At 35.3% G+C, this 288,358-nt stretch overlaps 2 protein-coding genes across 20 annotated transcripts; both read left to right on the top strand.

Annotated features, from left to right (window-relative positions):
• The first annotated feature begins 33,013 nt into the window (after window positions 1-33,013).
• Window positions 33,014-107,365, top strand: LOC144307364 (uncharacterized). Of its 16 annotated transcripts, none has more exons than XR_013374451.1 (7): window positions 33,014-33,131; window positions 33,906-34,261; window positions 35,328-35,517; window positions 101,759-101,843; window positions 103,975-104,054; window positions 104,829-104,911; window positions 107,291-107,365. XR_013374451.1 is itself a non-coding variant. In XM_077887291.1 (7 exons), the coding sequence occupies exons 1-4, from the start codon at window positions 33,341-33,343 to the stop codon at window positions 103,958-103,960; spliced, it is 357 nt and encodes a 118-aa protein (XP_077743417.1). In that variant the 5' UTR covers window positions 33,301-33,340; the 3' UTR covers window positions 103,961-104,054; window positions 104,829-104,911; window positions 105,908-105,970; window positions 107,291-107,365. The 16 variants fall into 16 exon arrangements, 4 of the variants coding, with proteins under 4 accessions (XP_077743417.1, XP_077743463.1, XP_077743357.1 ...); XR_013374397.1 differs by having other exon boundaries at window positions 35,323-35,517; XR_013374401.1 differs by having other exon boundaries at window positions 35,323-35,517; window positions 103,952-104,054.
• Window positions 107,366-125,702: 18,337 nt separating this feature from the next.
• Window positions 125,703-250,598, top strand: CDH7 (cadherin 7). Of its 4 annotated transcripts, none has more exons than XM_077886790.1 (12): window positions 125,703-125,805; window positions 136,885-137,291; window positions 177,803-178,097; window positions 181,606-181,725; window positions 188,309-188,476; window positions 191,108-191,295; window positions 205,929-206,182; window positions 218,420-218,556; window positions 219,436-219,557; window positions 220,217-220,334; window positions 223,323-223,574; window positions 242,918-250,598. In XM_077886790.1, exons 2-12 carry the CDS (start codon window positions 137,082-137,084, stop codon window positions 243,409-243,411), a joined length of 2,358 nt encoding a protein of 785 aa, XP_077742916.1. In that variant the 5' UTR covers window positions 125,703-125,805; window positions 136,885-137,081; the 3' UTR covers window positions 243,412-250,598. The 4 variants fall into 4 exon arrangements, with proteins under 4 accessions (XP_077742916.1, XP_077742996.1, XP_077743064.1 ...); XM_077886870.1 differs by lacking the exon at window positions 125,703-125,805 and adding an exon at window positions 126,200-126,341; XM_077886938.1 differs by lacking the exons at window positions 125,703-125,805; window positions 136,885-137,291 and having other exon boundaries at window positions 177,958-178,097; window positions 188,377-188,476.
• Window positions 250,599-288,358: the final 37,760 nt, after the last annotated feature.

Raw genomic sequence — 288,358 nt, 5'->3', positions numbered from 1 at the left:
AAAATTAAAATGCACACCTTAAATAATTCATGACTAAATTCAAATGAGTATGTGATATTCATGGTCATGTTCTGGAATATTGACAAAGGTTTCTCCCTAAATAATCATGACTCCTATTCCTGCAGGTGTTTGAAAACTTCAGCAGCCTTACATGTTCAACTGGTATATTTAGCTCACATGCAGTCATGAGGGCCAGATGTCCCTTCTCTAAGCAACTGACCGCTGTGGTCACTGAGTATCACAAGCTGTGCTATTTATTTGATCACATTGAAGAACCACAGAGCCAGATCCATTCGTTAATATAAAATTGCCCAGTTTTAGCGTCATTTTCTTGTAGACATGTTTCCCAAAAAAGGCCTTAAAATTGCTTGCCAGTGGAAGTAAGGGGCTATAATTAGTGAAATAAAAATAGTTTTCATAAACATTGATATATACAGTGGTTCTTGCCTTTTAGTTCCTAGGAATCAGTTTGGGGATCTCTTTTAGAAAAGAGAATGGGATCTTTAAACTTCTAGTGTGTCCTATATATATGACTAGCACGTGCTGTTGCCTCAAAATCAGATTAAGAATTAAACACTACCTTCCAGTTGATCATTTCTTGGTATTGACCATGCAAAAAGCTAGAAGCTCTATTCAGTTATATTCCATAATATGGAATCAAAATAAGTTTATATTTGAGTGAATGGATCTATTGCTATATACTTTTTAAATAACCCTCTAAAATATATTTCAGTATATAAGGTTTCCAGTGTTGTGTGTACATGAATTAGTACAACCAAGGAAATGCAATCAAGCTATTAAGCTTGAAACTTCCATTAAAGTTATCTGCATTCTAGAAATGAACTTATTTTTCACTTTCATTTTTCTGTTTATCTACTCTGACTTGCAGTAAATTTCTTTGAAGGAATACCTCTGGTTTTCCTTTTCCTATTCTTTAGGAACATACTCTAGTTAGGCTGTTTCCTGCTCCCCACTCCCAATTCCACCAAAACTTCTCTGTACGAGGGCAACCGTTTCTTCTCCATGTTTCTAAATGCCCTGGGTCAATTCTCAACTATCAATTTAGTTGATCTAGCAACAGTATTTGAGTCAGTATTCCTATCTCTTTGATATACTCTCTTCTCTACCTTTCCATGGCCCCATTCCCTCCAGGTTTTCTATCCGCTTTCCCACTCACTTCTTGTTCTCAATTGCTGATTCCTTCTCTTCTCCCAAACTTCATGATGTAGGTCCCCAGAAACTGTCCTCTATGATTCTTTAGCTCTTGGTGATCTTATCCAGGATATGGGGCTCAATCCCAGGATGCTGAGACCCTAGATCATGACCTGAGCTGAAATCAAGGGTTCAATGCTTAATGGACTGAGCCACCCACTCCATCTCAGTGACACTAGTGTCTTGTTGTTATTGGAATAGAGAGCGTCCTGCCAACATCTGATTTTGCATCAGTCATTCCCTCTACCTGAAATATATTTTTCCTTGGCTACCTACCTATATAGCTAACTTTCTTCAAGTCTTTGCTCAGGAGCCACCTTAACCCATCTACTCTGTGCACATTACTTAAAATTGTAGTCCACTCCCCAAACTTCTGAACCTTTCCACTCCATTTTATATTATGTGTTTGGATAGTACTCAATTATTCTCTTTTAGATTATATACTCTCCTCATTTATTATGTCTATTAAATTGACTTTTTCCCCTCTCCATTACAGTGTAAGTTCCACAGGAGGAAAAAAAATTCTGTCAGCTTTGTTCACTGATGTCACTCAACCCCCACAAGAACAAACCAAGAACTTAATTAAAGACCAATTGTATTGAATTGACTCATCTACATTATAAAGAAGAACTGGATGCCAAAAAGCAGACCATTCCCTGGCCATCAACCATCCTTCTAGAAGAGAGTTTTATATAACACAAAGTGGGACAAAGAACTCTATATAGAATTTATGAACACTCTCTTGAACATTCAGCTCTATCCTATAACTATGGATCCTCAAATAACTACTTAAATTAAATAAACCTTAGTTTCCTTAAACAGTAAAATAGCTCCACAAGATAAAATATGTGGAATAGTCAAAAAGCTAAATTGGATAAAAATACATGAAATACCCAGCAATAGTCCCTAGAAATGAAATGGCAACTAATTAAAAGACAGTTTCCTTTTATCCTTCCCCCGTTCTATTTTCTTTCTGGTTTCAGTTTCCTTGCCCTAGGGAATCATGCCTTAAAAATCAATTTTTATTTTTGTTTGTTTTATTTTAATGTATTTTGTTAAGCCCTTTCATTGTATCAGTTATTATGCTGTTATAATGTTATGTTTATCATTATCATCCATGAATCTGAACTCTTAGAGGGAGCCCTCCTGCACTGTAGGTGGGAATGTGAACTGGTGCAGCCACTCTGGAAAACTGTGTGGAGGTTCCTCAAAGAGTTAAAAATAGACCTGCCCTACAACCCAGCAATTGCACTGCTAGGGATTTACCCCAAAGATTCAGATGCAGAAACGCCAGGACACCTGCACCCCGATGTTTCTAGCAGCAATGTCCACAATAGCCAAACTGTGGAAGGAGCCTCGGTGTCCATCGAAAGATGAATGGATAAAGAAGATGTGGTCTATGTATACAATGGAATATTCCTCAGCCATTAGAAACGACAAATACTCACCATTTGCTTCGACGAGGATGGAACTGGAGGGTATTATGCTGAGTGAAATAAGTCAATCGGAGAAGGACAAACATTATATGGTCTCATTCATTTGGGGAATACAAAAAATAGTGAAAGGGAATAAAGGGGAAAGGAGAAAAAATGAGTGGGAAATATCAGAAAGGGAGACAGAACATGAGAGACTCCTAACTCTGGGAAATGAACAAAGGGTGGTAGAAAGGGAAGTGGGCAGGGGGTGGGGGTGACTGGGTGATGGGCACTGAGGGAGCACTTGATGCGATGAGCACTGGGTGTTATTCTATATGTTGGCAAATTGAACACCAATAAAAAGTAAATTTATAAAAAAAAAAGAAGTAATCTCCTAAAAATAATATATGCACCTCAAGAACAAATTATATTTAGTCCAAATGTCAGTCATTCACAACTACGCTTTAAGAGGCAAATTAAACTTTTTCTCTGCAAGAAGATTATGATTTATTATTAATAAGACAAGATAACTTTTGAAAAAATAATGTAAGGATCTCCAAGTTTTCTGCATCAGTAAAAACAAAGTTGATTTTAGGAATGATCACTTTTGATAGACAGCCTAATTTATCTCAATTTATAGATAGAAACCACATTTATATGAACATTCTCTACGTACAATCAGTCAATCAACACGCAAGTCATTCATGTTATGCTTACCACTTAGCCCACTTCTCTAACACCCAGTAGTCACAAGTCCAAGCAGTTGTCATATAACCTTGTTATCACATATTCATGGGAGAACTCTGTCTTCACTGCTTTAAATAGTGTCTAATGTCTTTGATTTGGTTGACCTATCTGGGAAGACTGCTAAAGGTGTTTTCATGTAGAATAACATTGAGATTCAGTTGAATGGAGGTTTATATCTATTTACAATTTTGAAGGCTTCATGAAAAGGTGTCCCACTTGGCTATGTAAGAAACTCTTCCTTCCATGCTTTGAAAGTATAAAATAAAGTAGATTAAGGAAATTCAGTCTTAAAGAGAAGTGTGATTGATGACTCTCTCCACCCCTATTCTACACAATCTTACCATGAACACTTTAAATATTAGAAGATTAAAGTGGGTGCAGTACAAGTTAAGAGTGTTTTAGATTAGGAAAAAAAAAAAAGTTACCTTCAATAACTCAGAAGCACTACCATATGCTTCTTTCCTGTATTTCCTAGATCACAAAACCCAATACTGCTTTTATGTCATGTGTTCTACTTTGCAACAATCTTTTTTCAAAGGCAAGATAAACCAAACAAACAACAAAACAAACAAAAAATAGGAACTACATCAAGGATAATGTAGCATGTACTCTTAAGGAACACTATTACATTGAACCTAACTCTAAGACTCTTAAACTTAAGAAAGAGTGAGAACTCTCTTACTGTCAAGAAGCAAAAAGATAATAATGTGAAATGACAACTGATCAACTTGTGATCTATAAGTAAGCGAATGAATGAGACTGAATTGTTTACTTCCTATTAGTTCCAACCTGAAGGTTGTCTTTAACAATGAATGAGAGAAATAAAGATGGAGAGGAGACAGAAAATAACATGTTTTTAGCACTTACTGTATGCAAGTCACTTGACTATGAGATTTTATACTTAACTGGATTTAATTTTTTCAAATGACCCTGGGGGGTGGTATAATTGGGCCTATTTTTCTATTGCTTAAATATGAACTTTAGCTAAGTCAAGCCTTATTAGACTTTGTTGAGTCTTGACCTGGTTGACATTGCTGGTAACTGGCAAAACATCAAAAGTACACCAAAAGGAAAGGTATCTGATAAAATACTATACAATTAGAAGAGAATGAGGCAATAGCCAGGGCCTGTGGTACTTGATCTATTAACAGTATTCAAAACATGATTGCTAAATCAGTTGAAATGGTATGTAAGACCTACAAAAACTTATTTCTGTTGAAAGTAATTAAAACCCTAACAAGGGCAAAGTTTTTATGAGAGAGTAAAAATTTAAACAATAGTCAAACCAAGTATATTGGCTTTTCAGTTATCAAGGGTTTTTATTTGTTTACCTATTCAGATTTTAGGTAAAATAATCAGACACAAAGATTGGGAAAAGAAAAAAGATAGGTGATTATAACCTCTTAGATTCTACCAGAAATGCTGATTGGTACAAGGGGTCTAACAAGATGGGTGACAAAAGTGCTTGGAGACCAATAAACCCTGCATGGTTGCTTCCCCTTAGACAGGTGGCTGAGGAATTCTTACACTATAAATTAAAGAAACAGTTGGAACTCACCTTTAAACATCAGCTTTCCTGTCAAAGCACTGACAAGGTGATCTGTGGCACTGACTCACTTTTAGCAAGTGTTCAAAGGCACATTTTTAGTATCAGATGCTTAGTTTAAACAAAACGCATTCCATTTCTATGGAATTATAGCCTCTAGCCTATTCTCTTGTGTCTGCCTTTACAAGCTGAGCCTTCTTTTGGACACAAAGATTATGTTTTAATGTAACATATGAATTGAGATTCAAGACTGAAACAATAAGAAAACTAATACGAAGAAAATGTAGTTTGAGTCATAATTATTCAAACAGAACTGTCATTTATCATAAATGTTTTGTCTTTGCTTTCATTTTTTTAGGGGATAGGGACTTGCTATTACTTTACACATTTATGTATATTTTGTAATTACACATGCCATGAACTTTTCCAGTTGATAAGCAAATTTGGATTTAAGTATTTTGGATATTTTTGGTGGATGCATCATACTTGGGCCTGAGCTTTTTGTCTTCAAAACTTAAAAAAAAAATAAACATTTTTAAACTAGCTCTTTTCTGGAAAGTCTGTGAAGATTTGAAACTCATTTCCTTATCTGTAATGTGATGTTAACATCTAACACACAAGGATTTGTTAAATTAGATTGATATATGTGAACTGTGAGTATATTGACATATATTGAATCCCGCTACCTAATTACATCCATGGTACAAACACTATCAACTAAATGACAGAATGACTGAGAAGTATAGAGCACACTGGCACATAGAAAGTTGTCAATAAATTGTTGGCAGTGGTGATGATGATGATGGTTTTTATTATTATGTCAGCAGGCCTTTAGTTACCTACTCTATAAATATAGGAGAGGTCTCGAAATCTTGTAAATGTTTATCTATTGTTAGCCTGATTTTTAACTGAAATTTGATAAAATTAGTGGTATGACTTTAAATGACTTGGATGATAGGTGGATGTAACTTGGAGAATGAATGGTGGATTTTTTAATGAGTGAACTTCAGCACTAACAGAATTGTAGCTGAGTACCTGGAGGAAGGCATTGGAGAGCAGTCAGCTCTGAGAACCAAGTTGGAGAATCAGTCAGGTGAGAAGAGAAAATTACCTCCTTCTGATTAGAAACAGAGAGCCATGGGAATTTGTTCTGCTGATGAGCAGACACGTAACATAATGGAGGTCTTTCTTCTTTGTGCTTTTGCCTGGAGAGAGAGAAACAGAAAAAGTCTTCTAACAAAGAATATGAGGAAATAGAGCGGGGACTTTCTAGATGATTAGGAAGACCAGGAAAGCAAGAAGGATAGCCATCTCCCTAATGGACTTAAGGAACTGAATGGAGAGAAACCACCAGCAGGAAACTCGTTCATGAATTCTTTTACACACAGTTGCCCTGGAATCCCCAAATTACTGTTACATAAATGACCTGAAAGGTTGTTTTGGGCTGAAGTGATCTCCTAGATGTAGTGGAGCATTGTGGGAAAAGAAATGGCTTTGAATCCAGGCTGAACTGGGTTTCTGCTGTTGCCTGATCCTATATTGATAACCTTGTGCATATTATTTAACCTCTCTGAGATACAGCGTTTTGTTTTGTTTTGTTTTTAGTAGAAGGTAGGTAATAATAGCATCCTAAAATTATTATGGTTAAGAACAAATACAAACACATTTTATGTAGTTTATTGCGGAAAATACTCAGAAAAAAAAAATCTAACATCGAAGACTATTCCCTCCCTTATCTCTTCTACTGATTCATTTTTTCCTTCCTTTTTTAACAGGATTTTCTCCTCTTGCTCTTTCTTTTTTCTTTCTTTCTTTCTTTTTTTTTTATTTATGATAGTCACAGATAGAGAGAGAGAGAGAGGCAGAGACATAGGCAGAGGGAGAAGCAGGCTCCATGCACCGGGACCCCGACGTGGGATTCGATCACCCCTGGGCCAAAGGCAGGTGCTAAACCGCTGCGCCACCCAGGGATCCCATCCTCCTGCTCTTTCATTGTCAATCTCAGTTAACATCAACTTATGCTATGTCTTCAATAATTAAATATATTATGACGCCTCACTCAGAATGTTTTTCCTAAGCTCTGACTCTGCATGTAAACTGCTAACTAAATTTCCATCTCTACATGTATGTCCTGGAGACATATCAGATTCAACATGTCCCAAGGTAACAGCATCAGATTACCTCTTAATCTCTTTCTTCTCCTCCAATAATCACTAGCTCAATTAATGGCTATTTATTCTGAATGAGTGATCCAGAGTTTGGCTCCCTTACTTGTCATTTCCGATCTGGTTAAAGATTATATTCTTTTTAATATTTGGAACCTAGATCCATTGCCAATCATGGAATTTAAGTCTATATCATCACCTGTACTAATCTTTTAGAGACTTTTTCCTCCAAACCTCTTTCTTCTAATAAATTACCAAAATTTGTCCTGGGTTCTGTAGAAGTCAAACATTTTACAACTGGGTACAATTAAGCTATGCAAAACAGAAAAATCAGTAGAAGAATCCAGGTAAACTAGAGTTAGAAAGAAATGGTATGTGATGAGAGTAGGTTGCAGTACAACCAGAACTACGTGTCGATTTTAAGTTCTTTTATCTCTTGTCAAATAAGAAATATAATTATATATAAAGCATTTATAGTGGAACAAATATATGTGACATAATGAACAAAAATCAAGAAAAAAAATGTTCTGTTAACAATACTTACTCCCTCACATATCCTCCCTCTGTCAGCTTTGAAAGTCGTGAAGGAGCAGCTAGCCCATGCAGCTTGTGCTTCCTGAATACTGTCTCCTTTCATTCTGGCTTGTATTGCCACAACTTGTTAGAAAACACTTCTTTACAAAACGCTGTATTTAATATCATTACTGGTTTTAAATCCTTAAATCCATTTATCTTCTTGTATCAATTCTCACCTTACATAGATTTTCTGTGGCATTGGGCATTTTAGCATTTTTTTTTTTTTAATGATAGTCACACAGAGAGAGAGAGAGAGGCAGAGACACAGGCAGAGGGAGAAGCAGGCTCCATGCACCGGGAGCCCCACGTGGGATTCGACCCCGGGTCTCCAGGATCGCGCCCTGGACCAAAGGCAGGCGCCAAACCGCTGCGCCACCCAGGGATCCCTTTAGCATATTTCTTAATATGTTAAAGTGTTATGAAGAATCCAACTTTTGCCTTGTGTTTTAAATTACTCTTTAAGAATAAGGGGATCCCTGGGTGGCGCAGTGGTTTAGCGCCTGCCTTTGGCCCAGAGCGCGATCCTGGAGACCCGGGATCGAATCCCACGTCGGGCTCCCGGTGCATGGAGCCTGCTTCTCCCTCTGCCTGTGTCTCTGCCTCTCTCTCTCTCTCTCTCTCTCTCTCTCTCTCTGTGTGACTATCATAAATTAAAAAAAAAAAAAAGAATGTAAGAATAACATTATTGGGGGGATCCCTGAGTGGCTCAGCGGTTTAGCGCCTGCCTTTGGCCCAGGGTGTGATCCTGGAGTCCCGAGATCGAGTCCCACGTCAGGCTCCTTGTGTGGAGCCTGCTTTTCCCTCCGCCTGTGTCTCTGCCTCTCTCTCTCTCTCTCTCTCTCTCTCTCATGAATAAATAAATAAATAAAATCTTTAGAGAAAAAAAAAAAAAAGAATAACATTATTGGGACACCTGGATGGCTCAGTGGTTGAACATCTGCCTTCAGCTCAGATCATGATCCCAGGGTCCTGGAATCAAGGAACTTGATGCTCCCAACAGAGAGCCTGCTTCTCCCTCTGCCTATGTCTCTGGCTCTCTCTCTGTGTGCATGAAAAAATAAATAAAAAAAAAGAATAACATTATTATATCTAGAAAATGACTTTCACAAAGTGGAATGCTGATAAACATATATTATCCTAAAAGAATTCTTCAGTATTCATTTTTGATTGTTAATTAGAAGTACATCAGTGAGGTCATAGTTGGTGACTAGGTAATACACAGCTTGTGAGTAAATTCATATTTCTATGGTAACCGTTGTTTATAACCTTAACTGGGTCACTCATTATACCAAATGTGCTTTCCTTCAATAACGTATATAGTCTTATAAGACAAATGCCCTCAAAATTCTTAAAATTTTCATTATTGTCAAAAAATAACATTTGCTTCTTTAGTAAATAAACTTCCACTGAAATTTGATTTATGATAAGTTATAAAATAATTTGTAAGGCAACCACCAGAGACCCAAACTTGTACTAAGTAGAAGTGAGATCTTCTAAAAACTGTGAAGTTTCCCAAATGGGGAGACTCCCAAATGTCCGTTTTAGACATGGCCATGGAAGAAATGGAGGAGGACAGACAACGTAATTTATTCTAGAGGAAGAACTAAGAACCATGAAGACAATGAAAAGACGTATCTAGAGAACAGAATGGGGTGTTGCCATATTGGATGACTAATCCGACAAGCCAGATTCCTTCAAAACTTGTCGAACAAGATGATGTTTGTGTTACAGACCAGTGTGGTTTCCTTTTCAATTACTTTCTATTTTTTTTAAAGATTTTATTTATTTATTTATTCATGAGAGACACAGAGAGAGAGAGAGAGAGAGGGAGGCAGAGACACAGGCAGAGGGAGAAGCAGGCTCCATGCAGGGAGCCTCACGTGGGACTCGATCACGGGTCTCCAAGATCACACCCTGGGCTGAAGGCGGCGCTAAACCGCTGAGCCACCTGGGCTGCCCTTCAATTACTTTCTAAAACATAAAGTTGAATTATACCTTTTAAGTTCTTTTACTGCTTTATAAACTGAATGTATATTTTATGTTTATTGTGTTGGATGAATCTAAATCTAATGTAAGCCAATATAAGTATTTCCCTAGTGACTACTTTTGTCCTAAAGGAGACACATGACTACATTGACTTAATCAGACTGAAGAGAAGGCTGGTCATCATGAGTTGGGAGAAAGGTTCTTTATCTTATGGAGGATGTGAACAGGGAAGTACTTTGGTGTGGATTTTGCTGACAGTCATCCTAAAACCACAAGGAAGAACTAATCTTAGAATGAGGCTGATACTGTAGACAGAACAAAAGAGAGAAGGAATTCAGAGCCTCAAACTATTGAGGTGCTCCATCTACCAGTCTGCATGCTGTTACATGAGCTGATGGACTTCTTCTATATTCTGTAGACTGGGTCGTGACTTCTACTACTTGTAAGAGATGATATAATTTAGACATGATTTTAGATCAATCCTTCAATATTCCCTCTTCTGACCAACTGGTTTTTTAAAGCTACTTCATTTCTTTTTATTGTACCTTTTTCCTCAGTAGTCTGGGCTAGAATCTCAGAGTAAGTCTTGGCTTGTCCCCTTCTTAAATCCTATTTTACTGAGTAAGGCCACCCAGCATTGCTTCCCCCTAAACATCCCTACAATGACTTTATCCAAAAGTAACACCTGTGGGGATGCCTGGGGGGCTCAGCGGTTGAGCATCTGTCTTGGGCTCAGGTCGTGATCCCGGGATTCTGGATCGAGTCCCATATCGGACTCCTTGCACAAAGCCTGTTTCTCCCTCTGCCTGTGTCTCTGCCTCTCTCTATCTGTGTCTCTCATGAATAAATAAATAAAATATTTAATTTAAAAAAACAAAAGTAACCCCTGTTATTTAATATAGGATCCTTTGGTCGTGTGGAGATTACAGAAAATCTTAGATACGCAGCTTGTTTTATGTTTGTCCATCTTTAGGAGTAACATCATGCTGCCCAGATAATGTCGCCAGTCTGATCTTTTAACATCTTTAATATAATATCCTATTTACAGTTTCTATTTATTTCCAGCCACTTGACCAAGGCAGTGTTAGTGGAAATAGAGTTAATGAATCTTCAAATAAAATGTATCTTTACAGATGATGTGAAATAGCACAATCTTGAGAGTCAGTTATATTATAGGACCTAAGTTCCACTGAACAAAACTATTTATCCTGCTGCTACAATTCTTCCTGAATACTTCTATTTGTGGCAAATAATAAAGATTTTTCAATTTTTTTGTGATTGTTTACCTTTTGGCTACATAGTGGATTTCTAAAGGTTCAAACCATGTCCTATCTTTTTTTGCATTACTTATATAACACTAGTGCCCACATTACATATCAGTTGAATAATCAGAATATTGAATAATAATGAAGACTAAGAACAATCTATGTGTTAGTTTTCTTTGGCTGAGCAACAAATTGCCACAAATTTAGTAGTGTAAAATACCACTTATAATATCACATTTCCTGTTTTATAGAAGTCTAGCATGGTGTTTTTAAATTTTCTTCTAGGGGTTTCAGCTAAAATCAAGACATCAAGAGGCCAAGGCTGTTCTCTCAACTCTTGGGACCCCAGCCCCAAGGCTCTGGGTCCTTGTATCAGCGCAGTGTTTTGGGTAGAATGTATTTCCATCTCACACTTTGTACAAGGTCCCTTCTACCATCAAGTATATCTAATCTTTCCTTTGCTTCAAAAATCTACTTTCTCTTCTGCTTTTAAGGGCTTATGTGATTACACTGGGCCCACCAGGTTACCCAGGATAATTTATCTTACTCAACTGAATAATAACCATAGTTATATTTGTAGAATATCTTTTTCAGGTTTCATAATATATTCACTGACACAACATCGGAGGACAAATTTCATGGGGGCCAAGATTCTGACAATCATGGAAGATATAAGGCATATGTTTTCAAGCACAGGAGAAGATAAAATGTATTACACTGTGATTGCAAATGTGTTAACATATAAGTGGTCAGAATCAGGAAACATCATTCCAAAATACTAAAACTGATATTGATTAATTGTTTTTCTATTTATTAAGAAGTTCTTTACTCTTACATAATTTATATAATAAAATAGAAAAAATCAAAACCAACAGAAGTTTTCTAGGGTTAAATGCAAATACATTTTTATTAGGAGCAAAGCTTAAAATTCTAACACTATTATCAAAAGTTGAAATTTTTCTGTGATTCAGAAAAGCTTAGTGGGTTATTTTTTATCTTATTGGGTAATGATAAATAATCTATCTGTCAGAATGACCCAATAAATCAAATATCTAATTTGTATGGCTGAGGCAGAATTTTTTTAAAAAAACATTGCAGTGCTAATGGAAGGAATGCAGCCATATATTAACTCAGCATATGTATCCTAAAAAGAGGATGAGAAACATTGTGATATGTTCAAAGATGTCTATGAGTCAGAACAGGTGATTCTCATTATAAGTTTACCATTATGAACAAATTTTACAACAGAGCAAGAATTCATGTTGGGTAAAAGTTCTGTGTAACAACTATTGTGTAAAAACATTGACTTATTTTTATCAGCTTTCAACTCTCAGTTCTTTCAAATTTTAGTCTTGTTAGCTACTAATAACTTATGGACAATAATGGATAATAACCATTATGTCAACCCAGAAATTAATCTAAGAATCTTCAAGTAAAATATACCTTTAGAGATTATGTGAAATAGCACAGTAAAGCAGGGTAAAATACTAAATTGTTTTTGACATAGTATAGATTAACAGTTGTCCAAATGGAAGTACACTCGAAGGACTGCTTTCATTTTGCCTAGTAAATCATGAATTATTTTGAGGGTTATTAATTTAAGTTGGATCACACTCAGTAAAAATGTAGCTGTTTCTTCACTGTAAATAAACTCTGAAAATACACATGAATAAGCAAACAGCCCTTGGGATGTGTGTGACAGTATGTATGTGAACAGATTTTTAAATAACTTATTTTTTAAACAAATTTAAATTTCTTCAACATTGTTTTCTCCTTTCCTCCCCACCTCTAAATATCCAAATACTCAGTGGTTTTGTGTAAAAACCCTCCTTTCCGGTGGCTAAGGATAAAAAGGCTGCATTGGATCATGGTCAATGGGATGAATTCCCCAAGCTGTTTGGAGCTGTGAGAAACTGAGAGATTTGACAGCGAGTGATAGTTTGTGATGAAACTAGAGATAATCAAAAGGTTTTTTACACGTTATTTACACATTGTTTCTATCAATTCAATGGCACTCAAAAAAGCCTGTTTTATGACAATCCAGTTCTCTGATTCTACAAATAAAATTAAAAACAAACATATTTCTATGCAATGTAGAAAAAATTGTGCAAAATTCATTTTTGATTTTAATGTATCAAGATTTAAAATATTATAGAATACTCTTTATTTTTTATTGTATTTCTAGGTGAATCACTTCCTGTTCTATATGAAATAATTGCTTGTTCCATTTTATAGAATGTTCATCTGTATTTTTAGAATAAAAATAGATAAAATAGGTAAAAATAGATAAAATTCATAAGAAAGAAACAAAATTGGTGTCACTCAGGTAGTATTTTAGTTTTTTAGCTGTAAGATTTATCTTTACGCAATTTATGTCTATCAACTTAATCTTTTCTCATTTTAAATCTCCAGTAGGGAGACTGGCAATATGAAAAGCCAATACTCAGGCTAAAAATGTGCTGTTGAGAGCTCATTTGAAGACACTGAAAGAAAAACAAGAAAGCATATGGGAAGTAAAAAATACTAGTTCTTTAGGCAGCAATGTGGTTAAATATTTGAATAATCACCTACAATTAAGAAAAATATTAAAATCAGGTAATGAGATAAAATAGAGAATAATGCCATCTTGTCAATAAGTTAAAGAAACATTTTTTACCAAGTAAAAGTAATAGTCACCTTTGTCATTATGTCTATTCTTCAGTTTTTCCATCTATTTCTTCTTCAGTTTTGGATCTATCTTTCCCTGGATACATATGCAGTTTATAACAGAAGAGTATACCGTTCATTTGTATCAACTTTTTCTTTTTCCTTGTCATCTTTATATAGATAGGTGGATAAGCATGCACTAAAACCTTCCATATGCTAAATGCTGGAAATAGAGAGATCTGAAATCTAGTGGCCAAGTTGGAAACTGGAGTCCAACAAATAGTAAATATGTGAAGAAGTGGAAGTATGAAGATCACTTAGTTCATAGGGAGTTCATAGGGAGCCTCTTACTGCTTGGGATGGGTGGCAGCATGTGTGTGTCAAGAATAAATACATTAACTAACGTGACTAAATGTATAGATGAGGAAAAATATCAGACAATAAATACGTGATTCATTTGAGAATTCATGAACTGAAATATCTACAAAAGGTTTAAGAATGACCCATTGGGTAGAAGGAATACACTTATAACTTAATCTTTTTTCTCACAAATGCGTATAATGTGCTATCTTGACCCAGACCATCATTTAATGTAGTTTAAGTGCTGACATAAAAAGGACTGAGTACAAACAGTGTGTTATGTGTCCAGTTTCCTGCCCAAATAGGTAGCTCTAAATATATTTGTACACTGATGGAAGTCTTGCATCCTACCGCCTTTCCCAATTACGTTGTTAGATGAAGAGAGGGTAGAATGCTTAACTGTCTTTGAGTCAAGGGAAAGTAGTATGGACTACTTCTCACGGACTTCAGTATACTTAGGTTTCAGTTTACACTTTAAAATATAAAGTATAAAAAATAAATTCTTTGTAGATCCTAGAGTAACTAAGGACCAGTTCTTCTTGGGCTCTTGGTTAACAGTCTGGAAATCACAAATTTCTGAGAGCACACCAAGCAGCAGGCAAGGAGACATAAGAATGGTAGAGTCTGCTTGGATCCATAGGAATAGGGCCAGGAAGCTACAATAAATAATACATTGAGGATTTAATAGCGGAAGTGAACAATTAAACACAGAGTAAATGTAAAACTAGAATGATGTGTTCTGGCGAAATGCATGTTAAGGGTCTTGCAACTATATTTCTGGACTGTGGCAAGACAATTAATGAGGGAGGCAGGAAAGTCGGCAAGTAATGCATTATAATTATCAATCAATAAGTGCAATGAATACATTGATCAAAGTCTAAACATCTCCTGAGTTAAGTAAGGGGCATAATGGAGCTATAATTACTAGTACGGGTGGAATCCCAGAACAATTTCTTCAAGGTCAATCATAACATTGAAACGAGAAAATCTTGGGCAAATGGCCCAATTAGAGACATTTATAAGTTTGAGATAAAGGAAGCTGAAAGACAGCTGAGTCAGTAAAAGATAAGAATTTTCCATGCTTAGTACTTACTGAGGTTCTGATTAGCCAATGTTTTAAATTGAGATTCAGAAACATCAAGGGGAAAAAAGCCATACTGTTGTTTATTAAGGTAAAATTGTACCTCATATAGGAGTGTGTGTGTGTGTGTGTTTGCACATTTGTGTATGTGTGTTGAGGAATACACACACACACACGATAAGTCATTTATCCCTTGAAGGGATCACTACCGACAAAACAATTTACTTGCTAAAATTGAAAGGAACATGAATGTATGCAAATATTACTTTAACTTTTATTTATCAGGAACTTAAAAAGAAAAATTATTATGCATTTTGAAATTTGTATTATCCCTTGTTTTAAGATTGTTCCTACATACATCTCTTTGGTGTGTCAGTATTATTGATTAGATTAGATTTGGTTTCCTTCAGGATGCCTCAAACCAATTTAGTTGGCTAGCCTTAAGTGTTCTAGCTGACAGATTACTCTTCTTCTTGTCAGTTAAAGGGAATTGCAATGATTTTTTTGAACTCCGTAAAAAGTGTCATTAAGGATTTCCTCCATGCTAGGCATGACTATTGCCTTCAACCCTGCTTTGACATTTCATTTATTCAAGGGTGTCCTTGTTGCCTTTCCCTCATCTAAACTCAATAATTATGGTGCCATGCTATTTAGCCTTGGAAATAAATTTCCAGAACAATTCCATGTAGTTCAAACCTCACTATACTGTCAATTCATTTGCTCCAATAGTAATAAAATCATTTATACTATAGAAAATGTATAGCCTTATGATCCCCAATATAATACTTTTACCAAAAAGTTAAAATATCCTCTCTTAAAAAAAAAAAAAAAAACCTTCTAATTAAGCTTCTCAGAGTGACGCAGCTCTTGAAATTTTCCTGTCAGTATTTATTAAAAATACTTACTGGAAATGGGATACATGAGTGAGAATTTTAATTCTATATCAATACTGACAAACTGTGCAATAATCAGAAGTATTAAATATGGATTAACATATGTCCCTTAAACATTTCTGTTTCATTCTCCAAACACTATATATTTTGTTAAAGCTTATGACCTCAGATTATACTATTTTATTATTTATTTATTACTTTTAGATACCAAATCAACTATTTCTCCTCACACATTAAATGACTGGATTCCTTTCCACCACTTCTGGGATCATTCCTGAGAACTTCAACATCACAAGGGGAGCCTGATACAGGACTCGATCCCAGGACCCTGGGATCAGGACCTGAGCCAAAGGCAGATGCTCAACTACTGAGCCAACAAGGTACCCCTACTCTTTCTATACAATAGCCAGAATGGCCTTCTAATGTACAGCAGATCATGTAACTCTACTACATACAACTCTCCTGTGATCTTGTAATCATTCCAAGTGAAATTCCATATCTTTATCATGGCTTACAAGCCTCTCATGACTTGGTCTTTTCTTTTACAACTATAACTACCCTGTCTCCTAAATATAATCCAGCCACGTTGGTCTTCTTTTTGTTTCCTGTTCTAGCCAAATTTGAGACACTCTACCTTTGGACAGATCTTTCTCAGTTCTGCCTTCTTAAGTCAAATGCCAATCAAATCAGGTAACTGTTTAAGAAGTAGATAGGGCTACATAAGCTAAGGTAACCAGGGATTGCTTCTGTGTCACTTAGTTTCATTGACTTGTACCTACCTGATATTGTCTTACTCACCAATTTACTTTCTTCCTGTCTCTTTCTTCCCAACTGGAATATATGCTTCAGGAGAAAAAGGCCATTGTCAATATTGCTGATTGCTGAAGCCTCATACAACTTAGAATACCTAGTACATAGGATGGGTACAGTATGTATTTAATCAATGAACCAAATAAATTAACATAATTGTGACTATTTTCTCATTCTAGGATCAAGTTAAGGTTTTGTTCTAGAGTTTCAAGACTTTTAACACCAATTTATCTTTATAATTTATTTTAATTTGATAAGCTCAATAGAAGTAAATGAATAGATCCAGATTCCTAGAATTTCCTAAAAAAAGCAACCAAGAAAATGCAGAAATACCAAATGATGAATGCCACGTCTACCAAGCTGACTCTTCTCATTCAAATTTCAGATATGGCTGATGTTTCCTGAATTTCTTAACAGTTGTGTATCTTTGTCCTTGCCAGAAGTACTCTATGGCATTAAGCCTCAGCATCTATTTGCCATGGTGGCCCTTATACCTTTTATCATAAATGGCAGTTCTTCTTCTAATATCTGGCTCTCCTTTCCTTACCTGGGGCTTCTCAACTCATTCAGCCTGTAGCTACTTTATCTTCTTTGAACTGACTCTAATGTTCAGTTTCTCATCCTAGCACCACTGACATGTAAGGTAGACAATCATCCCTTATGGGAGGGGCCTTTCCTCTGTATTCTAAAATGTTTAGCAGCATCTCTGGTCTCTTCCCATTAGATGCCAATAGCACCCTCCCCAGCTGGGGCAACTAAAAATGTTTCCAGTTATGTCTAACTTTCTCTTGGGGCAAAATCACTACCCACACCCCCAAATGAGAGACATTGTTCTAGTGGACAACTCACACAAGGAGAATTTGTAGAAAATAATTCTTCCCTTGACTTCCGTGGACTGATTCTTTCTTATTTCCTATCTACCCGCCTGCCCCTTCTTTGTTTTCTAAGGGAAATGATGTCCTAGAGTTCCTCAGTGTTCAAACTTATGTTTTTCTCTTTTCATCCTATATAACTCCTAGGAAATCTGGTCATTCATAACTTCAATATTAACTTCAAAGCTGCTTTCTCAGGAAAGATCCCAAAAGCCCCAATACCCAGGGCGTGTGTCTTTGTTACACACTCTTAGAAGAGGCTGTTGCTTCCCTTCAGAGCACTTAACTCAAATTGTAAGTCTTATGTAATACAGTCATAACTGTAATACTATTTTTATTAATATATTTCTCTCACATAAGACTATAAGCTCCCTGAGTGCTGGAGCAATTATATATTTTGTTTGCCATGTATTTCAGGAGAGCTTAAAGATACTAAATTGAGACCTAAGAACAAGATGGGTTTCTCCATGTTAGACATAAAACATACTCTTAAGTAGTCATATTAACTAAGATTATTTCTGACAAAACTCAGTTATTTTCAGTAAACCCAGTGAGTTCCAAGTATGCACGGACAGATATTCAAGTATGCTAATGGCCGGCATTGTGAGCACAGCTCATACTCTGACAACATGCTTACCTACTGAGAAATATTTATTATGGCTCAAGCTGTATTACTTGAGCTTTTTACCTTATCTTAATATAAGCTGAATTCAGCACTGCACAGCCTCCAAGTGAACTTGTAAGGTGAAAGCAAATCTAAAGGATAGTCCTGAACCTTCCTTAATGCCTTATCTTACTACAAAGAAACCAATACGCCTCAAATATAATTGCTAAACATGACAATTATTTTCATGTGAGGTGTTACTAGCTACATACCATTACCATCAGAAAGAAGAATGGAAATGAAACTTAACCAGAGATCAAAATTATTTCATCCATTTAATAAATACTAATTGAGGGCTGGTTATTTGTCAGGCACTCTATTAGGCTCTGGGATACAACAATGAGCAAATTAAAAAAATTAAAATTAAAAATATTTATTCTCAAGGACTGTCTCCACCAATAACTCATAGTGAAGTTATATAGCTGAGTGACCTTTTTTGTTGTTCTGTTCTTCAGTTTTCTCACTTATAACATAAACATTAATATTCCTAACTTGCATTGCTCTTGGAAATGCTGAATCTTATAAAAATTAAATATAAATTTTATGTAAAATTATATTTCATAATTGTAGTGCTCAGAAGAAAAGATGTATAAAATAGTAGTACTTTTTTCTTTGTTTGTTTAATTTTTGGATGATTTCTAAGTTCTGTTCCAAATCTACACTTGAGAATCTGAGCTATGTACTAAATGTGGGAAAATGCCATGATCCTAACTCTCTTCTGTACTATTACCATAAATAAATTTAGACTGAAAATATAAGACCTTCCTCAAAGTATTTGACATAATTATGATTTTATTCATATCTAATATAAACAAAAGTAATAATCGTTTTGCAACTAAAGATTTTATTTATTTGATTATTTTTAGAATAGTAAGATTTAAAATTCAGTCATAGGGATGGCTGCACTTCTGGTATAGAGGGGTAAACTTCTAAAAATGATTCTCTTACAACTATGTACAGGCATCTATCTCATAAAAGCAGCACTCACTCCAAGGTCTTGTAAGTACAGGGTTCTGCACTTGACAGCACCAAGATCTCCCCTAAATTTTGCAACCTCAGGTGTCTTGTTGTCCCATCTACTCTTTTTTTAAAATAGCTCTTTGATATACAATGTTATATTAGTATATACTAATTATGCTATATCCTATATTACCTAATCCACTCATTTATTTTACTCACTTTTATTTTTTGTTTTATTTTTCAAGTTTTTATTTAAATTCCAGTTAATGGGACGCATAGGTGTCTCAGCGGTTGCCTTTGCCTCAGGATGTGACCTCGGAGTCATGATCAAGTCCCACACTAGGCTCCCTACATGGAGCCTGCTTCTCCCTCTGCCTGTGTCTCTGCCTCTCTCTCTGTGTATCTCTCAGGAATAAGTAAATAAAATCTTTAAAAATAAAAATAAAAAATAAATTCCAGTTAGTGAAAACACAGTGTACTATTAGTTTCACGTGTAGAATTTAGTGATTCATCACTTGCATATAATACCCAGTGCTCATCACATGTGCCCTCCTTAACCCATCAACCTTACTCTTAATATTTCTACTCAGCTTGGTGTTTATTAGTCCATGCAATCAAGCAGGAAGTACATGTGAAAGTCACAAAGATTGGAGAGGGAGAATAAAACTATTATTTGTCAATGATTAGTTATGTATGTATACATGCCTAAGAAATTATTAGAAATAATAAATGAATTATATAAGGTTGACAATTGCAAGGGCAACATAATAAATGGTTGTGCTTTTACCTAATAGCAGTAAGCTAATGAAAAATGTCATAAATGTATCATTTACATTGCCCTCACAAAATACAAAATGTATAACAAGTATGAGGCAGATACACTGAAGATGGGGAAACATTGCTGAGAGAAATTAAAGAAGACAAATAAATGGAAAATATGTCACCTTCATGACTACATGATTTAATGTTGTTAGGTTAGCAGTACTTTCTGAATTAATCTATAGTTTCAACAAAATTACAATCAAAATCTCAGCAGGAGTTTTTGAAAAAAAATAATGATCATATTCAAAAATTAATAGAAAAATAAAAAGGGCCTAAGTAGTGTAAATAATCTTTAAAAAGCTGAGTAAATTTGTAGGACTATATTACTTTATTTCAAGACTTTCTCAGAATATACAAAAATTGGGAGACCTATATATATGTAAAAATAGATAAATCAATGTGCTTTATACCTCAATAAACAAAAAAACAGAAAAACAATTAGAAAATAGGAAAAACAGCTGTCAGGATAAATACAAATTAAAAATAAGAGGCTTCATTTTCCCTGTTGTAAATTAGGGAAGAGATTTCTCACCGCTCTTTTTTCTTAGAGCATTCACTTTAGAAAACTTGTAATTATAACTTCTTTCTCAGTCTCTTTGAAATGTATGTAAATCATTTCAAAAGCTAAATAAGCCTCTCACCAGCTTAGCAACCTGGGAATATCTTCCTCAAAGACCTGGGAACCAACTCTTTGAAATGTCATCATCAAAGAAGATAACACCCTAGTTTCTGTGGGAGGAAGGAGCCTCACTAGGGCTAAGGCCTTGCGCCAAAAGTACCTTCTGTCTTAAAGATAGGAGATATGAAAGAAACAGGTGAATTATACTGATACTTTCATTAGGTCAAGAATTATTGCTCATACATGGCTGTAAACTGCAATTTACTGAGTTCTTCTACATGCACAGTGGTAAAATTTAAACTTCCTTCCAAATCCCACCTGTCTTAACCTCCATCCTTTCTGAAGTAAATTAATTATAGAATAGAGTATGTGAGGGTCTTTCAGGTGAGACTGTAAAACCAAGGTCTTGTCTGCCGTGTGTGGATATTAAACATCCCCTGGCACTCTTTTACAAAAATAGAGTTAATCCTGGTGTGACCTTGATCAAATGTCTTTTTTTCTCTTCCATTTGTGGATTGTAGCAGGGTTTAATAGCAGGTCATTAAATTCCGTTATCATGCCACCGTTATTTTCACACAAGTTAGTAAGTCTTAAAGAAAATCTAGGTATCAATCACAATTAGAAAAATGAATACCTTATACTGGTTTCTTATGCAGCATTTAATAAAGTGCTACAATGTTATATATATGCTATATATATGTTACATATGTACATATTTGTATATTTACACCCTATGTAATATATATGTATAATTATGATAGCTAGAGAGGTAAGAAATGTATCAAATACCCACTTAACTATAATCTCTCCATAAATGGAAGTTGTTCATTCAATAAATAGTTTTATATTTAATAAAAATAATAATTAGCTATGCAGATTTGATTTAGTCCAATATATAAGGTTAATACATATAATAGAATAATATCCATATTTTGAAGGAAGATGAAACACCACCCAACAAAGTAATTGAATATCCTTTTTGTGAGTTGGGAAGATAGAACATCTCAAATATTAAATGATCTACGATCAGCAAATCTGTGATTTTAGGCAATAGACAATTTTAATTTTCCCAAATTTCAAAAAATATAAGTAGAGACTATCTGCTTTAAACAGAACAATCAAATCTTAAAGTGTATGCCTCTGATGCATGAAAGATGATCTACAAAGCTACATTTTTTTAATGGTCAGTAAATCAATAAAGTTTTCAAGTTTTCAGGAGTTCATCCGTTCATTTGTCAAATCACATTACATTCTTACTTAATTTAGTAGACATGGTACTGTGCATAATTACAAACTGTATCCATAAAAGATAGAAAGTATAATTTGGAAATAATAGCATCGCTGAACCACATGGTTTTAGTTTTTATTTAAAGCCATCACTAGAAATTGGAAGTTTGCAACAACTTGATGAAGAATTACAAAATTTTTTTCATGAAGTTACTTCATTAGTATTTATTCTACAATGTTTATTGCACACTTTTTTGGATTAAAAAGTTTCAACTTGGTTATAAAATGTAAACGCCCTCATGTTGATTAAGCATTCTTGTAGTATAGGCAATATATCATGCATTCAGTAGAATTTACTTTTTCTTACTTGAAATATTGTTATTCATTATTCTTAATTTCCTTACAATTTCCTTTTTCTCACTACAATTATAATAAGGTGTTCAAAAGAAGCATAGAGATGAGTTATGGATTTCCACTGGCAATTTTACAAGGACCTTTGCAAGTGGTAATAGAGTGCAGACTCAAACTTTATTCTGTTAAAATCTCTATAATTTATATTAAAGATCAAACTGAAACTATTTTGTGTTAAATAAGTTGTATAATAAATGACATTTGGTCAAAGGCAGCAAACCTCTGATCCAACCTTTTACGGTATGCTGAAGAGTCATATAATTATAGGCTCACGATTTGGGATTAGATAGAAAAAAAGAAAGATGCATCATGGCTTTTGGCTTCCTATCACCTGCTGCATTCAGCTCAGCAAGTTTGCAGGAACTAAAATCTATGTTCCATTTTATAAAGAAACCTTTTCTATGTCTCACTAAAGTATCCTTTTTACACCAAATCTTCATATACATTATTATAAATTTTAGGGTGGCTTGAAAGAAAAGATACATATAGTAACTGCTTGGTGATTTCATTCAAGAAAGGAAAGCCTAGGTGATACAATAGGAGGTACATAACCTTTGAACTTTCTTCCCCCAGATACCCATGTAACCTGTTTCTGCCATCAAACTGTTGTTCCTAAACTACCATCATCCCTGTAAAGCTTTGTCTAATGTTTTTATTTAAATTCGGAGCACACCACCCACCAATTCATACTCTTTGTCCTGCCTTTTTCCCCTCATTTGTCACCATTTGATAAACTAAATGTTTTTAAATGTTCTTCTCCATTAAAATATATACTCCATGAAGGCAGGGTTTCACAGATACATGGTGGATGAGTCTATCCTCTTTCCTGCTTGATCTGTCATGACCAAAAGACTGGTTCTAGAGTCTCCAATTATAAATCACTATTATTATAATAATGATTTGTCTATTGCTTCTCGCAGCATCAATTAATTTTTGCTGCAACCTAACACACATGTGGTTAAGAATGTCTTCTTGGAGAATCAGCTCCTTCTATTATTATGTAAAGCCTCCATATATTCTGGACGCTTTTCCATTTTCTGCAGACTTCTTTGTCTGAAATTGTAATAGCTACTCAAACTATCCTTTGATTAGTGTGAACATGATATTTCTCTACCCTTTAACATATCTGGTCTTTATATTTAATGCAGGTTTCTTGTAGAAAACATAGTTAAAGTCTTTTTTTAATCAGTTCTGAAAATCTGTCTTTGAATCAGTATAGTTAGAGCCCTCAGATTTACAGCAATTATTGATCTAGTTGAATTAATATTTTATCCTTTTGGCAATGTTTTCCATTCATTGCATATATTGGTTGTTTCGTTTTTCACTTCATTTCTGGTGGTCTTTTGGTTTAGTTGAGCTTTTAGTTTGATGCCATATTATCTCCTCTTTCAACACATCGATTGTACTTAATGACTGGACTCCCTATATCTTACAATATATATTTTTTACTAATCTGATCCCACTTTCTAATAACACTAGTCTGCTTCACATATAATATGGGTAGTTTATAAGGGAATATCCTCAATTTCTCACTTCCATACGTATGGCCTTGCTGTCACTCATTTCATTTATCCATTCAATACCATAATACATTGTTAATACAATTACTTTAAACTAATATCTATCTTTTAGATCAGTTAAGAAAAGGACAAATAAAAGATATTATTTTAGCTTGATTTATTCCTCCTCCACCACTCTTTCCTTATTTGATCTTAACTTCTTACCTATCATTATCCTCCCTAAATTCTTTTTTTTTTAAGACTTTATTCATGAGAGACAGAGATACACACACACACACACACACACACGAGAGAGAGAGAGAGAGAGAGAGAGAGAGACAGGCAGAGGGAGAAGCAGGCTCCATGCAGGGAGCCTGATGTGGGACTCGATACCAGGTCTCCAGGATCACACCCTGGGCCGAAGGCAGGCACTAAACCGCTGAGCCACTCAGAGATCCCCTAGATTCTTTTTTTAAAGTATGTCCTACGAAACGGTCTGCTGGCTGGCAATGAGTTCCCTCGGTTTTTGTTCATCTGCAAAATTCCTTACTTCTCTTTCACTTATGAAGAATAATTTTTCTAGATATAGAATCCTTGCTTGATAATTTTTCATTCAACATAGTAAATATTCACTACCTTATTTTCTCAACTGCAGTTTGTAAAGAGAAATCTACTGTAACTCTCATCCTTGTTATTTCATGGGGAAAATGCATTTTCCCCTCTGGCTTTGTTCAGGATATTTTTCTTTGCCTTTGTTTTTTCTGCAATCTTAATATGATATGCTTAGATACAATTATTTCAAATTATATTGTTGATTTTCCCTGTGAATTAAGTTCTTTAGCTTGAGAAGAATTGTTGATTTTAAGGTTGTTTTATTTTGTTTGCTTGTTACTTTCCTTGTTTTAAATATGGGAGTGACATCTATTAAGCTCTTTTCATTTCAGAGCTGAAATGTATCTTTTTTAATAGCCGTAAAGAGGGTGAATAGTATTATGTTCACATTTCCCATATCACAGAAACAAGAACTTACATCTCACTCACAGACCATGAGCATTCTACAATGAGGTAAACCTCACAATATAATATGCTACATTTTATTTTATTTTTTTTAGGATTTTTAATTTATTCATTAGAGAAAGAGAGAGAGAGAGAGCGTGCACATGAACAGGGGTAATAGGAAGAGGGAGAAAAGAAGCAGACTCCCTGCTGAGCTGGGAGCCTGCTTTTGGGCTCAATCCCAGGAACTGGATATCATGACCTGAACCCAAGGCAGACGCTTACAACCTGAGCCACCTAGGCACCCCATGTGCAACACTTTAAATTGAGTACTTTTTTTTTAAAGAATACTAAAGTGTTCATTTAAATACTTTTTTATGGAGTTCATGGTATATTTTTATAGAAAAAAATAAAATATGCTGAAATGACAATTTTATAAGTAGATATATTTAGGATTCTATAAAAAATAGTATAATCCAGAAACATATACCTAAACACTGGGGGAAAATTCTACTTTGTATTTACTATTCATGTATCCATCCACATAACAACACTTATTGTACGGTGAACAAACATGTACTTTTGTACTCAAAACAATTTTGTATTATAAAACTAATTAAAATTCTGCCTGGTATCAGGCAATATTCTAGATACCGGTGATTCAAAGAAGTAGGGAAAACACTTTACCTCCTATTTTAAAAATATTTACAGCTTAGTAGGGAGGATATAAATAAGTAATTACATGGGTAATTATTTTTTAAAAGATTTTATTTATTTATTTGAGAGAGAAAGAGAGAGAGCATGAGCAGGAGGAAGGGCAGAGGCAGAGGGAGAAGTGGACTCCCCTGCTGAGCAGGGAGCCTGATTCAGGCCTCAATTCCAGGACCCTGAGATCATGACCTGAGAAGAAGACAAACACTTAACTGACTGAACCATCCAGATGCCTTTTAAGTAGATAATTTTAAGTAGATAATTTAAAAACAAAAACTCTCTGTGCCCCCCACTCTACCTCCAGGTAGCACACACTTAATAAATATTTGCTATTGTGGTGTTTAGTAATGACATTTATTCTAATAATTTGAATATAAAGCCAGTGCCTCTCCACATCTGCCTTCAGCTGTGGTCATGACCACACATTGGACTCACTGCTCAGTGGGGAGTCTGCTTCTCCCTCTCTCCCTGCTTGTGCTCTCTCTCTCTCTTTCTAATAAACGAATACATTCTTTTTTAAAAAAGCCCAATGCCCCTCCATATTATTTAAAAGATCATCTCACTACCAATGTTATGAATATGCCAAGAAGTTGCAAGACATGAATTTGCCAAGGAACTTGCAAGCTACATGTGTCCCTGTAGGTTGATGGTCATGAACCACTTAGTGTTGTGGAGTGTGGCACCAAACAACTGCAGTTGCAGTTGCAACAAACAACTGAGTGTGTCTCATGCTTATGCTAAACCCTAGACTCATGCATACTGTGAAATTGTAGTTTGAAATGCAATCCAACAGATATTTATTGGGAACCAATTGTATTACTTTGAAATATTTGTTGATAATTTTAAATTAAAATGTAGGTATTTACTATGAAATATTAGAAACATTTTTAGAAGTCCGGATAGGATCTGCTATTGAGTCACTGCTTCCATTAAATTACTCCTTTTCCACCCTCATAAGAGACACACTAACATAGACATAGATACACATTTTTACTCTACAATATGTGTGTTTGCATATTCTTATATGCTGTTTCATATATGGTAAAGTAAATCTTCACTAAGGTATTTATTATGTAAAATGGTACATTGCCAAAATTGAAAAGTGAAAATTGAATAAGATTGGTGTTCTTTCCAAAATCATCTCAAAATATTAGAAATAAAGTTTTGCTGAAATGGTAGTTTTATCTAATTAAGATAATCACATTTTACTTAATTAAAAATATCCAAAGGCTAATTTAGTGTTTCTGCTTTTTACTGAATTATACAAAGCTTTAATTTTTATTTTGTTCACCAACATGTTCAGTGCTAGAAGAAATTTTAAACAAAAAAATTTTCCAAGGGCTAACATCATTTTACCATTTGTAACTCTTTAATTTGATTTGGAAATGTGCAGTTTAAAATGTTAACACTCCAAAACACATACTATGTTTGCTATTTGGAGAAAGTCTGCAAGCTGAAAATGACCAATGACTGAAAATTAACCTTTTTTAAAAATTTTTCATTTTTTTAAATTTTGGAAACTGATGAAAGATTATAATTGTTGTTTTATAAATGATAGTCCATCATATTTCATAGCCATTTTTAGAGGTGAAGGAAGTCTTGTTAGGTTTATCTTCAGCATGTATTTGCTAGACAAAACAAAAACAGAATCTTAGTTCTATGTCTTACTTATTCACCCCTGTGGTGCCTCTGGTATAAGCAGAATATCTCTCATAGGTGCTTAAAAAAATTAATAACTCCACCTTGTTACTCCCACAGAATAAAGTAGCTTTATTAATGCTTAAGATAAAGAAGATAGTAGTAATAAATTTTTCACTACTTTTGTAATTTTCTAGTACTCTTTCCAGATGCCCGGATATTCTTCTGCAAAAGGGACAGAGAGTCTGAAACCTGGGGTGATAGGGTCAACTTCCTTAATAAAGAATTTGGGGTTTCTTTATTTGCTTTGGTTTTCATTATTTTAATGAGTTATGGAATTTTGTAGCCCATTGGCATGATGGCAGAGTGGAAAAGTCATCTGTTGTTGGTGACAAAACAACTTCAGCTTGTAAGAGAAAAATATACCCTCAACGATGCAAAAAAGGCAATTTAAGAGCAAATAGTTTGCTGAGCTTTAATGGGAGGAGGAAAAGATGGTGCCCATATACATTTTAATTACACAGAGATGTTCTCTTCTAGATTACTGTTAAAAATATTAATACTTTGACTTGGCTGCAAGTACATGTTTTCAAACTAGGACAGATATTAAGAGGTATTTGGGTTAGAGATTAATAATCAGACATCAAATGGCAGTATATTTAGGATTGTTGAATTGCATGGAGTCCAAAGCATTTATTGCTGTAAAAGAAACAGTCTTTCAAGTGACCTTTTAATTATTTTATTTTCTGCCATAGGGAAACTGAAGGAGATAATAGTAAGTGGAAATTTACAGTCAGTTATTACCCAACAGAATTGATTCACACTTCTCCAAATGGTCCTATAGCCTAATAAGATATGGATTTGTAGGCAGGAGATTTTTCTACATGGAGAATGTTCAGATAAACCAAGCCATCATTAATCTGAGCTTCCTGTGAAACAGGACAACTTGGTGGATGCCCAGTCACAGCAGGTGTATCTGGAAATCAGACTGTCCCACAATAATCTGCCACCTGGGTGTCTTGGAGATGGTGCACATGAGGCTCTTGGTATAAAGCTTAGTAGAAACTGATCACAGAAGAGCTTAGCTGCTTTTTAAAAAAATCAAATGTTTGCTTTATGAACAAATATTGAAGTTTTAAGGTGAGATTTAATAGCTTGACAAAGAATGAAACACATCCAAATGATACCATAGGAATGAGAAAAAAAATTCATTCTCCTGTGGTTTTGTTTTTTTGTTTTTTTGTTTTTTGGGGTTTTTTGCCTCAAACTCCTAACATATTTGTGTAGGAAGCACATATTCTTTATGGCCTATCATCCTCTAATATCTGAGGACAAAGTAACTTCTATATATACAAATTAGACAATGTGGGAGAATATAACAATAGTGTCAGGCACTGATTGACAGGGACTAAATAATTCAGAAATGAGTTTCTTTTCTTTAGTCTCCTTATAAAGTGCTTTTGGCATGTGATTGATAGATATTGTGTTCTATCTAAGGTAAAAGTTCCAGTTAAAACTTGCATGTAAACTCTTATCTTTTGCTTCATATCCAAAACATACACACAAAGAGAAGCAAATGAAGTCTCAAGGTTATAGTGGTTCAGACACAAAAGGACAGATTCAGTATCCTACAAGGTGCGTACGCCTTAAACCCAATTCAAGCATGTTCATTGTGTGAAAGACAAGAAGGCTATAGAATGTTTTGTTTTGTTTTGTTTTTAACTGTAAGTCATGCTAAGGCTGTTTGGAATTGCATGCGAAAGTCAGAATGCTGGTTGAGTTTAAAGTTTTAAAAACCATTTATATTTCACCCATGAACATTTTCACTTTGCTTAATTGGGGTCTGATTGCCGTTGCTAAGATTAGAAATACTATATCACTGGTACTTACTGGCATATACCATGAACTTTCAAGTAGTCCCTATTTGTGTTACTTACAAACCTTCATCTTAATCTTTTTTTGGGGCCTCTTTTACACCATATCACATCCATGTATATTCAGTAAACAATATTACTTAATAATAATGTAATTGCTCATCTAGAATTAAAATATTGTTATTATCTATGTGTTCTGCATTGGTAGGTAACATAATCATAAAAAGTAGGAAAAGTGTTACCTGATAGAGCGTATAAGTGCTATTTAAAATTTTTTCAAAAAATAAAAAATAAAAATAAAATAAAATAAAATAAAATAAAATAAAATAAAATAAAATAAAATAAAATAAAATTTTTTCAACTAACTCTAGGAAGTGAACAAAGGGTTGCAGAAGGGGACGTGGGCCCCTGGGTTGGGGTAACTGGGTGACAGGCACTGAGGAGTACACTTGATGGGATGAACACTGGGTGTTATACTATATGTTGGGAAATCAAGTTTCAATAAAAACAAATTTAAAAAAAAAAAGGAGTTCCTGGCTTTGATCTTTTAAAAATGATAATAATAAAAAAAAGTTTTTCAAATCTCTAAGAATGAACACACAGATGATATCCTGCAGACAATTAATTCTAATTATTATTATATACTTCATATTATTATTTTTAATATTATATTGCATAAAATAATTGCTATCAAAACTATTAAATTCTTCCAAATAATGGCTGAGCTCCTCTTTTTTTCTTTAAAAATTATTTATTTATGTGAGCGAGAGAGAGAGAGAGAGTGCAAGCTAGGTAAGATAGGGGGCAAGGAGAAGAAGGGGGAAAGAATCTCAGCAGACTGCCTGCTTAGCTCAGAGCCAGATGCTGGGCTCAACTTCATGACCCTGAGATCATGACCTGAGCTGAAACCAAGAGTCAGTCATTTAACTGACGGAGCCAGCCAAGTGCCTGTGAACTCCACTTTAAGCAGGATATGAAATATACAAATGATGATACTGCTGGGTATTAATATGAATGCACATGATTAAGTCATAACTTTTTTCTACCTGGATCTTTTACCTACATGTTATAGCCGTGCCACTCATTTAACTTTATACTATATATATATAAATTAAAAATAATCTTTCTTTCTTTGCTTGTGACTACCTTTCTGCTCACCTCTATCTTTCATATTGAAGTTGCTTCCCAATCTCTGATGATTATTAGGTAATAAATTAATGACTAATCACTAGTTATAGAATGTATGTATTACTACCAACAAGACCTTAATTTATATTTTTAAAAAATTTATATATTTTTTATATTTTTAAATTTTTATTTTTATTTTTTAAAAAATTATATTTTTAAATTTTTAAATTTATATTTTTAAATATATTTTTAATTTCTATTTTTTATAAATTTATATTTTTTAATTTATATTTTTTAGAAAACTGAAGGAAATTCATAAACATGTGTACATGAGTTCTGGCTTATGTATGGCATATCTCAGTGCATTTGGCTTGCTTTATGGTGGGAACAACCCTTGCAAAGGCTTCTTCTGTTACCGGTATCTTTGGGATAGGACTCTGATGTCTCCATCAGGGCTATACCCCCACACCTCACTCCATTTTAGGGTCTTCTATTTCTACTGAAATTCTAGGCTGCCACCGTCCTCACTCAGTGGACTTACACTAAAGGAGACAAGAAATGGTGGAGAAACTCTTCTGCTTTTCTAAACACCAAAAGGATTCAGAAGCCTGCAACACTGGTACGTTTAGTGTGAAAATTGAAGCTTTTTGAACATCTTCTCTAAATTAAAAGATAAGATGTTACTCCTCACATCCCTACCTGAGGAAGAAGTATGGCACTTGGTGGGACCCACTGATTACAAAAGTAGCATGGAAATACTGCTTAAGTTGTTTGTAAGTCATTTAGAGGGTGTATTGATTAATTTTATGTGTCAACTTGATTGGTTACTGGGGCCCATGTTAAATGTTATTTCTGGGTGTGTCTGTGAGGGTGTTTCTAGATAAGTTTAGAATTTAAATCAATGGACTCAGTAAAGAAAATCTACCAATATGGGTAAGGATCAGTCCATTGAGGGCCTAAATAGAACAGCAGAAAGAAGGAATTCAACTCTTTTTTCCCCTGCCTCCATGCTCAAAATGGGATGTCCCACCTCATCTTTTCCAGCTCTCAGACTGAGATTTTACACCATTGTATACCCTGGTTCTCAGGACTTTGGATCCTGACTGAATCCCACCACTGACTTTTCCTGGATCTCCAGCTTGCATATGTCAAATCATGGGACTTGATGACATTGAGCCATTTCCTCATAATAAATCTCCGTATATATTGTTCTGTTTCTCTGGAGAACTTCAAATAATACACAAGGTGACTAATTCTTAATGTTGCTCAGAGAAAGAAGGTGCTCTACCATAGGTCTGAGTTACAATGTAAGTTGTTCTACTTCTTAGACCCTATTACCAAATCCAAATAATTCTAGAGATACCGCCATTGTTAAAGATCTCTGATAAGCACCTATAAGAAAGTTACAGACCAGACACGTAAGGTTGTGAAGTTTGGCCATGCTACTCAGTGTCAAAGGAATACCCCACCTTTAGCACACATATACCTCTTACTGTGCTATTTCATGAAGACTGAATTCTCAAGCACAGAACTTCAGATGATTATTCATGATGATCTGTGCATTATCAGATTTTCAGATCCACCAAGCATAATGTCAAACAAACACACTGGTATTCCACTGTTACATGGAAATGGTTTATTTGGAATGGATCAGGAAAAATTGAGAAAACTTATGTAAATTGCATGAGCAGGTGGCTCACATATTTGTTACTCCTGTCATCAGGTCTGTTATACTAGTGCTTCTCCCTCTATTCACATTTATGGCCAACTGACAGAAGAGAAAATAAGCAAATAATTTGGATCTGTTTCACACGGTGGTTGGTATGTTATGTTGGTGGTAGTCAGCATTGGATGCCTATCAATTTACAGTCCTCTCAAAAGTAACTAACAGTTGTGGAGGGAAATTCTCCCTGTGGAAAGAGCTGCAAGTAGTACACAGGTTTCTCCGTTGATAGCAATGAAGAATGAGTCAGAGTATGGATGTGCATTAATTTCTGTGCAGTAGAGGATGGTTTGGCTGATGGTAAGAGGGCTGGAAGAAAAAGGACTGGGGAATTGAGAACAAAGTAGTATGAGAAGGAGCCCTATGCACATCCCTATGAAGGAGGATACGAAGTATACAGAACTTTTATAAATAACCACCAGAGAGCATCCAACCAAGAGGAGGCCTTCAACTATTTGGTGGGTAGGATGACTTGATTTTGGATATTACCCAGCCTCAGCCCTTGGCCATTATCCACTGCTTGATTCCATATAAGGTGGCATGGTAACAGCTCTGCATGGGTCCAATATCATGGCTTTACTTCATCAGGGCCAATATAACTATTGGTAGTCCTGGACAGCAGCAGAGAACAAATCTGACTCCTCAATGTGGCATCATTTCTTCATGAAACCTATCTAATATGCATCAACTATTTGATGGAAATTCAGTTAAATTGGTCCCGGTCTACTTGTTCTTGTGGGGGAGGCAGCAATTTTTCATTACTAGAATTAATACTTGTTCTGAATACAGAGTCGCTTCTCTGTTCACAGAATGGCAGCTCTAGGAACCTAATATTCCACATATATCACCTCAGAACAAGAAACTCTATGGAAGATGGCAATGGGATTCACTGGTCTTATGTGCATTATTAGCCACACATAGTCAATCTGAAGTCTCAGCTAAAACTGCCAACACAGGAGAAATAGTTTGTGGGTTTGGAACACTATCCTCCATCATGAGGTGTATGCACTTATGTAATGACTGATTTAAAGTACTATTTCCCCAATTTCTCCAATATATTGATATGGGAACCAAAGGGAACCAAAGACATAGATCTGACCCCTATCACTTCACATTCTGGAATTTAATTGTGGAATTTATGCTTCTCAGTCCATAAATTTAAATTCTGTCAGTTAGAAGTTCTGGTTTCCATGGACAGAAAGCTTCTTTCTGTTGGGTTCCACTGAACTGAGAGCCATGACTACCATCTGATAACTTTAGCACCTCCTTGGCAAAGGACCAGAAGGTAGGTAAAGGAGTTACAAAACTGCCAGGGATAACCGATTGTGATCACCATGACCCTCCAGGGTTGCTGCCACACAGGAATAGAAAGGAATGTGTCTGTAACCAAATGCATTTACTGATGCTTCTGTGCCTGGTGACAGCCATCGTGTATCTTAGCAACTATGCCCCAACTAGGATAAGACCGATAAGGACACAAATCCCTCAGAGTTTATGATTTTGATTACACAACCAGACAAGCAAGCCAGACCAGCTAAAGTGCTGTCCGGGTTGAAGGAAATTGAATTTTGGAGGCTGAAGAGGGACATACTGCTCATCACTGATAGCCTAGGAGCAGGTGTGTGGCACTTCTTAGTTCTTTTTAGGAGATGGCAGTTTGCTACCATCTTGAGGGACTTTAGTCCCCACCCTCATACCCTACTTCGGGGGTGAGGGGGAAGAAACATTTTTATTCTAGGAAAGATCTAGGTATTATAAGATAGTGCAAACTGGTTTGAGTGGCCCACAGGTAGACTATATTAAATTAAAAGATCTCTGAAATTCCCTTGATTTGAGGGTGGGGATTCTCTGGAAAAATTTGCTGTTGTTTCCATACTTTTGTTGCCACTGCTGCTATAAGAAGTCAAGAGTTAAAGAGGTGGGGTGGAGGCCAGATAAAGCCAATGGGGCAGTGGCTGCTGATCCCTCAGGTGGCTCACAGGCAGGTACTAACAGGGTCCTAAGTCCTGCCATGCCACATAACGGTTGGTGGATTTCTTCTCCCTTTCTCCTGCTACAGGTTTGGTTCAGTGAAGCAATAGCTTTATAGAGCCTCAATGAGACCAACTAGTAAGCCTGAGCAATCAGCTTATCAAAAATCACTCTTCCGCTTTCCTGGGAGCACACTCTACCACAGAGCATTAACACCTGAGCTTTCGCCTCAGGCTCTGATTTCTAAGAGCTCTTGGCCATGAAAGTCTTTTCCCTCATTCTCACCCTGCCCTTCAGATTTGTTCAAAGATCGGTATTATCATCACCTTTGTGAGAGCCTGTAATTGAGATTTGGAGACACTGAAGCAAAGGGAGAGTTTATTTTTAAAAACCTGTGTTAGCTCATGGGTTTAATTGTATACACAGAGGGTGAGAATATAACAGGTAAATACTTTTGCTAATTTTCTTACCTGAAAATTGTCAATTAATTAGAAATACAGTCTGATGGATATTCCATATAACCCTAATAGGGATAGTTTAACATTTTTTGTTTTCTCAACTCATTATGCTTTTTAAGAACCTGATTGTGTGGTCTACTTATCCACTAATTTTATTTTTCTCTAATTTTAAAAATAACTAAATACTAAGTATCTATATTATGGACATATGGTTCTGAACCTCATAGGCAGGATTATAAAACATACAGTCTATGGAGAAAAATATAAATTTATAACTAAGTTAAAAGAAAAATAAATAGGGAATACAATGATAGGGGAGGGATGTGGATAAAATGATAGGGGGTGAAAATGTGACCCAAACAGTTTTAACATTCCCCCAGCATCAGTAAATTTTAGACAGCCTTCTTTCTGAGTCCAAATTCTTACCTTTTCTGTTCTTTCCTTTCCTTTTTTATTTTTTCTTTTTGCCTTTCTTTCTTTTCTTTCCTTTTCTCCATTTTTCTTTTTCTTTTTCACAAAATATAAGTCCATAATATTTAATAAACTTTATTTTTTAGAGAAATTTTAGATTCATAGCAATACTGAGAGGAAGGTAAAAAGATTCATCGTATCTGACCTGTCCTTGTACATGCACAGCTGCCCCCATGTCAGCATCCCCCACCAGAGTGCTGCATTTGTTACAACGGGTGAACCTACATTGATACATCATTCTCACCCAATTTCCACAGTTTACACCTGGGTTTACTGGCAATGTTGTACATTCTATGAATTTGGACAAATGTATAATGACATGTATCCATCAATATGTTCTCACACTATCACTGCCCTAAAAATTCCTCTGTGCTCCACCTATTCACCCCTTCCTTCTACCTATCCTCTGACTATCATTTACCTTTTCACTCTCTCTATACTTTTGCCTTTTTTAGAATATCTTATGGTTGGAATCAAACAGTATATAACCTTTTCACATCGGTACTAAGTTCTTAGTATTATGCATTTAAGTTTCCTGTATGTCTTTTTATGACTTAACGGTTCATTTCTCTTTAGTACAGAATAGTATTCTATTGTCCAGATGTGCCAATTTATTGATCCATGCACCTACTGAAGGCCATCTTGATTATCTCCATATTTTGGCAATTATGAACAAACCTTCTATCACCATGTGTGTGCAGAATTTTGTGGAGACGTAAGTTTTCAGCTCTTATGGGCAAATGCCAAGGAGTACAATTGCTGGATTATATGGTAAGGGCATGTTTAGTTTTGAAAAATAAAGAAGGAAATAAACAGCCAAAGTTTCTTCCAAAGTAATTTACCATTTTGCATTTCCATCAACAATGAATGAAAAGTTTTTGTTGCTCCACACCCTCACCAGAATTTGTTGTTTTCAGTGCTCTGGATTTTGGCCATTCTAATAGGTATGTGATGGCATCTTATTGTTGTTTTGACTTACGTTTCTCTGATGGTATATATCTTTTCATGTATGTATTTGCTGTGTATCTTCCCTGGTGAAGTATCTGTTAAAGTCTGGCTTATTTTTCAATCGAGTTGCTTGTTTTCTTATTGTTGAGTTTTAAGAATTCTTTGCACATTTTAGATCACAGTCCTTTAATAGATGTCTTTTTGCATACACATTTCCCCAGTCTGTGGGTTTTCTTCTCATTGTCTTGATACTTCTTTTAATTTTAATGAAATCTAGTTTATTTCTTTCATGGATCATGCCTTTGGTGCTGTATCGGTAAAGTTATTGTCATACTCAAGGTCATCTTGGTTTTCTCCTACATTATCTTCTAAGAGTTTTTCTTTTTCTTCTAAGAGTTTTATAGTTTTGCATTTTACATTTATTTTTGTGACTCATTCTGAGTTAATTTTTGTGAAATTAGGTATGTTTCTAGATTCATCTTTTTGCATGTGTATGTTGGTTGTTCCAGTGCCATTCATAGAAGAGACTATCTTTGCTCCATTTATTGTATTTGATTCTTTTTTAAAGATCAGTTGACCATATTTGTGAGACTCTCTTCCTGGACTCTTTATTCTGTTCCATTGATCTATTTGTCTTTCTTTCACCAATACCTCACGGTCTTCATTTCTTTAGTTTTTAGTAAGTCTTAGGGTTAGGTAGTGGCAGTCCTCTAACTTTGTACATCTTCAGTTTGTGTTGGCTCTTGTGGTTTTTTGCATTTCTATATAAGTTTTAGAGTCAATTGTCAGTGTCCACAAAGTAATTTGTCAGGATTTTGGTTGGAACTGCATTGAACTTATAGATACAATTGGAAATAATTGACATATTAACAATATTGAATCTTCCCACTCATAAACTTGGAATATCTTATTTACTGAGGTTTTTTTTTTATTTTGTTCTTCAGAGTTTTGTAGTTTTTCTCATATAGATATTGTACATATTTTTTTATTTATGCCTATGTATTTCAGTTTTGCGTATTCTGTGTTTTTAATTTCAAATTCTACTTGTTCATTGCAAGTATATAGGGAAGTGGCTGACTTCTTTTTTTTTTTGAACATTTACTTTAGAAAACTTGTAATCGGGCAGCCCCGGTGGCGCAGAGGTTTAGCGCCGCCTGCAGCCCAGGGCGTGATCCTGGAGACCCTGGATCGAGTCCCATGTCAGGCTCTCTGCATGGAGCCTGCTTCTCCCTCTGCCTGTGTCTCTGCCTCTCTTTCTCTCCCTGCATCTCTATGAATAAATAAGTAAATAAAATCTTCAAAAATAAAAAAAGAAAAAAAAGAAAACTTGTAATCATAAATGCTTTCTTTGCCCCTTTAGCATATAAATCCTTTTAAAGCCTCTCCAGTTTTACAGTCAATGGATTTATTTGTCAGGAACCTGAGAGCCATCCCTTTAACATGTCATCAGAGGAAGATAGGGCTGGAGCCTAATTTAGGTAGGATCTTGCTTCAAGTTATTAAATTACTTCCTGTCATGAAGATATGAAAAGTTTATTTTTCCCTTGGAGAAAGCCAGTTAATAATCACAAATGGCCTAAGATTTGCCTCACTTTCTCCAACTCTTACAAACTTTTCCTTTTGTTTCAGTGAAGTAGAATTCAGGCTCAGTTATGGTCTTTCTCCCCTATATCAATATCTTTAAATATGGTCTTTGTTGCCTGCCTAGGCAGGTCTTCACTGCCTGCCTTTATTATTATTATTATTTGAAAGAAATCATACTGTTTAGGGTGAAGTTGTTAGGAAAACTTTTCCTGAGAAGGTGACATTTGATTAGAGGCATAAATAATGTGAAGGACTGACACTATAAAATATCAGGCAGTGTATTCTAGGTAGAGGGGAAAGCACATGTTCTCTGAGGCAAGAATGGATGTGGTATGTTTTAGGAACAACATAAATTCAGTGTAGCTAAAATAGGCTGAAAGAGGAATATTAAGTGAGGTGTAAAAGACCCAGGTTGTGGAGGACCTTGTAGGCCATTTAAAACACTTGACTACTCTTTATGAGATGAGCAGTCTTTTTCACTAGGGGAGTGACATGCTCTGATCTGTTTATAAAAGATCATTCTGGATGCTAAATGGAGAACAAACTGAAGGAAGGTCAAGAACATAAGCATACCGACCATCCAGGAAGTAGTCTGACAAATGTCACATGACAAAGGCTTGGGCCAGAATATTATTAGCAGCGAATGTGAAGAGATGTGGCCAAATTAGGCTACAGTTTAAATGTAAATGTAACAAGACTGAAAGACAGGATGTTAGATGAAAATACTAATAAACATTTGTAATATGTTTAAGAATAATGATTTAGAATTTCTATTAAGAAATCCTTAATTCATTTTTGAAAAAAATATTAATTTAAATCTGATTTCCAACCGTGGTGTATTTTGTTTATTTTGACTGGTAGTCTTCCTAACCAGATTCTGCTAGGAGGAATAAAGTATGAAAAATTACATATTTTTATTTTGCTTTAAATATTATTTATGCTAACTAAAGTACTATAATAAATCTGCTAAGAGTGTAGATCTTAAAAGTATTCATCACTAGGAAAACATGGACATTAACTAGACTTTTGTGATCATTTTGTTAATATTTACACATATGGAATCATTACATTATACGTCTGAAGCTAATATAATGTTACATGTCAATTATACCTCAATAGAACAAAAACACCAAAAATATGCATTTGCCTGCATACCGCAAAATGAATTCCCTCACATAAACTTCCTGCCTAGCATACTTATTTGATAGAAATCTCAAGCTACAATGTCAGTGTGCTGTTAATATCTTCTCAGAAAAGCCTTAAGTAAATGTGACAGTTGATAGTGATTATTAACCTAGCATTGAACCAGTAATTAAACGATGAAGTCTGTGTGTGAAGGGGGGTGCACCACAAGCTTGCCTACTCTTGCGTGGTGATCCTTCTGATTCTGTGTTCCCTAATCTGACATTATTTAAGCTCATTATTATTCCCTGTCAGAGCTCAAGATTTAAATCATTACATAGAACATTTCTTTATACTCTATGTACCCATTTTGTTCCCAAGTCGATTTGTTGTATACCTCAGCTCTGATGTAAATGGATGGATGGATGGATGGGTGAATGAATGAATTAAAAAAAAAAAAGTAAAACAGGGGGACCTGGACGGCTCAGTCAGTTAGGCATCTGACTCTTGATTTCAACTCAGGTCATGATCTCATGGTTGTCAGATTGAGCACTCCATGCTCGGTATGGAACCTGCTTGAGATTCTCTCTCTCCCTCTAGTTCTTTCTGCCCTTCTCCCCCTCTCCCGCTCTCTCTGTCTCTCTCTCTCTCTCAAAAAAAAAGAGTAAAACAAAAATCAAATTTAATTCAAGTCTCAACTACCTTTATTTATATGGTTTGCCTAATTCTCTAAATGGATTGGAAATGTAAAAGAAAACGTGATTTTTGCTTTTGAGGTCTTCCATGATTATTAAAGGCTTCCTATTTTCACCATGATCAATATGTTTTGTCTTGGCTAATTTAAAGTATGCATGTGATGAGGAGCGAGGGAAGACTCAAGAGGAGATTCATTAAGTACATTCTACATACCATGTGCTCTCACTACTTTATTCTCATCAGCCTATTTGGTCCTCACATCAATCCTACTCACTTGTCTTTTAATGAAAAACAACAGAGGCACAAAATATTCATGTTGCTCTATCAAAATTACAAGGTTTTGTTATTTATGATTCTGTCTCAGAAGTGACTTTAAATGATGAGTGACTTCTCTACTAAATGGTGCATGAGAAGGCCAGCATTTTCTGCATAAGGAGAAATTGGACACAGATTATAAGATTACTATGAATAGTTTTGATATCAGCTCATTAAAAAGGATACCTATCTAAAAGTACAGCAAGTGTATCTTTCTAAATAATCATAAGTGATTAAGTAACTAAGAAACATTGTACTCCTGATTTACATCATTAACTTCTTCTGAAAACCTACAAGAATAAAAATTATCACTTAATGACCCAGTAAAGATTTATGGAGTATCTCCAAAGGCCAGACCTGACCTTGGAACTTAAGGATTTATTATGCCCCTCACAGGTAAAGTTGTTACATTTTGCAAATAAAAATATAGGATGCTGGTGAAATTTGAATTCCAGATAAGGATCATATATGTATTTTTTATCTGATGTTCAAATTTAACTGGACATCTTATATTTTGTCTGGTCCTACTCCTACAACCTAAGGTAGAATTGAGAAAAATAGAATATAATGAAATGAACATAAAATCCAAAAGGTGAGAAAGAGTTCAGTACACAAAGGTGGAAAAGAAAGGCCTTCTGGGAAGAAGTAAAATCATGAACAATGACACTGTGACAGGAGGCATAGAGTCTAAAACCACTGAATGAAATCCAGGGGCAGATGTGGAGGGGGTATGGGGTGTGTTTTACAATGAAGGTATGGAGCAGAGTCAGGGCCTGACTGTGGAAATCTATGGGAAACAGTGCAGTAGGGAACCTCCCAAAGATTCCTGCCTCTTGGTATTCACAACATTGAGTTGTTCTCTTTTAATTTAATTTAATCAATTTAATTCTCTTTTAATAAACAAAATATGTGAAAGTGATAGCATGTCACTTCTGAGATTAGGCTACAAAAAATTGACTTCTACCTCTTTGGGCCTCTCTCCTCTCCCCCACATTTAGCAAAAAAAAAAGGGGGGATGCCCATCTATGAATTATTCAATTTAGTATCTCAGAATTTTAACATAGTTACTAGCACTGGCCATAGAGACTAAATCAAAAATATTTTCAGTGATACACAATGAAAATTTTAAAGTGAGTTTTTAAGATTTTTGCCTATTTAAAAACTTGTACTTTCCATGTTACTTTATTATATACTGTTTCTGCTATCAGAATTTAACTGTTAAATTGTGATATAAAAATCTAAGATAGTATCCCTTTAATTCACCCTATCAGTCTTCAAAAGAGTGTCCTGATGGTATAAAGAGATGTTTCTCACCATTATCTTTTCAATTCTTTATTCTCCCCGTCTTCCTTTGCTGGGACTCCATTTATGCAGCTGTTGACTGTTGACTATTCGCCATGTCACAGGTGTGAGGATTCGTACTTGAACATATCCTGTAGGGTATATAGTTCAATACACTCTAGTTGGATATTGTGTAGAGTGTTTTTGAAAATTCTGATTACATTATTTCCTCTAGAGTGAGTATAGTCTATTTTGTTTTGAACAGGAATAGATAGAACAGGAACTGAGCTCACTTAAAGTTAAGTACAGTTTTTCTAAGATTCTTGCTCTGAATGATCCCTATAGTTACATTTATCCTATCAAATTTTCTCACTGTGAACTAGGATATTCTAGATTCTTTTTTGGGGGGTGGGGAGGGGAGGAAGATACTATTTCTAATTTTTTGTCTTCCCAGCACTATAAGATTGATGAAAACTCTTTGTGTTTTAGAAACTTTTTACCTATTTGTTCTCTCTTAGCCCTCTGCAGCTTAAGAAATTGGCATATGCATCCAGGGGAAAGCTGGAATGTCAGATTTACTTTTCTACATCTCCATTCTCTAAGGGATTTTGGACCTCTAAGTTTGGAGCTTCTTGGCATCTCCAAATTCAAAATTTTGTTTCTGTAGCATTGTGAGAGTGCCAGAAACTCTGACAGCTCGTCTGCTCTGTGCTGTGATCTTCTGACATGTTTCCAAGAGCCTTATCTTATGCCATGCCATGTGGATCAGAGACAAACTAAGCAACTGGCCATTTCCTAAATCCCTTAGAAAATCTTGAAAACAAAATCTGAAAATCAAATAAAGTCAATTTTAAACCACTAGATTCTGTGATGGTTTGTTACAGAATAGTAAAAATAAATAAATGAATGAATGAAAGAATTAATGAATGAACAAATAAACAGAACAAAACAAAAAGTATGACAGTGTTAATTCACTCAACATCTATTACCAACATTCTTCTGGCTTCCTTTTTCCTACTGAAGTTAGTAAAATAAATACTAACAACATCCCTTCCAACTAGGGGATTTGCAATATATAACAATTTCCCATGAGATACAGGTGCAAGTCTTCAAATATGCAGCATCTTCCCAGTAAGAGGAAGGAGGAAAAGAAGGAAGGAAGGAAAGAAGGAAAGAAGGAAGGAAGGAAGGAAGGAAGGAAGGAAGGAAGGAAGGAAACAAGAAAAGAAAGGGAAAAGAAAAAGAAAAAGAAAGAAAAAGGAAAGAAAGAAAGAAAGAAAGAAAGAAAGAAAGAAAGAAAGAGAAAGAAAGAAAGAAAGAAAGAAAGAAAGAAAGAAGAAAGAAAGAAAGAAAGAAAGAAAGAAAGAAAGAAAGAAAGAAGAGGAAGAGGATGAAAAGGAGAAAGAGAAAAGTCTTATCATGAAGAAACTTTCTTTTTTCCTCTTAAATGTATTTTCTTCCTTCCTGGAACATGCACATGAATAGCAGAACTCTTGCTTCCATTAACTGTGAAACATAGTGGTAGAAGTCTACCTACTGTGGGTGACAGAAACAGAGAGAGCTTGATCACTGAGGCCATAGCTGAACAGCAGCATCACCTCTGTGCACCAGACCAAAAATATAGATGTAAGATAGATATATTCTAAATGAAACTAAAACTGTCCTAAGATATCATTACATCACTATTTTCATATAATTAATTTGTATAATATATAGGTATATATTTGTATATTTGTGTATATATATAATGTATATGTATGTATATGTATATATGTATATATATGTATATGTATGTATATGTATATATATGTATAATATATATACATATATATTTGTATATTTGTATATTTGTATAATTTGTATAATATATATAGGTATATATATACCTATATATATACCACCTTCTGGAAATGGTAATTTTATAGATGCCTACAACCTTTTAGAAGCTTATTAAAATGAATCATTGCAAACGTGTTTCAAATATTAAAGTTTTTCTTCAAAGAGTTGTGCATGTTTTCTTCACATAAGGAGTAACCCAAAATAAAAACACTGGTTGACAATTTGTAAATACTGTATTTAAAATTATACACTGGCAAAGTATCCTGTGCCTTGTAGGCTATAGATACTCTTTCAGAAACCTAATATGTAACTATTTGAACTTAATAGCCTTATGAAGTAGTAACCTAATTTACTCTCTGAAACCATAACACTCAATCTTAAAGAATTTTGAGGCACAAATAGTCATCGTTAAATTCCTTTAGGCAACATAAATACTACTATGAAACAGGAAGAGGAAATCAATTTCTAAGATTAGAATCAGAGATTCATTGAAATATTCATAATGTACATGAGATATTCTTGTGGTCCACAAGAGTACCAGATTGAATGATAGAGAAGATACTGAGGCCAAAAACATGCTACACTGGGAACATGATTTTGTAAGTGGCAAATCCCTGTACTTAAAATCAACCTCTGTCTAACATCAGGTCACATGCCAGAAAACCCCTGTCATAACATTTTCTTTTTCCAGAACTTTTTAATGTAATCTTATATTCGTGGGAAAATTACCGTGTATCCCATGGACTGGTAAAATCATCTTTATATTATCTATCAATAATTTATAGTAAATTTGCTGAATATGCATAATCCACCAACTAGGAGATGTGTATATAGTATAAAATGGGACAAAACATTTCTATCATATTCTCTGTAGCAGTGATAAAATTATTTCTTAAATAATTTTTTGTTTATTAAATTTTATTCCATTTAGCATGCCTAGAATAGAAATGAAATTAACATTATAAAGAGATAGAACTGAGAAGACAGACCTCAGTGCAATATAATTTATAATTTCCTTCCTCTAGAACTAAAAGAAAGAAAGAAAGAAGAAAGAAAGAAAGAAAGAAAGAAAGAAAGAAAGAAAGAAAGAAAGAAAGAGAAAGAAAGAAAGAAAGAAAGAAAGAAAGAAAGAAAGAAAGAGAGAAAGAAAGAGAGAAAGAAAGAGAGAAAGAAAGAAAGAAAAAAGAAAGAAAGAAGAAAGAAGAAAGAAAGAAAGAAAGAAAGAAAGAAAGAAAGAAAGAAAGAAAGAAAGAAAGAAAGAAAATCACTGTGCTGGATCTTGACCAGGCCCAATATAATAAAGGAAGTGCTTTGTCCTTTTCTTGATGAAAGTTGGTGGAAACATGCATATAAAATAAAAGAAAGAAAAAAATTATAGGTGTTTTTAACAAATGATGCTGGAACAACTAGCTGTCCAAATGCAAAAAAAAAAAAAAAAACAAATATATATATATATATATATATATATATATATATATATGCAGACCTTATACTCTAAAAATTAATTCAAAATGGATCAGAAACCCAAAAATAAAATGTAAAACTATAAAACTCCCAGAAGGTAACATAGGAGAAAAATCTACATAATTTTGGGTGTGGCAATGGTATTTTGGATGCAACACCAAAGGTATGATCCAAGAAATAAATAATTGATAAGCTGGACTTCATTAAAATTAAAATTTCGGCTCTGAAAAAGACCATGTCAAGAATATTAAGAAGTATAAGACAATATTTCTCCACTGACTGGGAGAAAATATTTGCAAAAAGACACATCTGATAAAAAGATTATCATCCAAAATATACAAAGACTTTTGAATTTCAACAATAAGAAAACAGCCCCATTAAAAAGGAGCCAGAGATCTTAATAGACACCTCACCAAAGAAGTTATGCAGATGGAAAATATGCACATGAAGAGATTTTCCATATTATATGTCATTAGGGAAACACAAATTAAAATGAGATACAACTGCACAACTATTAGAATGGCCAAAAGGCAGAACATGGACAATGTCAAATACAGACGAGGAGGTGGAACAACAGAAGCTATCATTGCTGGTGTGAATGCCAAGTAATACAGACACTTTGCAAGATAGGCTGGAAGTTTCTTACAAAATAAACATATGCATTATATGATCCGGCAACTAGACTCCTTAATATTTACCCAAATGAATTAAAAAGTATATCCACCCAAAAGCCTGCACACAACTATTTATAACAGATTTATTCATAATTGCCAAAACTTGGAAATAACCAAGAGGCCCTTCAGTAGGTGAATGGATAAACTGTGGTCCATCCAGACAATAGAATATTATCCCCTACTAAAGAGAAAGGAGATATCAAGCTGTGCAAAGATATGGAGGAAACTTGAATGCATAGTACTAAGTGAAAGAAACAATGAGGTTTGCTGGGGAGAGCAGCTTTGTTGAATAATAATGAAAATAATTGAGTTCACACAAAGTAGACCATCTATTTTGAATAATTGTTTAATTTTCAGGTCCTCATTTATGCAAGAAACAAATTTGAAAATTATATATATATATGTATATATATGTGCATGATTACAACTATATGACAATATGGAAATGACAAAACTATGGCAACAGCATAAATATCTGTGGCTGTAGAGAAGAGTAGTGGGATGAATGGCAGATCACAGGGGATTTCTAGGGCAGTGAAAATACTCTGCATGATACTAAAATTAAGGATACTTGTCATTTATATGTTTGTCCAAAAGCTCACAGAATGTACAACATCAATAATGAGCCTTAATGTAAACTATGGACTTTGGATGATAAATTGTACGTCAAGGGAGATTCATCACTAGTCACAAGTGTACCACTCTGGTGGGGAGTGTCGGTAACAGGGGAGCCTGGGCATGGGTGGGGGCAAGGGGTGTATGGGAAATCTCTGTACCTTCCTCTGAATTTTGCTATGAAGCTAAAACAGTTCTAAAAAACTAAACTTAATAAAAATCAAATTTTAAAGACTCCCTATTGTAACTGAGTCTCTAAACTATGGGTCAGAAGTGTGTTTTCTTCAATACAGGTAATTTTTATTAAAAGTTTTATACTAATTATCAGTCAAGGTTCAAGCAGAAAAGCAGAACCTAAGAGAAGAAAGGGAAAAAGAGAGAGGGAGACAGAGAGAGACAAAGAGAGACAGACAGGTAAAGAGGGAGAGAGAGAAATAAAGACAGAGACAGAGATTGATTACAAAGAATTGGCTGACACATTTGTAGAGTCTGGCTCAGCAAGTCCTAAATCCATATCCTTAGTCCACAAAGCAAACAAGAAGGGAAGATTGCCAGCAGCCTGAATGGAACCCACAAGCATGGACTGGAGATATCATCCAGAGGCTGAAGGGTATCAATCAATTCCTCTCTCTCTCTCTTTTTTTTTTTTTTTTTGAAGATTTTATTTACTTATTCATGAGAGACACACAGAGAGAGGAGAGAAAGAGAGAGGCAGAGACACAGGCAGAGGGAAAAGCAGGCTCCATGAGGGAGCCCGATGTGGGACTCGATCCTGGGACTCCAGAATCATGCCCTGGGCTGAAGGCAGGTGCTAAACCTCTAAGCCACCCCCTCCCCCACATCTCTTTTAAGTCTTTCTGACTAATTGTATTCCATCCACGATAATATCTTTAAAGTCTTTAATTATATCTACACAGTATGTAAAACTTGGGGGAATGTAGGTTAGCCTAGAGACATTTACACAGCTAACACAACCAAAAACATATGCTGCTTTTATATGTATATATATATATTTCAGAGTAATCAGTTATCTAAATTTTTAATTAATTTAAGTACCGGCATTAATGATGAAGTTGGAAAACAATTCAGAGAGAAAAAAAAAAAAAAACCTGACAGAGATTCACAGTTGGGAAAACAGGTATGCAAAATAAGGAGCCTGGAGGTCCATGAATTTTAAATTTGGCCATATTGTCACAGTACATAGGAGTAATGAAGATTGCTATGGCTATGTCTGAACTTTTTTCCTTAGTATGTTTTGTACTTCATACAGGTGTTAAAAATTCTAATTTTCTCTCCAAGGCAGATAATTATATTTCAAATTGGCAAAGAAATAAATTTTGCTAAGTGCACAGCAGAGGATACTAAAGGGGACATCTGGAATGATTAGTGTTACATAGGTGATATCATTATGGAGGAATGAGAATAAAAGACATACAAATGTACATACGCATCTTTTGAATACAAAACACAAGAAAATATCTTTTAGTCTTCACACATGCTTACCTTCATCTTCTCCCAATTTCCCCTGTCAAATGCAACCCAACAAGGCCTGGAGAATTTGGGAGCTCTACTCTATTTTCCATATTCATAAAGCAACATGCAAGAGCAAGCAGGAGCAGATGTTTTGTTTTTTGGAGTTTTTTTTCTCAAGGAAGGACCAAAATGCATAAAATTTTAGTCTATAATACTAATTTTTCAGGTATATGAGCCTTAGTTGACAGTGTTCATGGTTATTATCACATAGCTGGGTCTCTGCTTTTCCTATTACTGAGAGCAATGAGAGTTCAGCATTAAACATCAGCTTGGTCTCAGTTTGACGAAGGGTACATTGCAAAGAGAGATTCCAGGAAACAGCTATGCTTACTCTTAACAAAGCTTTTTAGACTGCTCCTCTTTCTTTTTTTAATTGTATTTTTGCTTTTGAAAGTAACATCCATATTTAGTGAAGTTCAGAAATGCTATCAATATGTATTTCTTGCATAAATGAGGACCTGAAAATTAAACAACTATTCAAAATAGATGGTCTACTTTGTGTGAATTCAATTATTTTCCATAATAATGAAAATAATAGTCAACAAAACTACTCTCCCCAGCAAACCATTTCGTTTGATTTGGCCTGTGATTTTTATCCTAACTTTGTTGACTGAGTTCCCAAAATATGTTTCTGGATCCATCGAACATCACCTAAATGTCTGAGTACTTGGATATAAGCAAATAGACCATAAATGATAATGTTTGGTTGAACTCTACTCAGATTAGAGGGATGATTAGAAATTTATGAGTATTAAATAAAGAAGAAGAAAATAGAATAATAATGTCTAGGGGCTCCTGAGGGGCTCAGTCAGTTAAGCAGACACTTCTGGCTCAGGTCATGATCTCAGGGTCCTAGAATCAGTCCCCTGTCAGGCTCCCTGCTCAGCAGGGAGTCTGCTTCTCCCTTTCTGCCCTGCCCACTCGTGCTCTCTCTATCAAATAAATAAAATCTTCGAAAAGAATAATAGTGACTCTCTTCCACATAAAATTTTAATTATTTCCTACAAACAAAAGAGATAGCAGTTTAAAGTTTTATTTCCATTTACTCAGTTATTTGATGTCTGATACTTTAATATATTAATTCAGAGAGATGTGATTTCTACAAAATATGATTTCTAAAACATCTACTTAATATCAGTTATGTTTCAATTATACGTAAATATTATTTTTAGCTGATACGTGGGAAGATATTGTTGAAATTGAGGAAGGAAAGATAAGAGATAAAAAAAAATAAAAGTATATACAGGGCAGCCTGGGTGGCTCAGCGGTTTAGCGCAACCTTTGGCCCAGGGCGTGAACCTGGAGACCCAGAATCGAGTCCCATGTCAGGCTCCCTGCATGGAGGCTGCTTCTGTCTCTGCCTCTCTCTCTCTCTCTCTCTCTCTCTCTCTGACTCTCATGAATAAACAAATAAAATGTCTTTTTTAAAAAAATAAATAAATAAATAAAATAAAAGTACATATACAGAGTAATTTGAACCAATACCTCTGCAGAGACATATAGAAAAGTTATTTAATATATTTTTCAATGTCTGCTTAATGTCACCAGAAAGATACAAAGATTATGAATACTTATTGGATCCAAAACTAGACAAAAAAGAGACACCTAGAGGGATGTGTCTAATAGGCAGGGGTCTTTTTTTTTTTTCAGTGTATTTGTTTGATCTGGAAAATTTTGTGTAAGTCTAAGACTTACCAGCATATTTGAAAATTTGTGGGATGGGGTAAATAAATCAGAGAACAGGCTCATCAACACAAACAGTGTCTGTAATTACACCCACCTACACACTGGGTTGAGAACACAAATGCACACATTTTAAAAGTGAGAGTGAATTTAAAGAGTGCTGGTCCTTGTAGAAATGAAGTTTCAGCTTCAAATCATCTTAATATTTGAAATTGAATTAAAATTATCCCAAAGTCTATCATCTCAGCCACTTTCCAAATGAAAATGAAAATTCTCTCTGGAGGTGATAATGTAACAATAAACCTCAAATTATTTCACTGATTTTACATAAATAATGTACAGCATTCACTCAAAATTAATTAGGCATGAAAAGAGACAGACTGCTTGAAGAAAGAACCACAAAGAGAACATGAGAGACAAACACACACACACACACAGAGATAATAATTTAAAAAGCAAAACAAGGGATGCCTGGGTAGCTCAGAAGTTGAGCATCTGCCTTTGGCTTAGGGCATGATTCCAGTCCCCAGATCGAGTCCCACATCGGGTTCCCCACAGGCAGCCTGCTTCTCCCTCTGCCGGTGTCTCTGCCTTTCTCTCTGTGTGTCTCTCATGAACAAATAAATAAATAAAAACCTTTTATTAAAAAATCCAGGTAAAAATAAATAAAAACAATAAAAAACAAAACAAAACAGACCTATAGGATTCCACATATTGTAGTCCATATCTGAAGCACAGACTTTAAGTTAAATATCCTTAATATACTTAAAAAATAAAATATGGGGGTGCTCAGTTTGTTAAGCATCTGACTTGATTTGGGCTCAGGTCATGTCCTTGGGATTGTAAGATGGAGACCCACATCAGACTCTGTGCTCAGTGGGGAGTCTGCTTGAGATCCTCCCTCTCTTTCCTTCTGCCCCTCCCCCCATGCTTGCTCTCTCTCTCTTTAAAATAAATAAATCTTTAAAAAATAAATAAAAGACAAGACTTCAAAATGTGGTAGAATATAAGAGTCATAAAAAAGAAACAAAAAATATAGAACTTAAAGACACAATAATCAAAGTCAAGACCACAGTGTATGGTTCTGACAGATGACTAAACACAGCTAAAGAGAGAATCAATAAACTGGAAGATAATATCGGGGGGGGAATCCAAACTGAACCCCAGAGAGATGAAAAGGGTGGATAATACAAAAGACAAATGAAGGGATTGTGGCATTTTGAGTGAAGATTTGTAGGTGGATGAGGGGTTCATCTATGTAAGTATATGGAAGAAGGATTTTTCAAGCAGAAGGAAGAGCAAATGAAAATTTCCTGAGATAATACTCAGGAGAAAGCCACAAAACGATCAGCCTGGATGAGTTTGGTGATGGAGTGTGCTTGTATTGAAACATGATTGAGAAAGTGGAGTCGTGTATATGTCCAATGCAAAGGAGTCAGGGAACTGAGGAGTTACAGAAGGAAAGGAGGTACAGAGAAAGGAGACAGAGATGTAAAGGCCAAAGAAGTAAAAGAACAACCAGGAGATTTCCATGTCCTGAGACCATGTAAGAAAGGTTTAAAGAGAAGGGAATGTTAAACTGATGTGTTAAGCTTTAGACATGACCATCGACTTCCAGAATGTGGAGGTGATTTGTGGTGGTGACAATGACTGTTTGACAAGTGTGTAAGCCCTTTGGGAGTTTTTATGGGAGAATGAGAGAAGAGCACAGAGATACTGAAGATACATTTATGTGGCATTTTACTAGAAAGAACAGGAGAGAATTGGGTGGTGGCTGAAAGTAATAATGAAGTCAATAGATTTTTAAGGCAATATAAATACAATTGCATGCATATTCCTATAGGAAATATCCAGTAGAGGGGAAAATAATTTATTTGAAAAAGGGAGGGGTGCCTCAGTGGCTCAGTTGGTTAAGCATCTGCCTACACCTTAGGTCATGATCCCAGGTCCTAGGATGGAGCCTAGCATAAGGCTCCCTGCTCAGCAGAGAGTCTGCTTCTCCCTCTCCCTTTCCCCCCTCTCACCTTCTCCACCCCACTCCTGCTCTTGCTCTCTCTCTCTCTCTCAAATAAATAAAATCTTTTAAAAAAAGAAATAAAAAGGGAAAAATTGCTTGACTAAAATCCTCAAGTACCTGAAAAGGGATAGAATCAATGACACAGATGGGTGTATTGCCCTTGCTAGAAATGAATTTTTTCAGGAGAAAATATAAATCATATTAGCACAATTGCAAGGAAGTGGGTAGATAATGTTGTTATGGGGTTTATGGAGGTTGTACTCCAATTGCTCCATTTTTCTCAATGAAATAGAAAGCTAAGTAATCAATGGAGGAAAAGATGAGGGGAGGGAGTTTTGGAGATTTAAAGAGAAAGGACACACCAGGGAGTAGTTTTCTCATATGAGTCTGAATAAACCAGGAAGACTTTGTGTGATTGCCAGGGACACTGAAGACTGAACTGAAAACCAGGAGGATCCTGAGTTAAATAGGAACAGTCAGTTAATTGTGTCTCCTTTTGTTGCATTCAGCCACATAGTTTCTGGTGTTGATGCAGAGTGGGTGGACTTGGATCTGACTGGAGTCAAGGGTTAACCAAACAAAGACAAAACTAGTGATAGGATAAGAGAGGTGAGGTGGATATGCAAGAAAAATGCTTATTATAATTGGACTTTACGCTTCCTAAGGGAAGACATAAAGCACTGAAGACGGTGAGGAATACAAAATAAAGTCTATAAATTCTAACTTCTGGTGGGACCTATTTATTTATATCAGAACAAGGGAAAAGTTCTGAAGCGGAGTCTGATGGTGATTAGAAACAGGATGCCCTTGCAGTTACTGATAATAACAAGGTCTAAAACATGATTTGGGGTTGAGAGGTTGAGGCATGAGGAAGAACAGGATCGTTGAAGGAGAGTTTACATGCAAGAGAAGCCACAGAGTGTTGGAAGGGTCATACATGTTATGTGTAGGTCACCAAGAACCACAGCAGTAGTGTTGCAATAAGATAGTAAATTTCAGCTAGTGCACTTCACTGAAATTCATTTTTAATAGACGATACAGAGCTTATCATTATTTTATTTATCATTATATTTAAGATTAACTCCATTGTATTTCATTTCCTCTAAACCTTTAAATACAACCGAAGGAAAAGAAAGAGAAGGGAAGTGAAGGGAAAGGAAGGGAAGAGAAAGGAAAGGGAGGGGGGGTCATAATTAAGTGGTAGCCTGATTGTCATGTTTTACCAAATCTGTTTATCAGTAGATGATATATTTTCATTTATTGGAGTTGTCTAAAACAGGTAAAAAACTAGAAAATTTCATATTAAAAAAAAACAGTTAAAGTACTAATAATAGTAGTAGCGATTACTTGCAAAGATCTTCATTACTTGTTTACAATAAACTTATGAGGTAAATGTTGTAATTGTTTCAGTGTTGGGAAACTGAGGTACAGGGAGTTTAAATGGTTAATCAAGGTTAAAGAGCTAGTGAGTAAAAGAGCAGATGTACTGACTCCTGAGATCTTATTCTGTACCCCATGACCAGTACAAAGTGCATATTAATAGACTTTACACAGACTATTATTCTCCTAGTGTGCTTTTCCATTTCAAATGTCTTTGATTTTTCAAATTCATTACATTCTTTCAAATGGTATCCTTTATTTGTCTGTCCTTAAATGAAATCATTTTATAGAATATATTATCAATTATGAAGGTGATGAATTGCTGCATTACTTTTCAAAGAGCTGTTTCAGCAAGCTGTCAAGTATAAAATTTCTTCAAAAAGCACTAAGGTCACGATTTGTCTTGTCACAGCCCTAACAAGGACTCTTCCTTTGCTAGTGATGCAATTAGTTGTCAGTTCTCATCAAATGTTGTTTCTTCATAATTAATTCAAGGCAAATACTGGGTTGCATGGAAGCTCATTTTAAACAGGATTCCAAGGGTCTTTTGAGACATATTAATTGAAGCATAGATGGTCAAAAACTGTTCACTAGGTATTCTTCAACATATTTAAGTATCATCCACGAAGAATACTGTATTAGGGGAAGCATTTTAAAAATCTGTATAATTAGAGCCAAATATACTTACCAAAATAGTTGTTAATTGTGTTAAGAAGTAAGCACAAAACTTAAAGCACCCACATATTATCATTGGTTTTGTATTTATATTTTCCTGTGCATGAATTATTTCCTGGCATTTTTTTCATGTCTGCTTCCTTCTCATCATTTAGATATAGTGTTTAGTTCTCATTCTTAGGAAGATTTTCTTGCCTGCTTATCTAAAAGAGCATTCCTTTCTCCCATTATGTTTTATTGCAGGGCTGTGTTAATTTCATTCATCATGGACTCTTTCATTCTTTCTGAATGTTTGTGTTCCCCCCAAATTCATATGTTGAAATCCTAGTATCAGGAAGTAGGGCCTTTGGAAGGTGATTAGATTGTAGGGGCGGGGCCCTCATGGGTGAGATTATTGCCCTTAGAAGAAGAGATCCCAGAGAACTCCCTCACCTTTTCCACAATGAACCAGGGGGTGGGAGCAGGCTCTAAGCAGATACTGAATTTGTCAATGCCTTGAACATGGACTTTCCAGACTCTGGGATTGTAAGAAATAAATGTTTGTTGTTTAGGCCACCCAGACTATATTATTTTTTATGGGAGCCTGAAAGACATGTACAGTCAAAAATTATTCTTTTATATTCTTCCCAGGCCCCACTGAAAGAAGAAATTAGAAGTTATCATTGGGTATTATAGTTAAAAGTACTGAAGAGTGTCTAGCACAGAGTAGCTATTACAGAAACTGTGAACAACCCTTGGTTTGCTACATATTCCTATTTCATATTCCTATGAAATAATTAAAAAAAAATTCCCTGCTTTATGGTCTTTTGCAAAGAAAACTATTTTACAAATTTCAAGAACTGGCCAGTAGAAAATTCATTTTGAGTTCAGTCAGTATTGCTTTGTGAAATCTCCTGTTTGAAAACATCTCATATGGTTTAAAGAAAAATGTTTTCTTTTGCAAATTTATATATTCTGACTGCATTCTTCATCTTGTTTTTAATATGCTTAGCTAAGCCTGAAAAATAGGCAAAGACAAATGCAGAGCCAGTTTTGTGAGCACTGAAGCTTATATCAATTCAGGGGTAAGGAGACTCTTAATAAAAAGCATAGAAAACTATAAGGGCAAAAACAGTGGTAAAATGAATAGATTGTGAAAGTAAATAACAACAAATTAAAATTAAAAGCTAGCAAATATTAAGCATCATAAAACTGAGAAAAATGTGTTTTTGCTAATCAATCCATGGCACATTTCTATTACACTTTTCTTCTAATTGTTTTGGCTGAATATTCCTTGAACGACTCCTCATGTGACAATTTTGTAATATTTTCTACAGAGAGAATAGAAAGGTAATTAAATATTTTCTCTAGAAGATTTTAGAAAGTTTTTGTTATTATTTATAATTTCTAACTATTTCCCATTATTTATACATTCAAGTATATTTTAGAATTTTTGTCAAATTTGAGAAAACTGCTATCAGTGTCTTTTGCATGTAAGATGTAGGACATCAAGACATTTCACATTTTCCTTTATAGTTCTTAGTCTTAAACACTGTTTGAATTGATAAAAACCATTAACTCATTTGTCACTGATGTCTTGGCTTTAGTGTTCTATTGGGATTCTTATGTTATCCTGGTCCATATCAGTATTTCATGTTGCATCGGCAAGAAATGTAAATATTTTTCCAACATGTTTATATGATTTATGTCACTTCATTAATTGGACTATCAAACAATGCAAAAGCCTATTAATTACTTGTATTCAAAACTTATCTCTTCCCTTATATGAGTTACTACTTTTGGTGTGATCTGAAATCATTTTTCATTCTAATTAGCTCCTCTGTGTCAGAATTATTTCAATTTATTATTATTGTTGTTTTGCATTGCATTAATTTTATCTACATTTTCTCACAAGTCTTTACTAAGTAAATTTAATATTCATGTGTATTTTCAATTCTGGAGTTTGTAGTTTCTTAATTATGTTATTGAAACTTTCACAATGAGGTTTGTTCAAATTGTAGGTTTCTCAGACTATTTCCCTTTCTATGATGCTGGGTCCACTCCAGTGCATACCAAATAAGGAAGGGTATTCTGGAGAAGCATCATTATGCAAAGAGGCAGTAATCCTGACTAATTTTGGTTGAAGTATATAATTTTTATTTTTTAATTAAACAAAATGCATATGGCCACTTGAATACATTGACAGGGTCCCTTTGAGGGCATTGGAATTGAAAGGCCTGCGGGCTTAGAAGCTTCATCACCTCCATGGTCTATCTGCCTTGGGTCAAAAATAAAACTAAAAATATCATCTCCCTTAGTAAGTCTGTTTAATGAAAGGTGTTGGCTACTTTGATTTATCCTCTTTCCTGGATAAAATCCCCCCATTCTGCTTGTCACATTGTTTTTGCTTTAAATTTATTTATTTAAGCTAATAAAATCAATTAAGTTCATACCAGGTACTAGAAATATAGTAACTATTTTCTTTTACAAAATGATTTTCACTATCTATTCTAATTTGTTATGAACAAAAGCTCCCCTTATTAAAATTGTTTCTGTTATCCATATGCTATGGAGAATCTAACCATTTGAATTTATAGCTAAACACCAAAGACAATTAAGCTAGGAAAAATCTGGATGATGGTAATGAGAAGAGAGCCATCCAGATAGAACTGTTGTTGATACCAGAACACCTGCTAGAGCTGCTCTAATACAGCCCCAATGACAGCTTGCAGACTTTCTCCATCCTCCACACCCACACGCACGTATAGCAGTGTTTTAGGCTTCCAGCCCCATCTCTTCACCCTTTTCCAAACTTAGGGCTTACAGGTGTGCTGAGCACTGAACTGTGGTCCAATCACAATATTCAAACTCGGGCCAAACCCTTTTGGACAGACAACTGGGGAGACAAAGGTGGAGATTAAAAGGCATAGGTCTTAAGTGCAATGATGGGAAGATCTCATATCCATGAAAGCTGAAGTTGGCCCAGCTGAACAGAGGCCTTAGTGTCCAGTGTTCTGGGACCTCACTCAATGCCTTAGGGCATCTCTTGATCCACTGACCCATTGTTTCTCAGGCAACGCCCCTTAACCCACCCCTACCCTGATCTGACCTATGATTCCTAATTTTAAACTTTTTCATCCAAACACAAAACATGGGAGTGGGGGCAATGCTAATCTCCCTATATTTAACAATAGACCTTTGAAGGCCTAGAGACCAAAATCATTAGTGACTAAAACCCTGGATCCTCTAAAACAATAACAAAAACAAACAAACAAACAAAACCTGGATCCTCTTTCCTTGAGAGAAATGGGGTCTCTGTCTTTAAAAATGATTTATGAGGGCAGCCCCGGTGGCGCAGGGTTTAGCCCCGCCTGCAGCCCGGGGTGTGATCCTGGAGATCCAGGATCGAGAGTCCCACATCAGGCTTCCTGCATGGAGCCTGCTTCTCCCTCTGCCTGTGTGTCTGCCTCTCTCTTCGCTCTGAATGAATAAATAAATAAATCTTAAAAAAAATGATTTATGAGCAAGAGGAAACAATTCCACTCATTTTGGAATTTGGGGCACCACAGACCTATGGAGAAGGCTGAATTCTTTCAATGATAGAAATAGAACACTAATGAGAAAGAGTTGTTTCCATATTAACTGAGACTGAATGTTCTTACACAGTTATCCATTATATATATATAAATATATGTATATTACATATGTGTGTATAGTATTTTATATATAAATATAATATACATATGTATGTTTATGAGTTCCAGGTGTCAAAAGTGAGTTATACACATCATATTAGAGACCAGAATTAAATAGAATATTACTCTTGCTTTCTAGTGGTTAATGTACCAGTGGAGACATAAATTTAAACAGAAAGAAGTCCAAATTCCAGAAAAGAAAAATCAATAATATCCAATGTCACAAAGATGTCAAAAAATAGGACTTAAAATTATCTAGGAAGTTCCACTTCAAAAGGTCAATAGGATTTCCCTGTATGATGGTGTGACTAAAGTCACAGTGCAATGGATAGAAAACTTAATGGCGGGTGTGTGTGAAATTTTGGAGATGAGAATTATAGCATAATACTCTCAGGAAGTTACTTCTGAAAGGAAAGAAAAGAATAGAGCTAACAGCGGGATAGGACAACAATGAATGTCTGAGGAAGACGCTATTAAGGTTGGAGTTGTTGAAGCAAGAAGGAAAGATAAATTAGAGATAAACATAAAGATTACAATTAATGGAACAAAGTGACAGGCAGTAAGTGGACTGGATCCAGAAGATGATGAGGCGATTAGTTTTAGATAGAGTTATGAGTTACTCTTCCTCTGGGAAAAAGGGAAAAAGAAAGAGGTATGGCTGAGTTGAGGTGCAGGTGAATGATCTGCACACAGAGAAGTACTTCAAACAAGAGGCTTGCATTGCCTATGTGTGCAAGCCTCTTTACTTCTTTTGTACTTTACTTCTTTTGCTACTACCCTCACCTCTCACCAAGGTTATTGCAATGGTCTCATGATCATTTTGCCTCATTTAACCTCATTTCCCTTCCCTCTTTTCTCAATGCTGTATCCAGAGTGATGTGACAATTAAGCCTGCCCACATTACTCCTCTGGACACAACTCTCCAAGTACTTGACATAAAAGCCAAAGTCTAAATAGTGACCTATTTGATCTGCCTATATTCTGCTCTGTACCAACGCCCTCACTTCCAAACTCTCTGAGCCATCTACTCTCTTCCCTGGGCTTTGTTACTCCAGTCACAGTGGCCTTTCTGAGGCCTGGTTGAAGCCACCAGGTAGGTGCTATCCACCATTACCCAGAATTTTGCCCTTAATTTTCCCTCTCCTTGGAAGGCTCTTCCCCAAGAATCACAGCTCAACTTCTTTATTCCTTCAGATGCCATATCTCACTGAGACCTAGTCAGGGTACTATTTCTAAAAAAATCTAAAGCATTCCTCCATTAACACTTTCTATGCTGGAATCATATTTTCAGTTTAGACTAGCCACTCCAATTATATAACATACTTGATTGCCTTGATTTCTTATGTGCCTTGCTTTCTCTCTGACTCCACCATGAGAGTAGGGATTTTTACTCCTTGTCCACTGCTCCATTCTCAGCTCCTAAATTGGTGACTGGCCTAGTAGGCATTCAATGCCTATTTGCTGCAACAAGTGTGATATATAATGGAGGACTTGAGCTCCTTGGGGACAAGTTAAAGGCTGTCCAAGAAGTAGTGATGGTCATTTTAGGGGCAGCCCCGGTGGCTCAGCGGTTTAGCGTCGCCTGTAGCTCAGGGCATGATCCTGGAGACCTGGGATCGAGTCCCACGTCAGGCTCCCTGCATGGAGCCTGCTTCTCCCTCTGCCTGTGTCTCTGCCTCTCTCTCTCTCTCTCTCTCTCCTCTCTGTGTATTCTCATGAATAAATAAATAAAATCTTTAAAAAAAAAGAAGTAGTGATGGTCATTTTAGGCTAGAGATAGACATATTTTGGTTATAAATATGTATATTTGTATGATTTCTTTTCACCAAATTCAATATTCAGGAGTTGATAGTGAAGAACATACACACCTTGACAAATGTATATCAGAACTGCTCAACAGAAATATTTGCAAACCACAGATGTAAACCATATATCTAATGTTCTTTTTCTCTGGCTTTATTGAATGTGATTGACAAAAAGTCTATATATATATATATAAGGTGTAAAATATGATGATTTGATATATATATGCATTGTGAATTGATTACCACAACCAAATTAAGTAATGAGATTTTATATTCTTTTTTCATACTAAATGAGTGAACTCTAGTGCCTATTTCACACATCTAATGTATTTCAATCTAAATTAGTCACATTTCACATGACAATATGGCTAGCGGTTGCCATATTAGACAGTATAAATCTAGTTAAAAATGGAGTTGGTAATACCTTGGTTCTAATTGGAAGATTTGGAGGTAATTGAGTGTAAAAATAAGACACTTGTTGAAATTACATAACATAAAGTTGCATCCATATGAGAAAAAGTGGAAGATAAGTGGATTATGAATGGAATTTTGAATTATGTCAAAGAACAAATTCAGTGGGATTAAAATATAGAAGTCTGTGATCACAGATTATCTGAAGCATGAGTTGGAAACAGAAGTGGTTATGGACAGAAAGTACAACTGGGTAGCAACAGTGGGACAGGCAAATGAGAGGTGTTGTTGTGAGCAAGAAGACTGTTGCCAAAATCCTCAAAGAATGTAGGTGGAGTTGAGTGACTCTCAGGTCAAAGAGGAGAGCAGCAGATTCCAGAGGATGACTGCTGGAATCCATGACACTCAAAATCGCAGACGTTAGCACAGGGTGAAATGATTAATCTTTTACAAGTGTTAATGTGAGGTTCTAGAGATGAGTAAGAAAATTCATCAATATGACAAGCAAGAGTCAAGAGAAAGAAGTGTGATAATGAGAAAAATAGAATAGAATAGAAGGCATCTGGAATAGTCAGGATAAGTCCTTGTTTTCCAATTAGAAAGGTAAAGCATATCTGTTCAATTAGAAGATGGGGCTCCTCAATTATATGTCAATAAGGATATTTCCTGGCTAGATGTGAAGGAGAATACTTCCTCAAATAAACGGGCATTGACACCTTACCTTAATCTTTTAACATCATATGGTTCTTCCCAAGAGCAGAGTGACTCTTGGGTAATGACTCAGATAGCCAAGATGAACTACTTACGTCTGACAAGCTTTATCGAGGCAATGCTTTCCTAGAATTCACAGTATTATTTATTATACTCGATGTCACTTTTCATATTACCTACTTCAGAAGTGTCTTTAAAGGGATAAAGGAGAAAATAAAGGAGACCCCAGCTGAGTCATGGGTCTCAAAACAGTGCATCTGAGGCTTTATAAGAGAATATTAATTTTTAAAACTTCTTAAATTTTTAAAAAAGAGAGGAGAGAAGTCAGTATTTAGGTTGGGATATTTTATTTTGCCTAACAAATACTGAACTAGTTTCAAAAATAATCTTAAATTATTCATTCAATCTGGTCATTATTCAATATTAGTGTATTTTAGCTGTTTCTCACGCACATTGCAAAGTTCTTTAGACAGTGATAAAAAAAGATGAAATTTCTCATGAGTCTCAAGTTAAAGCAGGATGCTGACAATTAACTAGGGAATTAAAATAGACTGTGGAGGAACTTTCCAGGCCTCCCCATCCCTGACTTATATCTGAGAGATTGGTAGAGATATAACATCATCCCAGCCAACCTCTTGCCATTATCTGAGTAACCAGGACTTCATAAAATTGACCAAATATGAGAACATAGAAGAGAACCATGTGACACATCGATCAGCAAAACTGCCTAATGTTACCTTCCAACAGGTTTTATTTTTTTCTAAAAAATTCACTTCCTGTGGTAATCCTCACATCATTATCTCTCAAAAATTTCAGATTCTCTCCTCTCTTTTCCATATACTTTTTTCAAAGTCCAGTAGTGCTCACATTCCTCTCTGCAAGAAAATTATAAGAGAAGTAGTTCCAAACTTGGTTGCACATTTGAATCACCTGGGAAGTTTTTAAAATGTCCTTTGCAAATAAATAAATAAATAAATAAATAAATAAATAAATAAATAAATAAATAAATAAATAAATATAAAAAATATAAATATAAATATAAATATAAATAATAAAATAAAATAAAATGCCCAAGACAAACCCCAGACCAATCCATTCAGAACCTCGGGGTGGGTGGCATTCAGGCATCAGTTTTGTTTTGTTTATTTTTACAGCTCCCCAGTTGCTTACAATGTGCAGGCAAGGTTGAGAGCCACTACCTTAGAGCATTCAACAAACCCAAACCTGGTCGTAATTCAAACCATGAGTTCCTGTGCCTCAAGTATGACTTCTATAAAGAGCTTAAATTCATAGCTCCCCCAAACAATCCAAGTCAAACGTGGTGGTGGAGTTCTGAATGCAAGTAAGTAAGGAAGACAGTCTTAACAGATTTGAGACCAGGTGGAATCAAAGTTGGTCTAATGGTTTGTGGTCTGGGCAGGTAGTGGAGAATGTAAGTGTAGTTAATCACATATAACCTGTATATGTTTGTGATAACTAAAGGCCACTGGAGTGTTTAACATGGATGTAACTGGGTAATTTTAGAAACTTATTTTTTAATAAGAATGCAATTAATTATACTATTTTTGAAATGAAAGCAATCAAAATCCATGTGATGCTGAGATAATCATTAACTCTGAGAAGTTTTCTAAATGATGATATTCAAATTAAGAGAATATCACATAATAATATGCTCTATTTGGGGAGAGATTACGAGTAGACCATGGAATAGAGAAGTCATGCTCTTTTTTAACAGATACGTCTGTCTTGCAGTAGATTCTACATTCTTCTCACCATTGAATCTTCAAATCTCAGTAGTGTTCTGAATAGAATAATGTTTTTCTCAAAAGCATATTTGTGTGGGAGTTGTAATCAAAGGAAAATAAAAGTAATTATTATTATATAATTGACGAGGCCTGAGTGAGTACCTACCCTTCCATCAGTGTCTTACCAGAATTCAATAACACAAAACATTTTCCTCAAATTTCCTCACACTGTAATTTTATGTACTTTTCTTTATAGTTCCTCAAGATGTCTTAGAATTTCCACCATTTTTTACATACCCTTTATGCCATTCTTACCAGTAGAATCGTAAAATAAAGGCATTCTTAAGCCTCTATCCATTGAGGATTTCCTCATCTGGGGCATAAATATAGTGCTATGAGTTTGGTTTTAACAAACAATGTATGTGTCATAACTTATAATTCTTTCTTGGCTTTGGTTTGACATAAAAAGAGAGGAAAAAGCACACTCAGAGCTCTTTTACCTTTTGTACCAGGCATGCAATGTTCTCCAAGAAGACAAATGACTGGATTACATTTTGGTTATTAAAGTGAGGTTTATTATGCTGTTCAACAAAAGTGCATTTAATAGCATTTTCATTATATTCAAATCATTTCCAGAGTTACACACTTAAAAAGTAAATGAAGTGTAGTTCTGTAGAGAATTACTCCTGTGTGAATTCAGGCAAAGTAAGAATAGTATATTATTCTTAATGGAAAATCCCAAATACATATTTGAGCTATAAATACATGTAAAGATGAATGATATGTTTTCCAAGCGTATTTTACTGTGAAGTTAAAGGTGGTTAAGGCAAAAATTCTTGAAGAAGTTTTAAAATCTCCTATGGAAAATGGGCACATGTTATTCAATCTCTGCAGCCTTATTGCAACCCATCGCTCAAGTGACAACCTTTGCTCCACGGAACATCAGATTTTTGTGTGTCTTCATGTCCATGTGCTGAGTAATCATATTTTTTCTGCTTCCCTTGGAAGACATGAGTCCTTTCTGCTACCAGAAAAAGCCCCAAATACATTTGTATGCATAATTTTTTTTCTCATACCACCTGCCCTTATTCTCTTGGGTTAGGTGAAAGCTTTTTAAATAACTATATCCTAACAAGCCTGGCAACCAAACAATGTACAGAGTAGAGAGAAATAATGAGAAAGGTAATTATATTTGTTCTACTGCTTGCATAATATAAATTATGATATTTATCATTTAAAGGTGGTAATGATATGAGAGAGGAGTTAATCATGTATCCTGAAATAAAAGAATGATCAAAAGTTAATCTGAGGTTAACAAACTGCTTATATTCTTCCAGTTTTACAATTTAAAAATCATTTCATAATTAAGTAAAAGGACTACTGAGATAACTTTACTTTTTTATTTAATACCCACGGACAGAATTGTTGCTCTACAATATGTCAGTACCTTTTGCTTTGAATTAGAGCAGCACATTTTGTAAATAAATGTAAATTTATGGAATTATTTGATAATTTCCATTCTAGTTTTCTGCATTAGACGTGTAAACCTGTATTGATTTATAATCTGAAATAAATTAGGTCAGGCTAAATAGAAGTAAGCTTGTTGGTCAGAAAACAAACTAAAACAAATATTAAAAACATGACCTGCAGCACTATTCTATCAACAATGCCTCTACGATCAGTTGTTTAGAACTGTGAAACTGGCAAGCCTATTGAAAATATGTTTTCATGTGTGTCTCTTAAGATATCTCATTGCATTCTTTTATTTTGAAAAGAGACTCTATTATAGAATTGAGCTTATTGTATTTTGTGATAAATGCATATTTGGTCAAAGAATATTTATGATAGTACCTAAGTATTGGAATCCAGTATTTAATAAGCCCACTAGAATTAAATTGTATTTAAAAGTTCTCAGTCAAAAATGTACCAAATACATTGCTGAAATTAACTTCAGCTTTATGTTATTTTTTCTTTAATTCTTAAACCAATTTTAAAAATTTAATCAAATGTGCATATAAAAACTATATATTATATGGTATGAATTTTAAGTGATTGTAACTTAGGCCTACTTAAAAGCATATCTTTATCTTAGTATTCTTTAATAATATCAGTGTTACTTATCACTTACGTTTTATCCTTACAATTTTCTATATAGCAGTTTGATCGTATATAATTTGAACAATATGAGCAGCTACAATTTCAAATTAGCCATCATTCTAACCTAGTGAAAAACACCAATGAACTTTAACTTCTTTAAAAATAAATTTTAGTTTTATAGTAAAAGTATCAATATAATTTTAGATAACATTACTAATAAATTAGGTTTTAAGACTAGTATTTTATTTATTTCTGAGGAGAATGACGCTGGTAATATTGAAGACTTCTCCAGATTCAAATATGCTGAAATATGAATGCCTCATATGTGGTAATCTTATTATATTATAAATTTAAAAATTATTTTTTAAGATTAATTAGAGAGGCACCTGGGAGGCTCAACAGGTTAAGCCTGTGAATCTGGATTTTGGCTCAGGTCATGATCTCAGGGTCATGAGATTGAGCCCCACCCTCCATACCCCTCACCTGTTGGGCTCCCTGCTGGGTATGGAGTCTGCTTGGGATTCACTCTCTACTCTTCCCTCCACCTCAAGTAAATAAAGTCTTAAAAAAAAAAAAAAAGATAGAAACGAGAAGAACTAAAGTTTCGAGTCCAGTTCTAAAGGTTTCAATGGAAAATACACTGAGAAATACCTTTCTAGGAAAGAAGTTTTATTGAGGTCCTTTTAAAAAGTCAGTCACTAAATATCTTATATTTTTATGACATTACAATTTTATATTATATAAAATGGAGCAATATCAAATTTCTGTTGCATATATAGCAGTCATGAAAGGAAAAAATCTCTAAAACAATAATTTATCCAAATATCTTGTAAATTTTTAAAAAAGGTTTACTATTAAAAAGATGTGGTGGAGTGTCTGGGTGGCTCAGTCAGTTAAGCGTCTCCCTTTGACTCAGGTCATGATCTTGGGGTCCTGGGATCCAGCCCCATGTTGGGCTCCCCACTCAGCAGGAAGTTTACTTCTCACTCTCCTCTGGCATCCCCCCTGCTCATTCTCTCTCTCTCCCTCTCTCTCTTTCTCTCAAGTAAATTAACAAAATCTTAATAAATAATAAAAATAAAAAGATATGGCATATAAATGAAACTGATATCACACTATATGATAACTGATATACAAATAAAACCTTTAAATTTTTTTAAAAGATGTGCCAGCATATTAATACAAGATAAATATAATTACTGAAAAACGTAATGTGTAACAGTAGTTACATTTGCATTTTGAGAGCATCGGTCTTCTTCTCATTGTCCAGGACAAAAAAACTCAGCATTGAAATCAGGAAATCAATGCCAATTTTTCCATCTCCATTCTCCCAATGCCCAATTTAGTCAATGGAACAAATATGGTACTTTTAAAAAGTGCAGCAACACTCCTAATTCGCCAGGGCTTAATACATCAACTGTGAAGCGCAGCACACCATTCCCTGATGGCATGAAAAACTTAACGCTCTTTAAAAAGTCCTGAACACTCATGGGAGGAATTTATGTACTTGGAATATTGAGTCGAATAAGATTTTAGTTATAGCATTTTATTGAGCTATGGCTTTTTTGGGTTTCATAACTGCAAGAACTAGAAAATAGGGGTGAGTTTTTCATGGTATCTCATTTAATGTTAAGAACCATGTTCATAACTGTGGATCCTTTTCACATTTCATACTGTGCCCTGTGGGAGATGGAGTACAATTTTGTTTCAGTGAGTCAGTTGAAACTTCCCATGGAAAAATCTTCAACTCAGTAAAATGAAAGACTGAACAATTAACTCTCAAGTAAATATATAATATATGTGTGTATGTAATATATATGTATATGTGTATATATGTATGTATATATCTGAATCATTCTCTAATTAGAAGCCATGTGAGGCTCACTAATAGTGTAGGTAAAAATTCAACTCCATTTTTTTTCCTTTCTTTTCCTCTATTGGCCCTGGAGTCCCCACTCCCACCCCAGTTTCTGTTTTGAGATCCATCTTCTCTAGCAAGTAAGAATTAGTCTACTGTATTAATAGATGGAATTAAGCTTCTTTTCACTAAACCAGAATGTGTGGCCATCTACTTTATTGTTCAAATTAGTGTCCTTGGAAATTTAAAGCACCTAATATACTTGGCCAAGATCGTCTTAATCTTTACACTTCCGTCATGGTTATCAGTGGCCGCCTAATATTTCCTTAATATTTAGCTTGACTAAACTGGAGACAAGTTTCTACCTGACTATAGGCCTCCTGACTTCCTTAGAACTTTTACTTTAGAAAACTTGTGATGTAGATTCTTTCTCTGCCGTTTTTAGACGTAAATCATCTACAACCTGGGAATTATCCCTTTGAAATGTAACATCTAAGAAGATAGGGTGCCTCCCTCCCCAGTCTGTGAGAGGGCAAAAACCGAACTTCCATAGTGACAATTAGCAAACACAGATGGCCTGATCACATTGAACATCTTCCCCACTACTGTCCTCCCATTAGCTACTTTCCCATTAGCTAAATTCAGCACTTTAAAACCCTTCTTTTCATCAAGTTGAGTTGAATCTCTCTTCCATTATAGTCTCTCCTCTATCTAGTCTTGACACTTTGTCTTGAATGAAGTCTTCCCTGACACTTTTAACATGTGTCCAGTGCAATTTTGCTTTTACATCAGTTATTAAGTTTTCCTTTCTCTATTTCTGTACTACCTACAAGTATATCAATCCCTAGATCTCTTAGTCTATTTCAATAGTTTGAGAAGCTTTGAACTAATAAGAACCATGATATGTAAATGAATGAATGAATGAATGAATAGAAATGAAATGAAATGAAATAAAGGGAAAGGACAATTTTGCTCCAATATGTTTTTTGCAAAGCATGCAATATGTAAATAAGAAGTTCGTTAAGTTATGAGTACTAATTAAAAATTCTCACAGTCGAAAGGAGAGGTTAGAAGTTGTATGAGAGTGGCCCCCCAGGGCGAAATTTATTTGACATGCTCAAGCTGTTAAAAATCAGGATATTTCATTTAAGTTTTCGCATTTCTAGCATCTTAAGCAAACTGCATGATCTCTCAAACCTAGGTATCTATTCCCGCATGACAGAGGAAGTGGGATAATAACAGCCTTCATTTAGAGGTAACGACACTTCTTAAAAGATGTGCCTCTAACTTATTTTTCTTTATTCTGGAAGCTGCATTAAGCATATATGTTCGGTTCTGCCAAAGACTTAAAGTGCTAGCTGGATTCTGACAAATTTTTTGAGTTTCTGGTTCCTAACAAACTTGCACTTTATGTTCCCTGCTTTTATAATTTGTCAACAAAACTGATAGACCACTCAAATTTAATATAGAAATTAGAGTGGTTTTCCATTTTTTTTTACATTTTCCTCATATAACAAAGCATATTTACTAGCACAGTTTGGAACTATCTTATTAGTATAAAGAAACTTATGTTTTGTACATTTCAATTATTCTTTTATTGTTTTGAGATAAAAGTGACAAAGTCTGATTCTGAGCTTAATATCCATTGTAAAATGAGTAATAAACAATTGATAAACAAGATTAGTTACAACTGTTATGTGTGTGTATTTTGTTTCATTTTAATGAGAGAGGACATAAACGAGCATGCTTTCAGCTGACTTTCGTTTCGTTCTGTTTTCACAGAACACTAGCTTTGAGTCAATGTTCCTCTCATCACTAGTTGAGTAAATTTAGACAAATCACTTTAGTCAATTCAGACCTGTTTCCTCATAGTAAAATAAAGAGGTGGAAGGACACACTTTCTAAACTCCTTCAAACTCTATAATTATGTGATGTGAGGATAATTGCTATGGCGCATGTTTATGTATTATGTCAAGCATGAGTAGTAATGGGAGGCAAAAACTAGGTTCACTGCCTGCTGTACTTCTAGAATTTCAGTATGAAATGTGATGCTTACTGTAGATTGTTTTTAATCATAGAATTTCTATTTATAGATTTCTGTCGAGTTAAAGAAGTTTCCTTTTTTGATGTGTAATTGATATATAATATCACATTGCATGAATTATTTCTTTTATAACTGGGAGTTTATACATTCTGAACCCTTCATTCATTTTTTCCACCCCCCACCTCTGGCAATCACCAATCTATTCTCTATATCTGTGTTTTTTGTTTTCATTTTTTATGTTCCACAGAAGAGTGATATCATTCAATATTTGTCTTTCTTAGCTGACTTACTTCACTTAGCATAATGTCCTCAACATCCATCCATGCCATGTATGGTGAGATTTCATTCTTTTTAATGGCTGAATAATATTCCATTGTAAATATATACCATATCTACTCTGTCCATTCATCTGTAAATGAACATTTAGGTTGTTTCCATATTTGGGTGTTTAAATAATGCTGGAATGAACATAGAGGTGCATATGTTTTTTGAGTTAGTGTTATTTTCTTCTTTCCCATAAGTGGGATTAGTAGATCATTTGAGGGAATTCCATACTGGTTTTCATACTGGCTGCACCAATTTACATCCCCACCAACAATGCAAAAGGGTTCCTCTTTTCTCCATATCCTTGCCAACATTTGTCACTTCCTGTCTTTTTGATAATAGCCATTCTGCCAAATATAAGGCAATATCCCCTTGTGTTTTTGATCTGCATTTCCCTCACGATCAGGGATGTTGAGCATCTTTTCGTGTGCAGTTGTTCATCTGTATGTCTTCTTTGGAAAGATGCCTAGTCAGATCCTCTGCCCATTTTCAAGTTGGATTGCTTGTTGTTAGTGTTTTTATACGAAGTTATAGGAGTTCTTTATATATTTTGGATACTTATGCCTTATTAGATATATGCTTTGCAAACATTTTCTCATTCAGTAGTTTTCTTTTTCATGCTGTTAATGATTTCCCTTGCTGTGCAGAAGCTTTTTAGTCTGATATGGTCTCATTTGTTTATTTTGGCTTTTGTTGCTTTTACGTTTGGTGCCAAATCTAAAAAATTCATCAAAAAACCTGATGTCCAGGAACTTACCATCTATGTTTTCTCTAGGAGTTTTAGATTTTAGGTCTTCCATTCAAGTCTTTCATCTATTTTGAATTAATTTTTGTGTATGGTATAAGATAGTGGGCCAGTTTTATTTTCTATGTGGCTGTCCAGTGGTCCCAACACTATTTATTGAAGAGACTGTTCTTTCCCCATTGTATAGTCTTGGCTTCTTTGTTATACATTAATTAAAAATATAAGTGTGGGTTTATTTCTGGGCTCTCTATTCTGTTCCACTGATCTATGTGTCTGTTTTTATACCAATACCATACTGTTTTGATTACTATATCTTTGTGATGTAGTTTGAAATCAGGGAGCATGATGCCTCCAGCTTTGTTTTTCTTTCTCAAGATTGTTTTGGCCCTTCAGGCTCTTCAGTGGTTCATAAAATTTTAGGATTATTTGTTGCATTTCCATGAGGAAATGCCATTGGAATTTTCATAGGGGTTATATTGGATCTACAGAGAAATTTCTATTTCATATTTCCAAGTGTTTATTACGAACATATATTCAGTATTATTAAATGATTTTTGCATTAATCAGGATAATACATTATTCTGTTAATGTGGCAAAAATACATATTTCCTAATGTCAAATAATTCTTAGATGCTTTAACTGGGATGAGTCCTTTGTGATCAGATTTTACAAACACAATATGCTGAATTAATTTTGTTAATATTCTATTTATAATTTTTATACTTATGTGTCTTATTGACCATAGAATATAATTTTTCTTTTACCAAGTGTCTTTGGCATAAAAGTTATACAAGATCTATAAGGTAGGTTGTAAATATGTATATATTTCTGTGTGTGTGTTTGTGTGTGTGTGTGTGTTTGTGTGTATTCATAACCTTGGGATCAATGGTTACAAGATTACATGTTGATCACATGTCCTTTGAAAGTCCAAATCATTCATTTTGTTGATAGAATTTGAATGATTTATTTGACTTACCCAATTTTTTCAATGATTATAAACCTATGTAGTTTTTTTATTCATTTCTGAATTAGTTTGTATACTTTTAATATTGTCATTAGAAAATTGTCTATTGCCCATAGTATTAAAGTTTTTACAGAACATTCTCATAAATTTAAAAATATTTGCTGATGTGTATTCTTATATCATCTTTTATTTGCATTTTTAATGCTCTACTTATAGTTTATTTAATATTTCACTGATTTCTATCATTGTGCATTGCTCAATTTCTTTTTTTTTTTTTTCATTCTTTCTAGAAAGCAAGCTTCTTGCAGGGAAGGTCTTCTTCCCTGCTAGTCTAGACCATAGTTGTTCAGGGCTTCCTGTGCTTGTGTATCATGGCAGATCTCCTATTTGCAGAGAAGATCAGTAAAGCTCAGATACCTCAAAGATCATAAGTGCGCTGAATCTTTCTTCTCACATTTCTCAATAGTCTACCAACCATTTACTGGAGTAGTTATGAACTGGGAAAATACAAATGCACATATTATTGGAGGATTATTTGACTTGATTATGCATCTGAAACAACATTAACTTGGAACCAAAAATAACTCATTGATTCACCTGTCAGAATGGAAGCCAATTTTGATGTTGGGAATGAAATGGTGCTTTTACGTCATATGATTAGCAGTATTCCTAGGGGAACCACAATTTCACTGCATTAGCTCCTTAGTTCCTGAGCTTTCCAAAGGCTCTCCCTAGCAAAGAAATTGTATATCCATGGGGCATCAGAGATCTTAATCTTATTATAAGGATTAAAATGATCCCAAAGTAGTCACATTTTCTATCACATTTCCATTTTAACTGTCCATTTTTGTAAGTGCAAAAGATGGCAAGAGGTTAGAGAACAACCAAATTTCTAAACTTAATTAACTGGTGACTCCAACTGAAGTTATTGCTCCAGTTGCTATTTTACTAAAGCAAATAAACAGCTTTTGGTATCTGTTATGGCCAGTGATCTGGTGAATGTTTATTTCCCTCCCTCTTGATTAATAACCAAACACAATAGAAGTTGCTTGAGGTTTATACATGGCAAGTACAGCAATACACTTCTATTCATTGTGCTATCTCAGGCTTGCATCAACCTATGACTCTGTCTACAATTTAGTCCAAAAGAAACTTAATTGTCCTCTTCATCAGAATAACTTCAAGCAAATTATTCTTTTGATGATAGCATGTTAATAGAAATTAGAGAACAGAAAGCATCAGGGCTTAGAAAACAGAAATGAATCCCGTGAAAATACTGGGGCTTGATAAACTTTCTGTGCAGAAAAGAGGTCTACAATAGTCTGGAATGTATCTGGATATTATGCTTACATCTTAAAGAAAGACATTGTACTATGTGACACTACTGCTTTATCTATCATCTTTCTTTCTTCTTTCTTTCTTTCACTTTCTTTACTTTGTTTCAAGTTTTTATTTAAATTCTAGTTAGTTGAGATACCTGGGTGGCTCAGTGGTTGAGCATCTTCCTTTGGCTCAGGGCGTGATCCTGGGGTCCTGGGATCGAGTCCCACATTGGGTTCCTCGCATGGAGCCTGCTTCTCCCTCTGCCTATGTCTCTGCCTTTCTCTCTCTGTGTATCTCATGAATAAATAAATAAAAATCTTAAAAAATAAATTCTAGTTAGTTAAATATATGGTAATATTACTTTCAGGAGTAGAGTTTAGTGATTTATCACTTCCATATGATATCCAGTGTTCATCACAACAAATGACACTACTCCTTTAAAAAGCAGGCTTATCTTGTTAGAGCTCTTTGGATTTAGGAAGAAACATACTTTAAAATTAAAATTATTCAACATTATATTTATAAGTAGTACAAAAAGCTGTATTTTTAAATATTTTATTTATTTATTATTTGAGAGAGAAAGAAATTTCAAGCAGGGTGAGGAACAGAGGGAGATGGAGCAAGAGAGGGAAAGAATCTCAAGCAGACTCCTCACTGAATGCAGAGCTCAATGCGGGGCTCAATCCCATGACCCTCAGATTATGACTTGAGCTAAACTAAGAGTTGGATACTCAACTGACTGAGCCACCCAGGCACCCAGAAAGCTGTATTTTAATTGGAAGGCAGAACAAGAAAAATAATAAAAGCTCCTGGTTGGTTCAGACTAGAATATAAGCAGGTATAACATTTGGCCCTTATAATCAAACCAATAGAATTGGTTGTTGTGTGTATCAATGGACAGGATATTTTATGCAAATTTGATCGGGCATATGTATCTGAACCCCAGTGGCTGCACATAAAGTTTTAGAGCACAGCCATATCTATTCTCCAAAGAACTACTCTACTTTTGAGAAACATTGCTTGCTTTGCTATTAAATTCCCAAAATGATTAAATGCCAAATTATGAAACTCCAGGTGTCCTTGCAAACAAACCTGCTCAGCATCAATTGGTTGTCATTTGATTCACTTAGATACAAATTTGGGTGTGTGGAGGAGCATTCCTGCCTGATCCTGGTCCCTTAGAAATAGCTTCTATAGCATAAATTATACGTAAATTTTAAAGCTAAATAAGTTTGTACTAGAACTCCCATCTTGCCTCCTTCTGCCTCAATACTACAATCTTTGAATCTCCAGAGGGCTTCCTGTGACTCATTTACTATAGTGGAAAATATGTGAAACCCTGGTTTTAGAGAAAGCCCTGTCTCATAGAGGGTACCAGCTTCAGGATGACACTAACAGTGTAACTACCTCATTGAGGCTCAGCCTTGACTAACACATCTAGTTACTCACTTTGCCTGGAAAGAGAGATGACCTAAGCATGAACCAAAAAGTGGCTTAAGATTTTGACTGGATGTTCAGGAACTTGAAACAAGATTACATTACTGGTAACAAGGAGTCTTGGGAGGGAGGAATGTCAAGGCACTCAGATATATGAGATTACATATCCACTGTGGATGCTCTCCAAAGATCCCTACATGCCGGCCAGGCACTTCATAATCAGCCAGACAACATGACCAGATCTGTGGATGTTAGGCTTGTTCTTCAAATATCCCAAGTTTTAACTTCCCCTCACCATGTAGGGAGTGCAAATTCTCATTTCAAACCTGACAGAAGATGGATCGGTGGTTGTCAGCATCTCAAGAGAATGTTACTGTATTTTACTCTTTGGGATTTAGACACAGGACTTAGTCAAGCTTTCTTACTTTGCCTCTAGTAGATGGATGTGCTCATCTTTTCTTTGTAAGGTATGGAGCCTTTTCTTCTGAGTCCCAGGTTTTGCAGAGGTTTTGGTTCTAACTCCCCATCTTGCAACCTAGAATCCCTGTCCATTTTCTTTACACTGTTTTGAGTTTTGAACCCCAGTAATCACTTCTGTATCTATCACCCGACACTTCTCCCCCAAAATCAGGATAACCTACCCCGCCCTCATCAGCTTGATAGCCCACCCTTTTTGCTATCAGTAACGTTTTCTTGGCTGGTATGTCTAACTTCTCTTTCTTTCTAGTAAGCATAGCCATGCATAACAATATATGTTATTATATCTGCTTCATATTTCATTAGCATTCTTAGGAGTTTTACAGAATTGTTTGAATGCTGCCCTGTTGAGCTGTGAAATGACTCCTGCCTTTCCATTATAGCAGGATTTTTAATACTCATTTATATTTTATTTGCATTACTAAAGTTTACCTGTAGAATACATATAGCTACCTGGTAATGATGTATCTAGACCTAAGGTATAGTACATCTAATCATGGTGATTTTAATACAGAATTTAATGTGGTTTAATAATAAATTTTAAATTGTCAATTTGAATACATTTCCAAATCAGAAAACACTTTATTGTCAAATCTTATGACTATTAAAAAACAAAATGAAACGTGATTGCCTAGTTATATATTCTTTAAAATGGAATTGTCGATACTGGTTGGTATTTATGTAGAATTTGAGAAGTACTGGTCAGTGCATCTAACCTAGAATAACATTGTTATCTTGTCATATCACTGATACAAATTTTTCTTATAATTTCTTATAGTAGACTCACAGCTTTATTTACTATACTATAACTGCTGTGTAAAATCTGTACTACTCAAGAACATAAAATAGATGTAAACAAACACATATTAGGAAGACTAAATGAATGTCCCTGAGAGATTTTTTTCTTAAAATGCTGTTTCCTTGAACTATCTTGAAAACAAGATTCTTAACACATTAACCATGATCGGGTAGTTAAAAAGCACTAATAGCAAAGGGCAAATAAAGTGACTTTTCTTTTCTAACTAAATATTAAGTTAGCTCAACTTCAACATTGCTTGAGTTGCAACATGCATTATAGAATACAGAGCTAATTGCTTTAGTGTTTCAACCCTCCAAGCAGTGCAGATGTTATGCAAATGGTTTAGTGCTCATTTTCAGAAAGTAAACAATTGTGGTAAATTTTGCAAGGGTATTTTCTTTTTTTTTTTTTGCATTAGCATTAAACTTTCCAAAATTGTTGTTAGCTGCAATGTAGTGCTCAGATAAATTGAAATTTTTTGTGGGGCAAAAACCTGTCAGATGTGAAAGTGTAATGGATTTTTTTCCTATATATATATAACTCTATTACATTAGAAAGCAATGTGGAGTTAAATAGAACAATTAGTATTAAGTTGGTCCCATAATTTGATGAAACATAATTGCTATCCATGGACAATAATAATTTGTCAGGTGTGTCTATAAAAGAAAAATAAGTTAATTTCTCAGATGAAATCTATACTTAGGATTTAATTTTTTCATAATTCTATACTGATTTTGTGTCAACAAAGATAAATTTATAAAACATCATTAATAATAAATTATTGTAAAGATGACTTTGAAATTCAGTAGCTAATTAATTTATAAGTATATCATCACTGTAGCATAGAAATCTGAGTTTTAACAATTTGTAAGATTCTTACTATTTGAAGGTAGAGTGTAGAAACTTCATTGTGAATTTGAGAAAGAATATGTATTTGTTTCCTACTGCTGCTATAACAAATTACCACAAATTTAAAGGCTTAAATTCATACAAAGTCCTAAATTTTAAATGTTAATAGGACAATGTTCCTTCTGAAAGCTCTAGGCGAGACTCTGTGCCTTCTCTTCTCCAGCTTTTACAAGCTGTCTGCTTTCCTTGGCTCCCAGCCCATCTCTGTGTCTTCAAAGCCAGCAGTACAACATCTTCAGGTCTATCTCTGTTACTCTCTCTCTGTCTCTTTCTTTCATTTTTGTTTCCATTGCCATATCTCTCTTTCTGACGTTGATTCTCCTGCCTCCCCTTTTCCCTTATAGGGATCTTTGTGATTACGTTGGTCCCATCCAGATAATCCAGAATAATCTCCCTATCTCAAGTGCTTTGACTTAATCACACTGCAAAGTCGCCTTTGCCATGTTTAGCCTCCAAAAGATATGTTCACCTGAACTTCAGAATTTGGCTTTATTTAAATTAAAAAAATCATTGTCACTGTAACTAAAGTTAAAAAAAAATGAGATCACCCTGGATTAGGCCCAATTAAGATTAAGTCCATAAACGTGACAGAAAAAAAAGTGACAGAAAAGATTTAAACACAGAGATGCAGAGTAGAAGGCGATGGGGATAGGTTCTTTCTCACTTTCTCAGAGCCTTCAGAAGGAATCAATCTTTCCAACATCTTGGTTTCAACTTCTGGACTCCGTAACAATGAGAGAATAAATTTCTGTTTAGTGATAATTGTTTATGGCAGCTGTGTGAAACAAATATACTACTTAAACTAACGTGATTACAGGAACTAAGGATTATACGATATGGGCATCCTGTAGGGGCATTATTCTATCTACCATGAAGTATAAATATCCTACTGATTTTGAGAAATTGTCCTCAAATTCTGACATTTTGTTTCTGTAGCATCACTGTCACAAGATGCTTGAAACAATGTCTTAATATACCTCTTTATGGGTGATAATGATGTGCTTGCTAGATATCCAAGCACAAAATGTTTATGTAAAATGTAAAAGTGTAAAAATGTTATTCCCAATGGAACAGCTTGCTAAAAGGCTGCTGATGAAAGAAGTTTGGTAAGGTTACATAAAGAGAGACATACTCTGAAAACTTGGTATACAAGCCTATAAATTAGAAATATTTGCTATTCTAATTGTATTGTTCATTAATTGCAAGACCAATAAAATTCATAGAAAGTAGGTTATCAACTGAAATTCTCTGGAAGAAAAGACAAGCCTCAGAACAATCTCAGTGCTTTCCCTGTGAACTCAGATGGATTGAAACAGAGATCATACTTATTTAACTATTTCTCCTTTATTTGTTTTCCAGAAGATAATAGCTGCATCTAAAAGACCCCAAGTTTAATTTGGCAGTGAGTTATAGTTGAATCTCTCGAACGACTCCTCAGTGTTAGATTTTTGTTGTTGTTGTTGTTCACAATTACATTTTACTAATGATTTATTGTAATTATAAATTCCTGTTTAATCTCTGCATAAACCTGTTCCATACTAGACAAAGGTAGTTTTTAGTAGGTCAGATAGAATTGATTTGATCTACCATCAGTAGGAAAACTGCAGTTGTTATTTTATGCATTGAATTTGAATAACCCCAAATCAATGATGAAAAAATATAGAAATCCTTTGTGAAAAATGCTTATAGATTTATCCAGTTTGCTGACAGTTCGCCAAGGGTATTCCAAATTTAATCAGATATCTTTTTGCAACTGCCAGTTAAGTCTCTTTGTTGGATTTTAGAAATGATAACTGAAAGCTGGCTATTCCTATAGCTATCCATGTCCCTAGACTTACTTCTTCAAGCAGTAATGAAATACATACAAGCAAAATAAGGTATGTTTTCTCACTGTTTGCTATCATACAATGCAGGTAATTCAAATGAATAAATATGTTAGCACATTTAGGTATAAATATCATAGACAGACGTAGTCTGGGAATTAAGTGTTTAATATATCTTACTATAATCTCTTACTGCCTTAAATTTCCTTTCAGAAGAGACATGAATTATGTAGTTTTCTATGGATTCTATTTCTAGTTGCCTTTTAAAGGAATTTATGGGATTATGTTATAACTAATTGAACTTAATTGAATTATAAGAGGCTCACGATTTCTGAAAAATGCTATTATTTTTTGGTCAAGTGGTGATATATAACAAGCAAGAGAGTGAGAGAGTCTTCTGAGAACACTATATGATGTCTATACTTCAAACAATACTTTTTGGAAGAGAAGTTATCATGAGTTGTAGAGCAAAATTGTAGGATATAAGAGTACTTTTAGAAATGAATAACCGAGACATTATTATTTTTCTGTGATTTACTACAGAAGTTTACCAGAGGTAAAGAGCTATTTAAGGTACTTTCAACTACCACTGGATATTGCAACACTTTATTAAAAATCACATAAAACAGATAACATTCATATTACTAGACTACAGTAACTATCTGCTAATGTTCTGACATGTTCATAAAAATAGTGAACTTCTAAGTAACCACAGCAATACATAATAATTGCTGTTAAATATCTTATAGAATCTGCATTATTATTCTAATACATGATGGCATAATTTTCCTTGATTGGGATTTAGTTTCTAATTACATACCAATTTCTTAAAAACACATCTAGATGTATACATCTTTTAAGCTAATGAAAGTAATCATCAAAAAAGTTTATCCATGCATAAGTTTATAGGATTTTATCCAATAAAATCAATAATGATGTGACAGTAGGTATGAATAACACACCTGGTGCATTTCTTTTCGGATGTAAAGTAAGAAAAGTGAGTTTTAATAAAATTTCTTATTTTATGGACACTTTTTTTAGAAACTTCCTTTTGATTGTCACAAATCTGGAAAATATGGAGAGTAAAAGAAATAGGGGAAAAGAAAGAGAAGAATAGAAAGAAGGAAAGATGAAGGATATAGAGTGATTAATAAGAAAAGCAAGAAAAAAATTATGTAATTCCTAAATTAAGAGTGAGTGGAGACTCCAATATATCCCATAGTATCCTCCATTATATGAACAAAAAGAAACAACACAATCTGATCTCTCAGAAAGTACTCCTGGCTGCCATTGTATTTTCTATTCCTAGTTCCCTTTCCTTAAACTGATATTCCCAGTGTTGTTTAGAATTAGCAGCTTTGCATTGCCATCTTATACCAACTGAACAAGAAACTATGGAAGTAGGGCCCAGAATTATGTTTTTTCTTTCTTTTTCCCCTTTTTTTTTTTCTTCTTAGCACACCATCAAGGAGAGTCTCATGTACACTAAAAATCTAATCCAAACCATCTAATCTATGTCTTCCTTAACCTCTTTATATTCATCAGTTTCCATTTAAAGAATCCAAACACCTTAGAAGGCTGAATGGGACATGAGTAATATGTGTTTGTTCCCTCTCTCCTTCTCTTCTCTACAATAGGGCAAGTCATTACTGAACACATGACAAAATTAGAGTGCATTCCTATATTTGACATTCAACAAATTTAAGAATAAAAGCAAGTAAGCAAACATTAATGAAATGAAAAAATTCCCCGACTACATTTTCATATATTTAGTAATCCCAAAGTCGGGAATTCTGGGACTTCTTTCCAGTCTGTCCTCCCTTCACTACAATTCTATCTAAAGGACCAGGAATATTATCTTCCTTAAAACTAGGTCTAAAAGAGTCAGCATATGGAAGTCTCCTGTGTGTTTAAAAAATAAATATAAATGATTTGGGACTTTTCAAATCTCCCTTTTTAAATCTTTCCTACCAACTACCAACTTTCCCCAACCTTAACTCTCTAAACTTTCCAGCTCATTATTCCCCATGTGACTTTGCATTGTCCTGTCAATACCTTCCTCTTGCTGCATTTATACCCATGCATGATCATATTCCCATTTGAACCTATAAAACTTCTACTCATTTTAAGTTCAATTTCACGATGTCCTCTTTGGTAATAAAATGTAACTACTATGTCCCATCTTTATTTTTGGTATCCTATTTTAGCCATGTCTTTCCTTCTGTGTTCTCTTTGATCATTTGCTCATCTTTATAATAAAGCCTTGAATATTTCATGTAATTTATTGAATACCACACTGAAAGTGAAGAACAGAATGGTTGTATGGGTACAGATGGTTGTCAGTGAATCAGTTGTTTACTCTCACGATTGCATGACTGACTGGAACTTGCAGCTTGCTGCCACTGCCCTGCAAGATGCGAGAGCATTGTACCTCATATCACTAGGCTAGAAAAAGATTAAAATGCCAAATTTAAAGTATGGTTTCAACTGAATAAGTATTGCTTCTACACCATTGTAAAAGTAAAAAAATCAACGTCGAATCATCATAAGTTAGAGACCATCTGTATACAAATATTGCTTTATTTTCTGTATTAATTTGCTAGGGCTATTCCAACAAAGTGCAAAAAAATAAATAAAAAATAAAAAACTGAGGGGCTTACAACAAGGGAAATTAATTTTCTCTTAACCCTTGAGACCAGATGCCCAAGATCAAAATGTTGCCAATGTTGGTTTCTTCTGAGGGCTGTGAGGGAATGATCTGTTCAAGGGCTCTCCTCAGCTTACAGATGGCCACCTTCTTCCTCTGTCTTCACATATTCTCTGTATACGTGTCTATGTCCAAATTTGCTCTTCTTTTTTTTTTAATATATTTTTTAAATTTATTTATTCATGATAGTCACACGGAGAGAGAGAGAGAGGCAGAGAGAGACACAGGCAGAGGGAGAAGCAGGCTCCATGCACCGGGAGCCCGATGTGGGATTCGATCCCAGGTCTCCAGGATCGCGCCCTGGGCCAAAGGCTGGCGCCAAACTGCTGCGCCACCCAGGGATCCCCAAATTTGCTCTTCTTATAAGGACACTAGATATATTGGTTTAGGGCCCAGTCTAATGACTTCATTTTAACTTAATACCTTTTAAAGACCTTATCACTGAATAGCTTGCATTCTGAGATACTGAGGATTAGTACTTCAAAATATGAATTTTAGGAGAGACGCAATTTAGTTCATATACTGTTCCTTCAATCATGGAGAATGATATAATACATAATAATATGTAAAGTGTAATATAGAGAGTAAGACCAATTATTTGGAGAGTTTAAGCGGTGGGGGGGGGGGGCTTAATGGTTAAATCAAGGTCATAATATTTAACTTGCATGGTCTAAGTCAGTTGAAAACATCATATAGTTCTTTTTTTCTTTAATCATTTCCCTCTCTTCCAGTTCTCTCTATTGGCATAGTTTGAAGCCACAGGAAATGCATAGAATAACATCAAGTTTACACATTTGTTGTTAAATAAAATGCCTTCTTAAGAGCCACAGTAGACCTTTAGTAAATTATTGCTGAGCTGTTGCACTGCAGGCACTGAGGAAAATTCAATCAATTTCTGCTATATTCAATTGCAAAAAACTAAAATATCATTCCTGAATAAGCTTGGTTGAAAGAAATCCCATCATATTTAATAGTGTTATTGTTTGGCATTATTTACTACAGAGAATTGGTTTGGATAGAGATAATCTGAACAGAATTGTGAAGATTTTTCAGTCATATTCCTTGTCATCAGTTATTAAATGATCCGCCTTATGCTATGTTGTTTATGAAATACTAATAGCATTTAAATAATACCTAATACCTTTAAATAACTATCCATTCTCTAGATAGAAGACAGAATAGCATGGCATATTTTAACTACTAAGAGTGACTCATCCTAACAGATTCATGTAGAACATCTCTAACAAATGTAAAATAAACAGAAAACAGCAGGTGTTCTTTTGTCATTGAGAAATAAGACAAATCTTCAGCCTTAGTATAAATTTTTTATCTTCTGCATTATATGATATAAAACTTTCATCTTATAAAACTTTTTAAAATCATAAAAATAATCAGTTAATTAAACAAATTGACATAATCATTGAATTTTCAATTTAGGGAGATTATATTGTTGGAAAAAAATTCTACATCTTTTTCAAATTTAGAAACCAAGGATTGTAGAATTTGATTCCCTGTTCACTAATGAGATAGGTACTATGAAAAATCTAAAGAATTTTATATAATTCATCTTCCTTACAAGTTCATAACCTATGCAGAAAGGAAGATAAGTAGGTTACAAATTAAATAAGGCAAATATAATCATGGCAAAGTGAATAAATGCCATAAATAAAATATTTTAAATAATACACATTTGATTTGTAAGAACATGAATGACAAATGTAGGCAAAATTTTTGCTAAACAAACTTAAATCATTTCTATACTAATCTCCCAATTAAGGCATTAGGGTTAGTATATGGGAGAGTGTTTTTTGTTTTTTGTTTTTTGTTTTTTTTAAGATTTTACTTATTTATTCATGAGAGACACAGAGAGACAGGCAGAGACATAGGCAGAGGGAGAAGTAGGCTTCCTGCAGGGAGCCCAATGAGGGACTTGATCCCAGGACAGGGATCAGGCCCTGAGCCTAAGGCAGACGCTCAACCACTGAGCCAACCAGGAATCCAGAGAGAGTGTTTTTATATGCTGCCTGGGCTACAAAAAAAGAAAAGAAAAACCAAACGGGGAAATGTCAGGGATTTTGAAGTCTAATCTGATCTCACAGTTTAAAGTTATCAGATTACATGGCTTGTCAAAGATCAAAAGTTACTGTTTTGAGAACTCTCAGGATTGGAAGATATCATCCAGGTCATCTAGTTACGCCCATCTAGTTGCTAACAAGCTTCTCAGTGGCGAAACTAAAAATGGACCTTTTGGCTCCTAATTGAGCATTTGTGTTCGTTTTTGTTTTTGTTTGGTGATATGGATATGGGTTACAAATAGTTGCTTCAATTTGGGGAGGACCAGATTGACTTCATCTAAAGTGCCTTTCATCTTTGTTTTAGAATTTATTTAAAAACCCCTGGAGAAAAAAAAAGACATAGGAACCCCTCACTGTCCTCTTTCGGTTGCCATAACAACTTGTTAAATTCATCCATAACTCAATCTCTGCTACAACAAATCCGCAAGCTCATACAAGGGCAAACATTTAAGTTGTGTAAATCCAAGAAAGAGGTTGTAAGGTGAGTTACAGTCATATCTCAGCTGTACTCTGAAAGAATTGCATTTTTTAGTTGTGTTTGTACATTAGCATTTTCATAGGCACCTAATTTTTAAATAAAAATTTTAAAAAGTCAGGCTGCCTGGGTGGCTCAGTCAGTTAAGTGTCTGACTCTTAATGTAAGCTCAGGTCTTGATCTCAGGGTTGTAAGTTTATTCAAGCTTCACATTGGGCTGCATAAATAAACAAATAAGTAAAGTAATATGAAGTGAAAATCCTGAGAATAAAATGGCATAGAAAAACTAATAAAATAGAAAATTTAGTAAAGAAACTTACTGAGATAAAACTAGAGTAATATTGTGTGTCAACTATAATTTAAAAAAGAAATTTATTGAAGCAGTGTGTATCTAGAAAAAGTTTAACCATTCACAAGTTTTCATGAAAGTTTTGTTGGTTCTGAATGTTCTCACTAGGATACTTGAACATTTTGTAATATTTTTGAAGTACCAGATAAACCTTGTTACAGAAGATTGAAAAGCCATAGGGCAGTGTGGGTACCATTGAACATCTTGTTGATAAAGTGGAAGGTGTTGGAAAGACTTTGTAGAGCTGAAGTGGGGGGGGGGGAAGGATAGAACAAAGAAAGAATTGAAAGACTGAATTTCAAAACAACTTTGTGATGGTTTAGCAACTTATATAGAAAGGCTACCCTATGCTTTCCAATTAGTATAAATTGACTACACTGCAAAGCAGATATTCTAATTTGTTAAGATAGGGGACTTTGGAAATAAATGACATCTTTTCTGGTCATCTCAGAAGATGAAAAGAAAAAGCTACTGACACTTTCAGTGCCCAAAGATAGGCTCACCCTGTTGTTGGGTAGAGATTGTGTAGATGGAGGTCAACCTTTGTCATCATATGACTCCAAAAGCTGCAAGGCCCTTTAAATTATGTTGTAGAGTTCACAACCTGCTATATAGCATGCATGTTATAAAGCCTAAATGAGAAAGGAGGTCATTCAACATAGAAGAAATTTATAACATGAGAAGGAAAATCTTAAAGCTGTGTTCCTTGATAATAGCACCTCCAGAACGTATCGATTTAAAAATGATTTATTGATTTATCAGGATAATACTGAAGTGAATTTTTGGCCTCCTAATTCATGATTATTGCAACTTTCTGGACCAAATTGTCTTCACCACCTTTACAGAATTTTCTAAGTGGTTTTGGTCCAGGGTACAATGGGGATAATATTGATTCAATGAAGAAGTTACAAAAAAGTTTTGGCATCGAGGAGACACTTTAGGAAATAAAAGTATCAAAGTAAAGATCAGAGAATGAGAGAAACTATTTTTTTTTCTTGTTTCTTAGTTTTCAAGTGTTGATGAACTATCTGACCACCCTACTCTGAGAAGTGAAATAGTAGGCATCTATATACATTTCATTTAAATAGGAAATGTGAATGTATATTTCCAATCTATACAAAACCTCAAAATTTTCCACAAACTGTTAGCATAAAATAATGAAGAATTTAGTCCTGATTATATTTAATTTGAAATTTATCATTGCTTGGAAGAAGAGGAAGATGGATAGCCATGAATACTGGATGACAATAATTTAGCTGAATTTTTAGGTAATGAATTAAAATCTCAATGAGAATAATCAGCATGAGAAGATGCATCACATTAAACAATCTGTAATGACAAAAAAAAATCTGTAATGACAAGTTGGTCTTAAGCTATTAGGATTCTTGGAATTATCAAGAATCTTGAGAAATACAGGTTTCTTGGATTTGGTAATTGATGAATTTCTGACTCTTATTGTTGCTCCTTTACTGGCGCTCACTGTGATCTGCCACCCATATGCATGGTGACTGATTTGACTCTCTTTTATCATCACCAAACCTCACTTAAGCAATTCAACCATCATTAAGTAGTAATTTTGCTTAGTGTTATTTGAATTCCTTATGTATCTTTATCATATCATTTTGATTTTTAATAACAGTAGAATTGGATGACTATCCATCACAGTTTAACTATTGTCCTAGTACAATTTTAATCACATCACATAAAACTGGTGTGATCTGTTATTAAGTGACAAAGTCATAGTATTTATAGCATATATTGTAGTTTTAAAAAAGTGAATATATTTTTTATAATATATACAGTATCATGCTATACAAAAAAATACCAGTTATTTAATTGATAAGTAATTGGGTAATTTGTATTTTACAACTCTTCTGTGGGTTTTGCACAACTATTTTACAGTGTTTTTAAGATCTGTGAAAAACTTTGAGGTTTTGCAAAGATTGAAAATATATTATCACATTTCCTATGTAAATGAATGGTATATGGATGCCCACTATCTAAAAATTCATTATCCAGTCAATTTTCAGGAACTGATTAATTCTGATAAGCAAGGAATACTTGAGCTACCAGTTGATCAAGAGTGAATTACAGATTTATAAAAGGAACAGTACTCATTGATCCTTATATATTGTAGTAGAGCAGTATTGAGTTTATTTATTCATGGATAGAAAGTCCAAACCTTGCCCAGTATCTCTGCCTCAGTCAGCAAATAGAGGTAAAATTATTGATCAGCATCCTTAGTGAAATTGAGAGATGAATTGTATTTATATATAATTGAATTAAATCAGTAGTTGTTTTTGTCTGATTTGTGTTACATTCTATTTTCTCTCTTTTTTTTTTCTCTCTCTTTTAATTACAAAACTAGTAAGGGCAAATTTATTAATCTTCTTGGAAAGAAAAGTTATTTTGTTTTTTTTTTAATGTGGCATGGATTAACAAGTCCACTTACATGTCTAACAGAAAGAAAGATAATTGTTATAAAAATATAATAGGTTATCAAGATTAGTATTATTGAACTACCATCATACGCTGACACAGCTTTCATTTAAGTGCACAGAATAAATGAATAGATCTCTTCTGTAACTGAGATTCAGCTGGGCTTTTATTTGATCATCTCATTGCCTGTAATAAACTAGGGCTTATTCAAACAGAGTGAGCTAGCTCTTCTCTTTTTAAATCTGAATTAGGAAGCATTTTAATGGGTGAAATCATGGAGATTGCATCTAGGATGCGCTGGTTCCATTGGTGGGGAAAAAAAAATCTGATGCCAGTTGAGGACATAGATGAAGAGGAGCTGGATGACTTTGACAAATTAGCAATACCTTTTCCTTTTATTAAAAAATAGAAATTTGCATTTGCATCATAAAAACATTCATATTTAAAAATGATTCAGCCTTCACATAAATATTGATTTTTCAAATTTCATAATTATTTTATTAAAGAAGTAATAAAGAAACATACGAATCACAGTAAGCAAGAATACAGGTGATGCTTTATTAGGGCCAAGCCTCAAGAAATTATGGCCAATTTGTGATCCATTTATCATTCAACTCTTTACACTTAGTGGAGATGTCTATCTGTATCTATATCTATATCCATATCTGTATCTATCTATCTATCTATCTATCTATCTATCTATCTATCTATCTATTTATCTATTAAGCTAGCTAGCTAAATAAAATTGGTAATCATGAATGAGTAGCATTTCTTGCCAGAAATTTAACTTGTCCCAATAGGTGAATTGGTGACCACTGTCAAAGAAAAAAAAACAATATGCAGACCAGATATAGCAGAAAATTATCTTTAAAACTTAAAGATAAAATATCAACTGTATTCCTAAAGCATAGCCAACACCAGGTCTATATACTTATTTGTTTCATTGACAGGTCTCACTGATTCACTTACTGAGACAGTCAAATTCTGACAGGAAGTGCGACTCATACATGATTACCAATTTACAAATAATCACCGAATAATATCAGTGATCATACATTTAAAATTTCCAATTGAAATTTGTTGGACAAGTAATTCATTATAGAGTACAAATAATGATATCAATAACCTTTTCTTCTATTGTTCCTCATAGCCATTTTCCCTTAGCCAATAAAACTATTTGGGAAAAAATTGTTAGTTCACAAATAAATAACTGAATTTATTTATTTATTTATTTTTATTTTATTTTATTTTATTTTTTTATTTTTTTTTATTGAGAGGGAGAAGGAGGTTGGGGAGGAGTAGAAGGAGAGAGAGAATCCCAAGCAGGCTTCATGGCCAGCATGGAGCCCAATGAGAGGCTCAATCTCACAACCCTAAAATCATGATATTGATCAATATCAGAAGTCAGATTCTTAACTGACTAACCCGTCCGGGTGCCCCAAATAACCAATTTTAAAAAGGCCTAAAGATATTATCACATCTGTTGATATATAAAATGAGGAAGAAAAAATATTATTAGTTCTATATATGTATATGTTAATTCACTTATTTAATTATTCTTTCAATCATCCATTTGCATTTTCTGTCAGGGAATATTTGAGAAACTATACCATGTGTTATCCATTGTGCTATGTATTGTGATATAGTATATAATTATGCCATATACCTAAACTTTTAGAATTCCCAGACTTGGGCAACATATGTAAATAGACAATTTCAATATAAGTGCTAATATTGAGGTAAAGTCAGTGAAGAATCTACTCCTTCTCTGTAGGTCATAAGTTTGACTTGAGTCCCACAGAGTTAAAATCAACGTGTAGTGGGCTGTGTTCCTCTCTGGAGGCTCTAGAATAGGATCTATTTTCTTGTTTATTCTTGTTGTTGGCAGTGAGGTCCCCAGTTCCTTGGTAACTGACATAATTTCTCAGCTTCTAGAAGCCAGCCACATTCCTTTGCTCATGGCTTTCTTCATATCAAAACCAACAGCAGAGTTCTTCTCATTGCCCATCTCATGCTTCTTCTAGCATCAGCACATCTCTCTGACCAACCATCTGTCTTTCTCCTACTTTTCTGGGCCATTGTGGTTACAATATTCGTAGATTATAGGGATTAGAGCATAGATGTCTTCTCTTAACTATGATTCTGACCATCATACTATTCCTGTGCATTTTCACTATGTATGCTTGTAGGAAGACATACTTCATCTACTAGTGTTCTAATATAAAATCACACATTCTTCTAAAGGTTGAAAAACTTCTTATATTCAAATATTCTCTCATAAATTCATTGCAGATTATCTTCTCCTTAATATATGAAGTGATTCTGCTTCATTAATTATTTTGTGATTGCTTTTGTATTTTACGATTGCTTTCTTGGGTTCCCTCTCTATTTACCTCAAAGATTGATTGAGTTATATTTTAGAAATATAATCCTCAATTACTTTGCAAACTGTTCATATAAACTTTTATTTTTGCATTCTCTTAGAGTGAATTAGTTCATATAACCCAAATTAATACATATGTATTTTCCTCATCTACTTTTATAATTTCAGATTTTTTTGTTTTTTTCTTTTTTATCACTATTTTTGTTTTTATTAGCATTTGTGCAACATTGTGTAGATCCTGCCAAACAGAATGAAAATAATACTTCTTATCAACTATCAGCATTCTTTCAACTATACAACTATTTTATATTTTTAATGTGCAAGTTCTAGAAAATTACCCAAAAGCTATTCTTATGAAAGAAACATTTTGACAGCATTTAATCAATGCAATAATATAGCTAAACCATGTTTTCAGAATCTTTGCCACTTGGGGAAGGAATAATATGGTCACATCTGCAGGCTTGGAGACTTGAAAGCATATTATTAGGATGGTCCAGCTGAAAAGTAAGAAGGTCCCAGACACAAGAGCACAGAGAAAGAATCATATAATGTTTTAGAGATCAAAGCAGATGAGTCAGTGATTTAATTAATGAACCAAGAAGAAGAAAGGAGTCAAAGATGACTCTCCTGTTAGTGTCTGGCTAACTGATGGTGACTTCTCAAAAACAGGGTCAGAGGAAGGGCAGGCTTTTTTGGATTACATAAATTGAGTTTGGGACATATTCAGATTGTGGTGCTAATGAGAAACTCCAATTGAGATATGGATTTTGGAATTATTATAAATTCAATATATAAAAGCAATTAAGATTCTATTGGGAGAGTAAGCATAGGGTTAAGAGAGAACTTAGGGAATGCTAATATTTAAAGAATGGATAGAAAAAAAGGAAAAAAATAAAGAATGGACAGAAAAAAAGGGAATGCAGAATGGTATATGCAGAACAAACTCAGGGTGGTATGTTACATCGTAGGCAAAAGTATGAATAAATACCAATAGACAGTAACTTCTATCAAAAATTTCAGATAAGCCAAGTAATTTGAAAACTAGAATGTAACTATGGATGTTGATAAAGCTCAGGATCTATTAGGTTTTTATAATCCTGGGTAGATGGACTTAGAAAGCTTAAGTAACATGCCTGCAGTTATAGCACAATAAATCAGAGAACATAATTTTAGCCAAAGTTAATTTAACTGCTTGATCTTAAACATTATAGAAAAAAAAAAAAAAAACCTCAAGTGAATAAAAAGCTAAGGTAAAGGAATAGCAAATATTTATTGGTTCCTGTGGTGGAAAGATTTTTTTAAATTTGGTAGCTTTTGAAGGAAACTAAATTAGAGAAAAAACTTTTAATAAAAATGGGTAACGTATATAAAACAATAATAGCAACCTAAGAGGAAAACATAATACTTATAAATGATATACCTGTAAGTTTTAATTTAAAATGTTCCAAACTTCTACCAACTTTTAAAATCACCTAAAGTGACTCAAACACTAAATCTCATAAGAATACTGAAAACTATAAAACATTACAATAATCTAAAAGGAAGTACAAGACCTTTGGGGCTGAATTGAGAATTGCAATTGGCAGCTGACATGAGCCTTGCCAATTGGAGCAGATGGTATAGATATGATTTGGTTCTGTGCCACAATCTCCCCCTGGTAAGAGACTGGAATTTATGCCAACAGAAAACTTGGAAGCTGCCCTCCCACTGCATAGATATAAGATTTTCAGGGGACCAAAGCATACTTGCTCTTCTGTTGCTACCCTACTGCAAGTACCTCTCATTTATGCATAATGTAAAATTGTAAAAGCTAGAATAAAGGCAGAAACCCTGGGATTGATAAAGTATATCCTGTGAAGTGTTTATACAATATATTAAATTTTGTGGGAAAGATCAATAAATATGTCACTCTTAGTATCTGCTGAAGACTAAAGTTTTTTTCTGAAGTCTTTAGCATAGTAACAGAAAAAGATACCCTTTTTAGCATAGTAACAGAAAAAGATACCCTGGCTTATCGAGACTAGATACCCCAGTCAAGGAGAACTAAGGTACCTAAATATTTTTAGCACAGGAAATAGGCCTATGAATTCTGTCATTAATCTAACATAAACGAACCAAGAAGCATAGCCTTGCTTGCTTTTTTCCTCTCTACCGGGTTGGTGCATGAGCTTTCTATTCAGAAAACAAATGCTATAAAGTCACTTATGTTAAAATGGTCTCCCTTACTCCATTGGCTTGAAGCACACAAAACCTTGCCAAATTGAAGCTTGAATAGGAAAACATAAGGCGTCAGTCCAGCAATGCTTTCTGATGCTATCTGAGAAGTATACCCAATGGACAGTGAGAAAACACAGGATAAGACATAACACTTTTTCTCTTTTTTTTTTTTTTCTCTTGGAAACAGTGAATGTGCTAGGCAACTCTTCATTCTAATGTAAGTAAACCAAAGTTCCACATGAGACTTGAAGTGGGGAGCGGGGAATAAGGTGCAGGGCAATGAATAAGGAATAAAGTAGCTTTAAGATTCAGAGAAAGATTTTGCATATAAAGATTAATTTTTTGAAGTCGTATAATCAAACATCCTCTACACACAACATGATTCAGATCTTCCAACTGTTCTGCAACATTTTCATCTTTACTCCTGATTTTCATCATTATTGAGATCTCCAAATCCTAAATTCCTCTTCCTTCCTCTAATTTGTTTTTTCCTCATTATTTCCTACATACTTCAGATTCCAGGGCCTCTTCCTTGACATTACTTTTGTGAATAATCTCAACTTTTCTTTCTCACTAGTTATAGCCACCTGGACTAAGCTCAGAGTTGAATAGACCCAATATCTGCATTCCCTAAGCCTATACTAGGTCTGCTGAGCTGTGCTAAAAAAACCTATATGATTGCAAAGAGTATAGCCTCCTCCCTAAACTGATGGACCTTTGATTTTATAGATATAGACATATATATATATATAAATATATATCTGATTAAATATATATCATTATAAATTATATATGCATATATAGAGTATAAAAATAAATCATATGCATCTATTTATAAATATATATTTATTATGTATATCATATATAAGTATGTAACCTTATGGATATGTTATATCTATGTATATACTTATTTTCCTAGTCTTTTTGTTATTGTCTTTGAAAAGGTACATTTATTTTTTTATTTAAATTCAATTTGCCAACATATAACACCCAATGCTCATCCCATCAAGTGCCATCCTTAGTGCCCATCACCTAGTTACCCCATCCCCCCACTCACCTCCTCTTCCGCAACCCTTTGTTTGTTTCCCAGAGTTAGGAATCTCTCATGGTTTGTCTCCCTCTCTAATTTTTCCCACTCGATTCATCCTTTCCCTTATTTCCTACTCTATTATACTCTTGCTTCTTCCACGGAGTGGAGTGTTTGGTTATATTTTCTCAACTCTCTTCAAACTTATCCTAATTTCCCTCACTCTCATCACAGGACCTTGCTTTGCAGATTAACCAGTGCTCATCAGATGAGAACATATTCCAGTCTTTAATCACCAAAATTGAAAACTATGTTGTCATTAGTCTTTATTTCTTCATGTTGTAGAGGGAAAAAAAATGTCTTTCCTGGCTAAACAGGGACACACAATAGGAGCAGCACCATATCTAAAAGGGGTTGGACATAGAGGGAGGCTATTAGTTGTCATGGCTGATGGATGAATGTTGCTGGCATCCACTGGGTAGAAATCAGTGGAAGAAGTTCTAAAATGTGGAACGAAGTCCTTTCATTGAAATGTCCCATCTCCTGCCATGACTTTCAAATATCTCTCTGGAGCTCAATAAGTGAAAAATTCACTTATAATATGAGTATAGAACATAACTCTGATTGAGAGATATCCCACCATTTTTGTGGGTGTATTACATACTGAGAGTTCCAGAAGTGCAGTTATGATAAACATGAAGAGAAATTTTGTTTTGTTCAAAATTGTACCAAAAATTATTTACCAGCTTGTCCTTTTGGAGGTGACATTCTGTTCTTAGAATACATATGGAGTATGTGGGAAAGTGATAAAGGCTATAGAAAAAATTAAATAAGGAGAGTATGGAATCCTAGAAATTTGACATTTAAGTGGGAGTCAGAATAGGCCTAAAAGAAAGTGACTTTTGAGCCAATATTTGAGGAGATGATGGAGTTATCTATTTATTAATTAAGGAATGCACAAGAAAGAATAGCCGCTAGTAGGAACCTCACACACTCACGACCTTGAATGCCTCAGGATTGATAGCTATAAAAGCTCTTGTTACTGGTACTGTTAATAGAATAACCTTGGTGTGAAAATAATGCATGTCGTAAAAAGAATCTTTACATTTAGATCATTCATCACAAGAAATTTGATTTCTCTGCAGATACTAAAATGCTTAGTCCGAGTATTGCAAGAAAATATAATAATGAAAAGTTAAAAATAACTAAATGTCCATTAAAAATAAAAAATTATGGAGTAATTACAGTGTTGTTTAATATACTTTAAAGAAATAAAATATAAATTTTACTTCTTTTATGGTTAACAGAAGTTGTTGGCTTACTGCAAAGAACATTAATAAAATATCTCTGTATAGGCTTTAAAGTGTAAATGATAAAGTAAAAATAACACCTTTTATTTATTTTTATTTATTTTTTTAGAGAGAGAGAGAGAGTGAGTGAGGGGAAGGGGCAAAGGGAGAGAATCCTAAACAGATCCCTGCCCAGTGTGAGCCCCAGGAAGGGCTCTATCTCATGACCCTGAGATCATGACCATAGCCAAAATCAAGAGTCGGATGCTTAAATGACCAAATCATTCAGGCACCCCTAAGTATTCCTTTCATTTTAAGTGATTATATTTAATTGGGTATTTATAATTTGTATATTTGGTTTAACTTTATGTTTTATTTAATATAAGCTTAATATGTTAATGATATTTTTAAATATCATTAATGTATTTCAGTTCTTAAGTATGTAAGGCCTACAAATATCTGAGACCAAATATTTGCAGACATACTGTTGAAGTTTTCTTTAACTACTGAGATTATTCCTATTGTACCATTTTTATTAAAAAATAAATGGATACCTACTCATACATTAAACAGCAAACTATTTGCAAATTACAGACATTGAGACTACCTAATACCTGTCACATTTATAAAGATTGCATTTCATTAATTTTGTTGAACTTTAATTAAATATATAATGATTCAATTTCATATTAGAGTTTTATATTTTTAATTGACCTTGAGTAGTGACATAAAAAAATGGGGAAAAGGAACCTCACTATAAAGTATTAGAAACAAGAAGTAGGAGTTCCATCTGCTTTGGAAAAGATTGCTTCTTACCCATTAGTTGAATGTTTGTAAGCATTGTGAAAATTTCTCAAAGGATGTCTGTATTCCTTAAAGTAGATGTCATTTGTGAAATCAAATATAAATATTCATAAATTAGTGTGTGGGTATATACAATATTGATTTTTTAACAAGGTCTCAAAGTAGAGCATTGTTAAAAGAATAGCAAAATGCAAAAGGAAGAAATGTTTCATTGTCTATTATCTAATGGCACAAAAAGAGAAGTCACCAATTTGAATACTCTTTTATTGCAGCTAAAGAATTTTTTTAGTAAAAAATAAATAAATAAGCTAAAAAGCTTCTGTGAATCTTAATAGCGACTCAAGGAGAAATTGTACATGTTGCCCAACAATCTTATATAAAGATGCTCCTTTAAATAAAAAAAAAATATATAGGAAGTTTATTTGTGATTGAGATGAAGCTGATTGCTCATTCAAATCAAAATTAATTTATTTCAGGATGAAAACACACCTTTCATTTATAGTAAGTGATAATTCTATTAAAATTGTTGGTAGAATACTAAATTGCTAAATAAAATGTCTCAATCTAGTGGTTTGGCCTCTTATAAACAAAACTATGGACACAATTGATTAAATTGTTCAATTTTTACTTAAATATTTTACCATTAACTAAAATCACTCTAAGTTGGTAAGTTATATGTGCTATATCCTGTTGCATACATTTTCTTTAAAGTGGATTTTGAATTTTTTTGTTTCCAAAATATTTATATTTTTCCAAAGTTTTCCAACATCATATTTTACTTGCTTATGTACAGTATATACACAGTGTATATGTGTAGTGCCACTTAAACACTCACTTTTTGCAATAGTGCACTATACTTAAGAAAATTATAACTAGATAGGTTTTGTGTTAATTATTTTATTTTGGCACCTTACTATACCTTTTTAATCATCCATTTTTGCTTGAATACAATGAATTTAGTTATTTGTTTACTTAATCATTTTATTTATTTAGTGTATTATTTTGGTCAAAAACTTCTAGACATAAGAATAATTGATGGCATTTGATCATGTTATCTCCAAAAGTCAAGTGGCTTCAAAATGAAGGGAACCCTTGCGAGGACACTGGAGACAGTGTCTGAGTAATAGCGTAGTTCAAGCTTAACAGAACTGCTTGCTAAATTTAATGAATGTGTTGTCCCCATGTCAATAATAAGAAATCTAAGACATTGTGTATTTCCACAATGGTTCATTTGTGTTAGCTGAAACTGAGTTAAACAATGGTTAATTCACACTTGCTCTGACTTACTTCTCAATCATTATTTTTCACTGACTTAACTGGCTATTTATTTTAGCTGTAATTGAAGAATTAGTTGTCTAACTGACTAAACCCATTAAGAGTAGTACTTTTTTTTAAGCACGTAAATTTATTTATTTTCCCCCTTTTTAATTAACTTTATTTTAATTCCAGTATAGTTAGCATAAAGTGTTATATTAGTTTCAAGTGTACAATATAGTGATTCAACGCTTCTATACATCACCGTTCTTATCATGTAGGTGTATGCACTCTTAATCCCATTCACCTATTTCATCATCTCCCCACCCCCACTCCTCAGACCCCCCCTGGTAACCATCTGTTTGTTCTCTGTAGCTAAGAGTCTGTTTCTTGGTCTCTCTCTCTCTCTTTTTTTCTTTGCTCATTTGTTTTGTTTCTTAAATTCCACATATGAGTGAAATCATGTGATAATTGTCTTTTCTGACTTACTTATTTAGCTTAGCATTGTACTCTCTAGGTCATCCATGTTGTTGTAAATGGAAAGCTTTCATTATTTTTATGCCTTAATAATATTTTGTTATATAGCATATATATAGAGAAAGTGCATCTATATAAAGAAGATGCAATATATATATATATATATATAGTTCTTTGTCCTCTCTATTTTTTAAGTTTTATTTTAATAAAAATATGTATATATTTAGATTTTGGTAATGACGTTCAGAAATTTAAAAGACATTTTGATGAATTCTAGTAATTTTAGATATAGTAAATGAATGTCAATTTGTAGAAGTTGCTTAAAGATATATATTCCAGCTCTGACGACCTGTTGAGAATATTTTGAAAAAAAGTTTTGATAAATTCTAATTATTTTGTAAATAACAAGTGAATATTTATATGTGGAAATGGTTTAAAAGTATATATTCAGTTCTCTGTAGCTATAATGCACTTAGTTTACAAATAAGACAGTACTCATATATTAATATTTACATATAATGTATGAAGTTTTATGTGAATTAATAAAATTTGATACTTCTGTAAAAATGCAATATGATTTTAGCTGCAATACAGAATTTGGAAATGAGGTTAGTATAAAATGATGAATTTTTTATTGACTATTCATGAAATAAATATCAATATCTTATATTATAAAAATGTAGTCCTAATAAACATTTTATCTAATCACTTCCTATTTGCACTACAGAGGATCTCTCTTTTGGATTATTTTCACAAATCAGTTGTAAAATGTTACACCCCTTCCGATGTAACCTTCTAAAGGAAAATATTCATTAATAGGAGCAAAGAGAATTTTATGAATAGATGCTAAAAGTTGCTTCAAAAGTAAAGCAGAATGCTAAAGGCCATAGAATGTCATTCAAGTATATTGTTAAATTTGCTTAATTCCAAAGAATTGATCAGAGTTGTATTTGTTTTGTAGATTCGTTATAGCACCCATGAATGGTTAAATAAAAGGAGGGGAAATCAGTGACATACTAATTTGGCACTACTTCATTCTGAAACAGAAAACTTTTGATAATTCAGTAAACTACCTTGATAATCTGCCATATTGTACACAATTGTTATGTCAATCTTAATTAAAAATGGACATAAGTCCTGCCAGAAGTGGTAGGTTCAAAATGATTATAGTATTTAAATGTTTTGAAGATGCACAATTGTAAGATGCTAACATAAAAACAGAATAGAGAAAAGAAAACAATAGAGAGCTCAGAAATAAAAGTACAAATATATACGGTTAAATAATCTTCAACAACAATGCCAAGAACACATTACAGAGAAAGGATAGTCTCTCCATAAAAAGATGTTGGAAAACTGGATATACATAAGCAAAAGAATGAATATGGAACAGTATCTAACACCATACACCAAAACAAACTCAAAGTAGATTAAAAACTTAAACATAAGACCTAAAAGCATAAAACTCCCATAAGAAAACAAGAGAAAAGCTTCATCACATTGATCTTGGCAACAATTTCCTAGATATGACACCTTAAAAGCACAGCAATAAAAGCAAAAGTAGACAAGTGGGATGACATCAAACTGAAAAGCTTCTGAACAGCAAAAGAAACAGTTGGCAAAGTGAAAAAGGTATGTACAGAGTGGGAGAAAGTATTTGCAAACTATGTATCTCACAATGGGTTAATATCTAAAATATATAAGGAACTCATACAACTCAATAGCAAAAACAAACTAAAAACAAATAACTTGATTAAAAAATGAGCAAAGGGCTTGACTAGATATTCTCCAAAGAAGACATACAAATAGCCAACAGGTATATGAAAAAATGCTCAACAACACTAATTATCAGGGAAATGCAAATCAAAAGCACAATGAAATATCATCTCATCTTGTCAGAATGTCTGTTATCAAAAAGCCAAAAGATAGCACTTTGGTGAAGATGTGGAGAAAAGGGGACCCTTGTGTGCTATTGGTAGGAATGTAAACTGCTAGAATTTCTATGGAAAACATTATAGAGTTTCCTCAAAAAATTGAGAAATAGAACTACCATATGATCCAGTAACTCCAATTCTGAGTATATATCCAAACAATTGAAATTATGATCTTGGAGAGATATCTGCACTCCTATATTTATTGTAGCATTGATCACAATAGTCAAGACGTGGAAACAACCAAAGTGTTCATCGATAGGTGAATAAATGAATAAAATGGGGTATATATACAAATGTGATTGTTAGTTGTAGGGGCTAGGAGATGCAGAAAATGGGAGTTGCTTTTCAATATGTGTATATATTCTATTTCACAACTAGTAACTGTATAAACATGTGTTTCCAGAACAAATTATTTGGTAATATGCCATAAAGTTTAGAGCTTCAATTCAGTAGTTAAACTACTAGGAAGTTATCATAGCAATAAGTGATATGAAATGATATATGCACATGACTAATTATTACAGAATTATTTTTAATAATGAAAACCACAAGGTATAATTTCCACTAGAAAATTGTCAATTTGAGCTTGTAGAAGATTTAATGTAATGGAGAAATACAGTAGGAGATTATTTAAATAAATTAAATTAGAATATGTCCATTTTTTGATAAAAAGTTAAAATCTAACTTGCTTATCCCAATGCCTAGCACATAGTAGAACCTAATAATATCAAATAAGGTAAAAAGCCAGGCAAATAGGCAAATATTCATTTTTAATTAAATAATTGACATACAGTATTATATTAGTTTGAGGTGTACAATATAGTGATTTGACATGATTGCCATTTGGGACAAATGGATAGATCTAGACTTCCATTTGATTTGATACATTATGGAATGACCACCAGAATAAGTCTAGTTACCATCTGTCATCATACAAAGTTGTTATAGTATCATTGACTATATTCCATATGCTATATATTACATTATCATGTCTTATTTATTTCATAACCAGATTGTACCTCTTAATTAAATCCTTCACCTATTTTAGCCCATTCCCTACCCAACTCCCCTCAAGTAATCATCAGTTTTTTTTTTTTTTATGTATCTATGAGTCTGCTTCTATTTTGTTTGTTTGTTTTTGGATTCCTTATGTAAGTAAAACCATACTGTGCTTTGTCTTTCTCTACCTGATTTATTTTATCAAGCATAATACCTTCTAGGTCCATCCATGTTGTCCTAAATGACAAGATTTCATTCTTTTTTATGGCTGAGTAATATTCCATCATATATATCTATCATGAATACTTTTGTATTTTCATATCTTTGCTATTATAAATAATGCTGCAATGAATATATGGCTTCATCTATCTTTTCAAATTAGTACTTTCATTTTTTTGATAAATACCCAGTATTGGAATTATTGACTTAGATGGTAATTCTATTTTTAATTTTTTGAGGAAACTATACTATTTTCCACAAGGGCTGCACCAATTACATTCCCAGCAACAATGCAAGAGGATTCATTTTTTTCTATATCCTCAGCAACATTTGTTTCTTGTTTTTTTGATAATAGACATTCTGACAGGTGTGAAGTGATATATAACTGTAGTTTGATTTGCATTTCTCTGATGATTAGTCATATTAGTCACCTATTCATTTGCCTATTGACCATCTATATGTCTTCTTTAGAAAAGTGTATATTTAACTGCTCTGAGCATTTTTTAATTGGTCTTATTTACGTTCTTTGTATATTTTGGATATTTACCCTTTACCAGATATATTATTTGAAAATACATTCTCCCATTCGATATTTGCCTTTTGTTTTGTTGATAATTTCTTTTGCTGTGCAAAAGCTTTTTATTTTGATGTAGTCTCAATGGTTTATTTTTGCTTTTGTTGCCTTGCCTGATAGGACATAGCTAGATTAATGTTTTTACACTTAATACCATAGAAATTACTGCCTATGTTTTCTTCTAGGAGTTTTATAGTTTCAGGTCTCACATTTAGATCTTTAATCCACTTTGAGCTTATTTTTGTATGTAGGGTAGGAAAGTGATCTAGTTTCATTTTTTCCCCATGTCACTGTCTCATTTTCCCAACACTGCTTCCTGAAGGAACTCTCTTTTTCCTGTTGCATATTCTTGCCTCCTTTGTCACAGATTAATTGACCATATAAGCCCAAGTTTATTTCTGGGCTGTATTCTGTCGATTGATGTGTGTGTGTGTGTGTGTGTGTGTGTGTGTGTGTGTGTTTACAGTTCCATACTCTTTAATTACTATAGCTTTGTAATAGAATTTGAAATCTGAGTGTATGATACCTTCAGTTTGCTTCTTCTTTCTTAACATTGCTTTGGCTATTTAGGATCTTTTATGATTCTAGGCAAATTTTAGGATTATTTGTTCTAAAATGTAAAAAATGCTATTGACATTTTGATAGGGGTTGCATTAAATCTGTAGATTTCTTTGGATAGTATGGACATTTTAACAATTTTAACAATATTAATTCTTCCAATATATGAGCACAATATATTTTGTGTCATCTTCAATTTCTTTCATCAATGTTACTGGGTTAAATAAATTTTGGAGTACACATTTTTTTAGTGCCTTATAAGTTTATTTCTAGGTAAATTATTATTTCTGGTGGAATTGTAAATTGAATTGTTTTCTCAATTCCTCTCTCTAAGAGTTCATTATTAGTGTATGAAAATGCAACATATTTCCACATGTGGATTTTGTATCCTGAAACTTTACTGAATTCACTTATTAGCTCTAACAGTTTTTTGGTGGAGATGAAAGAGCTTTCTATACATAGCATCATGTCACCTGCAAATAGTGACAATGTTACTCCTTCCTTTCCAGTTTGTATGCCCTTTTCTTTTTCTTGCCTAATTGCTTTGGCTACATTCTCCAATACTATGTTGAATAAAAGTGGTGAGACTGGACATCCTTGTCTTATTCTTGATCTTTATGAAAGTCTTTCAGTTTAACTGTTGAGTATGATGTTAGCTGTAGGTTTGTCAGATATGGCCTTTATTATGTTGAGGTATGTTCCCTTTCTACCCATTTTGTTGGAAGTTTTTATCATTAATGGATGTTAGATTTTGTCTGATGTTCTCTCTGCATTTATTGAAATGATCATATAGTTTTTATCTTTTCTTAATGTAGTCTAGCATGTTGAGTTGACTGAGCCTATGTTTGTTGACAGACTTAAAGGAATTGACTGTAACTTAAAAAAATTACAGACATAGGAAAGGAGAAGCCAGTAGATGAATGTACTAGCTAAGAGAGTGTTGCATTATGGTCCTAAAACTCATGGGAACCCACCTATTTTAAATATTGCCTTAGGCTTTAAAAACTTTTAGAGAGTACCTTCAGTATTAGAAACCAAAAAGGATTTATATAATAAAACTGATGCCAGATAAGTACTTAATTTTTTTTTGGTTTGTAAATATGTTCTAATATCAATTGTCATACAATAATAATATCCAAACTTCATTAAAATGTTACATATATCAGAGAATTTTAGAATAAAAGAATTATCTTAGTGTATAAATGGTGCTATTTTTCCCTTTAAATAGGTATCCATTATAATTACTAATTTGAATCTGGAGAAAGTAAAACATAAAACACTCATTCAGAGTCAGTGATATAATTATCAATGGTGTCATAATAGCACCATTCTTGTTTTAATCTTATCAATTTAACAACTTACAAAAATAAGTTAAAGTTACTTTTGTATAAAATGGAAAATTATTATTTTATAATATTTAGATTTTCATAGTGCTTGATAATTCAGTTCACTTGTCTGTGTATAATAAGGTGATATTGAAGGTGGGTGTGAAATTATAGTTAATAGACAATAAACTGAGAAGAGAACATTTCATGACCAATTCAGTTTTAAGACCTGATTGTATAAAAAAATGACAAGGCAATTAGCATTATAGATTTAGTTCACAGTAAGAAATCCTGAATGGCTAATTCTTCTCACAATACTGAACAGTGTTGTAAAAATTAGATTACAGAAATTATAAGACACTCTATTGCCAGTATAAGTAAGATATAAGTAAAAAAAAAATTCTACAGGATTTAAAAGTTAACTGAGCTGGGATGCCTGGGTGGCTCAGTGGTTGAGCATCTGCCTTTGGCTCAAGTTGTGATCCTGGGTCCTGGGATTAAGTCCCACATCAGGCTTCCTGCAAGGAGCCCACTTGTCTCTCTGTCTATGTCTCTGCCCTCTTCCTGTGTCTCTCATGAATAAATAAATAAAATCTTAAAAAAGAAATAAAATAAAAGATAAATGAACAAAAAATCATAAAGTTATGCTATTTGACATATAACATATAAAGGAATACCTTGTAATAACAATATAAAGGAGAGCAGTAAGTCAGAGCTTATAGATAGGTCCATGGATTCTGTATACTTATTAAAGTTTAGTTGGTATCTATTTGAATTGGACTTATTAAATTTGGATGTTAAATGCAATCCCATTGAAGATCACAACATAATATTTTAAAAATATACACAGAAGGAATTTAGAAGCGAATCAAGAATTTGTTTAAAAAATTAAACACCCCAAAAAAATTAAACACAAAAGGAGGCATTAATAAAAAAGGCATTATTAGATGAAATGAGGGACCCCAAAAAACAACTATAAAATATGAAGAAAACAAATAGCAATTGGCAGAAATCAATTCTCCCTTATCAGTGATTGCTTAATGGAAATGGATTAAACTCTCCAACCAAAAGATAGTAACAAGAGAAAGGATATTATATAGATAGATTAGATAGATAGATAGATAGATAGATAGATAGATGATAGATAGATAGATAGATAGATAAAAGCATTGTTTTATCAAGACAATATAAAAATTAAAAACACATACACAAGATGGTTCTGGAAGGTAGGAAGCTGCAGGAATTTTCTCCCAACTAGATAACAATTGCACTAGCAGAATCTATCTGATGTAACTTTTTTGGAACTCTGGAGTGTATTGAAGGTTTGCAACTTTCAGGGGAAGGCTTGGAGGAAAAATTGCATTTCATTTCAGTCAATTTTAGCTCTGAGCACAGTTGTAGCTACCAATCCCCCATCCTGCAGCCTCCTGGCAGGCAACCATGCATGTGTTCCTGGATCAGCTTCACACACTTTGCAGGAGACAGGGTAGGTCAAAAGGACCCTGTCTTAAAACTGGTGAGTCTGTGTTTTCATTGGTGATTGCTGCTTCTGATCACAGAAATAAAAACGGAGGATAAAAAACAAAGACTAAGTAGCCATTTTTTTGCACCTGCCCCATTGTTACAAGCCCCTCCCCCTTCTGTTGAAGTGACTTCTAGGAAATTCAAAGGGTCAGTACTCAGTATCTGCCCTTTCATTTTTTTCCTTTTTCCCTTTTGAAAGCTAGATTTTAATGACTAGCACATTCAGAACAACTACATACACAGAAAAAATTAGAAAATGATTGCATGTGACTAGAGAAAACTATAGGCTCAGGAGAACCTGAGAATACCTACTGTTTAAACTCAGGCTGACTCTCAGCACAGAGACAGCCTATAATAACAAAATAAACAAATGTAAATTTTTAAAAATAACACAAAACTGCAGAGACAATGTGATTTCCAGAGAAACAACATTATTAGATTCAAATATCTAATGTTCAAAATATAATCCAAGAAATAAAATAAAACAGGAAAGTGTGACCCATTTAAAGGAAAAAATTAATTAACAAAAGAAATCCTTGAGAAAGACCTAATGGAAGATTTATTAGATAAAGTGCTCTCTTAAAGATGCTGAAAGAATTAAAGGAAGATGCAGAAAAAGTTAAGAAAATGATGTATAAATAGAATAGAAATATCAAGAAAGACATACAAAACCTAGGAAAAAAAGAATTTCTGGTGCTTAAAATATAGTAAGTGAAATGAAAATTCCAGTAGAGGGATTCAAAGGCAGATGTGAACAAGCAGAATAAAGAACCAGAGAACTTGAAGATAGGCAATAGAAATGATCAAGTCTGAAGGATAGAAAAAAGACAGATTGAAAAAAAGTAAATAGAACTAAAGGTAATTTTGGGATAGCATTAAACCAACCAACATATACGTTGTGGGAGTCCCAGAAAGAGAAGAAGCAGAGAAAGGGGCAGACAGGATGTTTGAAAAAAAAATGGCTGAAAACTTCTCAAATTTGATGAAAGACAATAATAGAAATATCCAAGAGCTCAACCACTAAAATAAAATCAATATAAATACCCAAGAAGCTCAAATAACTTCAGGTAAGATGAACTAAAAGGGACTCACATCAAGAAACATTGTAAATCAAATTTTGAAAGACAAAAACAAAAAGAGAAAGTTACCGGTAATAATAAAAAATAGTACAGTTGCCAAAGAAAACGATTTGGTAATGCCTCAAAAGCTGAAGATAGAATTACCACATTACCTTTCCATTCCACTATTAGAGATTTACAAAAATAAATAAATAAATAAAATAAAATTAGAATAGTCACAAATGTTTTGTATTTACAATGTTCACTTAATGATTTTTCAACCTTACAATGATACAAAATTGATACACACTCACTAGAAACTGTATTTTTAATGTTGAGTTTGGATCTTTTTGCAGGCTAGTAACATGTGGTCCATATTTTTTCATGATTTTGGGCAGTGGCAGGGAGCTGCAGCTCCCAATCACTCATGCAATCACAAAGGTAAGCAATTGATATAATTATAATTGTTCTGTACCCAGACAACATTTTTTTTTTCAGTACGGTATAGTACGGTATTAAGCAAGTTACACAAGACATTTGACACTTTATTATAAAATAGGCTTTATGTTAGGTGATTTTGCCCAACTGTAGGCTAATTTAAGTATCCTGAGAATGTTTAAGGTAGGCATGGCTAAGCTATGATGTTTGGTAGGGTAGGTGTATTAAATGCATTTTTTACTTACAATAATTTTAACTTATGATGGGCTTATTTGGACATAACCCCATTGTAAATCAAAGATCTTTACTAGTACAATTTTAATTACACAATTATTTATAATTAAAAGGTAGAAACAATCTAAGTGTTTATCAGCAAATAATGGATAAACAAAACATGGCATATACATATAATTGAAAATAATGAGCCTGAAAAAAATAATGAAATTCTGACACATGCTACAACATGAATAGATGTTGAAACAATATGTTAAGCAAAATAAACTGATACTAAAGGAAAAATATTGTATGACTCCACTATATGAAATATCTATGCAAATCCACATTGACAATTAGAGCTTATCAGGTGCTGGGGGGAAGGATAGACAATAATTTTATAATGGCCATAGAATTTTTGTTTGGGTTGTTGATAGAGCTTAAAAGTAGTAATGTTTGGGATGCCTGAGTGGCTCAGCAGTTGAGTGCCTGCCTTTGACTCAGGGCGTGATCCCGGATTCCGAAGTTCGAGTCCCACGTCGAGCTGTTTGCATGGAGCCTGCTTCTCCCTCTGCCTATGTCTCTGCCTCTCTCTATGTGTCTCCAATGAATAAATAAATAAAATCTTAAAAAAAAAAAGAAATAGTGATGTTTGTACAACATTGTGGATATGTATGATGATGCTGAATTGTATACTTAAAATGGTTAAAATGACAGATTTTGTGTTATATGGTTATATATTTTTGTGCCAATAAAAAAACGAAGTCTCCCAATCCACCAAAATATAAAATAAGCAAACAGAACAATAATAACAATAGACATGCTAATCAGGAATTAGATTTTTTAGAAAATTTTGACTCATAGAGATGTATTTATAAGAAGTTAATTAACAACAAAAAAGTAGTTAATAAGTTATTTCATCAAATGTAGTGTTTCATGTGAAACAAAAACAAAAATGATATTCTTTGAAATTCTGATTTTTCTGAAATGTGACTTTTAAAAGCATTAAAAATATAAAGTCATATAACTGATTAAATAATTTTATTAGATAATGAGCTCCTAAATGCAGGAATAATTTCATATTTTAAACACTATTAAGGACCTTAAGAACTTTCATTAATGTGTGTTATACTTATTGATATTTACTATATCATAAAAATAAATAAGTATTTTAAAAATATGGATTCATAAGCTAATTTTTAAAAATAGACATGTCAACATAAGCACTTTATGTAAAAATATTATTTGGATAAGTATATGTACATTATTATTTTACATGTGTGAAAATCTGTTCAATATCTGGCTTTAAAAAAAAGACACAGATTCTCTTCTTTGCCTTCTGCATTCTATTTGATAAGATACATTATTTTGCTTTAAAAATATGAAGGAAATCCAACCTCACACAGATATGTAGCCAGACAGGATCTAACTAATCCCTGAAAAAGTCTAAGAGACCCCAGGGCACTTCTACCCACACTTCAGAACCATAAATCTATCAGTAAACCAAGTTACCAAAAGATCCTCATCGTTTATATGACAGTTATATATGATGTTAACTATATAGATCCTAGTTAGAGTTATATTCGTTCTCCAGAGCTTAATATGAATGACACATTTGTTAGGAAACAATCTCAAATATACATATTTTAGGATAGCTAAGACTTTTCTGTTTTCCCACAAAACCTAGCTTATCTTTATCCTTACTATATCATAATCAATTTTACTTACTATTCTTCTCACTTATTAGACCACCAGCTCTTATGGGGCATCAGAAATGCTGTCCTTTCACTAGTTAGGGCCAAGTCACAAGCTAAGCCTACAATGAATAACTCTTTAATGAATGCATGAATGAAATGGAAGGAGTGGATGAAGGAAAATATTTGAAATTCTGTTAAAAGGGAATATAATATCTTCTTATAAGACTTGAAGACAATAGAAGTGTCCGTGTTCTGAGAGGATTTGAAAGGAGAAGAAGTGAGAAAATTGTATTCACTTACAGTGGTGAGTAATTTGACATCTTACAGACCTCTGGCTGTTATCCCAGACAGTTAAAAAACAGCATTTTTTTTCCCCCGCCCCCCCTTTTTTTTTTCAGTTTGCTAATGTCATTTTAATGATAGCATTGCTTTTATATTAATCTTAGTATTTAGGATCTGCAAAAACATTTTATAGAAACAATCTAACTTATTTAAAAACAACTCCCTAAATTGAGATACTATGGTAGAAGAAATAAGAAAGAAAAGAAAATGCCCACAACTGAATAATAAAAAAAATACACTCTCTAGCCACACAGACTATTATGACTTCTTATACCTCCATCAAACCCCTGACAGGTTGATTCTATCGTTGCATTTTATTTATTTATTTATTTTTAATTTTCCTGTGGTTTTATGTTGATTTTAAAATTAGGTCTCTGAGTTTATGCCTACATGCCCGCATATAAGGGACATAGAAAGATGACATGTGGCCTGCAGAATACAGATACAGAATCTTGCCATTTCTGTTGAAGTTTTGCCTTTCTCCAGTTAATGTACTGTACCTAGAATTTGTCATTTCTCTCCCTACAGTACTGTATGAGGAAGGAAAACATAACCTTCCGTGTTTTAAAAAATACAGAAATGGGGGTTAAATGAGTTATCCATATTCAGTCAGCTAACATAGAGGAAAAACTTCTGCATCTGGAGTCTTTTTCACTTCATTGCCCTCCTCTTTCCTCTTCCTCTCACCAACCCAACTTTATTAACCTGGATGTGTGTCTCCTCATCCCTATCATAGTTTGGATGAATGCATAGCTGACTTTGTGGATCTTCTTACATGATGAAGCATCTGGTGGTGGCCCTGGAGCTTCTGGCACTCTGGTGAGTTTGCCCCACAGCTCAGTGCAGATGGCCGAATTATTGATGGAAATGATGGCCTCCTGCGTGAATGGCTGCCACAGGGACAGCTTCTGCCCTTGTGTTTCTAGTACCAAGCCCCACTCTCTTACTCAGGGAGGAAGAGTGGCTATTTATGAGGCAGCCACTGGATGGGGCAACAGTGCATACTTTGTAAGAGGACATTGACTTAATTGCCAAATATAATAGAGATAAATTAAAGTGTTTCCCCTAGTTCATATTTTGAAGCAAATTGCAAGGTTCAAATTCAGATTCTAAGTTAAGGTCTGAGTTTTCATTAACTAGCATACCTGCTCTACAATTTGTATTAATTGCATATACCTCTCTATTCACTTTAAACAGCATGCGTCACACACACACTACACAGTCCAAGGGCTAAACGTAATAATTAATTCTTATAATAGGAAGTAGAATACCAAGTTATCATTGTCATTTATGATAAAAATCCTCTTTCTAATAGATCTTATTTGTTGGGCATTTCTGGTCTGAGTATGTATATGATCATTTTGCTTCAATGTGGCAATTTGAAAAAAAATGATAGTTTATGGCATTTTTCTCCTTGTTTCTGTTGCTTTGTGATTGTTGGAGTTACATTCATCAAACAGCACATTCATATGCAGCAACATAATTGTGGCCGTTTCGTGTCTATAATCACTTAAAGAGAATGAGTGGGGATTAGCCCTTAGCTGGAGTGTTTAAAGAGGGAAAGAGGGAGCTTTAGTGTTTAAAAACAGATGAGCCATTTTCTACCTCCAGATTTCTTGCAGGATTTGTGCCTAGTCTGATTTTCTTTAGATTGAGGAAAATGCTTCTATCTATGAAGAATTTAAATGAGTACATTATACAAATGTTATATTCAGGTGGAATGTAGTATTATATAGTAGTCTATTTAAGGGATTCAATGCCTGGAAATCCAGCACAATGAAAAGTTCCATTCCCTCAGACTTTTTTGTTTTATAGACAATGTGAAAAGATTGCTCTAAAAATGAATTCTACATATAAGAGGAGGCTCCCCCTTTTCAGGTATGTTTGTAAATATGCGGAAATAAGTGAAAATGATAATACCACAAACACGTCAGCATCGGATTTTAATTAGACGATGTTCTAATGAAGAAACATCAGTTAGTGATATTTCTCAATTTTTTTATTCTGTGTGTGTTTTTTTTTCTTTCATTAGAGAGGCAAGACTCTACTCTCTTTTCAATGTGAGGAGTGGGGTACACAGCTATCAGAGTATCTAATTTGGAAAAAAAGAAGACGTCAATGTTGAATGACATTTTTTCCTTTTCTTTTTAAATTGTCCTTCTCACATGTTTATTGTCAAAAATGTCAGCTTTAAGATGAGGTATTTCAGGAGAAAATCCCTCTGCTTTCTGTTTTAAATTCTTTTTTTATGGTATAGGATTTATCAATGACAATATGCATAGTGAGCAAACAAGATATTCAGCTTTTCCATATATATCTCATTTTGCTCAAGTGTGTTATAAAAAGTGTTGGGAAAGAGGTGAAAATTGCATTCAGCAATCAAATGCTGTATTCAACGTGTCCACTATTCTACTATGACTGACTGGGTAAAGGAATGTCCTACCTGGTTCTTCATCTGCCTCATTTATGGCCACTGAGTAATTCTACAGGATGGCTCAGTAATAGCTTTGTGAGTCAAGATACTGCATTTCTAAAATAGGAACAAAATGACCCATCCAAATACATCACGGAAATTCGATGGGTATCAGGACATGAAGAGGGAAAACCAGAGAACTAAAGAGGTTTTAGGTAAATAATAATAATAATCATCATCACCATCATCATCATCATCCTATTTATATGTTGAATTATGTTCCCAGTCCTATACTAAAAGATTCATATCCCTTAACTTTACTCCCCATAATTCTGCAATAAAGGTTTATTTTTTTCAGCAGAGTGAGGAAATACAGCTTGCCTAAGATTACCCTGAAATAGGGGAGGGTCCAGAGTGCATTTATTATGACTATGAAATTGAATGTAAGGAAAGGTAGATATTTGATATTTGTTTATTACCCTAAAGTTTACCGAATGCCATCATACTACCATTTGATCCTTTCAGGAGCTCTATGATATACAAGTATTATTACCCCAGTTGTACAGATGAATATGTAAATATTTAAAACAACAATAATCACAAGCCTAATAAGGCACCAAGCCTAATGTAGGAAAGAGTTTAGTGTTCTACGAAGTCAAACCAGTTGGCTTGGAGCACTGATTGAACATAAAGAATATAGATATATAAGGAGAAGAAAGATATATATTCTGGAGGCCAATTCAGATGAGGATTCATGGATTTTTATATTTATTCTTGTTCTACAGGTTACTGGAAGAAATGTGCCTGGAGGGGAACATGGGAAGAAAAAAATATTTGAGGAAATAAAGGTGGCTTACAAAGGCTTTGTGTGTTGGCAGAGTTCCGGAAGAGCTAAATCCACCCACAGTTAAAAGAGGCTGAGAGTTTATGAGGAAAAGAGCCCTGGACCTGAAGGCAGCTGCTGTGGGTGTCAGGCCAGGCTCAGACACTCACAAGCTGAAGGATCTTGGGGGTCACATAACTTCTTGGGGACTTATTTTCCTCACTTGTAAAATGAGAGTGTTGAGTTATACAATGTCTAATGGACTTACCGACTAAAAAGTTTTGACCCTAGAGTTTAATTATATTTCAAGCCTCATTAGGAAGCTATTACCAATAGGGAGACAGCTCAATGGGCTCTCCAGAGAAGGAAGAAGCCCAGAATATCTCCTTTCTGCTCTCATGGTGCCTCCACCTGGACACCAACATCAACACAGGCAGGAATCATACTTGCCTGCTACTTTGTCCCTACCTGTCTTCCTTGCAATCCATTCAGGTAAAAAAAAAAAAAAAGAAAAGAAAAAAAGAAAAAAGGAAAATTCTGAGGAAATAGGAAGATCAGAAAAAAAAGAAAAGAAAAGAAAAGAAAAGAAAATACAATGCAGAAGACTCTGATTTTGTAACTCCCAGTTAGAGGATCATCTGCAGGACTGCTTTAATACTAGACCATAGGTTTGAAGAAAGAAATAAGCAATGGCATATTCTTAAGGCAAATGAGCCACATTTTGGACACTCTGTGTTCTTCCCTAATTTTCGGATTATGCTAACTCCAGGAGACTTCCCAGCTCTCTATTCAATGTTGATCAGCTACCTCTGTGCTCTTAAATACAACAAAGAGAGCACACTCTGCTTCTGAGACTAGTTGTTAGTCACTTTGTTTCTTCTGAATATATCACAAAAAGCTAGGGGTAGCTTGTCTGGATCCCCCAAAAAAGACAATCCCTCTCCCCTTCCAAGATGCATCTAAATCCATCATTTTCCACGTAGACACTGTGGACATTGGTAGGAGAAATTTTGCCTCACCCCAACTATTTACATATTGAAATAGACATTATTTTAGCATAAATTGCTTTTTATGTCTCATTTATTTTTTTGTTGGAACATAATATTGATTTTTGTTTTTTAGTTTCTCTAAGTGTACAGGTGGGTTTACTTCTGTGAATTTCATTTCAGGGTATTAAATGACCATTACAAAGGACTTATTCTGGAAGAAATCACTGGGTCTTGTAGGAGTCAAGCTCACTGGTATAAAATAACTCAACATTATTAACTGGGTGGAAGGGACCCAGGCTGGGCAAGGGACCCCTACCATAGCTCTCAGTGTACAGCCTTGATTAGCCAGCTTCCTAGTTTCTAAGTTTAGCAGGTCATCTCATTTTTTTTTTTTTTTATTGTTCGTATACGGAATAGGAGCACATGGGTGAAAAAGTCTCAAATCAGTGTTGCTATCTCTCCAAACCCTGTAATAATCAGCTCAGCTAATATTTACTGAAAACATATATTGTGAGAAGCTAAATGCTCGATAGATACACATGATCACTATCTCAAGTATTAGAAAACAAATAACATGCTATAGAATTGCAGGAGAAACCATTCTTTTTTTAAAGATTGTATTTATTTATTCATCAGAGACACAGAGAGAGAGAGGCAGAAACACAGGCAGAGGGAGAAGCAGCCTCCATGCAGGGAGCCTGATGTGAGACTGGATCCTTGCGACTTGATCCTTGGGACGCCAGGATCATGCCCTGGGTTGAAGGCAGGCGCTAAACCGCTGAGCCACCCAGGGATCCCCAAGGAGAAACAATTCTTAACAGCAGTATTCAGAGTAGGTTTTATGAAAGAAATAACATTTAAATAGAGGCTTAAGGGTCGAATGAGGTTTTGATATAGTAGGAAAGCAAACAGTCTGAACAAAGTTAATTGCCATAAAAATGTGGCCATGTTCAGGGAATAATAAGCAGTTGATATGAGCACTGAAGTGTGCCTCCAGGTGGAGCTGACAGGCAGGATATGGTCATTCCTTGGGCCATTTTGGATGCCATACTTAGGAATTTTAACCCATCCCCTTGGGCAATAAGGATATTCTTCAAGTTTTGGGGAGAAGGTGTTGGCATCATCCAGATTAGTTCAGGAAAATGACTAGCAGTAGTGTAAGGAATAAAAAAGGGGGGCAAACAAAAAAAGGGTGGGCAGGGAGACTCATGAAAAGTTGTTTCTTCCATAATCCAGTGGAGAGTTGACATGGCTGGAATGAAGCCAGGCACTGATGCAAGAATGAGAAGGAGGACAGTGGATAGGAGAGAAAAGGGTAGTTCCTAACTATGGGTGTTGGGGACAAGGAAAATCTAGGAGAAGATGACTCCAGCCTCCTCATAGGGAGGAGGAGGATATTAATACCATCATAGGGATGGTATTAATAAGTAAAGGAGAGGGGTGCCTGGGTGGCTCATTTGGTTAAAGGTCCAACTCTTGATTTCAGCTCAGGTCATGATCTCAGGGTCTTGGGATCAAGTTCAGCATCGTGCTCCACTCTGGGGTGTGGCATCTGCTTCAGATTCTCTCTCTCCCTCTGCCCTGCCCCTGTCTGGTCTCCAAAATAAATAGATAAATCTTTAAAACAAATAGGGAAAAGAGAGAACTTCACTCTGGAGGACTGAATGTTTTGAGAGAGGACAATGAATTTGGTTTGGAACACACTGAGTATCTCCCAAAGAAGCTTTAGTCTCAATTGAAGTGATATCAGCATTAAAAGCACATCTCCCTCCCCCACCCAGTCAATACTAACTTGTTTTTATGGCACAATCCTGGCTGGTATAAAAAGCCATTAAAAATATAAAGGAGGTTCTGTTGTGATTTACAGAAGAGGTAATTGGATCATAGAGGCATCAGTATTATCAGTGGACTTTATTAGCAAACGTAAAAAAAAAGTTCTTGAATGAATGCTACCGTTGAAAACAGGTACTGTGTACATCATCTGCCAATAAAACACAGCTGTTCACAATACTTCATGTGTGATAGGACGTGACAGGATATGATACCATACAGGGCAATAAAATGAAGTTCACATCAGTAGAGCAGATACTAATATGCAGGCACATTCCCACATCACTTTTAAGAAGCCACTTAATGTACCCACTCCAATGATAACAATCTGGTATAAGGTCTTTGAGCAAGTGTTAATATCTGCCTTTTTTGCTGCTGTTCCTCAGAAGCAAACAGGTGCCCCTTACGCTGACAACCAAGACTTGTTTCTATATGATAGCCTATTTTGAAATTCCATTAATTTGGGGGCTTTTATAAAACAAATGACCTCTCATCTCTTGATTGCAGGGTCACTGGGAAATGTTCTGGCACTGTTCTGGGTATAGATAGTAGGGAAAGAAGGACCTCAGAACTGGAGAGACTACCCTCCCCAGCATCCCATTCAATCAATTTGGATTGAATTAAACATCGGTGAAGCATTTTAAAGAAAAGATAAGGACATCCAGGTAAGACAGGACTTGGGAAAACCAAACAAAACTGATCACTATTTCTAGAGAAGGAAAGTGTTAATAAGAAAAAGAAGTTAACTGTAATAAATAATAAGCTATTGGGGTAGATGTGCATGAGTCTATTTTAGCCAGACATCTTTACACTTTTAAAAAAAGTTTTCAAAGAGGTCTCTCTTAAAAAGTCCGTGGTATATGGCCACCCTACTCACCTCAGATTGCTAGACCAATCTTGAGGTTGAACTTGAAATTTTCATTATGATTCCTTTATGAACCTGTAATGGACCAGTGCCAATAAAATACAGTTTTTTCTCTATCATCCAAGTATAGAACCCTCCCAGAACTTCCTGGGACAGCTCCCTTGGGAGTTCTGCACTTGGCATGTCATAGCACAAGCAAACTTTATCCTTTAGGATGACCTCCAGACCTGGTGACCTCAGTTGTGCATAGATCATTCTGTATCTGCTGTTTTTGGGCTGAGGAAATCTATTCCCTAGGGAGAAAAAATGAAGTTTAGGTCTGCACAGAACTGTCAAAGATTCTTTGGAGAGACGGCATGGAAATCAAAAGGAAGGAGAAATATTTACTTTTTACTTATACTTTTTGTACTATTTGAATTTTCTTGAATTCATTTGACTTTTAATGGTAGTCTTTTTTTTTTTTTTAAGTCACCTTACGCCTTCTAAAATTGTTACAGACTTGTGCACCTGCTCAGTGAAGACCCCCTACTGGAGGCCTATATGTTTCTGAGGAAAGCAGAAATATTATATATTTTTGAGTATCACAGGGGGTTACACAAGGTTCTAGTAGAGAAAAAATGTTTTAGAAAATAATATAATATGTACAACATACTACTAATACATGTTATATACATTATTTTATTCATTTTTTAACTTATTTAATTATGGAATATATATATATGTTTTGTCTGTATCTATTATATCTAATATGCAATATATATATATATATGTATGCACATACATAATCAGAGTTCCTACTTCCTACTGCGTAATTTCTACACTGGATTTCCCTTTCTCTCCTGGTTGTCTTTCGTTTGGGTTTATCACTGAGAACAGTCATGCTGAAGTAAGTCCCCATGGTATGTAAAGTGAGATGTCTGAGTACAGACTTCATTTGCTGGAAAAGATTCCTTTGAGCACACGTTACAGATAAAGACAGCTGCTATAAATCATGTAGAATTAAGTAGTACATTTTAAATTTCTTAAAATGAAATTAATTAAAATTAAAACATATAGACATGTGAGTGAATAAATATAGAAAAACAATTTAAAACTCAACATCAAATTTTTATTGCTTAAAATCAGCTCCATGTTTAAGGTTGCTTTCGGTTACATTATCAATGATTGTACAAAATACATTATTAAGATTGAATCCAAAGAGCAAAGCTCCAGTATAAATGACTCCAATAATGTAAATCATAGAGATCACAGCCAAGAAATAAACTGCATACCCGTCTTCTTGGCTTCTGATATGAATCCTACAATTTTGGTGAAATAAATGGTCTTCCAAGTTTATTGACTTTCGATATATGCCCAATCATAGACAGTTTGTGATGAGATGAAGAGCACTTCAGTCTAGCATTAGCAAAAGAAGGGGAAGGATTTTAAAAGAAAAGTACAGAAACAAATTGAGTAGGATTTATTTAAATTGAATAAGTTGCATGTATTTAATACATTTTTAAATATTACATCAAGCAAGTAAATAATTGCACTTGTACTCTACCTACAGTTATTTAGAGATTCTGAATTCTTATGTCAGAAACACAGAACAGGTGAAAATAAAAATTGTTAAGGCATTAAGGTAGGCAAACTGATGATGGAGAGCACCCAAAAGCCATGGATCAAAAAGATAGAAGGCTATTTGTCTTTCAGGTAATGTTTGGATAAGCAGGTTCCGAGCAACAAAACCAGCCAGTGACACAGGCCAACAACGGCTCAGCCATATTTTCCACACAGCTTCCAATGCCACTCTGGACAGTCCTTTCAGACAACGGGAAGGGGAATAACAGAAGAGTAGAGGAAGGGATTTCCTCATATGCAGGACAAATGGACATTGCACAAGTAAGTCCTACTCACATTCCATGGAGAACTTGGGCTCCTGACTTTGTGCAATTCAAGGCAGGCTGAGAAATGTACCCTTTTCACATACTTACTACAAGAGAAAGATTAGTATTGATGGGGAGTTGCCAGTCTTAGCCACATAGGCACAGTGGATGTTTTCCATCTTTTCTCTGTATTATTATTATTTATTCAATAAAGATAAATAAACATTCAGTAATAATTGGGGACTATTTCCAAAATAACCCACCATGTGTTCCTTCGGATGTTGCCCGGAAACTCAAAATTCTTTAGGAGTTGAAGAGTTGGTTGTGACATGAAAGGAAATATCATATGACTTCAGTTGACACAAGCAATCCTTGTGTGAGAAAAAATATGAGTTACCATCCTGAGCAGACAGAGGGTGCATCTCATCTGGTGGCCAATACCAGATGTTTCACTAAGAGGAATAAACCTCCCATCATATACTTAATTTCACAATATTATACCATGGGGGGGAATATCTTCCTGACCCATCTGGTGAGCAGTTTCTGCCCTCAAGCATGAAGATTGATAGCTGGTGTAATTCTATCCTAGCTAGTGTACTGTAACTGCAGATGCCACTCTTCCTCATATGACTCTCTAATTATCTTTAGGATCATTTTCTCTCATTCACATCCGGTTGCCTAGAGTTATGCAGGTTAAAAATGTTGTTAATCCTTGAGTGTTATTCTATAAAAAACCTACTTATGAATGTTTAATGCATTGTCCTGTCTTGTTTCACTAGCTACAGGTCATCTGCTTTTTTGAAAAATAATGTTCTATTTATATTTTATACTGCCCCCAGGGATTTGAGAGGTGCATTGATAAAGTAATTTTTCTCAAAGTACATCATTGCCTCCATTTCTCCTATGCCAAATGTCTTTGTTTATTTTCCATGACAATTTATAGTCATGAACTAACTTCCTTGCTGCTAATTTCACTGTAAATTTCATTGTGTTACCAGATACCCTCTGGACTCAACTCTAACAGATCAATACACTGAATTTATATTTGGTACGGAGCTATTAGCACCAGTATCAGCAGGGTAATTAACTTCCCAAACAGAGATATCATTCCCCATCTTCATTATTAATAGTGTGTATATCTTGAAGAAATACTTCTATTTGCATCTAACACACATCAAAAGAACTTGTGGCTAAATTCCAATGTCCATGTGAATTCTAGACTTTAAGGACATAATTTCCTGGTAGGGGATAGTTTTTTAAGATCTATTAGGAAAGGAGTAAGTTGAAGAATATGGAAATTGCCAATCATGAAATGAGCTACACAGAGAAACAAAATATAGAAGTCATATGGAAGAAAGAGCTCAATATTAAATACTAAGTATTTGGATCATCCTTTCAGAAATAATGGAGTTAGTCCCTATTTAAATGACCATGAAATTCACTTGAAGGTCAGCGTTCACTTTAGTAAAGCAAAGGCCAATGACTTCCCACTGATGAAAATAATTTGTCCCTCATAATTTAAGAGGTAAGGAACTACCTTAGTTGAAAAATATGTTATATATAGCTTAATGACCATTGGAAAAATGTGCAATGTCTTTCATATATCTGCATTTGTTTATTTTTATGATGCTATTATATCTTAAAGTAGTTTAATATTTAGACGTAATTCCTTTACTGTCTGAGTAGCAAATGAACAGGCAATATTACCCATCCTCAATAACTGCAATTCTACTGGAGATAGGAAGAACAATATTCTAAAACAAAAGTTCTAACATATAAATATTTCGCCATTATCTATAGATGGGAGATCTGGGATTGAATAGGGCTCATAGAATAATTACCCTGAACTTTTAACACAATAATAAATGTTGGGAACTGAAAAGTGTGCAGTTGACAATATTAATTTAAGGAATACAATTCCATCCAAAAAGAAAAGAATCTCACTTATTCTTAGATAATATATGCCTAATGAATGGATCAGGGACATTTTATTTTAATAGTAAATATGAGGTCTTTGAAAAACATCCTCTTAAAATTCCTTTTAAAAAAAAACATTTCAGAAGCCCTGATTTAAAATGATAGTGCCATTTAAATCACTTTATGCTGACTTTATATAATTAATTCTGTTATTATTTGGCAATACTTTACTCTCTGTTTTTGGAATACATCCATCTTGTTAAACTGCTTATATATTCTTTTACTTAAATTGGGAGACAATCCATCCAACTTTGCCTAACCTTCACTTTGTTTAAAATCACTTCCTGCTTAATGGATTTTATTTTTCTTTATAAATGTCTTCAGCACATGTGTCATGTGCACCTAAAGAGATTGTTATCTGTCTAGTGACAGTGAGAATTCCTCAGGTGTCATGAAGACACAGAAATATAAGGCATTTAATAATTAGGTGTAACTTGATAAATGCGCAAGTCCTGTTTTTTTCTTATTGTCATTCGTATAACTATCTTGTAGTTTCTTATGTCATTATGGCCTACTTTTCAATATGACCATGTCTTAATATCCAGTGTGTCAAATCTAATCCTACGGTTTATTGTGGACAACCCCGGTTGGTCTGTTCTGTGCTTTTCCCTCCCTTCTGAGTGAATGGGAGTTATACTTATGCCCTGCTGGTGGCTTGAATCACCTCAATTTGTTCTGGCAATCAGAGGCAGCTGCTTCCTGTGAAAGGCGTGAGGACCACTGAACACCACATTAGGACTGACCTCAAGCTGAATGTAAAAGGCCCAGTCCTTTCTGCCGGGCCAGCAAAGCATGTGCAAACAGATTTGCTCAAGTGCAAAATGGTCCAATGATTTAAAGCAAGGGATGGTCTCTTTTCTCTGTCTCATTCTCTCTCTCTCTCTCTCTCTCTCTCTCTCTCTCAATTTCTTCATTTAAAAACGAAATAGGATAGTAGACAGGCTGGTATTATCTTAGCAACATCTGTTGCCTTTCACAAGGGTCTTAGCTAAGGACAATAAGTTTCAAAAGGGGACTGAATTCCTGTGGACAGGGGTAAAATAAAAGCTCTCCACTAATGGGAGTGTGGACATGTTTCCCCACACAGTTGAGGCCTTTTGTGCCTTCTATCCCAATAGGTGTGGAGAAACTTTTCTTCCATTTTTTTTTTCCTGATGAAACTGCCAGAAAAAAAATCTTTCCCAATTAGTGCTTAATGGACTTAAAGAACTGTAGAAAAGTTACATTTTCCCCTCCTTGTTTTTATTCTCAACACTCAAGCTCAGTTAATCAGAAGTGTGAAGGAATTTATGCTTTTCATTCTTTCACATCTGTTACTTCTGAGCTTTCTTATTAATTTTTATACCAAGTCCAGAAAGTTTAGAAAGCAATTATTAAGCTCTTTATTTTATTTTTATTTTTTGGCCAAAATGAGTATTTCACACTGATTACTTTTTCCTTTGAATTTGATGTGTTCATCTTACTCCGATTATCTTATGTTGGGCACTGAATTTAAATAATTTACATAAAAACAGCAACCTGATTTTTTTTTTTTTTGCAAGCTGTGTTTCACAAGCAAATTTGTTCACTCCAACCATGGCATCCTTTCATATAAATGAGATATGATACAACTGATAGATGTATAACTCCTGCAGATGTCTATTCCTTAAAACAAATAAACAAAGCAAACAGACAAAAGTCAATTCCAATATCTATACTTTTATTGACCTGGTATATGTTCTGGAACCCTTCATATTAATTTTGAAAAAAATAGATATAGAAAGTCCTCAAGTTCAATTACACTTTATAATATAAAATTGCAGCCTAACTTGGTCAGAATTTTGGTATATAGAAGAGAAGTCAGAAACATGCATGCATAATCTTCCAATAACAAATACTGGAAGGTACATAAACAAATAAAACAAAAAAAAAAACTCTACATGGGCCAAACTTGTGTGGAGGCTGGGTATAATCAGAGGAGCACTTAGTTGGTACACCTTGGTTAAACAAATTAAAACATTATTGGTCTTGCTCTTTTTTGTATTAAGTCAGACAGGAGATAGGCAAATTTTCAAGGTCAGTTCAGGAACTGTTTTCCAGAAATTTAGAAATCTATATTTTGTTTTAATCTATAGAGGAATATTTGAATGGTTAAAGGTATCTAATAATTTTCTAAAAAGTCATTGAGCTATCGTTATTCATAAATATATTTAAAATAAGCTTACTTAGTTTTTTAATTAGCTCTTAGGTGGAAACTATTAGATATCTCATAGGATAAAGGAACTGAATTATCAATCAATATGGATTCTAACAGCAAATGGCTTGCTTGGCATGAGCTAGTCCACTGTCTTTTTAGAGCTCCAAAATATAGGCATTTTACCTAAAGCAAGTGACTCATTCAAATCTTATTCTCCTAAGAAAATGAGAATTGTGATTTATATTAGTATTTCAAGAAAATTTTAAGGTGTGATGGAGATTCATGTCAACAGACTTGTATAAAAAGACATTCAATACATATATAAATACATATATGTTATATAAAATATATATTTAATACAATATACAAAAATATGTATTTATATATAATATATAATCAACAGAATTGTTTATAGTATACATTCAATTGAATATATTTATATATATAATTAAATTGAATATATTTACATATATTCAATTGACTATATTAAGTTGAATATGTTTATATATTCAATATATATTAATATATATAAGTATATGCTTATGTACTTATATATATTAATATATAAGCATATACTTAATTACAAAAATTGAATGTATATTATTCTAAGTAAATATATATTAAATATAAATGTTTATATATAATGTATAATAATATACATTCAATTTTTATAATTAAAGTCAATACTGTCTGACCTATAAAAAATATCACATTAAGGGGCCCCTGGATCACTCAATTAGATAAGCCAACAACTCTGATTTTAGCTCAGGCCATTGTCCCAGGGTCATAAGATCCAGCCCTGCTCAGCAGGGAGTCTGCTTGAGATTCTCTCCCTCTCCCTCTGCCCCTCACCCTGCTTGTGCACTTTCTCTCGCTCTCAAATAAATTAAAAAACCCTTTTTAAAAATATCTTATTAAAAATGAGAAAGGCTACAACCAAATTATTTTTCCATTGCTTAGAAAAGCTATGAAATTTAAGCAAAAAAAAAAAATCCTTGGTATTTGAAATGCAAAATATCAAATAATTAAGTCTGACTATCTAGGATCTTTAAGAATCCTGCTTTGGATATTGCAGTATGGACCAATCAGCATGCTTTTATTACTGGGTTTTGATTCTTATTCCCATACCTGAAATGTATCATAAGAATATGAACCAATCTCTTTCCCTTTCTGAATTTCAGTTTCATCATTGATAAAATAAGGGAATATGCTTAAATGTCTTCAAAGGTGTCTTATGTAGGTCATTTCATGCATAAGGTATTGAGTCCAATTATCCTCAGTGACTAATGGTAATTTAGTGGCTTGCTAAGGCTCATTAACCCTTTCAGACCAGTATTTGCATCCACAGATATATTTGCAAGGAAGTCTTTAAGTTACTAAAACATTTTTTGTCACTATTAAATGTGAAAAGCGCTAGCTAATAAACATGGCATAATGAGTACACATTTCAACCACAACTTTTCTCACACGAACACATGAATGCATTAGGAAATGGTGTGCCTTAATTTGTCCACAAAATCTGTTTGTTTATGTTGGTCCTAATATAATTGTGTCAGTCTGAATCAAGCCTGTTCTTTTTTTGATCTTTTGCAGTAAGGGGCCCTCCCTTAATTCGGACTTTAGAGTGACCATTTTGTCAGTTGGGAATGAAATAAAGGAGAGATGCTTGTTCTATCCATTTTTAATCACTCAGACCTAAATGTGGAAAGTGGAACCATTTGCAGTTCACAAAGACAGTGACTGCTGCAGATTTCACCTTTGAGCATGAAGTAGTTGAAGTTCATAAAAAGACTATTGCTCTTCTTAACCATGAGAATCTTCTAGGGTGGTGGTTCTTCAATACTTATTAAGCATGCTTGCCTTCTTCAAAATTCACCTTTGAAGAAACTGGCTCATTTCATCTAATCTTTCTTCCTATAGTATATAATCTCTCATATTTTCTTCTCCTGGATTTTCCTTCTGACTGTGAGTTCAGCCTCAAAGTCACATAGCTCCATGCAGCTGCTAGAAGTAGGGTCATTCCTACATGCACATTTTATGTGTGTTAAGAGAGTACTAAATATAATTGAGTGGCACCAGCTATAAAGCCTACAGAACCCAGAGCACGCCAGCTCTCCAGATCTCCATGCAGGGAACAATCAGGTTAGTGTTGCTCAGAGGAGCTCAGTGGGCATGGATGGAGGAATAGTGTCCCAAATACAAGGGGAACAACTGAATGCATGCTTAGGGAGCCCTTTTTCTGTCTAGGTGAGCAGAGAAAATCAAATTTTATCTGAAAAAAAAAATCCCCCATTAAATCCCTTTGCTCTTTGGAGATTATATAAAGTTCTGTGACTATTCTCCTGATTTTCCTGCTGTATCCTACTGTCTTCATACTCATCATATCCTAGACTCAAGTGAAATGTCACACTGGTTTATGCTTTTAGGACTTTCCAAGAGCAACTATTATCTTCCTTCTTCAAATCTGGTGCCTCACTGTGCACTGTTCTTTTACAGAGTTTAGTCTCTTCTCTCCCGTTTAATAATCATGTGCCTGGAATCTTCTGTGGGGTCGTGGCCTTACTCCCCCTTGTGGTGTCTGCAATTTGTGGCATTAGACTTGGAGTGTAGCTAGCACTCAGTAAATATTTTTGAAATGAATTTATTGAGAAAATCCACAGTTTTCAAAAGATTCTATAGCTTGTCACTGAGTGATAGTGCAACGTTTAGCAGAAATTTGCATTGTTGCTTTTCCTCTAAAGGGTTTAGAAGGCTTTTATGGAACAACTGTAATTCAAGAGACAGCACAGGCCTAGCTATATTATTTCTGACAATTTTGATTGAGCTGCTTTTTAAAAAGTAATTTGTGTTCCAACTATTCTGAACCCAGAGATATAATTGCACATCAGTAGTATCAAACACTATTTAAATAAGTAAGTGTTCCCTTGCTTTGGAATTTAATACCAAAACCAAATCAGTTGTTTATCTGTTTGAGTTTGTTCTTCAGAAAGAAAATGCAGAGACAGGTAGCAGGAAAAGTTCTATTTATACTTTCAAATAATAACCACTGACCCACAACAGCACAGGTATTCTCTCTCTCTCTCTCTTTTTTCTTTTTCTTTTAGCACAAGTATTCTCAAGCCTTGAGAAGCCCCAATACCTGAAGAAAACTGGAAATAATAGCCAGGATCACCTCTTTTGCTTAGATAGGGGGAAACCTGAATTCCTCACTTTTGGGTTCCAGTTACACTATGTCATTTTGTTCTCATTTCCTTTCTGTGGGTTTCTTCTAAATGGTTTGCATGGGGAGTTACCTACTTGCAATCTCAAAGCCAATGCACAATCTTTGCAGTGCAAACTGAGAGTCTTAGAGAAATCTTCCCTGTAGATTTTCACTTGGTTCTCTCTGGACCTCAGATCACTGAGCATCCTGCACTCGAAAGGCTTCTGCAAGGCCTTCTGCAAGGCCTGATGCCCTCCTCTTCACATGGAGAAGCTTTTAAGGAATGACTTCCTTAGATCCCAATAGATATCTTTGCGTTTTCTAAATAATTCTGCGCTGATATAGTAGCTCTCTTGTCTCTGAATATCTTCAGGGCCCTCCAGCTGAATGATATACTGGGTGGCTCAGTGGTTGAGCATCTGCCTTTGGCTTAGGTCAAGATCCCAGGGTCCTGGGATGGTGTCCCACATCAGGCTCCCCGCCGGGAGCCTGCTTCTCCCTCTGCCTATGTCTCTGCCTCTCTCTCTGTGTCCCTTATGAATAAATAGATATAATTAAAAAAAATCTGAGTAATATACTCTGAAAGTATTCATTTGAACAGACAGGCTTTCTGGATAATGAGAAGGGAGGCAGGGCGAACACCCTAAGCAACAAAATTATTATATTAGCTCAGACTTTTGATTCTTCCAGTCCAGTATTCTGTGAGGGATACAGTCATCAGTTGGATGTGGTTGGGGGGTTATTCTATGATGCTAATTGTAGGCACACATTCCTTTTATTAGTTTTCATTTATGCTTCTTTGCTGATAACTGATGTCAAGAAATCTTTAAAGATGATTAGATAGATAGATAGATAGATAGAAATAGGTTTTCTAATTACATTCAAGAGATTTTCATACATTAGTGGCACAAATAGAGTTCAGGACAAGATATTTCTTATCTCGATTTCTCGAACAATTTCCTAAACATTTTCTCATTTCCAGTCCAAGAAATGGCTTAAAAAGCCTGCCAAGCCTCCTTCTTCTACTGAAATTATGATAATGATTCTCCTTCATAAAATTCCATAAAATTCCTTACAATGCCCCATTGCCCTCATGGTACATTCCAAACATTTTCTCTCCCCATTCAAGACTTTGTCATGTGGCCACTTTTTTTGTGATCCCACACTTGACATTTATGCATACTTCATCACCATGTTTATCAAGGTATATGGAGATGCATGCACCTCCTTATTTTCACCATAGGTTGGAAGGTTCCTATGGTTAGGAAATACATCCTAAATTCATCTTTGTATCCCATCATCCAGAAGGTTGTCAGTTGATATTTAACTAATTAGCAAATGAGTATATTGAGCTAGAATCTCTCCTATTAAGATCTTTATTTTCTAGAAGATGGAAGCATACTTAATTAGATAAAATAAACTGAAGAACATAGACATCCGCAGGAAATGCTTAGCATTACAAAATTAAAAAATATTTTAGGGACACCTGGGTGGTCCAGTTGGTTAAGTGTCTGCCTTCAGCTCAGGTCATAATCTTTAGGTCCTGGGATTGAGCCCTGCATTGGGCTCCCTGCTCCCGCAAGGAGTCTGCTTCTCCTTCTCCCTTTGCCTGCTGTTCCCTTGCTTGTGCTTTCTTTCTCTCCGGGAAAAAAAAAAAAAAAAACACCTTTAAAAAATATAGTACCCATAAACTTATGGTAGAAAAAAAAGTAAATGGCCCACTTTTTGAGTTTGCCTTACATAGGTGCTTCTTATCTCCTGTCACTTCTGTTTTCCTACCATGACCCCTGAATTTCTAGAACTACTTAGTTCTCAATGGTTAGCTCTCTTCTGCTCTTAGCTGCAAGTCTTTGAGACTCACCTTTGGCTTTAGAGTAAGTTCAGGATGGAATGAATATGAATCTAACCTAATTAGCAATTGTATCAGAACTTTCTTATTTGTACCCAATCTGGTTTGAGAGCTAAAACATGTAGGGAAATAGCATCCATACTGGTAAAAAGCATGACTGAGTTCTCCTACATTCTCTGATATTTCCTTTTCTAAAGCATAGTTCTCATACAGCTGATTAAAGGAGTTTTTATTTATTTATTTTTTTTAAGATTCATTTATTTTTTTGAGGGAGAGAGACAGAGACAGAGAGAGAGAGAATGGGGGGAGGAGGAGAGGAAGAGAGGAGCAGACTCCCTGCTGAGTGCAGAGCCCAACACAGGGCTGGATCCCAGGACCCGGAGATCATGATCAGAGCCAAAATCAAGAATCAAATGCTTAGTCGACAGAGCCACCCAGGTACCCCAGGAGGGTTTTTCTTTAATAGAGAAGAATAAAGGATATTTATCAAATTTGTGCACAGCATTATATGACACTGAAGAAATAAAACCTTTGACTGAGGGGATTTGAAAAAATATTATTATATATAAGACTAGACATATTAGAACATAAATTTGAAAATTATATGGAAACATTATGAAATTTCATAAGTAAGCATATGCTATTATGACTTACATTTGTATTTCATGGAATCTTAAACATTTGGCAGCACCTTAGGATTTATCTAGTACAGTACATTTTTATTTGTGTTTCTCAGGAAACTAGGTTTTCTAATCAGCCAGAGAGAGTTTTAGGAAAAGAAGGGGAGAACAGAAAAATCTAAAAAAACAGTCTTGTCTCTAGACTTGACCATAGCCTAAATCTGTGGCACTCTTGTTTATGTCATTCCTAATGTTGGGCTTCATCCTGAGAATTAAAAAACACCTCTCAGGCACCTAGATGGCCCTGCAGATTTGTCCCTGGTCCATCACGCCAACTTAATCCATCTTGACTTTCCTCTTCCTACAGTACTCTAGGTTTCTCAAACACACCCAACTCCTGCCTTCTGCAGAGATTTCTCTTTGTGTATTCTGACCGGATTATTTTCCCTTCAGATCTTCACAAATGCAACTCATTGTCATCATCAGCTCTCAGCTTAAGGGCCATCTCTGCAGAGGTCATCTCTGATGTCCTAGGTAAGGGGGGGGGTGCGTAGTTCTCATCTGAATCACTCCATTCTTAATCTTGTCCTCCAAAGAGGCACACATCCTAGAGGATGAATGTCTTGTGACTGTGAAAACCAGAATCAGTCTTCTGATTAATTGAACTCATTTTAGCCCCCTCTAGAATCCCTGTAAAGGTTATGATTTAAGGAAATTTTTTAAAAAGAAGGCAAATCATATAGAAACATGTGGTTCAAGATGGAAGCCAAATTTGTGATCAATATTTATAGGGAAGCACATGATAAGAAAAGGATAAATTGTGGGGGGGGAAAAAAAAACCCTTAAAAAATGGTCTCCAGAATTTTTTTTTCCCTTTCCTTCCTTTGATTAAAACAAATATGGTGCAGTACTTGTTTCCTCATACTAGCGCACAGATGAAGGAGCCAGGCAATCTCCTGAGCAGTTTACAAACAGCATGGTGTCCCCAGAGTTGTGTTAATTGCTGGATAAGATACAAACATTGGCTTCTTCATTTAACAGATATTTACTATGGCCCAAATATGTGCCGTCTTGATCACACCGAATATCAATCCTTGTCTTCCTGAAGCTTTTAGCGCAGAACAATGCTAAGAATTGGTCCCATCCCAGCGATGCGTTCATTAGACAAAGCAAGGCGAATGCATGTAAGGCTATCAGAAAAATGTGAAGTTCTAGAATGTATGATAATAGCCAGAATAATTAATGATTTTATTTTATTTTATTTTTTTAAGATTTTATTTCTTTATTTGAGAGGGAGCCCTCGTCCCAAAGAGCAGGAGCAGGGGATGCAGGGCAGAGGCAGAAGGAGAACCCATGTGGGGCTGGATCCCTGGACCCTGAGGTCATGACCAGATCCCAAGGCAGATGCTTAACTGACTGGGCCACCCAGACGCCCCAATTAAGGATTTAATGCAGAAAAAACATGTCAAAGGCCTCCAAGATGAAGCCAAGTTTTAACGTCTGGGTACCTGGAGAATGATAGTGTCCCTGACAGAGCAGAGATGCCTGCGGAAACCCAAGGTGACATCCAAGAAGAAATAGGTCTGTTCTGGACATCCTGAGTTCGGGCAACGGCTTGACACTCGAGTGCAAGTGGCCTATGCTAGGCCCTCCAAGCAGGCCTGGACTTGGGGAGATCTGGGGTCGGAGACAGACCTTTAAAAACGAAGCAACGTTAAATAAACAGCATGGCTAGGTATCTGGAACTTAACAGGAGCTCCCAAATTTCTTTTTGCTGTTAGCATTCTGAGCATGCCACGCAGTTGTAAATACTAACTACGTGAGAGGAAAAATCGCGAGCTAAAGGGGCAGGATGGCCTGGAGGGGAGGGAGCAAGTGTGTGCGCGAAAGGACAGGGGAGCAGAGATGCCGACGGGGACGAGCCCCCCCTCCCCCGCCCCCCGTACGTGGGACACTGGGAGTCGCTGCTAAGGATGCACCAGGGAAGCAGGGCAAGTTCCGCGGGCACAATCAGGAAAATGAAAACGAACGCACTTGGAGACGATCCGTTCGCCTCCGTACCCCTCGCGACACAGCGCCCGAGCAGCAGGTCCAATCCGGGGCCTGAGCACAGGAGAGGACCCTCCGCGCTGGGCGCGCTCTCGCCGAGCCGATCCCCTGCCCCGGCCCGCCCGGCGCCCCCGCCCGCCCCGCCCGCCCCGCGGCGCCCAACTTGTGCCCCCGCGAGCCCCGCGCGGGGAACGTGCCCCGCAAGCGCGGGAAGTAGGACTAGGGCGGTCCGCGGAGGCTGAGGGGGCACAACTAGCACGCAGGGGAGCGGTAAGTTCTGATTAGTTTTATGACTTTGCCTTCAAGCCTCAGGAGCTCCGCTGATCACGGTTCTGCGACAGGTCGGGGGGGGGGGGGAGGGCGCTGGGAAAGGCAAAAGAAAAAAAAAAAAAAAAGATTCTCGAAACTCTCCCGCAGCTCCGCGCTTTCAGATGCAAATACCTGGCGGAGAGATGCGCGGGCTGCGGCCCCGCCCGCCGTCCGCGCTCCCCTCGGCTTCGCCGCCCCGGGCTCGGGCTGCGCGGATCCGTCAGGAGGGCGCGGGGGGCGGGGTGCGCGGGGGGCGGGGCGCGCGCGCGGGGGTGCGGGCGGGGGTGCGCGCGGGGGTGCGCGAGGCGGCGGAGCGCCCGGCCTCCCGGTAGCCCGCCCGGGTCCGCAGGAGGGGCCCGAGGCTCGGCGGCTGCCGGCCGCGCTCAGCGCCTCCGCGCCCCGCGCCCGCCCCGCGCCCGCGCCCGCCCGCCCTCGCGCCCTCCGTCCGGACGCGCGCCCCCGCTCGCTCGGGACCCGGCGCCTGAGCCGCGCGGGCGAGCCGGCCGGGCCCTCGGAGCGGGCGGAGGCGGCGGAGGCGGCGGAGGCGGCGGAGGCGGCGGAGGCGGCGGCGGCGGGGCCCGGGGCGCCCGCGGCCCGCGGCGAGGCCGTGCCTGGGGCGCGGAGCCCTCCCGGCCGGGCCGCCCGGGGCCTGAGCGCGCGCCCTCTCGGACGCCGAGGCCGGGTCGCGGGTCGCGGGTCGCGGGCCGCGGGCGCCGGACGCCGCCGGGAGCGCAGCGAGGCCCCAGGTGAGCGCGCCCGGCCTCGGGAGCCGCGGGCGGGCGGGCGGGCGGGGGCTGCGCGCGGAGTTTGCCGGGGCGTCCCCAAGTTCCCGCCGCGGGGCCGGACAGACGGACGCGCGCGCCGGGTCGGGGGAGCGGGTCCCGGGCTGCGCGGGGGCAGGACCCCGCCCGCACCGCCCGGTCCGAGCCCGCGAGGGGGCTGCGCCTGCGGCTCCTGCACCTGTCGGGAAGGTGCGGCTCCCCGAGGGGCTTCGCTCCCCGCCCCCCCCGCCCCCCGCAGTTGGTCTCGCGCCGCCGCGGTGCGTCCGGCTCGGCGCCCGCCCCCTCCGCCTGGCTTGCACCTGCCCCGGGCGGGTTCGCGTCGGGGAAGGGCGCGCGGTTCGGTTCCCGCGAGTGCGAGGGGGACGCGTCCGGGGCACCTGCTACGCGGCGGCTCGCGGTGTGCAGCCTCCGGGCGTGGATTCCCGAGGAAGGACCTGCTGCCGAATTGCCCTCGCGTTGTAGACCCTTAAACCCTCCGGATCTCTTAGCCGTGAGTTCGGGTGAGTAAAGATCGGCGGGGACTTGCCCCAGCGGAGGGCACTGGGGCCCCCGTGAAGACATCGTCGAGGACCGGGCGTCTCGAGGCTTTGGGGATCTGCAAACGGAACCGTGAATATGCTTAAAACGCTTTTTTTTTTTTTTTTTTTTAATGTTGCCGGGGATTATCTTCTGTTTATTAGATCATCGGAGTGAAATATCTCTAAGTAGGACTCGTCCTCCCTAATTCCTATAAGCAGACAGGTGTTCGGGTCATTTTCCATATTGAAGTAGATCAGCAGAACTTTATGGGAGAAAAATAGAAAAATGTGAGTGTACGGCCGGTACTAAGTGACAAGTATACATTAAAAAAAAAATCAGGCTCATAGATTTTAAAAGAGTTTAGAGACAGTAGCACCCCCCCCCCCTTTTTTTTAAAGGAAAGTTCGCATTGATACACGGCCAGCAACATCTAAATAGTTTTAAGTGTCTTTATAAAGACAGGTCAGTTGTGGGTAGGGGGGTGCTAAGGAAAGAAGTGATTACATTGGAAGCTTTCAGTAACTCACCAGATATTACTTTTTTTTTCCTCCCCCCCAAAAATAGCTAGACTTTCTGTTTACCCAAGCTCTTGTTACTAGATGAAAAAGGAAAATACATTAAGAGTCCTTTTCTCCGTTTGGGGGGCTATCTGAAATAGTATGAATGAAAATGCAGAAGAATTGAGGCAAGTAGTGAAAGTGACAACTTTGTGAAGTCTGGCTTCTATGTTAGTGTTCAGTATGGGGTGGAGTGGCTGGAACAATTAGGTAGCATTCCGTGTTAATAGTCTTATCTGGTAAAGTCTGGATAGAACAATAAAATAATAATCAGTAGTGCGGACCATCACCCTGCTAGAAGCTATTAGGGTTTGCAGCTTTAATAAAAGGGCATTGTGAGCTTACAACGTGAGATACTATTGTGATTAAGGGCTGCAGTAGGTCATTAGAATTGTGTTAACAATCAGCTGACAGACTCACAACTCTTAAGTCTTTGTATATAATAGCAGAGAGTTTTTCCCTCTTTTTCTAATAGAAGGGTAATTGTTAAGCATCTGTATTACTGCAGTTTACCCTTGAATTGACTCTAGTTTTTAGTGTCCAATGAAAAGGAGAGGGTGGGAAGCATACTGAGTTTTGGCTACCGTTCAGCCTTCCTAGATCTAAAAATCAACCCACTGTGTCTCCTCAGGCGTGATTTCTTTGCCGGTCTACCCATCATCCAGCCTTTTAGTTGTTTTGATGGCAAAGCAGTTATAAACTTCTCAGAAGGTATACTGATATGAGGAAGTGAATACATCTTTGTACAGAGTCAAATACTTTCTTGTCAAATCTTTTAGAAATCTTTTATGAAGTACTAAGCACATAAATTGCTCAGTGTTGTGAATATTTATGCTTGAGGGATCTTAACCTTCCTTGATTTTATAAAGGCTTTGGATTTATTGTGTTAGTGGTTTGTAGCATATCAGCATATCGCGGTTCTCTCTCACACATTTTTTTTTTTTTTTAACTTGGCTGGAAGTCTTCAAAGCCTTAGTTTAAAACGGGAGTTTCAGAAACTTCTAAAATAACGCACATTAGCGTCTTTGCAAAGGGATTGTGATGGAAGCTTTTCTCCTTGGCATGAAGGAATCAGTTGCTTCTAAATGGGGTGCAAAGGGGAGCTGAGGACAAGGAAAAAAAGACATGTGATCAGAGTCCTGTGTGTGACCATCTCCTCAGCCTCTGACAAGCAGAGCAGATCTAGCTGTAACCAGCAATACTCGAGTGCCTCCTCTGGGGATTTGCTGGTTTTGCAGAAAGCTACCCCTGCAAACATTTCCCCCTTGCCGTTCTGCAAGATTCCTCACTGACAAAATTATCAGTGCAAATGACTATGCAGACATCTGTCCATATATTCATCTCAGATTATACTCTAGATTGTCATTCTGGTTGGAATTTCTTTTAGGTTCTTCTGCAGAATGTCTATTGAAACATAATTCCTTTTATTGAAGTCACATGAATCATACCAAGCTCAATGTAAAAGTGAAGGTAAATTAAAAATTAAAATTGACATAGCGGAGATATGTTGCAGAAGTACAAAGGTAAACCACCTCACATATTATTTTACTGTTATAATTGTACATACGTATGTATAGTACATGTATTATTTATAATACTATGTACGATACTGTGCAAATGGCTCAGATGGTTGTGGTTTGTCATTTTTGTTTTTAATTCACACCGGCTTCTTCTCATTAAGTATCAACTCTTGCTCCCCTTTCTTTTTCATTCCTTTTACTCGTGACAGAAGTTATTTGTGCTTAGTTGAAATTGGCTCTGTAATCCACGTAGAGAAGTTCTCATTCCATGTCTGATAGCCAGATGCACACTACAGGCTGTGTGATTCATTTCCAGGGCCCCTGCCTGAATATTTAGGCCAGTTAACGGTAGGAGGTTGTGGTCTGTGGTTGTAATGTTATCTGGCCCGGGGAGCTAATGGATTTGATCACAGTTTCTTTACGTGAGAAGTCACACATCCGCAGAGGGTCCCCAGCCTCACTAATTAAAATGTAAAAAATTATGCCTTTTAACTAAAAGAGAAGAGGGCTGTTCGATCAGTATTAACATTACTGAAGCTACTACTAAACTTTCAATGGTATGTGGATAAAAGAGGTTAAATGGTAGTGTGTTTCATAGTAGAAGCTAAAGATGGCAATATTAAATCTAGAATGATTATAAGAAGTTAGGAGCAGACAGTCCTTTACAAATACAGGATTTGTAGCAACAACCACCACCACCACATAACCATACATATACATCCTTATATCCTAGGATATTTCTTGAATTGGTGCCCTGTTTCTAAAACAATGAGCTATGGATTACATTCAGTGGAAATAGTTACTATTTATTAACTATTAACTATTACTATTTATTAATACTATTAAATATTATTATTTATTTTTAATTTTTTGCAGAGAGAGGTGATCTTAAAGCTGGATCCTCCTCTCAGTGCTTTTTGTGTGACATATAAATTACAATCGTAAACCACGGACCCCTTTACCCCCATCCTGACTGGGTGCTCCTGACCCCTTCTGGATAGGAATCCTGATGATCTACATGGAGAATTCAAACTCATGGTCATATAGAAATTTGAATAGGATTAAATTTACTTTCCTCGGCATTTGGAGAATATGATACATTCCAAAAATGATAGATTGAAATAAAGATCTTTAGTGTCCGAGTGAGAAATGTTTAACAGACATTTTAAGTTTTCTGTTGTAACCAGTCATGCCCAGGGCCATCCATAACTTGCTGTGTGACCTTGGGCATTTCACTGGAATTCTGTAGATTTGGGTTTTCTTAGCAAAGGAAGACTAGACTGCCTTACCTTGGGGTTTTCTAATGTCTGCTACAGTTCTGTGTTCCCACCACTCAAGGAATCTTCAAACATCAGGAGCAGCGGGTTTAGGGACTTCTTTACATTTCTTTTTGTTGTTGTTTTTTCTTTTTTCCAACATGAGCCCTCAGAAGTACCAAGTGATTACCTTCTTCAGCACTGACGTGACATTCTGTCCCATAAACTTTATCCTTAAAAGCTCTGCTCGTATGTGGTGGTTGGAAAAAAAAAAAAAAAAGAAAAGAAAAAAAACAGTGTGGCCGCAGCTCTTGAAATACTCTTTGTCCTGGATTACTTTCTTTCTATTTGTGGAGTTATGACATCTGTTCATTCATGAATGGGAGATTAGAATACCTTTTCTCTCTTTTGCATTCCCCAGATGTATTAAGTGGTTCTACTTTAAAAATAAGTAAAAGTAACAATGGATAGGTATTATCCTTGTTACAAAGCAGACTACTCTAACTTTGTGTACAGAGATAAATCACAGTGAGGACCTGAGTGGTGACAGGTGGCTGCTGTCCTGGGGAAAACAAGGACAAATGAAAGTCTTTAAAAAAAGGCATTGGATGAATCAGGAGGAGTCTTTTTGTTGAACTTAAATAATGCTATTAAATACTCAAGGAATATTTTTAAAAGGCATCCTTTGTCAGACTGTACAAAAGAACTAATATATAGAAGGTTGTTTTAGAGCCATGGTAATATTGTCATCGTGCCCTCTAACCACTGCTGTGAAATGGTATCATTTCCACTTTTGAACATGTATATTGTTCTCCTTTCATAAGGATCCATTAAAAATATGTTTCTTGTCAAAATGTAGTTCAACTTTAAAGCAGTCTTGGAAATGGCAGTTTCTTCCCAAAAGGCCAACAGCAAGAGTTTTGTTTGTTTTGTTTTTTTACTGTTACAACTGTGATTTTTTTTTTTTGTACTTTTATGTTTTATAGGTTAGTGAGCAAAACATCTTAGGGAATATCAGTTAGATTTAGAGATGTTTGGCCCTCATCCATTATGGATTTTTCAATTCTCATTGATTATATTCTGTCAAATATACTGGCTCCTCAAATGTCATTCTTACAATTGTTTTCTAGAAAATGCAAATAACTGAATGTATTTTGGGGATATCATGTTCCACATTATTGTGAATTATACCTGTTTTTTAATGAGAGGCACAACTTCTTCAAATCTTTCAATTACCACTAGACAATAAACCATGTGTTAGTGTGGTATACATAAAGTATATTTCAAAACAGTCTCAGACCTGCATCTGATGCAACTCCAGACACAGAGAGCATAAGCATTTGTCCCTTGCCTGTCATTTAGAGAAACTGTGTTGAGAGTCTTTACCTGAGACAAGCCATCGGTTACTTATACTGGACTGCAAAGAATATATTCCACTTTAACTTTGCCACAAGATCTAAAATAGCAATATATTTCCTTTTAACATAATTGATCATCATATTTTATAGCTCAAGTTATTTCTAGAAGGCATTTAAAGAAGCAGTTTAGCATATATAAATTATTGGATAATTAGGCATGTGTTTAAAACTACTCATGGTTCTATATTAATGGAACTGGCTGAGTATGATACATTTCATGCTCCTGGTCATGTGCTTAGCATGTTGCTTTTAATTTAAATGGAACAGGCTCTACAACATTTATGCTCATACTGGTTAGCAGTTGACATGCTGATGCATAAAAAAATATTTTTTTGTTACTAAGGGATTTTTAGCCATTGTTTTTAGGTATGATCAAAACACTGTATTAAGAGTATGGTAGTCACTTGATCTGATTTTTAAAAGTGGTTTCACAGAGATGTGAAGTGGAGCAGAAAATCAAGAAAATTTTATAATAATGAATTTGTTGGGGTAAAATAATATCAGCTATTAAGGTTAAATGAATAATAGACTCTCTACTTGGAAATAATTCTTTGCCACTTAGCTGAACAAAAATAATTGGAACAAAAAAGTAGCATGGTAAAGTGATCTCAGGTCACATAAATGATGTTGATTTAGTAAATACTGTTTGATTTTCACCACCACCCGTTTCCTTTCCATTTTAAATTTCTTTTTTGAGGATTCATTCTGTATCCTCTTGATTAAGGTGTGTTGTGATCATGGTATTAGTTGTGGTTTTCATTTATCTTTAGTCTGGCAAAAAAAAAGGTTAAAAAATACAAGTTTTATTTTTTGATAGGGATTGCATTAAATGTGTAGATTGCTAGGGCAGTATAGACATTTTAATAATATCTGTTCTAATGCATGAGCTTGGAATATTTTTCCATTTCTTTTCATCATCTTCAATTTCTTTCATCAGTGTTTTATAGTTTTCAGAATATAGGTCTTTCACTTCTTTGGTTAGTTTTATTTCAACTTGCTGATGGTTTTTGGTTCAGTTGTAAATGGGATTGATTCCTTACAAGTATTAACATTAAAATATCAGAGAACAATTTAAATCTTACTCAGATATATAATGTATATATCTTTAAATTTTAGGTTATTAACCCAGTAGCAGTTGGTTATTAGCCCACTGTCTTTCAGACATCTGGTTGGCCACTATTCAGTTTTCTCCTCAGATAGAACCTATTGCTGTTTTTCTCCTCAAAGCTATAATGCTACACATTTGTAACTGTCTGGAAGTTGACATAGATCTGTAGAAGTTACCTAACCTGTGTACCAACACATCACATCATTGCTCTGCAGTGTCTTTTTTTTCTGAGCCAGCAACAGTGAACAGGTCAGTTCTCCAGACCTCCAGTGGGTCTCACTCTTCAGCTTTCCCACAGAGGATGCAATGACACATGACGCTGCTTGGATGCAGGGGTCTCTGCTTATTTCTGATGTGACTTTCCCCTTATTAATGCCTGCATGTAAAACTCAAGAGGCAGAAGGAAGGGAGAAGATAAACAGTATGGGAGCCTAGCAGGGAAGGTTGCAGGGCTTGGCTTCGGGGCACAGATGTGAGAGTCAGTATTTAACCCATTGTGAAAAAAAATGACATGTGTGATGGGTTGTGCTCAAATTCATTTATATGCAAAAAAAGTTACTGTGCTGCCTTTATATGTGTGGATATTTGTGGGAAGATAGAAAGCCTACTTGCGGAGGAAATCTCAAGTTCCAAGTTCACATTTTGATTACTTCTCTTTGAAGACCACAAATAACTAAAGGTTTTTTGTAATGCTTCAGGGCCCTTCATTTCTTTTATGATGCCTCAATGTAGGTCAGGATGAGTTGGGTTGAACTGTTGTACTGGCCTTTACCTTGAAAACCAGATATTATGAAGGAAAGCATGGATTTGGGGAAGCCTGATGAAGGAGCACCTGCCCTGGGACTTTGCCCCTGCCATATCAGGTGTTCATTCCTGGCACAGTCAGTCACTGTCACAACTGTTGTTGAACACATATAAAAATCCCCTACGCCAATCACCGTCATTCACATGTGAGTTTTTGATTTTCTAAGAGCATTCTACAAAGGGTATAATACAATCTTTTATTTGCTACATAAAAGATAATTTTATCCTCCAATAATGTACACGAAGTCAGTTAAAGTATCCTTGTGCACTCTTACCAGAACTTCAGGAAAGGCAAGGAAAATTTGACTCAAAAGCCTGGCAGGTACTTCAAATACTGCAGAGAAATATGATGGATTTTTTTTTCAAAGTGATTGTGACCCATAAACATGGAAGAGCTACCAAGGAATTTGTATAGGGGCTTACATGATTCATTTACCATATTAAAAAAAAAGTAATAAGCATAATGAAAGGAAACATTCTATAAATGTGTACCAAGAGTCAATTGTGTGTCTGCTTCTGTTCTAGATACTATGATACAAAGGGTGGACATTTCTGTCCATCAAGGTATATATTGATAATAGGTCTTTTAAAACCCTTGATTTAAATAGGAAAGTACAGAACTCTCTGGTTTCTTTCACAAATATTAACTCAGTGACTATAAAGTGACCCATTGCATGTTCTGTGTCTCACAATTTTTATATGTTCTGGCTGGTTTGATAACTTCACAATCTTGTGTGGAAGAGAAATGATCTTCAAGAGGCAAGAGTAATTTAAACGTCTCATGTTAATATTCATGCTAAATTTCATAAATGTGAAAAATGCTTCTTTTACATTCCTGTGACTTTCTTAAATCTCTCTACCCTTTAATTATTAACAATGTGCACCTTTTCACAGCTTAAAAAAGCCAACAAAACCAATTGTATATAATTGTCAAAAGCAGACAAGTTACATCTGTAAAAAAAAAATAAGATTTTATAACTTAGCTCATCTCCCTCATTTTGCAAATGTGGAAAACAAAATCCCAGAATGATCCAAGGTCATACAGCAAATGGAGGAAGTTTTAGAGCAAACACCTCAGTGATCCTATTCCTGGTCCAGATTATTTTTCTTTTTCTTATTGGTAAACATTTTGAGTGAACTCAGATCTCTCCAATTCTGATGCCAGTCTTTGACTTAAAAAAATCACAGAGGACATGCCTTTAGGAAAGAAAGTATTACATTTTTTTAAAGTAATTTGCTGCCATTGTTTATATTCATCTAGAATTTTGGGTTCATGATCCATATAGTTCTCTGGCACTGAGACTAGAGCTATCTAGAATGTTTTCATTCATTGCAAGAGTTGTCTAAGACATTTTCCTATAAATGACGTTAAAATGAGAACATCACAAACTTTCACATCACTAGTATCAAACTAAAAAATATAATATTCCCAACAGCTTTTTTTTTTAATTAGGGCTTTTAGTTGTGTCAGGCACCATCCTTAATTTTTCCTGATTTGCTTATTTAATCCTACAAAGTAGAAGCAATTACCATCTTTATTTTGTATGTTAGAGGTTTAAGGCTTCATCTCTGGAATTATTCTTAGAATGTAAATCATGTGTCCAAGAATGCATGGCTAAGGACAGAGTCAGCATTTGAATCTTTATCTGATGCAGGTGCTTATAGTTTTTTTTCAGTGTATACTTTTGATAACTTCCCAAATTTTGAATTCCAGAAGTTCATTTGCTACTTAGTGTCTTAAAAGTTGGATGCATTTCATCATGTAACAATGTTATCAAGTCCACTGGAACCATAAAGTAGCTTAAGTAATATAATTTAACTATATCACGTTTAAGAGAATCATCTTCAGGACCAAAGTATTTATCTCCTTGTTCTTATGAGAAAACACATTCTCTCGTGAGGAAGTAGAGCAGTGGAACTGAAATGCTCTTCGGCTACAGGTCTCACCTGCTAGACAGTCCTGTCACCACGACTCTAAGCCATCCATCTCCATCCACCAGAACTTGGTTTGCCACTGGTGTGAAGGGAACTTCATGATCTTGGCCCTCTGCATGCTAACAGCCATTCCTACAAAGGTCATCCACTGTGAGTTCTTGGCCATGATTCCTGGCTCATCATAGACTAGTCCATCCCAGTCTCTGTTTCCCAGTCTAAGCACCTACTTACCTTCTTTAACTACAGATAACCTGTCTTCTCAGATGGGTTAGCTGAGACCTCCCTGCAATGAACTTGCAACTAATGCAGGGGGACCTACATTGGAATACAAAGATATGACCCCAAGTTACTTCTTGTTTATAATTCTAAGTCTTAGAATAACTAAGCCTTCCAGAGTGCTATCTAAATGGACCAAATTCATTTTAGATGCTTAGATGAGAGGTTTAGATTTTAGCAGAAGGTGTTCATTGCACAGACAGCAGTAATATGCTCCAATAATAGTTTACTATTTTGGTGGTTCTCAGCATACATCAATTAGCTGTACATTGGATTCTTCTGGAATGCCCTTTAGAATTTCAGAACTTGATAGGGATATTTTTAACACGAATATGTTCATTTGAATAGAGCTCAAAGTCAATGCAACCCATTTCTTAATGGTCATTTTAACATATAGAATATGTTTCATTTTTCTTCTATTAGATAAGGCATTTTCCATAAGCAACTTTACTGTCAGAAATCATCTCATGAGTAACAGACACTCTTGTTATAGGACAGACAGGTAGAAGATGGGAAAGCTGATAATATAGAGACTGTATTTTCTACTTTGATAAGAAACTGTCTTTTGATTTCATATCCTTTGAACTGTTTTTTTCCTCCTCTCTCTCTCAAAAAATGCAAATGTTAACCCTCACCTTAATTATCGAATTGTTGATTTATTTGTAGGTAGTCAAGTGAATTTATAAACCAAAGTACAGCCTGGTGACTTAAGCAAGCCTTTTGCCATATTCCCATTCCTCTGTGTTTTGGGGTATGTTGGGAAGTTTGTCTTGTAACTGATTTTGTATCTCTTACATAATCAAGAATTCTGTATCTGAAATAAGTAGACTTTAGAATAAAAGTTGTTTTGCTTTTGTGCTTCTATTGAAGCATTCTGGATGCACGCTCACTGCGAACCAGTCTTATAAATACAGTGGGGTTTTCTTACCTCTCTAATGATCTGTTCAAGTCCATAAATATTTAGGGAAGAAGGCCCTACTATGCACAAGCCATGCTGTAAGACGTTCAATAAATATTTGTGCTATAACGTAACTGAACATGCTGCATAGCAGACATGACAATAGGTTTGAAGGGTGGAAAATGGAAACTACTGAGCTTGGCAGCTGATCACAATCAAATCAGAACACATCAAAACAGCTGGTGTTCTGTGACTCAGAATCAATCAACCAGTTTTGAATCACCTCATACTTCTTTATTTCTCTTTACAGTTTCACAGAAGAGATTTAAACCAGCATATGTCCTTCCCATTTGTTTAAATCCCTGCTTTGAGTTGCTTTGCTTTCATATTCTAATACCAATGAATGAGACTGACTGTAATATAAAAGAAAAAAAATAAAAGCTAGCATTAAAACGATTTTTAAAATGATGTTCCATTTGTATTAAGTAAACCCTATGTTCAAATAAAATGCCTAGAAGAAACACAAAATTTTAAGATTGTGTTAGGGAATGAGGATAATTCTGCATCAGTGGCATTTATGGGATTTATAAATGGGGCAACAGTTACTGTAAATGTGTAAGTTTCTAATTAATATTTTAATGATTATGCAAATAATGGCATCTTGGGAAAATCAATAGTAAGTTAGTAAATGAAAGTTAAAAGTTATTATGTGTTTTGGTTTCTGACACTGGCTCTTCTTTTTGTTCTGCTAGGTACCTATTACACCATTCTTTGGCGAAGGTTATTCAGCAGTGGTGACCCCTTGCAATCGAACACTCTACAAATTATTATCTCTGGACTCCCAGCTGACACCCTGCCGGAGGCAAGAGCTACTAAGCCAACTGGAACTGTGCCTTTTCTCTTGTCAAGGTTTTTTTCTTACACAGGAAAAAGAAAGAAAAAAAAAAAGATGAAGTTGGGCAAAGTGGAGCTCTGCCATTTTTTGCAGCTAATAGCGCTTTTCCTGTGTTTCTCTGGGATGAGTCAAGCAGAGCGCTCCAGGTCCAGATCAAAGCCCTATTTCCAATCAGGGAGGTCCCGGACCAAGCGCAGCTGGGTGTGGAATCAGTTCTTTGTGCTGGAGGAATACATGGGTTCAGACCCTCTCTATGTAGGAAAGGTAGGGCATTTGGCCTTTCAAAGTCACAAATGATGATTGTGAATGTCTGTGGTTGGATGGAGAGCTGCTATTTTTGCTTTGGGGATGGAAAGCATAAACTGTTACTCCGATGAAATAGACCATGAAGGTTTTGGCATTAGCCACTCTGAAATTAGAGTCCAGATTGTTATCCAGATGTTGAATCCATAACTTAGGGAGTGATGCTCCACTCTAGAAACAGAGGAGGAGTCTACAGATACAAGTTTATCATGATTGTGGCCTACTAATAAAACTTTTATTTCCACAATTAGAACAAGATTATTCACTAATAAATGAAGAGTAGTAGGTGTGTATACGCAGTTAATTCTTTTAAGCTTCTTTTTTGCGGGGGAGGGGAGAGTACTGTATAAATGATATACATACTAACTTCATGCTTATATATATCCTTTTTTGATACTTGCAGTTTTTAAACTGCAAAGTGAAATTATTGAGCCTGTTGTCCATCAATTATGAGCGGTTCTAACCCACTTTTCTAAGCGGTGGTCTTGTTTTGATGGATCTGTTGTTTTGTTTTTTAGATCTTCCTTTAAGTTAAAAAAAAAATGAATGGGAACAGAAGTCAGTTTCTAATTGATATTAGACCACAAGTGGCCAGTTTGTGGCGCATGTTTGGTAGCCTAGGGGTAGCCAAATTGGGATTTTTTTTTTTTTTTCACAGCTTCTTTCTGTCTAAATATTTGGGCAGGGGCTTTCCAGTCAAGTGCTTTCTGAACTGAAGGGCCCTTCAAGAGAGCATGTCCCTACCATCCTCATATCTTTAGAGACTGTTTCCAGTCTCTAATCTACTGGCAGGTTTGATTATGGTCATTTATTAGTAAAGATTTCCTGAATTTCTCAGTTTGGTGCTGAGTGCTGGTAAAGAGTTTCTAAGTAGTGCGTGCCGGCAGGATATCTATACATCTGCACTTCTGCTCTTCACTTTGCCAGTTTTATGCGTCTATTCCTGATAAAAATGAAGGACAGCAAACTGATGAATTTATCCATGAGTGAAATTTTCAACTTTGAATGACTGAGGAAGAATGTTTGCTATTTAAACCATGGGTCATTGTTTCATTTGAACACATCTTAAGTAAGTGAAAAATCTGTTTTTGTTGATGGGTATCTACATGAGTCAAGGTAAACTTTATTATTATTTTCCTTTGATGCTTCTATATTTTACAAATACTGACTGATACTGTATTATAAACAAAGAGGACTTGAACAAGTTAAGAGTTTCTGGGGATGTGGGTTAGGATTTTTTTGTGGCCCAGTGGTAGCATTTTTGTGCCTTAAGAGAGGACACGTAAGTACACAGGTACACAAGGAGTTTTTTCATATATGTTTTATGGCCATTCTTCCTTTATCAGTAGTACCATCTCTCTCTCAATCTGTCTCATTCATTTCCTTGTAAACAAAGTGAGAGCGATAATCATCATGCAGTGTTATTGATGGAATTTGGCCCTTAATTTCATTCATTTCAATGCATATTTAACAGATTCATCAAACTTTTTTCAGCAGATAGGTATGTAATATTCAGCTAACTCATAAAGAATCAGTAGTTATGAGGTGAAATCACACTTTTATGGGAATGTAAAGTTTTCTAAAGGCAACTGAAATATTCCCATTAATTTAGTCATAAATGGAGTTGCTGCAATGAGGTTGACATTTCAAAGTGAGCGTCATTTAAAATTTTAAAAACTGGGATGTCTGGGTGGCTCTGTGGTTGAGCATCTGCCTTTGGCTCGGGGCGTGATCCTGGGACCCTGAGATCAAGTTCCACACAGGGCTCCCCATGGGGAGCCTGCTTCTTCCTCTGCCTATGTCTCTGCCTCTCTCTCTGTGTGTTTCTCATGAATAAATAAAATCTTTTAAAAATTTTAAAATACCCTTATTTTTAATTTTAAAAATGTTGTATCATAATTGAAAACACTTCTATCAAAATAATCCCTGTAAGGCCATTTAGAATAACAAAAATACATACCCCTAGGTGACTTAAATTCCAAATGCATGTGAAGCTACTAGGCAATGCTATTGTTATTTTTCTAAGAGAAATTGTGTGGTCTCTTGATTAGTAAAAGAGATGTTCTGTGCTTCCCTTTCAATTAATCAGAAACTGTTGCTTGGTAGATTTTATGTGACAGGAAACAAGTTTGTGTTTATCCTTTGCAGGCTGTATATTGGGAGTTCAGTACTGCCACTCACAGTAAAAGAATGTCCAGGATGATAAGTCGGTTAAAAAGTAAAACAAACGAAACAACAAAGCCTTGATTGACGAAAACAGACAAGTCCAGGAAAAAGCCAGTAAAGTAATTTGAGATGGAGAGGGAATTTATAGACAAGACACAGAAGCCTTCAAAAAACCAATTTACATTTGCTTGGAAGGAGGTAGTGAGAACTTGAATACTTCAGATTGTATATGTGAGATGATGAAATGATTCTCCTTAGGTTGGCAGTCTCAGTAAACAGTTATTATAATGATTTTGACCTCAGTACATTTTCGATCATTTGGGATATGTAGAATAAATATATTTTTCTTATTTTTGTAAGTTGAGGGAGGTAATGACTGTGACCAGAAGTTTTCACAAGACATAGAAAGATGCAAAAGAAATTGTAGATGAAATATGAAAAATGGAGAGGCGGATGTTCATGAGAAAAAAAGAAGGAATACAATCATTACGTTTTACAGACATGTATTTAACCCATAGCTAATTAGACAGTTGGAGTCCTGGTCTTCCTGACAAAAATCCATTACTTAATTTGGAAAATATAAATAATGTCCGTGATAAACTTGATACCTTAATTTGATCACATAATGGATATGTACAATGTGTGTCAAACTAACTTTAGTTGAATTGAAGACTTTGCCACTTCCTACTAGTTGTAGAATTTTGGTTAATTACCTAATATTGCTAATACTTAGCTTCCTCATCCGCAAAATGGGAAGAGTGATAACCTATAATTGAAGTCTCTTTCTGAGAATGAAATCAAAATATGTGGAACATACATATATTTAACCTAGATGTTCTGTTTATCTACTACATATTGTTTATAAAATGATGGAATATGGATGATCTGTTGTGGTATATGTCCATTATTGTATTTGTGATCCTTCAGGTGAAAACAGGCATTATTTTATGTGCTAAAGACTATTTAAACATATTGTGGATATTTAGGAGAATGGTCTGTGTTGGGTATGCTTAGAAATACAGCATATTTTTGTATTTGTATATGATTAGACTATGGCAAAAAATGTGCTTAAGTGGATAATCCTATATTGAATTCACATGTCAGAGAAATCATCTATAATTTTTTAGAACTTCTAATTTGGAGATCACATTTATGGTTGGTGGGCAGCAAGATCAGTTAAATGTACAGTAAATAAGATTTGGTCCTTAGGACACTGAGTAGAATGAGGTCAGAAGATGGCTGTGACCTTGTTATTTTAACCATCTACTGGGTCTGATTAACATAAGTCAAGATCAAAGCAGAGCAGTCTGTTGAAGGGGACCAGCAGGTCTTCTAAACCCCTCACCAAGAGACCTTCACAGTACACACTTCTTGGTTGTGTTACAATCTCACATTTATCATCAGCATCCCACCTTGTTCTTGTGATGCAAACTAAACTGCAGAATCCAAATGTATAGACTTAAGGAAACCATCACAGACATTACTGTAGCAGGATTCTTTTTAATTGAGACATAATTGATATATAGCATTGTATTAGTTTTAGGCGTACAACATAGTGGTTCAATATTTGTATGTATCGTGAAATGTCCACTGCAGTAAGCCTTGTTAACATTTGTCACCTTACACTTAAATTTTTCCAGTTTTATTTTTTCTTATGATGAGAACCTTTTAAAGATCACTTCCCTTAGGAATTTTTAGATATGCAGTGGAATATTATGAACTATAGTCACCATGCTGCACAGAGTACTGTTTTAAAGAGTAATAGTGCACCGTTCCCTAAGAGTATTTCTTAGTTAGGTTATGCCCATTTTCCTGTCCTTTTACAGGAAAAATGAGGTGGAGAGTCTCTTCCTTCCCACTGTAACTTAATGCCACCTGAATTGGCTATGTGAAGTACACAGGAAGTAGCAGTTTCTAGCCATCTCATTGTATCACAGAGCGTGTTTCTAGATTAGTCTTTTCCTCAACTTGGCATCTTGGCATTTCTCACTTAATGTCCCCTAACCATCTCACACACACACACACACACACACACACACACACACAAAGTCGACAGAACCACTGGCTTCTGTTACAGGTATTAAGTGTTTTTCATCTCTCCTACTATAATGGGCTGCCAGCTGATCCCTGCGCTCTGGGCTGTTACTTTCACTGAAATGTGTGCTTCGTGCCTCTTCCACAGTCCGCTTCACTAGCTGTTAACATCACTCTTGCCTTTTCTGCTACTCCCCTTCCTTCCCTCATTCAGGGAGGATTTATACCTGTGTGTGCCCCTCCCCCCCCCCCATCGAAATCACATATACAGAAATGCAGTGCGGGATTCACTCTGCTTTAAATCTAAGCTAGCTGGAAAAAATAAATAAAAACTAAATTTAAGCTTGCTGGAAAGTGTTGGTGAGCGTTTTTAGTGCATTTAATTACACCTTGGCAATATCTCCTACCAAGAGATTCTCTGTCTCCTGAAAACTGAAGCTACATTCAGTGTTCCAGAGAAGATATTTTCATTTTTTAAAAAAGATTTTATTTATTTATGAGGAACAGAGAAAATGAGTAGTGGGAGGCAGGGAGGAAATGAGGGAGAGAGAGAGAGAGAGAGAGGGAAAGAGAGTAGAGAATCAGGTTCCCCGAGAGCAGGGAGCCCAATGGTGGAGCTTGATCCAGGACCCTGGGATTATGACCTGAGCTGAAGGCAGATGCTTAACTGACTGAGCCACCCAGGTGCCCTGAGAAATTTTCATCTTAAAAATAGGGTGTGTTTAAAACTTGAGTTCTGAATTAGATTCCTTTGCTGGGCAAATCTATACTAGATACACAAAAGAAAATAATCACAAATATTAATTACTTAAGAACATGTTCATCATGGTAGCAATTCCATTCCATGGAAGGGGAAAAATGCAAATGTGTCCTCCAACTATGTAGATTACTTAAAGTTGGCTTCAGTCTTAGAAGAAAGCAAATAGTTTGTTTTCCCTCTTTGTGTATGGAAAACCGATTTTCATGCTATCTTTATAACCAGAGTGAATTAAAAAGAACCTCGTTCTTTTTGTTTCTTTGCTGATAGAAATGTGGGACTCTGGTGGCTTTGGAAGGAATTTGGACATGTATCAGCTGTATGGGATACAAAGAAGTTTAGATTTTTAGAAATACTCTTTTTTACAGTTATTTTTTCTCTTATAATAATCTAATTTAACTAAAGTATTAAATGTATTTTCTTCTCATGAAATCAATAATTCAGAGTCCTTGTTTATTTCCTTTAAACTACAATGGAAGTAAAACACATCAGATTTTGCCACTAACATGAAAAAATTCCTACCATTAATACACTTTAATATTGCTCATTTTCTCTTCAAAGTTATCTTAGGTTAGAAATGAAGGTTCTAATTACCAAAGGCTTTATCAGGTGAAACTATACAGCTTAAATGGGGGAGAGGGAGCTTACAGTTATCAACCTAATTATAGTCAAACTAGATAGTCTAGATTAGCTCTAAATTTTCTGATTATGTTGATCAAAGTCATTTAAAGATGTTGTCATCTTTAACGTGTTTTTGTACATATTTTACTTGTCATACATTTGGAGGTGGGAGAAGCAAAAATTAAAATAATGCTCATTCTGTACCATTGTGTTTCCACATTGTATGCATGATGCACTTTTAAGTGCAAAAGACAAGAGATAACCTAAAATTATGATATCAGGCCTTTCTATAGTAAGTGCACTATAATTGTTTGACAAGCTTTATTTATATGCAGACTCATTGATACAGAATCAGAGAAATTGCAGCAGTGTCTGAAACTCACCAAGATAAATGATAGAATTAGATAAATAGCAGGACAGTCACCAAGCCTTTGCTGGTTCAAGCATATATAGATAAGAACTATATTGGAAGAAATTTCATCCTAATCATTTCACATGATTTATATTGATTATCTGTCATAGTGATTATGATCAGTGGAGAGAAACCGCAGTTTGTATAAATATGCCTAATGTTACATCCCTCTAATACTCTTTGGCATGCTATAAAGCTGTCTTGTGTTCTCTCATTTTTTTTTTCTCTCTCCCTTCTCCAATGCTATTCATGATAGTTTTGTGCCAGAAGAGTTAAAAACAAAAACAAAAACAGAAACTCTTCTCTTTCATAAAATTTAATCTGGTTGATAAGCCAAGCAGGTAACCAGATGGCATTGGAAAGCAGTAAATTCTACAGGTAATCTGCAGCTGTGGAGGTGGCAAAGACAGAGGAACTAATTCATGGATCCGTTAAACAAATGATTATATGAGGATACCTGGCATGCCTCTGTGATTTCATAATCCTTTTATACAATCTTCAAGTCAAAACAAAAAAAAATCACTTTCTTTGAAAGTAGGACAGAGTCTTTTAAAATTGTTTTGGGGGAAACTTTATATGGTAGAAAGATTAGTAAATAGAAACCTTAGGTTAAACTTACAAGTTTATTATTATGAGCAATGCTCTAAGGCATAATGGAATTTTATCCTCACACTGTAAAATGGAGATTAAGGAGGTAAACATTTAAGATATTTTAATATAATTTCAGACTTACAAAAAGTTGCTGTGTACTCTTCCCAAACCCAGCTTCTCCAAATGTTAGTATCATCCATGACTATCCTTGCTATTTAAACCAGGAAATTAACATTGGTGGAATACTACTTATTCATCACCAAATTGTATTCAACATTTCCCAGTTGTCACAATAAAGTACTTTTCCTTATAGGAACCCACCTGGTATCACATCCTGCATTTCTCTTGTTTCCTTAGTCTTTTCCAGTCATTCATTGTCATTCTTGATTATTTGGTAGCATATTTTACAGTCTGGCTTAGTTTCACGTTTCTTCCTAATGGAGACATTTTAAGTGATGTAGTTTTGCTAAGGATGCCACAGAAGGGATGTTGTGTACTTTTCAATGCATTTTGTCAAGAAGTACAGATGTTGATATATTCCGTAGTAGTGATATTGACTTTGGTCGCTCAGTTAAGGTGGAATCTGCTAGATTCTTTTGCTAAAAAAAAAAAAAAAAAGAAAGAAAAAGTGAAAGTTTTGAAATCTTGAAGGGGATATAAAATTATCTAAGCTGTCACTGTGAATTGGAATAAATTCTACAACTCGTTTGAGGGGGACTTTATTGGACGATGCCATTGTCCATCTTTAGGGATGAGAGAGTGGTATGGTAATTGATCTTCTCAAAAGCACATCAATTTAGTTTGTTTCAGGGAAATTGATTTTTTTTCTTTTGAACCAGGCAATAATATTCTCTACAGTCCAGGATTTTAAGATGTTTGCTGATCTAGAGTTACAACAAGAGCTTTTTCCTCCAGTGTTGACAAAATATATAAAGAAGTCTTTTACGCTGGGAGGTGCGCCACAAATGCTTAAACCTTGTAATTGTAAATAACCATTGTTTTAGAAAATAATAGACACTCAGGATTTGCTTAAGTAGAAGTAGCCAAAGAGAGTGCAGTCGAACATTATAGATTTTAATATAGTCACAGGAGAATTGAAATCTAAACAATGGATATAGAATTATAGTAAGTGTTTGAAAAAATTTAGTAATGATAGTTTTTCCTAATGATCCCTTTTAGAGCCTATGAAATTTCTCTTTCGTAGTCAATGCTGATTAAATCTTCCAAGTTAAAACTTCCAAGCTACCTTCCAAGTAGGCCATTCTCCTATGAGAAATGAGGTTATTGATACTTTTGGAAGTAAAGCATAAAGTAAGTGAACAATCATTAGAACTATAATTCAGAAGAGTTAGAAAATGAATCTAGATGCTAATATCAATTTTGAGAAGTACATTTCTGGAAAAAATGTTAGTAAGTTTTAGTTCTACAAAAATATATGGCCTTCTTGCAAAGTATCAGATTATGTTATATTATTGCCAAGCTCTTATAACATATGTTTTTTGAAAACTTTACCTTTAAAATGACATACATGTATTCAAGAAAGAAAAATACATTTACGGGGCTCTCAAATCATTTGATAGTACTTACTAAAATTTGACAAGACTTAAAACTGAATATGGTTAGAATAATAAACAGTGCTAATAATGGAGAGATTAAATGATATTTAGCTAAGATACAGAAATACTTAAGATGAACTGTAGAACTGAAACTTTCAGAATAGAGTGTACAAAAAGAACAAACTGTTGAGAGTCTGGGAAGAAAGTATTTAGGACTTCCCATTTTTTAAAAAAATTGTCATCCTTTACAATTTCTCATTTTTGGTATATGAAATATACAATATACATAAGGAGTTTTATGTCATAAAAGTACCCTTTCACTCAAGTGGGATGATCAGTAGCCCATCTCAGAGGGGTTAGAAAAGAAAGAAAGGAGTTTTGTAACTAGCTGATCCCACACTGCAGTGGAATATTCCATTGAGCCGGTGTAGGCCCATAGAGCATTAGGTCAGCCTGGAGCATGATTATCTCCAAAGTCAGCTTAGCTTACTTTTGCATCCCATAGCTTACTATTTCAGTATAAGGGAAGGTCTGAGCACATCCCAATAAATGACATCTAGAGAAAAAGAAATGGCCAGGAAAATACTCAGGTTGGACTCAGCCAGCCTTAGGTCTTCTCAGGCCAAGAGTCTGGGAGTTATTTTTAGAACTGTCATTACAAAAGCAAAAGAGTGAGTAAGTGAATGAAAGAGAGAGCCCAAAAGAGTGTGTATACTGGGATGGGGGTAAGAGAACAAGATAGTACTGTGAGGCCATCTACTTTCTAGCCAAGTTAGAATCCTTGTCTTCTGTAAGATAAATGCAGAAGACTAATTTCTCAAGATGGGTCTATGTTACCGCAATGGTAATTACCAGAACCAAAATGATTAACATCATTCCAGCAAGTTTTGTGTGTAAACAGTGTGCAATTATCTGATAAGAATGCTTCCCTTAGAATATTTACTTATCTTCTTAGTTAAAATGCTGACATGTTTTAAGGTATTTAACTGAAAACACACAATCAAGATTTGGACAACACATACATAATGCTCAACAGATGTGAGTTTGAAAGATTTGTGATGATCACTAGTGAAATTAGTCAAACCCTACTTAAATTAGATTTTTTCTGATTTGTGAGTCATTTAAAGGTCCACATTGGAGCAGAATGTGTGTGGAGAGTAAAAGATTACACATTCTGCACTTGGTTTGAAATGAAGAAGAAATAAAAGTCAGCATTTTCTTTTTCATAACATATTTGAGAAACTCAGTTCTGTGTTTCACACCCACTCTATCCTTGACAGAGTTTATATAATTTTCTCAACTGAATCATAACAGAGCTGAATTTAGGCAGCTAACTAATTTTGCTTATTCAGGAGAAGTAGATACTGGTGAGTTCTAGTCCTTGGTATTCAATGTAATTATATATAAGAAAAGTGAAGCTATCAGTAGTTAAAAATGATTGCTGAAGAGTTAGGTGAGGAATATCACATGGCTCTGGCACATGGAGAGAGCTTACTTGTCATGCTAGTCACACATGGAGTCTAGGAAGAGATACAGAACCACATCTAAAATAAAGTAACTTGAATTGTACAGCAGATACACGACCTTGGAAATATGCTTTCTCCAAAGATGAGTATCAAATGATGGGATGGGATGGTATTGTAAAGCTTGACATTGAAATTAAAAATACAAGCTTCATGATAAAGGAGAAGTTATCTTTTTGGTTGATCATTATATCATTTGCAAATAGACCATTACCTGTGGCGTAACAGCTGTGTTCAGTGAATTTGGGAGAGCAGTTGTGGAGTGTAATGATCTGAAACAAGACTGTTTTCCCCATTGATTAGATCATTTGTTGGAAATGTGAGTACAGTTGATGGTGGGAAAATATATACAAATGAATGAGGACTTGGGGTTAGGGTCAGAAGGAGGTGTGGTGCACTTTATTTTAGATCCAATTAAGATTTCACAATGGAGGGCAGCCCAGGTGGCTAAGTGGTTTAGCACCACCTTCAGTCCAGGGCATGATCCCGGAGGCCTGGGATCAAGTCCTACATCAGGCTCCCTGTGTGGGGCCTGCTTCTCCCTCTGCCTGTGTCTCTGCCTCTCTCTCTCTCTCTCTCTCTTTCTCTGTGTCTCTCTTTAATAAATAAAATCTTTTTTTTTAGAGATTTCACAATGGAATTTATGATGAAAAACATAGGGAACTAATATTCAAATTATTAATCTCTTATAGTACATATATTTTTTAATGCTACTCCCTTCATGCTCTGTCTGGTTTCTGACTTATGTTTGATTCTTTTATAAACTCCAGTCATACTAACAAAGTCCAGTTTTTCACAGTACTCCATTTTTAACTTTCTACCCAGGGCTGAAGGATGTTTGGGGAATTGAAGCTTTAAGGAAGAAGGAGTTGAAGCTACTTTAGACAATAACCCTTTAATTATTTTTTTCAAGCAATGACCTCTCTTGGAATTTGGCAAAAACAGTTTTTGTTTTTGTTTGGTTATCAAATATGCATTATCACAAAGATTTTTTTTTGCAAATCACATGGATCCTTGATGAAATGTAAATATTATATAAATATCAACTTCTTTATCAAAATTAAAAATAATATATTATTTTTTAAAGTTATTTATAGTATTAGAGCTGCCTGGGCTTTAAAGCTCATTCTACATAATCTCTTTCTGAATTCAGAGAGATTCTTATTCAATATCTTTAATAGGTGATCAAGTAACCTCTGTTACTCTGTAACCTCTGTTACTAACCTCTGTCTGTTAGTTGGGGCAAGAATGGTGGTGGAAACACATTTCAGTCATGTGATCTGGGTTTGAGTACTGGCTCCAGCACTTGAGAATGGTGTGACTTTGAGCAAATAACTTATTTTCCCATTCATTTACTAATAAAATAGGAACAACAATATTAGCCTCACAAGGCTATTGCAAGCATCAAAAGATAGAATTAATATGAAAATATGAAATAAAGTATAAAAGTGAGAGAGTGTATTTCCAAGAGTGAGTGAGCTTCATGAGGAAAGGGATCTTGTCCACGACAAACGTGGGCCCTGGACATACGTACTGGGTTGGTAGCTGTTAAGTGCACAGGAAACTCACGGAACTGTGATGCTCTGGGGTGTGGTGAGAAGATTTTTAGGACAACAAATACTAGTTTTAGGACAAGTCTTATTTTTAGGAACTTGAATTCTATTTGGCTGTTAAAATATTTTAAGGCAGGGGCGTCTGGGTAGCTCAGTCAGTTAAGCATCTGACTCTCAATTTCTGCTCTGGTCATGATCTCAAAGGCCTGAGATAGAGCCCTGCATTGGACTCTACACTCAGTGGGGAGCCTGCTCCAGATTCTCCCTCTGCCCCTCCCTGAGCACACACACGCACTCCCTCTCTCTCCCCCAAATAAATGCTCTTAAAAAAAACCAAAATATTTGAAGGCAGGTATTTTGCACCCCCCCATTTTAAATAATATTTTAAAAGATTAAGGAATTTATCTTAAACATTTCATTTATGACATGATTTCCAGAATTTCCCTCATACTTAGCTATGCTTATTTCTCAGTGTCTCAAAATATGATAATCAGGATTAAACTTCAGTAATTTATAACTGATCCAGTCAGTTCAAAACAAGAAAAACTGAGATTATTTCCCTCAGTATGAATTCTTCCGTTAACACAAGGCACGACTGCATAACTTATCATGGCTAGTCTCATTGTCATTAGCATTATTATCATCTCTTGAAGAAAATAATGCAAAGAATCAGGGTTTGAAACTAAATATATATGGTCATAAGATAGTGAATATGCAAAATGAATCTATCATAAAATTGAATATTAATGAGGAAAGCCAAAATTGATGTCTCCACATATTGTTTTCATCAGAAAAATGTTAAATGTGAGGAGTCGAGTAACTCCCCTTCCAGAGCACACTGAAAATTCCCTCACAGGCTGCCTGTATTGGCTTTCTCATACCCTTCCATTAGTTGTCTCTGCATTCTTCTTTGGTTTTATAAGTTAAAACAATCTTTTTCATACATTCCAGGCAGAAAGATAGCTTGTGGCATTGTTAACGTGCCCCACAGCTCTAGGGCCAGGACGTGGCATTTTCCCCATGTTACTGAATCGGATGCATCCAGGTGAGCACGATTTCCTCAGCGCTGTCATTGGGAGTGCCTAAAGCTACCACCAATTCTCAGACCATTACCAAGATACAGTCTCCTGGAAAGATGTGGGGCCCAAGAGACAAACCTCATCTGAATGATACTTCTTCCACCCTGATGACCCAGGATCATGGATTTTGTGACCTCTAGAATTCCTACAATGGCCTGATCCTGCTTTAAAATCTGTCATAAACCCATCAGGAGGAATAAATAAATAAAGAGAGAAGAGGTTGGGGGAAGGAGATAGGTTACTTTGGAGCTGTCTGGAGTGTTCAGTGCAACAGATAGGAATATTTCAGTTGGTTTTCTGATAAACTTGAAGAGGATGAAAGGAAACAGAGATTAGACCCCAAAAGTAAGGGCTTTTTACAAAAGTAGGATGCAAATATTTTGTTTAATTTTCTTGTGGAAAAACGGAAATTATGCAGCAATTTGTATGTTTTGTGATCATCTTTGGATATATTACCTAGTATGAGTGGTAGATTATGTGAGTGTATAGAGAGGAAGTTTAGCCTAATTGTTAAATACTATGTCAGATTCATAAATCAGGAAGATCTGAGTGTGAATCTCAGCATTAACATTTAACTAGCAATTAATTTATGTCAGTTTAATCTCTGTTAAAATGGGTTAATAAGCCATATGTATTACAGTTGTTAAAACTAAGATAAATGTAGTGCTTCATATTAGATACATGGAAAACATTCATTCAGGGTTACCTGTTACTGTTAATAATAGTGATACATATTTTTACTTTGCTTTCAATCTCTACTTTCTATAATTGACCTGAGTTAGGTGTTTTCTTTTTAGAGACTATATTTTTTTAAGACTATCTATAGACTAAGGCGAAAACAAAGATAACCTAAGCAGGATTCATCACATTATCATACTTTGTGACCACAGACAGACAAGTCCTTTAAATTACCTCTCCCTATTTCTTTATCACAAGGGGACAGTAGATGGAGTCAGAATCTCCAACGGGTGACATCTGTTAAAGTGCTTTGAAATATAGAAAGTATTAAGCTTTGAAGTTATTTCTGATGGGAAGAAGAGTTACTTGTTATATTTATAAAATATTAGGGTAGGAACAGAATTTGCAACTTCTATGCTTTTCTTGGTAATTATTGATAAATAATACTTTGATATGTACCATAAAAATGCTTTCAGGATTCGCTGCTGTTTTAAGTATTATACATTGATGATCAAATCAGATTTAAAATTACATAAAACAGCTTTTCAAGCCACACATTTGCAGAAAGAGCAGAGCATCCATACTCACATACACAGAGGATTGCTTTATTCTCAAATACTTTCCAAATCTAGAAAGGTAATGACATCTTTGAGAGTTTCCAAGGAGGCATAAGATTCTAGTATCATTAGGATTCTACTGAATAACAGTGATACTTAATAGAACTGGGTAAATGATATTGCTTCTTAATCTCTGCCCTTTTTTCTTCAAGACTATACCTTAGTTCTGAACTTCATCTTTGTTTTGTCTGAAGTTTGGCTCAAACTATTACTTGGGTTTACCTATCCTATACTTGTTAGATTCTGAATTCAGAAACTTGAGTTTGACCAATTCATTTTAGCTCCAAAAATGGAACTCTTTTTCAACATCTCTGGCCTAAGTATTGAGAATTAATGCTGCTTGCATAAAATTTTTGGAGTAGTAAAATTCTGACACTTTGAGAGAAAAAGGGTATTGAACATCTTGCTGTAATTTGAATATGTGTATAAACAGATATTTTCCCCCTTCATATTATTAGATAAATAAAGAGAAACCAAATATTTTACAATCCTGATAGTTTTACCAATGTACAAGAGGTGGGACAGAGAATGTTCATATTGGGAAATACTGCCAGCTTCTAGGAATTGTCATTGCAAAGGAATCTGTTCGGGCAGGCAGGTGTTCTCAAATATAATTAAAGAAAACCTAGAGGGAAAAAGAAGGCCAGAGGTTATTTTTCCCTTTTTTATAAATTAAAAAAAAAAGAAAGACAAGATGTTGAAATAAATCACCCAAAGAATATGTGATACAAAGGGAGAAGGGCGTCCTTAAATGCAGTTCTACAATATAAAGCTGAGGAAATGCTTCTGTAGCTCAGATAAGTATTTTTTTTCATGTACAAAAATAATCATGTCTGTTCACTACATCCAAATGAAAGCCATGTGAGGCTTAGGGCAAATTCTATACAATTTGACCATGAAAAACCTCAAGGTTTCTAGATAAAATGAATGCTAAACCCACCCAAAAACTCATAGGATGTTTCTTGTATGATGTTTGCAGTGAGGCTAGCTTATAGGTGAAAAGAAACACTTCTCAGGCTGGAGCAAATTTATCCATTCAGATGGATAAATTTATATTTTATCCATCCAAATACAAACATGCAGTTGAGAGAATATGTATCCTGGCTTCACAAACTCTTCACTATAGCTTGACCCCATACCTTAGGGTGATTTTTTAACCTTTATCCCCTACCATATATGATATGAAAATTCTAATAAATCATACCCTGCTCCCATACACCACAGGAGTAACTATTCTTCAACTTAAAAATAAGTACATAAAACATGACACATGGGTGTAAAAATAAATGGACACAAGACTATTAAAGTGTCCCTTTTGTTGGATTCATAACAATGTCTGCTTAGAGAAACAAGTGTTTACTCATATTTGTTTTACTTTTGATTGTATCTCATTTGTCATCAGCCATTCAGTGATTTTAATTTGTTATTTTTCAGGGAGTCAATGGCTTTTCCTTTGTATATACCTGTGCTGATTTAAAATAAAAAGCTAGGGGATCCCTGGGTGGCTCAGTGGTTTAGTGCCTGTCTTTGGCTCAGGGCATGGTCCTGGAGTCCCGGAATCAAGTCCCACATCGGGCTCCCTGCATGGAGCCTGCTTCTCTCTCTGCTTGTGTCTCTGCTTCTCTCTCTCTCTGTGTGCCTCTCATGAATAAATAAATAAAATCTTAAATACAATAAAATAAAATAAAATAAAATAAAATAAAATAAAATAAAATAAAATAAAAAGCTATAGCTAAGTGTTCATCATTTTTATCAAGCAATGGTGCTGGGCTGATTCAAAAGCACATTACATGAACTAATATAGACCTGCACAGAGAAAACTGGTTTAATTTGGTTCCCAAGCATATGTACCATCCTTTGTTGTTTTTTGTTTTCTGTTTTTTTGGTTTTGTTTGTTTTTTGGGGTTTTGGTATTTTTTGTTTTGTTTTGTTTTGTTAATTCTACTCATCAGAATGAGAGTGAGCACCTTTTTCAATGTTGTATCCTCAGGGCCTCATCCTTAGGCAAGCTCTTGCTCTCAGGGTTAGAACTTGCCTAAAATTGAGCAAGGCTAGTATTTGCTAAAACTGAGAGTGAATTTGTCCTTAAATCCTGTGCCCTTACCTACCTGCCTTACTTGCTTCCTGCTAGGAACAGCCTTTTGGCAGAAAGGTGAATAAGAGGATTGCCTCTCTAAACCTTTAATGCTGATTCAGTTGCACTAACATGGTCTCCATTTAAGTCATATTGGGTCCTCACCAATACTTTTTGGAAGTCAGTGAAGCTACAAAGTTCAAGCATAGAACTGCTTGTGATGTGATAGAATGGGGAGAATTGACAGCCTCTTTCAGTGTTTTGGAAGGAACATCTGTGAAGCTTTAATTCTGTCTCACTGTTACATCTTTAACATTTTATCAGAGAATTGACACTGAATCCACAAATTTGACGATGGTACTTGGTACCCTTTACTTAGATTGGCCCTGTTCAATCATTCGCTTTTTTATGTATTTCAGATGTGCTGAATTTTATGGCAACTAGTTAGTAGAAGATAAAAAAAAAAATAATTGAGAAGAAAAACATTGATTTAAGTAAGAAAGGTTAATAGCATTTAAATTTTTCTCTAAAATAGTATGAATATAATCTGACTATACATATACATTGTATGTAAATATATGCAAATGTACATATGATAACTTTTTACTGTAAGCATTTTATGACTATTTGAATGTGGTTTCTTGGTACAAGTTTGGAGCTCTTTCACATGAGAAAAAATAATTTTGTGTTTACAAGTCAACCTTATAGATGTCTTAAAAGGCAATGTTACTAGAAAGAAGGAAATACAAAATATGTGCAATTCAAGCTCTTTTTAACTTTTACCTTTCCCACTTCCTTTTCTCTATCCCCTCTATTCCTCTTTTCCTTCACCTTCCTCTACCACATTTTAATATCTGACGCTTAAGAGGAAGAGCTACTGTCTTAAGCAGTGCAAAGGGCCCTCTTTCTATATTCTCTTGGTTGATTTTTATCTGTAAGTAGAAATGGAGTTTAAGGATGACAAAAGTTTTAAAGCAGAACAAGATATTCTGTTCTGGGATGAGTGGTTATCATGTTCAATTAATTCTTATTATTTATGGTAATTATGTTCTACAGAATTACCATGAACACTGAATTAGAAAATACGGAACCAGTGCTCCTGGGGGAAATACAGGGTTAGGTTCTTGTGAGCCTCTGGTCACATTTTCATCCTGTGATAACTCGTAACTTTATGTGTGTTATGTTTAAAGACATCTAAATATGTAGGTAGATGGATGATCAGTGATCTGTTAGCATTGAACACATGGCCAGTGGCAGTGTAACTCATGCCCCAACAAACTTAACTAGCGCACATATTTCTTTCTCTAAGGCATATTATGGAACCCCAGGTATCACTTCAGCAATACACGGGGTGGGAAGTGGTGTATTTTAAACAGCAAGGGCACCAACAAAAAACACTAAAATATGAACGTGGGGCATTACATTGACTTGAAAAGCACATTTGTTTGCAATAGAGAGCTGAAACAGAAGGCAGAGTGTTGACCTATTCAACCTTAGGTAGGCATGGATGAACAAGGAGACTCAAATTCTTTGCAGCTGCATATGTCCCATGAATGACCAAGAACAAATACATTTTAGGGAGTAGGAAAGTTCACAAATACGGATCTGGGATATTAAAGACCCACTGTATCTACTCTAGTAAAGAGAATATCCATGAGTCCTATTTTGAGTACAATGCATGTACAGTTTAATATTAAGTTATTAGGCAACAAATCCCCAGAAGTAAATAGGACAGAGGAAATGTAAATTGAAAATGATGAAGATAAATTAACAGTAAGATAATTATGAAATGAGTAGCCATAGTTGATATTCTGAAAACTCAGAATATCACTGAAAATACAGGATCCTTTCTGAAAATAGTTAATTGAATTGCACAAACATAGCAACCATGTTTCTTATAAAATGCTGACCTACAATCCATAAGTAATAATTGCATCCTAACTTTAGTTTATAAATACTAAATTTATTATTATAGTAAGTATAGTTAATATTATTACCTATCATAATACTAACCCCTAGTGGTGCAAAAGATTTCTCTGGACAATTTACAGAAATTTCTATGGAAATTATAAGCCATCTCTTAATGGCCACTCAAGAACGTTGATGAGCTGAAGAAAACAAGAACACTGACTTAGACTTGCAAAGAGTGCTCACAAATGTCTGATGTCATTTTTTATCAGTTTGGCCTTTTCAATGGATATCGTGAGCAGAATAAGTTATTATATATCAACAGGGATATCAGCTGAATTTGCAGATGGAGAAAGACACCAATGGAACCTACACCTAATAGGGGACACAGGCAAAATCAAATAAATAAAAATAAAGAGTGTGATAGAAACTGATACATCATGTAGAGAAAAATACATAAGGGGATGGGAATAAAGAGTATCAATAGAGAGATCATAATATTTTAAAAGGGTGGTAAGCTTTATGAAAAGTATTTGTACAAAGTCCAAAGGGAGAGGCAGAATGAATCCAGTGGACACCCAGGAAGAATAAATTCCAGAGAAAACAGCAAGAGTAGAGACTCTTAGCTGAGAGTGGTTGGTATGTTTGAGGGAATAAAAATTACCAGTGTGGCTGGTTGGAGTGAGCAGCGTGTAATAGCAGAGAAGAAAGGGGAATCAGATTATCTGGCTGGCTCTATAATTCCTGTGAGGTGTTCTTTGGTGTAATGACAAAGGTCATTTCAAATATACTATGAGAAATGAAGTCCTAGGAAATCCATCTCTCTGTCTGCTGTACAGAGATTATCCTTGACTTGCCAGAATGGTTAGAACTTAATTTGTTATCAAGGTTTTTTTGTTTTTGTTTTTGTTTTTTTGTTATCAAGTTTTGGTAGCATCTTTTGACTCCTCCTTATTACTAAATCCATCCCCCTCCTTTTTTGGGGCACACTTGGTATTCTAATGTTGCTCTTGCTGTTTGCTTATGCTATCTTGTTATATCTAGTATCTCTATGAGCTACCACAAGTCTCTTCTGGGACAAAGTATTCAGTATATAGATAAGTAGAGAAATGGATAATAAGGAAATTGAACTTGTGTTCTTTTATGGTATTTGTAGCAACTGCAGTTTAATTAATGGCTTTTGGATTGATCTTCAGTTAACCAGAATTTGGTTAATTTATACTATAATAGGCCAATTGCAAAGCAACCCATGTAAACTATGATTTGACTGGATCCAGTATGTTTTATGTAATCTAATTCTTAAGAAACTAATTATTAGAGAACACTGAGTACATTCAGAACAAGCATATGTGTCATATATATGTCATTTAAAAATATACATAATTATATTGGATAATTCTCGGACCAAAGGGACTTGTATATAGTTCTCTATAGAAGTAGAATGAAAATTAGATTCTCTTCTTAAGGTATATTGCCAGTCTAGTAGAGAAGATTATATAGTGTCTTTAGTTAAATTTAGTTAAAATATGAATGGTTAAAGTGATAGCATGAAACTGATTGTCTCATTGTTGAGGCAAAATCTGGTCATTTAATAACCACATTCTTTACTCAAAATGGTTATTTGTAGAAAATTCAATAGTAAATTCTTAGCCAGCATTCCAAGATAACTATACCCAATGTAGTAGATACTATATATAGGGGGACAGGGAACAAATGACAAAATTTAATAAGAAAATATCTAATGGTGTTTAGGGAACTTAATATATATTTTTCTCATGGCATTAATTTCAGAGTTCATTGTATACATCATGGATGGGATACTTACCAGTTTTATTCTGATAGTAAGAAAACATGAAAATTACGATGGTGAAGTACTGTGATTTAGGAGATTTATTTCTAGGGTGTGTGGATGGGTCAGTCAGCTAAGCATCTGATTCTTGATTTCAGCTCAGGTCATGATCTCAGGGTCCTGAGATTGAGTCCTGCATTGGGCTCCACTCTGGACATGGAGCTAGCTTAAGATTCTCTCTCTCCTTCTGCCTCTTCCCACCCTCTTCGTGTGTGCTCTCTCTCTATTTCTCTCTAAAAATTTTTTAAAATGGGAGATTCATTTCCTACACGAGGAACTAAAAGATTACAACAAAATTAACTTTTAAATATACAAAATAAAATCTGTAATCATAAAGAGGGCAACAAAAATTTTAAATACTGTATTTATAGTAAGATACTGAGCATTGACTTTAAAATACGTTATAAATAATTGTTGTGTTCATTGCAACTACATGTTTCTCCTCCACTGGCATGCAAAATCTTTGGTTCTCTAGGTCCACAGATATGACCTGGCATAAAGTAACTGGTGGTCGTTAATCTGAGTTAAAGCTGCCCATTAATATGGTTATAACATGAATAGGTAATGATGAAGTTTTCACTGTTGTGTTTAACACATATTCAGGTTTGTTTCTACAGTGATTTTACCTAATTGTGTAATGAAGATCGATGAGGAAATAATTTTCAAACTAAACATTCTGATATGACCTATGACATTTCAGGAGCATACCTAACATTGAAAAGAAAAGTGATAACCAGGAGAAAGATATAATTTTTATGGGTTCTAAAGCTTCATAAGAAAAAAATATGTATATACATACACAAAAATGCTTTTGGATATTATACAAAATTATGATTACATTGCTGTGCCAACATCCCCCAGTGTCTGGGTCTTGGGAATGACTTGTACAAGTACAGAGCCTTAAATCTTAAGGTGCATTAGCTTCAGAATAAATCCACCTTTGCATAGCAAACCATAAATCTCTACTGAAAATGTTTAATTGAATATATTAATATATGTCTGTGAAGGGATTGGTTTCTTGTTCGAAATGATGTTGTAAAAGGATTGCTTTAAGTGTTGATACCTCTCTGGGTCAGATAATTTCCTTGGTTTCCTGCCCATCAATGAAAACTTATTATTTCTGACATAAGACTGTCATATTTTGCTTTTGCTAACACAATTCAGGGCTCATTATCATAAGCAACATTTTTTAATAATGCAGGGCAAAAGTTATGCATAAAATACTTAGAAAATTTAATCAAAAATTTAATTTTAGTAGAGATTTGATGGGTGTGTATGCATGTATATATAAATATGTAGAAAGAAAGAACTTTTCTGGCAAAATATTTCATTGATGTTTCGAATTAAATTGTGACACATATGTTTAGGTGCCTTTAGGTCTTCTAAGAAGGATTACTGAAACTTGGATTTGGAGCGGCATTGCCAACTGCTCTGTGTTGCCATTTCTGTGGCTGCTGTGGCTGTTACGGCAGCTGCTACCGATGGCACAGGTGCTTTTGGTGTCAGTTCAATGTAATTTAACAAGAATTTATAGAGTTTTTGCCATTCCTTTTACCAGATATACAGGGGTATGCTTAAAAGTATGAAAATGGAGAGTAGTTTTCAAATATCAGTAACACATTTTAAGGAATTTATAGTCTAAACTTCAAGAGATTTGGGCTAAGCGATCAGAGTGTAGATAGGAGAACAAAAGTAAAGCTGCTTTAGTTTTGAATTCTGTGCCGTGCAAGACTGGATATGCTGTCTAGATATATAAAGGCAGGAACAACAGTGTAATAAGGCAGAGCTATAATTACCTGTTTATTGGACTGATTCTTCTCTTGGATGAACTCTTAGAGGCAGGATCTGTGTCTTTCATTTTTTGCATTCTCAGCACTGAGCAGATGGTCTGATGTAAGTATTTTTAAAATACATTACACAGATGAATATAGCTAAGAAACCACAGTTTCTAAGTAGACTGAGACTAATAGGACTGTGCACTCAGGAGATATATAGGTAATATATTTCCTGAATAAGTTGGTGAAATTCAAGGCAAAAGGAGTAAGCAGTTAGTGTGAAGAATGGAGAAGAATAAATCACATTCGCTTTTTAGCCGGATACATTCTGGCAAGACAAAAACACTGAAATTGTGCCTTAAAATTAAGCAGGAAGCAAGGCAGATAGATATTAGCTGTGAGGATTTTTGGTTTTTTTTCCAATATTTTTACTGAACTCTGTCCTTGTTTTGAACACGCTGAAAACAAGCTTGTATAAACAGGAGTTGATCCAGATTCATTAAGTGGACAGTGCATTAAAGTTGAAACATCTGGGCAGTGGCTGGTTAGGTGCAGAGGCTCGGCTAAAACAGGCACCCAGAATAATTGGTGGTTATTTCAATAAAGATTTATTAAGCCCCACTAATGCACACAGTCCCTGCCCCTCAAAAATCTTTGAACACAGTGGAAGTTTTAATTGCCTATAGCCATTTCTGCTATGTGCCAAATTCTATATCATTGGCTCAAGCCATTAGAGACCAAAAAACTTAAAAACAGGTAACCGCTTGGGATCATCATCACTGAAGGGCTGGCTTTTAGGTACTTTATGGGATCCATTTATCCTACGTTAACACCTATAGTATCTGAAATTAAAGGTGACGGGGGAGAGGAGAAAAAAAGAACGAAAAGGACAGAGGGACGGAAGGAAGAATGACAGAAGAAACCCTATGTGTCACATAATGTGTTAAGTTCGTATAGTGTAGCTGTAAGCCATATCATGTGGTATGAGCAGGTACATGTATAGATGCTCCAGTTCAGAACTCATAGGGGGCCATATGCTGTGTGCTCAACTAATACAAATGCTCAAGCTTCTAGTGGTTCACAGCCTCCTGCAGTCACCACCTCACTGACCAGCGAGACTTCTCACATCATGCCACTTGCCAGACGCTTGTGCAATCTGGAGAAGAGCAGAGTGAATGCTATTCATGTGTGTCCTGAAATGGAAAGAACGAGAAGAAGAGCTATACCTGCTTTCACTGAGATGCAGTGAAAGTCTTAATGAGTCTAAGGTGGTTGGTCAGATGAGAATCAGTCTTCAGGAAGAATCTACTCAGGACCGTTTCATCCTATCCAGCTTTAGATTTCCAGATTTCACCTGTAGCTAAAGTAGTTTGCCTGTTGAAAACCAAACTTAAGGAATAAGGAAACACCAAAATAATAATAAATAGAACTCCATGGTCTGTAATGGTCCTGTAAGAAGTCATGTTGTTGTGGTATTTTTCAGGTGTGCATTAATTTACTCTTTGATCAAACCTTTGTACGTGGCCTGTACACTCATATAGCCGTTTACTGGGGATATAGATATAAAAAGATTCTTGTCCTTTCTGTAGGTCACAGTAGTGTGAGGAAACTTACACATACCCTCAGTGTTGTCTGACAGTGGATTTTATAAATGTGCAAAGAAAGATTAAAGGCGAGAACACAAAAAATCAGCCTGAGGGAATCAGGGCAGAGTCTTTAAAGAGGAGATAATATTTCAGCTGAGCCTTAAAGGATGAGAGGGTGGTCCCTAAATAAATGGGATAAGGGAAAAAGATGTTCCTGTTCCAAAGGAGTAGCTTGTGCAAGACATGGCTTGGGGAGATAATATAATTTCTTTAGGGGTCTGCAAGTGATTCAGATGGCCAAAGAGGACCAAAGAACAGTGGCACCCACGAATCAAGAGCCACACCACGAAACATTAATGTACTCCATAAGGAATTTTTGTTTTCTTTTGTTTTCTTTTTGTTTTTACTTGCCTTTTGGAAGGTTGGTTTTGAGCCAACTGGGTTTCAGAAAGGCCAACTCTGCTTCTATTAAAGGCTTTTCAGTTGAAGGAGGCAAGATGGAGGCAGAAGAGGGAAGGCATCAGTTCAGTGATGGTTAAATATTCCTGGCAAGAGATGGCAGGGACTGAACTATGGCAGAATGAGGATAAAAAGGATAAGATGAAGAGCAGTTATTGGGAAAGTGGAGTAGGCACGATGTTGAGTTATAAATGTGGAGCTGAGAATGTCTGGAAAGATACAGGAGAGAGGAGAGGTTGCCTGTCTTATCATGGTTGTGTCTACAGTGTCAGCACATAAGCACATAGTGAGTGTTATACAGTGAACAGTGTATCTGTGTTTCTGGCTCAAAACAGGAAATACCGGATTATGTTGCCATTTGACATTGTTGAATTTGAAGTTGCCTGGGGGATATCCACATGAAGATGTTCATTAATGAAACCTTCAAATCTTTAAACGTAGACAATAGGTGAGAATAACAACTTCTTGAACCTCGCTGATGGTGAAGCATGTAGGATTGATGACTTAGTGAAGAAGAGCTAACTTTTCAGCTTGGTCATAAAAGGTTCCCTTGGGAGAGAAGGGTAAAAGCAAGTATTCTCTAATACACTGATTTTTACGTTCCTTTTTCTTCATCCTCTTTTCCTGTTCATCCAGGTAGTCAGAAATACTATTTTTAAAAAATACTGCATTAAGTATTCTTCATATGATTTGTAGTAAAGCCACTGTTACGGACTGTTTATGAAAGGTAATGGATTAGTTCAAACTGCATCCACTAAATTATGGAGTGCATACTTAAGTGAGTCACTGTGTGTAATGTAGTATATTATTTAGACACCTGGAACAGAAAATCTGTTTACAAAAGTGCATTCAGAACTATGAAGAAAAATGTTTAAGGATTTCATTAATGTTCTTGCTTTTAAGGCAACGATCTTATAAATTTGCAAAATGTCTCAACAAGAATCTAATCTGAAAACTAGGAATGAAACATCTTTTAATCTACTCAGATCTTTAGTCCTTATCATCTGCATTTGAAACATAAAGTATCTCTGAGTTTATGTATGAGTGTATATGTATATATATGCATATATTTATATTTGCATGTGGGTATTTCAGTATTACACATCTAATCAGCTTTTTGTATTCATATATGCATATGAATTGGTAAGATATTTTGATCCTGAGACTGTCCTTTCTATGTAGAGTTCGTAAATAGCACTAACATAACAAAAACTGCTATCTATTTAGTATTTTGTATTCAATAAGCCATATTTTTAACACATTATCTCACTTGAATCTTACAAAAACTCTTTGAGGTTGAGGGGAAGACTTTCCCCTAGTTAACTTCTTTATATGAGAAAGTCAAAGCTGAAATAAAGTTACATACATAGCTAATAAGTGATGGAGTCAAGCCTTGGCCCCAGGCATTCTGATCACAGACTATGTTCTCCTTTCCACTATTTGTCACTATCTATTTAGACTGATGCCAGACATTCCACTAGGATTCTTAGAGGCTATGTTAAATGATATAATATATAATAATAATTTAATGTTCACTCTGAGAGTCTTTCCAGCAAATCCTGTCATGAGTTTTATAATTTATTTAGAATATAACAGGATTAGTGGGAAAACAAATACAAATTGGCTAATCTGGATTCCCTCTGCCTTAATAGTTATATATATTCTCCTATCTTCCTTTTCTTCATCTGTTTCTCTTTGGCCTTTGTTTTAAATTGGTATCTCTGGCTTTTAATTAAGTGACATTTGACTAAATAACCTTCTCTGTTGAGCATACTAATTTGTTTATATGGTACTTGGATATTGAGTTTTGAAAACCACATTAACTATTTATTTTATGTTAGTCTGTTACATATTTTTCTGAAGTGCCCCTAAGGCTAAAAAATGGCTCTTAGAAATTCCAGCCACACTCGGTGGAGCCCCACATGGCTGCTGTAGCCAGTGTTTTCTAAAGCATGGTGAACATATGCAAGACCTCTTAGAGGATGTGGAAGAGAGACAAAAAGGAAAAGGAGGGTTTTCTGGGTTTTGTACTCCTGAGGACTGAATCAATGTGCCCTCTAGGGCTCAAAAGGAGGTCCGTGTCTGTTGAGTACAAGTGTGAAGAATCAAATGCCTAAACCTTGAAAGAGGTCCATTGTCATCCCCTCGCAGAAGCTTGTAGGTGAAAGAGGACACAGTATTCCACTCTAGGACTGGGTGTTAGTCATTTTTCCATTTTAATTCTCTTGCCTTACATTTTTCAAAAAATAGTACAGATTGGAGAATATGTGTATCTTCTTCCTAAGGTAATAATTATATGATTAATACAATATGATATTTTAGAATAATACTCTTTTCAGCTTTTTTATATTCCCATGTGGAAGCAGAATTGCATCATGATGTAGCTCTGGGCCCTCTAGAGCAGCAGACAGGAGAAGAGCACTCTTCACTCTGTCCACTGCCCCTCAGTTTCCAGGACACATCTCATCCATGCAACCTGATCTTGTTTGGCCTGCCTCAAAACTCAGCTCTTTACTAATGGCCATCCAAAAAAAAAAAAAAAATCCTGCAACATTAAAAAAAATAATTTTTAAAGTTAATTGAGGCCATGAAGAGTGCCATATAGCATTCCTCTTAACAAATCCCCTTTATCTGACTTTCTGTCCTTGGCCATCCCATCTCTGAGACCCTGCCAAAAGGCTTTAATGGCTTTTCTTCTGCCTTCTTCCATGGATCATCCTGCTATGATTTCTTCTTCTCTTTCATTTGTAGTAAAGGAATTACTAATTATTCCTTATGACTTGAGTATTCGTGAGGAAGGGGTAGATGTCTTAGTCTCTTTCTTACCAACTTGTTAAGACATTTCTTCTATGTAAATATATGTATGGTAAATTTCACTGAATACACTTATTTCTGTTTCATTCCAAAACAAACATTTTCACTGGATTAAAAGCCCTTCTAAACAGTATTATCACCATCCATTCTATAGATTGGAACTCCAGAAATTAGATCAGAATTTTTGTTAGTGGTGGTAACTATAAATTGCTTAAACGTCAGATCACACTGTACTTGTCACAGAAGTGTACTGTCACTCAGTGTGATTGCAATGGAGACTTGATTTTGTAAAGAAAATAAAAATAAGATTATCTTGAAAGATGTTTCAGAGAAAACGCATGCTGCGGCAGTACTAAACAAAATGCTATCATTTATTGAAGCTGTTGTCATTATGTTTCTTTGAGCAACATATAATATTCAATGCTTCATGTGCTCTTTTCACTTTTACTTGGCTTTCCTTGATTTTCATGTTAGATAAATGTAAAATATGGATAATTTTGGCATGGAATCCGATGGATTTGATTGTAGAAAGCCTTAGGCAATGTATTCTTGCTTTGCAAAGCCTGTTGCATTTCAGAAGGGGAATGTAGAAGAATATGGGAAGTTAGAAGTAAGGGATAAAAACCAAAAAGCAGCACATTCTGCCTGTTGTAAGATGCTTTTTTTTTTTCACATTTTGCCCTTAGAAATTGTGATGCCAGGTACAATTAATGACATCTTAAAATTGTAATATAAGTTCTTTTTTGTGTTGGAATATATGATTATCATGCACATTAGAATCATTGAGCTCATACCATTGGAGACATTGAATGCTAAGCTGATCTTTAGTCTGGAAAGTTGTAGGGAGCCATCCATAACCCTGAGCTCTGGAGAGTAATAAAATGAATGTGGTGTAGTAAGGTGAACATGGCAGCCATGTAATAATGTGTGTTAGAGATGTTGAGGGGAGAAGAGTTAAGAGTCCTCAAGCTTTTCATAAAGTTGAATTTCTGGACTGTTAACATATATGAGAAATAATGAAATCCAATTCAGGGTAGAGATGGATGGAGTAGGGACAAAATGACAGGATTGGCAGACTTTTGAGGGAGAATATTGGAAATCCACAACTGGGGGAGAGGGCAAAGGACATGGAGGGATCAGAAGCAAAAAGTGGAAAATTCAGTCACTATAAAACCATGTTTTAACTCACTCATAGCTGGATTTTTCAATGAGAGAGTGCAAGACTCTAAAATCTCCCAGGTCATTCGTTTTTTCATGGGAGAGGGTGAATGGGCACAGCGCAGTATAGGTAAGAATGGGTACAGTACAGACTCTGTGTTGTTGGTAAGACTCAGATCAAGTCTGGGACATTATTGAGTAAGCCTGGGCAAACATTTAATCCCGTTAAATCATAGCTTCTTCATGTATAGAATTAGGCCAGTAATGCCTACCACAGACGGTTGTTGAGAGAATTAAAGGTCCCTTTACCACAATGTCTGGCACATAATTACACTCAATAAATATTAGTTCTCACTATTAGCTATTTGGATAAGAGAACTATAAAACAATATGGGAAGCAGGGTGGATAAAAGGATTGCAAATATAAAGCAAAGAAATATAAGGTTACAGAAAAGAATAGAGGAGCAAGGTTCTTTAACAGAAGTAATGTGGGATTTTGAGTTAGAGTGGATGAAGCCTGCAAGAAAATTTTGTCATAACTATAACTTCATGGTTAAATTGGTCCCATTTCACATAGTTTTGCAGTCTAGACTCAGCTACTCGTAGTGATTAGCGTTTTATATTTGATGCCACAACACAGGCCGATTCCATTATGGGATTCTTTATTTATTTAAATCACAGGTAGTTAAAAAGAAGGAACTTCAGTTGGTATTCTTTTTCTTCTTTGGGTTCCACAGTGAAGGAAGTTTTTGTTAATAGAAGCAGCATAGAAGACAAGGAGGAAATAACCACCCACCATGATGCCCTCCAGGAAGGCTTCTCTTGTATTAGCATCCATCAATAGCCAGCTTCTACCAGGAAATCATTATCGTCACAGTACAGCTTTGTACTCTTTCAAACCGAAATATAATAATACATCTGAACCATGTGTCGTAATGTGACAGGATGAAGTACAGAGAAAATGTATAACGTTGTAAATCTCAGGGAAAGAAAGAGCAAATGGGTTTCCTTAGTGTGTATATTTGTAAGTGATACTAATTGAATTTGTGTGTTATCAGACAAATTATAAGTAAGTGCCATGAATATTTCCTTTTAAATAAGTGCACTTGTCCAAACAGTTGTGTTTAGGTGGCATGTTATTTTGACATATCCTTTAAAGATAGCTTGTGTATGTTCTTGACATAGATTTTTAAATTAAAAACTAATTCTGTTGAATTATTTTAACCAGATTGTGAGCCATTGTGCATATGCAAAACAGATCCTCCCAAGTGCCCAGAAATAAATAAGTGCCTTTTTCCCCACCATGAGCCACTATAAAACAGACATTTTGAAATTATAGAAAAGAATTAGGAATCTATGGGATTTTTCCGAGGATACGATAATCTGAACGTGTTCTAAAGTACTCTTTCCCAAGGCGGCATAACTACAGAGTTGTTATATGTGATTCTATAAATTAGTTTAAGCTAGGGCATTATCATAACCTAAAATGTAGCTCTCAACGTCTTATGCAGTTCCTAGGGTAAGACAGTGTAAGGAATCTGGATGGATGGCTCTGGTTCAACCCATATTTACTTGGAGGGGATATATAGTGTTTGAGGAATAAAAGGGAAACGTTTAAGACCACCTAGTTCAGTCCATTTTGTAGATAAATGAACCAAAGTCCCCAGGTGATACCAGTTGTTTAGGGGTTGTCCAACATGGGATCAGTATCCATGGCACTAGCCCCAGGTTCCCTGGTTCTTGTTCTGTGCCACGGTGCTTAATACAGACGTGATTGGTCTCAATATGATTCTGATTCACTTTAGCAATTGTGATTATGCTGCCAAAGAACTTATTTTATTCATTTTAAATCCCAGTCCTGTGAATTCATGGAGAGCTGAGTAGAGCTCTAACATTTAATACCCTTTTGAGAAGAAGGGACAGAGTCCTACTATGAAATAAATGTGCTGTTCAGAAAGTACTCAGATAACATTACATTTTTTAAATTAGAACATCATCAGTTTAAAAGCTAAGAAGAATTGCAAAAATCATTCTTAAGCAGTGTAGTCACTTATCTTCCTTTGCCTGCAACTACCAGTGGGTATGTGGCCATCCCCCCCCTTCTCTCTCTCTCTCTCTCTCTCTCTCTGTGATACTCTTGGAGTCCTGCTGGTAATACCAGAACAACCTGTAAACAAAGATAGACAGCCATGAGGAGTCCTCCTGGGAAAACCAACGATGCCTTTCTGGGCTCTGCGAGATGAGAGCTATTTGAGGATGTCCCGCTCTTGCATCAACTAGCTAATGACTTTGCTTTACTGCATCCCTTCCACTTCACTCTCATGTTCCTTTTTCTCTCTTTTCTTCTTATAGCTTTACTAATTTTATTGCATTTGTTTATGGAAACTTTTACCCTTCTGGCATTAACACTGCAGTCAAGATTGTGAGGGGTAGGAAGCCAGGATTTTGCAGTCACTGTGGTTGTGTTGGGCACTAGCTAAGAAGGCTCAGAAGGAACCTTGTTTTTCTCATATATTTCTGAGTGATATCTTGCTTTGGGGAAGAAAACATGGCTTAGCTCTTCTTAGGTCACCTGAGCCAGAATACAGTCTTTTTATTTCTTAAACCTGCTATATTTTAGATGAGGCAATTACATATCCCATGGAGAGTCCTGTCATGTGAAACAGGTTTATTTTTTCATTTAGGAAGCTTTTGTGTTTATTGAAATTTGGCCAGGGATTTTTTTTTTTTTGAGGTATGATTTTAAAATTTGCACCCTTTAAGCAAATTATTGGCTAAGCTCCATAGACATGCTTTTTTTTCTCTTTTTTATCTAGTTAATAAACCTGCTTTTTCCTGTTCTTCAAAGCAATAATATCAGTAAAATGGAAGAACATTTCCCTCACCTTCTTCTCTATTTCTTTCTCTTTTAGGCCAGTGATGCTTACACTGGGTGCATAATAGTATGACCTGGAGAGGTTTTTCTGTTTTGTTTTGTTTTGTTTTGTTTCTTAAAGGCCTAGGCCACTGGATTCATATTTTGACTGAACAATTCCGTACTAAGTCTGGACATCATACCACTTGAGTGAACATAAGACACTCACACCTGAGTGTGGAGAACAAGGATCTCATATGAGTAGAAATGCATGCAGATTTAGCTCTGGGCTCACGGAGTTAAGAGCATTTTGCTTCTTCCTCTTCTCAAATGAAAACACCACAGTGAATCCTCCCCTCTCCTGTGACTGGTTCACTCACAGTGTGAAGTTTCTAGAAATCAAAGTGGTTGGGAGCATGGAAAAAAAAAAAAAGAGTCTATCAGGTGCAGACTGAAAAAAAACAAGCAGCACTCTGCCCAGGGTTATGTCTTTTATGAATCTTGCCACCCTGCTGCTGCTTCAGCTGCTGCGGCTTCTGATCTACAAGTACACACCTCTCACCAAATTATGTAAATGGGCTTCTCACTCTCCTGTGCCTCTGTGGGAGACTGTGGTATGCATGAGGACAGATGTCCGTGGAGAGCCAAGCTCTGCCACTCATTAGCTGCTGAGCTGGTTACCTGTGTGCATGCTGCAGGTCAGGTCTGCAGGAAACAGACTCTGAGACATGTTCCTGTAGGGTATTTATTACTGGCATTCTTGGATTTAACGCTTGGGAGGGTGGGAAGGAAGTAGGTTGGAGCAGATACACGTGTTGAACATGCAATCAGTTGCAACCTAGAACATGGCTCAGCTTCGGGGAGCCACGGATCTGAAAAGTTCTTCATAGTTTCCCTGAATTAGGGGAGAAGAGGGAATTTCAAATCACTCCCTCACCCACTGGTTTGGATGTCGGATGCCCCCAAGAAAGGAGACATACCAGCCACCAACGCTTCCAGTGTTTTGCAGGTTCAGGAAGTGAGTGGACCCCAGAGGCTTTCTTGACATCCCCTAGAGACAACCCTCCTGCCCCACTAATTTCCCTTCACCGCATGTAATCCATCCAGAGAGCAGCTCCTATGGAAACATGTTATACCTCTTCTCTAGGAGGAATTTATAGGAAAGTTAGTAGGATGAAGTGCAATCCCTGTGGTTGCAGCTGATTTTCAGATTACAATTGATACTCATTCTTTTTCTAACCACCAGGATGGATACAGAAATCTGTACTGTAAACTTTTCCTTCCTACCTTTGGTTAGAAAAGGGACAGTTCTCTTTTGAGTAAAATAGGTGAAGAAATCAAGGCAGAGAATTTTATTTAGTATTCGTTTGCTGATTAAATTACAAATACAGAGTAATTGAAAGTGCTGAATAATTTAAAGCAGGACATTATTGGTCTAAAGAGGTTTGCATGTCAGTGGTTATATGTGTTAGACCAGAAGTTTTCTATCCAGAATGCTGGTTGAAAATTCATATTCCTGGTTCCAACTCAAATAGATTTCTGTAGACTTAATATTGAGCCCAGAAGTTGGCATTTCTAACCAGCATCTCAGGTAATGCTGATACAGGAGACCTACATACTGAACTTCAATAAATAATAACGTTCATTAGCCAAATAGTAGGTTAAGATAGGTGCACTGTTCTGTAGTCTTTTTAATTTTTTTAATTATTTAAACATGTTTACAGAATATAGGTAGTGATATATTTACACTGTAAAGCCTCTTTTGATATATCACATGCAGAAAGCATTCTCTATTATAAAGTAGTGGATCCTGTGTATTACACAGTCTGAAGATTTCTAAAAAGGAATTTTTTCTATCCTTAGTCAAGTACCTTCCTGGAAATCAAGTTTTGCCCTTCATCATCAAACCGTTTCTTAGTAATAGGTTTCTTGTTTCAACTTAAATATCATTTCTTTAAAAAGCACTTCCCTGAACCTCTGAACTCAGTTTGATTTTCCTGTCAGATGATTTCTTGGCATTCTGTGGGTGCTTTTTTTTTTTTCATGGTCATCAGAGTTGCAATTGTTTGCTCAACCTGGTCTACTGACAGCCTGCTGCGTTGACAGCCTTTCTCTCCGTGAGCTCATGAAAATGGGCAGCGTTTGACTCTGTGCTTCAGGCTACCCCTTGCTACCCTGCCCCTCTTGTCTTCATGAATAGACACCCATACACCTGGCCTATAGGAGATACTCCATACTCACTTTTAATAGATGATTAATAAATGTTGAGTTTCTAGATGGAGACAGAAACAGACTTGATCCAATCTCTGTTTTTCCAGGACAATCCAGCTTGGGCACAAGAGTGATGTCATCTGTATCTCTTCAGTTCAGGCACAAGAGCTAAGGGGCTACTTCTCACCTGGTACTTCTGATAACAGCTCAAGGGATACATGTGATTTTAACAAAGATGCCAGAAAGGATTAACTAGACAAACATTAAATACTCAGTGACAATATTTGAAAACAAGTTTACCAAATATCACAGATTACAAATAATGTATATACTTACTGTGATTTTAAAGTTTAACCAGCTGCCCCTCTTACTAAGATCTTATTAATAAGCATAAGGATGACCGGTTACAGTCTTATTCTCCTTTTGGACTAGCTCCTAGCTCCTTTCCTCTGTTCACCCGCCTACTTCCACATTATCTCTGAAATTCTGTGTTCCTCCGTATCTTGTACCTTCGTCCACGCACTGGCTCTATCAGATCACACTGGACATGTAGAATCCTTGTATCAGATCTGATAAGATAGTGTACAGTACTGTCTTTTTAAATTAAACAAGCATCAAAGTTTTCTTCCCCAAACGTAGACTCCAGAATTACGTTTCTGTTAACCATTATTGTTTGTATTTTTGAATGCACAAGGCAATACAATGCAGAAGACTTCAGGAGATATTTGGCAAACATGTCATGTTATTGCCCTCTGCAACGTGTACCTGAATGCCTTCTCCAAAATGCCACGTACAGAACATCTGTGCAAGTTTTAAAAATGGCCTCTTCAGTTGCCCTGTGCCTCCCTGATAGTATCCTCCGTCTTGCCTAATGTTAGGACAGGAAAAGGGTTTTGGACTGATTATTGCCTAGAAGCATTCAAAAGACCATTCACATAAGTTTTATCCACTGGCCCAGTGCTTTTCAACTGATCTACAGTGAAGGGCCAAGTTTTTGTTGTTTATTTGCAAGCTTATTGGGCTTTTCTAAGAACACAGAACATACTTTATTATAACCTCCTAATAGCTTTGTAACTATATTAAAAATGAATTACTTAGAAAATAGAGCCCTCATTTTTTCCCATTATTATTGGGCTTAACAGACATTAAATTGCTCTATTAAATGACTATGAAAATTGCTAAGCCTTTCCTCTCAATTTTCTGTACTTCCTTAGACTTAGACAGATGGCACCCAGTCCTTGGACTCCATATTGAGCAGCACTGTGTTAGCCTCCTGTAACATTTTGTGTACAACCAGCCCCCGTTTCAAAAGCAAGATTGAACATTATCCTCTTGAACAAAAAGCTTGACATTTCCAGGGGTTTGCTTTTCATTTGCTTCTGGTTGACTACTCAGTTTAGAACTAAGTGAGCAAATTACTACAGGGGAGCCCTGCAGTAGAGAACATGATGTGCTCATGATTATGCTGGAAGAGGAGGCTTTGGACAAGGAGGAGTTTTGATCAGTTACAATTTGACTCAAGGCAGATTTCCTTACGTTGTTTGAAAGTTCTGGATGTGGCCTGGAGACAGCATTTGGAGAAAGGATGCGATGAGCTCTGTGGAGATTTCTTTAGGGAGGCACATGTAGCTGTGTGGAATAGAGAATGCTTTTCTGAGTTATCACTGGGTCCTTAATGAAAAAGATGCAGCTCTTAGTGTGAAGTTCTGAGTAACCACGCCATAGGCATAAGTGTAGAACCTTTACCAATAAAAGCAAGATTCTCCCCTCTAAGGGATGCAGATAATTCTATTGTACTGCTATATGTGAACTTGTAAATATGGATAGAGAGTTACATTTTACAAAATACTTCCAAATGCATCACTACATTTTAACCTCCCTCTAATGTGCAAGGCCGACTACACCTTTATGGATGCTAGTCTATAACAGATGAATGAACTATGATTTAAGAGTGATCAAGGCATCACAATAAAGGCAGAGTGGAGATTCAGTAGCCATGCTTCTGGCTCCTTTGCCATGGTGACCTAGCAGTTGAACCTCTCAACTACTAAGCAAGTATTAAGCCCCTAGAATGAATGTTCATGGCCACTGAATTAGTGTGGGACTTTTTCCAAAGAGAAAAACCTAAACCAAACCAAACAATCTGAGTAGTTCCTCCTTTTTACCTAATGTTGGCTAAAAAAAAAAAAAAAAAAAAAAATGAGACTTTTTTTGACAGTTTTGACCTTATGTAAGCACTTCCTGGATTGTATCCCTTTCCTGTATTATTCTGTTTTGTAATTAGTACCTTTAGTTTTTAAACCATGCATCTTCATCAGAGATGCTTCACAAGTAAATTGTGTTCCATAACCCTGGACCACAATGATAATTATAAATTAGAAATACTTCAACCAGAAAGAATGACTCATACACTTGTTTTCATCTATAATATTTCTTCAACAACTTGATAATTACATGGTATCCAGTGGCATGTGGAAGATTTCTATTAAAAAGCATAATGAGAAAAGAAAACTTGCCTGGAATGTGTATATACAAGCAGTTTTATTTTTTACCAGTTATTGTTTAAATCTGCCCTCTACATTTAAAATTCTAACCTTGCTAAGTTTCATAAATCACATGAGTTCTAACAGTTAATGTATTTTTAAACTTTAAAAAAATGGGTATCGATAATAAGCCAATGGTAGGAAAGTCACCTTAGAAATCCTTTGTTAATATTTAGTATCAATCATTCTCAAATTGATTAACATGCTTCTCAGCCATCATTACTCCACTTTTGTACACAGATGTAGTAGTAGTATGAATTTTTATATTTTTGTAATAATGACTTTTGCATTTTTCTTATTCAAATGTTCATTATAAGGAAAATTGAATAGAAGCTTTAATTATTTCCATCTTCATCATAAGTAGGTCAGTGAGGATCAGAGACCTTTGTTGACTTTAGTGTTTTATTTTTTAGTGTCAAAGCTTTCATGATAAATATTATCTCTTTCCAAATAGTTTCATCTTACATCTAGATTTACTTGTTTTTTTGCCACATGAAAATTTAGTGTGTTAAATTACAAAGTACAATCCTGATGTTATAGTGCTTTACCTTAATGAGTTGTGTTCTGTATCACCTCAAGTAGTTGTCACAATTGTTCAATGAAGTCCCAATACAGGTATTTTTTACTTCCATTTTGCAGAGGAAGTGCTGAAAGACAAGGTTATCTGTAAGATCAAATAACCAGCAGAATTAAGATATTCATAATGGGAAGAAAAATTGATCAACATATTGAATTGATTTTTTTTTTTACCTTAGTCTTTGCTAAACTGAGATTTATTCACCATATTCAGACTCTTCTTTAGGAAGGTAGATTGACAGTATGAGACCAGGTCATTTGTATCAGGCCCTAGTTGATTATTAAATAGATGTAAGAAAATTATCAGAACTGCAGTGCATTGATCTGTTTTTAGTTTTGGTCTTTATAATCTTAATTAAAAACTAAATAGTAGATTAAAAAAAGTTAAGAACATTGAGAGTCTTCCATCCAAGGGCATCCAAAGGTCTATAAAACCCTCTACCAGCCCGTGTGTGTGTGTGTGTGTGTGTGTGTGTGTGTGTGTGTGTATGTAGGGAAACAGGAATAGGAAAGCATGTCTGCCCCTACGGGGTTCTGTCCCCTGGGGAACAGAGATGTGTAAATGTGCAAGTACAAAACAATGTGCCGTATGGTACCATGGGCATACAAAATGAGCTATCTGGGCTCTGTCTAGGCAGGTCAGAGCATTAAGGGGAACAATCCAGAGATACAGGATGTTTTTTGTTTAGTTTGTTTTCTTTTTGCCTAATGCTATTAAAACGTAAAAGGATAGAAATTGAAGTACAAGCACTGCTCTTTTACAAAGTGGATTATAAATTTACTAAATTTGAGACAATGAACTGTTTATTGAGAATGTGGAATATGGTGATAAAAAAAGAACCCAGCTCTCAAGGAGTTTATAAATTAAAGAAAGGATTGGATATGAAAACAACTAGACTCAATTTTCAATATAAAGCAGAATTAAATGCATCCTATCAGAGAAATGCAAACAGCATGCCATGGGGGAAAATGAGAAGATTGTTAAGACTTCAGTAAAAGGGAGCTGGGCTGGATGTGAGTTGATAGGCAAGATGATGGAAGACTTGTGTTGGAAGGGATGGTGCAACTTGCTACGCTTGGGCCACATGGTCCTCATCCAACATGCCCGGAGCGCAGAGTGCCTTCTGAGATGTGATGGAAAAGAGAGACTAAGGAGCTAGCATATGGCTGCATGGAGCTCCATGCTTAGAATTTGGGGTACATCCCTAAACCTTGGGGAACAATTAAAAGTACTTGATGAGAGGTGTGATATAATTCAATGTGCATTTTAGGGAGATAATTTCTGACACACAAAATGGAGAATAAGTGGAGAGTTTTCTAATAGCTCTAAAGAAAGACTTTAAGATTCCAAATTAGTATTGTTCTGCAAGACTGAAAGGGAAGAGTTGCTCTATCAGAGATAATGGGGTAATGGGTAGCTGTTCTGTCAAGCAGAGGATGATGGAGCCACAGTGGGTTGCTAAACGTACTACATTTTAGGGCACATTTAAAGGGTGCTTGCCATTCCTGGCTTATGCAGCTTATGAAGATTCCAACACAGTGTGATATTTTCTTACATTGTTACCATACACAGTGCTGTCAGGGTGACATGGAGGAAACACGAACTGATTGTGTCTCCTTCTCTTCTGATTCTTTTGCATGAGCTAGACCCAGCTAAGAGATGTGTGTGTGTGCGCGCACATGCACGTGCATACATGTGCGTGCACTCCTCATTGTTTGTGTTTATTTGCAAGAGTAAAGATGATGATGATGATGATAATGTAAATATTTACTTTGGAGTCACAACACATATTTTGAAGGGGACTTAGGAATCCATGCAGTAAAGGTGAGTTTTGTGTGGTGACATAAGGAATCAAGGTTTTGTTGTTCTTGTTTAGATTAATCACAGGACCATGTTTAGCAGGGTATTTATGAATGAAATAGATGGAACAGTTCAAGTTCTACTCTGTCCAAAATAAGAGTACAGATATTTGTTTTCCATTTATTTTTTTTTTCATTTGCCATATGGTGGAACCAAAGGATGCTTGTTTGCTTTTTACTGCGCATAAGTTTGTGTGTGGCCAATAGTGCTTCTCTGCTCTGTGGTAGTCATTGACAAGGACTGTGTGTACCTGCGTGTGCATGCAAGTGCACGAGAGCATCTGCACAGATGTGTTTTACTTAAAGTTGCCATTTGGTAGTTCTGCACTTGCAAGTTTTTCTGTGCTGAGCAGTTTTTTTTTTTTTAAGTAGAGGAATATAATAGTTTTTCCCTAACAGCGTGGGTTTCACTCTGCCTATTAAGATTAGAGTATTAGTGCACAGTCTCCCAGATTAAATGTCTGAATGCATCTGATAATTAGGTATCCATCTTAAGCATCTCAAAGTTGGTCATCCACTTTTAACTACAGATGCTTACACTAACCTTGCAAGGACACTCAAAGCAATTTTCTGCTTGTGAATTCTGGCAGTGATTACAAGCCTAGTGATGGTCCTAGCTGGTAGAAAAGTGTCAGTGATAGGAAGGATGATGAAGTTCAGAGCTCCAGAGACAGAAGGGTGTGTGTGTGTGTGTGTGTGTGTGTGTGTGTGTGTGTGTGTGTTTGGGAGGGGTAGGAAGGAAGAAATCTGATTTCCAAATGATTAGAGAAACATGCAACTTGAACTTTTTTTTGCCTTTGAGCTCTTATGCTGTCAGTGATGGAGAACAGCTAACAATGCCACGTAATGTAAAACACAGTGTCAGAGCGCAGGGTGAAGGTCAACTCCGGAATTTAATGTGTGTTGTGTATTGAAAAGGAATGTGTCCTCTCTCCCTTACCTGGATACTACAGGAGCATTGTATCACCATGCCATGGAAACAGCAATTAGTTGACAGGAATTAGTTAAATGAATCATAAGGGCTGGTTCTATAAATGGTAGTCCCTAATGAGACTTAGAGATGTAGAAGGCCTTTGATTAAAGACACACCTGTATGTCACTTGAGTGTCCCTGTGGTCATTGGATCTTCCTCTGTTGTTTCACACCAAGGTCAATGGTGGCGTGTAGACTTTTCTAACAGCCAGAGGCATGGATGGGCTGCGGGGGAGGTGGGCTGGGGCTCATGGATGGGCTGAGAGTGGCTATGAGAAGTGTGTAGAGGGGTGGATGGGGGTACTTGAGCTGTCAGCAGCTTAAAACAGCTTATTTTCTTCCATCATCTGCATTTGTCTCAGGAGCCAAGTTCTTTGCTCTGTGTTGTTGAAGGTGGCCGAGTGTTTTGCTGCTCATAATGCCAAGAAAGAACCCTTCTGCTGAGTCATAAAGTGGGTTGATGGAAACCGCTCAAAGCACCAAGCTTCTTTATGACTTGGGGGATGATCAGGGGTGGACGGTCCTCTGCTGCAGCTTCTGATGGCCCCAGCTCATGGGACAGCAGCACCTCTCCAGAGGCAGGACCGTCTTGCAGACAGTGGAGATGGAGCTTTCCAGGAGTCCCCATGTTTCCTAATCCTGGTGCAGCCACAGAGCACTGGTCATGTGACCCTAGGCGAGGCACATAGCCTTTCTTTACCTTAGTTTCCTTATCTGTGAATGCGGATAATGAAGTCATTCAATGTGAGCACCAAATGAGTTACCATGTAGAGAACATTAAGAATAGTGCCTGACACATAGGAAGCGCTCAGCAATTCCAGCTGTAGTGGTTCCAGCTAGCTTTCTTCTTCAAGGGAGATACAGAGGCAACCGTAACACTGAGAATGACTTAAGAAGATTAGGCAATTTGCCCTATTTCAAGAACTCTACTCTCCCAGATGGAGGGGGATAAACACGTGGTACGGTGATCCACTAGATAATTTCACACTGAACAAATCGAAATTATAACTTGTGCCAGTGGTCAAATTTTTGTATGATTTAGTCCTGATAAAAACTATAGAAACTAAGGGAGAAATCAGGTGCTTAAGTATCCTGGAGCAGAGTATCGACACAGCTGTGACAGTACACTGCAAGAATCACTTGCAGAAGTCACAGTGCCAAAAGCAGTACCCTCCATACCCAGCACAGAAGGTAGAAAATGCACGACATGCACATTTCCCTAAGTAGTTTTCTGTATTTTATGTCCTTAGCACCTCATCTTTTAAAGAATGCAAACATAGTTCTGTAGGACAATGAATGGCCTTTATTATTTGTTTTTTTTTTTTTTTGGTTTGTTTTTTTTTTTTGCATTCATATTACTCGAAGTCCAGATGATGGTGGTTATAGGGGATGAAAGATTATGGAGATGACAGATTGAGTCCTGTGTTTTTCAGGTTATGAAGTTCAGGAAAATGTATAATTATGTCTGAGTTTCCTTAGGTTCCTCTGTTCAACATAATGTTCTGACATAGAGCAGGGACAGTCCCAGATACGAAATGCAAATCCGTGGGAGCTGGCCCTGCCGCCGATTGCTGGGGTTAATCATGCAAATCTAATGCAGTTCTTGGTATTTCAAGAAAGGTTTGAGTTGAAGTCTCAGGCACATACTGATTTAAAATTCCTACTTCAGAGAGCAGTGTAATTTTTCTCGGCTTCAAATTTTAAAATCTAGAACAGGATCCGGAGGCGGATTTGGTGACCGGACATCCATCCATACTTGTTAATCAGGACAGAGGGTGGGAGGGGCTGGTGTCCTTAAAGAATGTGGGAGTGTCTAAGCATATTAAATAGACACTTTATTAGATCTAAATTTGCACATGTCCTATAGCGAGTCCCTTTGCTTGGAGTAAGATCAAATCAACCGATTATACATGTTTACTGAATGCTCTGTTCCAAAGAAGATGGCTAAAACTGGCAAGGACAGACCAAATAAAAATTAACACCACCACGAGTTCCTAACTTTGGGAATGATAGAAAATACCTTTGGAAATGAGACTGTTTACAGGAAGAAATGAAATTGTCTTGCTCACCAGTGCAAGCTGACACATGCTCACAGCCTCTCGGCTGTGCACAATAAGCATCAGCTTATCTTTCCAAGAACAATAAAATTTCATGTGCTGCTGCCTGACATAAGAATTATTTTTACGTATCTCCATATCGCTGACTCTCTTGTAAGTTAATCTCATCTCACATGAATTTTTCACCAGCTTCACTCTGATGTTGATAAAGGAGATGGTTCCATCAAATACATCTTGTCAGGCGAAGGGGCAAGTTCCATTTTCATTATTGATGAGAACACTGGGGATATTCATGCTACCAAGAGGCTGGACCGGGAGGAACAGGCCTACTACACGCTCCGCGCCCAGGCGCTGGACAGGCTCACCAACAAGCCTGTAGAGCCCGAGTCCGAGTTCGTCATCAAGATTCAGGATATCAATGACAACGAACCCAAATTCTTGGATGGTCCGTACACGGCGGGGGTCCCCGAAATGTCTCCAGTGGGTGAGTAAAGAGCATGCTGCTTTGGCAGTCTCTGATTTTGGGGGGTTCGTTTTTATAACCAAATCATCATAGGTGCTGGAAAAAAATCACAGGAGTGTTGGTACAGCAGTTTCTAGTGAAGGTGAGGGGAAAGTTTGAGAGACATTAAAAGCCAGCATCCAAATCTAATGATTCCAATCATTACTTGATTTATATGGAAAAGTTGGAAAATTTTCCTTTCCCCCGGGGATTTGTATCTTCAGTACATTGCTCTTGTCTTAGTCTTTTTTCAGTGTGATATTTAATTTAATAAATGCTTAAGGGGCACCTGGGGGTTCAGTGATTGAGCATCTGCCTTTGGCCCAGGGCATGATTGGGGTCCTGGGATCAAGTCCCATGTCGGATTCCCTGCATGGAGCCTGCTTCTCCCTCTGCCTGTGTCTCTGCCTCTCTCTCTCTCTCAAGAGTAAATAAATAAAATCTTAAAAAAAAAATAAAAGTACCCCTAGGAATTTAAAAAAGAAAATCCTTCCAGACACTGCCCTGTGAGAATCTTTTCTCTCTCCTGGTTAGTATTAATGATTTGCTCTTCTAAGAATCCTGTGGCCAAGGTTTCAGGCGGGCTGTCTAATGTTTAGATAAGCTAACCTGTTTGCTTGTAGAGTATGCTTGAACACACAGATGTCCCTCCACACACCACCCACTCGTGTTTTTTGTAATTTCTCCAGAAAGTTAGATGCGTGAAAATTTATATTGAATTGATAACAAAGTTGATACTCAGTTTGAGGTATAGAAAAGAATCATGAAGGCTGTTTTATTCAGAGGGGTTTTCACATTGTTCCATTGCTGGAAAAATAGAAAGTAGAGTGTGGTATATACTTTATGTATGTCAAATAATAAAAACTCAGTTGTAAAGTAGTCAGATACCTTTGAAATAATTTTCAGCTGGTATGTCATTTTAGATGATCTTACAAAACAGTAAAAAAAAAAATGTGGTGCTTAAATAGACCAGTTGATTTATATATTTATTTCCTGTCATTTTTAGTTTTGAAGTAAGACACTTATTTAAAGAATAATTGAATTTGTTTTTTAACAGGCGAACATTTTACCCAGTGTGATTTGTTTTATATTAAATAAAGGTTGCTTCATCCATCCAGCCTTCAGTCAACAGATCTACTGTGTTAGGAAGTGGAATTGCAAAGATGTGTATTATGTGTGCCCTTTAGGGGAATCACAATTTAGTGACCCTAAATTTCCAACAGATGGGAGAATGAAAATTATATGGGGCACCGTTGCCCTGGCTGCTGAAGAAATAGAAACAGAAAATGAACCAGAAGAATAGATGCTTGTGGTCATGAAAAATTCTGAACCACAATGGAAGCATCTCACCATAGTTAGCTTACATGTGAGCACTTCTTTGACCAAACAGGCTTCTTCACACTTTCTTGATACCTCCCACATCTTCAGTGCTGCTGGCTGTTGCTTAACAACAAGAACAACAGCTATGAAGACAGCAGCCACAACAAGATTTGCAGGTTTTAGAGAAAAGAGAAGGCACATTGTCCTCCCCAAATAGTAATGTTTAGAAAAACGGGAAGCTTTGAGGTGTGTTTGAGCAATTCCATAATTTTCATGTGGGCAAGTTGGCTATGCTTCACTGGCTTGCTCCAGGTTTCCTTTGCTCCATAGGGTGTAGCCATATGAACTGGATTAATGTGAACTTTGTTCATTTAGAGGCTAAATAATGTGCTGTACTTTTGGTTTCAGTGATACCACTCTGATATGAAACAGCATGATTATTATGCACAAATACAAGTTATTTTTGTTATTCGTAGTTTATCAAAGGGTTTAATTCTAACCAAATAGTACAGTATATATAGCACAAGCATTCAGTGTTTAATATTCAGGGCTGTGTTTTTCGTTGAATGCTAACTGCAAAATTGAAAACACACTAATAAGCCCTTAGGATAATTCATTCATTTCCAGAAGACCATAGATAAGCATGGACAATTTAAAGTTACTTAAAAATATGTGTGCATGTGTGTTGTGTGTATGTGTATGTATAAAGTAAATTTCTTAGTGAACACTTTAGAAAAAAATCATATACAACCAAATTACTAAAGGAGTTTTGATTATTTTGTTTAAGGCACTTTCCTTTTCAATAAAGTAAGAAATCAGTACTTAAGTATGTCACGAGAGTGAATATTGCTGTAGAGATAGTGCATTGTAGGGAAACTAGAGAATATTGATGCCATTAATTCTAACATTTTAAAATACTCAAAATTTAATTTTAAAAATACTTTAAAATATGCATCATTCACTATACGGTCCTACCAGGTATCTGCAGGGTGCAATAAAGTCTGTCAATTTTTTTTAAATTAGAATTTAAAAATAGTGCTGTTTACATAGCTTTTTTTTATTATAAAGCTATATTATAGCTATATAATATGCACCCATTTTTAAAGAAGATGGGACTGGTAAGGAAAACCATAGTGTGGAAAAGACAATTGGTTTGTAACAAAATGGACATTGATGACTTATTTAAAGACTTAGAGAAATCTCTTTAGAAATATATTGAAATGATATGTTAGATTTAAAAACATTTTCAATAAATTATTAGAAACAAATTTAAAAAAAGAAACAAATTAAAACCTTAGAAGAATACAAAAAGAGACTTGTTCCATTCCTGTCAATAGGAGATAAATGATAAAATAGCATGCGCTTAAATTAAGTAAACACAAGTAACATTTTTAAGATTATGCTCCAAATGAAAATAAAAAGAACACATCACAATAAATGCTTTCCATATGGAATGAGTGAATACATGGTAAAATGAAGAAGCAGTGGGACATTCTATCTCATGAAATATAGAAAACAACTAATAATGCAATTTTTAAAGCTGCCATACTTTTTCTCCTGTGAGAAGGTGGTTTAAATTTTCATTTTATGCTTTTGCTTTTAAATCAATTCATATAAACAAATGAAAACTAAAACTATTACTTGAAGAGATGCTACGTAATATCCAGTTAAGTGGATCCATCAGATTTTTTTTTTTATTCAATTAATGAAGTTTCATTTTCTGTTGGCTCTACTCAGCTGTAATAGTGAGATCCCCTCAGTGACTTGGGTGTCAAGATGCTGTTACTTGTCACACGGCCTTCTGGACAGTAATTGAGACTTATAGAGACTGCTCCTGATAAAAACTTGTTACCTGACCCTGATGGATGAGATGCCCAAAATTTGAGTCCCTTCCAATTCTGAGTATCCTCCTAATGTGCATCATCAATCTTATTTCTTTTTTGCTAACATATTTCTGTATCCCTTAAATCTTTCTGAGGGCTTAATTAGCATTTATCTTCATTCTGGGTTTGTCTTTTACAAAAAATATGTCAATTTTTCATATGCTTTGAAATAAGAAAAAAAAATAATTAAAAACAAATCTAATGTAGCGTGTTCAGCATTCTATGAGTCATTCTATTTTGTGGCAGTTTGAAGTTTTTGATTCACTGGCTTTTGGATTGGCATGTAGGGACCTCAGTGGTACAAGTGACAGCCACGGATGCTGACGATCCTACATATGGCAACAGTGCCCGAGTGGTCTACAGCATTCTGCAAGGACAACCATACTTCTCAGTGGAACCAAAGACAGGTAAACACTGATATTGACTCTTCTTATAATGTCATCATTTATACCTTGGCACAGAATTGATATTAGTTATTTTTATTCAATATAGTTGGCACTGAAAACAAACACTACATTGCTATTGTGCTTCTCTCAATATGTGTACTGTGCTATTAAACAGCATATTATTTATAGAAACATCAGCATCTTCTAAGAATATTTTATTACAATTATCAGTATTTCTACCAAAATTAAAGTATGATATACTAATAAAGTATTTCAGCTGCTTTTTCCTGATTACATAAGAAAATGTTATTATTTATGTCAAGTTTTATTTTCATTTTGCTTTCTTTAACTAATTCACGTAGGAATCATATGTAGTTAAGTGTAAATCTCAAGCCAAACCCCCACCTGCCATACAGTAGAATAGGTAGGAGGTTCAGCTTATCCTGCCAGAGTCTGTTACATTTAAACTAATTTTCCTGAGTAAACCAATTAGGATGATGGTCTGCTAAATAAAAAACTAAATTAAGTGATTTTTTTTTTAATTTTAGAAGAAAAAACATTTTTTATGAGTTGTAAGACTTTCTGGATAGAATATGCATTTGGTTGGCTAGATGTTCTGTTTTACTTTTAAGCTGAAAGAGTTTAAGTAAGACTATAATTTGGAACACTGTTGTCTTGGTTATAAAATAACATTATTCTGCTTTTCTGGCTCTCTGTGGAGGGAAGAGAGGTGAGTGTGAAGATGGGTGGCCTATGTCGCTGATTTTCTTCACCACCATGAAATCCAAAATTTCTCCATATTGTAATAATTTTGTCTTTATCATGAAGAAAAGTATTCTTCAAACAGCCAAGTTCATGATTATTGGATAGTGCCTGGGACCTTAAATTATTATTTTAATGGTACTTATACTGTTTTCCATATTTATAAATGGTAATACTCATTTCAAATCACTGTGGAGGATAAATATTTTAAATGTCTTTTGAGAATGGTGGTTGTAATGTGCATGAACAGAAAAATAAATTCAATCCTAACTCACCATTAGAATTTTTACAGAAACTACTTTGCATATTTTATGTTAAAGTCAGGGTAGAGTCTGGAAGCCACCTGGAAAGTCTAACAGAGAAGAAACAGTTCTGATTAAGCAAGTCTTGAAGGAGAAGTAAACAAAAGTATTTGATTTATGATATGAATCCTATGAATGTAAAACTTGTGGTTGATTTAATGATAGATCTGAGAAGCCTAAATTCAGACACCCACCCATTCCCTTATATATATCTACTTTTTATTCCTCCAAAGACATTGACAAGTTTCTGACAATTTGCTCACAAATTATACATTCCTGCATTATATAACCTGTCCAGAAATAGCATGTACTAATCCCTAGGGTTAAATATTTTGCTGGTACTAATGATTGGCGTGTGATTTTAGCTTTGTGGGAAGATGATAGTCTTTATTTAAGTCCTGTGGAATTATGGCCTCTGATTGAGCAAGTGGACAATAGTCTATGTCATGGGATCACATTATTAGTATTTCAAATTAATTCTAATTTCAGAATCTCAAGGATTGTGTATTGTAGGAGATGAATTGGTTAGTTTTATTTTGTTTTGTTTAGAGTTTTTCATACTGCAATTATGGTAATCATTGGGACTTCTCTTTCTAGAGTCATTAGTGCAGAGTTATCCTGAGAATTTTTGTCCTCTGCTAATTTTTAATATGGATAGTGTGTTATTGCAAAGAAAATGTATTTTTTTTTCACAAAAAAATGGAAAGCTTTCAATCCTTAGGGGCATGGAGATGTGTAAATCAAGTTTGACTTATTCTTCATACTTGGTGTCAGCCTGACTTTTATCTGTGTGAGAAATACATGAATTTCTGAATCTTTAAATCTAAGAGTTTTTGAGAAGAAAGTAAAAGTTTTGATAGGAAAAGTACTGAAAATATGCTAAACCAAGATTTTGTAAAATAGGCACAGGGAATCACTGTTAGGTATAAGGTTAACTTATGATTTCTTTTTTCTTAATGTTAATAATACCCATTACCATTTATTAATCACACATCATGAACCTAACATGGCTAAAACCTCCAATCACATATTACACCTATGGCACCACTCACAGGCCAAAAGACCATAGGATAAGTGTATTTTCTATTTTCCATCCATAAAATAAGAATGTGAGTAGCTGCAAAAGCCAGTGCTAACAACTTGTTGTTAATAAGCAAACAGAATGGCACTAGAAGCAGGATAAGGCAACATTAAAAGAGCTGCAAAGCTTCACACCACCTATCTCCATAATGACTACAAACTGTTGGGAGGCTTATGGATATTCTAAGGTGTTCATCTACTCTGTAACCTGCAAAGAAGCAGATCCCTGTTTCAGTATTTGATATATGGCAGGACTGGCTACATAATTTGCAGTTCAAAATGGAAATGCAGACCCTCTCTTCTAAAATTAATAGGATAGTATCAACAGGGCAAGAAACAAACCATGGCACCTGTGTGCCTGCACAGGTCACATGGTCATGAAGCTGGTCCTGAAAAATGGATTGAATGATAAACACCTCTTGTCATTTAGAGTTCGTTCTTAAACATTAAGAGGTGTGACTACACAATACCTGCATCATATATTACATAACCACTTGTTACATCATAATTTTATATAAGTAATATCTCATAACAAAGCCCCCTCCCAAATATGCCCTTCAAATGCATTCCATTCTGTGGAGGAGGACCCTCATTCCTGTTGGGCTTGCTGGCTGAAGATGTCCTCTCACAGATTCCAAGAGTCCTTTCTTCAGGGATACTATATTTGATACCAACTCTGAAATTGTTTAGAGTTCCAGAAGCTTCCATGTTTGCTATTATTGGTTCTTCTCTGACTTTTTATGGTTCTGTTTTTTGTTTCACTTACAGGAAAACAGACCAAATATAAATAAGACTTAGACGTGAAACTTAGAAAGAATATAAACTAATAGAAAGAGAGTCACTATGTACATCTATATGTTTCAGATGCACACGACACGAAGCCCTGTAGCCCTGTGTTACATAGGTCATGTGGTTGCGTGGACATCTGAGACCAGTCCAAGATCTGAGTGATTGTTTGGTTCCCTAAACAGGGGTTGATTTCAGGACAAGCTCTTATCTGTTACATTTAGTGTATATATATATATATATATATATATATATATATATATATGTATATTTAGTATATATATGTGTGTATATATTTATATATATGTATATGTGTGTGTGTGTGTGTATATATATATATATATATATAAATTCTTCAGAAGTTTCATGGTAAAAGAATATGCTTAAAAAAAATCAGTGGCTGTTAGGAAATTAAAGAATCATCTGAAAATAATTCCCAGACTAAATACCAGAGAGTTGTTGAGCAATAGTGATAATAAATTTATGTTTAAAGTGCACAGCACTTTTTTGTGACTGGGTATTATAAATAATGGAAAGTTCTGGGTTACTGTGTCAGGTGACATAATCTATTAAAAATTATCATTCAGGAAGTTTAAAATCTGAGCTAATCTACTTTCTAAGGACCTATAGGATATATTCTTCTCATCGTAAGTGGCTTAAAATGACTGATATTGAGATTAAATAATGTTGTTGTCTTCCATGGAAATCTCACAGACCTGTAGGGACCTGGCTAAACAAGACTGGCCTTTATCACGTTAGAGATGTAGCATTAGCAATTTGCTGTATTTCTTTATAATATATAGCAAAGTGCAAATCAGATCCAGTGCATGAGAACTCTTTTCCAAATGTAGCCAGTTTTACTTAAAAGTAAAGAGCTAGCAAAAGTCATGGAACTGGAAATCTATTATTTTTGAATGTCCTTATTTAAATTCATTTCTCTCCCAATTCTATTCTTGTCAAAAATATGTTTAATATTTGAGATATTTGGAAATTACCTTTGCCACCTGGTTACTTTGCAAACTTTGTGATGACTTTTACTTTGGAAAAGTGCTATTTATAAGATCACTTGTAAAGCAACAATTAGAGGTGTGAAAAATAAGTAACTTTGACTACCAGACTTCTTTCTTAATAATGTTGTATTTCCTTACAAAAATAATGCCACCAAGCAAAACCATGAGAGGATGAGGCTGCAGTGTTTTCCTTGCTGATTAGTTGAGATAGTAAGGCTCTCTCCATCATCATAAAGGTATAAAGATGAAAGCTCACTTGTACCTCTTGATATTGGAAGGAAAAATGAGATGCACAGACATTAAAAATAAAGAACCTGAACAAATAGGAAATGATTCTAAAGAAAACTCATTAATATTTTATCATTTAATGATAGTGATCAAAAGAGCCAATCCTCAATATATTTTTAAAAAGAAGTTACACATAAAGGATTATTAACATCAGAAACAAAAGAAAGGAAAAAGATGGAGAGATGTAAGTCCCAGAATTCTTAGACAAAGACTTAGATGTAAGTACCAGAATTCTTAGACAAAGACTGTTTATGCTCAGTAACATTATTACTGAGATCAGCACTCATTGTATTATACAGTTAACAGAAGTATTGAACAAATGTGAAATACACATGGAGTCATTATGACAGTAAGAATATTTATTAGACACTAGTCAATCAAACCAGATTAGTATGTGACTATTTCTTACAATTTTCATGTTGCCTTGATATTTCACATACTAACTATAAGCAGTGGGTAGATCACCAAAAGAATTCAGTGGGGAACTTTAACTGAGCCTGTGTTACTGTGTGCTTGTATCAACACTGCCCAGTAAGAAAGAGTAGTCAAAATTTTAAAACAAAAAAAATTTGAGTAGACCTAAATCAAAAAGGTATAATTTAAATACTTAAAATACTGATGTGTTGTTGATCTGGGTATATGTGTGGGTGTGTTTGTGTTTGATAGCTAGTGCTTAGACTAAACAAAAATATGGTTACTTAAGGCAGTATGAGTGTTGTTTAACTTGGAATCTTGGGAACTAATAACAAATTGCTTAAATTTTTCCTATGCTCTTGAAAGGCTTTTCTCATCTGTTTCCCACCCCTAGAATAGTTACCAAACTGTAGAGTATTATGAAGTTTAGGGCAGGCCTCATATAATTTCTCCTAGGCTCATACTTGATATAACATACACTGTAAATAAAATATAGCACATATTATATGCAACATATAGCACACCTTTATTACGTGTACATTGAATAATCATCCTTTAAACGATTTAAATTGGCAGCTATTAAAAGATTATAAATTTGGAGGATATGACATTTTTATGCTAAACATGAGGGAAAAAATAAATATGAAGAAAGAAAGAACTTTCATCCCAATTTAAATAGTTTTTTTTGCAATTATTTTATCCCCAAAGAGCCATCTTTTATCAAGCAACTTGGTTTTGCTACTGAGAAGTCCATGATATTAGAGTTTCTCTTCCTCAGGTCTGAATCAGTGAGGGTTTAAAATTGACTTCCCCATAAAAAGTAGAATCTGTTTAATAAAATAGATTAGATATCTTTCCATCTCTGGTCTTAGGTGGACAGATAAGACAGTCTTTGTTGGAAAAGATGAAATTGCAAGAAATAATTAAGTAGAATTCTGAATTTATATTTAATTAGTAAAGATGACCTCATATTGCTAGTTCCAAGGTCTATATTGATCAATATTAAATACATTTTTATTTGATATCACCTCTATGTACATACACTAAGTGTAATAGGTATATATATATCATTTTATGTATTTACATATAACATTAAATTAAATTTCATCCCATAATTAAATATTATTGCCTAATATACCTAGGCAGTAATTAAATAATTATACAACTAATTCACTGCTCCACAATTATTCTGTCAAGTTTCCCCATTGAGCAAAATGGAACTCTGAAATCTATTTCTCATACACTGAAGCCCTAAGAGTGATCAATATTCAGTGCAATTGATTAGAAACAAACAACAAAACACATGAATGCTTTCAGTGTTCCTGATTTATATTAACATAGTCGTTCTCATCTTTTAATACTTTTAATATTTTTTCTCAGATCTTTCCATACGGCTTGAGATCATCCTACATCTCATAACCGCATCCACAAACATAACCATAGTTTGGAATGGTATTTTTCTTATTAAACATAAATCACTCCTATTTTTTTCTTTGTGGACTGTTTCAGCCATTTTGCCCAAAAAGAGGTAGTAGGAACCATAACTGAAAGGTTATAGTGATATCACATCACCTGGGAGTTAAGTTGTTGGAGAGGGTGAAAGAGAAGGAGAGTTCCATTGTCATGTACCTGACAGGTGACTGCGCATTATTCTAGGTGAGGAGTTCATGTTATTTATTTGTAAGTTGGTATTTCCAAACCGTATTTTCATAAAACTGAAAGATAATCCTCTCTATCCAATATTGAGAAGCCCTGCTTTTCCATATTACAGCATTCTATGTGTTTTGTAATCACATATGCAATTATTATGTCCCTTTGGTCTTGAATAGGCTTTAAGACTATTTAAAATAAAACAATAAATGGCAGGAACTCAGGAGTGACTTGCTACCTGTATCAGTGTTCTTCAATAGTATTAAATGCAATGATTCATGATGCGTTTTACTGGGATTTGAAATTTTACAGGAGTCATCAAGACCGCCCTTCCAAACATGGATAGAGAGGCTAAAGACCAGTATTTGCTTGTTATTCAGGCAAAGGATATGGTTGGTCAAAATGGAGGACTCTCAGGAACCACGTCAGTCACGGTGACCCTAACTGATGTCAATGATAACCCACCTCGCTTTCCTCGAAGTAAGCTGTTTTGTTTAATGCTGCAAGTTCCTCACTTTCATTGCCAACCTCTGGAACTGTCTTTTGAAAGGAAATTTTTCCAAATATTTCTCAAACAAGTGATTATCTTACTACATTTTCCCATAGTTTTGTTTTATCGGGGGATGGTTTTAATTCAGAAATGTAGAATAGTAAGGGTATTGAAAGTGAAAAGAGGCAGTCCTGTCTTTGTATTACTTCTGTCTTCAATATAATATGGTTTTTCTTTGGTTCTCATTCTTAATACCAGTTATTAAGTTTATTTATATATTCATCTTTTCATTCTAAGATGTTCTTTGTAAGTTATAAGGTTTTTTGCCAATTATAACATTCAGATGCATATCATGTATTCTGTACACTAAAAGTGTTGATTTATTTTTTTAAGATTTTATTTATTTATTTGAGAGAGAGAGAGTGAAAGAGCACAGCAGAGGGAAAGACAGAGGGAGAGGAAGAAGCAGCCTCCCCACTGAGCAGAGAGCCCGAAGCAGGACTGTATCCTAGGACCCTAGGATCATGATATGAGCAGAAGGCAGACACAACCAACTGAGCCACCTAGGTGCCCCTAAAAGTATTGATTTGTTTTTAAAGCTAAAAATAGAAGAGCGCTAAACTTTTTTTCATTTTATATTCCACACTTTTTTTTTTTTACTGCTTCATGCACATTAAACATTCCTTTAGCAGTTTTACCGTCTCTTTCTTGTGCAAACATTCACTGTTTCAAAAGAAGTCAATTCAAAGAACCAGAAAACCACATGCCCTCAATTTAGTTTCTGTGACCAAAATGGCTTTTGACTTAGATGAGAAAAGGGGAAAATAATTCTAGGTAGAAATGCCTTGATTATAGAAAAGCATTTCATCTCACTCTCTTTTAGGTTTTTTTCTTTCTTCTTTATAAGTGTATGTGGTATTTCTTTATAGCGCTCAGGGAAATAAGGAAATTGTATAGACTCTGATGTCTCTAAAACATTTGTTCAATAGTCATGAGTAATTAAGCTCCCTTACAAAAACAGATCTTGGAAGTGAACAATGTCAAGGAAGCTTTCTCTGCAAATATGAAAGTCACTGTATTTTCCTGCAAATACTTCATCTTTGGATGTTTCATTTTTATTTTACATATTTTAATATGCAATATTTTATAATAGTTCTACTACAGACATTGTAATACCTCCTAACAAAATAAAGTGTGAAATTAAGTTTAGCATTCATAAAAAAAATGAACTTATCCTTAATTGTGCTCTTGATAGCTTACGATGGGAGAGCAGAGGAAGGTTGTAGAATAAGCAAAGCAATGATGTAATGATATTGGGCTCATAATAAAATTAACTATTTTTCTTTAAGCCTAGAGTGACAGGAGTTGATACTTAGAATTTTTGTTATTTCAGTTGTCATGATTTGCTAAGGTATAGGACAGGTTTTCTAGCTTATTAGATACTCTCATACTTATTAAAGTGAGGGAAGCCAAGGATATGTCATGAGGTTTTTCATTTTTACTGGATTTCTCTTTACCATGTGTAGTTAATATTCTATCCTTAAAGTTTCTGGAGTTTACTAAGGATGCTTCTGGATGTCTGAAAAGGGTCACTCAAAAGTCATCAGCATATCTTGTCTTTATTTTTTTAATCAGTGACTGTTCACAAAATTTAGAAAATTGCTAATAATAATTCAGAGCTGAAAATGTGGTCCTTTCATATGGATACATTTTCCTTCTTCTGCTCCTTCAAAGAGAATCTTTTCTTTTCACAAAGAAGTGAAAAGACACTGCATTTAACAACCAGAAGGGAATGGAATAGGTGGAGGAAGCAGGAAAAAACAGATGATTAGAGAAAAATGATTCTGAGGAGTTTCCTAGTTTCGAGGGGATGATTCATGGTCATCTGCTTTCCAAGGCTTTTTTTTTTTTTTTTTTCTTGCAGGATGGTGAAGAGGAATTTTTACAAAAGAAAGTTAAAAAGCTTCTCTTTCTATTTTCCTTTTCTTTCCTTCTGTTCAAACAGTATTGCCTCTGCTCTTGGGCTGTTGTCCCAGATCAGTTCTACATACAACCCACAGAGATAACTCCTATTCCTGATAAATTTATGAGCTCAAACAAGACAAATGTGGTCTTTCATCAACTCCCTTGTCCAGTTTTCTGAAACTTTCTTAGTAAAAGCCACTGTTATGTAAATCCTAACGATAAGTAATCAGAACTGTTTAGTCTCATATTTGCCCATTTGAAGCCTAAGCTATACTGTTTTTGTTTTTTTAATATTTATATTAATTATATTTTAATTATTTAGATTTAATGGTTATATGTTAATCTCATGTATGATTAGTTTAAATTTATTTTAATATTGAAAATAGCTTATTTCTCACCATGACATACAGGAACGGAGGCTCTTATCATGCTTTCTTCAGGCTGTTTCTGTTGTCACATGTTAATTATTATTAGATAATTGCCACGAAATTTCTTGAGTCTATATGAAACTTGTCATTTATCTCCTATTGCTATAGCATCTTTTTTAGTAAAATATAAAAAGACATTAAGCGGAGGTGATGCAAACCGCCAAATAGTTAAGTATTTAATGGTTAGCTTTCATGTAGTTTGTTCATTTCTTGTTGTGAATTTCACAGGGTCTTACCAGTATAATGTCCCAGAGTCATTGCCAGTGGCCTCCGTTGTGGCCCGAATCAAAGCGGCTGATGCTGATATAGGAGCTAATGCTGAAATGGAATACAAAATTGTGGATGGTGATGGATTAGGGATTTTCAAGATTTCTGTTGACAAAGATACACAGGAAGGAATCATTACTATACAAAAGGTAATATTTTCCTTATTTTTGTTTTCTTGAAGGTAGCACCAAACTAATGGCATTAGTGGCATTAGTGCCACTAATGTGGCAAAGCCACATTTGCTTTGATGAAAGAATGTATTAGTCAAAACAAATGACCATGTGGAGCTATTACTATTTTAACTGTAAGACAAAAAGCTATGCATTTATTTTTAGGTGTCAGAATCATAGAAAATCTTGAATGACATTTATAGTAATGCCCTAACTAGTCTACTCTGAGTAAAGCCATAGCCCTTATCTGTAGTTCTGTGACAGCAAGGCACACTGACAGATGTACTGTTTTATTTTATTTATATATATATTTTTTTTAATTTTTATTTATTTATGATAGTCACAGAGAGAGAGAGAGAGAGAGAGAGAGAGGCAGAGACATAGGCAGAGGGAGAAGCAGGCTCCATGCACCGGGAGCCCGACGTGGGATTCGATCCCGGGTCTCCAGGATCGCACCCTGGGCCAAAGGCAGGCGCCAAACCGCTGCACCACCCAGGGATCCCTATATATATGTTTTTTTATTGGAGTTCGATTTGCCAACATACAGTGTAACACCCAGTGCTCACCCCATCAAGTGCCCCCCTCAGTGTCCATCACCCAATCACTCCATCCCCCCATCTGCCTCCCCAGATAAACTGTTTTAAATGACTTATGTGGAGAGATGTGTTTCTTTGTTGACTCTTCCAGGAAACCCTAAAATCAACTACACATCTTTGTTAGCAACTAGACAAACAGTCCATATATGTGAAAACAGTGCAAAGTTGGAAATAGAAACCAAAATGTTGAAAACTTACTACATTATCAATTATTCCCTTTCCAAGTTTATACTAGTTGAAGTGTTGGAAGAATTCATACAGAGCATGAAAAGTTGTAAAGCTTATCATAATCCCTTAAATATAAGTGTAAAGGAGATAGAAAATCACTGTAATCCTAACTGAAGACTCTGTCATGGTATATTTAAATTAGCTCATACTACTGATTAGATATGGGGGATAATGAGCTATTTATTCCCTCTGCTTTGTATAGACGTTTTTGACAAATGTTAAATTAAAAACAAAAGAATTATTGCAGAATATAGTCTTATTTCCTCAACTATTTGAAAATACTAAAATATAGAATATGTGAAAATCCCCACCCCCTAAATAATGGAATTTTATGCCAGTCTGATAATCTAGGTGTATAACTTTTGTAATTAACACTCTTCAATAATTAACATGTGTCAATAAAGAAAGTTATATTTTAATTGTTACAGGAAAACATATGTTTGATTTCAGGCCAATGGACAAAACATTTCTGCAATTATTTCCAGTGGACAGCTGCTATTTTAGCTCAGCTGGTGACAATCTGTGTAAAAAAGTTTTAATAACTAGGATAGGCCAACTGTTGGCAAAATGTTTTGTTTTGTTGTCTAAAATAAAAGGAATGCAATAAGGTACATACAGTGCTGCTCAAAGATTTCAAAGAGTCAACTGAAATCAATCTGTTCATATTCTAGAATTTTAAAATATATATTGATTTTTATTGAACATGTGCATTTCATATATAAAGAAAGCACAAATTATTCAAACATGTACATAAAAATATATATGATATATTTAATTCAGTGATTAAAAATTATCCTCAATTTCTGAATATTACTTTTTAAAGTTTTAGGGAATTCATTGTTAATTCTGGTCACAGTCAAATAGCACACTTATTTTTTTTTAAGCTTAAAGCTTTGAAGTCATTTCTAGCTTCTCTTTTGCTCCCCCTTGATCCATAATAGCTCTTGGCTGTATGTTTTTTCTATTCTCCTTGGCATTATCTTAAGGATGGTTATCATTGCTCACTCTAAAACTGTTTTAATAGCTCTTGAGTTCACAACCTTTTTCTAGCTTCTCAGATCCACCCTTTCTTTAAATTGTTGTTCAAGATTCAAAAACACTTTATTAATCCAACTAGGTTGAAAGCAAGCTACCTTATACTAAGGGAAGAAAAGAGAGGGATACAAAAAATTGAAAGGAAGCAGTAAAATAATCATTAATGAGGTTATATACATAGAAATTCCAAAAGAATTCACTAAAGGATTATTAAAATTAACAAGAATTTTCAGTCATGATAGTAGCTACAAAAGTAAGTTAAGCTTCACGATAGCTCATAAAACTGCTCTATGAACTTTCATCTTCAATCTAAGGACAGCGGCTTCATGAAAAGAATATCTATACTTGGCCCACTACCCCTAAAATCTTCCATCTTAAAGCAGTGTAGTCTGCTAACCTCCTAAGGGCAGTCTTTAAACCTAAATCCAAGTGATATTCCATCATGAACCCAATAGGATCTTGAATCTCTATTTCAGAAGTGTTTTTGCTTAACATTAAAAAAAAGATTAATTAGCCTCTTTAGAGTGGTTTTATTCAGAATGAAGGAGGTCTGTCCTTAAGATTTTCTGATTCCCTCTGTCAGAACTAACAGCTGCATATGGTCCTCAAGGCAGGATTTTAATTTTCAGTTTTATTTATTACGATTTCAGTGAAGGGGGGCTTCTGGATTTCATTCCAGGTAAAATGCTACCAGAAGTTCCTCACAACACGTGGAAATGTGTATGAGCAGGTAGAGAATAGTGGAATCATCTATGAAATCCAGAATGGATTTCTGAACCTGAGTCACAGAGCATTCTTACTAAAACCAAGAAATTCTAAAGAAAACCAAATGAAGCATTCTCCCATTGTTCTTAGAATAGTTTTAAATTTTCATTTAGATAAACAATAGAATGGACAGTCCATAAAAATGATCCATTTTTTGATGGGTTTTCTAGTCTCTCCAAACTATTGGAAAACATTTACAACCAGGCACTGCTAGGATGTTGACATATGTATTTGTTCTTATGATTGTGAATGCCTCTAAATATTATTTCACATTGGGATAACTGAGTTTCACTCTTTGTTTATATAGATATTTCTTTTGGAAATAGGTTATTTTGTACCTGTGGACCATGCTTGACTATCACGTGAACTTATTTTCTCTCTGTAGTATAATAAAACTTTAGTTCATTGCTTTGTCAGAAACAATGCGCTGTCATGGTTATAATGAGATTTATTCCAGTTTGAGCAAATTGTTATCATATTTGGAAACATTTACATGTCATGCTTTGCATTAAGTGAACCTAAAAGCAGAGAGAGAACGAGAAAACAATCTCTTTAAAGATATGTTAGAAAGAGAAAAATAAGTACAGAATTGTGAAAGATTACCTTCACTTATGCTATTATTGCTCCAATGTCTTATATAGAAAATGTTTATAAATATGCCCAAATAGCCAGAATCCCCAAGGCTAAAGGTTTTTGTAGGTATTTTCACAGAATTAGAAACATGATTGTATAGTTTAAATACTGTTTTAAATTATGATGATAATACAGTGTTTCACAGTTAAAACAGAATACAAGCTGCTGCTTTGGCCATTTATGAATGATTTAATGATAACCCTTATACCCAGTTGCACAGGGCTTCCAAATTCACAGAGTGTAAACATAAATATTATCCCATGTGAGTGAAAACTGTCTTTCTTTACACCTAGAGTTTTTTCTGCTTACATTTTCGCATCATAATTTACAACATGGGAACTATAATTTCCTATTTTTCCTTTGAGATATGACAATCTGTCTTCTAATGTGCTTCAGTTTTCAATATAAGACCTCAGTAGGGATTAAATATGGGATTTTGCTTTTATAAAATACATTACTATACAGTTACAGTGCAGTAAAAAATGAGCATTTTCAGGATGTATTTCCTGTGAAGGATGAGTACACATTCATGTCTGGCATATGGATGGTGTTTGGAGGATCACATTTTCATGGTCAAAATAGTATATTTAAGCTTTTTTTCTGGCCAGCCCTATGTTATCTTCATAATCTCCTTATATTCATACCTTTAAAAATTCTGAATGAAGCCAAAGCCATCAAATAATAGAGCATTATTATAGAAGTATTGATAAGGAGGCCCGCATGCCTTCACTGGGGGGGCAGGAAGAGTTAGACTATATACTTTCCTTTCAGCCTTCAACTCTGCCACAAGGATTTCTAAGCTCTGGGGTTTACTATCTTGTTATTGAAACGTGTCCTTTGTTTCTTACTTGCAATAAGGAGGAGCTAATTCCCAGAGTCAAGTGTCTATTTCAGCACTTCGTAAAATGCTGCTGATGTGTGGTGGAGGTATATCAAACTGACAACATTTCTAATTTATATGTCTTCTTATCATTATGTTTTTCTTTCAAAAGATTTTATTCAATTAATCCTGGTGCCGTGGAGGCACATTTCTTAAAGTGGAACGAAGACATTTCTCTTTGGACTGTGAAAAGGCATACATTTTGGATTATTTTGGTTTTAAAGGTGGCTGTGATAAGATTAATATGGTAACTGTAGTTAACTTCTGAATTTCAGATTATATTTTCCAATTTATTCAACCCATTATTACCGTGTATATTTAAGTAGATCCTTATATCATTTTCATCATTATGCTCATGTGTGTGTATATATAGACAATCTACTTATTAAGATATAAACTTAGCCATGTTTGAATAGCCAAGATTAGAGAAGAATTTAGGGGCTTAAAAAGGAAATAAGAAATTGACACTCTTTGAAGGACGTTGATAGTAATATAAATGTCAACACATGATAGTCTTGATAAAAGAGGCAAAGGCCATGTTCACTTAGGAGTATTTCTGTTTGCTTTGATTTTGACAGTTATCAGAGCAGTGTTCTGCTTTGATATGTATATGCCAAAGACATTTTCCAGTGAGTCCATCACTTTTTTTTTTTTTTTTTGCTTAGTACAAGTCACAGATAATGTACAATTTTTTTTCCTTACTTCTGTCTTTTTCCATGGTGTGTTGTTTCCTGAATTAGTTTCGATGGGTAGGCTTCCAAGAAAGACATATTTAAGAAAGAGATATTTAAGAAAGAGATAAGATTTAGTGATTGTATAAGAAAGTTGAAGAGAGAATTTAAGGACAAAACTTAATGTTTCCAGTGTGAGTAACTAGATGAATAATTGTGCCATTCCTTTCAAATGGGAGTGTACAGATGATTATTATGATTTAGAATACGTGTGAAGTGCCTGTGGTATCTGGATAATAATGTCTAGGAGGTCATGAGTAAGGATTTGCAGCTCGAGGCAGAGGTCTAGAGTACAAACTTAGGTCTGGGAGGCATTACCATATGCATGATAATTAAAATTAAAAGGGGCACTTGAGAATATCCCTAACGCATGTATATAAAGTAAGGGAAAGGGGTGTCTGGCTGGCTCAGTCGGTGGAGTAGGCAATTCTTGATCTCATGGTCGTGAGTTCAAGCCCCACATTGGGCATTGAGGTTACTTTAAAAAATATAATAAAGTAAGGGAAAGAATGCTTTCAACATTACTTGGTAAAACTAAAAAGTTTAAGTTAGCAGGGTAGGAAAAGATTCTGAGAAGGGAAATTGTTTTATTTTTCCAGGACTGAGGTATTCTAAAAGACTTTATAAGTAACTGAACCACAAAGGAAATCTAAAATATAAATATATTCAGATAAAGAAAAGGAATTGCACGTATTATCAGTAGAGGAGGGAACTGATGGATTCCGGAATCTATTTTAGATAATAAAGATAAAATATAAACCAATAAGGAAATGCTTAGAAGAGCCAAGGGCCTGGAATTCAAAGAAATTCACATGTCTGGATATGACCTCTCTCTCACTATTTCATTTGGTCATTTCGAGGCTATTTTGGTTCATTTTCACTGTATCTGCTGCCATCATATCAAAATACGCTGCCACATGATGTCAAAAACTGAAGCCACCAACTTTTATTGTTTCTCTCCATAGCTGTATCAACTATTCATTGCTACTTAATGAATTACCCCCAAAATCTACTACTTTAAACAACAGTATTTCTTTACATCATGATTTTGTGAGTTAGCAATTTGATGGAAGTTCAGCCAGATGATTTTTCTGCTGACCTGAGGTAGGCTCACACTTGGGTCAGTGGCCAGCTCCTGATCAGCATGGTGGGTCTGCCTCTATGGAGGTGTCTGTCTGTCTGCTGGGACAAGGGTGGGTATAAATGTGTCTCATCTCCAGTAGGTAACTTGGCCTTGTTCCAAGAGTGGCAAGAATCGAAGCTACAAGGTCTCTTGAAGCTGACATCAAGAATTGGCATATCATTGTGCCACGTTATAGACATCAAAGCAAGACAGGCCAGCGAAGGTTTGAGAAGTGAGTGGAAAAAAACACACATGAAAAGAGAGGAGCTATAAAATACTGTGGATGCTGGGAAAGTAGAAAAAAAGGTTTTGAGTCCCAGCGGTGCTCCAGAGAAACTAAAAATTTAATCTTCGGGTCACACATACATGAAATGGCAAAAGAAACTCAGGTCTGCTGACTTACGCTGTAGTCTTCTCTCCTGTTTCTGCATTACTCACAAAATAATTATGTGGGTCAAAATAAGTTAATATTAGCTGCTCTTTGGTAAAGGCTCCTAGGAAAATAGAAGTTAAACTGCCTTTGGGTCATAATCTGCATTCAGGTTGCCTGAAAATGTGTGAGGCCCTTCCACAGGAAGTCACTGGGTCTAGTCATGCTGGGAAATAGCTCTGCTTGAGCTGTTATGTTACACTGGGAAAGAATATAGTAATTTGCAAGGCTTGTTTTCTATTTTCTGCTTATGAAACTAAAAAAAGCCTAAATTCACAGGGAGTATGTGGTACACAGAATAGTGTACCCCTGCTATGCATCTCAAAGATACCCATGTCCTAATCTCTGGAAACTATGAGTAGTTGACCCTGTATGACAAAAGGGGTTTTGCAGATATGATTAAGTTAACGGGGTGGAGATGGGGAGATTTTCATAGATTATCTCATTGGGCTCAGTGTAATTAATCATGAGGACCTTAGATGAGGGATGTGGGAACAGAACCAGAGGGAAGAAGTGATGTGTTTTGAAGATGGAAGAAGAAGCTGTGAGCCAAGAACTCGTGTGGCTTTTAGAAGCAGGAATGATTCTTCCCTGAAGCCTTGAGAAGGAACACACCCCTGCCAACACCTTGATTTAGACCTCTGAACTCCAAAATGGTATAAAACAATAAATTGATGTATTTTAAGACACTAAATTTGTGGTGTTTGCTACTGCAGCCACAGGACATTAATACAGAAGTCATAGTGGAACATTTCTGTTGAGTGGCATACAGACAACAGTACCTAAAAGAGAAAGCCAGACATTAATTAACTAGATATGGATAAGAATCTGGGGAGTTTCTGATTTAGGCATTCTCTGCTCTAGTTGAAATAATACGTGATGACAGTAGACATTTTGATGATAACAGCCCTCAATTTCTCTCTCACCATTGCAGCATAAACTACATCAGTTTTATATGGTTGATCCTACTTTCTTCCTTTGTCAACATCCTGAGATTCACTACTATTCTTTTTGCTTGTTTTAGATTACCTGATTCATGCTTCCAATTCATTCTGATGTTTTTTCTTAGTCTGTGGAAACAAAGACCCTGGAACCATCCTGTGTGATTATGAGCAAGAAACTCAATCTGAAAAAAAAAAAAAAAAGAAAGAAACTCAATCTGTCCTTGACTCAGTTTCCAGATTTGTCAGAATGATCTGTTAAGAACTGTGTTATCTGACAGTATTATCTTGTGAGAATCAATGAGTGTGAGCAGTTAATAAGGTAATATTGTAAAACTCATAGAATGAAAACCTGCATATGTTAAGGCCTATATAAATGTGTATTGTTAACAGGGAATTCATTTAGCAGTTTATGGTTCTCTTTGTAGATAGGTTCAACTAAAAATCTGAAACATATGTACATTTAGTTGATGGTCTTAGATTTTTTTTTTTAACTTAGGAAATGGAGATGTGTTGTATCTGCTTAATTGCTTCTGTTTGCTAGTATCTAGGTTAGGAGATGTTAATTTAATACTCATGGAAGCCAGAGGACACTTGTGTGGCTAGATAATGGAAATAATTATTCCTGATATTTATATCCTTACTTTATTCTTCATATGTTGACATACTTTACCATTTCAGGCTTTAAACATTTCTGCAGTTATTCATAATATCTTCGTTAGGGTCCCAATTTACCTAGAGAGCACTAGATACTTTCTGTGTATAAATAGTAGTCTATTTGCAAAATGTGAATATTTGTATGAAATACCTGATAAAGAGTTGCATTAAAGCATAATTTTTTGAAAAGTCAAAATAATGACTCTCATAGAAATATAAACTGGACATGGTGGTACCCAGAAGTCTTTCTTGTTTTGCTTATTCCAAATTTGCTTATACTTATTTTGCTCACTTTCAGATGATTTGTTTGTCCTTACATATTTTTAATGCATCAACATGGTGCATCCAAATATAGAATCATACACACACACACACACACACACACACAATTTGGAACACATTTTCCCTTTTCTCTCTATAAAAAACAGCTTATTGCCCAAATCCACATATAGGTTTCATGATGCACAAAAGATTTCAAGACAAATAAAATCTTCAGAAGATGCAGAAGTCACTTGCAACTGTCGGCAAAAATTGCACTGGACAAATTTAAACAGGGTAAGACAGACTTCAAGGATGTGGCCACAGGAGAAGGAGGCCAGAATTCAGTCTAAACTCAACTCAGGTGAGAGAGAGGGCAGGCGAGTTAAGTGCTGGAGTGTATTTGGGTGGTGGGTGGATAACAGGGCTTCTGTATGTGCTGATTGACTTTACCTAAAGGGAAAGTAAAATTTCTTGTAGCTTCACAACAGGAGGTAGTTTTATAGCTTGGAGCAAGGCTCAGACAGAGTTGGCTCTTACTCTTCACAGCAGCCCTTTCTTCCTTGGTGATGATATTTCAAAGAGATGACTCCCTGTTTCTTGAGGAAGACATTCTTGGGCTGTAAAAATGGCAAGAACCTTTTTTAAAAAAAATTTCCATCTCAAAGGGGCAGAGAATGGACTTACAAGTTTTCTAAAGTCACTGCTCTAAGAAATGAGAGTCCAGGGGCTGAGAGGGAAACATTAAGACTTTCTTAGGCATAACTCAGAGAAGGGACAAAACAAAGGAATAATGCAGTTGTACATAATAAAGGTGTGTTTTGCTTTTGAAAAGTTCTTGATGGGGGGATAATTTTAGAATTCTTCTTGTATTTAGGTGTACAAAGTTATTCTTGCGGAGAGACCTTTTTCAAGGTTGTAGATCACTTTTAAAATTCTGTACAGTAGATTTATTTTGAGTAAAATTATTGTAAAGGAAAAAATTGTGATTGAGGGTTCTTTTTCTATAGATACCTCATTTAAGCTCCTTTACTTAGGAGGAAAAGATTTCTATTGGTTTGATCAACATGTAGGGAAGATATTGAAAGCAGCAGAATATGCTTTGATCCAAAAGACAGCTGGAATCTCTAGAAAAAGAAGTGTCTTTAAAAATGACAAACAATCTTAGTGCTTTTGTACAAAATCCACATTAGACATAGACACTAAATATATAGACAGGCACGTGTGTGTATGTGCGCACACACTCTCTCTCTAATCAGCCCTGTTGGTACCATGCCATGTTTAGAAGAGCAGAATGAACAATTTCCAAAAGAAGAGTTTAACTTGGATCAATTCCTAAACATCAACACCAGCATTGCCCAAAAGTGCAAGATCTAAAAGGAGGCCATTGAGCTTAATGAGAGCACATTTGGCTATAGACCAGAAGCCAAGCTATATGGAGAAAGACAAATGCAGTGCAGTGAATCTATTAAATGGATTCAAGATTATGTTTTAACTTAGGTTTTACTATCGAAAAGGCTAAAAATGGCAGGGGGAGGGGAACAAACTATCCAGACCTCACTCTTTATGATAGTTTTTGTTTCATTTTGTTTTGTTTTAATTCAAGACACATATTGCAAACTGACTTTACTGAGGCCTAGGTGTCATGGGGAAACAGAGGAGGAAGGCATAGTCTTAAGTGTCATTTTATTTCCTCATTATCTTGCACGAAATAAAGGCACTAAGAATAATAGAATAGGAAGAAGCGAATATTTATACAGCAATTACTCAGTTTCAGTCAATGTTCTAGGTGTTTTAAATTTAGGAATACTTTACAGCAAACCTATAAGATTGGTGAGGTGGGCAGATTCCTAAATGTGATACTGGCATACAATAAGAGACCTTAATTGTTCTTCGAGCCTGATTTTTATACCAGGAAGGGAATAGGTGGTGGGTGGACATGGCCTTGTCTTCACGTAGTGTATCTTTGCCAACTACACAGGTTAACTTTGAACTGTCACTAGAACTCCCTGATGTTTGGTTCTCACATCGATGGATAATACCAGCCTTGCATTTTTTTAAATGCACATTCAAGATGTGTATAGAATTTCTTGTTCATAGTTAGCTTTTCGTATAAAGAAGATTTATTATTTGTTAGGTAAGGAAGTTAGGGGGACACTCATAAAGAAGGTGATAGTGGTTCTCCATGATATTTCAACTAGAGAAATGAAAGACAAAATTATGGGAAAGAAGGACCAGCAGGTGATGGTGATATCAACTGGAAGACACAAAATGTCCTACTTATCATGAATAGTTCATCTTAATTGCAGTAAGAGAGACGGCAGGAAGAAGGGTAAGCATCTAGTCTGGGAAAAGCTTATTACCTTGGGTTCCTTAGATCAGGGGTTGACAAACAACTCCCTGTCTATTTCTGTACAGCTCAGGGGCTAAGGGTGGTTTTGTATTTTGAAGTGATTGAGAAAAATGGAAGGAAGATGGGTGTTGTGTGAAACGTGAAAGTTGTAGAGAATTTATGTTTCATTGCCTGTAAATGAAGCATTATTGGCACTTGGCCACACTAATTCATTGACAGGTGGCAGAGAATATACAACATGAAAAGCCTAATTGTTTAGTATTATCTCCTTACAGGAAAAGGTTGTTCATCCCTGCCTTGATTATAATACTTATTTTTAAAGTTTTTTTTAATTTTAATTCCAGGATCGCTAACATAGTGCTATATTAGTTTCAGGTGTGCAATATAGTGATTCAACAGCTCCACGTATTATTCAGTGATCATCAAGTTAAGTGTTCTCTTAATCCCCATCACCTGTTTCACCCATCCCCCACCCACGTCTGCTCTGCTAACCATCATTTTGTTCTCTATAGTTTTTTGGGATTTTTTTTCAACCCTGAAGTTCATCATCTCTGATGGCAAAATATGTAAACAGCCCTATTTTCTAGTCTAGGAAATAATATACCAAAAAAGCTGCTTCTCTCTCTCTCTCAGCATGTCTGACATACATGTCACTTGACAGATGAAAGCACAGCTTCTGCAGGTCCAGAATAGCTCTATGGTATCACTGGTTTGGGTCTGTTTGACTCCCATTTGAATCCAGGTTCTTATTCATCCCCCATATTGCTTGCTGTTGTGAGCCACAGTGTAATAAGGGTTTGGGTTAATTTCCAATTTTATATAGTCTCATTGTGATACATAGTCCCAATATTGGATAGAATCTGTTTAAACATTACCTTTAAAAAAATTAAAAAATAAACATTACCTTTATCTTCCTCCTTTTACTTCCTTTACTTTGTCTTACCTAGATTTTTTTCCAAATAAAACTCTGTTCATGAAATCTAGTAGTTATGGAACGTATTGCTTATATAGAAGTCAATAAGAAAGAGGAATAGGAATTAAAGTTCTACTGCAAAAGCTTTCTCTCAATGTGTTTAACAACCCTATCTGTCACACCACACCCCTCTTTGAAAACTCGATGTCTGCCTTATCCTGATTTGCTCTGAAAATCATTTTGTGTAGCAATTTCTTCTGTCTGTAATCTTGATTCATAGCCTTTCATATGAATTCTTTTATTGCTCTATTTTCATAATAGCTCTTAGGCAACCAATCATCGTGCGTGATACTGTGTTTCATTATGACTCAGTGGCATCCAGATGTCTATACCTCATGTTGTTGCCTTTTAGACACATTAAAAAAAAGTTGGTATAAAATAATTGCATTCATTTGTGCAGCAAATTTTGAATTTTTCTTTCATATGTCAGTCAAACTTTTACTTGAATACAGAAATACTTCTCATCCCTTTTGATAGACCTGAATGAATATCTAAAAAGTTGTAGTGGCTTTGAATTGATTTAAAAGGAGATGGTAAACAAGATTTTTAAGACACATTCTGTCATACATAAAGACACATAATATATAAAAATAAGATTTCTCTCATTATCTGTCAGTTTTATAAGTAATATAAGAACAAAGTGCACAAGGTTAATATCCAAGCTTTTTGTGAGTATGTTTAGAGTCTTTTAAGTGAATTTAGGTAAATAATTTCTTTTTTCTTCCTAATGATATCCACATTAAATATTGCACTACGTGTATGGTATAAGACAGTGTTAAAGCAGAGGTCAGCCTTATTCCAAGAGGGTTTTCATGACAATTATCCAATGAGCCTTTTGAAAATATGTATGTTTGTACTTCATCCTGGATCTGCTGAATCAGAATCGTCTTAGAAGGGGCCATACATGTGTCTGAAAACTCCTCTGGCAGGGCAGCCCAGGTGGCTCAGCGGTTTAGCGCCTGCCTTCGCCCGGGGCGTGATCCTGGAGACTGAAAACTCCTCTGGGTAGTTCTGATTCTCACATTTGGTTGAGAAGTATTGGGCTAGAAATATTTTTAGGTAACAGACAAAAAAGGTAGCATCATAAAAATATCACTGAATTTGGTGATATTTAATAAGGTTAATAAGGTGATGTGTAGGGCACTGGGCACTGCCTACCATGTGCCCCTGCATCTTCATCTGAAAGCTCAGAAAGAATTAAAACTGCATTTTCCTGTCGCTATTCTAAGAAATTTTTTGTGGTCAAGAAAACCAGTGTACCTGACTCTTCCTTCCCCCCACTCCCTACTTTTGGCCATCAGGATTCCTTAGGGCAAAGGTATAGTTTAATTTTAAGGCTCTGTGTCCTGGATATTTGTGGTCAAGTTTTTTTTTTTTTCTTTCTTTCTAATTCAACAAGAATTTATTGAGTCCCTTCTATGTGCTGAATTCATAATAGGCACTGGGAGTGCTAGCAATTAAGCAAACAGTCTGGAACTTACAATCTACTGGATGAGACAGATGTGAAGCCAGTAAACATTTCAGTAAATGCTCCCTGATCTCAGTATTGTAAACTTATTTTGAGTATTGATTTGTGTATTTTTCCCTCAGTATTAATCAGAGATGAGCCATAGAAACTTTTTTATGTAATATATATCTGCAAATACACACACATCTATATTTGTATATTTCGTATCTACATGGGTTTATGTGCCTATGTTATGTTTTATATAAATAGTACATATATATACTGTTAAATATGCATACATATAATGTCTATGTACATAAACAGTGTATACATATATATATATATATAACTTTCTATTTATATAACTACAATATTATTGTGTTATTTTAGTCAGCCTCACACCTTTTGGGGTGGGTTGGAATAAATACATACCTGCATGTGTGCACACCCATGCCCATGAACACAATAGATGAAGCTGAATTACAATTCTCAACATTACATTTTAGCCCCTTTTCCCTAAGACTTTTATTGTTACATAACCATTAAGTTGAAATGATAATTAAGTATGTCACAAATCGTGCTTTACTTTTAATAGCATTTCAGTCCATGTCTTCACTTTAAAAAAGTATTTTTGTTTCATCTCATTGAAATGTAAGGAATATTTTGGGACAGTTTTTCAGTGGTGAGATTGAGATTGAAAGTCATAAAAATCTGTGACTCTGTATCCTTTGAAGAAAGAGAAGCATTTTATTGTCACAAACAACTTCAGCATATTGTGTATATAACTCTTTTTTTTTCACAGATGGTGCTTTCCTAGGACAACATTTAATTGCTCTTAGAACTTTTTTAAAGCTACCAAATGGTTTAAGTTGGGTCACTATTTTTGAGTAAAGTGTTGGCAGTGTTAATCACTCTTTGAAAGTTCCACAACTGAGATTTTGGACTATAACTCTCAACCATCAAATACAAACAGACACATGGTGCATAGGGGTAGAAGAATTATGGAGACAGAAATTCTGGGTGCTTCTTTGAGAATTGGCTGTATTTTCAGAGGGCAGAGACTCCACATCCCCCCTAAACTGTATGGTTGCCTTTGGAGGGCCTAAAGGCTCGGGATTGTAATGCAGTCCCTGAAATCAATAAAGATGACCTTTTAAATGAAAAATCCAGTGGAAAGTTATATTTTTCTTTCTTTTTAATGTACACCCCTGGATAGTACAGTTGAATTACATGGTTGAAGGATATTATATTGATGTCTCTTTTGGAAAGAGTTTTCAATCTTATCAGTTGTCTTTCAGATGATATTCTAAAGACTTGCATTTGCCCGTGCAATGCACAGCAGCACAGTGGATTAAGTTAGCTCAGAAGCACTTACCATTGTCTGTGAGCCAGAAAAGCAGCAAGGATTACGATTGGCATTATTATTTATTATTTGTGAATGCTGATGGTGCATTTTCGTGGCTGAGTCCTTTTTGTGCTTATTGACATGCATAAATGAAAAAAGCTCTGCTTAGCTAACTATTTAATTGGTAATTTAATTTCCCTAATAACTTCTTTTACAGGACCTGGATTTTGAAGCCAAAACAAGTTACACACTCCGGATAGAAGCTGCAAACAAAGATGCCGACCCTCGCTTTCTCAGCTTGGGGCCATTCAGCGACACGACAACGGTGAAGATAATTGTGGAAGATGTGGATGAGCCCCCCGTGTTTTCCTCACCTCTGTACCCCATGGAGGTGTCAGAAGCTACCCAAGTTGGGAATATCATTGGCACTGTAGCAGCTCATGACCCAGATTCTTCCAACAGCCCTGTGAGGTAAATCTCATTGCTCTCCTCTTCTGCGATTTTACAACAGTGCGCTTTATTCACAACTCATGTTTCTGTATTATGATGCTTTTGGTTCATAGCAAATGAAGACCATTTTTGTGTATGCATTGAGCCACAGCAGCAGAAGTAAAGCAGGATCAGAACAACTCAACATTTTACTGATCCAAAAATGTTTCACGTGATTATCCAAGGCCATTATTATGTAGCAATATTTTTAGGCATTCATTATCAGCCACAAGCTAGAGCTGCTGTTCCTATTGAACCAATTATCTTGAGCTCTTTCAAAGCAGACTGTGTTCAAAGATGAAGCGATGCATCTCCTCGTTGTAGGATATATGCGTATATTAGACAACTCATTTTATAAACAATTTAAATTAGGGATTAGCTTTTAAATAAATCATTTTCCCTGTTGGTCTGTTCTGATAGGATAGTTTAATTTATTGTTTCTACTTACAAAAAACTAAATAAGACTATCTATAAGGACTTTTTTTCAAGTGTTTTACCAATAGTCCTGTATCAAGACTAGGCACATGGTTTCTAAGCAATTGATCTCTTTATGACTAAAGAGTGATGATAGGTAAACATTTCAAAATACCACAACATTCAATTTCACACATTTTACTTCTGATTTACAACCTAAGGTCTACATGTATGTTTTTGTGTATGCATGTGTTAGTATGTGTGTGTGCATAGATAGGATACATTATGTCTTAAGTGAATATTTTACAGAGAAATTTCTTTGTGTTACATGTCTTTATTTGCATTCATAAGTGAAACTTTTCAGTGTGACACTTTGGATTTCAATTACAAAGTCTGATAAAATAGAAAATCAATGAACGTTTTATATTCAGATATATTCAGCCTACAAGCTAACCATAGCTTTTTAGTTTGAATCTCTCTCTGGCAATGCTAAATGCTTTTGAGCTAAGTTTGGACATTGACTACAAAGTATCATGAAAAATATCTGTAATTTAGGCAATGATTCTTAGTTAAGAAAAGCATAATCTTTTACCTCCATAAAATAGTAAACTTAGGCTCTTTCCTTCTCTTTTGTCTGATGATAATACCATAGTCTAGTGAAGAATTGGCATAAAATAATTTTTAGTTCAAAAATGAAGTCATACTCATCATTTCCCTATCTACACAATAAATTCAGGCTATATGGATTGGCTGTACTATTTTTAACACAGTGATCACAAACTATTCCTAAGAATATAATCTTCTGTGCAATAGAACATTTGAAAGTCACAAATGTAGCAGATAGAATAAGTCTTCCCTTCCCCCTGTGGTTGTCCAGCCTTCATTGTCAAAACAGTTTCCTGGCCAGCTCAGCCCCATCCACCAAGTCTTGCAGACCTGCACACACTTGAATTTGGGTTTTGTTATAGCATCACATCTCTTACAGACACAGGTAACTCTCCTTCCCTTAAGAACAATCAGACACAACATGATTTTAGGCATAGATCAGCTACTCCTGAATAGTCTGATTCCTGCTTAAATCATTTAATTTTATGGGGAGAAAAAGAATGTCTTCATGAAGCATGGGATATAAAAAAAGAGATACTACTACATAACATAATTCAGTACTTGAATGACAGAAGTTAAGAAATCTTGTTTCTTCTTTTCTTCCTTTACCCATTTCCTTGTGTATCATCCTGTTAATGTCTCTCCACATAAATATTTCACTTTTTATAATATTTATTTGAAAAAATGCTGCATTATATAATAATTTGGGGAAGAAGGAAGAGGAGGACTAAGTGGGTATTGACTTCACTTAGAGATGAAATGACCTCCAGATCTTGGAGGTAAAGATCTCTGTGGCCTTCATCAATGAAAGAGACTGGCCAGGAATTTATTTTTACCTATTTTTATTTTTTTTAAGGCTAATGAAGGTGACCTGAAAGTTGAGGTTAGTATTATATCTGTTTTTGAACACCTATATCTCACAATTAAAGAGGTATAACCTTTGTTCAAAGTGGACTAAAATGTTTTGGATGTCTGTGTACATATTTCTTTTGCTTTTGCAAAATTAATTTCTTGACTTACTATTTAATACTTGTATTCTTGAAATATTTTTATGCTATCTTTATAAGGTCACTCAGTCACTTGTAGCTGATTTTTTTTTTCTGGACTTGTCTTTGATACATTTCTCTTCTCCTATTTATTTGTGGTCTCCTTTAAAAGGCCACATTCCTCATACTATAATTTGATGAGTAGGTGTGCACTCTTGTGCATTCTCTAGAAGACTGGTTCTCTTCTCAGCACTGTTATTTGCTTAGTGACCTAGGGGATGCCACTTAGCCTCCTAAGTTTCCATATGCCAGGTAAAAAGGAAAAGCAAATCCTACCCCTGCTTTATCCCAAGTTTTTTGAAGATTAAGGAATAAAGGGAAAGTAACTGATAATTTTAAACTGAGAATCATGACTTAAGTATTAGGAGGTATTATCATTATACATTGCTATTATTACAATTTATTGTGTTTCCATCCCATTTTTGTTGCAAGGTCAGTAAGTCAAAGAAGGAGACATACTTTACAAGCAACTGTATTGGCAATCTGTATTAAAATTTGTCTTGTAGTCACATAATTTCCAATATATAGATGATATTACATAGTTTAATGGGCATAAATATGTGTTAGTATTGCACACTCAAGTACTTATCAAAATGGAAGCCCTCCTTCAACAAATGTCAATGGATGGGCAGAGGGCATAGTCTGCTAAGATCCTAGGAAAAGTGAATTTCCAGATTGAGATAGAATCTGAAGAGTCTCAGGGTTGTGAGCTTTGTGCTCACACCTTTAGAAATACTGTGGTTCTTAGAGGAATGGAAAAGTAGTATTTGTTTCATTGTAGTTGCTTAAAATTAGGCCAATAGTATTTGAATTGTAAACCAGGACGCAAAGTTAGATAATTAGTATTTAAATTTATTGACATTTTTTTGTAGTATGATGCTAAAATCTAGCATATGCTATTTATATTTGGAATATTTACCAATATGTGGAGTGAGAAACTAGAATTCTAGAAAGAAATATATTTACTTTCCTCCAGCAAGCAAAATTGAGATCCTCTTCTTGCATGATCCCTGCCTTGCTCAGCACTTTTTATTTTTACCTACTTTTGACACCAGCCAAAGCTATGAGTAACTTCTTTGTGCATGTGCCCTTTCTTTAAAGGGACTGTGGTACCTACATCACCATGAAAGCATTGTGACCATCTAGAAGTAGAATAGCAGTAGGTAGAAAGATTTTTAAAAACTCAGAGCCCAGTGCTTATCCAGAATATAACACCATTATGAAATGTTATATATTTGTTATAGCTTGCCTAGCATACAGATGGGTTACCTCCCCTACCATGTCATGTATACCTATTTTCCTCTTCCCATATAGAAACTAGAAGCTGGGATGCCTGGGTGCTCAGTGGTTGGGCATCTGCCTTTGGTTCAGGTTATGATCCCAGGGTCCTGTGATCAAGCCCCACATCAGGTTCCCCTCAGGGATCCTGCTTCTCCCTCTGCCTGTGTCTCTGCCTCTCTCTCTCTGTGTCTCTCATGAAAAAAGAAAAAAAAATCTTTAGAAACTAGAACCAAAAGTGGAAATTAGATAATAGTTGACATTCCTTAGCCGGCAGCGGGGGGGGGGGGGGGCGGAGAAGAAGAAGAAGAAGAGGCTTTTTTGAAAGCAAAAGTAGGTAATCCGAGTCCAGCATATTTCTGGCTCTTTATGTTTTTGTAGTTGTTTACTATTTCATATAGATTTTGGCCCCAAAAGCCAAATATCAGGGTTTGTCTGTTGAACTGAAGGACAGGTCATGTTCTACTTGTGATTTTAATCATCTTTCTGGATGGTAGAAACCTCACTTCTGTGTTTTTCATCAGTGAGATGGTGGACACTGTAAGAGCAGCTTCTAGTCTAGAGCACTCTTCATTCCTCATGTCAGCACTGGGGGACTGTGTAGTACGTCGACATACATTTATCAAGAATCTGCTTTGTGCACAGTGCTGGGGCAAGTAGTGACAGAAAAACCAAAGATGAATAAAACATTTCCTCTGACCCTCAAGGAACTTACTATCTGGTTGAAAACACAAGATCCCATAAAAGTTAAAACGAGAGAGGAAAGAAAGCTGTAACATGGCCAATTGTAAGATAAATTGTAATCACCCTGAGCTCACTGGACAGGAGGTTTTATTTGAAGGGGGGGATAGCATAAACAGGGCTTTGAGAGATGGCAGGATTTTGACAAACCAAGAAAAAATTATGCAAAGTCCGTTTATGTTTTATTTAGTTATGTCCTAAGAGTCTAGTGCTGTTTTATGAAATCAGCAGATTTACTTCTATAGGCAGTGCAAGCCCAAAGTCTCTATGCTAAAAATAGCCAATGGATTGAAACATGATATTATTACAAATAAGATCAGATGTGAAGAGGGTTTCATAAAAATTAATGGGGATTGTTTTCAGCATTTCTAGCAATTTAAATACAGAACTACGTTTGTATTTATGCTCAAGGATACTACAATAATGATTCTTACCTGCAGGCTCTTTTGGCATTTCTGGTATTGTATGTTCTCAGATAAAAGGTGATAAAATAGTATCAGGTATTACATTATGTAGTGTGACTAGTATGAACACATTTGGGATGTTTGAATAATTCAGTGTGTAGTTTTTTAAGGAGCTTGTATGCATGCATATATTTGTACATATTATTTTAATCTCAATTATTTGTTACTATCTGATTTTTCTAAGAATCTTAGGAACATACAGAAAAATAGTGGTTCATGTGAACAGTAGCATAAATCAATTCCATCAGAAAAACATGAGCTATAATCCATTTCAGAATCCCACCCAATTTAATATAACTGTCACTAAAAATGAAAAATATGTGCATGCGTGTTCAGGTATGGTGAAAATTTTAAAAATGTGCTTTTTTGTTATAGTAATGTGCTTAATATCCAGAGATAATTTTCAAATGTGTTAAATAGGGAATTCCTCATCTATTTGATCCACTTTCCCATCTTACATTATATTGCTCTAGAATTAGAACTCTGCTCCAAACAAAGGTCTTCTGAGTTAGTTTTCTGGAAGACTCCAGGTAAAATGAATTTATTGAAGATTACATTTCTCTTGATTTGTCTCTTATAGTATTTTCCACATTTAAAATCCTTATTGAAAAGTATGATGAATAGAAGAATACAAAATCTGTTATGTTTTTGGTGTGAGTCTTTAGGAAGTATATGTGAGGTAGAAAGATTAAGGACCTATACTTATCTCGTTAGCATTCTTTAGTTGCAATAACAGAAATTGGCCTTGGTAACTGAAAAAAAAAAAGAATTTATTGAAATAACTGGGGACAGCTCACATAGCTAAAGGAAAAACTGAATAGCCAGTCCTCAGAAAAGAGAGGAGTGCAGTTTTGTTTTTTGTTTTTGTTTTTTTTTTTAATATGAGCAGCAAGAATGGGCAAATAGTCTTTTAAGGATGCGGCAGTGGGATGAACCCGTGCCAACCCTTTTCTTTTCTCGTGGCCCTCTGTTTAAGGTTCACGGTTTCTTGGAAAGTTTTTTGGCCTTAGGACGTGTGTCCCGTCTCTTACCCAGGAAGTTCTGGGCATCTTGATTGTGAGTACCATCAAGATTGCATGAGATTGGGAAGGTTTAAGGCTCCATAGGACTGTTGAGTTGCCATTATCAGAAGTGGGTGAGAATGCAGTGATATCTCTAAGTATGGAACTTGGTATTTTATTTTGAGGACATTTCTTGTTAAAGTCCTACAAAGCAAGCATCATCAGCCCTTCGTTATAGTAAATCTGTCCCCAGTCACACAATCAGAAAATGTGGTTCCTCAATTTTAGCAAAGTATGTATCAGAACCTGCAGTAACACACACACACACACACACACATTTCTTGAGAGATTAAGGTTTCAACTCAAATCATTCAGCTATTTCTATTGTTTCAACTTGTCCAGGTATATTTATCACATTATTGTTTGCCATTCTGGGAGTAGCACTGAGACATTTCTGTTAATCTAGCTCACTCACCCACACATCCTATTTTAGAGCATTGACATGCATATCAATAGCTGGGCAATAAGAATGATACTTGGGAAGAACGTTTTAATCAATCTCCATAGCTGATGGAATAGCAGCAATGATAACAAGTGTTTATTAAGGAATTCATTTTATAGCATATGTACAGAACACTGAGCACATATAGATGTATAACATGTGGTCCCAGCCCTCTTGTTTTCTAGCTGTAGAAGATAATCGTGTACAAAAACTTATTTTAAAAATCTAATATTAAATCTGAAAAGTAGAAATAATCTCGTAGGACTTTCTCATTCTGCAGCTAAAGAAACAGAAGAGTATAAAAATGGTGAATGGAAAGCCCAAATAAGTACAGTAGCTTAGTAGCAGGGTTGTGGCTATAAATTTTGTCCTTTAATTCCTACTGTGTGGTTTGTGGTCGTGAGCACAAAGTCCACAGATCCTACATACTGCAGGGTTTCTTAAAAAAGCATAGTTTGTAAATTGTGTTTGCTTTGGTTTTTGTTTTTAGTTTAAATTAAAGTAAAATAATTTTTTTAAGATGTAAGATCTAAGGAACACGGAGATCCAAATATGTGTCCTCCAACTGTTCACTACGTTAAACATTAAAGAATTTTAGTGACAGCCTATTTTCTTTATACAAACCAAGGAAGGCCAATTATGGATTATATGTGTTTGTTATATTTTTAAAACAGAATGGCTTTAATGAACTAAATTTCAGAGAATTTGCTTTGACTAAGAATTATTCTTTTTTTTTTTTCTTGGCAATATGCTTTAGGTACATCCTTGATTTCCCTGTACTAAGTGCCCTAATTTTTTATTTGATCCTAGGGAAATTAGAGTTACAGAAATATGCGGTGACTATCTGTGATAATATAGGACAATTGCTAAGATCAGACACATACAAAATTTTTGAACTCTCCCTTTCAATTCACTTTACTGATTAATAAATTTGAGCTGAGGGATTAAATGACTGATAGATCAAGCCTTATGCTAACATCTCAGGATCTCCTGACTTCGAATCCTGGGGACTTCTAGTCACATCACATTATACTATATTATTTTTTATGATATTTCATGAAATTATTACTGGTGTGATAGAAGAGAAACATACTATGGGGACAACAGGGAAGGTGTGTGGATTGAGGGTGAAGAAAACTGTTGGATTGACAAAAATTTAAAAATCTTAGCTTTTAGGTTTAAACCTTTCTGCTCTCTGATACTATTCTTGGGCTTTCTCTCTAAAACCATTACCCATTTTCTTCAAAACAATGTATGGCAGGACCCTGTCCCATGAGCCTTCCTTTTCCTCACAAATAAATCAACCACATCCTGAACCATTTGCTGTTTTCAAGCGAAGCCCAAACCTCTGAGGCCTGAGGGTCTGTGATTTTAGGCAGGAGTGAGGTTCTCCAGGATGGCAATTAAGTCTCAGGAGTGAAGGCTCTAAGGGCATTCAAAGATGGGAAAGACGGGGATGAGTTAGAGAAGCCAAGACAGCCCCTCTGTGCCTGCTCCATGTCCGAGGCCTCAGAGACACCCTGAGTAAAAAGAGAAAAAAAAAAAAAAAGCTTTTTTTTTTTCTTTGATGTAATTAGAAAGGCTTGCTGCTTTAATACTAGAGGACTATCTTCAAGGAATCCCAGGACTGCAATAACTGGAAAGGAAGAAAAGTGGAGTATAGGAGGACCAACATGGGGAAAGGCATAGAAATGGAGGCACATGTGATCTTATTATTAATCAGTTAAAACATCAGTTTGACAGACAGTGTTAGATAGGAGAGTATTGGGGGAAAAGTGAAAAGAAGCTGCATTTGTAAGTGGCAGGTACTAAAAGCTCATTTATAGGTACTGTGGTAAATAATGGAAAGATGGCTCAGATGACATGGTTCTGAATCTTGGCTCCATCCACAACCAACTGTGAGACTTTAGTATCCAATACTGAAATACCACAATAATAGTACCTGTTTGCCCTAGTTAGAAATTGTGCTTGGCTAGTAGCAACAAAGCTTAACACTAATGACTTACTAATGAGAAGTCTGGAGCTGTGATGCACCCAAGGACTGATAATTTGGCAGTATAATGTCATCAAGGGCCTTGGCTTCTCATACCAAGCACTCATCACCTCATATTTACAAGATGGCTTTTGGATCTCTTCCCATTGTGTTCATGTCCCAGGTGAGATAGAGGGGAAGGGGCAGAAATCAAACACCAACTGAATTAACAGCTCTGTTATCATTTAAGGACTTTTTCATGATGCTTACTCAACTCTCTTCATCTCATTTGCTAAAACTTCAGTATAAGGACACGAATAGCACATCTACCTAGGAGACTAGCAAATGCTCAGCTGAACACATGGATGCCACTAACAGAAGCAGGGCTCTATTAATAAGAATTAATGGCAAATGAGTAGGAGGTATGGAAATAGAAGTCTTCATCACACATGACCTTTCATAGTTGAGGATTCAGAAAAAAAAATGTAAACTATGCTTTAAATACTCAACTCTTTCTGAAATGGAAGAATCCTGAAGGAGGGATAGTTTGGGGGAAAGGCTGATGGATCTGCTTTTAGAAATATTGAGATTGAGTTTGAGCCGAGGATGCTGTGCAGGTATCTAGAGCAGTTTACAACTCCCAGGAAAAGGATTGGGGTTGGATATTAAGATTTTGAGCTGTCTGTCTAATAAATGGATAGGCCAGAAGCTTTAACTACTGTAGCAACAAAAATACAGAAATGATTTCTCTAAGTGGTTACTCCAACATATATTGACAAAGGCCAAGTTTTTTAGGCTGTGATTTGCAGAACCTAGAGATATCATGATGAGTCCACACACTCCTAACAGCACCAGAAGATGCACTGAAGTTCACTTAATATGTGGTTAGAGAAACACTGATCCTTTCTACTCAGACTCTAGTTGATTCAGGCCATCAAACATCTCAGGGCTGAGGCCAGTGGGTCCAGACTTGCAAAGATAGTGCCCCTTCAAACTTCTTTAGAGTCTTCGTTTTCTTTTGGCTCAGTCAGCCTTCCTGAGAGACTTGTGGTATGCCTCACTCTGTAGAGTGCCCATATTTTCTTTATTTCTCTTGATTGAGAGACTGCTTTCCTCAAGTAACTTTATACAGTAGTGAGTGCCACATATATAAAATCTAGTTTTTTGTATGTCTAGAGGGACTGGTAGAAAATAGGAAACACCTTTAATCCTAGGTGATCCCAAGTCCCTGTGGTTAAGAAGCACAAGTGCCATTCAGAGTGCTCTAGACAGTGTCCTTGCCAAGATCTTCCAGCTCTTCTCAAGCCAACAGCTCATTCTCTCCCTACATCTGCCCTGACACCCTTCATCATAGCCTAGGAGATCAGGTTTTGGTTTTCTCTAAGTATGATGATAAGGAATAAAAAAATGCAAAATCTAGGTTAAGTGTGTGGTCATTGGGAGTTGCTGAGAAAGTGGATGCAAGAGTAAGAGAGAAAAACAAGTCACCAACCAATTCTTGATTTTTAGTTTCAACAACCAAGTGATTGGTGGTGCCATTTACCTGGAAGGGAAAGAGTAGGAGAGGTGGAGGCTTGGGAAACTGTAGGAATTATAACATCAGTTAGGACATGTTGCATTTCAGCTCATGATGTATATCCATGTGGTCAAATTAAGCAGGTAATTCAATATGGAAGTCTGATGGGCAAAGGATATTTTATGTAAATTTGAGAGTAATCAAAAATATCAAAGTTACTTAAGCCATGAACTGTGTGAATTGCAAAGGAAAAGCATTTTATATGAAGAAGAGAAGAGGACCTGCAGGAGAGTTTTCAGAGAGTTTAAGTAAGAAAAAGTCACAGAGAGGAAGGTGAACTAGCCAAGGTGATGGCAAAGGAGCAGTAAGAAGAAACACAAAAAATATGTGACACTAATAAAAGCAAATGGAGAATGTGTTTTAAAGAGGAATCAGTGATCAGTCATATTTGAGTGAGAGAGATAGTAAGAAGAAAACAAAGAGGAGGTGAATGATGGATTTGATCAGAAAGCCAACAATGAACTGGACACACAAGGAGGGAATTTGTTTTTGAAAGTAGAAAATATATTTGCTTTCAATTCAAATAAAGTACAGAGGAAAAATATCTTATTGCAAGGAAAAACATTTTTGAGGTCAGAACAGATGAGATGTGCAAAATAAGTGGAACGGTTTGATTTTGACATGAATGAAGACAGTTATAATAGAAGGATGGTAAGAAAGAGAATATGGAAAGAGCCAATATTTATTTTTCTCATATCCTACGTACTACACAGAGATCCTGGAAGTATGAGTACATTTTGTTTACACTGCCATTATCGTTTCAAACAATTTGATTTTCTTTTTCCTGCAAAGCTCTCAACTCTTCTGTGGAATGCGTCGTCAGACCTAGAATCTTCCATGTTGATATCAACCATCAAATATACAGTAATCACACTAATTCATTGAGGATTTTAGTCCCTGGAGCATTTTATTCTTTCCTAGAGTAACTCCTGGCATGATGATTGGTCACTGATTGAACTACACTGATGACTCATTAAACATGTTTCCTTTTACTTCCTTGGTCTTCTTGACTCCTGTGATGTTCTTCTGCCTTGATTTAGACGTATATTTTTATAAAATACTCTTGACTTGTCAGCTCTTATATATATGCTACTATTGAAAATCTGCTTCAAGAATCTCCCTGTCCACCACCTCCCACTCTAGGAATTCTGCAACCTGATAGGGATTTACAATCTACTGATGCTGTCAGAAGCTTCTCGATATCAATCTATGGTCCCTTGTTTATTTCCTTTGTTCTTCCTTAGCAACTTACATACTGTGGGCCTTCATTATTATTACTCTTGTGTGCATGCCTCTATCATCTATACCCCTGTCTCTCCTTCCATTGTCCATGACTGTTAAACCCAATCCTATGTTCTTTGTGCACCTTCAAACATATGGATGATAACAGAGCAAAACAGAAAAAGAGGATGACTGGTCTCATTAAATTGATGAATGTAATTTCAAAGTGGAAATCCACAATGCTTAGCCATTCTATTATACATTCTCTAGTCTGTGTGCATTTGTGTGTTTATATTTATATATATTTGTCATTTCTAAAAAATGACTTCTCCTTCTTTCTCAAACTATCTTCTCTTCTTTGCTCCCTCAGCTGATAACTTTGTTTCATTTGGCATCAAGAAAATAGAAACCGAAAGAGAAAGAAGTTCCTAATATTCTCAATACCCAAATACCTATTGCTGGATAAAGACAGTATTTGTTGGTTTATGATTAATTTTATAATTTTCTCATGCCTTCTCTTCCCTTGCTATATGTCTAGCATTTTGTAGTACAGCAGGCTAGAAGTAGATGATTCTAATAATAGTTGGAGAACTATGGAAACATTAAATATGTTATATTGGGTATGTGTTTGCTTGTCTATTCTTTTGTTTAATTATGTCTTTAAATGAGGTTCCTTCACTCAACTAGAACTACTGGGAGTAGGGGCATGGTGTTTGAAACCAGTAGTGGGAGGTGGGCAAATTTTGTGTATGGAACATATAAGAGTATAATGGAATAAGAATTCAGGTGGAACAGTCATTTTTCACTAATATTTGGATGACAGATATTTTAAGAAAATGCCTCTACACACCAAAATATTCATGTAATTTTAAGAGTTCTACCTTGAAATATATTTACGGAATCCTGTTCAAGATCTTGAGTGAGATTTTTTTTTTTTTTAAATGGAGGGATTAAGATCAGGCTTATTGTCAAGATAAATGATGTTACTAAGCGTATGTGAAAGGGCAAGATGTCTATAGATGGTTCATTTACAGGGACCTATAACCATGATAAAGACTACTAAATCTATAGTAAGTGATTTGGAGAATCCAAAATAATAATAAAATAAATTTGAAGTTTATTTTATTAGTTCAAATCCACTGCGAAGATAACTATACTAGGGTGTTTATTTTTTACTGACAGAAAAGCAAAAAGATTACTGACAAGCAGTTGTGAACCAAGTATATTATAACATTGGTGAAGTTTCAGACTAAGCATGTATTTATGCTAATACTATAACAGATTGTGGAGTCAGCAGGATTTGGTGGTTGGCTATGCAATTAATGAAATAAATTTAGCAAATTATAATCAAACATAAATATTGAAGTTTTTTTTCTTTCTTCTTTAATGTTCAATTAGGTATTCAATTGACAGAAACACAGACTTGGAGAGATACTTCAATATTGATGCCAACAGTGGAGTTATTACAACTGCCAAATCCTTGGATCGAGAGACAAATGCTATTCATAATATCACAGTTCTTGCAATGGAGAGCCGTAAGTTGTAAGGTTTAACATTATGTTAGGATGGAGGACATTGAGAGTAGAGAATGGCTTGTCATCTGGTAATTATTTCTGCTTGAGTTGTATTGGGTGCTTATTTAAATTAAGCAAAATCTTGAAAATCTCTAATTTTAACCTGTGAAATATATTTATATTCACTAATTTTATTTGCTGACACTCAAAAGTTATTGAAAAGAGATTACTGTAAAATAATGGGCCTGAAATACCTTCAGAGGGCTGCTTGTTGTTCTGTAGTGTTATTTTTTAGGCTGCATTTATTTTGATTTAGAGTTGGTCCAGTAGCTTACAAAGAGTATTAAATTGATCTATAACTAATACACTCAGATTCTCATTTTGACATTGAAGTAATTTTAGCCCCTGTTAAGGAAAACATGTAAAGAACAATGCATAATTATGTTATAATAATTCTTTATAATGTCATAAAATATAAAAATATTATAAAATGTTATAAAATATAAAATGTTATATGTTATGCATATTATCTACATATATAGTATATGTGCATATGCAATGTATATGTACAGTCATACAAATCTGCACTCAAGCTTCAAAGAATGTTGAAATTCATAGTTTATTGTTCATTCTTTCAATGATTTTTCTCATCAGGGACTCAAATAACTACACACATGTACTACATTTGGATCAAATTTTCTGTTGCTCCCTTGAAGTCTAGTGTTATGTGTCTACATTCCATTCAAAGTTCAGTCACTTTCGTATTAGAATCATGATTTAGAGAGATCAACCATTTTGGTTGATTCTAATTGTTTTTAATAGGAGTTGCTTGAGTAAAATGGCAATGAAATAATAACTTTAGCCTCAGAGGAAATGATAAAACATTTTCCTCCTTATTAGAGAATCCATCTCAAGTTGGAAGAGGCTATGTGGCCATTACTATACTCGACATCAATGACAACGCCCCCGAATTTGCTATGGAGTATGAAACCACTGTGTGTGAAAATGCCCAGCCAGGGCAGGTAAGAGCTTTCAGCACACCAGGCTCCTAGCTTGTGATTTCTATAAAAATATCCAGCAGCAGTTGCCTTTGAAATTCTTCCAGCTTTAAGATAAAACATAATCAGCATGTCTCAGCAAAACTAACACTTTGATGTGTGGCATAAACTAATATTGAAGGAATTTTAAAATTCTGGTTTAATTGGGATGATGAAGTTTCTCAGGAAGAAAGGTAAACATTATAAAAGCCATGGTAAATGGTGGAGGGTTTTGACTCCTCCTTTAAGGAGAAATCTAGCATATGAGACTTGATTGGGCTGTTCCCATTTTACACAACAGGGCTTGCATACCTGGAACTTCTAAGAATTAAGTATAGTTTAATCTTGGTGTGATTTGTTCTACTCATCCATATTGTGCGGTATTCTGTGATGTGAACTGGGCTGGTGCCATCAGTTGGTACAGCTTATTTCTCAGATTCACAAAAGTAAATGCAAACATGAGTTTTCAAAGGGACATGATTTGTTTTTCAAAGCTCTTTTTAGATTAGGTTCATGTTAGTACATCTGGTCCTTCCTCCTAGGAAGATGATATTTATTATAAGATATAAAATTGCTCTGTCCTGTCACACAAAACATAGCAGAGCACAGCAACATGCTTTCATGCTTTAATTCTCCACCTCTAGGTTATCCAGAAGATCAGTGCTGTTGATAAAGATGAGCCATCGAATGGACACCAGTTTTATTTCAGCTTAACAACTGATGCAACAAATAACCACAACTTTTCATTGAAGGACAACAAAGGTAAGGTACTATTGTCACCAGTGGAGGCAGCAGGTACAGACTCTCTAAACAACTACTTTTTCTTGCTCAGGAATGCTGATTATGGAGATATGTATGCATATACACACACATACACACACATACACACACATACTAGCAAGGACGTTAATTAAAGGGCAATGAGCCCCTCAGGTAATTTTTATCTATGGATTTGCTGTCATGAAGCAGCAGCTGCTACTTAAATCATTTCAGGCCTCAATCCAAATAGGGAAGAAGCCAGATTCATCTCTCTCTGACTTTTCTTCTAGACCTTTGAGGTCCAGCTAAATGTATTAATAAGCCTATACTACATAGGTATGATTTGAGACATTAAGAAAATAATTGGTATTTCTAATTTGATTTCAACCTAAATCAACTTGACTTTTTAGTAGTAGTATCGGTTATTCTTTTATTTTTTAACATGAAAATAGAATTAATCCATGCACATAATTAAAAGACATATTCCTTATGTGAGGAAATATAAAAAGAACGAAAGAATTTGTCATCCTAAATCTCATTTTGAAGCTTCAAAAGTAAATAAGCAGTCTTACCAGTTCCATAAGTGTCATTATGAACAATTTTGACAAATACCTGTAAGTATATTCTGGTTTTGCTTAAATATATATATATACACACACACACAGAGACATCCTTATATAATAATTACATTTTATAAATGTATATAGACTGACACATAGGCATATATAAATTATCATATATATAAATAACATATAGACAATTATATATATAATTATAGACATATAGACAGCATATAGGAAATTATAAGAACTTTTAAAGGAAGTAGGAGAACCTATCTTTTTTTTATTTTGAATTTATTCACAGGTGTTTTCATTCAAGGTATTTATTTTTGCAGAAGGGCATTTGCAACTGATATATATAGAGAGAGGAGTATTTCTTAACAATACAGGAAATATAATTCCTTCAGTTTGAATATGTGAATAAGATTCCAGGGGAAAAAATGTAGAAATAGATTTGCGAGTCAAACATTGGCTCATCTAAAAAGACTTACTCAGGAGGTGGACGTTATACCATCTTCTTTAGTGCAGAAAATCCAACTTTGACCTCAAAAATTCAGTCTGAAAATAGAATTTTTCCTGATCTCACTCTCTGCAAATGAGAACACTATCTTGTCCCTTTAGTAATATAAAAGGAAGAGCATTCTCTGTGTGGGTAATCCCAAACTCTCTGACTTAATCATATTTGGGACAGTTCTCAGCACTTAGATTCATCCAGCACAAATGCAGAGAGGGGGTTTTATGACATTCCCAAGAAGAGTCTCAATATATCCCCCATGTGTCATCATCCAGTACCACCATGATAGTTGGACAGTACATGCACTAAAATGTATGGATTTATAGGACATCCCCACTGCCACATAATAGAAAGATTTCCCTGAGTCAAGCCCAGACCTCCCTAGCATCTATCTTGGAGGAAAACATGTTGCATAAGAGAAGATCAGCTCTTATCTTCCATCAGAGGAATTACATAGAGAACATGATGGATTTTGTGATCTCATTCCTGAGCATAGGGCTCTCTTCCACATACTGGGCACTTGTGCATGTGTGCCTCAATTCATTGTGTGTCTGTGTGTGCACACACTCCTTGAAGCCAAACAGGTTAGATTACAGTTCAACAACTCTGAAAAAAATTTTATGTATCAAATCATTAATACATATAATATCTTAATGATTGGGAGGTAAAGAAATAGACACGTGTGTGATACTATTAAGTGTATAGAAATATAGTGAAAACAATATCCTTCAGCAACTTCATGTACATATTTTTAATGAACACCTCAAATTCATGTCTTAAAATAAAAGATTTGTTTACATAAAAATTTACCAGATGGAACCTGAAAATCGAATAATTTTCTTTCTGCTACATCTGTAATTTTGGGTTATATGTTTTCTCCAGTCTCCTGTGAGCTTCCTGTTTTGTGCTATTTGGATGGAATAGATTTCAGCTTGCTCTTTCATTAGAGCATTGTTAATTCTTTTATGATAAACATTGGGTAAATATCTTTTTAATAGCTTCGAAAGGAGATACATATTAAAGTGCACTAGATGAAACTATGATCTCTTTTCCTCATTTATGTTTTTATGGCTGTAAATTTAAAGGATCACATAAATTCTCTAATTAGTTAATTAAGATGTTAGCTGGGTAAATTGCTGGTAGATAAAAAATTATTTCTGATATGGAAATCACAGTTATGTGATACAGACTCATTGATCACCGGTAAAAGTTTCATAATTAAATGTTAGATAGAATATTGAATATAAATTAAATACAAATGACCTATTTTATCACTGACAAATGTTTATGTACATGGGGTTTGGGTAAGGATATACACCAATTTGGATTTTAAAAACTACACAATACTTCCCCTTCTGCATATCTATGTATACTTAGTTCAAAAAAAGCTGGATTGTCTCATTTTGCTTGTTTCTATATTGGGTTTGGATTTGTCAAAGAGAGATAGATTGGGCTTTTTATTTGTACTATCTGATGACGCTGCAAAAATATTTAACCTGTTAATTTGAATCATCCTCTTTGTGAGTGTATGGTTTGAAATGTAGAAATAAAAGGGTATTCTCTGTGTAATTTTTACAAAGTTGCAATTAATAAGTGATGAATGACAATTTTCATATTCAGTTTTACTTTATAGCTCTTCCCTTTGGTCCTAACTGTAGTATGACGTAAATACATTAAAATGTATTAAAATGAACTCATTTTGGGTAATAGAGCTAACAAAAAATAGAACTAATAAGACACTAAACAGAATGACTTAAATCATATGAATTTGTGTGTGTGTTTTTCTTCTAGAAGTTTGTACCTCTTAATCCCCTTCACCTATTTCACCTAGCCCCCCACCCCCTTAAATCAGATGAAGTTTGGCCCAACTGAGTCCCTCAGAAATCTCGTGTTACACATTTGCTTTCTTTATCCTAGACAACACAGCTTCCATTCTCACCAGGAGAAATGGCTTCCGGAGACAAGAACAGTCTGTTTATTATCTGCCGATCTTTATCGTGGACAGTGGGTCGCCTTCCCTCAGCAGCACCAACACCCTCACCATCCGTGTCTGTGACTGCGATGCCGATGGGATAGCCCAGACTTGCAATGCGGAGGCCTATGTCCTCCCTGCCGGCCTCAGCACGGGAGCCCTGATCGCCATCCTCGCCTGTGTCTTGACATTACTGGGTAGGTACTATTTTCAGGGCTTGTGCTGCAAGAGTCGTCACACCAACCATATACCGTGACTTTTTTCTTTTGCCATCAGCACCTTTCTGAGAACATATGCAAATATTCTGTTCAATGGTGTTTTGTTCCACAAGCAACCCGTGGTCGTTGGCCACACTTTCCAATGGCATATTTAAAATACAACTCAGAAATATATACATATATATATATGTATATATATATCAGTTTCATTTTTAAAGCAGTGGTGAAGTTAAATGACTGTTTAAAATTGATTTTTCTTCTCAAATTTACCACATCCCAGCTGTTTGTTTTAAAATACCCTACAGAGGAGATATATTAGCCCAGAATCTTTTCTGAGTTGTTTTGATAATGTGATTACTTTGGAAATGATGGCTTTATATCCCTCCTCTTTTCAGAGAAGAGTTAAGGTAGATTTTTAAGTTATTCACAGATTTGAAAAGATTTCAATTTCAGCAATTCAAGAGTTATAATTTCCCAAGAATTAACATATTTAATTATACTCTCCATGATTACTTTAGTGCATGGTTAAATAAGATTTATAACATATATTAGAATTCCAGTTTTATAAGAGATTATGCAGTACCCTTTTAAAAATTGGGAGACATCCAAGATGGGCATTGGGTAAAGGGTTTATTCCTTAGCTGCATTGTCTTTCATAATACAGCTTCCTACAGCAAGGACAACAAGCATTTAATATTACATCTGAGACTGTTCTGTGAGTTTTCTTGGGGTCTAATATAATTTGTGAACCCATTTATAATATATTTTTGTTAGGGCAGAATTTGGCAATGTGAGTCATCATTGTGTAATGTTTAAAAACAAGATTTATGGAGTTAGGTAAACCTAGCTTTTATTATTGCTCCCAGCATACACTAGTTTTTCACCAGGGGAACATTACAAAGCTGGCTTCTTAATGTAGAAGGGGAAAATAATAGAACTAGACTGTAAGGTGGTTGTAAAAATTAAATGAGATAATCATGTTCTTACTATATACTGAACATACAATAACTTTTAAGTGTTATTGATGAAGTGAGCTCTCAACCTATTAACCATCTAAGACCTAGTTACTAATACCCTGTAAGTCATTCCATACAAATGAAATTACTGTCTTCAATAACTTCAGCTAACCAAATAAATCTAGAAAGAAGAAAAAAAAATTTTTTTTCAACTAGCTTCACATAGGTGGCAGAAAGTCTCAGAAATTCATTAGAAATAGTAATTCCCAGCTAAAGCCTGATTAAAGTAGAACACAAAGGACTAGAGTAAATTTAGGAAAAGGTGGAACCAGTACAAAGGTAGTTAGTATATGGATGACTCTTTTTGAACTTAACTTCACCAGTTTATCACGGACAATTTAGATTACATCATACTTCAAAAGAGTAAGATAAAATTGTATTCTCCAGAATTTAATCATACCCAACAGCTAATTACCTTTTATTTGTTTTTTAATGCTATCTATCTAATGAAACCTATTTCATTGTTAGAATATACTTTTACCTTTGACCTAGGGCTTCCTTGAAAGTTAGGTTGCTTGATGGATGTAATTAGTTAAGAATCATTACCTAGCTGTCGCCAGAAATAAGTGAAATAGAGTTTTATTAGATTACATTCTTGCATATGATATGAGTGTATGTGTATGTATATGTGTGTATTTGTACATATATCTCAAGGTAAGATTATAACTTTTGTGGATTTCATAAAAATTTAGTAAAATTTGAGCGTTTTCCTTTAACAGATACCAAAGTAGGAATACCTGTTCCACTTTTTAAGATAAGGTGTTTATGTCATATATTTTACTCATTTCTTAAAGTTTCCCCAAGTCTATAAAAATATAAGTCAAAACAGCCTATTTTACCGAAATTCATTTGGGAACCATTGGCTTTTATTTCTCCGTAAGGATGTGGCTCAGTAATCAGTAGGTTCAAATACTGGTATTTCTGTTTAGAATTGAATTTAGTCTTTTTTACTGAGTCTTTAGAAGCAGACAATTTGGACTTTTCATATTCTTTTGGTTCTGTCTCCTCAATCACAGACTCTGGGTTTTCACACAACATGTACCAAAGCCAACATGACTGAGTATTTGGGTGGGGGAGGTGTGGATGAGATGCACAGCCCAGCATGGATCATGACTTCTAGTGCACAAGTGACTCGTATTTTACACCTCAAGAAGCAAGGTGAATTTTATTTTGTGACACTAGATACCAGGATTTGGAACTCAACCTTTTTATACTTCTGAATAAATATTGCTAAGAAAAAAAAAAACAAAGTGAAGGGTAGAAATAGGGAAGAACTCCTTGAGATCTAGTTCAGTCTAAGGATAAAATCTAAGCACCTGGGCTTTCCACCCTTAAAGAAAAGGTGCTTCTCTGTATGCCAAGTTTGTGTGCCAGTGATGTTTCAAATTAAAGCTATTTGTAAGATGAGAGAAAGGGATGCCTTGAAGTTTCCAGAGTATTCATCATAGAAGGCATCTTAGAAATCAGTTTTAACCTAAACTTTCAGAGGGGGAAAATGAAATACAGTTAGGTTCAAGGATTTTAGGAGTTCATATAGCAAGCTAATGGCCATTAGGCCATCAGATCCTAGGACACCTTATGGTCAATCACTGCTTTTGGATGAAAAGGAAATATACCTTGAAAATATTTTTTCAAAAAATTGTTCACCTTCAGTCTTTCCTAAAAATTGGAAAGTCATGTTGTCTGAAGTTGGTTGTGTTGACTTCATGTTTGCGTCCTTCTAACTTGATGGGTAAACTCTTTCCTGAGCTTTCTCTCATCCCAACTTTGTTCTCACCCTTTCTAATTTATTTGTATCTGAATTCCTAAATGAAAGAGATGATCCAAAAATTAGAGCCTGAAGTTTCCTTTACTTACACAGAATACAACTTGAATGGGAGAGATTATGGTCATATTCACAGTTAATGAGAAAGTTATCAATCAGATGCAATTATTTTATAAGTGGAAACATTTCATCAATATGGGGCAAGATACTTTAACATTCTAATGTTTGCCTAAATATTTTGCCACAATACCAATTTTCAAAGATCTCATTCATTTACCGAGAGAGAGTGCACACAGAAACAGAGGGAGAGGCAAAGGGGGAAAGAGAATCTTAAGCAGGTCCTATGCTCAGTGTAGGGCCCAACGTGCATCTCCATCTCACAGCTCTGAGATCATGACCTGAGCCAAAATGAAGAGTCAGATGCTTAACAGACTGTGCCACCCAGGGGCCCCACCCCAACACCATTTTTGTTATGCATTGTTATCATAGTTATTCATAATTGTTGACGTATATGGTAATTTTTCAACCAAGCTGAAAGCACTTCAGAAAAAAACAAATTTGGGGGATTTGGGTGGCTCAATAGTTAAACGTCAGGTCATGATCTCCAAGTACTGGGATTGAGCCCCATAGGGCTCCCTATGCTCCCCAGCCTTGTGCATGTGCACTCTCTCTCTCTCAATGAAATTAATACATATAATATTTTAAGAAAAAAAAGAAAAATTTATGAATGATTGGCACTAAATTATTACTGGATTTTGAAAAAATGAACAGAAAGAATTTCAGTTGTTTTAAAATACAGTTTCAGTATTAAATGTTGCACATCTATCCAGAGAATATTGTAGCTATTTTCTTTGTTAGACTGCACAGGTAGTTTCTTTGTTAGCCTTTGCATTTTCCTGAACACTAAAATTGTCACTGAATTTACTATGTTGTTTTGTTTTTCCATAGTTGGACCTTTAAGCCCAAGTAATTGAAGTCCTATAACGTCCCCTCTAGCTCCTCATGCTTTAGCCATGATTGGGACTAATTAGACTGGCCCAGCTTCAGGTTTAATAAGACATTTGTGGAAACCACTGTTTACTACATGGAATTGGAAAGCTTTTTCAGTGGGTCCAGGATGGCCAGCTTGACATTTAGCTGTCATGCATCTTTCACTTTTCTTTCTTGATCTACGGAGTGCTGAACCATATTTGCTCCTCTGTTACTGTGGCAACTCATGATTTTGTTCAACAGGAAAGTATTTTCCTAGTTTTGTAAGTCATAGTATTACCTAAGTAAAAAAAACAAAAACAAAAACAAAACCATACGTGTGTGTGTGTGTGTGTGTGTGTGTATGTGTGTGTGTGTATGATTGCGGAGAACAATATGATACCACTATGTAAAAGATTGATCCCCCATCATAATCTATAATGATAGAACATACTTGATATAGCAGTCCTAGTGATAATAAAGGACAGAAGTGGCTAATTTATGGTGGCACCTGTGTTTGTCTTTCAAACAAGTGCAAGCATTGTAAAAAAAAAAAATGAATTACATTTAATTAGCTCATACTAAGTGAGCATGGTCTAATTTAATTCTCATAACACATTTCCGAGGCAGGTACTAGCAAATAGTATTACGCCCACTTTTTATATGAGAAAACTGTAAATTAGAGGAACATGCACAGAGTTATAAGGTGTCACAGCCAGGATCCAAACACAGCCAAGACTGCCTTGTGGATGTCCTTGATAAGGTATTTTTCCCTACATGTTTTCCAATATGACAGAGTTGTGTGTCTCTGGGAAATCCCTGTGGGCAAGATCTGTGGGTATCTCAGCCCAGGTACTGCCAAATTAGAGCTAGCAGAATCTTTGATCTGCTTTACAGAGCAGCTTTAACACTTCTTTGGTGAACTCTGAGTGTCTAATTTATAGGATCCTCCAATTACTTCCAACCTTGAGAAAACACATCAAGAATTGCATATGATAAATTTGAGATTATACTTCATCACAACCAAAATATATAGTGTACCGATTGTCTTTGTACACACAATATTCATGGTAGTTAGGTCAGTTTTATGTCTGTCTCGATACTCAAGTCATTCTAACTCGCACATTTAATGGAGAGGAATACTGTGATACCTTTTTTGGGGGGGTAAGCGGAAGCTCAGTTTGGGTTGTAATGTATGCTTCCCTGTTTTCGAGGCATGGAAAGCAGCCATCTCTTAGGTGCAGAGGATTTGCAGATCTCTAGATAGGCTCCTTCATCATTCTAACGGACTGCTGGAGTTAGAAATTTGAATAGAATTATTAAATCCTGAACAATTTTCCTAGATCCCTAGCTCACCTCCTGATTTAGTCTCTACTTCCATGCTTTTTGAGGGGGAATCAATCAGCCTTGACTCTTCTCTTTCATCTCCCACAGCCAATCAGTCTCCCCAAAACTATGAATTTTACTTTGTTGATTCTTGAATCTATGCTTTTCTGTCCCTTGATGCTGCACCTGATTTTGCCCCGGGTCTACGGTCACCCTCCTGAATAACGACAGTCACCTGGCTCTACCAGGTCCAATCCACCTGCATCACAGGCAGAGTAAGCTTTTGCAAAGCAGATGTGACTATGACACACACTAGCTTAAAATAAGATTGCCATAGCTCCAAACTGTCCACAGATGAAAATCACAGGCTTTCTATGACCTAACTGCTCCCTCCCATTTCCACCTTCAGCCAAATTATGGAGCTGCTCTTTCTCAGACTCATCCTGCTTTGTCTTACCTGCTCTTACCTGCCTTGTCCCTTCTGTCTGGAACAACTTTCCCTCTTTTTGCTTTGGCAGAGTCCAGGTTGAGTATCGTTCCTGCATGCCCCATAGCACTTTGTATATCCCAGAGCATCCTTTATGGCTGTATCATTAGTTTGTCTCTTTGTCTATCTGCTCCAGTAGACTCTGCTTGCAGAGGCTGAGTATTATTTTATTATGTCTGTAGCACCTCATAAGATGCTGATATGCCATGTAGAGGGCATGTCCTATCTGCATGCTGAATGAGACCATGAATGATTTGAATGTACTCATTAGTGGAAAAGAATGTTTTATTTTATTTTTGTCTTAGCCATAAGTAGTATCTCCATTGGACCCAGATTTTCCCATCTCTTAAGATTATATGATTTGGGAGCATTTTATCTGAAATCCAGCCTCTTTATTTTTTCTATAAAGTGGATATGGCACACACTTAAAATACTTAAATTACATTTTTGGGTTAATAGCCCTGGAGATCTATAAGGGCTCAAGAAAAAAAAATAAATCTGAATGTATGATTTTCCAAATCTATCTAAAGATAGAGTAAAAAAAAAAAAACTGCAGTAGAGATTTCAAGGATATTGCATTCGTTGTTAAAATTCAGCTTAAATTTTAGTTAAAAATGCTATAGTTGATATCTAATTTACCTCATTCACATGCTTGGGTTTTATCATATGTAAATCTTCATATTCTCTGTGACTAAATAATAGAGTGAGTTCATAAGTACAAGTTCAAATTCTAGCCTTCTGTTACTGAGGATCTGCATATATCTCTTACTCTACAGCACATAGATCCAGACAAAATGACAAGTTGAATTCTCTCATCCTTAGATCTTAGCTTAGATGTCACTTCCAATGACATCTGTCTTTGATCACCAGACTGCACTAGTACCCCTGTATTTTTCCTATCATTTCACTTTTTAAAACATAAATTATTGCTTTGCTTGAGACATTTCAGAAGCACCAAATGTACTTATATAAAAATCCAAATGGTTCTCATGGCCCACAAAGCAAGACATGTTCTGACACCTGCTCACCTCTTGAAGGTATCAGGCTGTCTAATCCTTCACTCATCCTGTAGGAAGAGCCACACAGCTGCCTTTCCATTAGTCTGAAAGATGCCACCCTGTTGCTGGAAGATTCTTCCTGAATCCCTTCACCTGGTGTGCTCACACTACCTTTATGACCAGCTTCAGTGTTACCTTCTCAGAGGGGATGTCTTACCTACCGATTAAACATTTTTCACAACCATAATTCTTTGTTTTTTTAATTGAAGTATACTTGACATACAATATCCTATTAATTTGAGGTGTACCTTATAGCGATTTGACATTTTCATATGAAATGATCCCCACTATAAATCTAGTTACTATATATCACCATACAAATTTGCTACAAAATTGACTATATTCCCTTACATTACATTCCCATGTTTTATTTTAGAACTGAAGAATTATATCACTTAGTCTCCTTCACCTATTTTGCCCACCTCCCCCTCACTCTCCACTCTGGTAGTACACAGTTTGTTTCCTATGAGTCTGTTTCAATTTGTTTTTTAGATTCTACATATAAGTGAAATCATTCAGTACTTGTTTTTCTCTGAGATATTTCACTTAGCATAATACATTCTAGACCCATCCATGTTGTTGCAAGTGACAAGATTTCATTATTTCTGTGGCTGAGTAGTATTCCATTGTGTGTAGACAGGTGTATATATACATATACATGTATATATATGGCGTACACACTGTATGGAGGTTACTCAAAACATATATCTCTTTGATTTGTTGCTTTCATTTTCTTTGGATAAACACTCAGAAGTGGAATTACTCGATCTTATGGTAGTTTTCACCTTTTGGGGAATCTCCATATTGTTTTCCACAGTTGGCTATACCAATTTACATTCCTACCAAGAGTGTGCAAGGTTTTCTTTTCCCTACATCCATGGCAACACAGTATTTTTCATATTTTTGACAATTGCCAATCTGACAGGTGTGAGATAATCTTACAGTTTGAATGGCATTTTCCTGGTGATGAGTGATGTTAAGCATCTTTTCATGTTCCTGTTGGCTGTCTGTATGTATTCTTTGGAATAATTACTATTTAAGTTTTCTACCCATTTTAATGGGTTGTTTGCTCGTTTGTTTTTTATATTAAGGTGTGTAAGATCTTCATGTATTTTCCATTTTAACCTCTTATCAAATATATGATGAGCAAATATCTTCTCCCATTCAATAAGTTGCCTTTTCATCTGTTGACATTGTCCTTCACTGTGCAAAAACTTTGATATATTCTCAGTTGCTTCTATTAGCTTTCATTTCCCTTGCCTAAGGAGACTGGTCCAAAAAAAATATTGCTAAGATCAATGTCAAACAGCATACAATATTTTCTTCTGGGAGATTTATGATTTCAGTTCTTACATTTAAGTCTTTAATCTATTTTGAGTTTATTTTTGTTTATTATATAAGAAAGTGGTCAGGCTTTCCCAACACCATTTACTGAAAAGATGGTTTTTCCCTGTTGTATATTTATGCCAACTTTGTCATGAGTCTGTTTCAGTTTGTATACGCTTATTTCTGGGTTCTTTCTTCTATTCCATTGTTATGTGTTTTTTGTGCCAGTATCATACTGCTTTGATTAATATAGCTCTGTAGTATAGTTGAAACCAGGGAGCATGATACCTCTATCTTTGTTCTTTCTCAGGATTGCTTTTACTATTTGGGGTCTTTTGAGGTTTCACAAACATTTTAGGATTTCTTGTTGTAATTTTGTGAAAAATAACGTTGGTAACTTGAGGCAATTACATTGAATCTGTAATTTGCTTTGGATAGTATTTTTATTTTATTTTTAAGATTTTATTTATTTATTCATGAGAGACACACACAGAGAGAGAGAGAGAGGCAGAGACACAGGCAGAGGGAGAAGCAAGCTCCATGCAGGGAGCCCAATGTGGGACTCGATTCCGGGTCTGATCAAGCCCTGGGCTGAAGGTGGTGCTAAGCTGAGCCACCTGGGCTGCCCATATTCCTAGGTATTTTTTTTTTATGAAGTTGTAAATGTGATTACTTTCTTAATAGCTTGTTATTAGTGTATAGAAATGCAGCCTATTTCTACATGTTAATTTTGTTATCTGTGACTTTTACTGAATTCATTTATTCTGGTAGTTTTTGGTAGAGTCTGGGGTTTTCTGTATACAGAAACATGCTCTATACACACAAATACAGGACATGCTCTATAAATAGTGACAATTTAATTCTTTTCCAATTTAAATGCCTTTTTTTTTCTTGCCTAATTGCTGTGGCTAGGGATTCTTGTACCATATTGAATAAAAGTGGCAAGAGTGAGCATTCTTGTCTTGTTCCTGATTTTAGAGGAAAATCTTTTAGTTTTTCACCCTTGAGTATGATGTTAGCTGTATATTTGTCATCTATGACCTTTCCTATGTTGAGGTGTAGTTCTTTTGTACTTACTTTGTTGGGCTTTTATCACAAGTGGATCTTGAGCTCTGTCAGATGCTTTTTCTTCATCTACTGAGATGATCATATGATTTTTGGCCTTCATTTTTGTTAATGTGGTATGTAATGTTAATTAATTTGCAGATGTTGAACCATCTTTGGCATAAATTCCACATAATCATGGGGTATAGTTATTTTGTATGGTTTTTTTAAGGTTTATTTAAGAGAGAGAGGAAAAAAGAAAGAGCAAGCAGGGTGAGGGGCAGAAGGAAAGGAAGATAAGGAGGCTCCCCCCTGAGCTGGGAGCCCAACACAGGTCTTGATTCCAGGATCCGGAGATCATGACCTGAGCTGAAATCAAGAACTATAAACCAACTGAGCCACCCAGGTGCCCCATGCAGTATAGTTCCTTTAATGTATTGTTGAATTTGGTTTGCTAATACTTTGTTGAGAATTTTTGTACCTATCTTCTTCAGCAGTATCGGCCTGTAATTTTTTTTTCTTTTGATGCCTTTTGTTTTGGTATCCGGGTAATGCTGACCTTGTAAAAAGTATTTGGAAACATTCCTTCCTCTTCATTTTTTGGAGAGTTTTTAAATTACTGATCCAATGTCATTACTTGTAATTGGCCTATTCACATTTTCTATTTCTTCAAAATTCAATCTTGAAAGGTTGTGTTTCTAGGAATTTATCATTTTTTCTAGGTTGTCCTGTTTGTTGGTGTATAATTATAGTTGTCTATTATGACCCTTTATATTTCTGTAATATCAGTTTAACTTCTCTTTTTTAAGATTTTATTTATTTATTCATGAGAGACACAGAAAGAGAGGCAGAGACACAGGCAGAGGGAGGAGAAGCAGGCTTCATACAAGGAGCCCGATGTAGGACTCGATCCCGGAAATCCGGGATCAGGCCCTGAGCCAAAGGCAGATGAGGTATCCAGGCGTCCCTATCAGTGTGACTTCTATTTCTAATTTTATTTGTATAGATTCTCTTTTTCTCTTGAAACCTCTGGCTAGAGGTTAATGGTTTTATCTTTTCAAAAAAACAGCTCTTAGTTCTATATTGATCTTTTCTATTTTTTTAAATATTTTATTTATTTATTCATAGAGACAGAGACAGAGAGAGAGAGAGAGAGAGAGAGGCAGAGACACAGGCAGAGGGAGAAGCAGGCTCCATGCAGGGAGCCTGACGTGGGACTTGATCCCGGGTCTCCAGGATCTCACCCCGGGCTGCAGGCGGCGCTAAACCGCTGTGCCACCGGAGCTGCCTGATCTTTTCTATTTTTTAAGTCTCTATTTAATGTATTTCCACTAAGATTATTTCTAATTTTTGAATTTGTTTATTTTCTCTTAGGTGTAAGGTTAAATGGCTTATTTGAGATTTTACTTGAGGTAGGCCTGTAGCACTATAAACTTTTCGTTTAGAACTGCTTTTGCTATATTCTATAGATTTTGAAAAGTTGTGTTTTCATTTGCATTTATCTCAAGGTATTTATTTCCACTTTGATTTCTTTATTGACACATTGTTTAGTAGCATGCGTAGTTCTCCACATTTTATTTTTCTAGTTATCTTCTTTAATGAATTTCTAGTTTCATATATAGTGGGTGAAAAGATGCTTGATATAATTTCAATCTTTTTTTAATTTATTGTAGTTAGTGGCTTAACATGTGATGTATTCTGGAGAATGTTCAGTGTGCACTTAAAAAAAAGTCTGAAGATTTTAGATGAAATGTTCTCTATATATCTGTTAAGCCCATTTGGTCTAATGTGGTGTTTAAGGCCATTGTTTTTCTTATCGATTTTCAGTCTGATGATCCATTTCATTGATTCAGGTAGGGTATTCTATTTTGTATTACTGTCAATTTTTCCCTTTATATCTGATAAAATTTGCTTTATATATTTACATGTTCATATGCTGGGTGCATAGACATTTACAAACGTTACATTGTCTTCTTGGAGTCACATTCTTTGTTTTAAAGTGTATTTTAGCTGATATGAGTACTGCTACTCCAGCTTTATTTCCATTTCCATGGAATATTTTTTCCATCCTTTCACTTTCAATCTGCATGTGTCTTTAAAGCTAAGTGAGACTCTTAAAAGCAGCATATAGATGGGTCTTGTTTTATCCATTCAGCCACCCTATGCCTTTTGATTGGATCATTTTGTCCATTTACATTTAAAATGTATTAATAGGTATATACTTATTGCTATTGTTTTCTGCATGGTTTTGTAGTTCTCTTGATTTCTTTTAGTTTGATGATTTTATTGTTATTTTTGGGTTCCTTTCTTTTTTGTATATGTTGTAGGTTTTTGGTCTGTTAGGTTCTTTTGCAGGTTTGGTTTTGGTTACCATGAGGTTCACTTATACCAACATTATAAATATTGCAGTCTGTTTTAAGCTGATAACCACTTAATTTCCAATGCATTCTACAAGTACTACATTTGTACTCCCTTCACACACATTTTTATGTTGCTGATATCATAATTTACATCTTTTTTGGGTTTTTACATTTTTCATACTAGATTTTTAAGCGGCTAGTCTACTGCCTTTTGTTATATATTTGCCTTTACTAGTGAAATATCTTTAATTATGGCCTTTTCCACTTACAGAGGACATTTTAACTTTTTTTGGAAGTTTGGTGTAGTGGTGATGAACTCCTTTATTTTTGCTTGTCTGAGAAGCTAGGGATCCTGGGCACAATGCTGGGGCTGCCTTAGTGGGATGCTGAAGCTAGAGTTAGACCATATGTGATATGGAGGGGTCCCTGGGCATGCCATGCTTGGGATACCCTGGCCAAAGAGTTGAAGCTGGAGTGGGCATGGGTCAAGGGTGCCCATGGCATGCTATATACCAACACCTGCAATTCTTCATCATGAAACCTGTGGGTTTCTTTTGTGTCAGTTATCACAGTTTGTAAACATATTTATTTGCTCTGCTCAAATTGAAGAGCACCTTGAAAGTACTGATCTTAATCTTTCTCTTTTTAAACCAGTGTATTCTCAGGGCCTAATATAGGGAATATAGGAGGAGAAATATTTTGGAATGATTTGTGAATAGTATTTATCACATTCTGTTCATTTTCCTGTCTTTGCCACATACTTTAAGCTTCTCTAGAAGAGTTCTGCTGTCTCTATTACCATCCAATAAATTGAATAGCATAGATATCTAGATAACTAACTTAACAGGGAATTGTCAAAAATCACATGTGAGTACAAGGTGAAATTTGTTTCTTTTGTGTATCCATTGTATGATTCAAATTTTATCAAGACCCAGAGGAATAGAAACTGTATTGCTTAAGATTTTATTGTAGAAGTTTATGATATATGACCTATTATTGTGTTTATTATATGCACATATTTTAAAACTTTACAAATGTAAACTCAATCTTTATAAAGTTACCTTCAGATAGTTTCTTAGTTAAGTTCTATTATCTCCATTTTGGAGAAGGGGAAACCGAGCCAAAGCAAAGTAAAATATCCTGTCTAAGCTGACATATTCAGTAAATAGAAACAAGGATTCAGTGCAATGTGCGTTTAGAGAAGGGATTTGAGATACACTCCAGGGGTTATGCTGTATAATAGTTGGTTCATTAAGGTAGATGAGCAAGAAATAAGTATAAGGAGGAAGTGAAGTTAGAATGAAAGATGACCTGGAAGTTTCTGGTTTGGTATTCTTTTGAGAAAAGAATGCAAGTTATAAAACAGATTAAACTTAATGGATTTAAATCTGGAAATAGACATTAGGGCAAAAAGTTATTACAGTAAAATAAATGATAGTAACAGTTAAAATTATAATTGCCATATATTATTTACTATATTCTGAGCAGTCCATATGCTTTTATTATAAGTAAAATGATGAATAGTCATTTATGAATATGGCATGATTTATTCAGAGAGATATATGGGAGATTTATATGCCAGAGACCTCACCAATTGCCATTTATAGAAAGTAGTTGAATTCTTGGGTTTCATTGAGCTCATATAGAATGACTGTTGTATGAAAAGAAGAAGCCAAGTACAGATTTTGAGGAAGATTTACCCTAAGTATTACCTAGACAAGAGCAGCCACCAGACCATGATTTAAGAGGAGACAGTGAAACTTTTTTTTTAATTGTTAAGAATTCCTGTAATATTCTATTAATTCAAGAAAACTCACCCATATCATGTTCTGTCATTGAAGTTCTGTGTCAAATATAATAGATATGTCATGTAAACTCAGGGCTGACTAGTACTCATTGGATTGGGCAGATGTCAAGACCACACAATGGTCTTGACAGACTTTATTCTCAGAGGAGTAACAGAAAAACTCAGATTCTCTGGTTTGGGGGCAATAAAGATAAGAATATGGAAATGTGAAATAGGCTATTTTTACAAAAAAAAAGTCAGTAAAATCAAGTGTAGTTGAAGATAAGTTATTGATTGGAAAATAATGACCTGTTTTTTGGTGAGAGTATGGAACTCTGATGTAGCTCGAGGCATGGCGAGAGTGGTGGGAATTTGGAAGTGACACTGAAAGGAGTTGAGATGTTTCTCTCTCACGGTTGTTTCTGATCTGAAGCCACCAAAGTTCAATTTCAAAATTAAAAGAAAATTAGTGAAACTAAATTAGTACCAAATGGAGAAAACGTGGCAGATTTTAGTAAAATTTATGAAAATCAGCAGGATCAAAAGACAGTGAAAAGTTAAAAAAAAAAAAGTTATCGAAGGGCTAAGCTCTACTTGCACGTGGGTGTGAATAATCATTTATAATAAATTTGCTGAACTTGCATACAGACTGTACTAGCAGATTTTTAAGTTAGAATAAGTCATTTTCAGTTGTACCTTAATAGACACAGTAATAATTGTAGTATAATAGTTGTTTTGCTGTTCGATATGTCACTTGGCAATAAAATTTTATAGTAGTACACCTTAAGATCATACGCAATTAAGATTTTTCTAGTATTTTTTAATCTTTCAGTTCATCCAAAGAAATATAATTCACAAGTGCAAACCACATATGTAATTTTAAAATTTCAGGTAGCCTCATTAGCAAAGCTTTTAAAAAGAAACAATTGAAATAAATTCTAATAACATATTTAATCCAATATATGCTATTATAATTTTAACAAGTAATCAATAAAAATCTATTTTACTTTAACAATTGTCTTGAGGGCAGCCCGGGTGGCTCAGTGGTTTAGCGCAGCCTTCAGCCCAGGGCGTGATCCTGGAGACTCAGGATCGAATCCCATGTCGGGTTCCCTGCATGGAGCCTGCTTCTCCCTCTGCCTTGTCTCTGCCTCTCTCTCTCTCTCTCTCTCTCTCTTTCTCTGTGTCTCTCATGAATAAACAAATAAAATCTTAAAAAAAAATTGTCTTACATCACTAAAAGCACATCGCAATTCATGTTTCAAATAGGGATAGACACACTTCAAAAGCTTGATAGCCACATGTGGCTAGTGGCTACCATGTTGGGTAGTGAAGATTAGACCACCATTTCATTGAGTAATAAATTCTGATTATTCATAGAGACCATAGAGAAAGTAGTGTTTTGAGGTGATAGTGGCTTATCCTTCAAGTCTTACCTCCATGTCATTTCTTTTGTGAGACTCTTTCTGAGTATCCTGGCCAAAGCATACCTTCCCTTAAATATTTACATAGCATATGTTGTATTGCTAAATAATCTATTATATAAAAATTATTTTTTCTTATATAAAATATTAAACTTCATAATGGCAAGAGTTATCTGCATATCTCCAACTCCTACCTTATTTAACAAATATTTGTTGAGTGCATATTTACTGTCATGTATTGCTTTTTGTGCTCAAGACACATCCATAGGTAATAAAATCACCGACCACCAACCAGGATTACAGTTGTAGAAAGTCAATGCCCGGTAAAAAAATGTTGAATTAAAAGAAATTTTGACTTTAATTTTTGGTGAGTCTTTAAACAATAGGTTAAACTTAACAAAGTGATACTTAACAGGTATAAGGTCTTGCAATTTGATTTAAAGCAAGAACCTTTTATAGAGTTTTACGATGGAAAAAAAAATACTGGTTCGATGGTAGTTCACATGACTGAGTGGTTTTAAATGAACTTCACTCAAAATTGGAAATAAGGAAAATAGTTTTTCTTTAATATAAGTAGGCTTATCTAGCAGTGGCACCAATTTGTACCACATCTGCAGAACTCTGCCTAATTCCAGGAACGAAACTGAGCATTGAGAATTCAGACATTTTTAGGCTTAGAAAATCCAGTGCAAAGGATTCGGGATGACAATGAGGTGTTGAATTCAGCAGCTGAGAATACACTCTAAGTGCTTCTAGAGCAAACCTGGATGACTTTTAAAGTGTCTGCTGTCTTTAAGGAAATAAGACAACTGATGGTGGAAGTTTATTGGAGAGGGGAATTCTTATTTGTAGGGGCTAATAATGCTGTGTTAAGCTCTAGGAAGTGTTAGGTGGCACTGAAATACTTTCAAGACTATTATATAAAAATGGATAAGTATCTGTCACAGACTACAGGATGTTGAGAATATAAGGGTCCACTAATTTGTAGTATGCTATGTGTTTTACACGTCTGTGTTTTTCTTTATTTTCTCTTTTCTTTCTTTCAGTTTGGGAGAAGGGTAGTCTTCTGGGCTACATACTTCTTTGCACCTGTATGTCTGTATTTCCTCACAGTGAATTGCATTATAATTTATACTATGTTTATCTCTTTTTGTTTGTTTATTTTTGGAAATATATAGCTACCATGTTTGAGGTGCTTGTATTGAGGGATCCTCTCTTATGATTTTGCCAATAACCAGCACTATTGCCTATATAACTGGAATACTCAAAAATGTTGAATCGTAAGTTAAAGAACTGAATCCTAAAACCAGAAATTTAACAGTATGTTTTTGCTGCTCTAATTGCTTTCCTAACACCTTCTCTTTCCTCCTTCCTATCCTGAGTCCATTCAGATTTTTTTTTTTGAGAAACAAATATGATCATATCGTGAAATCCTTAAACCACATTGGTTATCTCCCATCGCTAGCTTTACTCCCCAGTCTTGTGGGCTCCAACCTTTGCCCACTACTTGATTGTGCCAAGAATAATCTTCCATATCGCCTCTCCACCCTCATCCTAGCCTCAGCCTTCAGGAACATAAATCTTACATACATCTGCCTTGTGTGGACCTGTTTTTTTCTACTGTAGATCTCTAATAGATCACATTTCATTTCCCTCTTTTGGAATAATTCTCACAGTTCTACTTTTAAATTCAGTGTCTCATTATTTGATTACTATCTGTCTGCTAATTTCATTACAAGTTCCATAAGGAAGTGAGCTTTGCCTGCTTCTGTGTGCAACATTATATCATCATACCAAATGCATGTAATAAATGGTTGACACAGATTTTTTAAACATATGTATAAATGCATGAACAACCAACGTATTTTAAGTGCCATGTGTCTAGAATAAATCTTTTCTTTCTCCTCTCAGAAATATCATCCACATGACAGGAAAGACATATGAGAAAAGCCTCTTAAACTATATAATCTTGTGCTTACTTAAGCAGAAAATATTCTTTTTAATACAGGGATTATCTCCATAGACCCTGAAGAGCACTTAATACTTGTTCTACGTAAAGGTTAAATTTTATTTTTTATATGTGCTCATGTACTTAGAAATTAATATTCTCCTAAGTCATTGAAATGTTAAATTTTCTAACCTTCTAAAATACTTCATTTTTTATAGCTGCAGGCAAGATTGAGAAATAAAATAAACTCTATAAGATATTAATATCCTTAATAGGTACTGAACCTATGGGCTGACACACCTATGGGTTCTCTCATGTTTCACTTTTACTGAGCACTATACTTGACTGTCAAAAAGTAAGTATACCAGTAGCACGAAAATACATTTACAACAGAACATAAGAAGGGATTGTTTTATATGTTAAAATAAAAATGACAAATAAAGCAGAAAAATACATAAAACAATCATTACATATTATATATGTAAGTGACAAGATTTATTGTAATTATATGAAGGAAAGAGAATTGAGAATTTTGAAATATTTTGGCTAAGTAATGATTTAAATTAAAATAGCATCTAATCATTACATAATTCTTACCCTCTTCATAGCCTCATTCACTTTAATGCCCATTCGTTTCTTACATTCTCTTGCACTTGGTTAGATATTTGCTCCCCCTCAATTCTGCTTCCAGTATGTGTGACAGATTTGTCATATTCCTACCTCCACCTATCCACTCATCATGATTCTAATACTCCCCTTTCCATTTTCTCTGACTTCTCAAGAAGTATTATTTGGACCCTTTTTCTTTCTTTTGCAGTTACTTTTATTTGGGGGGAAGGGCGAACTATGTAAAAAGTTTCAGAAGCTAAATTTATACATAAATCCAAAATGTTATTCATCCATATGTCTTAAAATTTACTGGCGTGTCCTTCTTTGAACTAGCAAATTGTCACTTGAGCTCTCAGCTTGTAGCTCAATTATCTTCTACAGAAGCACCAGGCTCATAGTGTTCTAGACAGTGCTAAGGCTTTGAGGCAAGTGGTAGACTTAATTGCTACCTATTGCATTTTATTTCATTGAACATAGGCAGGTTGTTTCACATGCCAAGACAACCGTCAAACAGGAACATGCCCAGAGAACTCTTCTGAGGGCCAAATGATAGGTCCTGTTTGCAGACCTTCATTTTTCACCTTACTGCCTTTTCTCTCATTTAATCTGTAGGGCACATGCCTTGCAATATATTTGCTGCTACTCCTACTTGGCTTGTTACCTAATTTCATTGTTTTTCTTGGGTCAGAGGAGAAATCTTGAGTTGAAGTTCACGGTTGGCCAGAGGATAACAATGAAAATTTCTCTTTGGCACACAAACAAGCACTTGGCACTCTGTTAACTCTACTTACATTATTCCCCTATCTCTGCAATTTATTCTGGGAACACGGTCTAAAATTATCATATGTGGCTAGGCTTCATCAGTTTGAGTTACTTGCCCAGGATCACACAGCTATTACGTGAAAAGGCTAGACTTTTGTCCAAGGCCATTTTGACAGCAAAGCTGTATATTTATTTTCAAGGTCCATGCCAGAATACCACACCAGAAAAGGCCTTACTTAAGTGAGTGCTTGGATTTTTTTTTGGCAGATTGATGTAGAGGATGGAGTAAGTCTACCCTAGTCATTGCTTTTAGTTACTCTGAATTAGAGTGATGTCCTTCTTGGCTTTATGTTTTTTTATTTTCAACTGCATTCTTAATGCCAAAGTAAAACCTTAAAGATATTTTAAATATAAATATTTTAAGTGTCTTTCAAAAAAAATAGGCAGAGAGTAATGATTCCCTTGGGCCTTTTAGATGTTCAAGAAAAAAATTGGCTCATGTCATAGAAGGTAATTAAAGATAAATCTTTAGATATTTTGAATCCTAAAATTGAAGAATACCTTTTTTATAACTTAATTCAAGTGCCCATGAAATCTGATATGTTCCCAATTCAGCTAGCATTCAGTCACTTATAGCCTGAGTGGAGCAGAGTATTTCTTAGGAGTGTGTACTTATTAAAAAATACAAAGAGTAAATTCAGATGGGTTCAACTCTAGCAATACCCAGTGTATCTGGTGTCCTCTGCTTTCCATGCAAACATGTGCTTTATTATTAATTAATTTTGACAAATCTTTTTTTTTGGGGGGGGGAGGAGGGGCTCAGCTGAAAATCTTACAACCTATAATCTCTCTCCAGGTATAACGTGTAAAGACCAAGTTCAGTAATTCATACTGAACGTGAGACTCCGTTTTCTATAGAAACTGAGCTTTTAATCTTCGTATATGGCCTGATGTACTGGATTTTATTTAACACTGGAGTTTCTTAGACAAGGATGGGCATTTCTTCAAAGAACCTGACCAAATGCTGAAATCCATTTCCTTCTGAAATTGCAGTTGTTAGATTCGACCTGAAACATTTATGAATGTCATTTTGCCTTTCCAGCAATTAAGGAGTTCAAAAAAAAAAAAAAAACCCTTTGTGTTGCCTAGCTTTGAAATTATTATATTTATGCTGAGCTGGCCCATCAATTTGCTCTAACAAATACTTTGGCCTCGAAGAGGGAGACATCAGTTCAAACAGGTGTGGGAAAGGCTTTCTTGATGTATAAAAGTGTCCTATTTTAAAGGCATTTTAGCACATGAATTCCCATGCAGGTGGGTGGCCCATTCACTTCCCCTCAAAGCTGAGGAAATCTCTAAGATCATAGGCCTGATATCACTGGGATGAGGGGCAGTCCGTGGTGATTTACTAAAACTTTCCCTTTCCTGTCTCCTGGTTTTAGTGCTGATCCTCCTGATTGTCACCATGAGAAGACGGAAAAAAGAGCCTCTCATTTTTGATGAGGAGAGAGACATCAGAGAAAATATCGTGAGATACGACGACGAAGGTGGGGGAGAGGAAGACACAGAAGCTTTTGACATGGCCGCGCTCAGAAATCTCAACGTCATCAGAGATACCAAGACCCGGAGGGATGTGACTCCAGAAATTCAGTTCTTGAGTCGACCAACTTTTAAAAGCATCCCAGATAATGTCATTTTTCGGGAATTTATTTGGGAACGACTGAAAGAAGCAGATGTCGATCCCTGTGCTCCCCCCTATGATTCCTTGCAGACGTACGCATTTGAAGGAAATGGCTCAGTGGCTGAATCACTCAGCTCCTTAGATTCCATCAGCTCAAACTCTGATCAGAATTATGACTACCTAAGTGACTGGGGGCCTCGCTTTAAACGACTTGCAGATATGTATGGAACCGGCCAGGAGAGTTTGTACTCATAGCCCTGGAACCCTCATTTGAAAATGTACTGAAGAAAAAGTCAAAGCAAAAAAAAATAAATAAATAACAAAAAAATAAAAAATAAACCCACTCCATACAGAAAACAAGAACTCGACTTACTAGAGAAAACGGTTGTAAATACTTCTCCATTTTTAACTGTTTCTGTTTCTGCCTTGGTGAAGCATATCTTCATTAGACTTATCCAAGGGACTGCACTGACCACAGACTCTGAGCATTTGAAGGCTTTTTGATAAAACGAAATGCTCAGTGGTTTGTGAATAGATAGCAACTCTCAGATACCTGCAAAGCACCTAACCTCTATGAGTAAGTAGTGCCCTGTGTTGTCCGTGAACCAAGCGTGCCCTGTACATACCTTCACGGTACCTGCCAGTGAGAAGAATAGAACACGATGTGCCGTTGAAAAGTCCTGGAACTTCCTGCATATCAAAACTTGGGACAAATTTAATTTCCAGTGATGCTTTTAGCTTGTTAGATTATAGAATCCAGCAGAATTTTATTGCTGTTGGTTAGCAAATATATTTCATTTAGCAATATATAAATTCTTAGAAAATCCTCCCCAATCCTCCAATACAAGCCAATAAAATTTGGTTTAAGGCAACATAAACCATTGTTTAGCCAATAAATTGTGAAGTGTTCCAAATAAGAAAAAGGTAAATCATTCTTAAAGTTTGCAGTCGTTTTGAGATGCTTGCATAGGTATGAAAAAAGTTGCTGTCTATTCATTGATTTGTATTATCTCTTCTGATTTATACAGGAGACTATCTTTTCTTTTTTTATTTGACACATGGTGTTATATTTATTTTGGAGTTCCAGTCTCCACTAAATTCAGGTCCATCTGACTGCCTCATAGCATTAAGCTCGTCAGAACATGCTGATTTTTCTCCAGTCTGAGCCACATGAAGGAAATGAAGCATGGAAATGGAGAAAAAAATAGTAGAGCAGTTGAGCCCTGTTGTAGTTCATATATCAGAGAGGAACACAGCTACAAGGACATAGAAGTTGTTCATCTGAGCCATTCGAATGTACCAAACAAACAGTGGAATAAAATCTTTGTAACTTAGAAAGATTTCAGAGAGAATTGAGATTTTTTGTTTTGATGCAAGATTTATTTATGCTCCAAAGACTTTTGAGAATTTGTTTTCCCCAGCCTCGTTTGCTGTAAACATACTGAGTAAAAGGCTGGGTTGTTTTTTTTGTTTTGTTTTGTTTTGTTTTGTTTACTATATCTTAAACAATGGAATGTTATAAATTTCAAAAAAAATCTTTAAATTTTAATGCAAATTTGTTCCTCAAGAATTAACCAGGTAAGGCAGGATTTCTGTACTGGTTTAGATGTGCCAAATGAGAAAAGCAGTGTCCAGTGATCACGTGTTTAAGTTTGAGATGGGATTCTCAGAATAAGAAACTTACGACTAAAATAATATTTCCACCAATCATTTTTTCTTAGAATAGTACCAGTTTAATGTGCATATATTTCAATAAGAATGATTTTTTTCTTTCAATTCTCCTTTGAGAAATAATTTATTGGGTTCCTGATAAATCTATAAGTAGTAGACTACTGTTAAAGGAGATTACATTTTAAAAGTGCTTCTTTCTGAAAGACAAACACTGGAATCAGAATATCAATATTTTGATTACATAAGGAGAAACTAGGATTTTGTAAACCTGTAGCTCCTCTTTAGAAATAAAGTACATGAAAGTGGCCCTCAGCTTAATCAAAATAAATAATTCAATAAATGATTATCTACAGTCCTTTCATTTGAATAAAGTTCTGTAAACATTGTTTCAGGACTAGATAGATCTGCTTCTTGCTGGATTAATATGCATATATATGAAAAACTCGTAACAGTAAAAGGTTCTGTTCGTGACTGTAAGTCAATGTAAGTTTTTCAAATAAAAAAAAAAAATACACCATACACTTACCCAATTCAATAAAAGCAGAGTGCGGTTCAGGAATTATATAGGTGTTAAATCAGCAAGGTGCTGAGAAAACAGTTTTGTAATAATCCCCTTGTTGTCTGCAGGAAGATAAAATAGTTCAGTACATTTGGATTATGATGTCAAAACTGCTGATTGTTGCACATATCACTAAATGGAGGTTTGAATGTATTTCAGAAAAGAAACATCACATCATTCACCTTGCTTTTTCTTGTTTTTAAGTATATATTTTTTCTTGTTTTTTTTTTTTTTTTTCATATTTGCCGGTCACAGATTGGGAAAGGAAAAGCTCAAATTTAAATAAAGATTTGAAATTCTTGCATATATTCACCTGCTCTTTTATGTGTGAACAATTACATCAATGCACCATTAAAACTGATTCAGTGGTATTTTTAAAAATGTTTAAGATGGCTGAAGGAATGTTCCCAATTTAGATGAAATTTATAGGAAATACTTTAGCTAAGCTTACCTGTGATGGGAGTAGATTGGTTATTTTAGTTTTTTTCTTCTGAAATTGAAAGCTAGATATGATTATCTCCATAGTACTTGAGAGAGACACTGAAATAGTTGATTGATAAAATCAATGCTAAACTTAGTTAGGAGATTCTCCAAAAACATTTATATAAACACCTGTTAGCTAGTTATTAAAATTCAGTGGTATACCAGAACCAGCTAGAAACAACTGCCAAGAACTAGTGACCTACATCTCTTCTCAACCCCTCTTCTAGAGATAGCATTTTGGTGGGTTGAAGTTAGCCCTGTGGTAATACCTAGATAACCATGAATATCAGCAAACACTACCTGTTCTTCCTGGAGAGCCGTTGTTAAATGTTTACCAACATTTCACTTCTAAAAATTGCTTTATAAAGGAAAGCTCATGATTATAAAGATGGTATGAATAGAATATCAAATAATGACATGAAAGGAATTTATGCTCTATCACACTACTAAATATAGATCCCAGTGATACTCCCTGGTATGAAGTCCTTGGAGCTACGTAGAAAGTAAAGGATCTACTTCATTATGGGAAGTGATGGCTTAATAATTTCAAGGGCAGACAGTAGTCTCAGAAACCAATAAATTTAAATATTTTCCATTTGTCTATATGGGGGCACCATTAGAAATCCAAGGTGCACAAAGTAATGCATATTTTTAACACTTTAATTTCTTAAAAATGTTTGCATTTTACTTGTTACTGTCCTTGTCAAGGAAATGTGCCCAAGCCCCAATTCTGAATTATCACTGCATAATTTTGAGTCAGCATAAAAAATATGAAAATGAAATCGTATCAAGAAAGTGAGCTTTTGCTGATCAAGCCTAAATTATCATTCTGGTTCCACAGGTCAGTTTCTATGTTAAAGCAATAGTGTATTGCAGACCAAAACTAAGAGGACGACAAGAAAAGACTACCTCTGTGAAGGCAATGAGTAGCTCTTCCTATAAGCAATTAGATGAAGCTGGTAAATCTTTTCTTTTGACCAGAAGCTCTCACCTCAGGCTGAGAGCTGTTGTGGTCAGGTAACTGCAGGTCACCGACAGGAAGTAATCCTGTTTAGGTAATGATAGCTGCCTTTTCACTCTGCCCTCTGAGAATGTTTTAAATTATTTTAACTTCATGCACAATTACATTTAATACACTAGATGATGAACAGGCACCGGCAATTATTCTCATGTAAGAAGTGTAGTTATATAAGGTGTGAGTGATATTTGTGTTATGGCCCACATGCCCAAAGAACTTACAAATAGACTTGCTACTTATATCCAAAAATAAAATCTGAGAGAGCTTAAAATAAGTTTAAATATATTGCAAGAGGCAAAAACAATCTAAATATCTTAAAGTTTTTAAGCACGAGCTATAAATATCTTCAAATTTTCAATTTTAATTTGACATCGACTTAACAAACTTTTAATTAACCTAATTGTTTTAAAAACACTAAAGGTTTATTTACAGTTGATCTAATTAAAGTTGATAAGAAAGCTTCAGCGTTTTAACTCTTTCTGGTCAGGGATGGCTGGAGGCACAGTGTATATGACAATAGAGAAGGAAATTCATTTTCTGTTATACAGTTTTAAAAACTATTAATAATGTATATTATGTGTACATACAATGCTGTATGAAAGTTTGGCAGGCAAAGCTAATGCAGTGATGTCAGCTAATCATCAACATACCAAAAGATCAAAAAAGGAGTAATAACATTTACATTTTGAGTGTAATTGAAATTGTTTCAGAGGAGTGGGTTAAGCCCTCAAGAAAAATAGGAGTTTTTTGACTCTGATTTGGCAGCCATTGTGAAGTACAGTTCTAGGGGTAATTTTTCAAGCAAAAACAAGACAGCCAGTGTGTGTGGCATTCTGATACTTTTGCATTGTTATGTTAGCTTGTAAAGGCTCAGAGTTCAACTGTAAAAGGTCATGTATCTGTGCGCATGTGTGTGAGTGTGTGTGTGTGTGTGAGAGAGAAAGAGAGAGAGAGAGGGAGAGAGAGAGATGGGGGGCATCGGGAAGTATGTCTGAAACAACGTTAAAAAACTGGTCCAAAAGTACCTTATTAATGCCAATATATTATTGTCATTTGGCAAATTCTTGATAAGCCATAAGACTAGAATATCTGATATTGACTGAAGAGAGCAATATTTGCTTTAAAATTTAATTTAAAAAGAAGGATTTTGGTATGAAGGGTAAAGCATTTAGCTGAACTATCTAAATAATTGCTTCATTTTATTTTTATTGTGTAGATGTGATCTGTTAACAGAGACTGTGGAGTTTGAATTATTGATTACAAAATGTCACTGAGCTTTGGCCTTCAGTATTAGTGTGGTGTGCTACGAAGTAGCCCTGTTCTGTGGTTTATAAAATCTGGGTCAGAAGCCAGTTCTAGCACATTTTTGCTATGCCCTGGATGCCATTCTAATTCTCTGAACCTTTATATCTTCATGATTAAAATTGAGTTAATTACTATCCTGTCTGTTTCAGAGGCTTGTGAGCTGATTAAGTGAAAGTGCTGTGTAAACTGTAAAATGCTGTAAAAAATGTAAGGCTTTATTATGGAAAATTATGGAAATTATATAATAAGGTTGATTATATGTATTGTTATATGGTAAACACAGATAATGTCTGTTTTTGGAAACATGCATTAAGAAAAAAAAACATGCAATTAGTATCCTAAATTGGGAAAGAATTTTCAGAGACAATTGGCATAACTGAGTGAAGCCACTATGCAAAAACAATCATTTTTAGAAGGTCTTTAAAGGTTAGGGTCGAATTCAAACCAATTCGGTCATTAATATAAATTAAGGATATCAGTAGGGGCAAGGGATTACAGATAAAGAACAGGTATTTCCCACTCATGATGATGATTGAGTGGAAGATGGTCTTTAGTTGATCCCAGCCTCCTTATACAGGAGCAGAGGAGACCTGTTGTAAGATGATAATGAATGTAAGTTATGAGATCTTTAGACATCCAGAGGAAATAGTGTGTGGCTCTAGGGAGTTCAAAGGTCTTGTCAGTCATGAGTGGCATATGTATAATTAATAATTTATATGCTTCAAAGAACTAAAGTACAATATTGACTTAACATGAAAACTATCCTGTACTCTTGTTTTGATGACTTAAAAGTACTTCCAATATCTTACTGTAGCTTATTTTAGCCTTTTATAAATGAAGAAGCCATCAGAGATTAATAAGTAATATACATAGGATACTATTGCTTTGTCAGTGATAATCTACTCATAAAATGAGTGTTAATAAACTTTCTACTCAACTTTAGATATTAGTTATCTGATTATTTGAAGCTCGTATGGACAAGCATTATAAAAAATACATTAATAGCTATGTAATTACTGAGAATGTTGAGAAGTGTAGCATACTCATACTCAAAGACATTAACTCAAAGACATTAACATTTTTATTGCATTAATTCATGAAATAATGCTAATGGTTTTTATTTTTATAAGCCGTAAAAATAATATGCTTCACTACTGTTTCATGCTGTATTTTTTTGTGAGTAAACACTATTTTTTTAATATCAAGATCTGGCATATACAGTATGTTGAATGTGATCAATACTTCAAAAGTAATCAACTTTTTAAGACCAATCAGATAACTATATAGCAATTGCATCTTACCTGTAATGATTTTAAAGGCAAAAAATAAAGGGAAAAAGGAAAAAGAACTTACTACACAAATGTAATATGTATTATGTTTCAAATTGCATATAAATATTAAGCAATATATGAACATATGTATGCACACACACATACACAATCTGAGGCTAAATGCTAAAGTGAAGCAAATGGCTTTTAACATTTTTAAAAGATAATTATGGCTACTAGATGCAATCTCTACAATTAAATTATGTGGGAATGCTGAAAAATGCTACTGCACATTTGCAAAGCTGTTCTTTACAATAGATTCCAGAATTTTTTTTACAAAAGTTAGAGAAATTAGCAATTCATATAAGTAAAATATCCAACATAACTTTCAATGAAATTATCAGTGCATATTTATGAGGCTCTATTATAATTATATTAACCAGAATTGGATCTTTTTTTTCCTGTAATGTTTTTACTTACATAAGAGGCACTTGAATAGATTGACATAAAATAGTTTTTAAAATGCTAATTCAATTAACTACAAAAATCAATCCTGAAAGTGTAGTTCCATTTAGCCTTGTTGGAAATAAGACATCAAGTAACCTTGAGGTCTGAATGTATGTCAGAACCTGAAGAGATGACTTTTGTTCAACTCAAGCACTGGCTTTCAGGAAGCTAGTCTGCTAAAGTACTATTTGAGATTTTTTTTTGAGCAGATAAAGGAAAGTACCACTTCATAACTATACAAGTGAATGGCTGTATACAAAGTGCACAAGAATATGAAAATATGAATCAGTTTGGGAAACTAGGAAAGATGATATGAGAGCTTAGTTTATTGCCGTGATTTCTTGATGTGTGCTTTGCTGTGTTTAAAAATATTAAGAAACTGTGAAAATTAATTTATTGCAGAATAAAATAATTTCCCAAATTCTTGATAAAACACCTGAGACTTGCAATGGCTAGTTCTTTAGTTCTCATTCTCAACCATGGTAGTAATACCAACTTGGTTTCCAATTTGTACTTCCTGACCACTTGGTACAGAAAATGAATTCCATTGTAATTAAAGTTCAATATCTTCTTCTAAGTGACTGAATTTTATATAAAATTATCTTAATAAAAATGTTCTATTGATATGTCATTTTGAGTTTCAGAAAAATCTGTGATTTCAATTTTCTCACATGCCTGTGAACTGCCCAAGGAAGGCATTGTTGTGCCTTTTCTAATGGAGACAAATTGAAACTCAGAACAATTATGACTTATCCAAGGAGACGAGTGGAATAAGCAGTAGAGAAGAAAAAAGAAAAAAATATTTTGCCCATTATATTTTCTATTATCGTAGACTTTCAAAGAAAATGGTGTTCCGGTTTGGGAGGATAAGAAGACAATTGAAACTCATTTCAAAATCAGGCTCTCCCATCTTAATTAAGCTTTAGTTTCCTTACAAAGAGTATAAGTCTTCTTTATTCTACTAAAAAAAAAAAAAAAATCCTAATGGGGAAAATGACATTAAATTATGCTTCAAAGTAGTGAGAAGACAAATATTTATATTTCAGTAATCTGACACTTAAACACCATGTTCCATTTCATCACCTGTTATGTGTCTGAGGGTGTCCATTGTCCTAAGAATGTACAATATCCTAGCAGTACGGCAAACTACATATTCAGAGGGTCACCCTCTCGGCTGTTTCTCTAATTTTTACTGCATTGTATTCTCTTGATAGTGTAAGGAAAATCCTGGAAAGCCCTATAATTTTATTTAAAAAAAAAATTTTAAAAGCTGAATACCATCAAGATGAATTGTAAACAGACAGGAACATTGAAATTGCCCTGCGACAGCTATCAATGCCTCCAGACCTTGTGGAAGGCAGCATTAAGTATTAAGCCAGCATCCATTCAGGTGTGAACATCATTTGAGGCCAGCTGGGCCCATAGTTCGATTATTTTCAATCAAATATGAATGAACCATTAAAAACTACCCAATACAGGAGACAAACCATTGTGAAGGAGAAGTTTCACAGAAACCATCACCCCCCTCCAGGAAGTTCAGATACTGGAATTATCAAAAATGTGAAAAGAAAGAGCCATGTATAAAATGTTTAAGGAAATTACCATGAGGATAAAGCGTGAATGAAGACATCGCCAATGCTGGAGGTAGTGGCAAAGGAACCAAATTGTGCATTTCTAAGTGAAGGATAACATCCTAAAGGTAGAAAGTAGTTGGAGCATAGATGACATTCGATACTGCACAAGAGAGGCTCCACAGAAAGAAGACAGAACAGAAGAAATTACCTAGACTGTGGCATAGAGAGAGAAGAAAAGATGTGATTTCTAAAGCAGAAGGGATGAGGAGATGCGGAGGTCCAGCATGCATTTGCCAGCTGGGATCTCTGTCCCTCAGACTTCAGCACAATGTTCAGTTGCCTTTTTGGACTTTCATCTTTAAACGATGGTTTAACTTCACCGGAGGCCTCCTGTGCCTCTGACTTGACAGCAAGCTGTACACACTCTACACTTCATGGTTTGATTTATTCAGCTCAGTGATCCCTTTAACAAATATGGTCATAAATGAAGCCTCAATTCCAGTGAAAATAAATGGTGTGCATTCATTCAAACTTGAGGAACACCTATGAAGAGTGAGCAGGATGCCTAAGCAATTGGAACCAAAGCTGGATAATTACAAAGAAGGCTTTGTGTTTTTTCTCTCAAGGGTGTCTGGATGGTTTTGTCTTGTGGTGACTGGAAATCAAAGTGCAACTTTAAGTCTTTCCTCTGAGAGAGGAGTTTATTTAGATTGGACAGAAAAGGTGCAATATACTAAGGATATAAGTGGCATAAATGAAGATGCTTGTTATTTCACTTCGAAGTACTCTTTCCCACCTGCCTCGGCCTCCAAAATATCCTTTCCTTGACATGTTCTACAGCCAGAAAACACAGCCAATTGAAGATTAAGCCATTCTTCAGCTCTCGGGCAATATATCAGTTATGAATTTGGCCCTGTACCACATCTAGGGGTTCATAGATGTATTTATTTATAAATTTCATAAAGATAATTGAGCCGCGCTTTGCCATTTCACATTTGGGGATAAAATAGATTTTCTTGGTGCTAGTTTCAGATAAAAATTGCTGTTGCTGTTGCTTTTTTTTTTTTTTTTTTTCTTTTGAGCATCAAGAGTGTCAGAGGTGAGTTGTGGTTTTACTAGAACTTGGTCTCGTAAGAAGTTAACAAGGGCCAGGGGTTTATGACAAACACAGATCTCATAACCTTTGTACTTGACGGCACTTATTTCCCTCAGCAGAGAGAATAAATTAGTAAAACTTAGTCTTTCATTTCCTGGTGGGGTAGTGGAATATATATATGCCTGTGATCATGTGGAAGAGACCAAAAAAAAGTCTCTTTGGTATAAGCCTAAAAATGGCTCATACTCACTTTCCCTCATCTGAAACTTAGGCTAATATCTAGCTTCTAAATTGAAGATAATTAGTAAAATAGTGTATAAAAATTAAAAATGAAAGTATTTCTTATTCTTAATATGCTTTATGCATGATTACTTTCATTATTCGTAATTATATCAGGGGAGGCCTAAATCACACAAGTGTTCCTTAAATATGAAGTCAGTTTTACTATTACTGCACATATATTTTCTGAGGACATGTATTATTATCAGCATATCACCTAGAAGGAAAGTGTAACTCAAAGAGGTTTGAGGAATTGGTCAATGTTCCAAAAACGTCAAGTGATGGACCAGAAACCTGAACTAAACTAAAAGCATTCTTTCTTAACACTATTATAATTGCCATAACTTGAAGCTTAATTGCATGATCCTATCATTTCACCTATTAAACATATATGGATTGCCCATTCAATAGATGGATTAAAACTTAATCATTTCCCTCTAGGTTAACAAGTGACCACAGGGTGAAAAAAATCCATGAAAACATGATCGCTTAGCTCTAAAGTGTTTAGATGAGAAAACATGTGAAATGGGTTCATAGTCACATTGAAGTAGGCAAAGCTTTGTTAACTTTTAAATATTAGTTCATGATAAAGGTATATATGTAGACCAAACAGGACTGCAACAGAAATCCTAATAGATACTTTGGGCACTTTGCAAACCTTAGAAGTAGAAGATTTAAGCATAATTGACAGGTTCTAAAATCTGAAGCTATTTCTTAAAAATGAATATTCAGTATTGAACACACTGACTGAAAAACAAATATTGTTACAATAATTGTCTTACTACATATGTTTGTAATTGAAATCCTCTCAGTCAATTAATATAGAAGCAAATAGGGAAAGATGTCTATAGTTCTTGGATCCATTCTAACACTTTTATGTAGAGGTTCAGAAAATGCTGGTTAAACGTAGAGTCTTGGTTGAAAGCTCTTATTCAAAATAGCCTTAATTCATGTCAAAATCCCTCCTCACTCTTCAGTCCAGCTTTCCCAAATCTAAACATTTATTCTTAATTTTAGAAGTGCTCATTTAGCTTCTATGGTAAAATAGGTGCTGGTCATACAATAGTTGAGTTAGACATAATTACTGCACATCTGCTAGAAAATTTTTTCGGAATGTGATTCCTGCATTACCTAAATCATTAAGGAAATTGATCCTTGTGACTTAATGATGTGCACTAAATTAAAATTTCTGGAAGTGAGAACCTTAGCATTTTGGGATATCATCTTCTCCTGAAATGATAAGAGCTACTATATGAGAGGACAAACTGGTACCTCTGTCAGATTCTCCACCATGGAGATCAGCCAATAAAGTTCTTTATATGTTAGTGCTAAAAATATGGATCCAATTGGTCTCTACACTAGATAAGAAAGGTGATTTTTTAATGATTTTATTTATTCATGAGACACACACACAGGGACAGAGACATAGGCAGAGGGAGAAGCAGGCTCCCTGCAAGGAGCCTGATGCAGGACTCAATCCCAGGACCCTGGGATCACGTCCTGAGCTGAAGGCAGATGCTCAACCACTGAGCTGCCCAGGAGTCCCTGAAAGGTGATTTTTTTGAAGCACTTCAAATTGTCTTTCAGAATTTGAATATCAAAATAAATTCTAATAATACGAATTATAAGCTACTAAATAAAATTTGTAAGTCCATGCTAATATAAATCAATGCAAAATTATGTATATAGCATTGTTTAAATATTCACACTTCCAAAAGCAATCTACAGATTCAAAGCAATCCCTACCAAAATACCAACAGCATTTTTCACAGAACTAGAATAGTTCTAAAATTTGTATGGAAGCCCACAAAAGCCAAAGCAATCTTGAGAAAGAACAAAATTGGAAGTATCACAATCCCAGATTTCAAGATATACTACAAACCTGTAGTAATCAAAACAGCATGATACTGACACAAAAATAGACACAGAGATCAATGCAACAGGATAGAGAGGCCAGAAATAAACCCATGTTTATATGGTCAATTGCTGTATGGCAAAAAAGGCAAGACAATATAATGGGGAAAAGATAGTCTTTTCACTAAATGGTGTTGGAAAATTGGACAGCTACCTGAAAAGGAAGGAAATTGGATCTCTTGCTTACACCATACACAGAAATAAACTTAAATGGATTAAAGACTTATATGTGAGACTGAAACCGTAAAACTCCCAAAAGAAAACATAGGCAGTAACCTTTTGGACATAGGTCTTAGTGACATATTTATGGATCTGTCTCCTCAGGTAAGGAAAACAAAAGCAAAAGTAAACTATCAGGACTACAACAAAATAAAAAGCTGTTGCACAGCAAAAAAAAAAAAAAAAAAAAAAAAAGCCACTTAGTGAATGGGAGAAGATATTTACAAATAATATATGATATCCAAATACAGAGAGAACTTATGTAACTCAACACCAAAAAATCCACAAACAACCCTATTAAAAAATGGAAGAGGACACGAATAGATATTTTCCTAAAGGAAACATACAGATGGCTGACAGATGAAAAGTTGCTCAATATGACTCAACATCAGGAAAATGAAAATTAATACCGCATTGAGATATTACCTCACACTGGTCAGAATATCTAATATCAAAAAGACAAGAAGTAGCAAGTATTGGTAAGGATGTAGAGAAAAGGGTTCCTGTGCACTCTTGTCGGCAATGTAAATTTGTGCAATCACTGAGGAAAACAGTATTATTGAGTTTCCTCAAATAATTGAAAATAGAAACACCTTATTGCCCAATAATTCCACTGCTGGGTATTTACCTAAAGAAAATAAAAACACTAATGCAAAAAGATGTATTTACCCTAGTGTTTACTACAGCATTATTTGCAATTGCCAATATATGGAAGTAACACAAGTGTCTATCAACAGATAAATGGATAAAGAAGACATGTTGTGTGTGGGTGTAGGTGTGTGCAATTACCAAGCCATAAAAAAGAATGAAATTTTGCCATTTACAACAACATGGATGGACCTAGAGAGTAGTACGCTAGGTAAAATAAGACTAGAAAAGATAAGCACCATGTTATTTCATTTGCTTGTGGAATCTAAAAAACAAACACACTTCCAAAAAGTCTCTTAAATACAAGGAACTGATGGTTGCCAGAAGGCATATGAGGGGGGATAAGTGAGATAGATGAAAAGCATTAAGAGATAGAAACTGCCAGTTATAAAGTAAATAACTCACACAGATGAGAACTAAAGCAAAGGAAATATAGTCGATAATATTATAATAATATTGTATGGTGACTACACTTATTGTGGTGAGCACTGAGTAATGCGTAGTTTCAAGTGTAAGGGGTATAGTATTGTTTAAATATTCACACTACCAAAAGCAATATTTTTTAAGATTTTATTTATTTATTCATGAGAGACACACAGAGAGGGAGAGGCAGAGACACAGGCAGAGGGAGAAGCAGGCTCCATGCAGGGAGCCCAACTTGGGACTCTATCCTGGGTCTCCAGGATCACACCCTGGGCTGAAGGTGGCGCTAAACTGCTGAGCCACGCAGGCTGCCCACCAAAAGCAATCTTATAGAAGGATTAAGATTCACGTCATTCCGTGTGAATGTTAGCCATCTTTATGTCTTCTTTGGAAAAATGTTTATTTATGCCCTCTGCCCATTTCTTAACTGGCTTATTTATTTTTTGAATATTGGATTTGGTAAGTTTTCTATAGGTTTTAGATACTAATCCTTTACCAGATGTGTCATTTGCAAATATCTTCTTCTATTCTGTAAATGTATAGAATTACTGAATCAATATACTGTACACCTGAAACCAATATAACACTGTATGCTAATTATACTTCAATAATAAAACAGAATAGGAATAAATAAATGTACTTCCTTGCAATCAAATGACAATCAATAAATATTGAAAGGATAATAAAGTGAGGAAGTTATCCATGAATATTAAAACTAGTGTCTTAATACTTGATAATAAACATACTATTTACATACTCTCCAGGTTTCTTCCCACAATTAATTTACTAATTACAAAGGGAAAATAATAGCTTTATGGTGGAGAAATCTGGCAGACATTACCTTAATCAGCTAATGATCTGATGACTAACATTAGGACAAACTGTTGTCAAATGTCTCTTGATATTATTACCTGAGCGGCAGACAACATCCCTTCTGTGGTATTCCTGAGAGATATGTATGATGTGTTGCTAATCAGAAAATGCATGGTGCAGACCCAAACTGAGAAATAACCTCTGATATAGTGAATGAGTATTTTTCAAAAATGTTAAGATCAAAAAATTTTTAAAAGCTAAAGGATTTTCCAGATTAAAGGAAAATAAAGTGATATAAATGCAATGTACCTGCTTTCAAAGTTAGAAGGTATGCTTTTTTCAAACTATATTTTTATGAGACTATAACATGAAGGCCAACTTAGCCTCTGTCAAATGACAGTGTGAAATTACTCATATATTTTGTGTATAACAAATGAACTCTTTGAGTACAGCAGAAGTAGAATATTACATAGAGATCGCATTATCTTAGTGCCCAAGATAAATTAAAATAATAGGACAAAGCAGAGTATGAGACTTTCACAAAGCAATGCTAATACATATAATTCAAGCTTGGAAGTAGTTTCTATGGTGATCACCAAGCTGCCAATAATCACGATGTTCTTTTTCCATATACCAGTACATTCTTTGTTATAAAATTCTAAGAGATGTTTCATAAGGTATTTCTATTCCACCAGCAGAATATGACTTGGCAATAGCTAATTTTCCAGAAATCCATTCGTTTTTCAAATAAGCATCTATACAGTTTGTAACAACAATTATCATTTTTCTATGATATGAATGACAGAGTCTGACTGGACTGGGACAGATTCACTTAGTAGAAATCTATATATTAAGATAAGAAATTTTATTTAGAAAATGCTTACTGTAGAATTATAACTCCTGTAACATGATGTGGTTTTTAAGTTGTCTATCATTCATTGTACTTAAGCAAATAATAAAAGGCCTAATGGTTTGAGCCATTGCTAAGTAGGCATTGAATTATTTGTTGTCAAAAACCCAAACTGGGACATCTGGGTGGCTCAGTCAGTTAAGCATCTGCCTTTGGCTCAGGTTATGTATCCAGGTATGTATCCAGGTTATGTATCCCTGCTCAGCAGGGAGTCTGCTTTTCCCTTCTCCCTATGTCCCCACCCCTTCCTTGTGTTCCCTCTCTCTCTCTCTCAAATAAATAAAATCTTTAAAAAAAAAAACAAAACTGATAGGGTTATGGTATGTGAGTGAAGCATTTTGTACATTAAAATATTTTAACAAATTTAAATTATTACATCTAAGCAGATGATAACATTGGCAAAGTATGCTCTCACAAAGTGAAAGAAGACAGGAAGATCTCATAATTTATCTACTTTAATGGATGGCAAAGATACTATAGTTTTAGATGCAAATAATAATATTGTTAAATATTTTTCTCTGAAGAAGCTTAAATTATCACTTAACCCTTGATTATACTATCAATGTGTATAACTTACTAGACAGCTTTATCTTACCTTCATTCTTTCTGCCTTCGATAAGATTAAGATATCCAGGGAATTATCCTCACTTCCTGACAGCATCTAATTCATAGCAAAGCCTTGCTCTTTTGAACTCTCCCCCAGATCATCTAACACAAGCTCCAATGTCTTTTTTAAACTTAAATTAAATTAGCCAACACATAGTACATCATTAGTTTCAGACGTAGCATTCAATGATTTATCAGATGCATATAACACCCACTGCTCATCACAGCACATGCCCTCCTTCAAGCCCATCACCCTGTTACCTCATCCCTACCTCCCCCACAGCAAATGTCAGTTTGTTCCCCAGAGTTAAGAGTCTCTCGTGGCTTATCTTCCTCTCTGATTTTTTTCCCATTCAGTTTTTCCTTCCTTACCCCTATGACCCTCTGCACTGTTTCTTATATTCCACATAAAAGTGAAGCCATATGGGGTAGCCTGGGTGGCTCAGCGGTTTAGCGCCTGCCTTCAGGCCAGGGTGTGACCCTGGAGACCCGGGATCGAGTCCCACGTCGGGCTCCCTGCATGGAGCCTGCTTCTCCCTCTGCCTGTATCTCTGCCTCTCCCTCTATCTCTCATAAATAAATAAATAAATAAAATCTTTAAAAAAAAAAATGATGCTGTATGATAATTGCCTTTCTACAGTTGACTTATTTTACTCAGCATGATACCCTCCAGTTCCATCGATGTCAATGTAAATAGTGAGTATCCATCCTTTCTGATGGCTGAATAATATTCCATTGTATATATAGACCACATCTTTATCCATTCATCTGTTGATGGACCTCTCGGCTCCTTCCACAGTTTGGCTATTGTGAACATTGATCTTATAAACATTGGAGTGCAATTACCCCTTCGTTTCACTACGTTTGTATCTTTGGGGTAAATACCTAGTAGTGTAATTACTGGGTCATAGGGTAGCTCTATTTTAAAAAATAAAAATAAAAATAATGCCTTTTCTAACATCTTACTAAGATACCCAGCCACTCTGCAGTGTGTGTTCATGTTTGCTGCAATGAGTAACTAAAGCCAACTTTGGTGACCTACAGGTGTATTCCTGGGGGTCTTTGGCAGTAGGGCATTGACAGCAGTTATATCACAACAGTAATGGAGAAATGAAGAAGTAGCTGGAAGAGAATGTAGTGTCAAGGAGGTTTTTTCACCAATTTATATTTCACAAAGACAGTATTTTTAGAAGCTGATACAAGGGAGATAATTTAAGTGATATTTCTGAGGTGAGAGAGGAAGGGTCTAGTGTCTAATGGTTGGCCTTAGAGAAAGAGATAGCCCATATCTAGTATTATGAAGGAGAATAGGGCATATTGCCTATTGGCTTGATGTGATAGTGAGAACATGTGGACATTCTCTTCTAACTGCTTTGGTTGTTCTTGGTAAACTAAAGGGCAGTCATCGGCAGAAAGTGATCAAGGGAAAAGACATTTTGATGATTGAGAAGGAAAAAGGTAAGAAGCAGACTAACAGAGAGAAAAAAAAAAGTAAAAGAACTAGAGAAATTCAGTGGGACCTCAGGGAGCAGTAAGAGCTCAGAACCCTTGAACTTAGTGATCACGATCAGAAATCAAGTAAAAGCATCCCTACATTCCCAAATCCCAACACATTCAATATAGTATTTAAACAATAGTGGATAAATAAATTTTTTATTTACTAGAGTTATCAAGCTGTTAATGCGTGCACGCACACACTTCTTAAGGTGGATTTTTCAAAAGCAGCTGTTACGAGGGACAGCATAGCAGCACTAGGTACAGCCTCTAGATGTAAATTCCTGGATCTGGGCCAATTATTTGAGTGATTCTGGGCAAGAGACTTGCCTCTCTGTGGCTCAAAATTTTCATCTATGCAGTAGGCTTAGCGATAGAATCTACTTTATATGGATGCTGAGAGAGTTAAATATGTTAATACTTATAAAGTACTTCAAACAGCAGGTACTCCATTTGCAAAATAAACAGAACCTTATCAAACTAAGTCTTACATTATTTTTTCCTCAGTTCCTTTAAAAAATGAAGTCAAATGGGCAAACCAGTAGAAGTACTCTATCCTCACGATCTATTTGCCATCATGATTCTTTTTTTTTAAAGATTTTATTTATTTATTCATGAGAGACACACAAAGATATGCAGAGACATAGGCAGAGAGAAAAGCAGGCTCCTGAGTGGAGTCTGATCTGGGACTCAAGCCTGGGAACGTGGGATCATGACCTGAGCTGAAGGCAGATGCTCAACCACTGAGCCACCCAGGCATCCCTTGACATGATTATTTCTGATGGTCATTTGGGACAATCTTAGTGGTCTGTATCCTGGTGGCAACTCAAATAACTTACAACATAGAACTCTGAAGCCATTCATGAATGAAAATACTCTTTCCATTGGCTCAGGCGTTCTTGCATCATTTTCTATTTTATGTCTAGAAAAGCATTAATAGAAACTTGTTTTATTTTTTAAATTTTTTAAAGATTTTTATTTATTTATTCATGAGAGGCACACAGAGAGAGAGGGAGAGACAGAAAGAGAGAGAGAGAGAAAGAGAGGCAGAGACACAGGCAGAGGGAGAAGCAGGCTGCATGCAGGGAGCCCGACGTGGGACTCGATCCCAGGTCTTCAGGATCACGTCCTGGGCTGAAGGCAGCGCTAAACTGCTGAGCTACCCGGGCTGCCCTAGAAACTTGTTTTAAAAATTAAAAGATAAAATTTGAGCTCCAGATAATGAAGCAATTGATTATAAATACATCAACACATTACTAATTTGGCCAACTCTAAGGTGAAAAATGCATTCTTTCCTTCTTTATTTCTATTAGACAGAGAGAGAGAGAGCCTATGATGGTATTATCCAACAACTCTCTACACTTACCACCAAAACATAGCCCTTTAATAATAGATTATTTTATGTTGAATGAGTCCACTTAATGGACATGTTCTTAAGGATTATTCTGAGATATCAAAGTACAGCCCCTATGTGAAAGCTTAAATTACTATTCATTACTATCTGACTGCTCCATTTTTAATACTCAATTTTGAACTGTGGACACATTTATTTAATGGTTTTTATGCTTAAATATTTGTTTTTATATGGTTAAAGATTGTTTAAAAAGACAGGTTCTAGGAAATCTTAAAAGACCAGGTCTACTGAATGAAAATTATTTCTCATGTCCAAAAAAAAATCAAATAATCAGACTTCTAAAAGAAAAGATTTCTCTTAGAGATTTTATTGATCCCAGGTTTCGAAGCATCCACAAATTCTTGAAGCAAAACATTATGTGGTAATTTTATTAATGAAGTATTTGGAGCTAGCAATAATCTAAAGTTGTCCACATCCACCTATACTAGAACTGAAGCATTAAGACAAAGAATAGTGCCTCAGAACTGCCTAGAAGCTTCACAGGAAGAGCTGAAGTCTGCCCAGGAGAAATAAGTTTCTATTAAAATACGACAGGGCATTTAAGTGTACTGATCTTCTACTCTCTTTGGAGATATGTTCGATGGGAAGTATTAGTTATGGAGTTCTTTTCACTTTAAAAAATGCTGTTCAAAGCTTTTCCTTTTCTTCTCAAAGAATTTTGCCCTGCTTTACAGGCAATACCCACAGAGAAATGAAAGTTACTTTGTGTGATATTACACTGCATTTTACGTTCAAGGACACTGTAAGAATCTGTGAATTGTATAAAAATTAAAACATTCTTTTCTTCTAAGAACAAATAAAAGGTTGAACAATGTCTGTTTCTGTTCTTCTGTACCCATTCCTCTGCCAAGGCTAGAGATCATGGCAAATGTATTAAGAAAACAATATCTTAAACTTCTTGGTAATTATTCATTCATTTATTTTTGTATGTATAGTGTAAATATAGCTTAATTAGATAACAAGGCTGAAATATGGGAATAAAGAAAATATTTAATAACTTTAAACCCTCTGGGAGTCTGTGACCTAGGGGTACTGTCTTCAAGGAAAAAAAAATCTTTCTGAACTATGCAAAATTACCTTTCTGAAAAAACAAATTAAAAATAAGAAATATCACCTGAACAAAGAAATAAAAGGCAACTTATTTCAAATATTTAATATTGAGAATTAGTTTTATTTTTCTAGGCTACAGCTCATAAAAAAAGTCAATGCATTGTTTTACTTATCAGACTATGTGAACCACTGGGATTTAGAAAGTTTTTTAATGTTGCAAATACCACTAGAATTACTCATGAAGGAAAAGTAGCTAGATGTCAAATATCCATCTCCTTAGGTGTGTATGTATATGTGTTTATGTGTATGTATAATGTATTATGCCATTACACTCAAATTGGATTCCTAGAGTTGATTCTGAATAACAAGCAATGGAATATTTTGCAAACCAAGAGATTATTCTCCCTTTGCAATAGCTAGTATAATTAAATTATTTATATTTCACAGAAAATAAAGCAAACTCACACTGAATGTGTTACTGAACCTGGTCACATGAGTGTAAAGAGTGTTATGTAAACAATTTTTTTAAAAGGTCTTTAAAGATACCTTACCATTTTTCTTATTCGTAAGAAAGACATTTATATAATGGCTTCCATGAAATTTATTTTACTTGATTAAGAATTTTTGATATCTTTAGGGACAAGCTTTTACATCACACTAAAAAGATCTTACATGAATACTTGCTTTTTCTAGTTGCTTCTGTGAATTAATACAAAAAAAAATCCTCTAGGGGAGCTTGGATGGCTCAGTCAGTTAAGATCTACCTTCAGCTCAGGCCATGATCCTAAGATCTTGAGATAGAGCCCCAGGTCTGGCTCCCTGCTCAGTGGGGAATCTGCTTCTCTGCCTCCCTCTGCCTCTCCCTCTGCCCCCATTTGTGCTCTTGCTTGCTCTATCTCAAATAAATAAAATATTTTTAAAAAATTTTTAAAAATTCCTCTATTTTTATTTCTCAAATCTGTTTTGAAGCTGTGGATATAGTTCACTTTTAAAGAGTTCCTTTCTTCATAAAATGCATACTGTTTCAAGTAGCGTACTTACTATTTTTGTGCAGAGCAACAGGATGTAATTCAAGGATTCATATAATAGAACTATCTGAAAATGTATTAATATATTTCTTTGAATATTTCTGCAGGTATTCTTAGTCTTTAATCTTCGATTTCTAAATGTACTGTGTTTTTCAAGCCTTATAGTTAAAGCTAAGATAAAATCAAATGATTTAATTTTTAATTGTTTATCATTTGCAAGCAACAGCAACATTTTGATAATGTGTTCAGATAGCCCCAGTGTCATGATTCAAGAGTCTGTGCCACAACCTCTGAACAGCTCAGAAATAGGATGTAGTGTTGACAATTGCCTGTATTCATTGGAGAACTGCTAACTTAGATTTATTAAATTTAGTGCACTTTGGAAAATGTAAAATTGAACACAGGAGACTAAAGTATAAATTGTATTCTACAAGCAAATAAATACAGCTCTTTTGAGCCTCCAAAATAAACATAAAATACACAGAGGGATGAAGAGAGACAAGTTAGAACACAATAGCTGATTTTACAAGGCTGCCTGTCCCTTCAGCAACTAGAAAATATATGGTGGCTCACATGACCCATGATTCTTTTGCTCTGTGTTGTGCTCTTTCACCTTTTATATGAGATGTTCACACTCCAGGCAGTGAAGAGCTAAGTTTATGTGAAATAGGTTTGATATTTATGATATAAAATGTGCTAAAAAGGAACTAAGTTAGATGCATGATGCCAATTGTATTCTAAAACTTCCCTTGTGTTTTGATGGTGATTATAAACAAATCATATAATCATGTAGAAGAAATACATAGCCTCCTGAAGAAGGATGACAAACTTCATAAAAAGTATAGTTCAGAAATATCCAGAGAGTCCATTACATAGAATGAAAAACTGAGTTTTCAGATTAGGGCTATATCTACCAAGTATATTTCAATTCTGGATGAAATATTTCAAATTCAATTGTCCATGCAGATGATTTAGCTCCCTAATAATCATAATAATGTAGTAACATTTAAATAGATATAGTGTAAAAATAAATGCATGGTAAATTTATTGAGTACTATTCTTATGGGCTTTTTTGTTTTTATCAAGATAACTGTTACAATTATCTGAAAAACCTAAAAAGGTTCTAGGTCACACCAAAATACACACATATAAATGGATGCACATGTTCCCACAGAACAAAGAAAAGCAGAATGTGTCAAAGTATGAACTCCTGATTCTATGCTCTTGGGGATTTTTATGAATGCATATAAAAGAGTTGAAGTCCTCATTTCAATTCAAAAAGGGTTTTTTCAATGTACCTTTTGCATGGCTCCAAATTACTGTAGCAAAATTCTAATTGGTGAGTGGTTTTCAAGAGTCCTAGCTTGAAATGGCCTTAATTTAGAGCAAAAGAAGATAGAATGATATGTTTAGAATAAAAATTATTGCCTTTGCTCAACCTTATGACCAATGAATTTGTACTCTCATTGTACATATTTTTGCTGAGTTAAAAAATCTGAAGGTTAGTTTAACATGTTTGAAATACTCTACTAAATGGCAAACTCCTTTGGGGAAGAGAAGATGTCCTTTCTTATGTCCTCTTCCACTCAATAAGCATGAAGAATTACATGTAGCACACATGTAAAATTTATTGTTTTGAACAAGCAGACTAACAAAAAAAAGATAAGGCTATTAATATAGTTTGAATAAGCATTCTCAATCATTAAAGATTCATTCAATCCTGAGTATCAAAGTAGTGAATCCCAGATCTAGCATAAACATTACCATGTAAAATTAAAAAAAAAAAAGCTAAACAAAACAAAATGAAACCTCTGTGGAGGAATCCTAACAATATACTAGATATATTTTATATTTATTTGTTATTTATTAATAAATTAATAAATGTTATTTATTCTGAAATTTGTAATCCTAGTAATTCTGCTGTGCTGGGTATAAAATCAAATGAGGACTTCCATTCCTGGTAATGGTGCGATAGCTTATAGTATAAAAATCACCCTTCAGATAACAGAACATTACAGAAAATATATGAAAAGTCATTATTTGAGGGTAAAAACAGGTGAAATGAAATTAAAGAGAATTCTTTAATTTTTTTTTTTTTAAAGGAGCATACTCTTCTTATTCCTCTTCTTCATCTCCTTGCCTCTTTAAATGAAATATTTTTCAGTGCTTTCCAGCAATAGCTTCCCTTTTCTTGGAAGGTTCTGATTTTTCATATCTGTATGAAGATGGTTCAAATCTAAGTCTCCATCTCATTCTCTATCCTGAGATCTTGACACACAATTTGAACTCAGTTTCTAAAACCAGATGCCTTGATAAACTTCAAATTCAAAATATCTAAGAAAAAATATATTGTTGCATCAGACTTTGTGCACCAAGTTTATTATTCCTATTTGTCTCAGTTCAGTTAATAACATCATCATCTGTCCAGTCAAAGCAGAAATCCTTTCTTCACTTGCAATGCCTTATTTTACTTTACTTCATATGTAATCTGTCACCAAATCCTGTTTTACTCAAGAATGCTTTTAGTATTTCAAAGTCTAGACTGGGTCCTCATCATTTCATAGAAAAACCTCAAAATCTTCCTAAGTATTAGTCCCTTCTACTTATTAACGTCCATTACTATAATGATTGGTTATATATAGGATGATGCCCTTTAGCAAGGGACCAAATTAATATATAAACCAGTACCTAAGTTACTGTTGCCACAGTATTGTTGGATGTCAAACAGCCACATAATCTTTCTAGCATTCAAATAGAAGTGTTTATTGGTAATAAATCTGGGGTCCGTGGAGTCTGGTTAGGCATCTCCCCTTGATCTTATGTGGGATCGTGGTCACATCTGAGGTTCAGCAGCCTGTCGACAATCTAGGCTGGCCTCGCCTGGGACAACCTGCTGGATTTAGCCTGGCAGCACCTCTCTCTTATCCTCCAATGTGCTTTCATGGTGATATTTGAAGCACAAGAACACAAGAGAGGAGACAGAAACACATATTCCTGAGGTTGTGTTCTGCAGTGCAGAACACATTCTACTGGCCAAAGAGACTCAGATGAGGGGAGCAAAATTCTCTGTCTTTATGAAAGCTTCAAAATCACATGATAGAGGTCTTTGAAGGGTAAAGAATTGGGGACATTAATGAAATCAATCATTTGGTACCTCTGACCTTTCCTGGAACTTTCCTCTAAACTAGGGCAGCCAGAAAAAAAACACATAAGACACTTAGCTAAAATTTGGATTTCAGATAAATAAAGAATAATGTTTTAATATAAAAATGCCCTAATGCCCTGTAGTATCAAGATTCTCCAAAAGCTAATTATAACAAAATTTGAGTAAACTGACTTGTTTGTATCCATTTCTACTTGATAACTTAGTAATAACATGGATCCCCAAACATTCTTATAATTCAAATACAACCAACATACATAAAAAAAAAGTCTCCAAAAAGTAAGATACTATTGAGAAATCTCTCTCCCCCAATCTCTCTCTCTCTCTCTCTCAAGAATGTTTGGTTTTAAGATATTGGCTCACAAGACTGTGAAGGCTGCCATGTTTAAATTTCTTAGGGCAGATCAACAGGTTGGAGATATAGGGAAGAGTTGATGTTGCCATTCAAGTCTGAAGGCCCTCTGCTGGAAGCAACCCGTCTTCCTCAAGGGAGCTCAGTCTGTTTGCTATTAAGGCCATCAACTGACTTGATGAGTTGCACTCACGTTAGGGAGGGCGATCTGTTTTACTCAAAGTCAAGTGTTAACCTCATCTCCCTTTAAAAGTATTAGTCATATACAAAAGACAAAATCTGGAAATCATTCCCCTAGAACAGTCTCTGCTGCTTCTCCAGCTGAAACCTGCCCCACTTACAAGTACTGACTTTCCTACTGGTGCAGCTGAATCCCCCACATTACAGAGCAGTAATTGGAACTAAATAATTTAACATTGACATTAGGCTGAACACCTCTAGTTAACACTTGTGAAGGAATCCACAAATAGTAGTCATTGTTTCACTGTGACTTTGGGCAAGTTCCGTAACAATTCAAAGTCAGTCCTTTCAAAGAACTTTTCTTATTCAAATACAAGCTGTGCAGAAGATGCATTGTAGAGTGTGCACAGACAACGCTTTCAAAATTAAAAGTATTAAGTGTGTGCAACGTTGTTATTAGGAGACACTATCTCAAACAAAAACTGGTCTGGGCAGGCAGTTAAGCAGGAAAGGAAGACTGTAGTCAAGGCTATTGAGATAGGGAGAGGATAGGGAGAGATGTCGGAACTCACCTGGAACAAAGGGCAAAAAGGATTTTAAGTAGATTTTAAGTGCCGGAATGAGGGTATCAAAGGCCATTTGTGTTTGCTAATTGGCCTTAGCAACTACTTAGGGAAAAGTAAACTCTTCCCTTTTTTCTTTACAGCAAGTGATTTTTATAACCTAGAGCAAACAAAGTACCTCGAAATTTAGGTTTCTGTCCTCTGACATGCTGGAAGATAGGAATGATTACTTTTCAAAGGGATGGCCCAGATCCTTGGGGGAAAAAAAATAAAATAAAATCCTGAATCGTAAAACTGGCAAGAGGTTTTTTAAAAATTTACATCTCAAAGGGGTGAAGAAAGGATTTACAGTTACAAATTTTCTAATGTAAATACTATAAGAGATGAGGCCTAGATTCACAAAGAAGCCTGTGGAAAGGTTAGTCAAGCTGAGAACCATAAGGCCATCTTGGTCACTGGCTACAACTTTCTAGGAATTTTAAGATAGAATTTTAGAAGTAGAGGGAAATACATTCTTACCTTGTAAGGTAAGAAACAGGTTCCCTAAGAGAGTGAGAACTGTTACGTCTCAGATAACAGGACTCAAATTGGCAACAGTTAAACAACAAACAAAACCAGGAAAGGGAGTTTAGAAATTCAACTGTTAGTATCTGTTATTCCTGGGAGTTTTCTTATTGCTTGGTGCTTTTTATGACTAAATTTTCCTATTTAATGACCTTGTACCATTATTAGCATTAGTGTGTTAATGCACTTAAAATGCTTACAGCCCATAGTGGGCATATTAGCAGCCCTCAATAGCAATTATTTATTTATTCTGAAAAACTCTTTCTTTCCTCTGCAAAACATCGTGCAAGCAATGCTTGGGTTATATGCTGTTGACTTTCAAAAATAATGGATTTGCAAATTTAAAGGATTTTCCAAACTAGCATGTGGACAGGCTTCTACAATTCTTGCACTTGCCTTGAATGATACAGAATCTTCATAGAAGACAGATGAAAATGGCAGAGTAAGAGAAGAGTCAGTATTTCTAAATCCTATGATTCAGACTTTGATATCTTTATGATATTTTTATAATCACAGTTTGCATATGATTGTACTAAATAAGACATGGCCTAGGGCCGAAAAAATGTATCTGTTCAAAAACTGATATATATTGGAAGAAAAGTCTCTGAATAATGTTAACATTTTTCATGTTAAAGAATTGATCAAAATAGACTTCTGAAACAGTGATTTGCAGCATTTACTAATCTATCATTTTTAAAGGATCAGTCTCACTTCAAACAAGCATTGGAGAACTATAAAATATTAGCTGGGACTTTGAATATCCTGTGTCTTTCCTGGTCTCTAAAAGTACTGTTTAGGAGAATAATGTTAAAATGGACAATTTGTAGAACAGAATACAATTCTGTAGAATAGGAGCAGAAGGGAAATGTCAGTTTAAAGTATGAGTTGTGATCTGATTATAGAAGTGCTACAAATCAGACTGAATCTATTAACTGATGATGACTTCAAAAATAGCCACATGCCATTTCATTGCTGTGGTCAGCTATCAGTTGGAGGATTATTGGATTTCTCATTTAAAGCTATGTACGTGAATATTGTAAGAAATTCAAGAGTTCCTTAATAAAATCAAGTATTGACTTATGTTCTGAATATTTCTAAAGAATCTGAAATCTCTTAAATTTCAAATATCCTACAACTCATATGTGATTATTAGCTCTACATGACCTGCAGAACCAGGTTTTGCTGGACTGTGGGGTGAGGTAGGGGTAAGAGTACTGTAAGTTTTGACAGTCACTCTCCCCTTTTTTCTCCATGAACCAAGCATTTTGCTTTAAAATGTTATTCAATATTTTCAGTTACCATTTGACAAAACAGATGGAAGAAATGGTTCACTTAAAGTTTTTATTTTAAAGCAGCAAAAGAGAATCCCAGAGACTATAAAACTTCTAATAATGAAGTAATGACTATTGTTAATATTTGTGGCTATGCCTCATCACCATCTAGAGAAAAAAAAAAGATTCTGAATGCTACACTATGGTTCAAAGTATAAATATTTAAAGTTACTTGAAAACCACTCATTTTTACTTCCTTTTCCCCCATCAGTATTTATTTAATTTGAAACAAGGGCTGTTGGCACGTCTCACAACCTGTTAGAAAGTGGTGACTTTTCTGGGATCCCTGGGTGGCGCAGCGGTTTAGCACCTTCCTTTGGCCCAGCACGCGATCCTGGAGACCCAGGATCGAATCCCACATTGGGCTCCCAGTGCATTGAGCCTGCTCCTCCCTCTGCCTGTGTCTCTGCCTCTCTCTCTCTCTGTGACTATCATAAATAAATAAATAAAAATTTAAAAAAAAAGAAAAATAAAGTCTGACTTTAAAAAAAAAAGTGGTGATTTTTCTGTGTTATGTAGAAAACACTACCATTAACTCTATTTTTTCATTGTATTTCAGTCCCATTGGCTATAAGCCAAGAAGGTGAAGGTAGTGTCAGTTCAGCTCAGTTCAGATTCCTTTTTGCAAATTCTCTATGCAGATACCTCTATGGCAGTACTGATAATAAACATGTGAGGGGAGAAACATGCAGAAATGCCTTCATTTCTCACTGTCAGGAAAGATGAGATTTACTTCTGTAGGCTACACTTGCCTCACCTTACCCTGTTTAGAAAACAGGTCTATCCCCCTTCTTTCTGTTTGTTTTGATTTGTGACTTTCCTATTTATTTTTCTTTGAGATCATTCGATATCCTACTGTTCTATCCCATTTAGATATTGGTGTGATCCAAAACATTATCTGATTGGTTATAACTATTTTTATCATAGAAATTTATAAACTTTATCTATGTGATACTTGCCTTTACAAAAATAAAAATAAAAAAATTAAAAATAAGCAAAGTGGACCCCAAGAAAACCATATAGGAACAAAATGAATAATCTTGAACAGCTTCACATTCAGTTGTAGGTTTATATATTTGTTGATGCATAGATGTTTACTATGCTTCATTATCTGTTTTTCCAATTATTCTTTTTTTTATGTTGTATTTATTTATTTATGAGAGACACAGAGAGAGAGAGGCAGAAACACAGGCAGAGGGAGAAGCAGGCTCCATGCAGGGATCCCAACGCGGGACTCAATCCCAAGACTCCAGGATCACGCCCTGGGCCGAAGGCAGGTGCTAAATTGCTGAGACACCCAGGGATCCCCCCTGTTATTCTTTTTTTGTCACAATCTCCAGGTAACTATGGTATTATTGACTTCTTTGGTATGACTACTGATTGAACAAGATTTTTTTTTAAGACTGAATAGATGCGCTGAAACTTTCATATATATATATATATATATATATATATATATATATATATAGAAAAATTTCAGAATTTAGGTAGAATACAGCTTGAGAGTGTAAGTGGATTACTGTCACCTTTTCTCTAAAATAAATTTTTAAAAAATAATTGTAAGGTTACTCTTAGAAGATGAATTTCTAACATTGAGTCAGCAGGTCCTTGAGGCAATGTTTCTCTAAATTGGATGGTCCCTGTGCAGTTTTGTGATTTTATATGGAAAAAAAGATTGAAACAAAAACTTACATTCATTTCACAAAATGAAATCAAAGGTTTATTATAACTTTTGTGTAAGCCCTATCACATTTATAATAATAATAATGATCATGCTATGTGGCCTGCTTTGTTGAGTTGGTCTCAGCTAATATTCAAGTACAATAAAGTATTTTGTTAATTTACATCTTTTTTTGTGTGTCACTGTTTTTGTTTTATTTTGTTAAACATGCATATTTCATCACTATTAGTGTATTATATTAAACCCTCAATCAATCAATTGGGTTACTAGTGAAAGAGTGGGTTACTACTAAAGTATAAATTCAGTGATTATTAGTAACATAAAGACTACAACTTAAATTTATTTTTTTAAATTTATTTATGATAGCCACACACAGAGAGAGACAGAGAGGCAGAGACACAGGCAGAGGGAGAATCAGGCTCCATGCACCGGTAGCTTGATGTGGGACTCGATCCCAGGTCTCCAGGATCGCGCCCTGGGCCAAAGGCAGGCACCAAACCGCTGCACCACCCAGGGATCCCTACAACTTAAATTTATTAATGGAAATAATCAAGACCTGGTGCAAGTACAGAATGTAAATCTGTATGTTCTTGCACAGGTGATTCTGTGGAGGTGATAATTCACACAAGCAGCTATAAAAAATGGTAAGTACAACACAGAAATCACATTTTTTTGAACCATCAACTCATAGAGCTCTAGTTCCCACAGAAGTGCCATATATAAAACTTTATCCAAATAGCATGAGAAGAACTTTTAATACCTTAGCATTATTTACAGAATCTTGGATAAGTAGGTAGCTTTTTCCCCAGAATAAGCATAATAATATACGCTTACTGCATGGAATTACTTAACATCAAAAGTTAGAAGAGTAGACAAAATTATGAAGGTGCATTCAAAGTGGTATGTGTTATATCCAGAATGGAAACAAGAAATGCTATGGAGAAAAAATTTGTAAACTGGTAGAAATGAGTTATTAGCAAGATTATTTGTCAAAGGGCAGTACTCAATGCACATCAAATTGATGTCATACAAGTGGAAGAGCACGCTCAGTCACATTTGTGAGCCAGGATGTATTTTTGTAATGCTTGGATAAAAGTAGTCATATATAGAGCATGAATTCACACTTGGCTCACACAGTACACATAGAGGAGAAAGGGGTGATCATTTTGGCTCTATGTAGACTCTATCCTATTTGTGAAGTAAATACAATTGTGCAAAATTTGACATAGGGTGGAATGTTTGGGATCAAAATTTTGGGGCAGTAAGAAGGAAAAGCATTGTCATATTAAAAGAGGATACTTCCAAATGTTGACCTGAGTTTATTCAGAAAGAATTCTTAGAAGTTAACAGCGACTCTACTGCTCTGAATTCAAAGTTAAAAGAATTACTGGAGATTTTAAATATAAACTGACATTAGCCACTGAGTGTTCTACTTAGACTGCTACAGAAGTAAATCTAGTCCTAGGAAAAAACTCTTTTGTTCTCTGAAGTACACTAACAAGAAAAGAGATGTCAAGGGTATTAATTGGGCCAAGAAGAGAGTGGGCCTCTTTCTTCACTATTTTGGATTACTTAGTTCATTACCCATAAGATATACAGAAAAGATTCACAATGCCAAGTTATATCCAAATTTTCTACTTTTTTTTTCATTTTATAAACAGAACAACATTAAGTAGTGATTAATTAACTAAACCAGAGATGGTTTTAAGAGGTCTATGAGCAGAGAAACCCTGATCTGCAGGCATCCCCATGGATGTAAAATGATTCATTGCTCATGTCAAGGGGTTGTAGGCCCTCTCCTGTAACAAAAATGATTATAACATTTTGCTATTATTGTTTGGCTACTGAGAAGCTGGCTTTCTTTACAATATTAATAATTTTAAGTTGCAAACCCCTAGAATTTCTCAGTAACAGTGACATATAAGACAATCTATGTTTCATTCCTTTCACTTTTTATAATCTTTGAAATACTTCTCACTTAATTCTACCCATAATTTATAAAGGTTGTATGCTATACACTTTAATGCACAATTGCATCCTTGTTTGAGATTTCACCTAAGGCAGAATTTAAAAGATAGCAGGTCAATATAATGAGACTATTAAAATAATGACATCTTATTAAACACAAGCCAGGGATGGTCAAGCATAATGGGTACTTTAATGTTTGCAGTTCCTTTTAAATTGCTATTAATTTTATACGTTTTGCCATGGAGTTGTAAATTTTAAACTCTGTGGGCTTTGTCTTAATTCATTTGATCAAAATTTGGTTGATTTACAAACCTTCTCTGTATATCCCAATTTACTTTAGCTCTTTGGGATCATGGTGATATATTTACCCCTACATATTTTAACCCAGATATTTTGGATTCATAAAGACCATCATTATCTTTCAATTAATAAATGCATGTTATTAGTTAGTCTTACTGGTCATTATTCTTGCAGACACATTTAAAGTAATTTTAGGCAGTAATCAAACCATCTGATGTAAGAATTTTTTTTCTATTTTTCTTCTACTGTCAAATATACCACAAGTTGTTCCTAGGAGCAGTAATAGATTTTTTTATGAACCTTTCAAAGAATGGGATGCTACATCTCTCAAGCTGAACAGAGAAATCAAACTCACAGTGAGTAATGCTGTGTAACAAGTGGCACAAAGATTTTTCAACCAATAAATAAATAAATAAATAAATAAATAAGATTTTTCAACCATTTTACCTTTAATATAATAGCTTGAAGCAACCAACATGTAGAGATAGACTTTGCTAATGTTGAACATTGCAACTTCCCAGTCATGACTTACTTCTTTTCACACAGCTAGGCTTGCACAATTTGTCAGTCTAAATAAATTGAAGGACAACTTTGATCTAATTTTCTTATGAGCTTTCCAGTTATTGCTAATTCTTTTTCCTGCCAAAGTATTCAAATTGTAGAGTTTATTCCTGACAAATTATTTCCACCTTCTCAGTCATAAAGTTAAGATTCATTTTTATGAATCCAAAGGTGTAGATCATTGGGCAGATAACTCCCTAGAGTTCTATAGAACAGAAGGTTCTTACATATTATGGTTATGACTTTGGATTCCTACAACTTGTCTCTTTCTCCTAAAAAATGGTTACTTTTTCCAATAGAAATATCTTATGTTTGAAAGTACTTTTTTTTTTTTTACTGTTTTATTTATTTATTTTTTAAAGAAAGGCAGATGACACATACAGTGCTTCATTTGGATGTGTCTGAAGCCTTGGAAGCTTGACTACTTTCTCCTACAAATGGACCTTAAGAGCTTTTCTGAAAGTTCTAGCAAGGGAGCATGGCTATTGGTATACCCTCAACCAAGATCAGTCCTTCTCTATCGGGGGAAGGCTGTCCTCTTTGACCAAGGGCACATCATCCTATCTTCAGGAGGGGTGCGCGTGGAGCCATAAGGGAGGAAGGGGACTTGCCTAGTCAGCCAGAGCAGCTGAATCAACCCTGATGATTAATGGGATGATGGATGTCACAGCCAGATTGCCCTCACAACCTCAAGTTTTACACTTTTTACAGCTTTGAGATATAGTTGAACTGTAATATGCATTATTTAAAGTATAGAATATATTTTCACACACATATTTATCACCATAATCAAGAAAATGAAAATATTCATTAGCACCCAAAATTTCTCTGTACCCTTTTGTAATCTTGTTCTCTTGACCTTTTATGTTTCCACCACCTGCAGGCAACTACTGGTCTGCTTTAAGTCTCTGGAGATTAGTTTGAATTTCTAGAATTGTATGTGAATGGAATCAAATGTTTTCTTATCAAGCTTCTCTCATTCATAAAAATATTTAAATATCCATCCACATCATTATCTGTATCCATACTTCCTTCCTTTTTAATTCTGAGTATGATCTTATTGTATTAATATACCACAATCCTATGGGTGGACATTTAAGTTGATTCCAGTTTTTGGTTATTGCAAATGAAATCTGTTATGAATACTTAACTAAATGTCTTTGTATGGACATATGCTTCCATCTTCTCTAGGAGTAGAATGACTATGTCATTTGGTAGGTGGATATTTAAATTCATAAGGATCTCCCAACTGTTTTACAACTAGTTTTACAATTTTACGTTGCCACAATTAGTGGTTCTCTGTATCTTTACCAATACTTGGTATGGCCAGTCTTTTCAGTTTTAGATATTTAAAGAGATGCATAGTAGGAATTCATTTTAGTTTTAATCTGCACTTATCTAAACACCAATGACCTTGGACATTTTTCGTGTTTTGTTTCTGTTGCTGTTTTTTTTTTTTTTTTATCTCTTATCTTTTTAGGTGAAATGTCTGGGGAAATTGTATGGTTCACCTAATTTGTTCTTCATTGCCTGATGTGTAACATTATGAAAGCTCTTGTTTCATATCTATTGTCTGGTTTGGGAATTGCTTCAGGTAGGAGAGTAAGTCCAGTCCCATCTTGGCCAAAGTAGTTCTTATCTGCACCATTAAATGTTTAGCCTTCTTGCAATGAATCCATGTATATTTTACCTACATAGCAGTCATTTTATCATGCGGATTCATTTTTCCACCCTTGAGATAGAACTAAATACATTCATGTGCGGTTTCTACATTTATTCTGAATTTCTCTGCCACTAAGGATGTGGAATTTACTCTCTAATACTTCTGGAGTTGTTATAGTGAGCATTTTTACTGTTTCTGCACACATTTCCCCAGATTCCCTAGATGCCAGCTTTGGATCTATTCACAGAACTATCATTAGCCTTTGTTTCAAGTCACTGATTATCTTCTCTAACTACTACAGTTGAACAGTTTTAGTGTTTTGTACAGTCGGATGTATTCCCATTTGGCCCAGGCAAATGATTGATAATTAATAATTAGCATCTGTGGCTAAATCTGCTTATAGAGTACCCCAATTTAAGGGAAAAAAATATATATATATAGTGAATCCCAGATACCTATACTAGGGCTATTCCCCTTCTCATTATAATTTTCACACTGTTGAAATTATTTCACACTATAGGACTATATAAAAAGGGGAGCTGGGTGATTCTGATAAAATGAATCCATAGCTACAACCTCAAACTAGAGAAGCTATCATCACGAGTAACAAGGAGAGAGGAATATGGTTGAAAAAGAAAATCAACTAGAAGCTTCCTAATTATATGTTAAGATTCTAAATTTTATTTCCCATGATACTGATCAGCTACATATTAGGTCTGTTCTGGGCCTTAAACATTATCTCTCTGCCTTGGGTCTAGTTCCTGGATAATTAACTCATAATTTGTCTTTTATTTGATCAAAGGGAATTTTTTTTAATTCATCCTTTTGTTGAATGATTATTTTATCAGGCTCTCTTTTTCCATTAATTTGCTACCTCAGAGTTTATAAACAAAAATTAATTATAGAAATTCATTGTAAGGTAATAAACTTACCACATTAATATTTTCTTTTAATGAATCAAGTTTGTTTTGTTCAAACGTATCACCTCTTCAGCTGTATCAGGGATACACTGAGAAAGTCTTATTTCATCAAGTTCTGTCATATTGATCATAGTCAAACACATATGAGGGAATAGCTGGCCAACATTGTGTCTCATCTATTTTTTGTGTTCTTACCATTTTTATCTCCCATCAAGAAATTATCTGATGCGAATGAGTCATACAAGAGGTCACAGAAGACCAAAATCTATCAGGTTATAAGATTAGAAAAATCTCAGAGAGAGTAGAAATAAATGAATAACTGTCATTTTTGTTTTGTCTTTATTTTTTTTCATAATGACTAAAGGTTGAGGAGAATACCACCTGGGCTTCCGGGCTTCATGCATAGCAAAGTTTTAGCCTTTTTGCTTAAAACAAAATAGGTCTAGCTTAGGTTAGAGAGTTACTTCCTGGCTGAAAGGACTCATCAGTGTGGTCCCCTCAAATCTGACTAATCAGTTCAAAGAAATACTTCAGTAATATGTTCAGATCATAAAATGTCTTCACCTCATAATGAATGTTTGGGGAATAATTACATTGTAAATTTTAACTTAATTAAAATCATATTTTTCTTTTTAAAAATATTTTATTTATTTATTCATGAGAGACACACACAGAGAGAGGCAGAGACATAGGCAGAGGGAGAAGCAGCCTCCATACAGGGAGCCCAATGTGGGACTCGATCCTAGGACCCCAGGATCACAACCTGAGCGAAAGGCAGACGCTCAACCACTGAGCCACACAGGCGTCCCTCCTATTTTTCTAAAAAGGGTTCACAATTACTTTACTATGATAGGTTTGGTGAATTTTGTTATGAAATATTTTATGTAATGCTCTGGTGGCTACATACTTTCAGTGACTTCTCAATAGGAGTTGAGTTCTCTTCTGTTAGGACTTGTTAGAGATGCAAATTCTTGCTTCAAATTGTCTCACTCTATACCTTGTTCCAGACCTAATATATCAGAAACTTGGAGCATAGCCCAACATATCTTTTAACAAGCCTTTCCGGTGATTCTGAGCAAGCCAAAGTTTGAGAACCACTGCTATATATAATCTTACTTTGTTTTCAACAGTTTTGAGACTGTCATAAAATGAAGCATCATGGGAAATGTCTACTATTTATATATTGATTTTATTCAAATATTAGCCTGTGAGTTTATTTAACTGATGACCTATACAAAACTCTTTGCATCAAAAAACAACAACAACAACAACAACAAAAACCTCTTTGCATCAAATCAATTTAAAAATATGGTTGAAATAGACCTTCACACAGATGAAACTATCTGGTATCAAATGTAGTACAGACACCTAAGGATATAGCAAATACCACATCTTGTAAGATAAGTTTAGATAGTTGTTTCTGAAAAATTTAAGCAAAAGAATGAGCCAATAAACATATTTCTCTCCTAAAATTAATTCCTTTCTTTAATTTGCTTATCAACCTCTATTGAATGCACTTAAATATTGAGCTAGAAATAGCTGTAATAGTGAAAATTGTTCAATTTAAAAGGCATGTATTTGTTATTACACACACACACACACACACCCTAAATGAGAAAACATTTTTAAAAATGCTGCCCAGTGAAGGTGATAAAGCTAAATCATTCTATACAATTTTTATCTTAAGATAATATCTTATGTCAAAGATACCTTAACAAGTTATTGATCTTTGCTTTGCCTGTCACACATAGTTTACATTTATTCCTTTATTTAGAAAACAAGAATCTCAAAGAATCCAATTCAATATACTGTGATAAAATGGTAACGTTAGTACAGCTGATTCCAATACTTAGCAGCTTTCAATATACTGAAAAGTGATAGCAATAGAAATTGGAGCTGTGATCATTCCATCAGAGTCTCCCCTTAGTTACAGGGCTTGGGCATGAGCCTACAGAGACAGTAAGAGTCAAGTCATGTTTGAGGCTTCAGGTTAAGCCAGGTTTGAGGTTCAAGAATTCATAGATGTGAATCACTCATGGCAGCTGCTGAATCATTTCAGAAGCACTAAATACTATTCCAGTTTTCTATTTGAATGTGCCTCTGTATTCCTGTCTGTATAAATAACACGGGCAGTATAGGATGATCACTTCTGCTTTGCTGCAAGATAGAATTTTCATTAGCAATATACATTTGGGTTTTCCTTTTTATTCCATCACTCCACTCATTTTGGAGGATATTTGTTTGGAAGCTTACATTACAGGAACCTGGAGACATGCTGTGTTTTCCAAGGGCCAGAATCCTTAGAGCATGACCCAGAGTTAGGGCTGTTCATGCATATAACAAGGTGGCAGAGAGGATGTAGTACAAACAGAAGACAGAGGAAAGGAGTCCATTTTCAATCAGATAAACTTAGAATCTTTGTTCTGACACTCATTTCCTCTATTTTGTGGGACTATTAAGTTAACCTCTTAGTTTCATCATCTATAACTTAACCGCATAATACTCATTTTAAATAGTTACTTGAGATTTAATGTTCTTGTTGGTTTCCATCCTCACTCATTACCTCCTGTAGTGAGTTTATGCGGTTGTCAATAAAAGCAGTTTACTTGCAAGGCAATGATCAGTCCATTTTCATTAGTCATTGTTTTCCCTGGGACAATGATTTTAATTTCTCACTCTCATACTTTAGTGGTGCTTGCCTTCTGCAGTCTTAATAAGTTTTTGCTGTGTTCTGTAATGCTATTCTCATGAAACAAAGGCTAACTTTTACCACTCTACTATTAAATATTTAATAATGTTTGAACACTAACTTCTTAAGGATGTTTTAAATATTTCTGTAATACACCGGTACAAATCATAGAGGTTTAGACTTCCTCTGGATACTGAGAAAAACAAGGAATTAAATCAACTCCAAGCTAAATAAAGTTACAAGGGAGATTTCATATGGTAAGGAGGGCAAACAATATATTTTCATCTATTTCCCTGGAGTAAGAAACTTTATCTGCTAATTGCTAGTTAATGACCATGAAGTGCATTAAAAATATGTAAGAGCCATATATAATGATTGAAACTTTATGACTCCTTCAAATACTATGATCATTTAACAACAGTTGAAAACTCTCTATGCTAATTGCTTCCCTTACTCATTTGTACTGCAGGGTGACCGCTCCTATTTGAAAAGAAAAAGAAAATTAACATTCTTCTAGCCCTCTTCTTATCCCTAGTGAAGGCCCTCTGGTTTTCATGTTTGACTTTAGCTTAAATATTTCTTTAACTACCACACTTTTTTCTATTCCTTAAAGTGTGATGTATAAATAATGGCACTACATGGATTCTTTCTTCAGTCCCTTGTTTCAAAATTAACATCATCTAAATGTTGTCAAATGCTTAAGTCTCTAAAATCCCAATCCTGTATTTTTATTTTTAACCTTCTGTACTCTCGATTCTGGCCAATTGCCACATTTCCTATCTTCTCTCCCTCTAAAGGCACAAGTTCAATTCTCCTGTGTGTGGCTTGGCAGTACATTTCGTGTGCATTCTCCAAAGACTGCCATAGCAACATAAAAGGATAACTTATACGCTTATATAAACTTCCGTGGATTGGAAAAATAAATGCTTGGCATGACATCAATAGTTTGTCTCTATCTGTTAGTCCTCCACTCTGGAATAATATGAAAATTATGGATAGGTTGTCTCTTTTATCTTTTTTTCATGTATGGGAGTCCAAATTAGCTTCTATGATTCATGCTGACCTTCTAACATCACTTTGTAGTCATGGTCCCTTGGTGCTCCATTCTGTGGCTGAACCAAGCAGCAATCAATTTATTACTGAGAACACAACTTAGAAATGAAGAAAAGAGTGTGCTAACAGGATGTAAATGGTTGACTGTCATCTGGATTCATCTCTTTAGAATCTGAACAATAAACATATAGTATATTGAACTATACAATGATTTATAACTAGTTCTAGGCTTATGGCCCTGGAATAAAATTATCTATGTTCCACATTATCTATGTTCCACAGTCTCTGAGCTACCATTGTTTCATTTAATCTATTCATCATTACCACAGGAATTTATTAAGGACTATATATTATGCACATTTAAGCTTCCTTTAAAAGTAATTCAACACTGGAATTTATTTTTCATAAATTTCATAATTCTATAGTGTTACTTTGGTACTTAAAACTAACATTTTTAACTGCTCTGTGTAAAATCAAATGGCAAAATAAATATGGATTTACTATGTAAGGAACCTATAACTGGATGCCTTGGCATTGAAAAAATATTAGATTATCACTCAGCATAATTCCAGTAATTGACTTCAATCATGATAAATTTTTGTTTGAAATGAGAAAATCTGACAATCTCATGAGCCATGGTAGCCAGAGATCTAAAGTACACCTGGGGTATGCCTGGGTGCTTTAGTCAGTTAAGTGTCCAACTCTGGGTTTTGGCTCATATCATGATCTCATAAGCTGTGAAATAAGCCTCTAGTGGGGCTCCGTGCTCAGTGGGGAGTCTGCTTAAAGGTTCTCTCTCCCTTTCTCACTCCCTCTGTCCCTACCCCTGCTCACTTTCTGTCTCTCTCTCTCTCAAAAAAAAAAAAAAAAAAATCTTAAAATACACCCGAATTCTGAGATCACAGCCCATGAGGAAAGAAGACATCTTTCACTTCCAAACAGTAAGAGACTTCTGTCATTTTCGTTGCTTTAACTGTGCTAAAGAAGCAGCCCACCACCTCTTTGCACCCTGGAACCTTCAAAGCAGTGTTTCATTTTCTTGAAATCTGCTCCATAGGTCTTATGTACCTCGTTTGACCACATCTTATTCCTACTTAGCTTTCTCAAGTAAAATGCCATTCCCACAATGTGGTATTTCCTGACCCCAGACCACCATAGGCACACTCATAGCACTCCAGTCCTCCTCCTTCATGACCCCATCCATTTGTGACTACTCAATCGATAGCAATCATACCTGCCAGGAAGATGCCTGAAGGTAGAGATGGTATTTAATCCTAACACATAGAAACTCAATAGATGTTTTCAGAAGAAATGAAGAATAAATACATATTAAAGACTTTATCATTTAAGGTATATGAAAACATTGGAGGTTTCAATTAGCTTGAAAATACAAGTTTATAATAACTTAGCTTATGACAAAGTAGCCCAAAATCAAAAGGAAGAATGAACTAGTAAATGTTTAAGGCAAACTGGTTTGTCAAAAAGATGAAACTTACTTTTGACTCTAGATGGATTAAAAACATAAATGTGACAAATATTACCATGCAGGTAGTGTGACTTGAAGAATATCATTATGTTCCACACGGGACTGCCTAAACAAGATAAAAAAAAAAAAAAAAAAAAAAAAAAACAGCACCCTACAACATAAAGCTAACAATTAACGGATTTGATTATATCAAAACTAAAGAGTTCTGTTTAAAAGGATAGTATAGACAAGGTTAAAAGATCAAGAGCTGCTTCAAAGATGACATGTGCACACTTGCAAGGTAAAGTAATGTCTAACATTCAGAACATAGGAAAAAAAATAGTCCTGGAAGTTAGCAAGAAAAGAGACAAAACCTAAATTTATGAATGGGCAAACTCCAAATGATTCAAAATAATATAAAAGGTCATTGCTACAAATTTTCAATCAACAAATGCTTGCTAAAACATACAGATTCCAACCCATACTCTTCCGATTGTAAAAAAAAAAGATGGGTCAAGTATTGCTAGAAATGTGGGCAAGTAGAGGCCATAGACTGCTGGTAACCATGGGAATGGTATAGCCATTTTATACAGCAAACTGGTAATGCTTTGTCAAATTATTTTTCCGAACCTTTAACTTCTCTTGGTAGAATTATAAACCCATAACTTTGCCCACTGGTTTTGCATTGATTTTCACGCAATGGGAAAAGCCTATATGATTCACTATTAATTAAAGGCTTGATCATGTGACTTCATTTAGCCAATGTGAGTGGACTAGTTACAAGCAGAGGTTTAGAAAGGGTTGTATAGCTCATGTAATCAGCCAGGAGAAGAACTTGCCCCCTGTAGCCACAGCACCTCCAGCCTAATGGCCTCCATGAGAGAACAGCAAACATACTGGAACCCAACATACAGCCTAAATGCTGGGGGTTCACATGGACTCTTCTCTTCATTCACCAATCCCCAAGTTAGGCACATTCTTCCTTGATAAGACCTGGGATAACTGTTACTTTTTCTCTATTATCATGAATGATAGTTTAGGTTTGTACCTATTACATTACTATAATAGCATCTTTACTAATAATCTCATCTCCCATCTGTTTCCCCTTCCCCACACTCCATCCCAAACAATTCAACCTGAAATCTTCTCCTGTCATTATTTTTTTAATGTAGATTTGATCATGGCATGGCATTTTCCTGCTTAAGATCCTTCAAAGGATTCTTGTAATCCCTGCAATAAAATAAAACTCACCTCCTCAATATATGGTGCCCATTAGGTGGACAGCTCTAGCCATTTCTCTACCTCTCTCCCACTGCCTAGCCACATGCACCCTTGACTTCTGTGCTGGATGCCTTCTGCTATTACTCAGAATTATTCCCACACTTGTAATTAACCCTTCCTCTATAACTCACGGGCTAGAGACCACATTTCTCAGACACCATTGCCAGCAGTATTCCAATTTAGAAATTGTCAGTGTAGGGCATTGGTAAAAGATTGGGATGATGAAATAGAAGCAGAAAGCACCAGTGTTCCTCTGACATCAGCTGTTAGGTGTGTGACACTCAGCAGACAACATATAGAAATTTAAGAGTGACTAAAACAGATACAAATTTAATAGTGACAATGACGATGTCTCCTGTACACTGTCTCCTACTGCAGTGGCTGCATTCACTTGAAATCACTGGACTTAGTTTCTTGCAAATATTATGACATCCCAATTTTCTAAAATCACTAGAAGTCTTTTTTGTCCTCTTGGAAGCTCACTCAGCCCAAAAGTCTTGCAATTACCTAATCTTTACATTAAATATTTTAGCTGAAAACTCTAGTGTGTTTTCCGTTTCTATGTTTTATGACAGAAGCAATCTACAAATGAGTCAGGTGATCTCATCTCATACATTTCTGATTTTTGTCTCTGATTTTCTTTACCTCAGGTCCCCTACCATTACTGCATTGCTTAGTTTCTACTTATGTTTCAAAACTCAACTGGAAAGCCACTTTCCTTGGGAGACTTCTGAACAATCTCTTATATATCTGATGAAGATATTCCCATTTCAACCTGATTTTATCTCTCATCATATGGAATTTTAGTTGTTTCTTAATTTGTGTCTACTCTACTTTTTTCTAAGCATCTGAAGAGCAGATACCATGCCAAATGCAATAAATAATAATAGGTACATATTTGGTGATTAAAAGACAGTTCACAAAAAAAAATAAAAAATAAAAAATAAAAAATAAAAAATAAATAAAAGACAGTTCACAATGGAGGAATATCAACACATAACATGAGTCTTTCAAATTATGTCACAGAAATAGGACTGACTCAAAGGTCTCAGACAAAATAAGAGACAACCCAGCATAATGTTTTATATTATTTAAGTTGAAGTTACATACACCTGAAGATTGAAACACAGCTCTGCCACTTGTTGTCTGTGTTATGAATGAAAAATTACTTTACCCTGCTTTGTGGCTGTTTTCACAACTATAACACAACTATAACAATAACCACTAAATTATAGGATTTCCAAGAGAATTAAAAGATATATTTAACATAGTGTTTGCACAAAGCAAGTAATAATAGGGCTATTATTGCTGTTATTATCATCATTACTCTAGTTCCAGGAATCACTATTCAAATTTGGAAGCAAACACATTTTTAGATGAACTGCTAGATATCTTCAGCTCTCACTACATGCTATTTATAATTCAGGAATCAAAGACAATTCAACAATGTTCTTTGCAATCAAAACAGAGCATCTGAACTCATTATTTGGCTTTTGAAATAAAATAGATTTGGATTATGATGGATACATGTATATAAAAATACACATTTTCTGCAATTAAGAGTTAGAAAAAAATAGTAATGACTTGATATTAGGATTTATTCAAGTCATCAGTACCAAGCCTACCCCTTCTGGAATGAAATACACCTTACAAGTCATGTATTGATATCTTGGAAAAAGAAATTAATTTAGACCCACATGAGATTTCAGAAAAACAGAACATAAGTCTTCCACTCTTCACCAACACACAAGTATCTGTTTCTCTTATGCTTATTATAGTCCAATATGGTAGATTATAGCATCTAGATTATAATTACATAAATAGCATCCATATTAACATATAATCATTTCTATTGCATATAGATTCGTAATAAATGCTATGTATAATTATGTGGATGGCATTCAAATTTTAGGTAAGGGCAGTGTGAAATTTAAGCATTTTTATAGATGTCACACTTTTTTTCTAAGAGAAAATGCCATTTGCTCTCAAGCAAAGAAGTTACCCAATTTTGTGAAATACAGAGTATGAGTATTTTTTTTCAAGCACAATAGTATGTTTGAGATTCTTTGTGTAACAAAATGGTTTTCAAAATACTTCACGATTTTTTTTCTTTTTGTGAATCGTAGAGAACCATTTCTGAAGCATTTAATCTAAATGTCTTTACAAAGGAAAACTTCCATATGTTTTAGAAAAACAAGTCAAACTATGTAGAGACAAGATGCTTATTTTTTTTAGATTTTATTTATTAAAATAAAATAGTGACAGAGAAATAAAATAGTGAGAGAGAGAGAAAGAGATAGCATGTGGGGCATGGGGAGACAGGAAGGAGGGAGAGGGAGAAAGGGAGGGAGAGGGAAAGAAGAACAGAGAGAGAATTTGAGGCAGACTCCAGGCTGAGTGTGGAGCCCCATGCACACTGGATCCCACAACCCTGAGATCATGACCTGAGCTGAAACCAAGAGTCTGACGTCTAACTGACTGAACCACCCAGGTGCCCTGAGAAAAGATGTTTATAATAACCATGTCTGTACATTTATCATCCTTTTCTATTTCTAAGGGCTAAAATTGCCAATAAAGGCATTTATATAGTGGTTTTTCTGAAGGTGCTGGGCTGAATATGTGTGTGTGTGTGTCTTTGTCTTGAAGCTATGTGATTTTTTGTACATATCATGCTTGTTACAAGAATCATATTTTGTAGCACTTGTCTTTGATATGCTAGATCTGAGGTAGCACAGTCCATGATTCTCTAGAATAGATCTTCAACAATGAGGATAACATTGTTAATGCATTCAGTAGATATTATGTTTCACATATGTTACATAATTGAATCTTCACAACAAAACCATTAAGAAGGTATTATCCTCATTTAATAGATGAGTTAACTGGCTTATAGAGGGTGTTAAATTCTTTGATATCATAGAAGAGAGTTGCACTATTGACCCAGTCTGTCTGACACTGGGATTTAATTATGATGGATATACACTAACCACTGAATAATACTTTTTCAAAGTGTAATGTGTAGCTATAGTTGGCTCCAACCAGCTCAGGAGGGCTGATTGTGTGCATGACTTTTCAGCAATCTGTTCAGTGATGTCATGTGGATATCATGAAATAGGCCGTGGTAAGACTACTTTATCATGGATATAGGTAAATCAGAGCTTTTATACTTCAGAGAACCAGTTTACCTGCATACCACTGGCAATGAATATACTGTAATTATGCCATTAAATGGCCAAAAATATGAATTCATTCTTTATTATATAACAAAAATTCATTTTGCCTATAACTATTGGCTTTGCTAAATCTAGAGCCCCCACTGTGGTTTTTGTCAGGCCAACAAGTTGCTTTCTTTGGTGTTCCCGTGTTCAGCTTCCTGGACAAGAGATCTTTTCCCATAAGCCACCTTCATTCTTCTTGTAGAGCAGAGCTTTGTTTCCAGGAAACAGTGCACTGGTTGGAGATGGGTGTTTTTTTTAAAAACATCAAGGTAGATCTAATATGTTGCACAAAGTGGAGCGGCTCAGCCAGAGGTGAAGTGGAAAGATTCTCTAGTATTTGCTGATCATCTTGTTGCAGCCAGAAATCCACAGTTTTTTAAAGTCACTTAAATTAGGTGTTCATAATTGTAGAGTCTTAAAAGTATATTTACTAAGGATTCTAAATCAGTATTCTTCTATAAATTTTAATTGCTATAAAATCATTAGCAAGTGTGTGACTCTCATTGTGGATAACTGGATGAATGGATAGCTAGATACCATACTCTGGAAATTTTAGGACTTCCTCCTAAGGGTGCACTGTAACTGTAATCTTGAGGTGTTTATTAAAATGTTCCTTTTGCTTTTTAAATGATAATTACCATTGGTTAAATATAATTCTTAAAACTTTAGTGCCTTTATGGTTTTTGCTGATTATGTGATGTATAATAACTCATGTTTTTATGAATGATGTGCTGGGCCTATACTTTAACAATTAATAGATTTTAGTGTATATGTGAATTGCAGTTCAAATATGAATCTTATATATTTCTAAGTCATTGTAAACCAATCTTCCTATCCAACTGTACTATATAAAACATTATTATGACTGATTTCTTTCTCTATTAGACAATGTAAAAAGAGTGGTCTCTGTTCTAAAAGATCTTTTTGCCTCCCCTGAGAGAATGAGTTAAAGTAGCTTCAGGCATATGTGAGAGAGGATCACTGTAACATCCTGATGGTTCAGTGTTTAAACGATAATGACAGTAAAGGGAATATATCTGGATTTATGCAGATAAGGAAAAATCCCAAGAGAGTTACTCAATTTTAATCATTTTGAGTAATATAAAAATGCTGCCAAGTTTTGATTTCTTTACAAAAAAAATTATATTTACAAAGTTTATATCTGTTCCCTCAGTGTGTGGGAGGAAACTGAACTGGAAAATTTGAAAGTGAAAAAGGATACTGGTCTAACCTAGAAAGAAAAGCCAACTGAGGTGAAATATTAAGTGATGTTTAGGACAAGGTGTTGAATTATGGTAGATTTTTAACATAAGTTTTACTTATTTTTTTCTTTGAATGCAAAAATTTTTTTACAGGCAGTTATCTCATTCATGGTGATATCTTCAGATAAACTTATCACCATAAAGTGTTCTAACAGTTCTATGGAAGGCTGAATAATGTTCTCCCAAAGATGCCCATGTCCAAATACCCAACATCTGTAAATGTGTTAGGTTACATGACAATGGGGAATTAAGGCAGCCAATAGATTTACAGTGGGTAACTAGCTAACCTTAAAATGAGATCATTCTAGATTATACTGATGGATCTAATATAATCACAAGGGTCCTTCAATGTGGAAGAGGGAGACAATGGTGTTCTCCAAGATAGAGTCATATCACTGGACTTTGCTAGCTTTGGAGACAGAGGATCGGGGCCATGTGCAAAGGAATGCGGGTTGCCTCTTGAGCCTGGAAAAGAATTGGATTTTCCCCTACCGCCTCCAGAAAGGAGTTTTGCCCTGTTCACAATTTGATTTTTGCCCAGTGAAACTCATTTTGAACTTCTAATCCCCAGAATTGCAAGATAATAATTTAGTCCTTTTTTAAGTCACTACGTTTGTGGTCATTTGCTAAAGTAACAGTGGGAAAGTAGGATGCTAGCACAAGGAAACATTCTGAAACGCTAGCTTGTCTTTCGTGACTTAATATGAAG

Source organism: Canis aureus, chromosome 1 (genome assembly GCF_053574225.1).
Source record: "Canis aureus isolate CA01 chromosome 1, VMU_Caureus_v.1.0, whole genome shotgun sequence".
Taxonomy (NCBI): Eukaryota; Metazoa; Chordata; class Mammalia; order Carnivora; family Canidae; genus Canis; species Canis aureus.
Note: the sequence above shows the minus strand (reverse complement) of the source record. Positions and strands in the feature narration are given on the sequence as shown.

Excerpts from the sequence above, each read along its gene's own strand:
- LOC144307364 (XM_077887145.1), top strand. The coding sequence starts at position 33,341 with ATGATTTTGATTACACAACCAGACAAGCAAGCCAGACCAGCTAAAGTG. Across the intron at positions 33,465-35,322 it reads CACTGATAGCCTAGGAGCAG|TACAGAATAGTATTCTATTG; the intron begins GTGTGTGGCACT and ends ATTTCTCTTTAG. Across the intron at positions 35,462-41,210 it reads GTGCAGAATTTTGTGGAGAC|CCCTCTGCAGCTTAAGAAAT; the intron begins GTAAGTTTTCAG and ends GTTCTCTCTTAG.
- CDH7 (XM_077886790.1), top strand. The coding sequence starts at position 137,082 with ATGAAGTTGGGCAAAGTGGAGCTCTGCCATTTTTTGCAGCTAATAGCG. Across the intron at positions 181,726-188,308 it reads CTCAGTGGAACCAAAGACAG|GAGTCATCAAGACCGCCCTT; the intron begins GTAAACACTGAT and ends GAAATTTTACAG. Across the intron at positions 219,558-220,216 it reads AAAATGCCCAGCCAGGGCAG|GTTATCCAGAAGATCAGTGC; the intron begins GTAAGAGCTTTC and ends CTCCACCTCTAG.